Raw genomic sequence first — 288,358 nt, forward strand, 5'->3', positions numbered from 1 at the left:
TCTCCGCTGAGGTTCTCATATTTGTGACGCTTTAGGTTTTCTGCCTGGTTTGCGGCTGCGCCCGCACAGCACGAGGTTCCCTGAACATGGGACGGGGCAAGTGTGTCGACACAAGTAGCGTCCCACAAAAGGACCCGTCCCACATTCCAGGGGACCAGGGTCATTCCATCGGGTCTCTTGCCATCGTCGCGCGCCAAACCGGAGGGCTCCAGTATAGCTAGCATACCGGCAGTGACAAGAGCCCGACGAATGTGGTCATTCAGGCTGTGATGCCGCGAAAAGCGTCCAGCGCTTCGCGAGCAGCACAACCCGTGGTGACCGTAACTGTCTACGTGCGCGCCGCAAACACACTGATGGGGGACGACATGGGGAGTACCAAGACATAGACATATTCCGCTAGGTATATTAACTTTATGGGTAATACCAAGGTTATATTATAGTCTCTTCATAAAAAAAACCAAGTGTCAAGTATGAAGTAGTTGACATTCACTCCTTTTGCCTGTCCCGACCGGGACCAATAAATAAGGAAACAGATGGAGGCGACATACTACAAAAAAGTGTGGCCGGCGCCATATTGCCAAGAACTAAACATGGCGGTCTATAGTGATGGGACACTCGGTTGATATTTGTCGAGGACATCGATAAACTAACATGTTATAAGTGAGCGTCCTGTTATATATTATATTGATATCAAAAATGATTTTTTTATAATATATAAAAAAATATAATTTTTGCCTATTTTGTCTCTATGTATTATAGTACATAGAGACAAAATAGGCAAATATGGTTTTTTTTTTATATAGGAGCCTCCTTAATTTTAATAAAACTATTTAATTTATTTTAAGTTTATTAATTATTATTTAAGTTGCCATTATTGATATCGGGCAAAAATTACCAAAAAATCGGACAAATAATAGTTATACTCGCGCACGAAGTGTTTAGAGTTTATTTTAATTTTACCATCAATTATTATTATTATTAAAGTATGTATACAACTGAGTATTTTGTGAACATTTCAAGTGCCTATTTTTTTCGCGATATATCGAGACCCATAAACCTATGATACGACAGTATATACTATGTCTATGCCGGCCACAGTATTTTGATTTGGTAGATACCATTATGCCGAGTCCACTTATAAAAGTCAATGACCAGGACGAATTAAAAAAAAAGTAGTTGACATTGTCAACTGTCAAATTTGTATGACTAAACTAACCTCAAACCTAATGTTTTAGTAAAATAATACTTTTTAAATAATTACCACTGAATAACATTATAAACCTTACCATAAAATGAGTAAATTAAGAGGAATTGCACTACTCTCCAAGTGTCCCCTAAAATATATAACACCATCTTTTCAAAGGTAGGTAATAGATTAATAGTAATAGTAGTAAAGTCGTTCACTATTTTCGTTTTAATAAATTATCTGATTGCACCTTTTCAGCTTCCCTGTTCCGGTACGAAACAAATATGCTAAAGGAACGAGTTTTGCAGATTTTTTTCAAAATCCTATATATAGGAAAGAGGACCAAGCTAAAATTATTGAAATGAACGAATTGAGTAAAATAGCAGCTATTCCAGTAAAACCTCCTGCTGTGTATCAGACATCTTCAGTTTACCACGACCCATTAGTAGAGTAAGTTTCTGATATTATAAAAGTTTAATAATTCTATTATTAAATATAGTTATTTTTAAATCATCTTGACCTTGTTAATAAGGAGATCAGAAACATCAGACCTTACTAATAAGGAGATCTGCTGCCCTAGCACGGGAATTGTCGATCCTGAGGAAATAGATAAAGACAGGAAATAACTACAGTCTCTTGGAAAATAGGTCCTGTTTTAAAGTATATAAGGTCGTAGATTCATCGACAACAGATATAATTTTTAATGTAAGTGTTTCGAGCAAGTTTTACGACCTATTGTTTTCGTATTATAAACATTTATAAATTATAAACATTTATAAAATGTTACATAATTTCTCTAGCGCTTTAGCAATGTAGATTCATTGAGGGTGGAATTATCAATTTTCCCACACTAAACAATGGGTAATAAAAATAGTTCACAAAATGCACTTAAAAATAAAATTACATTGACAATGAATCTAAGACCTTATTTACTTAAATATAGGATCTTTATTTAAAAACTATAGTTATATTTTGTCTACGAAGACCGGAAGCAAATTTTAATCCCCTTTAATCCCTGTGCTAAGCAAGCTATAGATGCTAGTTGCTGTAACAACTTATTTTATACAATATTGTAACCTTGTTTGTCAAGATAATTTCTAAGCACATTAGACTCAAACCATTAAATATAAAATATAATCATTATGTTAACATACCATCATAGAGTTAAATGATACAATTATTTTTTCAGTAAAGTAATAAATCATGTTATGAAGAAGGGAAACAAAAAATTGGCTCGGGAACTTGTTGAAAAAGCATTTGAAAATATCAAAAGAGTTCAAATAGAGAGGTATCACTTAGCATCTCCTGAAAACAAGTCAAAGATAGAATTATGTCCGAAAGAGATATTGCATAAGGCTGTGGAAAACTGTAAGCCCTTACTTCATCTTTTGCCAATAAAGAGAGGAGGTATTACTTATCAGGTATGTTGAAGTAAAAATAAAAGAAAGTTACACATATTTCATGAACTAAAAAAAATCTGAAATGACAGTTTAAACTTGTAATTATTTGTCTATTTATAATGCCCTTATGATTTTCAGGTACCCTGTCCTATTACTGACCATCGGTCCTTGTTCCTGTCTATCAAATGGCTTTTAGAGGCTGCGAAGGACAGGGAGAGAACAGTGCATTTCCCAGAACAGTTTGCCTGGGAGTTGATTGATGCTGCTAACAACACAGGCAAAGTAATCAAGAGAAAACAAGATCTGCACAGACAGTGCGAGGCAAACAGAGCATATGCGCATTACAGATGGCAATAACTTTATTAGAAAGCAATGTATTTATTTGTTTATAGTTTTAGAAATAAATATACTTACATACAAAGTATATATTATATTTTTTATACTAACCTGCAGCTGTTACCAAAATAATGGTAACATTACTTTTAATAAGAAATTTTGTAGTCTGTGGTTAGATAGTCGCGTATGAGGCAGCGCCCAAATAATTTTCCGGCCCTAAAGCCTCCATTTATGAAAAAATAGGCTGAAAATTGTGTTTTTTGTATGGGAGTCCCCCTTAATTATTTAGTTTATATTAATTTTATTATAAATTATTAAGTTATAAATGCAATTGAGTATTTTGTGAACATTTCGAGTGCCTGCCTGTTGCCATTATTGAGATCGAGCAAAAAAAAAAAAAAAACAATATAATCATGTTTTTTGTATGGGATTAATTTATTTTGATTTTACTTCAATATTTAATTTATTTTATTTTTAGTATTTGTTGTTATAGCGGCAACAAGTATACACAATCTGTGAAAATTTCAGAAGTCTAGCTGTAGTGGTTCTTGAGTACAGCCTGGCGACATACAGACAGACAGACACAGACAGAGGGACAAACGTCGAAGTCTTAGTAATAGGGTCCCGTTTTTACCCTTTGGGTACGAAACCCAAAAAAAGATAATGCGAAAGAATACAAGGTGTAGTTTGGAACCTTGCAAATCCTACGTTCAATCAAACCCATTCAGTTCAATTAATTCAAGTCTACTTTTAGATTTTGGTGCTTCGAACTGACAGTTAAAATGTTACGGTCTGAAGTAATTATCTATAGTTCAGGGCCCCTCAGTCTCACTTACCTGGGTGTAACCTATTTCTCAACGATAATTCTATAGCTACACAGAGGCACCCGGAAATCGTGCCTATCGATTATTATGTGACACCAAAAAATATCATAGGGATCGCAAAACAATAGTAACCATTATCTATATCTATAAAAATGATAACACAGTTACGTTTACTCATATACGCGGCAGCTGGCGAACCGACTACATTGTGTGTTGTGCATTATCGTTAACGTAAAAAAGTTTAAAGGCTATAGTGACTCATGTTTGGACTAAATGTGCTAGAGCTTGAAGAAGTTTCAGTGCCCAAACCAGTGAGTAGATTGATTTTGTTATTTAGCCAGTACCTAATCATGCTTCAGCTAATTAAGAGATAATAAAATTTTACCTGACTACGCCTGAAATATATTTCATAATAAATATGCTGATAAATGACTTGTTGCATTAATTAAGCTTTTTCAATCATTAGTTTCATCTTTAATCTTGAGCCTACACTAGGTGCAATAAGTAATTCCCATTCATTACCGCTATTCATTACAAAAACTAAATAAGTCTAGAGTGAAAATACTATCAGTTTAAATAGTACGTAGTACCTACTACCTATCCTGTAGCATAATATTTTATTTAATTGAACTACGGAAACGAAACACCTAGATATTATTTTTATAATTATTACAAATTATCCTCCAACCGCACTCTATGAAATAAACAGTACCTACTTAGCTATATCTATATAAGAAAATAGGTACAACAAAAGAATAAGAAAATTCTGCAATAAAAGAAATTAGCATTATAATATCAATAGAATTAGTCACACGATCCTCACATGCCTGATATGTGATAACGGAAAATATTATTATTGATTGATAATATCCTTTGATTTACGTCTACAGGTGTTAAAATTAGATAAAGTAGATAACTATCTATAATGAAATAACAACCTTTTTTTTAATTATGCTACAAAGAGGTTTCGTAGCTAGTTACTACGAAAATAATGACATACATATTATACTTTTTTTTAAATATAATAAGGAAGCAAACGAGCAAACGGTTCGCCTGATGGAAAATAACTTCCGTCGCCCATGGCCACTCGCAACATCAGAAGAGTTGCAGGTGCGTGGCCGACCTTTTAAGAGGGAATAGGGTAATAGGGTAGGGGAGGGTAAGGAAGGGAATAGGGTAGGGCAGGGGTTCCCAAACTGTGCACCGCGGCGCCCTGGTGCGCCGTGGAAAGGCAAGAAGGGCGCCCGTGACTCGATCTCCATCATAATATCCAAAACCACAAATACGTAATTATTATAAAATTAAATTATAATATTAATTATGTAAATCAGGTAGATGATTGAACGAAAGGTATTTATTTATGTATCTTTTTTTAATAGCTAGGTAGAGTAGGGCGCCACGTCGTGACAATATATTTTACGTGTAACTGTGCCGCAGGCTGAAAAAGATTAGGAAACCCTGGGGTAGGGGATTGGGCCTCCGGTAAATTCACTCACTCGGCGAAACACAGCGCAAGCGCTGTTTCAGGCCGGTTTTCTGTGAGCCCGTGGTATTGCTTATTTCACAACAATAATAACAAAAATAAATCTCTCGTAAATAATACTGTTATTATAATATCAACCAATCATTTTCGCTAAAAATATTAATTTAGCAATTTTGATAGAGATAGATTTCGTAGCTACTTCTACGAAAATTGCTACGAAATCCTGAAGACTTCAGAATAATATTAATTGTAACCAACTATTTTATGTTTAGCATTCCTATATTAAGCAGGTCAACTGCATTGAGGTCTATGTTAATAGACAATTGTGCTTCCGTCCGTCTGTCTGTGAATTGAGAGCTAACTCTAGTCTGTCTACTCCTACGCGAACTCTAATCACATGTATTTAAACGTGCTACGACGATTCGGACAATATTATCCGGAAATTATAAATCATAAAATGTATAAAAAATGCTTCTTTTAATAACATGGCTAAAAGAAGTTTAAAAAAAATCCGTACTTACCTACATGTATAAAAAAACGCACAAGTTTTATGTGGCAGAAGTTCAGACAATTTTAAAATTAGATCTTGTTTATCGCAAAAACTTTTAAGTTGTACTTAGCAATTAAGTATAATGTTGAATTAAAGATTTGAACAACCTTAATAACTTCTTCGCAAAACATGATTGTTTTCTTCTATTGTCGTGAGGATCTGGTAGACTCTATTTTATGAGCCCTAAATTAGATAAGTAGGTAGGTATATCGCAAAAAGTAGATGATAGAAATTTTGTGAACCTACTAGGGAACTGCAGTTATCAAACTTCAAAGTTTGTGCGGCCTGCCACACTTGTCGCACAAACTTTGGACTTTGGAGCAATTGGAGATTTGAACGTCAATAATGAAGTGGAGTAATGACTTAGATGAGAAAAAGAAGGCCCGCGTGAATTAGATATTTTACAGACAAATTAGTTATTTCACAAAAAATAGCCTATGATCCTTTACGTGGTATACTTCTTATCTGTGCCAAATAATATAAAAATTGCTCCAGTGGTTCGTGAGATAAACCCTTTCTGGTAAGATGGACGCGAAACTGAACGTCTAACAAGTTTGATCTATTAGACGGACTGATCATTTCTTTATTACTTACCTAAGTACGGTACTTTTTAGCCATCAATCTGTCATCAATCTCTCAGTCTCAGATTGACGCCAGATTGATGGCAAACTGACCGTGTAAACTGTGTCTAAATTTAATCTTTTGCCATGTAATTTGTAAATTACCTATTTATCAATGGTTCATTCATGAAGACACTGTCTCTCACTGTCCTTATCATTAGAGTCAATAAAATTACAAAAGTTACCTATTTTCCAATTTGTAAACTTACCGAATCGTATAGTAACTTCGGCCTTGTAGTTGTAGTAAGTTAGTAACTTAGTTACACGATATTATGAAAAGCACCACGTTAATGCGATGGACTTTTAGTGCTCATGATCAATGAATCAATTATCAACTACACTACGCATATTATAGGTACACACTACACAGTCATGAGTAATTAGGTACAAGTTTATATTTATCATTTTTGTCAGCAGTTATCAAATCATTTTACCTCACGAAAGGCTTATTGCATGTATTGAAGATTGTCCTATTGGGAAAATAGGAAAAATGACAACTTATAAATATTTAAAACCTTAAGGTTGGTTTGGGAAACGCGAATCATTAAAAAACACTAGACCCTTTATCAAATTATACAAAATCTACGCATCTATGCAACAAATCAATGCAACGCAATCAATCATGCAATAATTATTATTGTAGTGTAAAGTCCTATTGGTTCAAATAAATGTTTATTTGTTTTATTCATTTATTTAAATCACAAATTAAAAGAAAATTTATTTTTTTAGAAATGAGAGCCAGACATGAAGCGGTGGAGGCGAGTGCGTGGACGAAGTTCAGACTGCTGATGTGGAAGAACTTCCTCCAGCAATGGCGGCACCCGATACAGACGGTGGTGGAGCTGCTGCTGCCGGTGGCCACCATGGCGCTGGTGTTGCTGCTGCGGTCCCAGATAGAGCCGACCGAGCACGGCATGAGGGAGTATCCGCCCATACCGGCATACTCGTTGGAATACTCGTCGAGAGTTTTGTAAGTTTGTAGGAGAAGATGAGGTAGGGTACGGTGCTTATTAACTGCGACAAAAAATACAAGTTGCCCAAATTCGTTTTCCATTGGCCGAACGAAATTGGCCATGTAAAGGGCGTTTGTGCACTACACGGAATTTTACCGTCCGGCGTTCATAGCTTTCACATTTGCCATATTAAAACGTAAGAAATCGGGACCGGATGGTAAAATTCCGTGTAGTGCACAAACACCCAAAGGCCTCCCCTACACATCAAGCGGCGATGATTTCTTTTCGCGTCTATCCCACCGTGTTGGGTGTCGTTGGATAGGTTTTTAAAAAATATTACTTACGAGTATTAAATAATATTTTACAATTTAGGGATCCATTTGTGAAAATATATGAACATTAGAAATGTACCTACATTCATTGACCATACAAAAATTATCAAATACTGGCGGTATTACGAAACCCTATATTACGTGATACGTCCGATACGCACTTGACCGGTTTTTTTAAAACGAGTAAATGGCCCACATTCCGATCACTGCAACTCTGCCGCCACTGCCTGGTAACCAACCACGAAAACCCTTTGATATAATCTCAGGGGTGCCCGAGGGACAAGCTAAATAAAAAGCATATATTTTTTAAAGATTTTATATACTATTTTCTCAGTATCATTATTAATATGTGCAATCATGCCGAATTACGGCTTGTAGGTACACCCAATAGTCTCTGAGCAAAACAGCGGACAGACAGACGGACAGACACACAGACAGATGGACGGATAGACCGAAACTATAAGGGTTCCTTGTTGACTAAGGAGCCCTAAAAAGAACTTTAAATTGCCCTACAGGTGGAAGGTACTCCACTGTATTTTATTGATCCGCGCTCTTGACCTAGCTTGCGGAGGTGGGGCTGATAAGTGATAAGCAATAACATCTGCTTATTGTAAACTAGGTTGATTCAAACATAAATTATGTACCACCTAATATTATAATTAGGTAAGTATAATAAATTAGATTCAAATTTTGTGAACATAACTTAAGTGTTGAAAGCTTATACGCAGAAATCAATCTTAGGTTAATTCTCCATGCAAAATTTAGTGTATCTATATACATATACATACATATACATATGTATAACATATACATATAAATAAAATTGGAGTGTCTGTTTGTAATATTGAAAGAACCGTTTTTTACTAAATGCATATGAATGTATGTATATAGGGTACAGACACCAAAACAACATTTTTTACAATTTTTGTCTGTATGTCTGTCTGTCTGTCTGTTTGTTCCGGCTAATCTCTAAAATGACTAGAGCGATTTTGACGACTTTTTTAGGCACATAGCTGATGTAGTAAGGAATAACTTAGGCTACTTTTTAACCGACTTCCGAAAAGGAGGAGGATATAATTAAAAAGGGGATTTTTTCTCTCTTTTTATTATCTTTGCTATCACATTTTGCTGACGCGGACGAAGTCACGGGCAACAGCTAGTACATTAATATTTTCAATCTTATGACAATCTAACTCTACCTATATAATACACTCTATATTAGTACAACAATATTATGTACGTTGTACAAATTTGCGGTGAAAATACAACAAAATACAAATATTTGCCTATCAGTAGATTTGATTAAACAGGCAATCCTTATCTATATGATTGCATTCCCAATAAAGTTATCAATAAACAAATTCGTTAAAATTATAACAACGCAAATTATTGAAATAATTTCTATGATTGGTCTCTAGAGTCTAGACTCGTAGTTACTAGTATGTAATCGTAACATAACTTTTAATAAAATTGAAGGCGTGAGTGAAAGATCACGATAACCGGCCAAGTGCGAGTTGGACTCGCCCATGAAGGGTTCCGCAGCAGCAATAAGGTTTATTTCTATAAAATTAAAAGGTTTTTGATTTATTTTTATATTGCAGTTGATTTAATGAAAGTTAAATTAAGGTTTACTATTTATGACGTATAAAAAACTACTTGCTAGATCTCGTTCAAACCAATTTTCGTTGGTAGTTTTTATAGTAATGTATATCATATATTTTTTTAGAATTATCATGCCCCTACTTTAGAAGTTAGAGGGGGGGACACACATTTTACCACTTTGGAGGAGTCTCTCTCGCAAACTATTCAGGTTAGAAAAAAATGATATAAGAAACCTCAATATCATTTTTAAAGACCTATCCATAAATACCCCACACGCATAGGTTAGATGAAAAAAAAAACTTTTTTTGTTTCAGTTGTACCTATGGGGACCCCTAAAATTTTTAATATGTTTTCCATTTTTGTATCAAAATCTTAATGCGGTTCACAGACTACATCTACTTACCAAGTTTCAATAGTATAGCTCTTATAGTTTCGGAGAAAAGTGGCTGTGACATACGGACGGACAGACAGACAGACAGACAGACATGACGAATCTATAAGGGTTCCGTTTTTTGCCATTTGGCTACGGAACCCATAAATGTCCGTATATTACAAAATGTTAATAATTGTTTTTTTCTACTAACGTCTTCAATTCATACCAGTATTAAAGTTACATACTTTTTCAGGTTCATCATGAATTACACCAAGATATCAATAGCGTATTCTCCAGAAAGCCCCGTACTCGAGAATGTGATACGCAATGCCGTAGTCAACTTGGCTGTACGAAACCTAATAAACCAGATTGAGCTCCCGCCAGACTTTGAACTGCCACCCGACCTGGAGATACCTCCAGACATCATAGACAACTGGAACACGACTGAAATTATAAACATAGTGAAAGGCCTCGTCCGTGTCACTGCTTATAACAGTAGCGAAGATCTGAAGTCTATTTATTATGACGAGGCTGTAATTCGAGAAGTGCTTGCCGCTGTGGAGTTCGATGATAATTTGTTACGTGAGTATTTGCATGGGCTATTATATTGTATAGCTTTCTTAAACACAATCACCATGGTGCTCCACTCTCCGTGTCTCCGAGCAAGACGAAACCGTTTTGAGACTCAAACAATCGGACGAGAATGCCGCGTCCTGCTCTAACAACGTCATTTCACGTTTGTTAGAGTAGGATGCGGGATTCTCGTTCGATTGCTTGAGTCTCAAAACGGTATCGTGGTACAAGCGGCCGAGCACGATCAACCCACCGCAATATCTATAACAAAGCAAATGGTGGACAATGGAAATAGTTCAGTCTATCGTGCGCGACATACGGGCCTTTTGCTAGGTATGAAGGTTACTGGGTAATTTCTAGTAAGCCACACCACTTATAATCTTGTACACTTGACACTCGACATAAAATAGGAGAATGGCGTACTTAAATAAACTTGACCTAGGCCCTGGTCGAGCATCCACACATTAACCTCGCTAGTCGCAGTAGGATTCCTAATGACGATATTTTGTTTGACTAAAGTACTTAGAACGAGCATTAACGTATAGATACAATATTTCCCGTTTGTCTAACATCCTTCAATCCAACCGAAGCTTTGACTTCAGCCCGGAATCTAAAAGGTTTTTGAAGAATTAGGTTTACCGAAAGTTCATTTCCCAGTTTTTTTAAATTAAAATGTTAAGAAGAAATTAAAATGTAGAGAATATGATATGATTTTTTAGAAACATCCACCTTCAGTCAAAAAACATTCAGTCGGACAAAAATTAAAAGCTGATTCTCAAACCTAAGCAAGAGTATAAACTAAATCTTTATTCTACACTAGATTACGCCCGCAACTCCATTGCGCCAAAATTCATTTATCACGCGGGAACCGTACATTTTTCCGAGATACAAAGTATCCTATATCCTTTCCCGGGACTCAAGGTATCTCCATACCAAATTTCATCAAAATCCGTTCAGCGGTACAGACAGACAGAAGCACTTTATAATACCTATTAGTATGAATTATCCTTTATCCCTTTTCTACCAACTTCTCTTTACAGATTCGGAGGAGCTGCCTGGTGACATGTGGTACAAGCTGCGTTTCCCGGAGCGACCCCGACTCAACACCTTCTACGGCACCGGCGGAAGGTCTTGGAACACCGACCTGGTGTTCCCCATATTCGCGCTACCTGGACCCAGGTTCCCGTACTCCTATGAGGGGGGAAATGACCCAGGTACAGTACCAATTTACTGTTATAAAAAATACTTGTGGCACTCGGAGACTGCCGCGGACGCCGCGGTAAAGCTATTGCATAGCATTTTTTTGTCAACTTATGAAATTATAATTCGTATGCGTCTAGTCGCTCGCAAACAAACACCGAAGTCTGGCAACGCCGCGTCCCTAGCCACACCGAACACGTACCGAAGTCTGGTAACGTCGCGACGTTACCAGATATCGTCGCAACCCTAGACATACCGAGCCGACGTCTACTGAACGACGTTAGACGAATGTAAGGTGTTTTTCGTTACGGAATTTCTTGATTCGGTCGCTTTGCTTAAAGCCTGCGATAAAAGCTATGCAATAGCTTAAAACATCTTCGTTTATGACGTTTCTTAGATAAGTTCTGGACCATCTTTCCTTTCACAATTCACATAAGAAATGACCGACGATAGATGAAAGGTATATGTAGCCTCATTCTGAACTTTAAAGCAACAATATACGCTATTGTTTATGCTATTATTTACTGTTTAGTAGCTCTTCCTAAGTAAGTTACCAATTATTGTCTTCACAATAAGACTTATTGGCCCTTAACCACAATAGCTGATGAAGTGTCAAATGAGGTGTTTTCACGAAAACATTTTCTTGCGGTTACTAAACAATGTGTTCTTCCCCGTAATTTTATCGTTCTGTTATTATCTTTATCTATAGAGTTATATATTAATAAAAATAATAATAATAATTGTTTATTGCATTAAATTTTACAAAGTACAACTTAATTACTAGTGGACTCCACACTAGGTCTGGCCTGTCTCGTGGAGTCTATGAGTGGTCTTACCAATAATAATAATTTTATGTAATTACATAGAATCGTTTTTTTTAATACAAAATAAAACTTTGCAATTATGTGTGTGTGTGTGTGTGTGTGTGTGTGTGTGTGTGTGTGTGTGTGTGTGTGTGTGTGTGTGTGTGTGTATTCATGCGTGAGTGCGTACGTACGTGCGTGTATGTATGGTTATTATGATACTACTCTTATGAAGGATTCGATTTCGTCGTAGGATTTATTTTGTAACCATTTGTATACTTCCTTGGAGGCTGCAAGCTTTTAAGACTTTGTTGTATATAAAGGTAAGCATAAATTCCTGCATGTGTTGGGCAAAAGTGGACTTTACTTTGACACTTTGAACCCTAAAAACTCGACGACTAATATTAGAAAAGTCACCACGTTGAAGATATATACGGTGTTGTTTTAAAACTAGCTTTAGAATATAAAGTTGCCTTACATTGAGTTACACATTGCAAATATGTAAATTTAATGAAAATAAAGATTTTTTGATTTTTGATTTTTGATTTTGATTTTTGATTTTTTGATTGAGTAGAGATAGTTCATTATACAATAGTTTTGTAGGATACAAAAGAGGCCTCCTCAACATTACTTTTAAGACCGATCTCTGAGCTCTTTCCAGATGTATCATAGTAGACTTTCCAGCACCACCCCATATAGTGAGGCAGTAGCAAATTACGGATTCACACAGGGACATATAAACCAGGCGAAGAACGTTCCTGCTTGCCGAGTTCCGCAGAAGCCTCATTAAGAAGATGATTTTTCTTGTGCGTTTAGCTACTAGCTCAATGTGGGGCTTGAAAGTTAGTCGTTCATCTATTAAGACACCGAGATACCTGATGTGATCTACTTTTTCAATTTCCTCACAAGAGCATGTCAATAAACTACATGTGGGCAGGTGGATCTTGAGTTTTAGTGAATGTTTTGCAGCAGTTGCCTGGGTTTTAAAGAAGCATACGTATTTAGTTTTTTTTACGTTCAAGTTTAGATCAAGCCACTTTTTCATTGCATCTATGCCAATTTGGGCCTCCTTAATGACTTTTTGCCAGGATTTATTATGGAATATAAGAACTGTGTCATCTGCGTAGGTGATTAACTCAGCCTTGCCTTTGAGGACACCTTGAATGTCATTTATATAAATAGTGAATAGTGTTGGGCCTAGTACGCTTCCCTGTGGGACTCCAAATTCAATATTTTCGCTATCACTGAGGTAATCGCCAATTTTTTTAGTAATATTAGCGTCGCCACCGTATCAAATGCTTTTGCCAAGTCTAGAAAAGCACCAATACATTTATTTTTACTATCTAGATAAGAGGTCACTATTTTTGTCAATAGAGATACAGCATCTTCCGTGGACTTACCTTGTCTGAAGCCAAATTGTTGATGAGAAATTATATTATTGGACTCAAGATATGATATAAGTCGCTCATTAATAACCTTTTTAAGGATTTTTGAAAAAGTTCCTAGAATGGAAATCGGCCTGTAGTTGGTTGGGTTATGCTTGGGTCCGCTTTTGTGTATCGGGATTACCTTAGCGATTTTCCACTTCGTTTGAAAAGTTCCAGTGCTAAGACTGAGGTTAATCAAATGTGTTAGAGGCAACAAAATTTCAGATTTTATACTTACGTTTTATAGTCTTTGAGGCAAATCCATCAATACCCGGGGAACTGTCACTTTTTATATACTCATTAGTCATTATGAAGAACAAAAGTTTGTTCGTTTGTTGCATCAATTAGGCTCCGAAATTACTAGGCCAATTTTGATAAAATTTGGCACAGATATAGCGTAGGTCGACTCTCTTATCATTTATCTATATGAAAGGGGATGGATATACCTATTATGGGATACTTATTAGCGCAGGAAAGTGTACGGTTTTCTCGGGATACTATAATTCTTGTTCGCCCGCGCGCAGATTGTACCTACTTTCAAAGAAGTTAATTCATAATAAGCAGATGGTGAACCTAGGTATTTTGGTTGTGTTATGTCAAACCCAGCCCGCAAATAATGACTAACGAGCAATTGATATAAGCCTACCAAATGACGTGGGTCAACTGACCATGGATCAATTTCATCGATGGTACATACACACAACATCTTGTGTAATATTTTCTCTCTTCGCAGGTTACGTGAACGAGATGTTCATAGCTCTACAGCATGCCATATCGATGGAGTTAATCTCGCAGCTGACTGGGGAGAACCTTAGACAGTTTTCGGTGAACATCCAAAGATACCCACACCCGCCGTACATAGAGGACAACGCTGTGGAGGCCCTAATAGCTTTATTCCCCATGTTCATGATGCTAAGTTTTACTTACACAGCTGTGAATATCATACGAGCTGTTACGGTCGAGAAAGAACTGCAATTAAAGGTAATCTGTACTAATAATAAAAAGCTGAAGAGTTTGTTTGTTTGTTTACATGCACATCTTAGGAACTGTTGGACCGATTTCCAAAAATTCTTTCACCAATGTATAGCTAAAAATATGTCCCTGAGTGCTATAGGCCGGCGGAGCCGGGGTGGACCCCTAGCTACTAATATTACAACTGCGAAAATGTCTGTCTGTCAACCTGTTTTGATCTTCAGGTTTAGAAATGTCTTTAAGTGTCTAAAAGTGGGCATAGAGATACTAGTCGGTAGAAAGGACCTAGGTTATATTTTATCCTTAATCCGGGCAATGCTGAGCAGTGAGATCGCATGGCAGGCAGTAAATGACTTTGCCCAGGAAGTCATCACCGCAAAAGAGGAGGCCGAGCGCAGGAGAGAACGCGAGGCGCTCGACCCTTTGAAACGGCCGAGGAGAAGACGCACGCGACGGAGTTTCCGCGGCGACTTACATTAGCCGGGTACTAGTACCGCCGCCCATTGCACCGAGTCCTAGAGAGAGAGCCGTGATGCGCAAGGTGTTCCTGCGCGTCGCGGCCCCCCGAGTAGCGGGGTGGTGTCGGGTCTGTAGATGATCGCTGGTAGAGTTGCGGTAGGTTCTATCGTACCCGCAACTCTGCCTAAGCGATGAGTGGAACACCATTGGGTTTTAGTGGGGAGACAGGAGTCCCACATACCCCGGCCGATATCCCCAATTTGCCGGGGATGCGTAAAGCATGTTAAAAAAAAGGTTATATTTTATCCTGGACAAAATATTATATACTACCAGCATGAGAAAAAAGATGTAATACCTACGCAACGAAATTGCGGTTTATAGTTTTCAGCACTCAAGAACGTATAGTGAAAATGTACCGTAATTATTAATTTTAAGTGCTCCTGCACTAGTTAAATGCACTCGGTATTACTATCTTAATAGAATGACCACTTTTCTTATCGTAGCTGTAACGTGGTTAACCACTTTAACGCTCTTATGGGCGCTTTTAATATTTAAGTTGTTTTCAGGAAACTATGAAGATAATGGGTCTCCCGTCATGGTTGCACTGGACTGCGTGGTTCTGTAAACAATTCATCTATCTATTAATTGCGTCACTGCTACTTCTGCTCATATTAAAGGTGAGCAGTAGACATAAGTAGAGTTTGTGAATTACACATTTTCAAATGAACAAAAATTAAACTTTCAATTGAAATAAACATCAGAATTACTATTATTTCATCCGTTTGGTAGCTGCGCCCTTGACTAAGGCAAATAGTACTCAAGATGCATCTCAGTCTCAAGACACGGTTCAGGCTTTGTGATTGGTTGGCTGTCAAAATTTGGACTAATCACAGAGCCTAACCGCGTCTTGAGACCGGATCGCATCTTGAGTACTGACTATTTATACCAGCCTTAGACATGTGGAGGCAACTTGTAACACTCCTTAGTCTTCGTCGGATGCTAAAGCCATAATCATAAATTAGACATCAATTCAGAGTAAATTTTTTTACATTCTTTTTTCTCAACGTCGACACTATAGTGCGTACCACCGGTTCATATTTCGCTTAGTATTTTTTCAATTCCAGATAAATTGGTTCACTACAGAAGACGGGTTTAGCGAGTACTCTGTGTTCACCAACACTCCTTCCACCGTTTTGCTGTTTTACCTGCTGCTGTACATGTCCTGCATGATCTTCTTCTGTTTCATGATCAGTGGGTTCTTCTCGAAAGGTAAGTTTAGAGATATACCAAAGACGATTGTAGGTAACTAAATTCAGCGTCAGATGTCTGGGTACAATAAATTAATTTGGCTACAAACACATATAACTTACTTTATTTTGCAAGTATCTACCCCTGAAGCTATTTGTCAGTATTCCCTATCTTCTTATCAATTTAGCCTTCAACTTGCCTCTAGAACTCTCTAGAAGCACATTTTTAGAACCTGAATTGAATTAAGAAAGTAACACCCACTTGCCTATTCAATTAATTTTAAATATATTCGGCCAGCAATATTCTCTAATCAAATTTTAAATTCAAACAGTTACTACCAGCCAGCACGACAAATCTGTGCGGCATGTTTTAAATATTCAGCCAGTAACGGTTTTTAAAAGCTTTTATTTAACTTGCTCTGTATGTATGTAAGTATGTATGTTACGGTGGAATTTTGGAACTCAATTTTGTTTTAAACCAGGCCATTTAGCCGAAACTTTTTCGTATTCGCTTCGTTATAGAATCGCCGATCAAAATGTATAGAATTGACATAAGACTAGTCGAACGTCAACATCATATTAAGGAACGCTTATGTCAATTCCATACATTTTCATCAGAGATTCTATAACGAAGCGAAAACGAAAAGGTTTTGGCTCACCCCCCTGACCATTCAAATTCGAAATCCAAAACATTTCCAGCCAGTACGGCGGCGCTGTTCGGTGGGATCATCTGGTTCGTATCGTTCATCCCGGCGATGCTGATGTGGATGGAGGTGGACATGTCGATGTTCGTGCAGGTGCTGTGCTGTCTGAGCATCAATACCGCCATGGCGCTGGGATTCTCGCTGCTGTTTTCACAGGAGAGCTCGGGAGGTAGTTATTCCTACAGCCTGCTATTGTATTGCATATTGTATAGCAGGTGTAACAAAACCTACCAAAACTAAGTGATAATAATAATAATAATAATATAAAAAAAACAGTAGTAATTTTGCCAAATCTTGGCACATTTTTGAAATCCAAAAATCTTAACTTTTCTTTGCCTAATGCTTATCGCCTAGTGGAAATAAACACAGTCATGCATAAGTACTCTGTTTTCACTACAAGAGGCCTAGAACTGAATAGATTATAGATAATTTGGTTCAGCAGCACTAAACGAACTATTAAACAGCTATAAAGTCACTTACGACGCGACGTGAAAACGAGGTCGATTGCTGATAGTATTAGGGTTTACTAGTCTGAAGGTTTCTATTTGAAGTACATACATATTTTCAGTGTACAGCTATAGCTGTACACTGAAACCAGTTATAACTGGTTGTCTTCCGAATGCCAAAGAATGACGTCAATATACCTAATATAGCGATGATTCAGTATTACAATAATTTTCTTCTTCAATGTGACTATAACGATCGAGAATGTTAGGTATATTTTTCATCCAAATGAATCATTGATTTCCTGTTCATAACTTTTTACTTGTTTTTAAAATTAGTGGACGATGTGTACATAAGCATAAGCACAATAATTGATGACCTCACATTTCAGTGGGCACTGGGCCCCTAAATCAATTTTATTGTGTAATATTATTGAACAATTTATTTGACAATAAGATTGTGAGGAGTTCAACATCAACCCTAGACGATCAATAATGTTGCACAATACGTCACATATTGTGCAACATTATTGACCGAAACCGAAGAATATTGCACAGTAAAATTGATCGTCTAGGGGCCCGCTTACATCCATACTTATTGCAATATTAGAAAGAAGAAATAAAGAATCTCTTTGCATTCCACAGGCATGCAATGGGGCGATTTCTTCTTCACCAACTCAGTCGACGGAGGTCGTTTATTGTTTGGCCACGTCATCATCATCCTCATAGCGGACAGCATTCTCTACATGCTCATTGCTCTGTACCTGGAGAAGGTGCTACCTGGACCCTACGGCGCGCCCAAGCCGTGGTACTTTCCCTTCCAGAAGAGTTACTGGTTTCCTACGGTCGCTCCTGGTATGTACTTTTTAAATAATTTTTAGTACTTAAAATCGGTTTAAATATGGAACTAAGTTTTATTTTCGTTTTCTTTAGATGACCAGTTAATTTTTTTTTAATTTGAATACGGAACAAAAGTGTTTTTATTTTTATTTTAGATGTGCCAGAAGATACGACGAGGCCGGATAGCGTCATCAAAGAGAATGATCCTACGAATCTCCCGATAGGTGTTAAGATGACTGTAAGTTAGCAATAAAATCTTAAACATCACAACAATTCCCAGTAAGATAAAGGGGCTTAAATTTACTTTTCCCATGCCCTTAACGTCAACAATAATTACTATAAACACTTCCTTGTTAAAGGTTCGAAAATAATGACATTATCAATTATCCTCAAGATGAAGAAAAAAAAAACACGATAAAATAGGTTCCTACACATTCAGGAAATCAATGTATCAATCTGTTTACTCTAAGCAAAACAATGTTCTATTCCAGAATCTAACCAAAATATATGGCGCTAATACAGTCGTAGACAATTTGAATTTAAACATCTACGACAATCAGATCACGGTGCTGCTGGGTCATAACGGCGCTGGCAAGTCCACCACTATCTCCATGTTGACTGGTGAGTTGATACAGGAAAACAGACTCTATGCGCAAGTCACTTATGGTTATAATCATGAAGTTGGTTTATTGTATCTTATTTTGAGATCTTGGTCTGTATTAATTAAAAAAAAACTCGTGTTTCCGAATCATTTGTTTGGTAACTTTAATGAAACATCAGTAATCCTTATTAAAAGTAAAAAGAAATCTCCAACAGCTCTATGATATTGTATACAAACCTAAAACCTTTTAACAATTTTTTTTTATAAGCCTAAGCTGTCTGTTGGGAAATGTTTATGCCCACTGGGCATAAACCTTCCCAACGAGTCCTAGGTCCGTTCATTTTGCCATATTCTTGCTATTAAATACTGAGATTCTATTAATTTGATCTCACAATTCCTCAGGTAACGTGGAGGTAACCCGCGGCACGGTGACGGTCGCCGGTCATGATATCACAACTCACACGAGCGCCGCGCGCGCCAACCTCGGTCTATGCCCCCAACACAACGTGCTCTTCAACGAGCTCACAGTGAGAGAACACCTCGAGTTCTTCGCCAGACTCAAGGGATACAAGGGAAAGCTGCTGAACGAAGAGATCGACAATCTCATTGAGAGTTTGGAGCTCCAGGAAAAGGTAAGTCTAACTTGTAATGAAATGCCAAACGTATTATAGCGATCCATCGTCACCAAAAGCAATTTTTTTTCACCAAAGGTTTTGTTGACAATGGACGATTTTATGAAACCAGACAAGTCGCACAGAAATGTATTTTTATAGTGCTAGAACTTTGCAGGAACCCGGACGGGATACTGTAAAAATCTCTCACTCGCATTGCTTGATACTTGAAACGTTACAGTTCCACGATCACTCACGACATCCTTGCACAGCAATCTACCAGACGTTAGGGACGTGCAACTTATAAAAATACGTGTGGCACTCGGGGACTGCCGCGGTAAAGCTATTGCATAGCATGTTTATCAACTAATGCAATTATTATTCCTATACGTCCAATCACACTTACATAGACACCGCGCTGAAGTCTGGCAACGTCGCACCGACCGGCACAGCCCCCGAGATACACCGAGCCAAAGCCTGCCGAACTGAAACGACGGAATTCCTTGATTCGGTCGCCGCGCTCAAAGCAATAGCTTAAAAATATATTTTTTACAGAAAAACTACCAAGCGAATGGCCTGTCCGGCGGTCAGAAGCGGCGGCTGTGCGTGGGTATCGCGCTGAGCGGCGGCGCGCGCGTCGTGCTGCTGGACGAGCCCACCTCCGGCATGGACCCCTCCTCGCGCCGCGCGCTCTGGGAACTGCTGCAGAAGATCAAGGATGGTGAGTAGACCAGGCGCCAGGTCTGTCTGGCGGTCAGAAGCAGCAGTGCACATGCGAGCAAGAAAGTTCTCGACGTATTGAATTTCCAAACTTGACTTAATTTCATGCAGGTAAATAGTTGAGAGTCCCAAGAGGGATCTCCGACCAAGTGAAATGGTATGCTTGGGCCGAAGCCCACAGCTGTATTAAGTTGACAGCTGTTGCCAAGAAAAATTGGTTGGCGCGATTTAGAATTGTGGCTCTAATTCAACGATTATTGGCGCAGATAATAAATTGACTGACGTAAATGCAGCTTTTGTTGTTATCCTTGATTTGTACTGTCTTCTAGCCTCTAGCTTCCTTATATACTGAGGATACCCATAGATATCCTCAGTATATTTTTGAAAAAAAGCCATTCAAGTTACAAAGAAAGAATACATTCACCAATACCAATACGTTAACCAGCTGTATTAACTTCAGACCTATCTATTTCAACGGGTTCCAGTTTTTTTTTATTCTTGTCCACTTTCACCAGGTCGTTCGATGATCCTTACCACTCACTTCATGGACGAGGCGGACTTCCTCGGCGACCGGGTTGCTATCATGTCCTTGGGCCGGCTGCAGTGTGTGGGCTCCCCCTACTTCCTCAAGAGACACTACGGCATCGGCTACACGCTCGTCATAGTCAAGACTGAGGAATTCGACGAGCTAGCCTGCACGGAGCTGATTAGGAAATATATACCAGCTACGAATGTGTTTGAGGATAAAGGTAAGGGTTTTATATACAGTAGGTATTAAAGTATTGTATTTACGTAAAATGCCTACTAATATAGACTATTTTCTGCGACGCCGAATAAGCAAAATAGCATCCCACTGGAGCCGTACATTTTAGCAGTAAAAAAGGTTTCCCCTTGTTTTAAGCCGCCATTCCACCGCAGCGCACGCTGTGCACGGCCACGCGGCACACGCGGCGCACGGATTTATTAGTTTGACTACGTGGGTCAACGCTGCACACGCTATGCACACGGCCACGACTATGTACAACTGTAGCGCAGCACAGTTTTGAATATTATGTACACGCTTCCGTGTATCCCGTGCACAGCATGCGTAGCGTGGCCAGCGTTGAGCTACGTGTGCACCGTATTCGAGCAAGCTACGTGAGTCAATTCATGTGTAGCGTGTTCGTGGGTTGCAGTGGACACAGTCACATATATTTTCTTACAAAGCGAAGCTTGACGCACATGCGTAGTCTCTCTGTACGCTGCGATGGATTGACGGCTTTATATCTGTGCAATCGAAATGGTCTGTAGTTTTGGAGCTTATTTAAGGAACAATTACAGAAATAATTGTCTACATCTTAATGAGTTAGTTCAGAAAAATATTGTTCGGACACAAACTTTGAAACGTTTTAAAATTTAGGTCGGGAGACTACATACAAGCTACCCAATGAATACTCTCATGTCTTCGAGGCCATGCTGACTGATCTGGAGAGCAACATGCACACCATCCAGTTCAAAAACTACGGGCTGATAGCCACTACACTTGAGGACGTTTTCATGTCGTAAGTAATCAATAACATTCACAGAAAACGATGGAAACCTTTGATTAAGGTTTTCATTTCAGAAGGTTGTTAAAAAAACTAGAGACAAGAGTAGTTTTTCTGACTTCTTGCTTTTAATTGTCTAAACACACTAGGCCGAAGTTACGCGGCGAAAATTCCGCATGTTACGCCCGCAATGTCAAACGCATACAATATACGGACGGAACGCGACGGAATAGTGTGTCATCGGTTATTTAAAATACATTGCGGACGTAATCATGCGGAACTTCCGCCGCGTAACTTCGGCCTAGTGTGTTTAGACACTTAAAGGTTTAAGATTGATAATTGCTAGGTTTGTGGTATAATAATATTATGTTATGAAACGGTGTATAATTTTAAACGGTGTATAATTATAATGTCTTTTCAGACCGTCTGTGTGTGCAAAACATGAGTTTGTTTTCTAATAATAAGTATGAATTTATAGCATTTCAATTTCGCATTTCAAATTGAAAATTATTGATTATAGAGTCGGCTCCGACATAGAAACACCTTCGGAATCTGATGAAACCATGACGATACCGGACAGCGAAATGGACTTCTCAGAGGCGGCGTCTATGGAGGAATGTAAGTTAGTTTAGTTACATTACATACTCATTAAAATCAGAACAACAGATTAGGCGCTACGGCGGCATAAACATATTGTTACGAGTACTTACTACTTACGTAATAAATTCTGTTTTATTACTGAGTATTATTATTTATTCTATTTTTGAGACTTTGCAGAGTGAATTTTTGTGACTTTGAAAAATCTTGAAACGGAATAAATAATAAAAATATTTAGAGGCATAGTTAATAGACTTCCAATCGTTGTTATGTTTTCTCTTGGGTAAGTTGGGTTTTTAACAATCATTAATATGATTAGTTTAACTAAGGATTAATAAAATAGTACAGTAAAATACATTTGTAAAGTTATAAGTTATAACCTTTAGAAGAGGCATTCCATACAATCGTCAGCGCGAAAATTTGTCACCCTCGAAATGAGTGAGCTCACTCATCTGAGAGCAGTGTGCCTTAGGACGCGGTAACAGCCGGACGTGTTTAATGCATTGATTACATAAAATATGCATTGAAAGCGTAAAATGAGTGAAAGAGAAAGTAGTATATGCTATTACTGTATGTGTAAAACAAACTACGGAACCCCTTAAAAGGACAACAATATTTTTTCGATGCACATTTCGCATGCAAAAACATTGCTACAGTTTTGATGGCGTATGCCATATCTAAGTATTGACATCGTTGGTTATAACTAAATAAATAAATAAATCTTTATTTCTCAAACTACAAAAACATATACAATCATAAGGCATCCCCGTTAAGTAAGGAATTATTTTTGTTGGGGATATCTCGCTAAACTCGCTAACTATTTTGAAATTTCACGTCACAGTGAACAAGGTGAGCGAGAGCGAGCGCGGCTGGCGGTTGCTGTGGCTCCGAGCCAGCGCGGTGTGGCTGAAGCTGGGGCTGGTGTGGGTGCGCTCGTGGGGCACGCTGGCGCTGCAGGTGCTCGTGCCCATCCTGCTCATGAACTCCAACCTCGCTATCACGCAGTACATCATCTCCTCCCAGCCCTCTGTTGTGAGCAGGCCGCTGACGCTGGCTGAAGGGTGAGTAGTGACGCCATGAAATCTGCGAGAGGGAAGATCTTCCGACCGAGAGAGATAGCATGCTCGGTCAGGCCGAAGCCCACTGACGTCATTTCAGACGTTGTATCTATCTTGCCGTTCTCCGAAACTTCGATAGCGCGATGCAGGATTGTTAGGCGAATTGTGGGTACCGCCACATACTCAATATATTTTGCCATCACAAATTTTTGGGAGTACTTCAGATGTTGGATACTCTCCACACCTACAATATGAATCTTGTGACTTTCCTAAGATATACTTAATAATAATTAATTAACAAGAGAGTCGTATCAACGCTCGTGCTAGTATAATATTATGTTCATATACAGGGTGTAACAAAAATAAGTGATAATACTTTAGGGTGTGTATGTGTTCCTTGTAGATAGTTCACTGTGAAAGTAGCAGCGCTGAAAGACCAACATTTTTTTTCACTTTTGTATAGGGAAACTCATGACGCTCGGGCCCTTGCCCATACAAAAGTGAAAATTTTTTTTCGTTTTTCAGAGCTGATACTTTCACAGTGAACTCTCTACAAGGAACACGTACACACCCTAAAGTATTATCACTTATTTTTGTTACACACTGTATAAACGCATGGTTTACACACAGAAACCGTGTTGTCAGAACTCCTTATCGAGAAAAGCTTATATGTAATATCAATGATAAGACCCTGCACAAAATAATGTTACAATCCAAGCCCTAAAATTCAATTTATACTAGCGCAGAGTCGAAGCGCATCGAAGCGAATTATTAAAACTGAACATAACAAATTCAACCTTAACTCCAAAGCGTTAACGCATTTTATTACTTCTGAGTATTTAAAAAGGCGCGCGCATCCGAGCGAATTCGCGTGAATGCACCCGACCAACGCTGATTGGCCTGAGGCCTCACAGAAGTAATGTATGCGTTACGCTCTGAAGTTAAGGTTGAATTTTCTGTGTTCAGTATTTGAAAATTCGCTTCGCTTTGACTCTGCGCTATTATAAATTGACCCTAAGTAGTAGAATCAGTTGTGTTTATATAGGATTGTAGTTAAATCAGTTGTATTCATATTATATAGGACTAATAAGTACAAAACACAGGTACGTAACAACAGAGACACTGCTGGGCTTCAACGGGACCGACTCCACCTCGACCGGCGCGCGGGCCAAGTCGGGGTATGAAGCCTTGTACACCGCGGATATAGACTCCATGGTGTTGACAGACGTCGGCAGTCAGATGATGGACCAGTATTACTTGAGTAGGGTGAGTGGATATAATAGTTAGGATTTTAATGGAATTATTTTTTTATTTTTATCCCTAACTTTGATGCAAAATTATTCTTTACTAGCTTTTGCCCGCGGCTTCGCTTGGGTTGAAAAGTATTATTATATACAAACTTTCATCCCCTGTTTTAACCCCTTGGGGTTGGAATTTATAAAAATCTCTACCTGCATGCAAAATTTCAGCTCGATCCGTCCAGTGGTTTTGGCTGTGCGTTGATAGATCACCATGTCAGTCAGTCACCTTTGAGTTTTATATATATAGATGGTTTAAATTATTTTCTTTTAACATTTCAACATTCCATAAACTCAGTCTTGAGTAAAGTAAAATAAAAGAAAGTAATTTAAAAAGTTACACTCGCTGTGGCTACGGCCTACGAGTTACAACATGCGTAGAGCTACGCGCTACGACGTAGCTACGGCGTAGCGCGTAGCCGTAGCTGCTGTGCTACGCGATGCTAGAAACTTTGTTAATAATCCGGGAGTTGACAGTATGTTTAAAATTTTAAAATAATTATTAAATTTTATAGATTTATTGATAAAAACTGTAAAACAATACAAATAACGAAAAAATAATTAAGTATTGATTTATTTTATTTTACATTGAAAAAAAATATGGATTTATTAACTGTAACGGCCGTTCCCAATATTTGATCTATCTCTGGTTTTGCCCTACTAGAGATAGGAATAGCTCACAATTGACATAAAATATATGTCTCTAATGTCTAATGTGAGTTATTCCTATCTCTAGTAGGGCCAAACCAGAGATAGATCAAATATTGGGAACCGCCGTAAGTTACGTGATTGGAAACGGTAATCTGAAGCAGTGACGTCATCGTTCAGTGTCAAACAAAATTGACAGTGCTTAGGTTAAACACTTTAACTCACTTTTGCTCTGTCTACGCTTGTTTTGTTTCATGAAGGATGACGTCACACGTGATCACGTGACCATAATGCCGCGTTTTTGTGACATATTTTGAATTCAGTATTTAAAATAATTTTTTACTCATTCTAGGGCATAATAACGAATAAAATATTAATTTACAGGTATTATTGTAAACAACTGAAGCGCTTAAAACTATTTTTAAAAAATTGTCAACTCCCGGATTATCCTTCCGCGGTAATCGGTGCATTAAGTTTTAAAATTCTCATACAGTGACAGTGTTGTTTTCAAAACGAGAGCTGGTGCCTTACTCCCGAAACTGATATCGATTTTGATTTTCGATTTCAACGATTTTTTGACATTTTTTAGACATATTTTAGATGGCTAAAGTGTCGAAAAAACGTTGAAATCGCAAATCGAAATCGATATCAGTTTCGGGAGTATGCCTGCTTATTACTAGAACAGTACGACCGCGATCTGAATACTTTGTCAATAATAGTCGCTTAATAGAAAAACAAACATTGACTAGATTATTATCGTCATTTTATTTAACTTTCATAATCACTCATATTGTTATATTAAAAATATTTAAACCTTGTTTAAGGATCTTAACAAAGTTTATAGTAGTCCGTCAAGCTTATTACCGACTTAAAAAAGGAGGTTTCGACGCGTATGTATGTAATATTTCCAGAACTGCCTTATTTTCGTAATATGTATTTTAATTCTTTTCATGAAGCGATAAGCTATTGTGTCTCGTTATTCCACGATCGATGGGTTAGTTTTTAATTCTCAATTAAGTACGTAAAATTTTGTAGTCGGTTTGAATCTTTTTAAAATATAGTTAGGTATTCAACATAATACCTATAATAAGTTATTTAAGTACTACGTTTTGACAATTTCAATAAAATTTATAGTTCTACGTTACTTCCAGTCGTCTGACCTCAGCGATGCCACCAACATAATATTATACAAGATGTTAGTGTAAACATCCGTCTTCATACCTATACAAATTGCCGATCCGGGCATCCGTATGGGTATGAAGACGGCATTTTTTTTGAGTTCCCAGCATTGTTCTAATAGAAAAAGTTATTCATTTTGAGTTTTGACGGGCTATTTGATGGTTTCAAGGATAACGATGTTTACACTAACAGACTGTATAAGTTATCTCCTACATTTTAACCGGTACACGTTTCTTCATTATTTTCAGACATCGGATGTAAGCGTGATGTCGACCGTCCGCACTCGTCTGCTGGTCGGCGCGACGTTGTCCGACAGCAGCGCGGTGGCGTGGTTCAGCAACTTCGCCTACCACGACGTCGCCACGTCGCTCGCCACGCTCCACGAAGCCATACTCAAGGGCTTCAACCCAGAATACAACCTGAGGGTCTTCAACCATCCGCTGGACGTAAATTATAGGGAGGATGTAAGTAGTGACACATGAGTGGATGATGAAGATGAAGTTACCAAAAGGTTGTCTGGCAGAAACTGCTGCTAGCATCGCCTCTTTGTACATAGTTTTTTTTATTTGCGTTTTTTTTTAATTTAAGTTTAGTTTTAAGTTGTAGAAATAAAGAATTTTCTATTCTATTCTATCTGTAACAATTTGAAAACTGACGTTTTTTTTTGCATAAATGAAGGCTTAAGGACCGGGCCGGGATATAATATTATGTAAAAAGAAATAAGATTCTGTGCATAGCTATCTAGCATTCTTCATAATCCAGCTAATATATCTATATTAGCTGGATTATGAAGAAAGCTACAAGTTCGCGATCGCTTGCCGCGTTGATTGGAATACACTTTAGTGCTGTTTTATCGTTTAACTTATCAGGACATTTAGCCGAAACTTTTTCGTTTTCGCTTCGTTATAGAATCGCCGATCAAAATGACATAAGACGAGTCGAACGTCAACGTCATATTAACGAACGCTTATGTCAATCCCATACATTTTCATCGGCCATTCTATAACGAAGCGTAAACGAAAAGATTTTGGCTCACCCCAACTCTACTATCGTCACTTATTGCAGAACGACCTGCAAGTTATGGTGACGCTGCTGTCGACGCAGGTGGCGTCCACCATCGGCAACGCGCTGGCCATCGTCAGCGCCGTCTTCATCATGTTCTACATCAAGGTAACGTCAGGGGCCCTTAGGGAATGTCGATTTTCATACATCGTCTATCATTATTTGTTTGTTTTATTACTTTAAACTTGTGGACTGTATTAGATGTAAAATAAAGGATAAAGATAAGGTTAATTACGTTTATAGAAGAATAGTGTTCTTGCGTCCTAGGACTAGGACGGATGTAAAGTGAAGGGAAGTTCTGGTGTTGCTAGCTTTCCTGTGTTGCCAGATGACGCGACCGGAAGACATGGCTTGACGTAGGCTGGATTGCTTGTATTATTTGCCCATTAAAAAAGTAATAACCGCATCGGGTTACTCTAAAGACGCGAAATCGCATGCATTATCTGCCTTTTAAAACAGAATTATTCGTGATGGTTTTACTGTGTAAGTCGTAAGTAATCAGATGTAAGTAATACTTAGTATTGCTTATTTTAGCCCGTAGTTTCGTCTGTTGATCCATCGATATCGTTGACCGATTCATTTTCATTTATATTTCCATCCTTTTCCGTTCTCCAAAAATTTACATTTATAAAAATAGTAGTAGAATGACACATAGCGCTTTAGACTTTACGACATAGACGGAAGAATCACTTTTCCTTGTAACAGACGTTAACTTTCCACCATTTTTCTTCTAAAAACTTAATTTTTTTCTTTGTCCAGGAGCGAGTGACCCGCGCGAAGTTGCTGCAGAAGGCGGCGGGCATCCAGCCGGTTGTGATGTGGGGAGCCGCGGCGCTCTTCGACTGGGCGTGGTTCATGCTGCTCTGCCTGCCCATCCTCCTCTCCTGCCTCGCCTTTCAGGTGATCGGAATGAGCACTGGACCGGAGTTAGGTAAGGAATACTATAGACTATAAAATATAGACCTTATTAAATGAAGATGAGGATGGGGTAGCTAATACAATATGTTGTTGTCTTTGTTTTGCATGTAGGAAAAGCCATTTGATAGTGATCACTGATCACTATATCCTGTATTAATCTTGGTGTATATAAAAAGCAGTGTTAGAGAAGTCGTGGTAGTCATTGTTTGAGACAAGAAGACAATATGATAGTATCTAATGAGATTGCTATAAAATCATGGTAAGTGGTAACCACGCCTTGCATAAGCCAAGCATAAAAAAAAATACTTGTGACACCCGGGGACTGCCGCGATAAAGCTATTGTTTACCTTTTTTTATCAACTTATGCAATTATAATTTGCATACCTCTAGTCGCACGCAAAAACACCGTGCCGAAGTCTGCCGAACTGAAACCACGTTAGACGATGCACGGTTATCATCGCCACACCGCCTTTGCCGGTCGGAGTGAGTGGTGTTAGGTTTATTTTCGTTACGGAATTTCTTGATTCGGTCGTCGCGATAAAAGCTATGCAATAGCAAAAAAAAGTTCGTTGGTCCTATTGGACATGTTGCGACGCAGCTCCTCTGCCATATAGTTGCACTTTGAGCATTGTCACATAACGCGATACGATATACGAAATGCAACATCGGACAGAACAATTGACATTGAAAAACCTCTCTTATGCCGGCGACATAAGAGCGATTCAAGTTTTTATACCTCTCAGGTCGTCTGTTCCTGGCGCTGATGGTGTACGGCGCGGCGATGCTGCCGCTCAACTACCTGGTATCCCTGCTGTTCAAAGGCCCGGCTATAGGCTTCGTCGTTATGTTCTTCGTTAACTCCTTGTTCGGTGAGTATCCATTACCACGAATTAAATCTAGTTATTACAGTATTCCACTATAAGTAATAAAAAAATTAGTCTATGTGTTAATCAAAAGTTATCTAAACAACTAAAGCAAAATTTCGTTAAAATTAATTTTGTAGTTTCTAATTAGATAAGTAACAATACTTACAAAATGTTGCCTTTATAATACTGTGTGATTGGCGACAGGCTTGAATTGTTTTTGTTCACTAGGTGAAGGTAGAGGAGAACCAAGGGGAAACCAATTTATATAATCAATGCTTAATGGGTTATTGTAAACTAGATGACGCCCACAACTCCGTTGCGCTAAAATACGTTTTTACCGTAAAAAAAATCTGGGATCCAAAGTATCCTATGTCCTTTCCCGGGACACAAAGTATCTCTATACCAAATTTTAGCAAAATCGGTTGAGCGGTTTGGGCGTGAAGAGGCAACAGACAGACAGACCAGCGTTGCCAGATTTTTTTTCTGCCACGTCGGGACTTTGGGAGTTTTTGAGTGAATAAAGCGGGATTCTTCCGTCAAAAGCGGGACACAGTAAAAAAAACGTATGAAATCAAACGTTTGCTTTTTATTTGCCTTAAAATTACGTTTATCTGACAGTAAGTAGCAAAAGTAGCCATAAAAAATCCACCACTCTATCTCCCACACTCTTATCCCCGAAAAGCGGGACTGAGCGTGTCCCGCGCGGGACATTGAATTTTGGTTTAAAAATCGGGACGTCCCGCCAAAATCGGGACGTCTGGCAACGCTGAGACAGACACACTTTCGCATATTTATAATATGAGTATGGATTGTATGTGCCAGGTTTGATGGGTGCTCAGATAGTGGAGGTGTTGGCGAGTCTCAACGAGGACACGAGGAACGTGGCCACCATCATGGACTACATACTGCAGTTCTTCCCCCTGTACAGTCTTGTTACCACTACCAGGTATATATTATATTGGATCGTTCTAGTTTCCTACTCATAAAAATATCCACACTTTGTGTACGGACGTCATGTCAAGCTACTTTTATAACGAAGACATGGGCAAAACTTTAAAAATCTTGTACAACGAGGCTATATCGAGGTAAAATGGGTTCTTCATGCTAATATTTAGTAATCTGTGCTAATATCATAAGAATTATTTTCATAGAAAGTCCGACTTATCAAAACTGTTTATACTCGACCTATTGTCCGATAGTGCCATAATAATCTCTTACAAATTTCATATTAACATAATTTAAGCATTACTTTTGCGTTTTAACCAATTCCAAAAGAGCCTATGTGCCCACGCGCTTCGTACGTAGTACATGGGCTCTTTTAGAATCGGATAAATTTAAATTCTAGCTTAGGTTTTATAGTGAAATTCTCTGTCTAGATCGCTAAACACAGTGGGTCTATCAGAGTATATGTGCATGCAGTACTGCGACTACGTGGAGGTGTTGTTGCCAAACGCGGGAGAGTGTACTATGGAGCTGCTATGTGACACCATCTCTGAAGTGTGCTGCTGTAAGTTACAAGTAAAACCCGATAGCAACCATTACGGTCATTTTTGACATTGTAACCTACTTATTAGCATTTTGTATAGCCATACTATTTCTTACTAAACGAGGTATGAGCCATCGAAGAAATTGATTCTTAAAGGCCCGTATTCACTTTAATTAGTAATAAGTGCAATTGATTAGGGCTGGTGATTAGTGATTAGGAGAAAGTAAGTGTGGACACCGAATATTCGGTTTAGTGGTTTAAGCTTGAAGAAGATGAGAGAATTGGTTACTATGGATGGATGTCTAGGTATCAAAATATACCTTAATCTTAATTATTATAATTTATAACTAATATACTAGTGTACCTTGTCTCCAGTGGACTCTAACCCATACTTCAAGTGGGAGGAGCCGGGCAGCCTGCGGTACTTCACATGCATGCTGGCCTCCTGCGCCGCCTTCTGGATGCTGCTGCTCACCTTCGAGTACAACTGGATACAGAGGGTAATTGATCAAATGGATTTAGGCTCAATTTACACCGCCGCGGAATGGAAGCGTCAATTTCATCTCATGCGAGCGAATTGGCACCGGAAAACTCTCGAGAATTCCACGGAAGACGCGCGTCCAGTTTTTAGCTCGTATTTAGTTTGTGTGTTATATCTACTGTTGGCATAATGTTCATTGTGTCATTGCAAAAAGTGACTAGTGAGCCTTATATTTTACATAGGTTTATGAGCGTTCAATTCTCACGTGGAAAAGAAATTGTTTTCATGTTTCATGAAAAAGCAACTGTTTGATGTTTCTAACCAAACTTAGAAACAACATTTTTTTGCAATCAATGCAGGATGGTTACCTCATTGTCTGACAACAAATATATCAGAAGATGCGTCAGATGGGCATGTTGAATGTCCTGCGCCTGATCTCTTACCAGTCGTATATAAATTAACGATACCAACATTACTAATTTAAAGAAAGTGGGAACCTTTTTTGTTTACACACATTTAGTAACTATAAAATGACTGGCTGATTTCAATCAATCAATGAGATATATTTTTAAAACTGTCAATTTTGTAATATCGTTATTTATTCTCTAGCTACTCTCGAAAGAGAAGAAGGCTCCACCTATAGATGCCAGTACTCTGGACGCCGACGTGGCTCAGGAGATGGAGCACGTGCAGCGAGTGAACACCGCGACGTCAGAACACGTGCTACTCGCGCAGGGACTCACCAAGTACTATGGGAAAAATCTTGCAGTGGATCAGATTTCATTCAGTGAGTTGATCGCCCAATACGGCCTCAAGTTGGCCCCAGGCCCGTAATGATCCAAAAGTCAGATAGTTGTTATCAAAATCAAAAATGAAAATATTTATTTCTAAATAGGTTAACAAAGTTAACACTTTTAGAACGTCTACATGAGGCCTACCACCGGTTGTATCAACTTCTCTGATAGTACCATCCAACTCAATAACGACACTTTCATATTGGATATTATTTTCAGGCGTGGGAGAAGCGGAGATCTTCGGTCTGTTGGGTGTGAACGGCGCCGGTAAGACCACGACTTTCAAGATGCTGATGGGCGACGAGACCGTCTCCAGCGGCAACGCCTTCGTCAGCGGATACTCCATACGGAAGGACATCACTAAAGTTCATGAAAACATTGGTAAGGAATTATTAATCCCTTACCATCATCCCAAGACTATTAATTATTAAAAAAAACGATTGCTCTAATACTGGGAGGCGAGAGTAACGTACCGGGTGTGACTCGCAGAACCCAACGAACATAATGATACCTCTCAAGCAAAATACGATATTCAGCATAAAGCAACATGTTTGTGTGTGTGTGTGAAAGGACTTGCTTGGCCGATATAACAACTTGAGCAGTTTCACGCCACACTTATCTGAGGCTGTAGTCAGACTCAATTATATCTCTTTTGGGTACGCGTTTGTCTTAGTGTCCCATTATAGCACAGTTTCCCCTCACATTTCTCATCATCGTCGTCTCCTCGCAGGCTACTGTCCGCAGTTTGACGCGGTGTTCGGCGAGCTGACAGGTCGGGAGACGCTCCACCTGTTCTCGCGGTTCCGCGGCCTGCGCGACGCCAGCTCCGCGGTCAGAGCAGAGACGCTGGCTAACGCGCTGGGATTCGCCAAGCACTTGGATAAGAGGGTAAGTTTTTTTTTATTTGGGAATACATTTCTTTTAAATTTTTGACTTGATGGGCAATAGAAACAGTAGAGCACGCTAATCCTAAATCTAAAGTTACTTGAAGTCGACGCAACATGTTTTTACCCCATCTACCTAAATGACTACGATCAACAGTTCAATTTTGAAAGGCTTGACATTATATTTTTACAGCCTTTACCAGTTACCTCTTAACTTTGGTCTCCGATCCGATTGTAACTTTTGTAAGTCAGTAATTGTTTTGAACAGTAATTAATTTATACGTACGATGTTTAACCTAACCTAACAGGCAGACCGTGACGGTATCTAATATTGCACACATTTATTTACCATATTGTGATGCAGGTGGACCAATACTCGGGCGGCAACCGTCGCAAGCTGTCCACAGCGGTATCTCTGCTGGGCAGCACTCGGCTGGTATTCGTGGACGAGCCAACTACGGGCGTGGACCCGGCGGCGAAGCGGCACGTGTGGCGCGCGGTGCGGGCGGCGCGGCGCGGCGGGCGCAGCGTCGTGCTGACGTCGCACAGCATGGAGGAGTGCGAGGCGCTGTGCTCGCGACTCACCATCATGGTCAACGGACGATTCAGCTGCCTCGGCTCCTCGCAGCATTTGAAGAATAAGTTCTCGCAAGGTATACACTTATTTGATCTTAGCCATCTGTGGCGCCCTTTTACTAAAGGTGGTGCACCAAGTCTTGGCGACGTTGGTGTGCGTCGCACACGCAAAAAGGGGCGGGGCTCTGACGATTCTGTGCTTGATTATTATGTGTACAGTTACCAACGATTTTGAGTTACCCGTCGATCGTAGAAAAACGAGACACAATAGAATTTCTATTGTGTCTCGGTCACCGATGACCGTATGGGGCTTGATGAATTAAGTTTAATCACTATAACAAATTCTTTCGGAAATAGTATTATAGGGTTCTTGTTCTTTCTCAAGTTCAATGTTTACTAGTTACAAATTTTCTAAGTGTTGTTCACTTGTCAATTTTACAGCTATGGGTATAAGCTTTAAAAGTACGCTAATCTTGTGTTGTAGTTATATCGAAATAGTAATAATCCTGAACTCTTTTTACAGGATTTACATTGACGGTTAAACTGAAATTGCTTGAGAATGCACGGAGACACTCGCTGGACCACAGCAGAATAGAAGCCGTAAAGAATTTCGTCGCTGAAAACTTCACTGATCCGAAATTAATGTGAGTCGCATATAAATAATTATAATATTATATAATATATTATATAATATATAATATATTATAAGACCATTTTCTATGAATCTCTCGTCAGTTTCATTATCTGTCCAGCTAGATTATAACAGTAAATGAACAGAGAGTATTCTTGTGTATTGCGCAGACACTTGATCATTCTAAAAATGACATGCAACTGGCAGCTGTTATTATTCAGAGCATTCTGCATAGAGCATAAGTGCTGATTCGATACCTACAGTAGCTAGTGCTCGTTACTGGGTGCTGCAATAAAGACATAAGTACCTCTTAAAGAATAATTGATGCTCTTACATGATACATCTTATTTCAGGGAAGAATACGACGGCCTCCTGACCTTCTACCTACCCGACCGGACTATGGCCTGGTCAAGGATGTTCGGTGTCATGGAGCGGGCCAAGCGCGAGCTGGACATCGAGGACTACAGCATCCTGCAGACCACGCTAGAACAGATCTTCCTGCAGTTCACCAAGTACCAGAAAACTGCTAAGGTGTATACGTAAATGTAAAATGGTCGCTGTTAAGCATTTGTGTCCTAACCCACAGTTTTTTTGTTTAATTTTGAATGCAGTCTGATTCTAAATAATCTAAAGAACATAACTGCATTTATAACTCAATACGTAATTTTTTGTGGGTTGGTACACGAATGCTTAACAGCGGTCCAAATAATGGCATTTATGACGTCACAGTGTAAGCCGGCCCCTAGACGATCAATTGTATAATGTATTGTGCAATATCAACCCTAGACAGTCAATAATATTATGCAATACGTGATATTGCGCATAAAATAAAATTGCTGTTCTAGGGGCCCGCTAAGTGAAGGCTGTGGGGACATACCAAAGTTTTTAGTGATTGTTAAGCATGCGATGGTACAAACAAGATACGAGTTTCAAAACTTTGTACAAAATGACAATATTTGTATAGAATTTAACTTATGTCGTGGGTTGGACCATAAGAAGTAACTCTATCTAACTCAAAATGCGCTTGACCTGGACGTGAGGTTCGAGGTATGAAAATTGGACCCCTTGTCTGAGTATGGCGCTATGTATTATATATTTCTTAGGGTCAATTATTCAGAACGCAACGCGACGCGTAGATGCATTTCTAAATTTGTATGAATTTGACAGATTTGCACTAGAAGTTTCACGCATTTGAAATCTGTCAAATCAATACAAATTTAGAAACGCATCTACGCGTCGTATTGTGGTCTGAATTGACCCTTGGGTTTCTGCCAGTAATTTTGTGCAAGCAAAGGCCTTATTTAAAGCTATAATAATAATTATGTTATTAGTTATATGCCTTATTTGAAGCTATAATAATAATAATGTTATTAGTTATATCATACCAAATAACAAATTGTAGAATGTTAGGTTCAGCCGACATCTAGTCTTGTAAAGTGTTGTGATTTGACCTTTTAATTTCAGTATTTTAACTTTATTCCCTTTCATATTTTCATTTTAAAAAGGTACTTTATTTTTTAAAATGTTTTTTCTTTACTAATGTATTAAAATGTTTATCTACTCCACTTATTGCAGATATAAGTGCAAAGTTAGATATATCAAATAGGGTATACGCAAAGGTCGGAGCAGAGGGCGCTACTAGCACATACAGTAAATTATCCCACCAAAATCCGACATGTTGCACACGTCATATCAGAATATTGACAGAAACGTTGCCAAACGTCAAACAAAACTTATTAGTTTACTGTCTATGCTGGTGCTGCCTCTAGCGTGAAAATATTGCAGTGATATATTTTATATCCTACTAAGGTGACTCACTACCAAAAGGTACACACTTATAAGTTATAATATGCAACGATATCAAAATACTTAGATACGACGTATGCCGTCAAAACTTTAGCATGTTTTTGCATGCAAAATGTGTATCGAGAAAATATTGTCGTCCTTTTTTGTCTTACAGTAGTAGCATATACTACTTTCTCTTTCGCTCATTTTACGCTTTAATCGAATAGAGAAAATATTGTCGTCCTTTTTGTCTTACAGTAATAGCATATAATACTTTCTCTTTCGCTCATTTTACGCTTTTATTATTTGATTTTTCTCTTAAAATGGAAGACAATAATTTAAATATTAATAAAATCTTAGTAATTACGTGTAAAATATTACACCTTTGGCTTTATTTGTATTCCTCGTGTTGTTACTGCACTGTCGGAAGGCACACGACGGCATTCTGGAGCGAAATGTAGCGAAAAACAACGCGGTAATCAATGAATTAAATACGTCCGGCTGTCACCGCGTCCTAAGGCACACTGCTCTCAGATGAGTGAGCTCACTCATTTCGAGGGTGACACATTTTCGCGCTGACGATTGTATGGAATGCCTTTCCTAAAGCGTTGCCAGAATGTTACTTTTGTAACATTTTACGTTACTTTTGACCCTTGCATGTTACATTCATGTGACATGACTAAAGATGTTACTTTTACGTTCCTTTTGGTACTTAATTGAAAAAGAAAGATGTTTGAAACCAAAAATGCGAAAACGGAACGTACTAAGTTTTATTGAGTTTTGTCGTTACAGCTGACAAGGCTTTAAATGAACGTGGCAAAAAAGGAACTAACGCTGCCATCATACAAAAACGCCATTTTTGACAGTTCTCCTTTATCAGTAGCGCCCCCGCCCACGTTTATTTAATTAAAGCCTTGTCGCACCTTAGTTTTAAGTTTTGTTTAATGATCTTGTTTCAGTTCATCTCTATATTATTTATAGTATGTTTTCGTGCATTCTGGATCACCCCTCCCCCCTGGCATTTTATTATATATAAGTAATACGAAATGTTACTTTTCCCCTCAATATGTTACTTTTCGCATGACAATATGTAACTTTCGAACATACAGCTCTGGCAACACTGTTCCCCATTCTATGATAATATGACATGACGTTGTGTACTGTAATAATAATTAGTTATTACCTTGTTAATTATTGTTATAAAGCTAGTAGGTAGGATAAGTCTTACTATAGTATTTGAACAATTTTTTTTAAATTAGAATTAAGTACATAGTTTTGTAAATTTTATATTTTTTAAGGAATTTTTAAACAAACCCATTTTTGTATAGGATAGGAGTTGTATTGAAAGTGTTTTGGTTTTAGGTCAGAATAATTATTATTCTTTTACAGTCTTGATTTTGTAAGTACTACATGTGTTATATATATAACACATGTAGTACATACAAAATCAAGACTGTAAATATTTATTTATAACTAGACCTGCTTTGATGATTGATGACTGGCAGTTGTAGGTAATTGTGTAAATATATTATTTATTTTGTAATTTGAAAGTTATTTTTTATATATGAACTTAAGAGGCTGGTGCCATCGAAATTCTCATACATACGTAATACCAAAGTTACTTTTCAGCTTAGTGTTTAAATATTTTGTAGTAAATTTTTGTGCAGGAACCTAGGTAATTACTATTTTAAGCTGAAAAAGAAATCAAACATGTTAAATATTTTCGTATGAGAAAATGATTTTGGTATTACGTATGTATGAGAATATCGATGGAACTCGGCCTCTTAAATATTTTTATTTAATGACATATCCCTTTAACCGCCGAGCTTAAAATCAATTGTCGTGCCTTTAGCGCCGGCACTATAAATCGCAAAAATTTATACCTACAACAAATAGTGATGTGCAATACTTATCTTTTTCGATGTCGATAATTTATTTCTTAATTTATAATCTATATAAAGTATAAATATATCTAGTATTTGAATCCATAATGTTGTAAGTAGATATACAACGCTGGCAAAAACATTAAATAAAAACAACTTGAATAGTGAAGTGACATAATTTCCGATATTTGTTATTACATTAATTCAAATAATATTAATTTCATAGTTTCCACGGATTAAACAATTGAGTTGCTTAAATATATAGTAACCTACTACAAATATAGATTTTCAATAGAAGATCGATATCCCCTTTGCACGCATACAATTTCATCTAAATGTCGTAGCGGACAGACAGATGGTAAAGCGTTACTTTGTTATTTGTTGTAATTTTATTTCTAATTTAAGTATCCACTACAATCACATTTATCGATACAATCATCATAAGCACAACACTAGTGGAAAATTCTAGAAGGTGGCACTCGCTTATGACTTCAGAAGCTGTCGTCTTTTTCCGACCGTGGCGCAGGGTGTGCTGGCAACATTCGTTTCTAAACATGCAGGCTAGGAATGGGAATCGTCAATTCAATCACTGAAATTTTTATACTATATTTATTATCAATTAAGTAAAACAAACACCTTTATTTGTTCAGTAACCATTGCATTATTTGTTTTATAATAAATTAGTTAATAAAAACAGAAGTGTTTTAATTTATGTGGATTTTTGTATCAGTAAATCATTGCTTATGTCCCGTCCCTACTGTCGGATTTTTCCGACTCGGGCGTTGGACATCAATACACTTTTCTAAGAATATTTTCGGTAATTTATTTAACTTTAGACATTATTTTTAGGTCTTCTTATTAAGAAACTGAAGTGTAATCAATTGTAAATGATTACTTTGTCAACTATTTACCAATTATAAACATTATTTTAATATAATACAGTGCTATCAAACAAAAAAGGCGGATTAACCGAGTAGTGGTACTGGTCGTTAATATCCAACCTTGGCGAAATGGGCACGACAATATTTGTCGGATTATTCCGACCTTGGCGGCTAAAGGGTTAATAAATTTTTAACTAAAAACCTTTTTTTTATTTACTTATAAAACTACTAGACGACGCCCGCAACTCAGTTGTGCCAAAATTCGTTTATCGCGCGGAATCGTACATTTTTCCGGGATAAAACGTATCATATGTCCTTTCCCAGGACTCAAAGTGTCTCCATACCGAATTTCAGCAAAATCGGTGCATCGGTTTGGGCGTGAAGAGGTAACATAGACAGACACTCTTTCGGATTTATAATATTAGTATGGAAATATGGAAGTATAAAAAGTAGTTGATAAGAAGATACATACTTTAATATCACCAACTGAATATTAATAATGAGATATTGAAAATATCATAGTTTTCTACGTTAAAATGGGCAAACGATAAAAAGTATAAGTGAGTGAAAAAAATGAAAAATAATATTTGATGATTAAAAATTTAATTTAAAATACATAAATCATATCACCATCGACACTCGACGTAATATGAGCACAAACACAGTGTAAATATATATTCTTTTTAAATATAACATTTAAAAGCTTTATTTGTAAAAACCGAATATTTTTTTCAAATAAGTTAGATACACTGGACTATTATCTTAGATTTTTTTTTGTATTTGTAACTTAAAATAGATTTGCATCATTATAGGCATTTATAAATAATAATTAATTATCTCTGCACCATTGAAACTAAAAAAATACAATGAATAGAACACAAAATATAATTAAGTACTAATAGTAAGATCCAAAATAAAACTCAGATTTATAAACTCCATCCGTAAAATATAATTTCCCATCTCTTTTACTCTTTGACGGGTAATACCATAAAGTTAATATACCTAGCGGAATAGAGCAACAATCTCGAGCTGTCAAACGAAACCGAAATTGATTTATGCCGATAAGTGCCGACTGGACGTGAAACAGATGAAAAAAATTGGTTCTTCAAGTCATATATCACACGTCTCTTTCTACCACGCAGTGTTACTGATAGTGACATCTCGCTTGCTCAGGCCTTTGTTTCTCTATTCCGCCAAGTTTTATTAATTATTAACTTTATGGGTAATACACACATTTTTGTTATTACACTAACTCGGTTTACAAATCTACTTTTACCGTCAATATGACGTAGCCTGGTTTTAACTAAAAATTTCATCTTTAGAAAATTTATATATTATAACCAAAAATATGATTAGTAAGTATATCATAACTATACTCTGATATTGAATGTACTGTCACTTCTTGGTGGAAATTCATCTTCAATTTAATAATTATACACTTTCCTTGCACTTATTCCACTTTATTAATAATAAAGTGGAATAAGTGCAAGGTAAGTGTATAATTATTAAATTGAATAACTAAGCACAAAAAATGAAAAAAAAATGTGCTGCGCTTGCGTACCGAGCAGTATTTATTATTGGATAGCCACAGCGATACCGCGAGATATTGCCTCTAGGAAAAGATGAAGATAAATATATTATTAATAAAAAGGTTTCATATGCTGCATTTGAAGGTTTAATTTAAATCAAAGAATTTAATAAATAAAAAATGTTTAAACCTCCACTACACTGCTCATATCACAAACTGTATCACAAAAATAATATTGTACAAATAATGGCAAAATGAAATTCGCAACGAAGCAGCATTTCCTCACACCGACACAAAATACTTTGGCATAATATATTACATTGTTTGCCCTAGCAAAATACTGAAAGTGAACAATATCACATAAAACTACTACACCCTAGAATATGGAACATTCAGCAATATAATATTCAATTAAAAAAATATATAAATAAAACTAATAAAATTATAATAATATGCTCGCCAGCGTACATACGAGTACATAATGCTCAATAATTTTCCTACAACGTTAAAAAAAAATAAAACATAATTTACCTACTACTTTTATAAAAACCAAGTACTTTTTTTAATTTAACCGAACATTTATTGCGAAAAATCATTATATTTTCCCAACACAAGTAGGAGTGAGTTATTTTCATACTTCCTTATTACAATCAAATTAACAGTAAGCACCAAACCACACACCAAAAGCAACCGACAGACAAGTATTCGTTACAATAATTTTATTAATTATTTTTTTATTCTTACATTTTAATACTACATAGGTAATAGGTATATCCATTTTATCGCTGTTAAGAAGCGATATTTTGTAAAAAGTAAGAAACATTGAACATTATTTAGCTAGCTCAAGAGCTAATCACAACATTGACACTTTTCTAAACGTTATTTATTATATCTGCAGGACGAGGTTCATGACACAATATTTGTATCATAATATGCAATGATGCAAATATGAAGTATGAACCACAAAATACTACCTCAACAAACGATAGTTAATACACATGTAAATATTTCGAATACAACAAAATATTACTACAAAGGAGTAGTAATAATGCGGGAATCACATCGGTCGATTTTCGTCCACGGCTTCTGCCGCACGACGAAACTTATTCGGCCCTATAATAATCTTTTTACGATTAAGGTGTGACCGGACTACGCTAGATTACGCTGCAGCGACGCGACAATGGGCATTGTCCAAAAAAAAATCACATGTACTTTTTATATTTTTTTTCGTTAAAATAGGGTATTTTAAGAATATATATTAAATAATTTTGAAATTCATTGGCTAGTTTTTTCTCAATAAATTTTTAAAGTTTCTGACGTCATCATCGGCCGCCAATTGACCTCTGCATATGTTTTAAATTTCCTTTCAATCTTATTTATAATGGCTGGTTCGTCAAATGCAAGTTCTCATTATGTGAAAGCTGATACGAGAAGCTTACCAAAAGTTCGAAACGTAATGTTGGTCGAATTTATTGCTAATTTAACGCCATTGAAGGTCAAACAAAGGTTAAACGTATTTGTTCAAAAATATAAGTAACTAATGGGTATTTTTTTCGTTTATATACAGAAAAACGGTCACTGACCTTATTCCTCGAAATGTTTTTGTAATGAGCAAAATTAAAAAAAAATGGACAATCCCCATTCACGTTTCATAGAACTGATATTTTGTTTCGCGTAGCGTCGCTGCTGAGTGCTGCGTAGTGCGGCTGGCTCATACGATTTCATACAAAGAATATTTGGCCGCGACGTGACTTACTGCCGCGTAATGTAGCTTTAGTGCGGTCTCACCTTTATGAAACAGCGAATGCCAATTGCCAATAAATCATACATGTTATGTCGAAATTGGCGTATTAATGCATCATTAGAAGCATTGAGTTTCTTAGACTTTTCCTTATTTACTAAACGCGAATAGATTTTGGTTTAACCCGTGATGCTGGATTTACACGGGTGACTAAAGCTGCACGATTTACGCCGCACGGCGAGAATCGACCGTCTAAATGGCAATTCGACTACGCCGCATGCGGCTGGAGACTAAAATCGACCGTGCAAACGGTCAGTCGCAAGCGATCGCTTGCTGCAATTTATACGTGTAAATGGGGTGGCCATTCGGCTTGGACAGGCGATTCGGCTGGTGACTTGCCGCGCGGCTAAAATCGACCAGTTAGTCACCCGTATAAATCGAGCATGAGACGGAGAAGCGACTCGTCTTATCGTCGAAAACCGACCCATGCAAATCCCCATACGTAGAACATCACATCAATATCTTAACTCCTAATAAATTTCATAATAACCCGTTTTAAATGAGATTTAAGTGAATGGCTACGGACCATGTAACACATAGAAAATTACGTTCCTGTATATATACTTATCAAATAGCTCTACTTGTAAACGATGATTTACATTGTATAGGAGAAGCAGTACATTAATTATTCTCTTAAGATCAAAATAAAATTATACACTGAACTTTTATAACAAAATAAAAGTAACTTTTTCACTTGTGAGATATTACGCCCCCTCATTACTTTGGCAGAACTAGATGAGCAAGTTAAAATAAAAATATTTGAGACGTAAGAGTTTTAAGAGATGAGTACACAACGTAAGTACACTTTGTAAGTACAGTTAAAGAAGTAAACAAACGTTACTTTCATATTGCCCAAGCTTAAGTTCTGCCATATAAGACGCACCATAATAATATCCTTTTAAGTAGGGTAATTACACAATACTATGTAAAAGGGGATCGGCAATGCGACGAGGTCTAAAACTAAATTGACATAAATTATTGGCGTTAGCACACTGAGGTCGAGAACCGGAAAAAAGCGACTGAAAAGCGACAAATCTACAATTATAAAATGCGTCATCCATTTTGGCCCAAGATCGACGGACAAACTATAGACAGCTTCGCGATCTTGGTGTCAATCTTGGATATCTATCATGAATCATGATGCCCCAATGGGGCTAAAACTGACCCCTTGTCTGTGTTGCGCGGTGCGCCAGAGTAAGCAGAACCACAGAATATATATTAGTAGTACCAACAGAATCCCCACTCGTGAAACCCGTTTAAAAAAACCGACTCATGCTGCGATACTATAAAGTTCAAATTCCGACCGCGCAGTGCTAGGTGCCTACAATTATTATATTTGCCTACATGTGCGCTGTCTTTCTATCGCGTAAGAGGTATCCTTTCTGACGAAATCAAGATTGTCACCTTTTAGGAAATAAAATAATCTTCTTTTAATTACTATAGCTACTAATAGCAACCTTTTTTATAGTAATAACCAAATTTTAGTAACCCAACGTATATTTTATAATAGTTTTATATTCGTAGGTAGTGTAGTAGCTGGTCAGGAATTTTTTACAACTTAAACATAGACATAGTAACTTGTGTTTATTTATGTGTAGTATGCGGTTTGTTTGTAACAAATTGGTTTATTTGCTATGTTTGTATATTTTTTTTTATCTTTTTTTTGTATTTTAAAGTCTTAAATTAATTTAATGAAATATTTCTTTGACTTTTTTCAATTGTTCATATTTATCAGATTAATAACGATTCTGTCACAGCGATTAAATCAGTACGTTGATATATGCGACGAAAAAATTTTGCGCGCGCGTCACCGCTCGCTTGTGAGTCCCTTGTGATCTGCCCCTTTAAAGGGGTACTTACAGTTCGATACCTAAACGCGCGAGTGGGACAGGCCTGGCAGAACTAAGGAGTACCTCGACTTCAAACAAACGGGCGAATATACGCGAGTTGGGCTCAACTGTCAGTTTGAACATGTTTCACAATGCTGAGAAACGCATAAAGTATTGCGCGCGCTGGCCGATATGACATACTACCAGGCCTGTCTCACTTCCATACAAACGGCGCGAAATCGCCGAGATATTTACCTACTATTCTGGAAAACAACCTAATTTCAACCTTTTGCACTGCGTTTAGCGTTCATAGTACAATGACTTTCTACCGTCTCGCTTCAATCTGCCAGGGCTGTCAAGCGAGCGGCGGGCGGCGGCGTGGCGGCCGGGCGACGAGCGCGCGAGTCGCTCAGCCACAGAATACAAAAGTGCCAGCCTATTGAGATTAGTCCGGTGACCGGACGCTTGCGTTTATCATACCTAAACTCGGGAGTGAAACTTCTGTACCGTATGGTACTAATTATGTATTCTGTGATACTACGTCAAACGTATAAATTTCGACATCTCTTCTGAGTCGGCCAACTCGTTAGTTCTGTTTTCAGTTTCGGTGCAATCGAAATGTATGAAATAAGAGACCGTTAAACGCTTCCTAGTCAAAAATCAACATCTCGGGCCATAAGCGTGACAGCGCGACACTAAATTCAGCCTTAACATAGGGCATAGCCAGACGCCACTTGACGTAAGACAAAACAAGTTTCAATCATTTTTTCGCAGTTCCCAGTCGTCTGTATGCCAACGTACATTTTGTCGTACAAATTAAGATCGTATAAATCGAGTATAACTAAAATGCACCATTATTACTCGTTAGCGTTACCTTGTAGCCTGGTGAATCTAAGGAACACTTGTTCTAGGGTGGTTTGTGACACGGAGTAGTCTTCTATGGAGTACAGTTTGCGAGCCTCTTCCATTACGCCGAAAAGCTGCCACCAGGGAAGGTTGGTATCGTTTATGTAGTAAGTACTTATACCGAGGTATGTTTCACTGCAAACAAAAATAGGAACAATAAGGTTTCTGAATGTATACTTGTGGAAATTGGATCCTGTTTAAGCGCAATTTATAAGGCAAGGAAAAGCACAACCTGAAAGGCAACCAGGCGAAAAAAATTCATGTGTTGTTTCGTATAGTCGGTGAATATGGCCAATAAAAATTGCCCATTACTATAATGTCATTCGCTACTGTAAGCAACAAAAGTTACTATATACTTTGAGCCAATACTACAAAAATAAGTAGGTATAAACTGTTTCGAAATATGATTATGTCTATGGTATTATAGTAATATGGTAAAAAATAAAATGGTATTAGACTTGAATATCTTATATATAAAATTCTCGTGTCACAATGTTCGTTCCCGTACTCCTCCGAAACGGCTTTACTGATTTTAACCAAATTTTATATGCATATTCAGTGGGTCTGAGAATCGGCTACTGGGTACTTATTATATTGATAAGTGCATTTGTTGAATAAATAATAGTAAATTGTTACAACTCGAGACTGACGGCGACCATTGTTTGTGCGACGGGATAGCGATGGACGTTGCCATGGTGACATACTTATTTAGCCACTTCAATAAAATAATACGGGCGAAATACTTTATATGACAAAGAAACGTTTGCCGGGACAGCTAGTTATTATACAATATTCAAGTCTCATTAAAAATAATAATAATATATTATCTGTAGTTTTTATACTTATACTTACATGAGTTTGACGTCATTAAATCTATCCATGACGTACTGGTTAACGGTGCCATCTTTATCCACGCCGCCTTTGCACTTCACGATTAACGTGTATCCTGAAATCACACATACTGCATTAAGTTCTGCACTATATTGTCACAAATATTTTTCTGAAAAAACGTCATTTTATAGCTTTAATCGACTTCCAAAAAAGGAGGATCTATGCCGGATTCTGTTAATTTTGATATAATATTCGAATCGTATATTTTTTTGTAACAGAAAAAAATCGATATAGAACTTTGATATTCATTACCGCCCCGCCCCTTTTTGCGTGTGCGACGCATACTGACACCAAGACTTTTGTAACGCCATCTATGCACTAGGGGGCAGGGGCGCCGTTGGTAGCCGAGAACATAATAATGACTGTACCTTGTGAGAACTTATTCTTGAGATGCTGCAGCGGGCCGAGGCAGCTGAATCGTCCGTTGACCATGATGGTGAGTCGCGAGCACAGCGCCTCGCACTCCTCCATGCTATGTGACGTCAGCACGACGCTGCGCCCGCCACGCACCGCGCACATCACGCTCGACCACACGCGCCGCTTCGACGCTGGGTCCATACCTACAAGGTTTTGTAAACCCATATTTATAAACCGAGTTCAAACTTCTATTTAATGCTCATCTTAGCTGATATACTCTCAGCGTCTAAACCTCTTGAGCCCCACCGACACCATAACGAGCAACCCGTAAAATACCTCTGTGTACCACCCGCTCGATATTGAGCCACCTGATGCACTCGACCTCACGCTGTTTTATAGCTTATTTTAGTGTGTATAAGATTTAATTTCGTTTGTTCTATGCATTATTTTTAAGAGTATGAAGTTGGCTACAAAAAGAACGTACTAAATCAGTTGCTGATTGGCGCAATTTTGTGAAACTTCAAAAAAAAGTTTAGAAAAATTTAAATGGCGCCATACAACGCGATATTTGAGGCTCAATAGAATTTTGACATCCCGGTATTCGAGAAGTTAAGATGTATCACTTAGCATGCGTCAATCCTTTTAGATTTAAGGCGAGACCGCAATAAGCGACACTACGCTACAGCGGTGTGACGCGGCACATCAATTGCCATAGAACTGACGCCATAGTATTGTGTCGCGTAGTGCACCTCATATGATTTCATTAAAAAACATTTGGTCGTAACGTGCCACATCACTCAGCTGCAACGTCGGTTTGTTTAGTGCGGTTTCATAAATACCAATGACCTCAGCATAAATTATCCTTAGGACCATTACAAATTATAAGAACGAAAGAAGAAACGAATAATCCTAAAATTACCTGTAGTAGGCTCGTCCAAGAACACGAGCGGTGAATCACCCAACAGGGCTAGCGCTGTACTGATTTTCCTTTTCGTACCTCCGCTACATTCATGAACCTGTACAATAATGTACTTTCAATATACAAAACCGTGACAGTAAGCGAAAAAGAAATCACTATTTTCTCTTGGGTCAAATAAAGTAAACACGTCATCATTCTTGTCGTCTCCAAACTTATACCCTTTATACCTTCAGCGCCCAAAAGGGGGCGTTATCACCCACTTGGGGAAAGACTGCTCTAACCAAACGCTATAGCAGTATGCCTACCTTTTTATCATAATGCCTCATGAATCCCAACATCTCGGCGAGCTGTATGCCGCGCGCGGAGCCCACGCTGACGGGGATGCCGCGCATCAGACAGAATATCTTGAGCGTCTCGCGCGCGGTCAGGTTCTCCAGCAAGGCGTCGAATTGCGGGCAGTAGCCTGACGGTTAATGTTTGAAAATGGTTACATCAACAAAGACATTATTTACACATCATACATCTAAAAAACAATATTTATTTGTTACAACTATCAAGAGAAGAACGGATATACAGAGTTATTTACGTGTACGGCACATCCATAAATGCATGTGGAGGTAGTCGTTCGGCGCGCCTGTACTTTTTGTATTTGCCGTGGGGTTTATACCCAGTAATACGTAATAGTTGTGTCACAACTCACCAATAAGCCTATGCACCTGCCGCAGCTGTGTGCTCACACAGTAGCCATGCACGCGCGCGGCGCCCGCAGTGGCGCGCGCGTCGCCCGTCAGCATACGGAACGTGCTCGTCTTGCCCGCACCGTTTATGCCCAATAAACCAAAGCATTCGCCCGCTCGTACCGCTGTATAAAAATATTTAATAGGTTTGCGGGTTTATGGTGTGGAGAAAGTTGTAATGCATAGTTTGACTAGGATTTCGGGCCTAGCAAATGTCGGAACTAATGCCGCCATCTTTTGCATATCATATCCGTAATCAAAATTAAGTAACGCTGTTACTCATCATTTACTTCGTATCAATGTTATTCAAGTGCTAAAATATCATTGAAAGCACTGTAATTGCAAATCCAAATTTTATTAGTACTTACATGATTTAAGATGAAAATTTAATCGTACCAAAAGTGAGTCTATCCACAGCTAGAAAGTCAAGCCATAGTACTTTGACAGGTTGGTGGCAACGAGGCTGTATCGAGGCAGCTCCGTCCGCGGTAACGAACGCACCACGCGCCGGTCCGCCTGCACGTCCGCGTCCTCGTCCTGGCGAGCGTCCGGTATGCGTACGCGCCGTTGAGTAAACTGTTGTTATTGCTTTTTTTTTTCAACTTACCAAAAGTGAGTCTATCCACAGCCAGGAAGTCGCCATAGTACTTTGACAGGTCGGTGGCAACGAGGCTGTATCGAGGCAGCTCCGTCCGCGGTAACGAACGAACCGCGCGCCGCTCCGCCTGCACGTCCGCGTCCTCGTCCTCGCGAGCGTCCGGCATGCGTACGCGCCGTTGAGTAAACTGTTGTGATCGTTTTTGTTATTACTGCTTGGATGTGTAATGTAATTATTTTACTAAAAATCTGGATAGTATACAGATATCATAGGATTTTGTGTTTTGTTAAGTCTGTTTTAACGTTGGTACAGTCACTTTATGGGCATAAAAATCACATGCAATTTTATAATCTAAGGCTTTTTATTACTTAAATTATAGTTTGGATATTTAGTTTTTATTATTTTCAAAGATTATTTTGAATGAATATTGAATACAATAAAAATGTTAGTCTTATATTAATGAAATAACAACTACAAACCTTGTGGAAAACTTCATATTCCTTGAGCAGAAGTATTGTGAATCCAACAAAACCGACAAACGTCATCATGAACAGATATCTGCCAATACCGGGTTCACTCCAGTCCAAAAACGGATCATCGTCAACTGAAATAAAATAAAGTCGTTAAAGCGATAGACGCAATTAATAATAATTTACAATTCTACAATAGTAAATAACAATATTCATCTGTGACTGGGCAGCAGTGCAATCTTCACATTGAATTCGTTATAACACAAGGGACACATACCCCAATTTTATAAGTCTCTGGCAGTGGCACGATACCTATCTCTTTCACTCACACAATTTTACTCTTTACGTAAGGTACTAAGGTCCTAGGTTAGGACGATGCAAAAGGAAAGAGACAAGTAATAGGACAATGTATGAAGTTACTCGTTCTTATTATTAAAAGGTAAAAATTAAGGTATAAGGTGAAGTTCACGAGCTTTGCAGGTGGTGAACTATGATCTATCTAAGATAAGGTAAGCATAAATCATATAAAAAACATAAAGACTCACGTACTACAACACTCGGAGATGTTGAACGTGGTGCATATGGTGCGGCGCGTGCAGTTGTCCGTGTTGAACTGCGTGCACAGCGCGTCGCACGCCAGCACCTTGAACGCTGACGTACTCATATCCCTAGAACAAATTTTTGTAATAAGTTAAAACAAATTGTTCGGAAAAGAAAACGAAACTTAATCTTACTCGTACCCATAAAACTACTAAGATATTTCGTGTGGCATTCGGCTGCTTGTACCTGCTTCAGCAATGCTATAGGCGAAATTGCTGTTAAACGCTGTCGCTATCGGTGAATATCTATCTTGCACTTAAATAGTAACTGGAGGTGGTCTGATGTGCAGATAATTATCTGCTTTTTGTGTACTGATATTATAATTAGGCTTATACTCACTTGAAACTTCTACAAAGGCAGTAAATAGGCAGTGGAGAGAAGACCCAGTCGAATATATTCGCGTAATATGGATTCCCGACCACCGGGAATCTCAAAACTTCCGTTATCAAAAACGGCATACAACCTGAAACAAGATTTATATTATTTAAAACAGCCTTACTTGCGACAGTCTGGATTAAAGGCTGGAGAATATCGTGTTATCTCTGTCTTCCTTCGTGTGTATGAAAGAGAGGGCATGATATTTTAACACTAATCCAGACTCTAATTAATTATTTTGTGTTAATATAACGAACAAATTCATCATATTATCTTTGCTTACCAGTAAATATGTTTATGAAACACATTTTCGAGAAGCCAGTTGCGGAGGCTTCGAAGAAGAATGAGGCCAGATAATGCAGGGGAATCATCGCGAACGAGAACAGTACCAACACCAACATTATTCTACCTGTAATAAAAACGTTATTTCATCATTCACATACTTATGAATGGCCCTATGTGGTATTTAAAATTAAAACGTAAACAGTCAATATAATAACACTACATTTTAGTGCGTAATTGAAAATAGATGTAGATCATATTTTTAATAAATGATTATAAATTCAATCAGTTTTGGTTGAAGCTAAGAAATGTTGGACATTCGACATTCAAATTGCAACGTGAATGTTTTTAATGAGCCCTTCAAAATTTAAATATTCGGGCCAAAGCTAAATGCCAGCCGCGGGGCAGTTTCGAACGGCTCACACTGCAGCGGTACAACGCAACAAACATAGTATCATCGCGTCTGCTCTGCTGCAGTATAGTGTGGTCTCGCCCTTACGACGTATCCACACTCACCGAGCTCGGCAGGCGAGCTGAGCGTGTCCTCGCCGTAGAAGGCGAGCGTAGCGACGATGCCGGCGTACACGAGCAGCAGCCAGAACGCGTCCCACAGCAGCGCCGTCGTCCACAGCACCGCCGGCCGCACGCCCGCCACGCGCTGCAGCAGCTTCGCGCCGCTCGTGCGCTCCTGGTAACACGTGACACTTAAAAATGATAATCTTTTAGAACTAGAAAAAAGGGGGAAATCTTATGAAGCGGTGTTCGTACATGAGTTAATGTCGCCAGCTACTCACACAACTACAATTTACTACATTTAGGGCCTGTTTCACCACTTCCTGATAAGGCTAATGGCTATCCACCAATTAATTTGACAGATCAAGTATGGATAATCTGTCAAAAAAGTTGTGAATAGCCTATTAGGCACTTTATCAGAAAGCGGTGAAACAGGCCCTTACAATATAATCTCAATAAGCTTGCATGAATTTTGTAAGCATAATAATATGATAGGTTTTTTACCGTGTAAACACTAGTAAACACCAATTCGCCGTGTAGTAATTTTTAATGCGCCTGAATCTTTTTTAAACAATTACGGAGGATTTGGCGACGCGTGCCACGTTCTCATAACATATTTAGTACTTCAAAATTTGTGGCATCTGCAGATATATCAAAAACAAAATGATTTTATGACCGTTATTTACCTTAATTGCAAAGAGTACCAAAAACGCCGTTACGAAAGCCATACAGAATCCAATATTGAACGCAAACTGGAAACCCATGCTGCTGCCATTAGCCATCACTTTGACCTACAAATAAAGAAAAAAAAATTTTACTTCGCAAGATATTTTTTCTGATATTCCAGTAAAGAATTAAGAAAGCGAAAAAGTTTCACGAGAGTAGCTAAATCTTTAAGATCCAAAATGAATATAATTTTAGTTCTGTTCATAATACAAGCCAGGTCATATGAACGTCCTAGGCGTTATAGTTGCTGGACCAAAATACCGCTGCGTAATTATAGCTTTGTGACTGTGTGTTCTTGCTAGGTTCTATCGTAAGAACCGCCATCCGTATTGCTGTACCAAGTGCCTACGTCGTGCACTCACCAGGTTCTCTATGGAGTACGGCAGGGGGTGGTTGACCACTCGCAGGCGCGCGCCGGGGCTGAGCGCGGCGAGCAGCGCGCCGTCCGCCATCGCGAGCGCGACGCCGGCGTCGTGGTAGCCGTAGTTGCTGAACCACGCCGTGACGCGACCCGGCGCGAATGTCGCGCCAACCAGCGTCTCGTACCGTACGCGGGGCAGGTCCGCGGCACTCTAAAATGTATGACGTGTACATTGCACCATCAATGACATTGATACATAGGCAGATGGCAGCCTTAAAATATTATGTCGAGTTTTGTCAAGCCAATAATCGACGTTATTAATGGTCACATGTTAACATAACCCAACCACTATAGTACTTTTCTTTGATTCTCTAGAAAAAAGAGGATACTGTAGGTTTTAAAAATGAACCAATTAATATTTAACAAGGTACGTAGGAATAGTTTAAATCTTTGATAGTATCTACTAGATTTCTCTAATGATTAAACTAAAATTATTACCGCTAGTTTTTAGTAGAAGAACAAAGTATCTAAAAAACTTACCAGTTTCAAATAATACTTCCCGAGATCCATGTGTCCAATATCGTTCAACATCATCGTGGGATCACTGACGTTCTTGAAGTAGCTTTTCAACGCCACCATCATTCTTCGTTCTAGACTGTTCTCTGTCAAATTGAATCCTTCTGACACGAGAGTTTCGGTCTTTCTAAACCCACTCTCCAAGCTCAACTCTAGGGGAGGTAGTTGGGATATAAACTTCCATGACCGAGCTATAAGTACAGATATAGATATATTTATGATTGGTGTTATAAACTGTATAAGTGATGTTAGCTTGTTCCTCGTCGTGTTGTAAGCGAGTTTCAGGAACATCGCCTTTATGTGATTCTTCAGTAATTTGAATCCCTTCACTTTCTCTATCGGTTCCTCGCTTACTGAAAATTAAAAAAAAAGTCAAACATGATAGTTTATAAAGGCTAGACCGCACTCGGCATATACATGGCACTAAAGCTTCAGATTATTTTTATGAAATCGCATTCGACATTGAATACACTTCTTGGCAAGTGGCAGCGAAACTTCAAACTACAGCACTTTAGTACTTTTGAAAGGTATTGTTTGTAGCCTACGAATAATAAAAACTAAGGAATCGTAACTCCCATACTATTACCGTTTTAAATTTGGTTCCTTTTGATCTGTCATCAGTCATGTAACGTCAGCCTAGTACCGCTCAAGGTCACCTAAATATTGCAAATGTATTGAAATGTGTACCTAAGGTACACTTTTTTGACTAGTATTGTGGAACATGTTTTTTGACGGAGTTACTTTTCCTTAGTTTTTATTATTCGTAGTTTGTAGCCTTAGATTTTTTATTAAAGAGTTTTAAGTACTTACATACACCATTTTGGCCGTCAATAGGATACATGGCGATGTCGTTTTGTTTTGCCTTGTGGTTAATCTTAGTTTCTGAAATCACATCTTGGTCTTCGGCACCAACTCTAAAACACATTAAAATATAAGAATAACTACAAAAGGTTCTTCATAATTATTAAAAGGTGACTGTTACGATTGAACTATTAACATATTCAAGCCATGCTACATAACATGCTATGGCGTCTTGTAATATATATCATTTTTCTTACGTGCTTGAATTTCTAAATGGGTTCAAATGTACATGAATAAGTCAACAAAGTGGTATGGTTTTCTCAAGCCGAATCTTTTAACGCTAACTGTTGGTTGTCTGGAAGAAACCGCTTGAAGCGGTAAGACCGCCAAAATGCGTAGATCCTTTCTTTTTGTATTATTTGTATTATGTTTTAATGTGTAAATAAAGGAATTATCATCTTATATCTTTAAACGAGCAATTCTTGTATATATAATTGAAATCTCAGAATCGGCTCCAACGATTTTCATGAAATTTTGTATATAGGGAGTTTCGTGGGAGATAAATCAATCTAGCTAGGAATCATTTTTAGAAAATATCATTTTATTCGTGTTTTATCGAATACCGAGCAAAGCTCGGTCAAATAGCTAGTTAATATTATTAACTATGAATTGCAAGAACTTACTTCATGAACACCTCTTCAAGGTTGGTGACAGACAGGCCGTAGCTGGATATTTTAAGCACATCCTTCTGCTCCTCAAAGATTTTGAGCATGTCGGGGAACTTCGTCACGTGCTCGTTCGGCAGAATGTACGTTAGCTCCGATCCTGAGATGCAAAAGAGTTAATTATAAGTGGATATTATACTGTGCATAATTAAAAATATGTTTTGCTACTTAAAATGAACTTGCGCTCTGTAATACGCTTAAGTCTTTGGCCTCACGAAATCATGATTTCGGGGCAAATAGACTGCCTAAATAATATCAGCCGTGTAAGGTCAATAACCTTAATGGACCAACAGAAATGGCTTAAAATAATTTTGTAAATTCCTGTCGTCGAATAGAAAAAAGTGCTCAAAATATTGATATTAGACTTTTAATGACGTCATATTTGTTGTATTACTTCAGAAATACAATTCTTATTTGATTACAGTAAAATGAATGAGTCTTCAAGCAAGGTAGAAATAATCATCTTAACCTTGTAATATGTCAATATGAAAAAGGAGTGTTATTACGTTTGGCGGCAAAACCACTCTAGCGTAACGTCGGATGAGCTAGTACGCATGCAAAACAGGTAATATCACTGTTTTTGCTTACAATATAAGTGACAAATAATTTTATCTAGCACCACGATGACAACAAATAACAATTCTAAAAATTCCATGACTCGGTAATTGTTATTCACGCGCTTAAGAGGATACACCAGGGGCGAGAGAAATTGAAAATAGGTATTTGAAAATGTATTGCTGTCTCACCAATCTCAAGTCTCCCACCGCAGAGCGCGATAGAGACAACACGAGAAAAGTTCTAATAAAAGAACAGAAAAACTTCGATTCGTTGTCCGCTGATTCCTTCTCCAAAACTTAACCGACTTAAGTAATTTTTTCATTAAAAATTAAAGCAAGGTTTGAGGTGTGTTCCTATGTTTTATTTTTTTTGTATATTCTAGCCAGTTTTGTTTTCTGGGTGTTTGAACACAGAGGAAAATCTGGCCATTTTTTTGGGTTTTTGGACGTTCTTATCTTTTTTAATAATTAAATTATGAAAAAAAAGAAAACATAGGGACATGCTTATAGTGGCCATAGATATTCAGGAAAAAAATCATAACTCTACCGGCATTATCCAGGGAGGAAACAGGGGACAGCGTTTGTATGGAAAAACGGCGGTGTGGAATCCTCTTAAAGTGAATTGCAATCGTTATAAATTATAAAATATTTGAAGTGCATACTAAGGTTATTAAGTTGAAGTGCATACTAAGGTTATTAATTAAAACTAGTAATTTATTGTTATAGTATATTCATGTTAAGAAGATAATATTTCACTTTCAACTTTTGTTATTGTCGCACTTGAACTAATCAAGTTTTAGCCTCAATTTCACTAACGTCTGTTAGTAATAACAACTTGTTAAAATGTTATGTCTTCTCTTTCATTCATAAGAAAAACGAAAGAGATAATGTGTTAAAGTTAACGCTCGGTTAACTTTAAGCTACCCCAATTTCACCAACAGACATTGGTGAAATTGGGGTAGCTTAAAGGTTAGGCCGTACTGACCGACACAACGCGACACGTAACGGCCAAAAAATTTAAGCTGTTATATATTTTTATATAGCTGTTTTATTTATATATATCTTTTATCGTGGTTTTGCGCGGGGCGACCGAATCAAGACGAAAACTCCGATCGGCCGGTCGGTGCGGCGTTGCCAGACTTCGGCACGGTGTTTATGTGCGTGTGATTAGACGTATGCGAATAATTATAATTGCATAAGTAGATAAAAATGCTATGCAATAGCTTTTTCGCGGTAGTCCTCGAGTGCCAAACGTATTTTTTATGAAATTGTATATGCGAACCAAAACATCAGTGCACTCTATTTGCACTGGCATTTTGTGTCGCGTATACATAAGTGTCGCGTCGCGCGCTGCAGCGTAGTGTCGCCTAGTGCGGTCTTAAGAATTACTTACCAATATTAGTATTCTCCTTCACCTCCGGGACGTATTTCCGGAAGAACGCCGTGACGTTCTCAACATTACAATCATTCGCCTTCACAATGGTTATCTTGTACCCGATGCCGTAATGTTTCTTGAGGAAGTATGGGCGGCCGACGCACTGGAGTTTGCCGCCCGACATGATCGCTATACGGTCACCGAGGACGTCCGCCTCGTCCATGAAGTGAGTTGTGAGGATGAGGGTTCGCCCTGTGGATGAAGATATGATAAAGTTAATGTTCATTCTGTGGGTCAGCATGATTATTATAGGCAGAGCATTTTTTTTTAAGGAATAAGGGGGCAAACGAGCAAACGGGTCACCTGATGGAAAGCAACTTCCGTCGCCCATGGACACTCGCAGCATCAGAAGAGCTGCAGGTGCGTTGCCGGCCTTTTAAGAGGGAACAGGGAAGTAGGGAAGGGAAGGGAATAGGGGAGGGTAGGGAAGGGAATAGGGTAGGGGATTGGGCCTCCGGTAAACTCACTCACTCGGCGAAACACAGTGCAAGTGCTGTTTCACGCCGGTTTTGTGAGAAAGTGGTATTTCTTCGGTCGAGCCGGCCCATTCGTGCCGAAGCATGACTCTCCCACGTATAAAGGCGTGACTTCACTAAGCGACACTACGCTGTAGCGAAGCGACGCGTCACTTAATATTTCACTCTACTGACGTGCAGTATTGTTGCGTAGTTTCGCTACTGTGTTGTGCGAAGCGACATCACACGTCATGGCCAACATTCTTTGTGTGGAATCGTATGAGGCAAGCTGCAAAAAAACGTCAGTACTATGAAAAGTAAAGTGTCGCGTCGCTCCGCTGCAGCGTAGTATCGCTTAGTGCGGTATCGCCCTATATGAGTGAGTAAGAAAAAACCTTTCTTCTCTCTCTGCAGGTAGTCCCAGAGCGATATCGCTATTGCTTAGTGCGATATCGCTTTAAGTATATGAGTGAGTGAGCGAGAAGAAACCTTTCTTCTCTCTCTGCAGCAGGTCCCAGAGCGATATCGCCAAGTGCGCTATCGCCTTAAGTATATGAGTGAGTGAGGGAAAATAAACCTTTCTTACTCTCTGCAGCAGGTCCCAAAGCGGTATCGCTATCGCTTGGAGCGCTATACTCTGCAGCAGGTCCCAGAGCGATATCGCTATCGCTTAGAGCGCTATAGACGTGTAGTTTTGCGTAGTTCCGCTACTGTGTTGTATGACGTGCGAAGTGACATCTCATGTCACGGCCAAAATAATATATATTAGTGCGGTATTGCTTTAAGTATATGAGTGAGTAAGCGAGAGAGCAACCTTTCTTCTCTCTCTGCAGCAGGTCCCAGAGCGAGCGGCGCGCGGCGGGGTCGAGGCCGGAGGTGGGCTCGTCGAGCAGCACGACGCGCGACGACCCGCACATTGCCGCGCCCACCGACAGCCGCCGCTTCTGACCGCCGGAGAGGTGCGCCGACACCACGTGTCTCTGGGAATACAATGATCAATATAAAGGGTCAAGAGCCTGACTTGAAACTATATGGTGACGCCACAACACCACGATGCAGCGTCGTAGCGCAAAATCAACGCAGTGGCTTGGCTCATACGTCACATTTATATTATCACATCGCTCTGTCCATACTATAGGATGGAACAGTTCTTGACTATTAGTGTTCAATAATTACGTAGCCCAGTTTGGATCGGAGAAGCGGTTTTATATACAACGCATTACCAAATCTTAACTGACGACTCAAAGAACATAAATATTTGATATGCTCACAGACAATAATAATAATAACCACTAGCAACCCAAAATTAAGAAACGCTGTGGAAGAAAAAAACTAAACCACACAATCTTTATTGGAGAGAATGCCTATAATATAACTTCATGTAGTCTCTACCCCTGAAGTGACCATAATATATTGGTGATGGTAAAAAAATTATACAATGCTTAGAATCGTCTATTAATTTATATGAGTATTGTCTAATATGATGTAACCCTTTTTGCACGTGAATCATGATATAAAATTATTCGCACGTTTTTGCCTCGTGAGTCGTGAGCCGTGCGTGATGTCTTGCCGTTGATATTGTATATGTACTGGATTTTTTCACACACAGTTAAAAATGAGATAGCAATAAATGTGTCCTAGACATTGGTCATAATAAATTAAGATAACGTAGCTACTAGCTATACACGGTATTAGGTATAATTATCTATCTATTCTAGCGTAGATTCTTTTTTTTGCGCTGGGGAAACCCATCATGGGTGCCCCGGGTTGGGGATGTGCCTCAGCTGAAGCACCCCGGGGGTATGTGAGACTCTTACTCACTAAAACCGCCTGCGGTTCGCTTTCAGTCGTATAAAGGAGGAATGTCCCGGATCTAACAACACCCTCCACGACCGGTCGGTCTACCTCAGAACCAAAGTTAGGGAACGCTTCGGCAAACTGAAGCGTTCCCCTCGGCGCCGGGACTGGCTAAGCCGGAGAGGTTCCCATCCTCTCCCGGACCCCGTTATAGCGTAGATTCTAGCTTATCAACTAGTTGTTGATATTATCATAATATTTGATCGAAATATTTTAAAAGATAATTAGACACAAACTATGCGGTATGCAGTACGTATACAGATATAAAGAAAAAAACATACAAAAGTTAATCAAATGATTTGGCATTTTACTATTAAACAGAAAAGCGACTACAGACAAATTGAAGTACGGCGAAGGGTGTGATAGGGTGAAACAAAACTAAGTACACATACTTTACGGTGCGTATGTGTCCCTTATACATAGTTCAATGTGAAAGTGGCAGTGCCGAAAGAGCATGAATTTTCTGATACAAAAGTTTAAAAAAAAATTGCTCTATCAGCGCTGCTACTTTCAACAACACAAACATACCCAAAAGTATCATTACTTAGGTTCGTTACACCCTGTAGAGTCTAGTAAAAGTAGTTCTATTACATAACTAATCTTAGTGAACAACACTACAAACTAATCACAGTGCCGGCCAAGAAAGTCCGATGAAAGTGAAAGCCAATGTCTAGATTCTAGAATTTCGTTTTCACTTCGCTACAACTTAACGTAGGTTGATAAGTAAATCTTTATCGTATTTATATTACCTCTATTTATTACAGTAGTTATAGCATGAGAAAATTAACCATTTACATAGCAATTATGGAACTCATCACTTTTAAACCGAGAATTGCATTATCAGTTTAAAAGTGATGGGTTATATTGGGTGGGCCGAACCACCAACAAAAAATTATGTAACTAAAATTCAAACTAGTATTATAATGCCAAAGAATGATTAACATTACCTGTTAATTTTTGTCAGCTTAAGCCCCAATTTCACCAACGTATGTTAGTGTTAACAGCTTGTTAAAATGTCATGTCTTCAGTTAACGCTCGGATTAGTATCACGTTACTTCTTTCGTGTTTCATATGAATGAAAGAGAAGACATGACATTTTAACAAGCTGCTAACACTAACAGACGTTGGTGAAATTGGGCCTTAAACTTCATGGTTGTCAGTCTCTAACTCTCTACATGCTTAAACACTGCGGTTTACGCGATAAGCTAATTTTCATGCAAAATTTGCAAATAACTTTAATAAGCATTAATTTAGCATGTAAACCTAAATCTTATGATTTATTATTTAAAAATTCACTAGCTATTTGACCGAGCTTTGCTCGGTATTCGATGAAAATGACATTTTCTAATAGCCATATTAGGTTAGGGCTTACTAATTAGTATACATACACACATACGGTTTTACCAAATAGAGCAAAAACCACAGTGTGGACCGCAAAACTCACAGCTCGAAGGCTCGAAATTTTAAGTAAGACGGCATTTAAAACTCATTTTTGACAAAAATGTCGCTTAGCCCTATTTCCTTTTAACCGTCGATATGTACTCACATACGGTTTTGCTCAATCGAGTAATAACGTCGAGCAAAACCCGCGGCTCGGGCTTTCGTCCACACATTCAGCATTGCTCGATAGTTTTATTCTAAATCGATATATTTCATTCCATCAATCGGGCTCGATCCGTTCCATCATTCCTTCGAGCGGCTCGATGCGAGCTTTCGAGCTGTCAGGAGCTGTCAGTTTTGCTGTCCACACCGTAATTATTACTCGATTTGGAGTAAAACTATCGAGGAAAACCGTATGTGAGTACTTAGCATATATATCTAATTTCGTTCGATTTAGAGTAAAACTATCGAGCAATGCTGAATGTGTGGACGAAAGCCCAAGCCGTAAGTTTTACTCTATGTGATTGCTTGGTCAAGCAAAACTTAGCTGCATACAGCATAAGGCTATATTGAACTCAAAATTGCTTTTGCGTCCGTTTCTAGTTCCTAGTCGTATAATTGCCGAGTTAAATAATTATTAATTGCCTAGTAGCTTAGGTAACCTATTCATAAAAAACCGAACAATTTTATGAACATTGAAAATAAATGCATGCACTTTATACCATTTGGCGCAATCGAATTAAATTAATATTTGAGAACTGTGAATAAGATTAGACGAAAAATACTTTATTGACGTCAGTAACAACACTAACGAGTAACGACTATACCACAGAAGAAATAATAGTACAAGTAACTATACCTCTATCCATCCTTACTAATATTATATATGCGAAAGTGTGTCTGTCTGTCTCTCCGTCTGTCAGTCCGTCTGTCTGTCTGTCTGTCTGTCTGTTACCTCTTCACGCTCAAACCGCTGAACCGATTTTGCTGAAATTTGGCATGAAGATACTTTGAGACCCGGGAAAGGACTTAAGATACTTTTTAACGAATTTTGGCGCAACGGAGTTGCGGGCAACATCTAGTTATCTATACAATTTGTCGGTTTTTGTGCACTGATAAATCTATACTACTAATAGCTGAAGAGTTTGTTTCTTTGTTTGAACGCGCTTATCTTAGGAACTACTGGTCCAATTTGTAAAATTGATTCAGTGTTAGATAGCTCATTTATCGAGTAACGATATATCCTATAATATATTATCACGCTAAGATTAATAGGAGCGAAGAAACAGAGCAAAATGTGGAAAAACGGAGAAAATTATTCGTAAGGGCTTGTCTCACTAACTACTGGAGCAATTTTTATGTTAATTGGCACAGATAGAAATTAGACAACGTAAAGGATCATAGGATATTTTTGTGGGCTAATTTGTCTGTGAAATTCCTAATTTACGCTGGTGAAGCCGCGCAGAACGTCTAGTTAATAATAATTTCGTTTCAACTGCCTCGCCGCTCGGGCAAAGGTTACGGACATTTTTTGTAGTCTTCTAACAGGTAGTTTTTACTATATTACCTTATTGGCTTAACTATAAATTATATTTTCCTAATAACTATTTAACTATATTCATACTAATATTATAAATTCGAAAGTGGTCTGTCTGTCACATCTTCACGCCTAAGCCGCTGAACCGATTTTGCTGTTTGGTAGGGAGATACTTTCAAGTCCCGGGAATGGACATAGGATACAGAAATGAATTGCAAGCAGAGTTGCATTTTGCGATTTTAGAAAAATGAATCATATTATGATTCATATCATGATTCTTCAAAGCGACCATTTTAGCCCCGCTGAGCTGCAGGTGCCATCTACAAGATAATTTATAGGTACTTTATGCCGCGGCCGCACATGCGTCTATCGTCACGAAGCTTCGTGCTATGAGACGATACCATTGGACGATACACGCAGATCGTCCAATGGTATCGTTTCAAGCACGAAGCACTACGCATGTGCGGCCGCAGCATTACTAATAGTTTAAGTGCGAAAGTGTGTCTGCCTATTTGTTTGTTATAACCCTCTTCATGCCCAAACCGCTGAAACGATTTTGCTAAATTTGGTATGGGGATATCTTGAGCCCCGGGATCTTTCCCGGGACACATGGGATACTTTTAAGTTTTATTCTGAAAAAGGTACGGTTCCTGCGCGATAAACGAGTTTTGGCGCAACAGAGTTGCGGGCGTCATCTAGTAAATTATATTTTTCTAATAACTATTTAACTTACTTATATATTAATAACTAAATTATATAAGTATTATAAATAATCTTATATATAAAAATGGATTTTCAAATGTGTTAGTCGCGCCAAAACTCGAAAACGGCTGAACGGATTGGGCTGATTTTAGTTTTAAAATATTCGTAGAACTCCAGGGAAGGTTTTAAAGTGACACGAAGTTCACCGGGACAGCTAGTAATAACTATATTTTGCTATCAAATTAACAGCATAGTTATAAACTGAATACGATTAGTCTTTGAAAAGGTAAGCACAATTTTTGTGTTAAATAATAATTGCTTATTTCATTGCACTCGCAAATTTTTATGCTAATTTAGCAGGAGCATGTTATGTTTACTTTATATGCTATAACATTTTACATTTGACTATAGTCAAATGTAAAAAGGGGGGCACTCGGGACTGCCGCGGTAAAGCTATTGAATAGTATTTTCTATCAACTTATGCAATTATACTATGTGTTAGTGTCAACACCGTTATCCTTGAAACCATCCGTCATACAAATTGCCGATCCGGCCCGCCAGGCATCCGTATGGGATATGAAGACGGCATTTTTTTGAGTTCCCAGCATTGTTCTCATTGAAAAAGTTGTTCATATTTGACGGGCTCATTTGATGGTTTCAAGGATGACGGTGTTTACACTAACATCTTGTATTTAGATAGGTACGTTTAGTCGCACGCACACAAACACCGTGCGGAAATCTGCCGAAATGAAACGACGTTAGACGATGCATGGTAACGCCGCACTGCTGTGCCGGTCGGAATCGGGTTAGGTGTAGGTTTATTTTCGTTACGGAATTTCTTGATTCGGTCGTCACGCTCAAAGCCCGCGATAAAAGCTATGCCATAGCTTAAAATGTACAAGCTTTACTATTATATTAAACTAGTGCTATATTCCATAAATTCTAAATTAAAAGTTTTGTGAATATTCAGGGACCAATACATTAAACCGAGTGTTAACGTATGAATTCATAATATGACTGTGAATTGATAAATGCAAATCACGCATGGCTTACGCCTACTTCCGTTGACGTTTCTAAAGCTAAGGTTCAAGGGACAGACGTAGATCAAGATAGATACCGCATGTCGCTCCATTTGTATGAAAACGAGCGTGTCACTTTTTTCCTACCTACATTGACGTACCGAATACCGATGATAAGAATCGTGTCCATTATCTTGGCCAACGTTTCTATTTGAATTTCTACAGCTCAATACGGCACTTTTAGGCATTTAGGCATTTTTAAAATTCCGATTGACGTCCGATTCTGATAGCAGACTAAAGAACAGACTTTCGAAAGACGAGCATTGCTCGTCGTTTGAGAACGCGATATGGCACGCGAAGTACATACACATGCGGTATCTATCATGATCTATGTCTGCGGTTCAAGCTCACTACCAAGTACAGTAATAGAAGGTTGTTTTAGTTGTAGGACAAGGGCAAAATCTGAACAATACATCCAGAAAGCTATTTTGGTCCACCAAAAAAGCTCCAGCAAAGCATCAGCATATTGTATTGTACTTTAAGTCGTATAAATAAGTAATATTATGTCACTTTGACAGCTGTTTTATATTCGCAATGTCGTCTACTTAACAATGTCGTCCAACTTAAATTATACATGTGTCCGAACCTAAAACTTACGCTGGCGTTACTTTTCTAGACAGTTACCTTGCATTTACATACAAAATATGAAAATGGCATCGACGGCAACACATTCTTGTAGGTCTATCTACACAGACCTTACTCAGTTATTGAAAGAGTCCTTATAACAACGATACAAGAATCACCCACATACAAGCTCTGATGTATTATAACTTGCAGAGTTAATTTTATGAGCTCTGTAGAAAAAAGTACTGACATAAAATTGTTACATGCAATGCAACAATATTTTTAAATTATATTTTGAACTTACGAGCTACGTATAAATACAAATAAAATGCTTGTAAATGAACCGGAAAAATGCATATAACATTTCCTTGTAAGTATATTATACGAGCTAAAATTAAATCACTACCTATGTAGTGTCAACTGGTATTTGATTTTTTAATGTTATTAACCTAACAACTATTATTATACGAATCTTCGTTTGTGTTTTTAGTTTTTACTTTAATTCGCATAAATAATTAAACAAAAAACTAACAACTACTTGTTACCTTAATAATAGTAACGTCAGGTGTAATAACTAGTTTAAATAAAAAGAGGTTAGAAAAAGTTACAGAGAATAAAGTTCGATCTGCAGTTTTGAACTTGTTGATTTGTTTATACAGAGTAACTCAGAAACTAAGAATAAGTCTTATCGCAGAATATCCTGCAGATTGGACTTTATTCTAACGATAAGTCGAAATATCTGTCGAAAGAAGTTACGACGCAGCTAATAAAGCCAAGAGTTCACGGGGAGCGAAAGATATGTGACGATAGGTCAATAGGCGAATTTCCATGCATATTGCATATATTATCCTGGATTTAACTCTATAAATAAGTACCATCACAGAAGCTGATCCATAGGCAGATGGCGGACCTGTGTTATTTGATCGCGTTATGGTAAACCCAGCCAATAGATCAAGACTAACATTAACTGCCTATGAATTAATTTATTCGATGGTACTATAATATATTAAATCACTAACCTTCTCCTCCAGTTCTAAAAGCTTCATGAAGTGGTCTACTTCATCCTTGACCTTCGAGCTGGGTACGCCCTTCAGCCGGGAGTAGAAAATGATGTGCTCGGCCACAGTCAGGTCGGGGAAGAGGACGTTGTGTTGGGGACAGATGCCCAGGGACTGGCGAGCCAGCTCCGTCTCCGTGACTATGTCGTACCCGTTGATGGTCGCTGAACCGGATGTGGGGGGTATTATACCTGTGAATGATACGTTTATTAGTTTCGTTCTTAGACTGGCCATAGACGGACCGCAAGTAGCAGTCTGAAGGAACCGATTGCTCTAGAGCGGTCGCGTTGAAGTCGTACACGACTGCAACACGACAGCAAGCACCTTTGTTGTTCGACCGCAGAGCGACTGCTCCGACCGCTCAAGAACTGCTCGAGCGGTCCGTGTATTGCGGATATGAATTTAGTGTGGAAACTGCATATTTCCTTGCGGCAACGGCCAACGAGGCAAGTCGAGACCGACTGCAAGAAGACCGCCGCCTATAGCTGGCCTTACAGTCTTTATAATTTCGTATATTTTAAATGAGCAGAAATTATTTTAATGTCCTTCGTCCCTTCCTAAGATTCCAAGTATCATATCCATCGAAATCGTTTTAGCGAGTAAGCGAGAATTATAGTAATGAAGTCTCGGTCTATTTTCTACGGTTTTTATGTACTTAATGTACAAAATAACGATGTCTAAAAGAATTCATAATTCTTCTAGGTAAAGTAGCTATAGTATAATTATATGATGTTCTTAGAAGAATGCAAAATAATTATCATATATTTTATCGCGACGCGACGCTTGCATAGCACAGGCAATCGAGTAATACATTTTGAACGGCCGTGACATAAAAACATATAAAAGCAGATTTTTCAATTAAACAGTTGCTGATTTGAATGTCAATTTTAAATCTAGAAAAATATTTTTTTTTCTAGATTTAAAATGGAATCTTCTTGCCCGCCAATGATATACTTAATTCCTCGAACAGTATTTACCTGTTAACATGGATATGGTCGTGGTTTTTCCTGCTCCGTTGTGACCCAGCAACACTGTTATTTCATTCTCATACATTCGCAGGTTTAGGTTATCTACGGCCTTTTTACGTCCCTTGTACACTTTGGTTAGGTTCTGAAAAAAAAACGAGTATGAACACAGAATTTCTATTTGCAGAAGAACAAAAGTACCTATAGTGCAGAAGTACTGAAAGTTTTGTGACCACCCAAGGTTCAAAGCTAAAGGAGTCGTCTGTGTTGTAATATGGATTTCTTATTCAAACTAATGTACTATTATTCCTTTGCGTAGGTGTAAGTATACCATTAGCTATGTCCACACTGTGCACTTTTTTCTTCAATTTTCGTCATCAACTTTCATATTGGCGCATTCAATAATTGAATGCGTCAAGGACCGCAACGCCAATATTGTCATTTTTGAAGTTTTGGTTACGGTCAGAGGGCATGCGTCGCGGGCATGCCTCACGTTCGCTGTTGACTGCGCTATAACGCATGCCCTTGACGAACAGAAAAAGGCACAGTGTGGACAAAGCTATTCGGTACAGTACAATACGGTACAGTACAGTCTATTAGGTAAGTACGTATTTAATTACTTCTCTATTCCACAATAAGGTTATGTCTATAATCACAATGTCAGCTGCTTTATTTCCTAAGCCTGTTAATAGGATTACGACTTAGCCTTTATTAAGGACATTATATTATCACGTCAATAGAAAAACCTAACCGTTTTAAATAAAAAACCTAACTGGAAATCTAGCTTCAGTCACATGACCAAGACGAATCTAAAGACCAACTAACCTGTCAAACTTAAATCAGACAAACCTTTTAGATAATACATACTTATATCGTGCGGCGTGCCCAAAAATGCATACAAATATGATGTAAAAACCCATAAATGTATGGACCAAAAATGGTTATAAATGAAACGAGCTGCATATGTGTTCGATCTGCTATGTATTGTCTACTTTGCTGTTCATGAATTATTTCAATCGACTCTGGGTTTTTTTGGGCATCCTCTTTTAGTTATTTAAGTCAACACTCCTTAGTGAGTTACCCAAAATATTATGCATAAAGTATGATAATGAAAAATCGGCCAAGTGTAAGTCGGTACGGAGCAAAAATAAGCTAAAATAGTGTTTTTTGTATGGGAGCCCCCCTTGAATTTTTATTTTATTTTAATATTATTATTAAATATTAAAGAACACATATAAATAAAGAATGTGTGAAAAATTCAAGTGCCTATCTTGCCATCTTGCCATTATTGATATAGAGCGAAAAAGGCCGAAAAAGTCACGTTTGTTGTACGGTAGCCCCATTTAAATATTAATTTTGTTTTCAGTATTTGTTGTTATAGCGGCAACAGATATACACAATCTGTGAAAATTTCAGAAGTCTAGCTATAGCGGTTCTTGAGATACAGCCTGGAGAAAGACAGACAGACAGACAACGAAGTCTTAATAATAGGGTCCCGTTTTTACCTTTTGGGCACGGAACCCTAAAAAAGCAATATCTTCAAAACAGTACGTCAATACAGCTCCTTTGACTAAACAACTAAGTTTTTTTTTCCCATCCATTAAACAATATTCTTCGCAGGTTTATATCAAAAGTCAAAACCCTACTCCCGACACGGTCGTGTAAAATAGCTTTAATAATACCCAGTGTCGGTATGTGAATAATGAAAGTGATTATGACTGTTGCATGCGAGATTCCACGTTTAAAGTTCAAGAGGCTAGCAATTTGCTCGTAGCGACGACATTATGCGGTAATGACAACAAAACAAGGTGAAGGAAATCGAAGACACGATTCGCATTGTGGAACGTCGATTTGTGTGGAATAAATCTTGTTTTGATGACGATCATCAGGTTTATAGCCTTAAAAATTCTAAAGGCTCACTTGCATCAGTTTGGGTTATAAGTTAATATACCTATAGCCTAGTAAACGAATGATTCTGCTTGGAAAAGTCGAAAGCAGAAATTTTGACTTTGGTACCTTGTTTAGACTAGTTAGGAGATAAACATACAAAAAGTCCTGACCCCTCCGAGGTGAGCTCGATGGAGGGGGGGGGCAAAGAAGGTCCCGTTTTTTGCTTACTCATCATAAACGGTGCTTCGTACGAAATTCTCTTGTACTACATAATAAAAGCTAATTAAATTCTCTACAACTTTGTTCTTTACACTTTGTATCTATCTCCAATCATTGCCTCGCTATGAGCTTCTAAAATTGGCCGAGTGTGTTTTTTAGGGTTTCGTACCCAAAGGGTAAAAACGGGACCCTATACTGAGACTTGAATGTCTGTCCGTCTTCTTGACCGTCTGTCTGTCCGTCTGTCTGTCTCCGGCTATAACTCAAGAACGATAATAGCTAGAGAGTTGAAATTTTCAGAGATTATGTATTTCTATTGCCGCTATAATAATAAATACTGAAAACAAAAGAAATTAAATATTTTAGGGGGGCTTTCATACAACAAACTTGATATTTTTTTTGCAATTTTTTGCTCGATATCTATCATGGCATAAGGTAGGCTGAAATGTTCACAAAATACTAAGTTATATTTATACTTTAATAATTAAAAAGAAAATTTTAATAAAATAAATAATTAATAATTAATTTTTAAAAAAGGAGGGGCATATCGTCCAAACTAACGTAGCACTTTGAGACATACGCCAAATGAAAGGGCTTGAAAAGTTGAACATTTTATTGTATAACGAAAAGTCTCTAAACCATGGGAGTAAAAATTTAATGAGGGTAGAAGGTATATATTATTGCATCAATTTATAGTGTTGCTGGTAAGGAATGACTTCTGGAAAGTAATCGTATATGGCAAACTTGAGGAAGGTGTTGTATTTTAGTATATTGTTTCATATTTTTAAGAAATGTATGGGAAAACTATAAAACATTAAAAATCTAACTTTTTCTGGGTTTAACCGTACATCGTTACTTTGGAGAATTTGTTTATAATAAGCAATACTAGCAAATGGTGCAATAATACAGGGTGTTTTATTTTTCCTAAGAAGTAAAAAAAAACACCCTTTATTATTGCACCATGCACTAGTTTTGCTAATTATAAACAATTTCTCCAAAGTTATCACTTTGGAAAGCGAAAAAATCAGGCAAAGGTTCGATATTCAAGTTTGTTGTATTAGAGCCCCCCTAAAATATTTAATTTATTTTGTTTTTAGTATTTATTGTTATAGCGGCAACAGAAATACATAATCTCTGAAAATTTCAACTCTCTAGCTATTATCGTTCTTGAGTTACAGCCTGGAGACAGACAGACGGACATACAGAAGGACAGACAGACGGACAGACAGACGGACAAACAGACGGACAGGCAGATGGACAGACAGACGGTCAGGAAGACGGACAGACATCAAAGTCTCAGTAATAGGGTCCCGTTTTTACCCTTTGGGTACGAAACCCTAAAAAACACACTTTTGAAAATCGGCCAATTTTAGAAGCTCAAAGCGAGGCAATGATTGGGAGATAGATACAAAGTGTAAAGAACGAAGTTGTAGAGAATTTAATTAGTTTTAGTGCTATAATAATTATAAAATATAGAAAACTATTGATAAATTCACTGAATGTTGATTTAAATTACAAAATAATAAGGCTTGGCTTGAATATGATCTGAAAACTTTTTACGATACATATTTTGCATGGCTGTGCAATATTTTGCTTGGCTCCTTTTTACATTTCATGTTTTGGTGGGATTTCATTTCTTTTTTTAATGTTTCTTTTCTTTTCAGGTCACGTTAAAACTTTTCTGCACTTAGTTTAGCACCCATTCTCTATCTCTAGGTATATATTCTAGGTCGTAAAATTAATTGATAATAACAGGTAGATACTTCTACAAAGTATAAATTCTATGACGATAGCCCAACAACTTTTGAACTTTCAGGAGGATTCGTGCACCGATGTTACTTTCGATTGAGTATTACGATTTACGACCTATTCCGGATTTTTTAATATACCATAATAATTATACTCCGCAAACAAGCGATACCGCGATAATATAAAGGGAGTGCTACACCATCTATCGAGCGAGTATGGAGTTTTAATCGAATTTAATTATCATAGTTTCATTGTTAACTTTGTTAACACTATTTTTCCTTTTGTACGTAAAATAATGATTATGAAGTCGAAACTCATTTTTAATGTTCTTGCAAATCCACAAACATAAAAATCTTATCTTTTATTTAATGAAGTTATATTATACTTTTCAGCTTTTAGGTTTCCTTGCCTAAAGGATGAAAACGGGAGCCTATTTCTAATGAGTCTAGGCTTCGCTGTCTGTCTGTCGTCCGTCCGTGTGTCACGAGGCTAGATCTCGAGAACCGCAATAGCTAGATATTTTAATTTTTTACAAATAATGTACTTTTGTTGTCGCTATAAAAGCTAATAGTCCAACTAAAATAAAATAAATGATTTATCGGGGGTCTCATACAACAAACACGTTTTTTGCCCTTTTTTGCTCTATATCCATAATGTTAAAAGTAAGGTTTTTGAAAATTTCAGAAAATACTTAATTGTATTTTAACTTTAATAATAAGTAATAAAAAGTACATACACTTGTGATTAAGGGGGGCTCCCATACAAATTTACGGTACGGAACCCTATGTAAGCCAGTCCGACTCGCACTTGGCCAGTTTCATAATTTTTCCTTTCATTGTGGATAACGACCTACCTTGTTGCCAAATTTCAAGGTTTTAAGTCTGCTAGAAGTACCTAAGAATTTTGATGATCTGTCAGTCAGTGAGTGACAAAATGTAGTAACTTTGATCATCCGTAAGTATTAAACTATTTAACCAAATGTTATGTAATTTGGAGGTTAAGCTAGTTTTAATACTTGCTCTTAGTGACCGAAATTCTAAATCCCTAGCTTTGTTAACATCGAAGATAAAGGGAGTGTGAAAAAGCCGCGAACCGCTTCGAGAAAAGTATGCTATACGGCCGTGCTTTTGCTCAAAAGCTTGGCTGGAGCACTGCCGTGCTCTCAGATAGGGTATAGTTATTTAGTCGTGTTTGTGTTGCTGTCCATTTGAATGAAAAAAAAAACACACAATAGTTGGTAGTTAAAGGACGAGGCTCCCAGTGGATGGACTGGTTCTATTTTTAAACATAATAAGTAGGTGAACATAATCTACCTATAAGTTATAACGCGCTTGATGTGTCTTGTTGTAGGCTTTAATTTTGTCTCAATACCACTCAAACGAGTTATACTGTATACTTTACCATCTTATATATATAAAATTCTCGTGTCACAATGTTAGGCCGCGTATTGCTCCGGAACGGCTTTACTGATTTTAACCAAATTTTATATGCATATTCAGTGGGTCTGAGAATCGGCTACTGGGTACTTATTATATTGATAAGTGCATTTGTTGAATAAATAATAGTAAATTATTGCAACTCGAGACTGACGGCGACCATTGTTTGTGCGACGGGATAGCGATGGACGTTGCCATGGTGACATACTTATTTAGTCACTTCAATAAAATAATACGGGCGAAATACTTTATATGGCAAAGAAACGTTTGCCGGGACAGCTAGTATAATATAATATTCGGTATAACAAAACAAAGTGATAATACTTTAGGGTGTAACGCCTCCGTGGTCTAGTGGTATAGAGCGCGGCTCTTGACTCGGAGGTCGTGGGTTCGATTCCCGCGTTGGAAATATGTTATTTCCAAGTTTGGTTAGGACAATGCAGGCTGATCACCTGATTGTCTGACAAGTAAGATGATCCATGCGTCGAATGGGCATGTAAAAAGTCGGTCCTGCGCCTGATCTCTCGCCAGTCGTGTCGGTCGTCCGTCCCACTGGGTTATGAGAGTAAAGGAATAGAGAGTGCTCTTGTGTACTGCGCACACACTTGGTCACTATAAAAATTACTCATGCGTAGCTGGCCTGGTTTCAATGAAACCGGCCACCGTCACCGAAACCGGTGTGGGAGCTATTACTTTAGGGTGTGTATTTCTTGGATAGTATAGTTCACTGGGTAAGCAGCAGCGCTGAAAGTTACTTTTTGTTTATACCAGTGTTTTCCAACCTGTGGTCAGCGGACCCCTGGGGGTCCGCGAGTATACATATGGGGGTCCGCGGTGTCGCTATGGACCATACAGATTCAGATTTTTTTGCTGTTTATTTTATTAAGGGGGTCCCTAAAAAGTAAAAACTGTACATGATTTCCTAGGGGTCCCTGGTAGAAACAGGTTGAAAGGTTGCCTTTGCAAATTCATGGCGCTGGGGCATTTCTCATAGAAACAAAGAAGTCAAAACTAACTCTTTAAGCGCAGCTACTTTCACAATAAGCTCTATACAGTGTGTTAGTGTAAACACCGTTATCCTTGAAACCATCAAATGAGCCCGTCAAAATGAACAACTTTTACTATGAGAACAATGCTGGGAACTCGAAAAAATGCCATCTTTGGATCGGCAATTTGTATGTTCATGAAGGATTTTTTTGAGTTCCCAGCATTGTTCTCAAAGTAAAAGTTGTTCATTTTGACGGGCTCATTCGATGGTTTCAAGGATAACGGTGTTTACACTAACATCTTGTATAAGGTGAACAAACACAGTGTAAAGGAATTACTGCTTTGTTTTGAATTACATTCTAAAGAAATATAACTAGTTGGTTAGCGACTCAGTTGAGCAAAATTCGTATATCGCGCCGGAACTGTACATTTTTCCGGGACGAAAAGTATACTTTGTCCTTTCCCAGGACTCAAAGTATCTCCATACTAAACAGCCATATCAGCGGTTTAGGCGTGAAGAGGTAACAGATAGACAGATTTATAATATTAGTATGGTAGTATGGCTTACACTTACTTCAATATTGATGCCCATTGGTACTCCCTTGGGTTCCTCATCGTGGACGACTTTGAGCAGAGAGTTCTTGTACTCCTGATCGCAGCCATCTTGTTTTGTTATTGCTGTAAAAAATAATAAATTTAACCAATGAAGAAAGACTCTTTGGTCCACTTGCGCAAACCCAGGTGAAGTTAAACCAAGATTAAAGATATTATTATTTTAAATAACAAAATTAACATGGGCGCTGCTGGTAAAGGAGAACTGTCAAAAATGGCGTTTTTGTATGATGACAGCGTTAGTTCCTTTTTTCGCCACGTGCATTTAAAGCCTTGTCGAGCTCTATGGTTATTGGTTAAATATGGCGTCCATTTTTGACTTTGGCAACAGGTACGTACTTGAAATATTCACGAAATCCTTAATTATATATGTTTTTTAATAGTTAATAGTAAAAATATTAAGAAATTGAAAAAAACCCCCGCCAAACAACTTTAAAAAGTAATGAAATAATATTTACTGCCTTTAAGTTCAAATAATTCCTAAATTGTGTAAAGTAATATTTTAGTCCATAATTGTTGTCAAGGTGTGTCGGGGGACCGCCAAGGAAACTACAACCTACAGGCTACAACCGCCAAGTCGCTGCACCTGATTATCTCGATTCAGTTCGCTGTGAACTGATCCTTAAACTATAATGTTATGTGAAATTAAACATCTACATATTTAGCGGTCCCCCGACACGCCTTGACATCAATTATGGACTAAAATATTACTTTACACAAGTTAGGAATTATTTGAACTTAAAGGCAGTAAATATTATTTCATTACTTTTTAAAGTTGTTTGGCGGGGGTTTTTTTAAATTTCTTAATTTAATTTTATTTCATACTTTTTAATCTTGTGTTGGTTGTAGTGCAGAATAATTCCTATCAACAGCATCATATTCTCATTATTACCATCTATCAATGTCCTTTTCGATGAGGCCGTTAATATGAGCCCAAACATGAAACCTCCACTTTGGGTTCATACGAAGCTCGGTTCCTATAGAATCCAGGTGATGCTGCAGCAGCAGCATGTAAATATTTACTGTCTACCTACTTCTTACTGGTTATCGCAATTAAAATGAGCCCAAACACGAACCTCTGCTCTAAGTCGGCGAGGAGTTGGATATCCTATTGATTACCAGGTGATGCTGCAGTACCAGGTCAACTTTCCATTAATATGTGTATACGTATATTGTATATTCACAAATGTCATGAACTATAATGAAATGTAAAACCCATCAAACGACTACAAGTTGCTAACGGCCTTTCATGAACCAGATAAACCCTGATTGTCCAGCACTGAGCGGGCTGATGATGATGAATTATAGCTAAGAACACTCTCGATCATGTCAGCTTTCAAACAAAAAAACCAGATCAAAATCGGTCCACCCGTTTGGATGCTACGATGCCACGGACAGATACACACACAGACAGACAGAGACAGACAGACAGACAGACACGTCAAACTTATAACACCCCTCTTTTTTGTCGGGGGTTAAAAATAAATTAAATAATTAACGGGGGCTCTCATACAAAAACACTATTTTTTCGCTTTATAACGGTACGGAAACCTTCGTGCGCGAGTCCGACCCGCACTTGGCCGGTTATTTTTCAATTCTAATTTATTAATTTTAACGACCATATAATATTTTTCCTCATTTTTTGTTAGACTGGTCATCACGCAACCGCAAATACCATCAGTGTTATTGGCGTTTAATTAATCAAATGACTGACCTTATTATTGTTATCCAAAAAAAAAATACTTTGCGCGTCAACTGCTGTAGTTTTAATCACTTATTCTTACAACCACTAAATAATGGTACAATAATTATAAACAACTAGATGGCGCCCGCAACTCCGTTGTGGCAAAATTAGTTTATAGCGCGTACATTTTTCCGGGATAAAAAGTATCCTATGTCCTTTCCCGGTACTCAAAGTATATCCATGCCCAGCAAAATCGGTTCAGCGGTTTAGGCGTGAAGATGTTACAGACAGACAGACTTTTGCATTTATAATATTAGTATGGATTCTATGAATGAACTATGCTACCTATAACCTAAGGGTGAGTTGCACCAGAGGCGTAGTTATAGTTAAGATTAAGGTTATAGTCAAATATGGCGTCCATTATGGACTTTTACCAGGGATTTGACAGTTCATTTGACATTTTGTTATGGTTAAAGTTATAGTTAAAGTAAGTTGGTGCAACCCACCCTAAAATAGTTTTACACTAGTCTGAACTCTATTCCACACTGAGCTGGGCTATCGTAGGTTCAAGGCCTCAGAGTTTGAATCTCAAATGAGGGCAGTGTGTAGAATGTTATTGTTTGTCTGAATGACGAATAAAATGCGGTCAAAGGTTGTGTTGTGTCCCCATTCTGAGTGAGCCAGTGTTTGTAAATACCAACGACTATTAATTGATGAGCTATCAAAAATTGTAACGGTAGATAATAATCTATATTAATATTATAAATGCGAAAGTATCTGTCTGTCTGTCTGTCTCGCTTTCACGCCAAAACTACTGAATCGATTGTAATGAAATTCTGTACACAGATAGTCTAAAGCCTGAGAAAGGACATAGGCTACTTTTTAACTGGAAAAAGGGGTTGTAAGGGGGTGTTTATGCGTAAATTTGTTCAAATTAAGTTAGTTCCAAAAATTCATAACAGATGGCACTAGTGGTCGCCTACATCGCGCTAGCGCTTACTCAAACGTGTTTCTATAAGAGGTGGTACCATTTCAAGTAAGATGTTTTGATTCTTTCGATTGTTATACACGTTTATAGATAACTCACTACCAGTGACGGATTAAGACTACTTGATGCCCTAAGCAATCCATGCCTGTGTACCCCCCCCCCCCCCATCCATATGTTAACTAGAATCTGTCTATAATTCATGAAGCCCTAAGCGGCCGCATCCGGCCGCGATAATATATAAGCTATTGTGTCTCGTTATTCCACGATCGATGGGTTAAGCTAGGTAAAAACATTACTTATTTTTTTTTAGGTACTTTTTTTGGTGAAGTGAGAGTGGTGAGACGTGATGCCCTAAGGACGGATGTTTTTTGTCCTTCTTCTGGTGCCCCCTTAGACGTGATGCCCTAGGCAATTGCTTAATTTTATTAAGGGTTAATCCGTCACTGCTCACTACTCAGTACTTTATCTATGCAGCGACATAACCGGCTTAAACGGTAAACCTATCAATGATAAAAAGTTTATTGGTAAAGTTGTGTAATGGGGGGCTAAATAAGCTTTAAAATTTGGCATAAATAAAGTTTAATTTAAAATAATGAACTATTATGTGCACAATGCACAGCTGTTTTTGGGTAGGATTAAGGGGTACCAGGATTTTAAAAAGCTTTTAAATTTGTTATTTGACACCAATTTTCTTGACACCGCGCGCTATATAAACTGAAGTCCACGCGGACGATGTCGTGGGTAACAGCTAGGCTGGTTTTATAGTTAAGCGTTTCGGCAGCGCCGTTGGAGCGCCGCGCGTTCGAAGATGTATGGGGGTAGTAGTTGCGTTTCTAAGTCGCGCGCTTGAGCAGCGCCGTTCGCCCGTATGTTCGTTACATCTTAGAACGCGCGCGCTCCAACGGCGCTGCCGAAACGCTTAACTATAAAACCAGCCCTAGTAATATAAATAATTATATCTATGGACGCTTCACACCACGTCAGTCTGACCCCGTGCTAAGTACCTGAAGGACTTGTGTTACGGGTACCAGACAACGGAAATATTATATTTAATACTTTTATACTATACATATATATTTAAGATTTTTATACATATATTTTATGAAAACTTTTTGTTCCGTCGGCGGAATTCAAACCCGCGATCCTTGGCTTGCGCTACCAACGCGCCACCAACTGAGCCACTCTGTGGCTACGTCGTCAACATATAGATATGTATATAAATATATAGTCACGGAAAGTTATATAATTATGTTAATAGTAAGCTTGAAGATGTGCTACAGATAAAGGATATTACAAAGTGAAGACAGACCTACTAAACATTTTGGAAAATAAGAGACTAGATAGGCAAGATGATTAGACTTCTTATATGAATAATTGATTTGGACAATTTTAAGGTGACAAAGCAAATGTAGAAAATGTCGTTGTCATATCCTAAACTGGAACTAAAGATGCTAGTGGAACATAAAGGAGTTGAGGAGGTTCCACCGACAGGGCTTAGCATTTTATTATAATTTTAACAAAAAAAAACCCGACTTCGAACAGTATTTTCATGGGATCACCTGCGTTATACGTGGGAGAGCCATGCTTCGGCACGAATGGGCCGGCTCGACCGGATAAATACCACGTTCTCACAGAAAACCGGCGTGAAACAGTGCTTGCGCTGTGTTTCGCCGAGTGAGTGAGTTTACCGGAGGCCCAATCCCCTACCCTATTCCCTTTCCTACCCTCCCCTATTCCCTTCCCTTCCCTACCCTCCCCTATTACCCTATTCCCTCTTAAAAGGCCGGCAACGCACATGCAGCTCTTCTGATGCTGCGAGTGTCCATGGGCGACGGAAGTTGCTTTCCATCAGGTGACCCGTTTGCTCGTTAGCCCCCTTATTTAATAAAAAAAAAAAAAAAAAAGTATCCTCTTTCCAACAAAAAAGAATCATCAAAATCGGTTCAAAAACGGCGAAGCTATCCGCGAACAAACAAAAAAAGCATATACTTAATATAATATTATTATGGTCGAATTGAAAAACCTCCTCGTTTTTCGAAGTCGGTTAAAAAAGTAATATAAGATTTTTTTTTGATGAATGAGAGTGATAGATCTAAGTCTCAAGACTTAGCTATTAATAAGTCTTTAGATTTATCTCCATCATTCTTATATTACTTCTTTTAAGCTACCTAGCTAAGGATCTAGGAGAGTCAGACGACCTACCATTTATCAACTCATTTTGTAAGTTGTATTTAACTAAAAGTTTTAACAAATCAAACAAAGAACATATTCCAAAAAATCGTTAGAATATAATTGATGAAAATATTAAAGTGTCATCATTTCAAATTGGTTTAGACACGTCACACGAGGCATTCCTTATTCAAAATAATTAGTAGATATGAATTGTTTTAAATATTATGTTACATCATCATTATAATAATACTAGCTGTCCCGGTGAACTTCGTGTCACTTGAAAACCTTCCCTGGACTTCTACGAATATTTTAAAACTAAATAATCATGGCCAAATTTGTATAGGAGCTGGACTCGACTTTTATTTTTGATGTCCCAAAATAAACTATAGTTAGATTTGGTTGTTCTTATGCTCTAAACATAATTCCGTTTGAGAATTATGTCTAAATAGCCACGATTTTTTATAATAATTAATAACGTTTACAATTATTTTGAGGTTAGACTTAAGAACTACCTTTTTCCCGACTGCGGTGTGGCCTACAAGTGTATATTCGGCGATCTAGTTTCTAATTATTTCAATTTTTCCTAGAGAATTACCCAAAAAATAGAACGATTGCGAATGATCGCCGGCTGTCAGAACATAACGAAACTAAAATATATTGATCTTTTTTTTATGGCTATTTATAAACACATTTCTAATGATTTTCGATGCCTTAAAATATTAGGGAATTTTTGCTACTAATGGCATATCAGGACGCCACCGCCCACCTGGTACGATTTGGCCATTGTTCTTAGCCCAATCCGTTCAGCCGTTCTCGAGTTTTGCGCTTAGCACCATTAGACTCATTTTTATATTATAGATAAATTATAATATAATAATATCTATGGACGCTAAAAATTTGTCATAAGGTTCATACATAATCTGTAAAACTCTTCATTAAATTGAAGGTTAATCATAATTAAATGTCTCTCAGTGCGGCAGTAAGAGTTTGACAGATAATGTCAAATTCTTCATCTAATTACAGTTAAGTAATTATTATTCGTCTCCGAGTGCGGTAGTAAGAGATTTGCTGTTATAAACAAATGTTCGTTTAGTACTTGTATCAGAACAGTTATTGTATTAAATTATTTAATTTAAATTATTTTCATGTTTTGATCTATCATTGTAATTAAATTCATCATGAATCATGATAAAATAAACATTAAGTTTAAATATCAACGTATAATATTGTAAAAATCCGTTTAAAAATCGTAATAAATATTTAAAATACTGAATTTAAAGTAAATAATAATATTAAAGTTACATATTAAACTTTATCATAAAATAATACATTTAATTGTAAGTAAGTACTTTAAATTAATTAAAATCAACATTTAACCCGATAGTCAGTTAATTCTTGATAGGTAGTTAATCGGCTACGTCACTTTTAATATATGTATCTACTATACAGCTGTTTGAAGACATAACTGAAGACGTAAGCGGATGAAGTGGGTAACTAACATTTTATGACTTAAGGACAATTACTAATTTTTTCCCTTATAATTTGAACAAACATTGTATACTTACCTACTTCATCATCTGGTTATTATAATATGTACCTGTATATAATTTTCACATTTTTTTTATTTCAAAAGACTTTGCCGGTCCTAAAGCTTCTATTTATGACAAAAAAAGTAAATTTTGAAATTATTATTTAACCACTTCATCCACATACGTCTTCAACTATATAATTGGTGTCTAGAAATTCCTCATGCGGTCGATAATCTTTATTTATTAATGTACCACGTCCTTACGAGACGCTCCGTTCAAGGATAAAGTTTATTTGCTACTGTCTTATACTTAATACTTGCTGTCCTGGCCAACGTTGTTTTGCCATATAAAGTATTTCCTCCATAATATTTTATTGAAGTGACTAAACAAGTATGTTACCATGGCATGGCAATCCTTCGCTATCCCGTCACACAAACAGTAGTCGCCGTCAGTCTCGAGTTGTAATAATTTACTATTATATTATCTAAATATTCAACAATGTCACTTATCAATATAAAAAGTAGATGTTGTCCGATTCTCCACCCTAGCCGATACGCTCGCTAAGATTTACAAAAATCGGTCGAGCCGTTTCAGAGGAGTTCAACCACGCACACCGGAATTTCTGATCTCGGCTGATCATCACGATTCCTCAAAAGGAATCGTGATGATCAGCCAGCAGCGTCCCAACCCAGTAATAAGGCGAACTCATCCTCCGCAAGTGAACGACTCCGAGCATCACGGGAGGACAAAAAAGAGGATGAGAAAGAGAGAGATAAAAATGAAATTAAGAAGTCTCTAAACTCAATGGCCAAATTAAAAGCGTTTGTGGGATCCATCAAAAAAGTACTTCATCGTGAAAGAATGATCGAGGATAAAAACACCCTTTCTCGGATCAAGGCTTCGTCACAAACAAATCGGCAGGCTTTAGCAATGGAGGCTTTTTTGAGGGAACCATCTACACAAACACCGGCAAATAAAAACAAAAGATATAGGGCCGATCTCGGGCAAGTGCTCCCGCCAAAACTCAGACTGGCCCAGAGCCCCAAAGATAATATAATAAATGCCTTCCTCGAGTTCCAGGCAATAATAAGAGCAAACAAGACCATAAAGCTCTTGACCTGCAATAAGATCATGCAGGCCTATCAGCGGAAAAATCAAAAGCTGTTAGAAGTGAGACTCGAGGATGCAAAAGCTGCCATATACGACAATGTCACCTCCACAATAATTGCCGGGGCGATGACAGGGCAGTATATGGCGGCATTAAGTGCCGACTGCGGATTCGTGGTTCTGGACGAGGATGAGACAAAACGCACGGGAACACTCAAATTTATTACAAAATCTGAGGATCCAATAGTGGTAATAGCGGAATGTACCAGAATAATGCTGGAAGACAGGATACTAGAAATGGCAGAAGTCCTATCTGGGGACCCCGAATCTAGCATGGACTGGGACATATTCGCGAAACCTATCAACTACTCGTGGGTCAATGGAGTTCCTGGATGTGGGAAGACAACTTGGATCATTAATAACTTCAATGAGGAAACAGACGTTATAATAACAACTACAATCGAAGCAGCCGAGGATCTAAAGCAAAGGCTATCGCTACGAACTGGCAACAAAGTTAAAGATAAAGTTCGCACCATGGCCTCTTTTCTGGTAAATGGGACAAAAGGAACCTACAAAAGGTTGATAGTTGACGAGGCCCTCATGAACCATTTCGGCTCAATCGTCATGGCGAATCAGTTAACAGGCGCCAACGATGTCATCCTCATTGGAGATATTAACCAACTTCCGTTTATAGAGCGTGAAAACCTCTTTAAACTTAATTACACTCGTCCAAACCTGGTAACCAGCATCACCCAGGAGTTGTCTTGCACACACAGGAGCCCTATGGATGTGGCATACGCCTTAAACATGGTCTATAATAACATCTATTCATCGAAGGAAATTGTGCGGTCCCTAAAGCTAATGAAGTATACAGGAGCGAGAATACCTAAAACCGATCTAAATACCCTGTATCTTGTCCACACACAAGAGGAGAAAGCAGCCCTCACTAATACAGGCTATGGATCGGGAACGGACTCTCGCGTCCTCACAATCCATGAAGCTCAGGGATTAACGAGTCCTTCGGTGATCATCATACAGACCAAGTCCCGAAAGCTGGCAATCCATGACAGCGTTCCTCATGCAGTTGTAGCTATATCCCGGCACACTAACACCTGTGTCTATTACACTGACACTGATGGAGACGCTGTGGCAAGCTTCATAAAAAGAGCCACGGAGGTGTCAACCGAACACATAAAAGATTATAATATAAAAATGGCTATAAAAGACAGGAACGATAAAGTCCTAAGCCACATGGCGGGTAGATTCGACACAGAACGATATCTTTTTAACAACCTAGAAACTCCACCCAGCTTGAGTGACCCCTCTCCACCAAGCCAATGTCACAACATCTAAAGGCAAAGGGTGGAGCAGCATAAAATCTAAGGAAATCGGAAAATGTCGGATCTACTGGCCGCCACACCGACTGGGACCTCACCGTTCAAAACATTAATATTATTATTATGCAATTTATAAAACAATAAATGTATATATTTATTTATTATATGTATAACATATTATACTCTATTCTATTAAATATACATATACACATATATATATAAAAAAAAAATAAAAAAATAAAAAAAAAAATGTCCATGGCGTGATGGACCACAATTAATTAAAATTCATAATATTATTTCAATTATCCTTGGTGCGAAAAATCTAAATAATAAAATAACAAAAAAAGGATATGGACGAACAGTCTATAGACGGCCCCAATTTATAATAAAAAAAAAAAAAACCACGCACACCGTGACACGAGAATTTTATATATTAACATAGACTAAGGAAAATATGTCTGGTCTCTGACATACATATTTTCCTTAGTCTAAGAAGATATTTTATAATATAAAGATTGTATAATAATATTCATTATTTGTTATTCTGAGTGGCTAAGAATTATCGTGCATTTTAATGTATCTGTAATTCCACAATTCATATTTTACCCTTTTGCGAACAGCGAACTGCGAGAATATATAAGTAGCTTATACCGTCAAAAATTCGTTTCATACGTAATTTGGTCGTGTATAGGAAGCCCAGGCAACAGACTTACAACTCTTACAACTCACGACTCGAAGTCACAAGTCACAACATACGACCAACAATAATTTGATATAACTCTCCCAAATCGTGTAGGTCTGATGATACATAAATCAAATTTGTTTCAACATCAAAGTCAAGCATTCAAACTTAATAGATGGGTGAAAGCCCTTCCGAGCTTTGGCCTATTGGGACATTAATTTATCAGCATCCACACCGCCGTTTTTCCATACAAACGCTGTCCCCTGTTTCCTCCCTGGATAATGCTAGTAGAGTTACGATTTTTTTCCTGAATATCTACGGCCGCTATTAGCATGTCCCTATGTTTTCTTTTTTTTCATATTTTTATTAAGTATTAAAAAAGATAAGAACGTCCAAAAACCCAAAGAAAATGGCAATATTTTCCTCTGTGTTCAAACACCCAGAAAACAAAACTGGCTAAAATATACAAAAAAATAAAACATAGGAACACAGCTCAAGCCTTGCTTTAATTTTTAATGAAAAAAGTACTTAAATCGGTTAAGTTTTGGAGGAGGAATCAGCGGACAACGAATCGAAGATTTTCTGTTCTTTTATTAGAACTTTTGTCGTATTGTCTCTATCGCGCTCTGCGGTGGGAGACTTGAGATTGGTGAGACAGCAATACATTTTCAAATACCTATTTTCAATTTCTCTCGCCCCTGGTGTATCCTCTTAAAGTGCGCGTCCACCGGATCGGAATCGGAGCGTACGCGTTTCGCAGCGAACGGATTTGTTGCTTTGTATTGATTTCTGTAGTACTGCGTGTACTATATAAATCAATACAAATGAACGATTCATTTAAACTAGAGATCGCCCAATGGTCGAAATTCGACCTTACCTGCAACGACATTAGGACTACTACCTATATTTTGCAAAAAATATTGACTTCATCATAGTTTTTTTCAATTCTTGTCTCTGGGACTCAGCTGATCTCAGACTGGCCGCTTAAGCATTGTCTAATAGTATCTAAAATTAAATAAAAAAAAACAATAATCCATTTTCAATTTCTCAACTTGTTGTCAACAGACTTCAACCATAAATAAAAGAGTATAATTCGTATGTATAGGCTTGTCACTCAAAAATCTGTCATTTTTCCTAGTAGTAGTGTCGTAGTGTGTGTAACGTTTTATTTGTTAAAAATATATATGATAAAAGCATCATTTTAAAATAATATTAGCTCGATGCACTCCTTCACCATATAAACTATAACTGTGTGAAATTTCATGCACCTACGTTTCCCCATTTTTCGTAAAAAGGGTTACAAAGTTTTTCTCTCACGTATTAATATATAGATTCTGAAGGTTACAACTTTCAAGTCATTAATTGTCTTGTCAAACTGTCATCGCCTATTAACGGCATGCCGCATGACAGTCGGTGTAAAAAAATCAAATTGCCGATACCGAATCCGAATGCAGTAGACCCCATCGGCATTCCGTAAAATATGACGACGCTCCGATTCCGAGCCGGTGGACGCGTAGCTTTAGGGGAACTTTCCTCATCTATGTATTTAGATGAGAGAATACCATGGCACTTTCTTTATGTATGGGTATTTTAACTACTACTTAAACTAACTCTTAACACTTGCCTGCCACTTTCGTCCTATTCGGGAACCAGTAGCTCTTGGTGAGGGGGAAATACCAGGGTAGGGGTACCCCGTACAGCCCAGGCCTGATCTTCTCCACGTACATGGCTATCAGCATGTAGAGGACAGCATCGAACATCAGGAGCAGGGCCACGTGGCCGGGCGTGAAGCGATCGTGGTATGATACAGGCGAGAAGAAATCGCCCCATTGTAGGCCTGAGAAAAAAAGAAAATATTGTAAAGTTGTGGGAGTGGATAATAAGTTTATTCGTTTATCCCGTGGGAGCAATACATTTTTGGGGGTTAAAAATTATCCTATGACTCAAAGTATATCCATGCAAAATTTCAGCAAAATCGGTTCAGCGGTTTGGGCTTGAAGAGGTAACAGACAGACAACATACGGACGTCGGACGGACGGACGGACAGACAGGCAGACAGACAGAGACAGACAGACACACTTTAGTATGTATTCAAATTGGTAGTGGAGCCTATAATTATTGCGTCCTATTGTTAAATTGGGGCACTATGTTTCAAATACTGTGATGACTGATGACAGTAACGGGAAGGAGTGCAAAACAATATTTAAGATATCGATTGTCATCGTTATAAAAGCGTGATTATTACAAACGTAATGCTTATCGGTCAAATAAAATAGTAGCAAGGTTAATCGTGAAGCAGTTCCTACAGTAGATTACCCTCATCGTTTAGGTTTTATAAATAAGTCGTAGTTCAACTTGGTATGTAGAGACTAGAGTAAAGGTGGGACCGCGCTAGGCGCCATAAATAAATTTTCCTTAAACTATTTTTGACTAAAAACGCCTCCACGGTCTAGTGGTTAGAGCGTCGCTCTCGACTCCGGAGGTCGTGGGTTCGAATCCCGCGTTGGAAACATGTTATTTCCAAGTTTGGTTAGGACAATGCAGGCTGATCACCTGATTGTCTGACAAGTAAGATGATCCATGCGTCGAATGGGCATGTAAAAAGTCGGTCCTACGCCTGATCTCTCGCCGGTCGTGTCGGTCTTCCGTCCCACTGGGTTATGAGAGTGAAAGGAATAGAGAGTGCTCTTGTGTACTGCGCACACACTTCGGTACTATAAAACTACTTCTGCGTAACAGGCCTGGTTTCAATGAAACTGGCCACCGTCACCGAAACCGGTGTGGGGAGTATTAATGACTAAAATAAAACTATTCAACCATGACACTTTTTGCGCACAAATTTTGCGGAAAGACGGCAAAGTAATTATAGTTTGTGAGTTTTAAGATGTTATGGGTGACACTTCTCATATTCCTTGCTACGGGTTTTTTTTTACAAGAAAACAAAAAAAATCAAAATGTAATAAATTATATTCCATCTACAAAAACAAATGTTTCCTATAATTGTAAATGAATAAAAATGAAAAGTTGCTAAATGCTAACTTATTAATATAAAATTATAAATTTTAACTGTGAAAATTATTGTTACGAAAATATTTGAAAAATGTCAGATGCATGAAATGGAACTTATGCCAATAGAGATTGACACTGTTGAATCGAAATCAAATCGATAAAAAGGGCGGCCATTTTAAATCGCCGGCGCCACTCTGAAACGTCAGCACGAAATCGATAATTTCGATTGCAATTCCTTTACGAAGTGATTCGATATTTTTAAATTATCGATTTATTTTCTTAGGTAACTTCCCTACTATTGTCAATTATAATGTGTCACCCATATCATCTTAAAACGCACAAACTATAAAAATCGATATTGTAAAACGTGTTAGAGCCACAACAATAGATAGTAACTCAACTCTGACATTAATTCGGTCGGAATAAGTTAGGAGGCTCATAATTGTATTTTAAATGCGTCATCAATATTATATTGCTACTAACAATGATCAATTAAATCATTCTGCGAGGTACACCGGGCAACATAGCTCTGTAGTTTACGGTCTCGCCTATATATCATCCCAATACAGTGGCGGATCAAGATATGCTGGACATGTTGTGCCATGTGTATGATCCAGTTAATTGTAATGCAGCATGCCGGACGATGTTCAAACAATTTTGTTTTAAATTGACCTCAATGATTGTGTGATTCGCTTCGAGAATTCTCCCATCAGAACAAACACATTTTTGATGCGACGAGGTAATATATTGTTATGTATTCTTACATCGATTTTTGACAGAATGTGTACTCGACTCTACGAACAAAATACCAACGATGTTGAAGTGAAAAACGCCGTGAAGCTACGCCAAGACAATTTATAATTTTTAATTCCATCCTCGTCCCTATACCAAGTAAAGAATTCCACGCAAGGTGACGGCAAGCGTAGATAACTGTTGAATGTTGATTCAAATAGACTTCCACGAGATATTAACAAAATCATCATTATTAATTCACTATTATAATAACGGGTCATGGTGAAAGGCGTCACAGTTTAGGTTCACAATTAATATTTGAGATAAAACTGCACTGACGTAGGTCAAGCGTTCGATTACATAATAACGTATCACGTTATCTACTATCGCTCAAAATTAGGTTTGCTTGTAAACATATAGATAAAGAAATAATTAATATCGGCAATACGTGTAGCTATACGGCGATAAGAGTTTAAACAGGGCCGGATAAGCTATGTTTATTTATAGCACTTGTAGCAAGTGCTACGGGTCCCGTACTTTAAGACCCTAAGCGCTATAACGTTTATAGTGTCTGCGGTCTGCGACAGCATCGAAATCATTCTAAATTCCGGTAAATGAATCAACTAAGTAATGCTAAGTACATCAACGATATCAAAATACTTAGATACGACGTATGCCGTCATAACTGTAGCAATGTTTTGCGTGCAAAATGTGTATCGAGAAAATATTGTCGTCCTTTTTTGTCTTACAGTAATAGCATATACTACTTTCTATTTCGCTCATTTTACGCTTTAATCGAATCGAGAAAATATTGTCATCCTTTTTTGTCTTACAGTAATATCATATACTACTTTCTCGCTCATTTTACGCTTCGCTTTGATTTTTCTCTTTAGATCACAATAATTTAAATATTAATAAAATCTTTTTGGCTTTATTTGTATTCCTCGTTTTGTTACTGCACTATCGGAAGGCACATGACGGCATTCTGGAGCGAAATGTAGGAAAAACAACGCGGTAATTAATGAATTAAACACGTCCGGCTGTTACCGCGTCCTAAGGCACACTGCTCTCAGATGAGTGAGCTCACTCATTTCGAGGGTGACACATTTTAGCGCTGACGATTGTATGGAATGCCTTTTCTAACGTTCTAATTCTATGAAGTACATACGGTTTTGCTCGATAGTTTTACTCGAAACCGAGCAAAAACCACCGTGTGGACCGTAAAACTCACAGCTCGAAGGTTCGCATCGAGCCAGTTTGAAGGCTCGAATCGAGCCGGCTTGACAAATTTTTTGACACAGTCTCTTCCTTAGTTTTTATTATTCGAAGCTAATTTCCTTTGAACTGGAGTAAAACTATCAAGCAATGCTGAATGTGTGGACGAAAGCTCGAGCCGTGGCTTTTTCTCTACGTGATGCTCGATCGAACAAAACCGTATGTGAGTACTGAGTACTTATACTAAATGAGAGTTACTGTTAGATAGTAGAGCCAAGTTAAACTTGACAACCGAAAGTAAAACATGAATGGGACGCGCTTTCGAGGTCAAGATCGATGTTTTTGTTGTATTCGTGTATTCCGGTACTCGATCGAAAATATTATACTTTTCGTTGCTCGGGGACTGGGGAGTCCAAGCTTCGCGTGTATCTTCGAGGAATTATACAACTGATGTCCAACGGTTCACTCGAATTTATGTTGATGAATGAATGCCTCAAGTTTTTTTAATGTATTTATTTCCTATTTGCCTTACTCGATGTGAAATAATCGAAATGAAAGAGAAGACAGGAGCTTGTGCTGATTTTTGATTCCTGGTTGACTTCAGGTCTGATCTGACCTAAATTTAAAATGGTTGAAAATTAAAGACGGCTCAGCAGGTTAGCCATCTGCGTACAAACTGGCTAAAGTTGCGTAAAAGATTAGGGCTATGTGTTCGGTGAGCCTTGCAAGTGTTTGCTTGAAGCTTTATAAATATTTTAAAAATGGGCAAAAGTTAAATGGATATTTCAGCTAAAAATTGTACTTATATTTCTTTATCTACTTTGCTGTATTATATCTAATTTATCGATAGGACAATACAATCAGAGCTAAAATGTTGCTTATCTATCCATATTATCTATTTATTAGGTACTCAAATTATTGAGTAGTCATTTCTCATTCACATAGTTTTTTATAATGGAAGAAGATTTTTAAAAGTCATCGAACGATAAGAAATTGACGTCAAGTATTGTTCACAACCAAGAATTACGTAAGACGATACCACTGACCTTAAATTTAATTGGTGAATGACCTAAAATCTTTTTTCAATCCATAATAATATTATAAATACGACATTATGTCTGTCTGTTATATTCTTTTATTGGGAAACTGACGATCTCAAAATTTCTTACGTACTGACCGAGTAGGTTAGTTAGAGCCATTCCACACGGGTTGCGTCGACGCAGCGCTGCCGTTGGGTTGTTGTTTTACATACAAATAACCAAGGTGTTCACACGATGCGCTGCGTCGTCCCAACGCACACATGACGGACAGCAGCCCCCGAGATGAAGCGGGAGTGTTGACGTTAAGACTGCTTCGTAATAACGCCTGCGTCATCGCAGCGCCCGTGTGGCCGGCTATGCGTCAAACGGCAGCGCTGCGTCGACGCAACGCTGACGCAATGCGCCGTGTGGACGGCTCTCAAGTAGTGATACTTCACTACCTATGACTAACCTACTCAGTTGGAATTTAAAATTTCCTATAAAATGGCTATGTTGGAAGATACGATTGAGTCAATTTTGCCGCCCCTCATTTTTGCCGCTCTAGGCAAATGCCCGGCTCGCCCCTCTTAGGTCTCTGACTATTATAACTTACCTACTTGTACGTTCAAAGCATAATCACAGAATACATATTAGTACATACAAGTATAGAAGACCTACTCCAAAAACGCATAATATTAATTACACTAGCTAAAAGCCGAGCTTTGTAAGGGCTCACGTCGTCATACCTTGACTGACTGATGAATGATGATAACACATCTACATATAAATAAAAATTACTAATGTTAAAACATAAATCAATAGGCGCGATAGTTTTTCCGGAAAGTGTACCACAAAATGCTCAGGTTGTGGGATATACTAGGGCTCGCTTCGCTCACCCTGATAACTATTATTATAGTTTTATCGTCAAGAGCTAAGTCAATTCCTTACCTTTAGATGTTCCTTCACTCATGATGAGCATCTGGAGGGCGTAGCCCATGGCGGCGTTAGAGATGAGGCTGATAAGCGCCTTAGTGGTGAGGCTGATGTCCTCGTACAGCATCTGAGTCAGCATGTACGCCGCGTACGTGGAGAACCAGACTAGACCCATAAAGGACGCCGCTGTGTTGGCTGTTGAACAAACGTACTGTTAGGTCGGCCAGACGGACCGCATTTTGCAGTCGACACCGACTGCAAAATGCGGTTGACGCACGACAATCTGCAGTTTCCATACTAAATTCATATCCACAATACACGGACCGCTCAAGCAGTTCTTGAGCGGTCGGAGCAACGAACGGCTCGGACCGCAACTTGCAGTCCGTCTATGGGCAGTCTTATGCTCGGAAAGGTGAAGACAAAAAACTTGGAGAAGGAAAACATTCACAATTTACAACACATAGAAATTTACAACACATAGCTCGACCAAATTTCATAAGTTCATCATCTGTCTATGAAACAGTTTTCTCGATGGTACCCAAGTACACAGTTGGGTTGTAGTTGACTGTGTATAGTACTCTCAGAGATATTGATTCATAATCATAAGGTGGATCTGCATTGTTTGGTCGGGTTATGTCAAGTCAATGTGGTCTGTCGGCTGGGCTTGAGTCGTGACATAACTCGACCAAATTAAGCTGGCCAGTCATCTGCCTAGGAACCTGCGATTTCTTTGATAGTCGCATTATCCTACTATGTCTTAATATAACTTAATTACATTTTTTTATCTATTTTAGTATAAATATCCGTTTTCTTTCTATTTTGTACCGTTAATGAATATAATATTATGTTGATTGTTTTATTTCTAATGTAATTTAAATTAGCATAACATTATTTACATTGCATTACGCGATTACATATTAACAACATGTTTTGCAACACAATGAAAACCTTATCAACGTAGCCACTTTCTGTGACGAACTTTCTCCCAATTCGTATACTTAATTTAAAAAAAATGTTTATTTTTTAATTTATACTAAATAACGTTACCAAAGAACGGTACTACGAATCCTGAAAGTCGATACTTGGTGCGTCAACCTGTGTGCGTGATACACGTACATTAAATAAGTTTAAACAAATTAAGCTTCACCATGAATCCAATTATAGCGAATGTAACGACCTCAAAAAAGCAGGGGTGCATAGTGACAAAAAATGAGTCCATATTGTTTTCAAAAACTCCGATTTTTTTATATGAAGGACTTTGTGAAAAGATTTTTCAGATTTATACAATCCTTGTAATCTATAATCGAGTCAAACTATTGATAAGCACAGCGTGTGTAGATAATGTAATTGTAATTTTAAATTTTAATATTAAGGTTATTAAACTCGACAAAAATCCGATACATAAGCTACACAAAGTAAAAAGTGGCTAATAAAGGGGGAAAATTAAGATACATATAAGCTATAGAGCAGCTGCGGTAGGCAACAGGTGAACCGCGGCACAGAATATATATTAGTAGTACCAAGTACCAATAACCAAACCGCGGTCCGTTTGCGGACCTCGAAAGGTCGAATCTCGGGCCGCGAAATATTGTAGGTAATGTATTTTAATGTATTTTATACCAAGTACCAATTTAATACATAGATAAGGTATACGTATACCTTTATTAATTAAAATAATATTTTTAAGCTACATAGGACAAGTGTGTTTTTTTCTGGAACTCGTTATAATTTTCCCACTTATTTTTTTTTATTACACAATGTCCCCAATATCATTTCGTTACTTTTTAAAGTTGTTTGGCGAGGGTTTTTTAAATTTCTTAATTAAATTTTATCTTATATCTTTAAACGAGCTATTCTTGTATATATATATAAGCTCGGTCATCCAGGTACTGTTTATTCTATTTGAATAAAGTAGATATGGTTAAAATCCGTTCAGGCAAAAGAAATAACAGATGAATTAAAACTATTACAATTTTTATTGTATACATACTTACTAGATGACCCGGATAACTACGTATCACTTTCCTTCTAATATAAACCTTAACCATGAGAATATTTAAGACTAAAATTAGCCAAATCGGTTCAGCCGTTCTCGAGTTTTAGTGAGACTAACAAAATTTAAAATAAATTTTATTTTTTGTAGATAGATTTTCGACATTTAACATTTTCTTTAATAGAAACATGTTCTCGTGCGTCACATGACTACATTATTTTCTTATTATAATTGCTAAGGTGTGATAAAAATTGATATGGATTATGTAAATAAATATTTGAGATTCTACATAAAATTAATATCGTATGCAGGTCACAACAGGCTACTGAACTTATTTATTGATGGTAACCTGGACTATTTAGTGTGAGATAGACGTCTTTATTTGTAATGCAAAATAGTTCAGGAATCAGGAGCTTCTTTTAACGCGGTGGATTGACAGTTAAACTGAAGAGAATTAGTGGTTGAGAACCCTTAAAGCTCTTACTGTACTTACGCCTTTTTGGTACTACTGCAGTAACAAAATCTGCCCCCCCCCCCCCCCCCCCCCCCCCCCCCCCCGTGAACTCTCTACAAGGAACACGTACACAACTTAGTTTTGCAGCTTTATGCTATTAAAAGCAGATTGTATTTTTACCTCTAGTAAAGAATACGCTGACCATGAAACAGAAAGACAGCGAGGCGATCACGAAAAGCACCATGAAGAACAGCAACACCGACCACGGCGTGAACGTCAGCACCGCGTAGCCCTCGCCGGTCTTCGTTGAGTTGAATGGGATCTGTGGCAAAGATGAATTGAATTGTATTTGTGGCAAAATTGTGTTAATAATATTTTTGGGAAAATCAAGTTGAATCATATCTGTTGCGAGGTTGAAACTATGAGAAGCAATTGAGTTGCATGATTTCTTTGGCAAGTTGAGTTGAATCAGTGGCAAAATTGTTGAGTTGAATGGCTTCTATGGCAAAGTTGAGTTTCATTAAAAATCCAATCATTTAATCGAATGATTCTGATTGTTGCTTTAAAAATACATTTTATACTGGCTCTTTATTATTTATTGACATGAACGTGTACCGAGGTAATTAGTCAATTATTTATATTGTAGCCATACTTGCTTACGCAAATATGTTACATTGTAACATCTAAGGTGCATTTTAATAATTTGTTTACCTTAGGGCCTGTTTCATTACTTCCTGATAAGGCTATCCACCAATTAACTTGACAGATCAAGTATGGAGAATCTGTCAAAAAGTTGTCAATAGCCTACTTTTATCAGAAAGTGGTGAAACAGGCCCTAAGTGCTAAGAATAATATGTGTTATCTGTGATCACCAAATACGATAGCTATATTTAACTGAGAAGTAAATAAATCGATTTTAGATTTTCTTTATAGTGTATTATTTGAATTAATGATAATTCCTCCAGCCCATAACAGTGCCAGTACCTACCCATAACACGATTTATACAATATATTACATATTTTTTTAATTTTCCTTAAAATAAATTTTTCCGATGACTTTACCCAATTTTAAACTCTACTAAAGTAACATCAAAACCGATATAATTAAAATTACGAAATAGATCATTAGGCGTGTTTGTAATCTATATATTTATGTTAAGCATACAATATTTTTCTGCCAACTCATTGAAATTATAATACTAACTAGATGTCCCGCGCGGCTTCGCCCGCGTAAATTAGAAATTTTACAGAATCCGTAGGTACATTTTCCCATAAAAAATATTTCCCCCGTTTTTCCCACATTTTCCTGAGTTTCTTCTGTCGTATTAGTCTTAGAGTAATAATATAATATAACCTTCTCGATAAATGATGAGTCTTACTCGATAAATGATCTATCTAACACTGAGATAAGTTTTTAAATCGGACCTGTAGTTTCTGAGATTGACGCGTTCAAGCAAACATACTCTTCAGGTTTATAATATTAGGTAGATATAGATTTTTTTTAATTATCGCTTGACAAACTCGAGTCTCGATCTAAAAGACTATGAAATGGTATAATATGGTAGTGATGATGATGATGATGATGATGAAGAATGTAATTTGCATAGTAGCATATGCTTTCTGTTCTTAAAACAACGCCGAAACTCCCAAACTTGTATCTATAAAGAATCAGGAATTCTCTCAGCACCTTCCGAACCACGGTATACCAGGTATATCTCGGTGCAAAATCTTACTTGTTGGTAGCATATGCTTAGAATACTTCTCACGAAACCGAAGTCACCATATGTTTCCCTATAAGTTTTGAGGAGTTCCCTCGATTACTTATGGATCCTTCATCAGATCACCAATTTTCTGAATATAATACCAAATTGGGATGATACCCTATATACCAAAAGAAAAATTTTGAAAATCGGTTAAAAAACGGCGGAGTAATCGTTGAATATAAGAAAACGAACATAACACCTCCCCCATTTTGAAAGTCGGTTAAAATTGTAGCCTATGTGTTATTTATTTAATATTTTAATCAGCACATGAATTGAATAACAAAATTTTTTTCAAATTAATCGTAGCACCATCTGTCAGGACAAACTAAAATTGAAATAGAATAATATTGAATGCGATGATAGCGCCGTCCGCCGGATCTAATGTAAAACATTCCAAAATCAACAACTCCTTATAAATAAGAAATTAATTGAAAAAACATTTTCCAGTAGACCAAACTGTAAATCTAAACCATTCTCGAATCTCCACGAACACACACAAAAAATTTCATCAAAATTGGTCCAGTCGTTTAGGAGGAGTTCAGTCACATACACACGCACACAAGAAATATATATATTAAGATGTATAATAAAAAATGTGGTACTTAGACAATTTCTGAACATTTTGACATTTTATACATATTATTTTAAATTCATATTTAGTGGCTAATCAAGGTAAGTCTGGACTTCGGACATAGAAAACTCGGACATTTAAAGTTCTAAAAAGCAAGTATTTTATTGGCTCATTCAAGCTTACCCTAACCCAGAAGAGCCTCGTGCGATCCATAATAATATTATAAATGCGAAAGTGTGTCTGTCTGCCCGTCTTCACGCCCAAACGGCTGAAACGATTTGGCTAAAAATACTTAGTTTCCCGGGAAAGGACTTACTAGGATACTTTTGATCCCGGAAAAATGTACGGTTTCCATGCGATAAACGAGTTTTGGCGCAACGGAGTTGCGGGCGTCATCTTTTTAGGGTTCCGTACCCAAAGGGTAAAAACCGGACCCTATTACTAAGACTTCGTTGTCTTTCCGTCTGTCTGTCTCCAGGCTGTATCTCAAGAACTGCTATAGCTAAAGTTCTGAAATTTTCACAGATTGTGTATATCTGTAGCCGCTGTAACAACAAATACTAAAAACAAAATAAATTACATTTTTAAGGGGGGTTCCCATACACCAAACGTGATTATTTTGATATTTTTTGCTCGATATCACTTGAAATATTTACGAAATACTCAGTTGTATTTGTACTTTAATAATTTATAATAAAAATTAAATAAATTAAATAATTAAGGGGGCTCCTATACAAAATTGTTTAGTTTTCAGCCTACTTTTGCTCTATTGCGGTACGGAACCCTGCGTGCGCGAGTCCAACTCGCAGTTGGCCGATTTTTTTATAATTACCTCTCAATCTTACCTTAAATAATATCACAATTAGTATGACGGATATGAGGAGGAAGGAGAACTGTTTGATGAACCAGGCCAGCCAGTGCAGCCATGACGGCAGTCCCATTATTGTCATCGTTTCCTGAAACAAATAACCTCTTTAGTCGTTTATAGTGTTTTATAACACACGAGCTTTTGCCCGCGGCTTCGCTCGCGTTAAGAAGTATTATTTACAAATATACAAACTTTCATCCTCTTTTTTTAACCCCTTGGAGGTAGAATTGATCAAAATCCTTTCTAAGCAGATGCCTACGTCATATCATGCATGCCAAACAGCCCGATCGGTCTGGTCAACAACTTTTGGCGGGCGTCATCTACATAGTTTACAATAAGGCTCTACATTTGTGATCAAGAGGTAACATAATAACTTGGACATAGGAAAGATTTTAACAAAAATTTTTTGTCACGCAGAAACCGACCGCGATTTTTTCTCGTTAAGAACTATACCATGTCTTTTCCTAAGACTTCATACTAAATTTCATCAAAATCGGTTGAATGATTTTAACGTGATGACAGTTATACTATTTATTTGGAAGTATACATAATTATGTACGAGTTTACATCATTTACATTTTTTATCGTTAGTCCGCTAGCATAGATTTCATTAATTTTATTATTACTGCTATTCGCAATAATTAAACTTTATACCATAGGTAGCGCAACCATTTTGTAGTTAGATTTAATAAGTAATGGATCAGTGTAATGGGCATAATTATATACGAATAATTGCTAGCTACTGTAGACACATAATAACTATGACAAAGGGCCTGTTTCACCACTTCCTGATAAGTTCCGGATAAGCTATCCACAACTTATCTGACAGATATAGAGTTTGGAGTATCTGTCAGATAAGCCTATCTGGAACTTATCAGGAAGTGGTGAAACAGGCCCTAAGTATCTCAACAGTTTATATGTGAAAGGTGATGGACTTTTAAAGGCTTGGCACAAGGAGATCCGCTCTCTCCTACTCTTTTCAATTTAGTAACCCGAAGGATATGTAGATTAGTTTTGGATGAAGGAATTGGTGTTTCTCAGTATGCTGATGATTTTGCTATTTTTTTAAAAAACAAAGATCTTAATGAATGTGCAAGAAAAATCCAAAGTGTTCTTGACAAAATTATTGTAGCATTAAATGAAATTGGCTTAAAATTATCTATAAACAAAACAAAATTTTGTGTTTTTAGCAGAGGAAGGAGAAAGAATATACCGGTTTTAAATATTTATAATAATCAATTGTCTTCAGTAGATTGCTATAAATATTTGGGTGTATGGTTAGACAGGAGTCTCCTTTGGGGTAAGCACATTAAAATGACGGAAGAAAAATGTAATAAATATTTAAATATTCTAAAGGTTCTCGTGGGAACGTCATGGGGAGTTCATCCAATACATATGAGAGGTTTATATTTTTCATTAATTAGATCTAGACTTGATTACGGTAGTATTTTATATGGTAGTTCAGCTAAAAGCAATATTTCTAGATTGGATAAAGTTCAAAATCAGGTTTTAAGAATTATAGGTGGGTTTATTAGGAGTTCACCTATTCATTGCATGGAAAGTGAGCTGAGCATTCCACCACTATTTATAAGAAGACAATTTTTAGCATACAAATATATTTTAAAATCATATTCTTGGAAAGATAATGCAACAGTAGATTTAATAAAAGAGCTTAGTCTTAAATGTCAAGGTCCATATTGGTGTAGGAAAAAACTCCCACTTTTAGTTAATGTTTACCGTGAAACATGCAATTTAGAAGTTTACTCTAGTCATCTGCTGGATCAGTTTTGTTTAGATATATGGTTGTCTCAAATAGACATAAGGAGCTTTGTTATTCCCAATTTAAGCAGTGTTAAAAAGGCTAAGGATGAATATGAGCCAAATAATTTAAAATGTATAATTCAAGACGAAATAGCAGATAAATATAGATCATGGCATAAATTATTTACAGATGGCTCTAAAAGTAGTTCTGCACGAGGCGTAGGAATCTATGATCCAGCAAATGATCAAAGTTTTATGTTTAAAGTGATAGGAGAAGTTTCAATTATGTCATTAGAGTTAATTGGTATTTATGAATCTCTAAAATATGTTATTGAAAGTAATTTGAGAAAAATTGTAATTATGTCAGATAGTAAGAGTGCACTACAACATATCGTCCGAAGTGCGATGGGATTACGAGGGATATCGATTGCTTATAACATTCTGGGATGTATTTATGAATGTGATAATAGACAAATTGATTTAAAGTTACAGTGGGTCCCGTCTCATATCGGATTACCAGGTAATGAAGAGGCAGATCAATTGGCAAAAGAAGCATGTTCGTCTGGAAGTGAATTAATTATAAAACCTTTTTATTCTGAATTGTTATCAAAATTTAAAAACAAAACATTATCTTTGTGAAAAGAATATTTTGATGAGAGATGTAAAACAAAAGGAATATGGTATAAAACAATCCAATGTGAGCCTCTTCATATCCCTTGGTTTGCAGATAGTAACATAAGTAGAAAATTGTTAAAAACAGCCTTAAGAATCCGTTCAGGACACATTCTATCAAAGTCATTTGCATTTTTAATGAAGATAGAAGATTCGGCTATCTGTGAAAATTGTAATAAAATAGATGATGTCTGGCATGTTTTGATGGAATGTGTCAAGTATAGAAGTAAAAGAAATTTACTCATCAACCAATTTAATATAAATATTTTAGATGTGGGATGGATTCTGAGTTGTTTGCACATGCCTAGATCTAATGCAGCTTTGGCTGTTTACAATTTATTGCTGGAAGTTGATGAGTGAATTTCATTAAGGCGGATACGATGGGGTTGACATGTCTATTGGCAAAAACCCCCATAAAAATAGATAAAAAAAAAAAAATGTGAAAGGTGAAATAGTATATTATAACAGTCATTATTTATATTTTTTTAATGAAATGTTAGAAAATTGTATTCGAGAACAATATTTATAAAACGGTATCTTATTGAACACATCGAATAGTGTTCTGCATTATAGAAATTCTGATTCTATTCGGTCAGAAATAACCCACAATCAAATAAAATTATGTAAATACACTGTATACATTTAAGCCAAATGGCAAATTTAAATAAAAAATAATCATATGCACAAACATTATATTATAATATATTAGCATTGTACGTAGCAGGGCCCGTTCTAAGGGCGGCGAGCCGGGCATTTGCCCAGAGCGGCAAAAATGAGGGGCGGCGAAATTGACTTATTCAATCCTAGCCATCTTCCAACCTAGCCATCCACCACTTAAGTTTGAGAATTTTACCAGCTAACCTACCTTAAGTTTGCTAGTGGAAATATTTGAGTATTTTACTTAAATATTCATCCCGTTTTCCCCAAACGTGTATATACAATATGTTACCTGTATATGTAAATGACGGCGAAAATGATCTTTGCCTGGAGCGGCTAAATGGCTAGATCGGGTCCTGGTACGTAGGTATTTATACATAGGTACTTCTTCATTTGGAAAGCATGAAATGTGTTTACTAACAAAAGAGCGTTTTTAAGCTTAAATAGACTCAAGGTTCAAACGCCTATTTGTTTAGGTCTAACGTATACGAGTTCGCTCATAATATTATATTCGCTTCTTGCGTCTATGGAACACACAAGGCCTTGGCAAAATTATAAGATACAAAAAATATAGAGCAATAAATCTTCTTCAAAGAAGAGATTCATCTGTGCTTGTACTTTATAATAAATTATTATCTACAGAATAAGTATACATAATTTGTCATCAAAATTGGTCGTGTATTTTTGGAGCCTATTCCTATTTCTTTGTAATATTAGGACGTATAGATGCTCGCGTCGGTAGAGTCGCCGCCAGACACATTCGCATTTATAATTTTTAGTGTCTAAACACACTATGCCGAAGTTCCGCGGCATGATTCCGCCTGCAATGTATTTTAAATTACCGATAACACACTGCGCCGAAATTCCGTCGCGTCATATTGTATGCGTTTGACATTGTTGACGTAATCATGCGGAATTTCCGCCGCGGAACTTCGACATAGTGTTAAAATTATAAATGCGAATGTGTGTTTGTCTGTCTATCTGTTACCTCTTCACGCCCAAACCACTGAACCGATTTTGCTGAAATTTGCTAAGGAGATACATTGAGTGTCAGGAAAGGACATTGGATACTTTCTATCCCGGAAAAATGTACGGTCTCCGCACGACAAATGGATTCCGGCGTAGTTGCGGGCTTCATCTAGTTCTCTATATTTACTATTTAATAACACTCATAGTATTTGTACACGGAGATAAGTGGCGTGTGGTACAACACCGCTGATAAATAACGGGTCAAGGTCGGTGGAAGCGGACGACTTACTAAGGCTACGAGCATACACCGTGAAAAAAAACTGGCAGATCTGTTATATCCGTCACAAACATGGTAAGATAAGACCACGGAGCTAATACAGAGAGGAGGTGTGGTAATCAAATTTCCTTAAGAAACAACGCGTGACAATTTGCGGGGTGAGGGGGTGTCAAGCTCCGCCCACTTTTCCATATTTCACCTATCGTGTACAAGCAAAACTACTAGCTTAGGTCGATGTTGATGTTACTACGTAGTTCAGCTATCTTACACTATTATGTTCTTAAATATTTTGGGACGTACTCAGAACTTTAAAAAATGTATATTAATTATAATAAGGTCAATCATTAAAATTAGGGTTAGAATTTTGACCGAATTTTTAATGTTAAATAAGGAGCCAAACGAGTAAACGGGTCACCTGGTGAAAAGCAACTTTCGTAGCCCATGGACACTCGCAACATCAAAAGAGCTGCAGGTGTGTTGCCGGCCTTTTAATAGGTAATAAGGTAGGGAAGGGAATGGGGTGGGTACTAGGTAATAGGTAAGTACTCTTTTTCCGTGTCATACGCCATAGAAGCAGATGACACGGCTACCGTGTCACCCGCTACTTTCAAAAAGGTTTATTGTTTAGTTGAGCCCAAACCATTGATGTTAACGGAAGGCTACGTTGTTTTGAGTTGACTTCGAGTAGTTTTACTAAGTGTTAACCTAAAAATGGCAGGTAAGCAATTTTTTTATTCAGATGTTGCAAACCTTATGTAGGTTTCAAAGTTAAAAAAATGAGTAAGTATACTAAATATAATCGGGATTTCCGATGTAAATTATTATACGTTCGTAGATAAATTTAAACAAGTTCGTTGTTAAGTTATTTAACCGACTTCCAAAAAGGAGGAGAATTCCAGTAATAAAGCTCATAGGTACAAGACCACTTTTAACCGCAGGGGAAAATTTTATTCTATGGATAAGGAAGTTTGCGGTAACAGCTAGTTAAAATATTTTCGAAAGAAACAACTTAGATTAAAACAAAAATCGTTAGTGGATTAGTAATACTTTGATGTCAACGCATTACGTGGAAAATTAAGATGATTTTGTTCAGAGTAGAACCTTCTAAAGTGTAATTTGAGGAAGATACAATCGTTTTTTAAATGACACGGCTCACGTGTCTTACGCCACACGTTAAAAACATGTATGACACGGCTACCGTGTCATCCGCACTGAATCCGTTAATAAAATAATAATTCTGAATACAGCCCTGGATATTTGTTACGTTTCAAATAGTTATCATAGATGACGACAGATGGCGGTTTATAAGTAGTATAATAATAAAAGCTATATAACTACGGTTTTAGCTGTTAAATGTGTTTAAGACTAAGTGTATAACAGTTACCAGTATTCAAGTATGATTATTCCAATAAACTTATGCAAAATTATACGCATTTACGTCTGTATTATCTTTCAAAGGTTTGGCCATCTAGTGTCAAGTAGTATAATTAACGCTGAAATCTGAAATGTTCTAGAACTTTTGTATTTAAATTACATTTAAAATTATTTACAGATGCAATGTGATGTTATTTATATTATCATAGCGTCTGTCTGAGTAACTTTAACATTGTAAAACACAATACTTCATCCTTTCGTTGTTAAAAACGTAGAAAACACCAATTTATTGGGAGTCTCGTTACGTGTGCACCTGACACACGCTGAAAGTGTACTGACTTAAGCCCCGCCCACAATGATGACATCAGGACCTAGTTGAAAATCACAGTGCACAGTCGCTTAGGCCAGCTCCTCTTCGTATGAGCTCCGTGGATAAGACCCTGAGATTTATGAAAGGGTTTTCGTGGTTGGATACCGCTGTCGATCCAGGGGCCGTACCACGAAACTGTTTTGAGACTCAAACAATCGAACGAAAATGCCGCGTCCTACTGTATCAAACGTGAAATGACGTTGTTAGAGCAGGACGCAGCATTCTCTTTCGATTGTTTGAGTCTCAAAACGGTTTCGTAGTAGGCCTACTGGTGACACAGGAGATACAGCGGTGGAAATGTGTGGTGGGCAAAAGCCCGATAAAAAAAAATATATATTGTAGGACAATACAATATGGAAGTAGTATAAAAAGCTAAACCACGAAAGGGAAAACAGGGAGTGAAAGAGAGAAATTTAGCAATGTTTAAATTTTTTATACCTACATACTTAATGCAAAAAAATTAAACCGTTTTTCTGCGGTTGGAAACGTCCGTGTGCACACATCCTTACTGAACTTCAACATTTTATTACCGTAATGGTAAAATAATGAAGTTTCGTAACCAACGAGCTTACGCGTGTCGACAATCACCAATGAAAACAAAAAGAACAGAACATATAATTATAATGGTACCAAATTATGGAGGTGGCAAGACTTCAATCTACAACTACAACGATTGGTCTATAACTCTATACCAGCCTTTCCCAAAGTGGGCGACAACGCCCGCTTGTGGGCGCTGAAGACCTAAAGGGGGCGGTGTCGGACCCATTAAAAATGGGGGCGTTGGGTATAGATGCTTATGATTTGTAATTTCATTTTATCTGGATGCATTTTAAATTTAATGCATTTATTCCCTCACATTCGTTTTAATTTTTGGCTAGCAAGTATTGGAGGCGACTTCATAGAATTTTGTTAAACAAAAATCCCTGAATTCCAGGATGCCGAAAATTCGGGAATGTAAATTAAGTAGGTAATGGTAAAAATATGGTTTGAAAACGACTTATTTAATATTTTGTATTTATTTTTATAAAATTTGCGGCAGAAGCCTCTTAATTTAAATAAATATAAGAAAGTAGGAAACAATGGAGGAAACAATTCGTTTTCAAAGTGGGCAGTAGACAAAATAAGTTTGGGAATCCCTGTTCTATACCAATCGTATAACGTAGATTGAAAGCAACAACTAATATAGCCTTTTAATTCTTTAAAAGGGCCTGTTTCACTACTTCCAAATAAGTGCCGGATAGGCTACCCACATTTTTATACGTGGGAGAGCCTTGCTTCGGCACGAATGGGCCGGCTCGGCCGGAGAAATACCACGTTCTCACAGAAAACCGGCGTGAAACGGCGCAGGCCCAATCCCCTACTCTATTACCTTCCCTACCCTCCCCTATTCCCTTACTATCCCTACCCTCCCCTATTACCCTATTCCCTCTTAAAAGGCCGGCAACGCACCTGCAGCTCTTCTGATGCTGCGAGTGTCCATGGGCGACGGAAGTTGCTTTCCATCAGGTGACCCGTTTGCTCGTTTGCCCCCTTATTTCATAAAAAAAAATATTGACAGATGGAGTATGGAGTATCTATCAGGTTAAGTTGTGGATAGCCTATCTGTTTTTTTACGGAACTTTGGTAAACACTTACCTACTATAATTTGTACCAATATGTATTTTGTGCTATAATAATAGCTCCCACACCGGTTTCGGTGTGGGAGTAACTTTATAGTGCCCAAGTGTGTGCGCAGTACACAAGAGCACTCTCTATTTCTTTACTCTCATAACCCAGTGGGACAGACCGACATGACTGGCGAGAGATCAGGCGCAGGACCGACTTTTTACATGCCCATTCGACGCATGGATCATCTTACTTGTCAGACAATCAGGTGATCAGCCTGCATTATCCTAACCAAACTTGGAAATAACATATTTCCAACGCGGGAATCGAACCCACGACCTCCGAGTCAAGAGCCGAGCTCTGAACCACTGGACCACGGCGTGGTGCTATAATATAATAATTTCATCGGTTTTTTTATAAAAGATTGTTCTATCAGCAGGTGAGGTCAATGAACTTCTTACAAAACCACATGCCTAAAATTTCATTGATACCAGTATTATTCGGTATTCCCTGCTACAAAATATCGTGTCCTGCCTACCTACTTAAACAGCAAAGCAAAGTCATGTAGTCAATGATGAATAATTACTGTATTTTATAAATATAAAACCGACTTCAAAATTGTACGCACGTAATTGAGAATTAAAACTCCCTATCTCCAAAACTACTGAACCGATTTTGATGAAACTTGCACTATTCCCGTTGAACAATACCCAGTCCAACAAAAAAAGGATTACTGAAATCGGAATGGTAGTTCCAGATATATGCGAACACAAACATAAAAACAAACTTTTGAAAGGCACATTTGTTCAGACGCTGATATAGACTAACATATACGAAAATTGGGCAGTTCTGAAAATATTAAGTACTTACATACACGTCGACACCTACACCTTCTTTTTTGAAGTCGGTTAAAAAATGATTTTACCACAGATTATAAATGAACAATATTCTTACCTTTAACTGCATTTCCTTCTCAGCGGTGACAACACGGACAGTATTGACGAAGGTATACGCGAAGCATATCATGATGATCATAGATATGAAACGTTCCATAGCCACCAGTAAATCATCCACCCTATACGCATTCTGTGGTAGTCTCTGCAGGTATATTTTTGTGCTGATAGGCTTCCCAGACTTCTGTTTGATTATCTCCTGGGAAACCGCGTGCTGGACGGCAAGGAACATTTCCGGGGAGTAACCTGTGATAAGAAATAAGATAGAGATAATATGATCGATTGTATTAGTTAGATAAGTTAAGCGGCGTTGATAGGCGAGGTTGATAAATTAGACCTATTTCCCCACAGACGATCTTAGATACATTTCAAGGCGTAGAAACAAATGTATATCTAAATCCGCCATTCAACGTCGTCAGGCGCATCTGCTGATGTTATCGGAATCTATCACATGCTGACGTAAAGAGGGGATAAGTAGAGGTGTCCGCAAACGTAAAGAAGCAGCATAGCTGCGAACAGTATACTGTTTCCTTTTTTTTTTTATGAAATAAGGGGGCAAACGATCAAACGGCTCACCTGATGGAAAGCAACATCCGTCGCCCATGGACACTCGCAGCATCAGAAGAGCTGCAAGTGCGTTGCCGGCCTTTTAAGAGGGAATAGGGTAATAGGAGAGGGAAGGGAATAGGGGAGGACAGGGAAGGGAATAGGGTAGGGGATTGGGCCTCCGGTAAACTCACTCACTCGGCGAAACACAGCGCAAACACTGTTTCACGGTTTTCTGTGAGAACGTGGTATTTCTCCGGTCGAGCCGGCCCATTCGTGCCGAAGCATGGCTCTCCCACGTATAAAGTTGCTGCAGTCAAAAAACACGAAATTCATAGAATTTTTGTGTCACGTCTCACATTTTTAAACTCCGACGAACACAGAGTGTAATTGTCGCTGCGCGTGCGATACCGCGTATGAGCAGATGGTAAATACCGCGTATCTGCTTTTTGATGATTTTACAGGAGGAAGAATAAACTGAATATCTCAGCTATTTTGACTCCTATTACCGACTGAACTTAACAGCTAGTTCTTTGTACTTTCCTTTAGTGGTTAGTAACGTAAATTTGTTCGCAATTGGCTTAGGTTTTGTGTAAAGTCAAGTCGGCTTAATATTAAAGATACGCGGTTTTGAAATCAAACAGTTTAGTAAAAGGTTGCATTTTTTTATTAGAAAAATCAATTATTTTTTATTTTGTTCCACTGTAGCTTAGCAAAAATATGACGTGTTAATTACCAAAATCATTTAACAATATTATCTATTCTTAATTTTTAATTGATATCCCAATTTTTCCTAGATTTTTGACTTTATCTGACAGAGATCATAATAATCATTCAAAATAAAAATAAAAATATTGATATATTACATAAGTACATACTGAAGCCCTGCTCTTCCATGGACCTGAAGAAAAGCACCCCCACCCGGAGCACTTGTTATCAGAGGGTCGAAGGTCAAAATGAGTCCGACGCTTAAATGTAGGGACCACAGCAGCTATACTCTCCAGAGTATAGCCGCCAGAATCCAGTCTGTCGGAGCTTAGCTCTGTACGGTGGTTCAATATAGGTAGATTCCGTTACTAATTTCGTAGTAATAAGGCGGGCATTAGACGGGCGGCAGCTACTCTTCGCAATGTAGCGGTGAGGGTTACCAGGAGGTGCCGTACGGTCTCCTAGGTGGCAGCTACTGCCCTAGCGGGAGATCCATCGTGACAGCTGGTTACGAAGGTCTTCGCCAAGTTGCTCATCTTCGTTCCAGAGAGGACGTCACGGCCTGCAGTGGGAGTTCCGGAAGGTTAAAGGCAAGGAAAGCAGCCACGAGGCATACGATCGTTGGGCCATAGAGTAACAAAGATAATGAGCTATTCTCTTTTCCGCATCGGGAGTGGGGAGGCATCATTATGCGAACCTCCAAATTTCAATGCAATTGGGGCTCCGGGTGAGGCTGGAAATCTACCCGGCTTAGCTAGTCCCGACGCCGAAGGGAACTCTACAATTTACCGAAGCGTTTCCTTACTTTGGTGGTAGTGTGCTCCCTTTTGGAGAAGACCGTCCGGTCATGGAGGGAGCCCTGTGTTTGACAAATCCAGAACATCCCTCCGTATACGGCTGAAGGCAAATCGCAGGTGGTTTTAGTGGGTAGGGTTAGCACAACTAGTCGCCCATATCCCCGGGGTGCTTTAGCTTAACTGAGCTACTTTCCCAACCTGGTGATCATATTTAGTCGTGGCGATTGGTTGCCGCCTGTATTTTTAAGGTGAAGATATAATGATCACGTCATCTAACCTTCCTTGATTTTCAAAGCAATGGAAATGGTGGTAAATTAATTGAAACATTCTAGCATGAATACAATACATATGAACAATATTAAACAATAATTAAAATATACTTACGTGGTGGTTTATCTCAAAAAAATAGTTATTTCTGGGAGTAATTTACTATTTTCGATACATTTTTCTTGACGGTGTAGTAAATACGCGGAATTGCTTGTAACTTCCGGCCGCCTACTGTTCCGCGGTATTGTTTCGATGGCAAAATGTACGTTTCTAATTGGATAATTTAAATTCTGTGAAGCCTAATATAAGCCAATATGCGTTTCGAATCGGCTGGCACAATATCTCAATTTTGCGCATTTTCCTGTTACGCGGTATTTACCAACTGCTCATACGCGGTATCGCACGCGCAGCGACGTTATCTATACTAATATTATAATATACAAACAAACTCTTCCGCTTTATAATATTAGTATATACTAATATTATAAAGCGGAAGAGTTTGTTTGTTTGAAAGCGCTAATCTCAGGAACTACTGTTCCGATTTGAAAAAATCTTTCGGTGTTAGATAGCCCATTTATTGAGGAAGGCTATAGGCTATATTTTATCACGCTAAGACTAATAGGAGCGAAGAACTAGAGGAAAATGTGGCAAAAAACGGGGGAAATTATTTAAAAGAGCTTATCCGACGAACTACTGGAGCAATTTTTATGTTATTTGGCACAGATAAGAAATAGACCATGTGAAGGATTATAGGCTATTTTTTGTGGACTAATTTGTCTGTGAAATATCTAATTTACGCGGGCGAAGCCGCGCGAAACGTCTAGTTATTATTATTATTATACCTACCGAGTAGAGTAGCGACACAGCGCCCTCGGCCGAGCACCTCGTTCACTCGGCCGAGGGTTGATTGGCCGAAAGCACTGTCTCGCCACTCTACTCGGTAGGTGTGATCTTGGCATAAGATGACACATGCACAGGCACATAATTAGTTCACACATTAGCGTCCATACTGGTGGACTGATTTAGATCTAGCTTTTTATTTGAAAGCTGATGTGATCGAGAGTGTTTTAGCAATTTCATCATCATTGCTCGCAGCTAGAAAATTTAAAGTTTCTAAACTATTTTTTTTCTTTTTTAATCTTATGACTATTGCCAATACACATACCTGGTTTCTTCCCGCCATACATGTCGTTTGGATCCCTGGGTCCTGGCAAAGGGAAGAGCGGGAACAGCAGGTTGGTCCGCCAGCTCGCCCGCAGCGGATGTTCCATCATCGGCGTCCTCATCACGGCGGGGAAACGCAGGGACACCTTTATGTCGTCCGGCCATTCTGTTGCGTCTGCGAATTGAAGCACGTCGTTAGCCCCAATTTCACCAACGTCTGTTGTTGTTAACTTGTTGAAATGTCATGTCTTCTCTTTCATTCATAAGAAAAACGAAACAGGTAACGTAATTTTAATTCAAGTGATAACTTTAACAGTCGTTGGTGAAATTGGGGCTTAAGGTAGGCGTCCATTTCTCGTTATCGGAAGCATCGGACGCACGCAACTGACTACGCCTCATACTAAAACCCGTAGCGGTGCGGTTTAGACTAAACCGCTATATGATCGCAAATATGATCGATCTCAGCCACACGCAGCTTTAGTAGCAATACGCAATAGATATCAGGCGCAATAAAAACGATCTTACGTCATTTTCATATTTAGGTCAAGTGCATAACCATCGTCCATCTCGGTTTAAAAATTCTGATCGAAAACAGCCAGTAATCACTCTGATCACAGATAGTGCACCAGTAGCACCGATTGCAACTTACTCGAATGATATTATAGATAGGAACTTTTAAAACATACTTGTATTGATTTACACTGTAGGTACTATCAGAGAAGTTGATTCCTAGGCAGATGGCGGACCTAAGTAATTTGGTCGCGTCAAGTCAAACCCATCCGACCGATCACAGCCAACATTGAATTGACATACGCCGACCAAATGTCCAACCGTCCTGGGTTATGAGAGTGAAGGAATAGAGAGTGCTCTTGTGTACTGCACACATACTTGAGCACTATAAAATTACTCCTGCGTACCTTTCCTGGTTTCAATGAAACTGGCCACCGTCACCGAAATCGGTGTGGGGAGTATTATATTAATTTCCTTGATGGTACATACAAAACTTTCTTCTCTATTACGATTTACCAAGGATGAAAGTTTGTACACACAACATAATTGTTTCCATTGTTTAATTGTTTCGGAAACATTGCGCCTTTTTTTAACCGACTTCCAAAAAACGAGGAGGTTATATATTCGGCTGTGGTTTTTTTTTTATATGCATAGATATCGTACTAAATCACCAACAAGGATTCAAACTATAGACTACATTTGGAAGCAACATTTTATTGCGGGATTCCCTGTTACTTTTAGCGCGTACGTAGTTATATTAGTTCGAAACATCCAGTTTTGATATGTTAGATGATTACGATAAAGAAGGAAAGCCTTAGATGAGAATATTTTTTTTTGTTTATATCAGAGAATTAGAAGTTATCAAGGAGAGATTTGTAAGAATAAATAGAAAAATTAGGGAGTTTTTAACCGACTTCCAAAAAATGAGGAGGTTATATATTCGGCTGTGGATATTTTTTTTTAATTTGAGAGTCCATATTTTTAGATTTTGGAAAGAGGATATGAATTTTTATCCACTCTACAGTAATGTTTGGTCTACATTCTTTAAAATCACAATTGATTTTAATTGAAGTGAGTTCATGTAATATTTCTGCTTATTACCACAATGTCGTGTCATGATATGAGTTATATGGACTCACAAAGATTGAATAAAAAAGTGCTTATTAAATTACCAATAGATCATAAATTAAATTTACAATACAATAAATTAAAAAAAAATCTATTGTCAATGAATATCAATTTTTTTTATACATTACTTTGCTATTTTCACGTAAACAAAAACAGTGATAGAGCAAAGATAAATGCTAAATACTTATAATTACTAGCATTAATTAAAAATTCCTAACAATGAACACATGAATATTCTTAAATTTTACCTATACTAACAAAACAGTTTTTTCTTGACTTTAAATTTATAAAGATGACTGTATTAATGCTGTTGTCATAGAAGCTATATATTTTTATAGTCATGACTAAGCATAATTTTTTAATGTGTCGCCGGCGCGATGATTATATGGTGCCTTTTTTCTCCCTAATATTATAAAAATATGAATGAATTCAAATATACTCACTTGCCATTTTGTCATCAAATTCAATGCCAACCAAAATACGATTCATGGCATTCGGTTGAGTGAGGGCTTTTTCCATTTCACTTGAATTTTTATATCCCTTTGGTTGAGGAAGCATTCGGGTATCAAAGAGCAAAGCTATAAATCCATTGAGGTTGTCCAGAGCCACTGTTGCCATTGCATCTTCAGTCACCTTCCTAGTGAGTGCATTCTCAGGAGAGAAAGCTAAGGTTCCTTCTCTTTTTGCAGATGTTAAATTTCCACTACAATAATAAACGAAAATATTTTGTGGAATTCACTCAGATGTTAAAAAAATAGGACAGTAAATAAAGGTTTACTTACAACTCTCTTCCACTTATATTGAAGTATGTTGGTGGGAATGCTGGATAGGACACATCCGGATTGGATTGTGGATCGACGAGACATCTTATCAGAATCAAAAACAGCGAAAATACTACCGGCGATGCGATTTCAAAAGCAGTCTGCCATTTGTGTCTTGTTTGTAGTAGAAAGTTCTTCCAAATGAGAAGTTTTAATTTCTCAAATGAAGACATTTTTTCTGGAGCCGCTAAAATATTACATATTATTATAAATATGTTTACGCAGATTTTTTTAACTATACTTAGCTCTTTGCAGATAATATGTAAATTGCCTGAAGTGGATACATACAAATATGCACGACTAAAAAAACTAGCATATCTTTAGTGTATAAACATCAAGAAATTATTTTAAAATATTTTATTCATTTACAACTCAGTTATTTTGGAGCTCTTGCAAATATTCGCAAATTAAAATACAAAAATAACTCACCTAATCATTGCACACACACTCAGAGCAATAAAATATTTTTTGTGTATTATACCATAAAACGGAACAAATATACAGTTTTCGGGGTTTATAAATAAAATACCATAATAGTAGTAAATATTCAGCGCTACGAAATAACAAACGAGCGCATAATACGAATAATAATCTCCCTCCCTCGCAAAATAAATGGTAATAAAAAATTACAGGTTTTTCCACATATGACTTTGACAAACAGTATGCTGATTGTCAAAATGACAGTGATGACTGCTGACAACAGCTGTCTTTTTTTATTATTATGGCACTTCGGCTATTTAACCAGTGGCCAGTATATATTTTAAATTATAAATTATATAATATTATTTTGGCTTCGACTGAAATAAATGATAAAACAGAAGAGAATTGAGTGACCGTCTAATACCCTTCGTCAATACATAAGTCACCATTTTGGTTACCATCAGTCAAATATATAATTCATGATTGACGGATCACGGAATTGACTGTCGGCACTCGGCTGTCGCTTGCATGAGCGTGTAATGGATGCCTTAGTTCGATTTTTCTTCGGCTGTTCGTCGTCATTGTCGTCCGGTAAGCGGATAAATTTATGTTATTCATCCGTTTAGCGGTGCTAAACGGATGAATAACATAAATTATTCTAGGACGACCAGACAGTAGACACTTTATTTTTTTAATTAAAATTTTCATGTTATCTGTACTGTAGTCTATGAAAAAAGATTTCATCTCTATGGATTTTATGTCCCGACCGGGACGAAATAAACAAATTAAAAAAATAAAATCTCTATGGATTTTAATGGCGCTGCAGCTGTCAATAGCATATCAATGTTTTCTAATTGGTTTTTTGTAAATTCGAGAATTAATTATTTTGGTGGAAACTGTGATCACGCTATGGTTTTATGATGTCTACAAATAACTTATCTTCTGTATTAAAATCATGTTCTGAGAGTGAACTTATAAATGAAGTGGTGGATACAAATGTAGCACCAAAACAGAATGAGGGATCTCGATTAAAAAGAACATTTACTTTACCTCGTAATCCATTCGGCTCGAGCAGGCCCAGTTCGAGCAAAACTAAAACCAATGAGGGTGAAAAATCGGGAAGTGCAAGTTCCATCACTGGTACAACGCAAAAAGATGAAGGTGGCTTGGAGAGAAAATTGTTTCGAAGGCCATCGTGGAAACTGTTCCTGAATAAAATCGCTCAGCACATGAGCACTGTAAACGTTTCTAGTGTAAGTATATTACTCTGTTCAAGTGCACATACTTATGAGACAAGTACTGGAATTATATAAGAGTATGTTTACAGGTGAAGACTGGCCCAGTTGTGCTGCACAGCGATCGTGTACCATGCAGCGGGGAACCGCCCTGGCCTCCTGGCACCACTCCCGCCGCAACAGGGATCAAAAACCATGGCAACACTTGTTACATGAATGCAGTTTTACAGTGCCTTTCTCACACAGATGTTATTGCTGAATACTTTGTCCTAGACCATTATAAGGTAAATAATGAGTCAATAAAAAGCCGAATATCCGTTATGTAGCAAGATTTATTAACACAAACACAAAATACTCGCTTTTGAAAACTAAAGGTGTTGTATCGCCATTTTGTTACAATTCCAATCCCAGAACACCGTAGGGATACGTGTGAGCCGACGCGTCTAGGGTTGCCCGCTCACAATTAATGTAATCGTTTTAACAGTTCCATATTACTTGGCAAAACTGGAGGGTGTAATTGACATATTGTGTACAGTTTCTACCAATAATGTATTAATGACTGATCACAATCTACTAATTACTATAGTTATTTTTACATACACTGCGCATTGCTCACTCATGCCCTACCAGAAAGATCTTAAAGTCAAACTCAAGTTGCAGAGTTTGACTCTTCCATTTCCACCATTTCAAATTTGCCTGTTCCTTTAAGAAAATAAATACCTTAATTTAATGTTTTTACTGAGGCGTGTGAATATTTTAGCAGTTGGAGGCGTATGCATATTTGCATATATTTCACAGTAATCTTGCATTCCCCATTCACTTACACTATTTAAAAAGTAAAACAGGCACATAACATGTTTATTACAATTAAATCCAAAGTAATAATAATTATGTCCACCAGAGATTAAAATAGTTTTCATAATGGTGTGTGAATGATGCCGTGTTTTAACATTTTAAATTAAATTGTAACTTCTGTTGATTGAAAGTATCTACTGACTGTCTTGTACTTACAATCAACAGAAGTTACAATTTAATTTAAAATGTTAAAATTTCAATGCTTCAAGTTATGAATGGGAGTTTTAAAAAAGATAATTTTACAAATTAGCCAAGTCATACAGACTTCCTATAGATAAACTGTATGAAGGCCTAATCAATCAATTTCATGGCCATTGTTTTTTTTTTTAATTTGGTGACTTGCAGCTTGTTGCTATTGTATAAAGGCTATTTATACAAAGTTTTTACTCTTTTTGTATCTTACTAAAAATGTTATGGTATGTACACATCCATATTAGTATTTTGAATTGTACTATTTTGTGTATGTACTTCTCAAAGAAGTAATAATATAGTCTCAATTTTTTCATTGTAATTAAATGTATGTAAATAAAAAAATATATATATTGTTTTAGGTGGATTTGCAAAAAAGGAATAAGATTAATTCAAAAAAGTATGGAACACGAGGGGAAGTGACGGAACAATTGGCAACAATTTTAAAGGCTTTATGGTCATGTCGCTACATCTCAGATATGAGTATAGCATTTAAGGTTTGTATTAATGGACCTGGAAATGGATTATATTTAACAAATTTTTGTAAGTTGCTTTTCCAAAAATGTAGATCAATACAAGTTTTTTTTCTGTATGTATATTTTTGATCTGAATGTGGTGATTCTACTATACATTTTTAGATTTATAGATAATCTTTGTTGCTCATGTGCAAATACTCCCAATTTTAGGCAGCAGTTGAAAGACATGGTTCTCAGTATAGAGGTAACAGTCAACATGATGCTCAGGAGTTCTTATTTTGGCTTCTCGATAAAGTACATGAAGACTTAAATACAGCAACCAAGAAGAAATATAAAACTATCAAGGTATGTTGAAATTAAGATATTACATATTATTGTAATATTACATATTATTGTAGATAGTATCTTAAGAGGAGCCCACACCGCCGTTTTTCCATACAAACGTTGTCCCCTGTTTCCTCCCTGGATAATGCCGGTAGAGTTATGATTTTTTTCCTGAATATCTATGGCCAGATTTTCCTCTGTGTTCAAACACCCAGAAAACAATACTCGCTAGAATGAACAAAAAATTAAAACATAGGAACACAGCACAATCCTTACTTTAATTCTTAATGAAAAAAGTACTTAAATCGGTTAAGTTTTGGAGAAGAAATCAGCAGACAACGAATCAATGATTTTCTGTTCTTTTATTAGAACTTTTGTCGTGTTGTCACTATCGCGCTCCGCGGTGGGAGATTTGAAATTGGTGAGACAGCAATACATTTTAAAATACCTATTTTCGATTTCTCTAGTCCTTGGTATATCCTCTTAACTGTGGTTTAGTGTGGTTGAAGCGTTAACTCCTATAGACAAAATCTACAATATTCTACAGTAATAGAGATAAAATTAAACTAAGAAGAAATAACAAACATAAATCTAATCTTTAGTGTGAGTGTAAGTATTGAGAGCCTTTAGATTTGCATATTACATCAATTGTAGAATAAGTTGTATATGAAATCTAGACTTTTCAAGAGCAAATAAAGTATTAAAAATCTTGTTCTATATTTCAGAACACCGTTGGCAAATCGGATGAGGTGGTAGCGGCTGAAACTCTTGCGAATCACGCGCGTCGTAACAGTTCCTTTGTCCAGGCTGTGTTTCAAGCTCAGTACAGGTATTACAACATTGCTTACTCAGAAGCATTACTAATTGTTGAGTAATGACCATTTTTATGCAAATTATGTTACACATGCATTTCAAATTGATAATAAAAATATAATATTAATTTGTTGACCTAAATCTTTGAAACAATGTGTTATTGTTTATGTTTTATCTACATGTCAATTAACATTATGATACCTAGAACTAATAAAATTAATGTGTTTTGCTTCTTGATGTTCAGAGAGCTTTAAACTAATAAAACAATTTTGTTGCTAGAAAAAGTTGACGGCCAGCCCTTAAAGATATATTCTAGTAGTTACTTTAGTAATTCTTTCATTTATTAAACCTGTGCTAATTATAATCATTTAATGTACACAGTACAGGTGTTAGTTATATTATTACTATTGGTTTTTTAACATTCTGATGTATTTTTATTATTGCATTGAATATAAAGTAATAATAATAAATAAAATAATAAAATAATTTGTTTGTAGGTCAGCCCTGACGTGTGCTAAATGTGAGCGTACATCTTGCACCTTTGATCCGTTTCACTGTGTAAGTGTACAGCTTCCAACAAGGCCGGCAACCGCTCAGCCTTCACCTCTACCTGTCAATGTAAGTGAAAAATACCAATATTTATTTTGATGCGAAAGTTAATCTGTCTGCCTGTTACCTTTTCATAATTATGTTAGGTTGAACTAATTTTGATAGAATTCGGTATAACAATACTTTTAATCTCAGGAAATAGTATACAACAGTTTTATCACGGAAAATGTAGGGTCGCTGCGTGAAAATTGAACCCAAAGAAGGCAACATATAGTAGCAATATATTCGTGTTTTGTATTAGGTCAGAATCAGTCCCCTCCTCAGTGAATTCAATTGGTGACTTAATTTTAAGAGTATACAATTATTTACCATCTTATTTGTTTCAGGTTGTGTATGTAAATCAGCAACCGCGGCAGGTTAGGATCGGTGTAGAGTTGAAGCCGAACTCAACCATGGATGATCTCAGAACCGAGCTACACAAAGACACGGGAATCGATCGTGAACACATAATACTCGCAGAAATTAATGAAACAGGTATAATCCATATAATATTAAGATTTTAAAACCTCCTTAAATATCGATTGGGGTATATAGTGACGGCTCAGTGACAGTAAGCGGCAAACAGATTAAAAACACCAACAAATAGCCACTAGCTACAAAAATGCACTATTGTTAAGCCGGGTCCAGATGAGTGTAACGTGTAATGTAAGATTACGTGTAATTTAGCGTCAATAGTGTGGACGGCACACGAACTCAAAGCGAATTGTCCAAACGAGGCTTTGTGCTCGCGCGAAAACCGACAGCCGATGGATAAACTGCCATCACACAAAAACGTCATTTTTGACAGTTCTCCTTTACTAGCAGCGCCCCGTGCACGTTCATTTAAAGCTTTGTAACACTTTATGGTAATAATTTAAATAACTTTTTTTTTCCAGGGTGGTGCATGGCCCGCAGCGGCTGGGAGGCGGCGGGCATAGACGCGGGTGCGCTGTACTGTCTCGAGGCGCCGCCGCTCATCCAGCCCGCTACACCACACGCGCCGTACCTGCTGCTGCTGTGGGTCAACCTGTTGGACGGCGAGCGGTTTGGTATGTTTTTTAATAAGATTTTATGGCCTGATAACAAGAACTTTAAGCCAAGTCGCGGTTCGGTATGTAGCGTAAAAAAGTGGGGTAGTCTATGGGTCGAAGTATAAGCTCAAATTTTTAAGTTAATAAAAGTTTAATGTTGTGCTGTTATGTATTGATAGTACTATAAATTAGCGATTTAATCCGATTTATTAGTTGCGGCAAAATGTATTTATTGTACGACACTGGTAGGGTCTTTCGTGTCAAATGTCGTGTCATAGTGATCCAGACAGACATATGATACCTATATCGTGAGTCGTGACTTGTGGAAGCTATTTCATGACATATCACATATGACAGCAGTTTGACACGACAATTAACTCATAAAAAAAAAATCAATGTACAGGGTCACCGTACGCCATGCAAGTTCCACGCGAGATCTCTTACGAGGATCTCCAGAAGCTGATGCTAAAGGAGATGTGTCAGATCGTGGCAGAGCGCGTGCTGGAGAGCGCGCAGGGCTCCGACATATTCCGCGCGCGCATCGCCGAGGCCCACCGCCCTAGGGATCCCGCATACTTGCAGCCAGAGGTGAGAAAAAGTTTGATGCGAATCGGCATTATCCTTACTTAAATATTAAAAATGCGAAAGTGTGTGTCGATCTATTACTTCTTCATGCTTAAGAGTCCGGGTGCCATCACAATTCTCATAAAAACGTAATACCAAGATCATTTCCCATACGAGAATATTTACCATATTTGAGTTATATACAACGATTCACTGCAAAATATTTACATACCAAAAATTTTAACGATTACAATTTAGTATGTAAATATTGTACTTAAGCTGAATAATAACTCAAATATGGTAAATATTTGAGTTATTATAAGTGTGGGAAATTATCTTGGTGTAACGTTTGTATGAAAACTGCGATGGCACCCGGACTCTTAAACGGCTGAACTGGGACTGGTATGAAGAGAAGGGAAAGGACATAAGATAGTGTTGACTACATCAGCATGACTAAAAAACGCCTTAATCCACGAATTTAATGGTGATACCATTAAATTCGTGGGTTATGGCGTTTTTGATAGCACATTTAACGATGAAGAAAGTTCTGTCTATCAGGCGACTTAAAACTCAGAATTCAAAATTATATTTTCTACGACCTAAAGTTCAATAATGATATTATGTAACTAATAACAACTGTTTTCAGCTCCCACATCCACTGTTCTCTTTGGATGTAGAACAAGCTCTGTGCGCGCATGACAAGTACCCCCACCTGCGGCTGGAACTACTCTGGGACCCTGCCCACAGGGATAGGTACAGTAATCCACATTTCTAGAACTATTAGCACCAGATTTTGTTGTGTATACGCATAAAATGAAAAAGAAAAACTATAACATTTGTAAAAATGTTTAACAGTGAACGAACTTTTTCTTTTTAACCTTTTGTATCAGTTTTTCTAGCAACTTTTTCAGTATTTCACGGCATTTCGCCAACATCAGTTCACCACATCTGCTTATAATCCGTGGATTGATCGCAGAAAAGTGTTTCACTGACAAAATATTGAACTCGTTGTATACAGTCATATTTTTATTAATAAGGAGTACGTGTATAAAAAAAACACAGGATTATCGACTTTATTGCAAAAGAACTGTTTTTAAATGCTTAAAATTTCACTGGATTGTCAACCATATTATAACAATAATTAACATAAGCACTCTCGTTTTTAGTATAATCCGGTAAAGGCCTGATAGACGTATGAACTTAAAGCACGCGGGTTTTAAGTTCGCGAACTTACTCGGCTCGCGTCGGTGACACACGAGAATGGCTCACACTGGATTACCATGCCCCCAGGCTCGCGGCTCGCGGTCCGCGGCTTGCGGCTCTTTGCTGACACACAGGCGATTAAGATCGTCGAGCCAAAAGTCCGCGTACTTACTCGCACGTCTGTCACCCCTTTACATACATATTTTAAATTATTAAAGTTCTATTTCCATGTCCAGTATAATCCGTTCGTCGGGCGAGGCGTACGAGACGCACGTGTCGGCGGTGGGCGCGGCGGCGCCGCTTACGCTGCGGGCCTGCCTCGCCCACTACACGCGCGCCGAACATCTCGCGCAGGAGGACGCCTGGCGGTTAGTACTGTGCAGTTTCGTCTATAAACAGTAGACTAGGCTATAGGAAACCTTGGCACGCGTTCCATTAATGGCACACGACACAATACTGATTTAGGATCTCTAATAATTTCAACTGCTATGAGGGCTTCAATTTTTTATTGACCCGGGGCTAGTCTATAAACCAGAATCACAAGAAAACATATTTTGATGGACTTGACTAAAAAGTCCGGGCTAATGATTTCTTAAAAAAAACCGCTGTATAATGTGTACAGACGATGTAAGTTTGTTTGTGTTTAACACTTGCCTGGCAAGTTGCAAAAGATGTTTGATGGACATTGATCTCTTACAATTTTATCATGTATTCCCTATCCCTTTTGTTAGAAAAATGGAAGACTGCAGGTAATATTCACACAATATAATATGTAAAACTAAACTACAACTAAACTACAACACTAAAAGAGCATAGGCAGTAAAATTTAAAAGTTAATAAAATACATTGACGTTATTTTTTTTTCCTTTTTATCATTGCAGATGTCCCCAATGTCAGAGGTACATGCCAGTCGTGAAAACTCTTGGCTTATGGTCGCTGCCGGATATACTCGTGATACATCTCAAAAGATTTAGACAGTAAGTTTTACTACCTAATAATGTCTTAAAGGTCCATTAGCCTCATGTAATTTATTTACGTTTATCATCAAACAAAAATGTGACGTGGTATACTCTTTTTAGGCAAGCCAAAGGTCGAACGAGCACAAAACTAACGACCATGGTAGAATTTCCGATCAACGATTTCGACATGACACCACATTTAGTACAGCGGTCGCCTCCCAACGTAGAATCACCGAGTCACTCGCGATCACCACGCAGAAGACATTCTAAAACCATCACCAACCCGCAAGAGAACATCTACGATTTATACGCGATATGCTACCATCATGGCGACGATTTGGAAACGGGACACTACACGGCAGCTTGTAAAAACCCCTACGATAACCACTGGTATAAATTCGACGACTCCAGAGTAACTCCCGTCGACGATGAAAATATAAACAGTGAGCTAGTTAATAACTACGCCTACATGCTGTTCTACAGACGGAAAAAACCTCAAGTCACTCATTCGTGTTCTTCGGACGAAAACGGGCATTGGGCACTAAGAATGCCCAAGTACCTCAAGGCGGAGAGTCTGACCGAGATTACTGAGATCAAGGAGGACACTATAGAGGATTGTAAATCGACGGAGAGCGTCGAAATCGAGACGCCGAACTCGGTATCTCCAAAGAAGGAAAGCATTGAAAATAGTCCCGTGAAACAGGTTAAACTCGTCGAAAACGCGTCCATAATCCAATCGCCGACGCTGCAGCGGCCGTTGATAGTGGAAGTCAATGATGTCATAGAGGATTTAAGCGATTACGAGAACGAAACGAGTTTGCCGATCGAGCCGTACATACATAAGGACGTTCATGTTAACCCTAAAATGACGCCGATAGACAGTCGGCGGCCACGTTCGGTAGATTACCCCGCGCGCGGCAGTAAATCTCCCTCAGATAGAAGCTACGAGAGTTCTCCTCTAGTTACCAGCATCAACGGTGTAGAATACCATCCCACGACGGAGGATTTAATGTTGTCAATGTTCCAGGAGTCCAAGTATATAGTCCCCAGACATATGTCCGGCGAATCTCATTCGACGGGTAAGTTTTTTTTATTAAGTTGGAAATAGAGAATAGAGACTCAGCTAGCTAGAGCTATATATTGCATCAGTGGGGTATCCGAAAGGCCACTATAATTATGACTTACGCTCCCCAACTATATATGGTGTGTTCCGAAACTATAACAATATTTTGCCTAATGCAATTTCACGTCAATTGATTGGCTTCTGCCATTAGCGATGAACTTGGACATCACATGACGGTATCGCCATTCTACTGTTATAGAAAATTGAGATTATAGTTATATGTATTTTAATTTAAAATATTGCCATCCCCTTTTATAAATTGACTTGATTAAATGATTATGACTTTGAACTTCAATAATAGTTGTATTAATACAACCAATAATGAAATAATGTTGACATTATTTTCAGGTGAGAAGTCGATATGGAAGACTCGAATATCCACATGAGAGCAGGTGCCGCCGCTGCTCGTACATAAGTACACTCTATTTATTTTCCATTTAATTTTAGATCTGTTCCCTTGTAGTTGATGTATAAAATAGACTTTTGACGTAAACAAGTCTATCTGGTCAGTAGTCAAAGTTATAAAGTTAGAATATTATGTCAAATTAATTATACCGAATTAGCTTGCATAATATTACTTGGACTACTAGTTACTTTTACCGACGTTTACGTTAATAATATACTTTTTCCTCTATAAAAAGTTATCAATGACTAAGCTTATTAATTGTTTGTCAATTACTCATTGTGTTTTATTAGTAAGGAATTTACCTTTAACTATTGACCAGATCTGACAAAATGAATTATGTAGTTCCAGGCTAGTGTAACGCGTCATTCATATTAAAATATTGTAAGCCCTATTTCAAATTGTCATATTATTAAGGTTCTCGGTGCATTGGTAGTTTAACACTTTTCGTAGTATTTTTATCCGTTAATAACCTAATGGCGACTAATTTTATGGCGCAAAATATAAATTTATCAATAGGAAATTTTATGACAGACAGACAAAAAAAGAATATTGTAATAGCGCTCGACATTTTTATGGAAGTGGCAGACGATGTATTAAGGCAAAAATGCGAAAAACCACGATGAATAATTACAAATTACTAGTGCGCTGAGTACCTTACTGCACCAGTCAGAAGTCCGGTCGCCCGATGATGAGAAATTCGTTGCCATCGGCTCACGCGTGTACCGAATTTTGTTCTCACATAACGTATGAGAGAAAAGGTGATACGAATATTTTCGTCCGTGAAAAAGAGACATGCAGCTACAGTTCAATGACCGGTTTTTTCTTATTTGGCGACCATACTCATGTTTATATCAGACTGGCACAGATATATATGTGGCTTATAACATGTTTGTACCTATCTCAAAGTCTTAAGAGCTTCCCACAACTTTTTCAGACTTGACTTGTTCATTTTTATATATATAAAAAAAGAAAAACCACCGTTAAATGTTAACTCGATATAAGTGAAATCATCTTCATACAGTAGTCGATAGTATAAGGTACTATACTCGAAGATTTTGTTATATGCTAGATAGATCTTAGTATGATTGAAAGTGAATTTGAGTCAACAAGACCACACTTGTGCCTTTGAGATAAGGAATGTATATAGGATATTTTCCAACGTTATTGAGAATATAACGATATGTACAGTAAAACCATGTTAGATTTCGACAATCTTTCGACTTTCGAGATTTTACATAGAATTATCAGCAGACTTATATAGACCGCAGTAAACATGTGAAAAGATAGATATCCCAACAGATTTTAAAGACAAAATGGCAGATAAAATGTGTCTAGCAGTCACTTTGTCTATTTTTACGAAATATTGAGGTGGCCGATGACAAACGAAAAACGAAGAAAGAAGAGTGAAGATTGTCGAAAGTCATTGAGTGGTTATACTGTAATCATTTTATATTAGAACGTTGCTTCTAAAGTTTATATTCGAAGGAATTTAATTCATTGTTAGAGGCAAAGGCCATTGTCAGAGAGAACCATATGTGGCACAAGATAGAGACTGTGCCATATATGGCACACAACTATATTTGAATTGTGATTGACTCATGTTTAAAGACTGACGATGCAGCTTATAGTTTGCGTCGACAAAACATTTTGAGAAAGTTGTGAGAGTTTAACGAAAGTATTGATATAATTGACTGCATTCTTGCGAATCGGTTTGAATGCATAACCTAAACCAGGATCATGACTGCTAACTATAATAATTGTGCAGAGTGATCGATTATCGATTATCATGGGTAATTAAAACGAATATCGGCTTCTGTGGGTTCGTAATCGACTAAATAAAAATATAATTGATACAAAAAGTGACAATGGCCCTTGACGAATTAATAGAGAATTTAATGAACTTCATTTACAGATTAATACAAACACGTTGTATTATTTAACTCAAAGTTTATTATGGTGCTTATCAAAATACCACAGCATGAAGGGAAATAAAAAAAAAAATTTCATCGCTATGGTCAGCAAAACTGGTAAGTGTAATCAAATGTTCAATAATATTATACTTAACACATTTCATTTCATGAGCATGTATCGCAAAATACTGCCAACTAAGAGCTAAAACGGTTAAATAATACAACGTGTAATTTTATAATTTACCATTCACTTATTACTCGTTTTATTAATAATATTTACTTCACACTTACGGTAGTGTATATTGCCGTCTCTATCTTTCCAATAAAGACAACAATATAATTATTAGCGTAGCGTTAAGTAAATATTTTTATTTGAAAGCGGAAAAGAATTAACTCGAAGTTGTATTAGGCCTACCTCTAGCCTTGAAGGATATCGCTACGATAGCCGCATATAATGAAAGAGTATAAGACCTATGTCTATGTATAATAATATGTAAGTTGGCTTGTATTTTTTTAATATTACACGACGTCTTTTTGGTTATTATTCTAAGCAATACACGTTTTTAAAAAAGTTGCAGCTAATTTGTAAATTGTCAATGGTTTGTGTAACTGCTACTTAAGCGGTTGGTGTACTTGTAAAAGCCTTATATCCTCACTCTGAGACAGTTAGTGATTATTAACTTTAATTTAATGAAGTGTTTGACAAAATCTTCAATAATGTTACGTAATCATTAAATCTATCTGAGTGTGGCAGTTAAATTGATGTCGATTAATAAACTTAAGGACGTTGTAAAAAAGTACTTCGGTATTGTAGATATGATTTTTTTACCAAACGATATTGAACAGTTTTGTAAATACGAAAACTGCGTGTTATAGTATCATACGATTTTACCATTACGAAAGACAATATATTAAGATTTAATTTTATTTAAAAACATATTTATAAATTATTTAAAAGGATGGCTTTCTGGCTTGTTACACAATATTTAAACCCGTGCATAATAAAAGAGATACGATATATTTATCATGGAAAAATAAGTTTTATTCGAATGATTTTTTCTGTGCTCATTGGGTTTCCTTTACAATATACTCATGCCCTGGTTTTAAAGTTTTCGACAGAAGCTTATCTGCCAATCACCGAACGGAAAGTAAAGTTTACCAATCAGAAGCGCTAGTGAGTAACTTCAGAATCAATCAACACCGATGTTGAATAAGCTACAGTCAAAAATCCTCAAAACTGGGTATTATATCCTAATTCCGTTAATACACCAACAGAAAGCCAACTCGTGTCTACAAACATTGGTGGTGATGTTTTTGTGATGAACTTTTGTACTCAATATTACAATGTTAAGTGGAAATGGCTGGCTCACGTTGTTTATGTTATTGGAGAAAACGGTCATTATTTTGAGGCTTTCTTTTATCTTGTACGGTCGGGAGAAGTTTTTCCTTAGCAATATTTCATATAAAATTTTATGACAACGTGCTAATCACTCTGACAACTCACTCCAAAGAATTTTTCATTTTTTTTTTATATTTGGCATCAATGTTTCATTTGTGTTCAGATGCATTATTTGGAGTGAAATATGCAGAAAGTCCATCAGATGTTAAACCATCTTGTAGATAATTTGCAGAAGCAACTGTACGCTGTACTTATGATACCCACCTGTTTTTTGTGCCTATTTGAAGCGGAACCAGCGCTCCCAACGCGGGGGAAGAGAACTAAATCTGTCGTAAATTGCAAATGGCCGCTTAATCGTTATTGGTTGCCATCACTAGTATTAGTTCCAAGTACTCTCACTACTATCAGCGCCAATATGGCGACTTTCAAACGACATTTTTACGTCGTTTTACGTAGACTAGAGATCGCCCAATGGTCGAAATTCGACCTTAGTTTCAACGACATTAGGACTACTACCTATATTTTGTAAAAAATATTGACTTTATCTTTTTTTTTCAACTCTTGTCTCTGGGACTTAGCTGATCTCAGACTGGCCGTGTAAGCATTGTCTAATGGTATCTTAGATTCGATAAAAAAAAAACAATAATCCATTTTCAATTTGTCAACTTGTTGTCAACCACATTGTCAACAGCATAAACTTCAACAGACTTCAACCATAAATAAAAGAGTATAATTCGAATTTATAGGCTTGTCATTCAAAAATCTGTCATTTCTCATGTGTGTGTCTTATGTTTTATTTGTTAAAAAAAATGTATGATAAAAGCATAATTTCAAAATAATATTAGCTCGATGCACTCCTTCACCATATAAACTATAACTGTGCAAAGTTTCATGCACCTACGTTTCCCCATTTTTCGTAAAAAGGGTTACTAAGTTTTTCATTCGCGTATTAATATTATGATGATGATGATTTAGTTCTCTTCCCCCGCATTGAGGGCGCTGATTCCGCTTCAAATAGGCATAAAAAATAGCTGCCATTTCAAAGGGCATAAGTCCAGTGTTCTTGTATAATGGACTATGGAGGTCAGTGTGTCGCATTCATACACATCACACGTCATATCGGGTATGAAAGAGTGAGAGATTATTCCTAGAATTTGGCTTCTGGTTTAACTTGAAACATTATTATAACAACGATAACACTACTAGACAGGAATGTTAAAATAATATACTTAACAGGAAGGAGTTTAAAAATGTAAACGAATGGGTTTATAACGATTATCTGTTATAGTGTTTGAAAAGCTTCTCTCGACTAAATGTGTTTAGAAATAACGATAAGACTTTGATATCCCATTGATACAAGGCGTACCTACCGATCGATGTAGATTAAACAAATGTACTATCAGAGAAGTTGTTTCATAGGCACTTGGCGGACCTGCGTAATTTTTTCGCGTTATGTCAAACTTAGGTTGGGTTGTACCAGAGGCGTGGTCAAAGTTAAAGTTATGGTTATAGTTAAGGCTAAATTTAACTTTAACTTTAACCTTAACTTTGACCGGAGAAATTGGCAGATGACTGCGCTGCTGGTAAAGGAGAACTGTCAAAAATGGCGTTTTTGTATGATGATAGCGTTAGTTCCTTTTTTCGCCACGTGCATTTAAAGCATGTCGAGCTCTATGGTTATGGTTAAATATGGCGTCTTGATGGCGTCCATTTTTAACTTTAACCAAAGATTTGACATTTTGCATTGTAGTTAAAGTAACAGTTATAGTTAAAGTTAGTTGGTGCAACCCAACCTTAGCCGTCATATCACGACTATTATTGAATTGACATAATGCAAACAAATGACTTAGGTCCGTCAACTGCCCATGAATCAATTTCTTTGATGGTACCTTACAGTAGCTCTACCATGAGTTTAACGGCCGTTCCCAATATTTGATTTATCTCTGGTTCTGCCCTACTAGAGATAGTAATAGCTCACAATTGACATAAAATATATGTCTCTAATGTCTAATGTGAGCTATTCCTATCTCTAGTAGGGCAAAACCAGAGATAGATCAAATATTGGGAACCGCCGTAAAGCTATAGTATTTATCGATACTCTATACCGACTACCCTAAATTTTTAGTATGGAAAATTTGACAGCGCCTCTAGCGGTCACTTGCGGAACTAATATCGCCATACTAAATATTTACGTAGTCGGTATCGAGTATCGATAAATACTATAGCTTTAAACTCATGGTAGAGCTACTGTACCTTGCATGCTTCTTAAAATACATAGCTTTATATTTTCCGATGTTCAGTAAAACCAGTTCAAACGTGTTGTGTGACCCTAAACTCATTTTGTTCTCGTACGATTGTATGAATGGGGTTTCAAACTCTTTACTTAGTTTTTTTTAATATTATTTATTACCTTAGTTTTAGTTTTCGGTGTATAATTTTCTGTATATATTTATTTTTATTTTTGCCTTTACATAGTGCCCTGGTAGTTTTAAAATCATGTAAAGAGGATACTAAATTTGTATTTATATCCTTATAAAACATGCAAATCCTTACTATCAACCATCTTTACTGAATATTTACGAATTCTCGCTAAATGTACTGTGCGGTCGTTTTTTCTCCAAACCTTGTATTAAGTTCGTTGTTTTAATTTAAAATGTTTATTTCAGATAAATCACGTTATGTTAAAATATAAGTGTTATGTGCACCAGTAAGGTTTTTTATTTCCAAAACGCAACCAAAATGGATGCAAAACTTCCGTATAAGTCCAAAATATATTACTAAATTAGTACAGTATCTAATACAGTTTGAGGCCAAATAAATAATTATAGGTACTTATAATAATTATTAATTAGAATATCAGTTTTTAGCGCTAAACGACTTTTAATACACACCCAACGAAGGCTGATGAACGAACCGTGAAGGCAAAGAAAATTAAAACAACTTCAAAATATTTATTTCCTTTAAACACTGATGAAATTAATTCTATGATGCGTAGGACAGTTACCAAGAATCGTGTCTCCGTAGTCCGATTCTAGTATTAGTAAGTAGGGCTTCAGGTTGTCGGAAGCGACCGACGTGGGTACAAGATGAGGCCCAGGGGAGTGGATGCCCTTGTGGTGGGACGTCTCGTAGGGCTCCCGAGTGTCCCACCGTAGGACGTCGGAACATTCTAGATGTCGGTAGTAAATGTGGTGCGCGTCCGAGCCGAGAAGGGTTACTGCCTTCGTGTCTCCGCCGAGCACTGAAAATATATGAAGGTGTGAGCTTTAAACTGCTATGGATTTTGTAAATGCTTAAGGCCCTTAAGCCAATGTCACAGAATATAATATATTAGTAGTACCAACCAATATATATATATTTAGTGATTAGTGTTAGAACAGAATAACAAGCAAAACTAGCTAAAAACGTAACTGTGTACTTAACTGCCAGATTTCACTGTAAGATGTAAGTGCAAATAGCCGAAGTCCATATGTCAAACTTATCAGTTTGACATATGGACTTCGGTAATCGCCAAGAAGGTAATCGCCAATCGGCGTACCTACCCTAGTGTGTAGGCAAGTCTATCACAGTACGTTACGTTACAGACGTTACGTTTATATGTCATGTTTTAGAAGCAAATATCGACTAAATATCATCTGTACAAAATATATCGCAAAAGTTACCAGTAACTGTGGACGGCGACATTTTTCTTCTCAACACAGTGGTGTCCAGCTCAATAATCCCTTCAAACTCCAACCTCACAAGGATCAGCACGGAATGTCTTAGTGTTCGCTTAACTAGGGCAAGCTGGAGACCCGCGGAGGGGGAACAAGCAAGGACTATCCACCCAGAGTCCTCTATTGGGTCGTACACTAGAATTGCCCCACGAGATGCGTCCGATACGTAACTGGAAAATGAATGCTAAGTATAAAGTCCGGCCGCGGAGCTCAAAATTATATTGACATCGCTACTTTTTGTATTTTACTTGTGATCGAAAATGTAGTTGTAGTTGCGTCTCCTTTTCCCGTGGCAACTAAGTAGGCGATAGCAATATATGTGATTAAACCAGACAAGTTATGCTGGGCCAATGTACGAATTTCAGCTACCTCTCTGACCGATCTTTTTCAGATGATAGATGCGTCATGTGGGAACTAAGCGCTACGATCCAAACCACTTGGTGAGTCATAAACTTCATATGATTTAAGGAAATAATTGGCTTGAAATTTAGTTTCTAACCCATACAAACTTACACGAACGGTTTTCCTCCTATGCCATACTCCACTGTTATAGTTTGCAGCTGCGTCGAGGGTTTGGTCAGAGAACTCAAGTCAATGCGGTTGATCACTTTCCTCATGAATATACTAATGACTACGACCTTCGGTGGACACGTGCACTGCGGCTCGTCGTTTGTGTCAACAATTCCGCTGTCAAGAACCCATAATTGACCCTGGAATAAATGGAAAAGCTTCGATAAATAAGGGGAGTACTTTTACCGCTGACATTAAGGCAGGATTATATTATGTAGGTATATCTAGGTGGAACAGACAAGAGTATGATAGAGTGGGCTACATCAAGGACTAGACGATAAACCACTTTACCTTGCTCTAGCCTTAAATGGCTTAAAGTAGGGTAGAGCGGACGAGAGCAAGCGAGGGTGCGGTAGATCAGACTTAAGCAGGGTAGAGTAGAGTCAAGTCAAGTTCTACCTTGCTCTAATCTAGAGCTAGGTACCTTTACACTTACACCTGTACTCTACACTGATCAGATAAAAGTATCACGTATTGGTTCAATTAAGCTTTTCTGCAACTTTTAGCCAAATCAGGTAAGCTGTTTTTGAGTCGTAAATAGTGTAACTTATATAACGACTTTTACATATTTTATACTTACCAGATGGTCGATGTGAAAGTCTACGGCGTTTTGTACAGCACTGCAGTCTGCTATCGAGTGCGCCCTTACATTCGGGAAGGGCTGGAGTTCAACGACCCCATCGACTTGTAATATCTGCCAAACCGTTGCCAAGACTCCGTGCTTCATCCTAAAACATTCAAAATGCAATATGGTAAGTTTCTTTCGTGCCTTATCTAATATTCGAAGCACAACGAATGAAGCATCGTGCATAGCCAAAACCGTAAAGGTACTTCTTCACAAAAATCCATGCTGGCCCACTACAAGCCATCACCATTGTGTAAACGGGGTAATGGTGTATGATGATTGATGGCGGACGATCGCCAGTGGACTGCCAGACAGTAATGACCCATGTGCCATTGCGTTTAACACCAAGTGATCGTGGTCTGCAGTTCACGATGGCCTGCAGTGGTCCATCGTGGGCTATTGTGTACTGGGGCTCTCAATGATGGGTCATAATGTTGAGTAGTCGCATGAAATCAGTCATCATTATTATTATTACTTACTTCAATACTTCAATAGCGGCGCGGTGGCGTTGCATTCAAAATGGTTGAAATGGCCGAAAAAGTATACCTAACGTTTTTATAAATGCATTAATTTCCCTAAGTGCATAATATTAAACAAAATACATCCAGTATACTGTGTGTATTTTGTATAATATACTAATTGCCTATAGTACGGATATTATTGTACTTCATTACGTTGCCATATTAAATTAATATTATATGGGTATCAATACTATTTTGGTCGAATCAAACTACAAATATAATACATTACTTTCTGACCTTTAACGTAATAACATAATCTAGTGTGAAATTATACGGTGCAGATATAATCTGGCGTTTTTACCAAGTGTGATTTAAGCTAGGTCAAGCAAAAGTTGTCGAACTACATAAACACAATTATTATTATAGTCGAAGAACCTTCGTGTCCGTGTTGCCTTTCCCGTGGGCTAGCTAAAGTCCTTCTCGGTATATCTGTTTTCTTTTCTTGATGAATAAGATAATAAAATTAATTGTTTGTTTATTTGTAGAGCTTAGAATTAGGAAATTTTACATTTTTTCTCAGAAGAGTTATCGTGAGAGTTATGTAGTATCGAATTCTTAAACTAGGTAAGGACTTCTTGAATAAAACAAAAAGTAGAGCCTTTTATGTTATACCTCGATGGCAATGAATATTTTTAACTATGTTATGAATGTTAATTAATGGTTTAAAATCCCACCCCACCATAGAATTAACTTCACCGAGCTGGTTAATGGATGAAAAGTATTTTATATTCAATTACGTATGTCAACAAATTTATTGCTACTTAGTGGGTTGCCTAAAAAATTTCAGTCCAGGATAAAAAAGTAAAAAATAAAAAAAACATTTTTTAACTCTTGGGTAGGCAGGTATAAACAGGTAAATCGATAACTAGCTATACTGATCATGCATATTCAACGGGCTTCATACTTTCGATTGGTATGGAATTTGTCTACTAAACCAGTGAAATGTTAAAAAATTGTTTTTTTTTTTATTCTGGACTGAAATATTTTAGGCAACCCACTTGTAATAAATTTATTGACATACGTAATTAAATATAAAATACTTTTAGTCCATTAACAAGCTCGGTGAAGGTCATTCTATGGTGGGATCCTATACCATCCTATCCTATCCTAAAAGTATTGTTTACCAATCTTTTACCAATTAAATAAAGATATTTAACACCACATTTTTGTACGTTTTGCAAAAACCAGTGCAAGCAGGTCGTGACGAAATCACAATTTTGTTCCAAACTGCGGGTTGCGAAATATTTTACTCCGTAAGGCCGTAAGTTTGGGGCACGTAGCAAACATGCCCAGCCAGATTTTTGTGATAACCTTAAGAGGAGTCCACACCGCCCTTTTTTCCATACAAACGTTGTCCCCTGTTTCCTCCCTGGATAATGGTAGTAAAGTTATAATTTTTTTCGTGAATATCTACGGCCATTAATACAATGTTCCTATGTTTTCTTTTTTTTCATAATTTAATTATTAAATAAGATATGAACGTTTAAAAACCCAAAAAAATGGCCAGATTTTCCGCTGTGTTCAAACGTCCAGAAAACAGATTTGGCTAGATTATACAAAAAAAAAGCAAAACATAGGAACACAGCTCAAGCCTTTCTTTTATCTTTAGTGAAAAAAGTACTTAAATCGGTTATCTTTTGGAGAAGGAATCAGGGGACAACGAATCGTTGATTTTCTGGATTTTCTGCAGTTGTCTCTATCGCGTTCTGCGGTATAGGCTTGAGGTAAGGGAGACAGCTATAGATATTACACGCACTTTTTATTCATTTCTCTAGCCCCTGGTGTATCCTCTTAAGTATATTATTCATTACTTTGTAATTATATGTAACATTGAATGTGATACATAAATCCAGCTAGATCTAATAGCAATACTACTTTTTAATAGCAACCTATGATTAAGTAAATGCGATAATTTCTTGCAGATAATAAAATGTGCAAGATATTAACTGGTGCTAGAAATTGCAGATATAAATATTACGCTTATTCGAAATTGCTTACAGAATATTTAATACAGTGGTCATTAACATGTTTTAAAGCCATTAAGACGGTAACTACTCTTAATAATGATTTCTTCAAATGTAATGTTCAGAAAACTTTATCATAACAGCAGATTTAAAAAATAAAGTGAAATTAAAAGTTGTTTAATACCTCTATCGTGGGAGTCGCAGACACAAGTCACAATAGATTTTCAATTGTTATGCGACAGCCGGGTGCCGCTTGGGGATTGATGGGTTATAGTCTAGAGCAGTGGTCCCCAACCTCTTTTTCATGCGGGCCACAAACATGTTTTGGTCTTGGTGTCGCGGGCCGCAACAAATTTTTTTTACTACACTTGACGTTATTTGGGCGTGAATTTCAAAATTGTTTAACATCACGCGGACCATAAAATATAAAGTCCCGACGCGGGCGGGCTGCATGCGGCCTGCGGGCCGCGGGTTGGGGATAGTGGGTCAAGAGCGTACTAAACAAGCCTCCAAACACTCAAAATTACATGCATACCTACACTAAAAATTTTAACCCTCTCGTCGCAGTCAGTCAAAAAGTTAAAAACATACCTGGGAGTTATAACAAATATCTTATCATTGTGTGTCAAAGCCTTGGTCGCTATGATGTTCTCTTTCACGTACTGTCCTCTGGACGTCCACAGATCTGGACTATGTTCACATTCAGAATGCAAGGGTCCTCCATTCCAAACCAGGCTTTTAGGAAATCCCAAACTTGGTCGGCCAAGAACGAAAATTATAACGATTTGGATTAACATTATCGATGAGAGTGTTATGTTAAAATTTAACAATGACTGATTTTCTGCAACTTTTCCAGTTGTGAAGTGTAATCATACTTTGAATTATTTCGCGAATGACAGACTTGCATATTTCTTAACCAGCTGCGTTGAAAAGTATGTAAGTTAAAAACTTATTATTTTCTTATTAAATCTAGCACCTACAAGATTATTTGTTTCGCAAATCGTAGCAGAAGAAAAATAAAAAAAAAAACAAAAAATAAAAACTTGAGAGGTGTCAAGGCCCAAGGGACACCCGGATGGAACGAAGTTATTAAAAAACGCCATCTAGTTGACGCCCAGGAATACTAACAACGATACTTTTGTGGAATTGTAATAAAATGTATTTAAACGTCCGGTTGATGTTGCTGTTTATTCTCAAAAAAAAACATCTAGTTGACGCCCAAGAATCTGCCCCTACTTCACAGGTACTAAAAAAGTGTCGTTACAATTTTTCCGTCTAGCCCCCTTTCGCAACGCGCGATAAGGAACTTCGTTCCAAAAAACAGGGTTTATGTTTTTTAAATAAATACAGAAAATTACAATTTCATAATGAAATTACAGTAAAGTTATATCCTAACTATGGTAACTAAAAAAGTCCTGTTGCTAAGTGTAAAAGACAGAAACTGTACGGTAGCAAGTTAAAAAACCTTGGGAATCGAGTGTACCTATGTTCTTTCCATTTTCGAAAAACCTTTAGCGATTACGTAAGTAACTTTAAAATTGTTTTCATTTTAATCAACACTCAGCAGAATCAGTTTTCGTCTAAATATCTAGTATTTAGTATAATTTATAATAATAATCTCAAGATTCGGCCATGAGGAATTTTGAAACATTGAGGACGTCCAGCATATTATACTAGATGGAATGTGTCCGGAACGAAATAGTAAGGGTGGGTTGCACCAGAGGCGTGGTTATAGTTAAAGTTATGGTTATAGTTAAGGCTAACTTTACTTTAACTGCCTATTGCTAGTCCGACAAGGCTTTAAATGAACGTGGGCGGAGCGCTGCTGGTAAGTTGGTGCAACCCACCCTTAGCCCGGGCGCGCACTAGCGGCCAAGCCGCGGCGGCCAAGCCGCGGCGGCCATCGAAATAGATACCTTCGTATGAAACCGCCATAGACGACGCGCACCTGGCCGCAACGCGACCTGCGGCCACACCATACTTTCGATCGCCGCCGCAACCTGGCCGTTGCGGCCTGGCCGCTAGTGCGCGCCCGGGCTTAGGGTGGGTTGCACCAATTTGCTATAACCATAACTGTAACTTTAACTATAACAATGAAAGATGTCAAATCTTTGGTTAAAGTCAATAATGGACGCCATATTTAACCATAACCATAGAAGCTCGACAAGGCTTTAAAATTTAAATGAACGTGGCGAAAAAAGGAACTAACGCTGTCATCACTAATCAGCTACATAATATTTCCATAAATAGTTTCAATAATAATATGTAAATAAGTATTAGCTACTATCTTAAAAATAAACGTATACAGTATACTAGGCCTTGGTCTAAAAATATAATCACAATCAATAATAATTACTAAACGGAAGTGTGCTAACACGCTTAAGTTTAATAAGACCATCTCTTTACGGTGGGTAAATTGTACACCTAAGTAACAGATCCTATTTTCAAGTTAATTGAAATTATTATATGTCGCTACACTGCGTTCAGAATTATATTACTTATATAAATTCTAAAGAGCAGCCATTCTCAATGAGCACACTTTGAGAATGGCTGCTCTTTAGAATTCTTCTTCTGGCTTCGTAAAGGCCTTGTAGGGGCTCCGCGAGCGGTATAATAAGGGCCTATTTCACCACTTCCTGATAAGTTCTGAATATCCACTAGCTCTCTACCACTTAACTTGACAGATAGAGTATGGAAAATCTATCAAAAAAGTTGTGGATAGCCTATCCGGCACTTTATCAGGAAGTGGTGAAACAGGCCTTAAATGTTTATAGAAATGTCATCAGATACCAGCATGGAGACAATTCATTCAAAGACTGAACATTTTCTTGGGTTCCGTCAAAAATCTCCTTAAAAGGGTTCCGCCGCCATAAAGTTTGAGAAAAATGGAAGATCAAATTTTTAAGTATGTCTATTTTGGAGGATTCATAAAAAGAATGAGCTAAGTTTTGATTGTAAAAACTTAGCTCATTCTTTTTATGAATCCTTTCAGCTAAACTATAATTTTCTATTACATTTTAATCTTTTTGGAACTTAAGGCGGTTCCTTCTCCTTAGTGCCACCGCACGCCAGAGACACGACAGTTTTAAGACAGACTATCGCATAATAAAAAGTACTAGACGCGCACATTTGAAACAAGACGTCTCATAGACAAAGTTGTCTAATGCGTACAAGAACTGCACCGCGACAAGTCTGACTAACGACTGTCGGCTTCCCTTTGAAGTGTATGCGAGCGCGCACATCAACAACAAAACTGTCTAGCAGTGTACCTAGTCTGATCCGAGCGTTCACTTCTGATGAAGTGCGTTGCGTCGTCGTAGACAAAACAGTTTCGTCTTGGTATGCGCCGCGTGGTAGACACAACTGTTTCTCTTTAATCGTAAAGCTAACTCGTCTATGTGAAACAAGATTGTCTAAAAACTGTCGTGTCTCCAATGTGCGGTGGCCCTTACTGATAGACGTTTTAACGGTGAGTTTATAAAAATTATAATGTGATGGAAAATTTTGTTTGGCTCATCAGGGTCTTATCAATAAAACATGTTTTAGAAACACATTGTTTCATATTAATTGTTGCAAAAACTATTCGTTAAAACAAAATTTTCCTAACTGCCTAATAAGCAGCCAATTATTAAGCTAAACGAAACAATTATTTTTTAGTATTATTGTTATTATTTGTATTTAATTACCTACTAATATATATCCGTTACGAAATACTTACGTGAACAGATCTATTAGTGTGTAAAACACACAAAAGTGAATTGGCGGACCTTGTTATATATATCTTTACATTAATTAGCTAGGTGTTAATTGTTACAATAGAACAATTTTTACAACATTCTTATAAAATATTCTTAGGTTGTTGCGAAACAAGATAAAAATGTGTCCGCTTAAGCGTAAGTACTAAAAAGAACTCCAGTATTGTGCAAATCCGCGCAAAAATTGACTGCTAGATCATAATTGGCCATGGTCTAAAAATAACGATTTTAAAAGTTAGGATATAAGCTAAAATATAATTATATTAACCAGATGTAGCCCGCAACTCCGTTGCGTCTAAATTCGTTTATTGCACGGGAACTGTACATTTTTCCGGGTTAAAAAGTATCCTATGTCCTTTCCCGGGAAATATCTCTATACTTTTCAGCAAAATCGGTTCAGCGGTTTGAAAGTGAAGAGGTAACAGACAGACAGAAAGACACACTTTCGCATTTATAATATTAGTAGTTAATAATGAAATATATAGGATTTTTAACAAGCCAATAACACTAACCAGTGAAATAGGTTAAATCTAATAAGAGATGCAAATTTTATTGAAATTTTCATTGTTATGAAAAATTATAATAAAAGGCGAAAGTTTGCTTGAAGATACTTTTTTTATTAAAATTAGCACAGTAGTTAAGGCTCTGTAAATTAAACAAAGTAAAAGTAGCTATAGGTCTACCAGAATCTGATGGCAAATTTTGACGGCAGATTTTAAAAAAATATCCTTGATCATTGGATAAATTTTTATATTTGCATGTTTCACACACAAAATAAGCCGCTAAAGCAAAAAACAAGGATGAAAATGTTTTATTTCTATTACCCAGGTATTGCTAGAGTCAATAATTTATTTTCTCACTTCTTGCCATCAGATTCTGGTAGACCTATACTATTCCAATCGAATGTTTTCAAAGATTTTGTCCGCGGGTAAAAGCTAGTAAGTGTTGAAAACGTAAACGACATTGCACATGCAGAGAAACTGAGTTGAGGTAGGTAAAGGTCCACAGGGTCTTGCTACAGTTTGTCGACGTCCGACTATTAGATTTACATTTCTGATACTCCCATGTATTAATATTGTGCTAAGAATGTTTTGTGGAGTTCAGCTGTTTTGTAGAGAGTGGTTATAATTTGTATATGAACAATCAAGAACATTTCATTAATGTTTTTTTTTATGAAATAAGGGGGCAAACGAGCAAACGGGTCACCTGATGGAAAGCAACTTCCGTCACCCATGGACACTCGCACCATCAGAAGAGCTGCAGGTGCGTTGCCGGCCTTTTATGAGGGAATAGGGCAATAGGGGAGGGTAGGGATGGGAAGGGAAGGGAATAGGGGAGGGTAGAGAAGGAAATAGGGTAGGGATTGGGCCTCCGGTAAACTCACTCACTCGGCGAAACACAGTGCAAGTGCTGTTTCACGCCGGTTTTCTGTGAGAACGTGGTATTTCTCCGGTCGAGCCGGCCCATTTGTGCCGAAACATGGCTCTTCCACGTATTATTACGATACTTACTACAAACACTATCATCAGCAACTATCATCAGAAAAAAAGTATGGCCATAGAATTCAGGCATAGAGTCCGGACTATAATAACGACTTACTGTACTCGTATCTTTATAAAAAGTATCTCACATCCCCTCATTATTCTTAAATTAAAATTTAAATGCCATCGGCACTTTACTCGGCATAAGTTTTAGTTTTGTAATTTTCCTTCTGCTTTACGTAGAGTTCAAATAGGGGTAGACCACTGACTCCACGTAGGTTATCTATTTGCTAAAAATTTAGAGTAGAATAAGATATTATTACTTATTTGAAGGAGTGCTGATAGGAAATTAATTTGCTGTCCTCACATTTGTCAAATCCTGCTGATTGACCTTGAAAATAATTAAACGTCTGACACGAACTCTTTACTCACGCACAAACAATGATATAACATGTCGCTTATCTTGTCTTGTCGATATAGTAAGTCATGGCTGTTAAAGAGTCGGACCACGCCTTCAGGGGGCACTTTTACTTTTTAAGTTCGACTGTAGGGGGGCGAGTGATTTTAGTGCACGTTGTTATTATTGCTCCTGTAGTTACAGTGCGGCCGCGCGATTGACTCGCGTTTCTGTTACGCGCTGATACGCGTGTTTGATTACGCCGCGAACATTTTTTTTGGATTTCGAACAAGGTATTTTGACATGTTGTTTTTTTTACGTGGCGGGTTTTGACTCTATTAAATCTCATGAATTGATTTTTTTATTTTATTTAAAAATATTTTATCAATTATGTGAATTTACATTTTCGCATATTTAAAGACAGTGTATGTAAATAAAGTGATTTGGGTATCGGTAAGTAGGTTAAAATTTAACAACAAAAACATATCGGGTTTTTTAAGCTACAGTTTTCCGGAACCGACCGAAACCGCAGTCTGCAATGCATTATTATTAAGACTTTATTTAATCAAAAATATGCAATACTGATTAAATCGTGTTCAAGACTTGTTATTTAGTTAGTTTTATTGAACTTTTTGCAGTTTTATTCGCTAGTTACGAATGTGACTCATTAATTGCACTTTGTTAGATCGATAACTTAACAATTACATGTAAACCAGTTTCAGTAACTGCACGCTTTCAAATATTAAATCTTGTTTTTTAATATTAAATCTTGTTAAAAAAGTTAGTTTTTTAGTGAGTGAAGTGTGTTTTTCAAGTGAGTGCGTTGAAGAAGTAGTTGCGAACGCATTTTTAAGGAAAGCATTTTTCGCTGTTACTAAGACTTACTACTTACTTACTACTTAACCCATTTGTAGCCAAACCAAAACGGCAAGAAAAAAATTAGAAACTTCTTCATTTTATAATAGCAAGGAATATAAATAATTAATAAAATGATAAAAAAAAATTAAAAATATATATTTTATTTAAATTATAGGGGTGTACCCAAATTGGCACAATGGCCACTTATGGGGTCGGCGTAGGTGGGTTTATGTGAAGCATTCCTACTCAATGCAAATTATTTTTTCGTTTTTTTTATAAGCTCTTGGACTTTTATTATGACGGACAACCTAATATTCACGGTTTGAAAGTACTTTTGACACGAAGTTTTTCGATTTTGATCAAATAATAACTTGTCAATTGCACCTTCTTTATGCTGAACATGTAAAAGACACGTATTGGATAAGCTCATGCCAATCATGTACAATATAATATTTAACGAAACTATATAATTTTATACGTAACGACAACACTTTCAAGTTTATTGTTATGTAAGATTTTTTCACCTAATGTCAATATTTTTTTCATAAACAATTAAAAACAAAGTGTTCCCAAATTGGCACGGTGGTCATGAATGGGTTAAGACAAAAACATGCTAATCGTAATTTGTACTCTCTTCTTATCAAGAGCCATTACACATAACATTTTAAAAACTGGAATATTGTCCTGAAAATGTAGAGCTGTTTCTTATACAAAAGTCAGAATATGTACCATAAACTTAATTTTAGGTACTACGTTATTCGTGCAAGTCTGTTAAATTGTATAGAAAATATTTTAACCCATAATTATTCGCTTAGGCAAAGTTATAATTAAATTTATCGGCAAATAACCAAGCACACACAATGGGGTATTGTGTAATATTTCTTGTATACTATACAATATACGTCTGTGAACAATGAGCCGATTACTAACAGCCAGAGGAAGTTATTTCTATACACGATTACTAGTCATAGCTTATGAATAAACTGTACACAATAATATAAGCTATGACTAGTACTCATCTATAGAAATGACGTTATTATATACGTAGGTACTGTACCTACTAGATGATGCCGGCAACTCCGTTGCGCCAAAATTCGTTTATCGCGCGAGAACTGTACATTTTTCCGGGATAAAAGTATCCTATGTCCTTTCTCGGGACTCCAAAGTATCTCCATGCCAAATTTCAGCAAAATCGGTCCAGCGGTTTGGGCGTGAAGAGGTAACAGACAGACAGACAGACAGAGACACTTTCGCATTTATAATATTAGTATGGATACTAGATGATGCCTGCAACTCCGTTACGCCAAAACTCGTTTATCGCGGCGGAATCGTACATTTTTCCGGGATAAAAAGCATCCTATGTCCTTTCAAGGGACTCAAAAAATTTCCATACCAAAATGTATCAGCAAAATCGTTTCAGCGGCTTAGACGTGAAGAGGTAACAGACAGACAGACAGACACACTTTCGCATTTACAATTTATTATTAGTAAGTACCTAAGTATGGATGTAGGATATAAACATTGTATACTTTCCATGACAAATACCGCTGCCCTTTTGCAGCTAAAATAAGGAACTCTATATTTGAAGAGTTTTAAATTGTCATATTATGTAGAGTTTAAATTTGTTGTACAGCTCAATCAAAAGGAAGATACCAGCGGTTATCTAAAAAGACCCTATGAAATCCTAATTTTTCAGGAAGATATCGGGGTTATTATGATAAACATACAGTGCATAGTTTCAATTAAAATATCCTTTCTATTCAGTTGTTTCGTATGAAAAGCGCTAACGTTCTAATAATAATAATACATACTTTATGTAATCTGAATAATAATTAAAATAAAATGGATTCCCTAGTTTTGTAAATTATTTCGCAATTTCTTTTGTTATGTAGAGCCGAAATTCTTTTGAACTCCACTATAGTTTTTTTCTCTATATCAATTGGACGTTCTCCTTGTTGTTTTCTACAGCTATAGGCGAATTTTTTATTTGACGTAAACAATTGAATGGCGGCAATGACCTGAATTTAATGAACTATGATTTTATTATCATGTGCTTGTACTAATATAATGCCGCGGCCGCACATACGTCTATCGTACGAAGCTTCGTGCTATGTCATATTATGTGATGATGGACGATACACGTAGATCGTCCAATCGCAGGTGCGGCCCGGGTATAATAATATTCTGTGATCATGTAAAAGTCTAGCGAGGTTATGATTTTAAACTTCCCATTGGTTTATGTAATGTTATAAACAAAATAACCGTAAAGTACGAAATTATATAACAAGCGTCGAGTACCTATGACTTCATTTGCATTCTAAATGAATTGACGCTATGTATAAAAAATAAATTTTTAGTTACACTATAAGAAACAGGTAACAACGTGTATGTTAGAATGTCACGCCTATCTAATAAACATAAATAATATGAGTCAAGGAATTATAATACAATATTACTAGCTGTCCAGGCAAACGTTTCTTTGCCATATAAAGTATTTCACCCATATTATTTTATTGAGGTCACTAAATAAGTATGTCACCGTGGCAACGTCCATCGCTATCCCGTCGCATAAACAATGGTCGCCGTCAGTCTCGAATTTACTATTATTTATTCAACAAATGCACTTATCAATATAAAAAGTACCCAGTAGCCGATTCTCAGACCCACTGAATATGCATATAAAATTTGGTTAAAATCAGTAAAGCCGTTTCGGAGGAGTACGCGGCCTAACATTGTGACACGAAAATTTTATATACTTATAAGAAGATTGTTATTTTTTCCTGGGTTAACTTTAATCCATACTGGCATACGTGGACCTAAAATCTGATCGCTAAATGATTATTTTGAGGTAACAAGGTTGATCAAAGCTTAGTTTTCTAATAGCATTGCAATCTTAACTTCATAGATATCTAATACTAAGTAATAAAGTAATAAGTACTCGATAGTAGCAATTACTTTTGTCGGCCTAAATATACTGTTATTAGTTCTCTCACGCTAACAACACTATTAAGCTACTTAAGGCGAGGATAAACCCTAATTTGTTATTCCGTGACTCCCGGTTTACCTAATTCAAATATAATAACAAAAATGTAAAAAATATGAGATATTTAAAATACCATAAGCATAAGCATGATATTGAAAATACCTTAAACCGTAAACATTTTAATAAAACTTAATACTTTGGCTGTAATTAATTTCCAAACTCTATATTAAAATCTTCTGAACCGAACAATTTTGTTTCTTAATATTTATTTCCAAAGATATTTAAAAAAAAAACATATAAAATAGAGAAGACCCGCCCCTAGTAACTACAGTTTTATGCTAAGCTAAAATGAATCTTATTGCGATGCGTATACGCTTGGTCTTTGGTTGTGTGCAAAGTTATCGTTTTGTATTGAGATTAATCCCCGCCTTAATACTTATAAAGTTCACCGAGATTTACATAGAGGTTGCAGCATATTATATGAAATAATACGATGCGTTATCGATGCGATGCGTTGTCGTAAATAGTATGTTTTTTAACGGTTTACGTTTGCCTAAGTACATAATAATGTATTTTTTCTTTAGCTATTATATCGGGTCTTAAATTTGTTGTTTGTAAACGACATTTGTGTAATTAATGCTGTTTATAACAATAATCTATCATGTATAAGTACTTATTACAGTGCCATAAAGTTGAAAAAGATTTTTGTATCTGCCAACTATTGTAATAATTATTGTTAATTACTTTTAGGAACTTAAATAATGTACACTAAATGTAATTCTATAATTTTGCTATGCTAATAAAGATTTTTTTGAAAACAAATACAGCACAAGTTATATCAAAGGTCGGAAACAAACATGCAGCTCTTCTAATGTTGCGTGTGTCCATGGGCTTAGTCTGAGACGGTAGCTTCCCAACAGGTGACTTGCCCCCATATTTTATTTAAAAAAAGTTGTTAACTTAAGACGTTAGTAGGCAGCACTTGCTCTGTGAAAAGAACGTGGACAAAACGGATTTTAAATACAAGTAGGCAGCACCTTCGATGTGCTCCTTACGTAAAATATTCAATTTTGAATCTACCAAAAGTACTATCAGAAAAGATGATTCATAGGTAGATGGCAGACCTATATAATTTGGTCGCTTTATGTCCCAACCCATCCAATTGCCATAGCTAGATCAAATGACGTAGGACCGTCATCTACCTATCAATCAATTTCTTCGACGGTACTATCAGAGAAGTTGATTTAGATGGGCGGGACCCACGTAGTTTGGTCGTTTTACGTCAAACCCAGCCGACACTCGACAGATCACAATTAACATTGAACATGATCCGACCAAATGACGTGGGACCGTCTTCTGCCTATCAATAAATTTCTTCGATGGTACACAGCTTGAAAGCAACTAATGTGTTGTTTACTAATTTTACTAACTACTACGATCTTCACTTTTAAGGCCCTTGAAGTATACATTAAAAATATGTAGCGGTGTGTGAAAAATCTGTAGATAACAATCTCAGCTGGTATAATGAACACGAAACCCCCACACGTGGAAACCTTGGCGAATATAATGCAACGTGAATAATTAAATACTTCACACAACCAATAACATTTTTTAACAAATTATGGTTGCGCAACCCGTTTTATGATCGTGCCATCAAATTCGGCAACCAGTTGCGATTTTAGGATGCACCATCAGCGAAATTGATTCATAGTAAGATGACGCGTCTAAACGGTCGGTTCATGTCTAAAAAATCGCACCCCAAAAGGGGTAACAGACGTGCGAGTAAGTACGCGGACATTATGGCTCGACGATCTTAATCGCCTGTGTGTCAGTAAAGAGCCGAGCCGCGAGCATAGGGACGTGGTAATATAGTGTGAGCGATTCTCGTGTGTCACCGACGTCGAGCCGAGTAAGTTCGCGAACTTAAAACCCGCGTGCTTTAAGTTCGTACGTCTATCAGGCCTTTTACAATGAAAGTGACCTTACTTAAAAATCTCCATTTTCCCTTAAAATGCCCATTTTCCCAAAAATTGTATTTATGCAATTGATTCTTATTCACTTTCATTCTGAGGGTGCGTAATGAACCGTCGATCGTGGAAAAACGAGACACAATAGCTTATCTATTGTTATCGCGGCCGGCCAGGCCGCTTGGGGCTTGATGAATTAAGGTGTTTTGACTAGGATTGTCATAACTCAACCAACATACGTAGGTCTTTCATCTGCTTGTGAAACTTCTCGGTTAGTAATAATCAGATTTTGGATATCATTAAAGGTCAGATCATACAGAATCTGAAAGAGATTAGACGTGATGCAGCGATGCATAATGCGTTCATACATCAAAGGGAGACCTTACTGATATGAATAATTACCGTCCTATTTCATTGATACCGGTATTGTCGAAAATTTTTGAAAAAAGTATACTAAAACGATTATATGATTTTGTCATATACCATGGAATACTGATAAGGGAACAGTTTGGATTTAAAAAGAACAGCAATACCACATTAGCTTGCTTTGATCTCATTAAATATATTACTGAGTCGATCAATGACAGGAATCTTGTAGCAGCCATTTTTCTGGACATGACAAAAGCGTTCGACTTTGTAGATTACAAACTGCTTCTTTACAAGCTTGAATGTTACGGCATACGAGGTAAGGCAAATAGTTGGCTTAAATATTATTTATCCAATCGTCTACAATGTGTAGAAATATCCAGATTAAAAAATGGTTTCAAAAGAGTTATCAGATCAAAATTTTTAATTAATGCGTTTGGCGTTCCTCAGGGAAGTATCCTAGGCCCTTTTCTGTTTTTACTTTATATCAATGACCTTCCCAATGCTATTGATCATAAAACAGTATTATTCGCTGATGACACAACTTTGGCAATTAAATGTAAAAATAATCAATTATTTCAAAACTTAATAAAAAATATACTTGACAAAATATTAAAATGGCTTGAAAACAATAACTTAAAAGTAAATCTAAATAAGACAAAAATTATACAATTCGGACACTCTAAGACACAAAAAATTAACCTTGACATACAATATAATAATACAAACATTGACATGGTAAATAACACAAAATTTTTAGGACTAATAATTGATGATCGCTGCGACTGGAAATTACACGTAGAACATGTTTGTAGTAATTTGGAAAAATTTGTCTACGCAATAAAAAGATTACGAATTTTGGTATCGGTTGAAGCAGCTCTAAATGCCTACCATGCTTATGTATCCTCTGTACTTTCATACGGTCTATTATTGTGGGGCAACTCAGTTGAAGTTGAAAGAGCTTTTAGAGTACAAAAAAAAATGCGTTAGAGCAATATGTGGAGCGTGGTCACTGGATAGCTGTAAAACATTATTTGAAAAATTTCACATTTTACCTTTACCTTGTATGTACTTAAGAGATATTAATGTGTTTGTGAAACAGCATCCAGAATACTTTATACTAAGTGCAAATGCAAATGGAAGAACCACCCCACCAAGAAATAAATTTAAATTATATATGCCCCAGTGTAGGCTTGATATTTTTAAACGAAATGTAAACATTAATGCCATCAAAATATAATAAATTGCCAAATCATTTTAAAAGACCTTAATAACCTAGTATTCAAAAGAGAAATTACAAAGTGGTTTGCAGAAAAAAGTTTTTATAGTATCCAAGAATATATGAATTATAATTGAATTTATTATTTTGCTACTTATTTTTTATGAATTTTACTTATTTTGACTTCTAATGGATATTTTAATGCTAATTTAATAATTACGAACTTCGTTTTGTAATCGATTCTAATTTTGTAATTCTATAAATTAATTTTCAATATTATATTAAATGTTTACTTTGACTTTTGCACGCCACCTGGATGGCAGAATGTTTAGAACAGTATTTTTAATTTGAAGACCTATGTAATGCACTACATTCTTGCAATAAATATATTTCAATTTCAATTTCAATTACAAGTTACAATAATATTAAAATGCTAATCGTTGATAACATAATATTATATTTTCACGTTTTGGAGTGACCACACGACTGATCCTTATAATAAAAACAATATTTAACTGTAGTAAATGGATGCAAAACTATTTCTTTTAACCTAAAAAAATAAAATTTTGTAAGTAAACAATGAAAAAGAACTATAACATGATTCTTATTTTCCATATACCTCATTAAAATATTTCATTGCAAAATCAGAATAAATTGCTATAAATGCCACTGCTTAACTAGTGTGAAATTCGTAACTAATCCCATTTAATAACGATTTACATTAATTAATATTATTAAACCGACTAATTATAACAAATATTATGAAATAAGATCTATAATGAACGAAACATAATATTGTATTCGTTAGTTTGTATTGTATATTTTGTAAATTATACTTGCGACCTTTATTCTTTACGCACTGTTTCATTGTAACTATGCAATGTTATGGGCCAGGTAAATATTATATAAAAATGCGGTAGAATATCTAACAGCCAATTATGTACGTTTTTGGTTCTAGTAATTACATAATTTTATAGTAATTACTAATTAATAATTAAAAACGAACAATAATTACTACCTGAAAACTAACAAAGCCCCTAAAGTTTGTTCTTTTTAGAAATGAGCAGAACTTTTAGTGTCTACTTTCTTAATCATTACAATGTTATAATATTTCCAATGCGAAATAAATTGCTAAATGGAATAAAAAGACAAGGACTTTTTGTAAGTAAAAAGTCAAGGATTTTTGTAAGTAAAAAGATAAGAATTTTTTGTAGGTATGCCAAAAAACAATAGGTGTGTATGATTGTTGAATGCACAAATAATCCTTGATACAAATACATAGCTAAATAATAATTAACTTTTTATAGCTGTCTAGTGTCTAATCCAGGTCTATAAGCATGAGATAAATCATAAATATATTAAGACTTTAATTATAGGTCAGCATGTTTAATGTCCCAATCGAATGGACATGTAAAAAGTTATAATTGGTACAGCAATTTTTGATAAGGTCACCCAGTTACAGTTGTACTGAAGGTAGGTCCTTTAAGGTATTTAAGACAGCTCAAGTCAACTCTGGGTATAAAAAACAAATTGCATTCAAAAGACAAGGAAGTAAGATATCAAATTTCACAGGATTTGACACAAAGGCTCCGTAAATTGGCTATACGTATGAAAACTGACTAATGTTACTACTTGCTAGCAATTTTGTTGATTTAAAATTTCTTTTTAAATCAGGAGCCGTAAATTTTCCCGGATAAAACTATCCTCTATCCTTTCCCTGGACTTAGGGATGCCTTGATAATTTGGCTGTAACGATATCGAGTTTTCTCAGCAATGACTAAAGCTAATAAATTAAAGTTCATTGTCAGTATTCATCATGACTTTGTCTTTGAATTACCAATAGCATAACACGATTGGTCAACTTTATATAACACAGAATAATGAATCAAAAAGAACTCTGTAAAAAAAGGAATTCCTATTTTGCCAACAGAGGGGAGTAATTTAAGCATCCAAAATTTGTACATAGATTGGTTCAAGCATACACTTTAATTTTCCCATAGCTTATATGAAATGTATTTATGGTTTTTAAATTACGCGACAAAAACCATTTTGTCGCTTACAATACTTACAATTTTTTGCTGTTCCATTGCTTGTTTTCTATGAGAGGCCGGGCCGGCCTCTCATACAAAATAAGCAGTCTAAAACATATCCAATACGGTTTTTTACTTTAATGCGGCGTCACCTTAAAATAAGTTGATAGCGATACCTATACAAATTACTTCAGCGGTTAGAGTATAAAGGGTAACAGTCAGACACACTTTCGCATATCGGTATGATGAACACTGTGTCCGGAATAGTGCATGCACAGTCGTAATAAGGCTCATTATGCAACCTTGTGACGTGGAAGCGACAGGAATTCCTACTTACGTCACGCATAATTGTTAAAAACATAGTAATTGTGAGAATAATTCGACTACTTACTTCTGTTCGGAGAAAGTATACTAAGAAATAGAGACATGAGTTGATGAAGTGGGTAAGTAACAATTTGAAAATTAACGGTTTTTTGCATAAATGGAAGCTTTAGGATTTTCACTGTAATGTCCGACTTCCGAGGTTTAGGACCTGGTGATTTGTACCACAGGCTTTTGGCCTAACACAAACACCAGCTCTTTACAGACCTGTGCATGTACTATGCCGATTAAAAATGTTATCTAGCCCTTAGGATTGTTTGTGAGGAAAAATAAAGAATTACTTATTATTATTATTAGGCTCAGGAAAATGTTTTGAAAAAAGGGTACTCTATGTATACATTAGCTAATGATAAAGTAGGTAAGTAACAAGATTTGGTCAAATTAAATGGAAAAATGGGTACCTAATTACTCTTCTACTGTAAAATTTTAGTTACCCACTTCATCCACGTATGTCCAAAATTAATCCGCTATTCTTATAAGATCTTTCTCGTAAGTCGTAACGCATGCTGTTCACGTATTTTAAGAGAAACTAGATGGCTTCTAGTTTTATATAATTTTCTTGTTTTACCGTGAATCAGCTGTTTGTAACGTAGTGAGTAGTGACACTTGAATTATCGCAATCTTGAATATTCGATTTGATCCTGATTGAAATTAATTAAAAAGTTGTTAAATTGAAACAAATTCAATGCTGTTGATTTTGTTCCTTATTTAAGTCACTTATGCAATTCTTGGTCTCAACCTCAATACAGTAACGTAATATATTAAAAGTACAGTGAAAGTAAATACTTGATATTCTTAACTAACTTCGCTGTTTACTTATCTATTATCACAGGGAATATTTCATAACAAATATTAATGTGAAGTTATGATAAGGGATTAGTTGCGCACGAGATAATTGTGCCTAGGTTCCTAAATAAAACTCAGTATACTGGCCAATCATGCTCAAGACTCATACTGTACTACCGGTACGGCACTAGTGAGAGAAGTGTCACTTATCATAGTGACATCCCAACAAAGTCGTATATTATGTCAATGCCGAACATACAAAAATATATTTCAGAATGAATCAACAGAAAAACATCGATTTTAGACGTCATAAACAGTGGTGTGTATACTGGGTTGTATTTTGAACATACCCAAGAAAATGTTAAGGGCTTCTAATGAGATTAATATGATTGTTATAGCAGATTACTTATGCTGTTCGCTCTAATAACTAAGATTAGGTCAAAAATTAACCTGATACACCTTAGATGAAAATAAAGCTTCGTCCACACGTGTTAGATTTAAGTTTTGTATAATATCTGCTAGACTCTAGCCGATATACAATATTATACAAAACTGAAGCTAGAGGATTAAAACATTATTTCTAATTCAGAGTCAAGGTTAATCTTAAGGTAGGATATAGAGAAAAGAGAAAGGTGTAAAAAAGCCCCTTTATTTCGCGCTTCTGAGTTATATTACCTTAAATTTTAGGGTATCATAAGATTGATAAATATTATGTATTGCAACATCAACGTATGTAAATTCGGGCAGCTCTAGTACAGTAACTCGATAAAATCTAACTCTGTATTGTTTTTCTACTTCATGTTTTCTGAAATCAAGCTTTAGTAAGTACTTAACCAATATATTTTTTTAAGATTTTCTTAGGTATTGTAAGTTAAACCACAAAGTCTACACTTTGTGACGATTCAATTTGTAATTGTATGGCAGTGTGAAGCAAGCCTAAGTGCTTATTAATAACATGTGTCATGTGTGGAGCGGGCTGTGACAATTGTATGATCGATGGCATGTTGCCACAGCGGTGTTGACACTCTCTGCAATTTAACGGCGCTACAAACTGCAACTTGCAGCTATGCATTGTCTCCGCATTAGAAAGGAAATTTAATCTGATTTAATTCGCAGAATGCTAATGAGATCTAGTTCCGTTAAGTTTATTAGTCTACTTGTGTTTATTTACTATTTAAGTTGCGATAAGTCTACAAGTGTTTGTTATGTACTTAAAAAGTACTAAAGTCTAAAACCACGTCGACTTATTAAGCAGTACACTTACGTGATAATATGTCGTGGTTGGGTGATTTCTGGCTTCCTCACAAGTCGTAAATATTAAGTTTTTCTTAAAATTTATCATCTTCTATTTTAATTGTGTATTTTTTTACTTCATTCTCTAAATTTTCCCTCTATTTCGTCCGGGTGAGAAATTGCTCTAGAATTTACAAACTTGGATTTGTTTTGATCCTTCAGATGTGTTGTTTTAATATTTGACAAATAAAGAAACACAACCACATTTTTAATTATTTAATTGCAACGAATAATAAAAGCTATTTAATTGCTCGTTTACTTAGCTGTCTAGGAGCTAATCAGTTGTATAATTTAATTAAAATACTCAAAGCCTTGGAGAGGTGGGCTCAATTTTCTAGGAAGTAAATGTCTGCCATATTTAGCTGGACTTATACAATAAGTGTGGCAACCGCTCGGGGAGTCGCAGGTCCAGATATCTTATACCTATTAAAGAACAGAATGTTTATTAAGAAATTTAGAATATTCCACGGTTAACACCGTCATAGACTGACGTGGCTAAGATTTTAATCGCTTATGGTGGACGAGCCGTCTGTTAGGATTTTATACTGCGTTTGCGGCACTTGGATTGATGGAGGGCTACCACTAAAGCCAATCTAGAACGAAAATTTTTTTAAACTTCTTTAAGTTTAAAAAAAATCTCGTTTGTAAAAAGTTGATCCGTTTTTCTTTATTTATGTACACAGTACCACATATGAACAACATTAAGCTACTCTAAATAACAGTGCACTAAATGAATTCAATTCACAAAACTATTAAAAATGATTTTGCGTTTGGCTTTGGTTTAATTAGAAGAAGGGACGTCTTTTTTGTTAAGGAAGGGAAATGCATACTCACCGCATTCGGGGGAGGGCAGCTGCAGGAGTATGTCGGGCTCCCTCCGGTTTGGAGGTTTACCGACTAAAACCCCTCTACTTCTTATGAAATGACATGTTATAGAGTTCTGTGACCGTAACTTTATGATTAAAATAATAGGCCAAGACAAACTGAAGGTAACACAAATGATATCTGTACCATGTCCGTGACCTTCGCAATTTCACCGCACTGTTCCGCGTCACGAAAATGCAATAAAATTATAATTAGGTGTACTTAAGTAGTAATTTATATTAAATAGTAATTCATATTTAACGTTTAAATTTGTTCTAATAATAATAGGCTTTTACTTTGTACTGCAAGTAACAACTAATTTTTTACATTAGGTTACAACTTGCAACTTAAATTATCTGTTTATATAAACTTTAACTTGTTTAAATATAATAAATTTATAATGAAGTAATCCATAATTTATTATACCTGAGTATATAAGCCTGATAGTTGAATTTTGAAATCAGAAATTTTGCAGTATATAATTTGAAATCAACAAAGTTTTATTTTAAATAGCCTGCAAAGTACGATCTTAAAAATCTAGACCAAGTAGGATTAAAATATCCATATAAAGGTTCTGGGCAGTTCACAGGGCACCGGTGACTGCGTGCCCTTGGTTTAACATTCCGTTGTAACTTGTACTACAGTATAACAATTACCGTAAACCGCTAGCTTTCCCTGCAACGAGATAACCATTAAGATTAAACTGATCCTGACCTGTAATTTGGTTGGCACTTTGATAAAGCGATTCGGTTTAAGCATTGTTTAATGGGTATTATGGTGAATGAGGTATAATTTATAATGTTTTATAATGTTTTTTTTAACGGGCAAAAGGCCCACCACACATTCCCAACACTGCAACTCCTGTGTCGCCAGGATCAACAGTGGTAACCAACCACGAAAACCCTTTGATATGATCTCAGGGATGCCCGAGGGACAAGCTAAATCTGTCTTAGGACCCGCAACGAAATTAATCAGAAGAAATGTAGGAGGAGTAGGAGATACCCAATTTCCCTCCCCAAGCAAAGCGGGAGACAGCCAAATTGACAGATGTCCGAACAAAGGGGGAAGCACCACGGTTTTATTATGTTTGACTAAATCAGAGGCCGATTCTTATAATACATAGAATGTCGTTTTGATCGCAGGCTGTCTCACGAGTAGGTTAGATATAGACGTAATCCAAATATAAATTTAAAATATGAGGATCGGGCCCTAAAGAAGCCTAATTCTTGTCCCACTTATTTCATAATACCGTGCGTAATATCGTATAGTATTAAGGCACTATCAAATATATATAATATGTAAAAGTAGATTATACTTCTGTTTTATATTATATTTCTGCAGAATTTTCCACTCAAAATCCCAGGTAACATTAATTAGTATTACATAAAACAATGACGACAGCGTAATCACATTATTTTTTTCGCTGGTGTATTCCTTTAATATTAAAAAGTCACGAGGAGTAACGAGTAAGGTCGCAGAGTAATTGGACGAGACGACTTCTTTTGTTTACGCATTATCTTAACTAGGGGAGGACAGCACTGACAGGTAAATTGCTGCCGTCCATCAAACTACCATTAAAACGGCTGGGCTTAACTAGATACACTTATGGTGTAAGCCCCGAGGCTAGTCACAGTGTCCGAACATCATTTCCTAAATCCTAACTATAATAATATTATTATTATTAATGTAAAAGTGTGTCTGTTGCTGCTTCACACTTTTTGACTGCTGATTTATTGAAAATTGGTATGCAGATACTATTAAGTCGGGGAAAAGACAAAACAAGATTTTTATGTCTGAAAAACCATTCCCGCGTTTAAAAAAAAACCTTATCTACGCGAACATCTTATCTATAGTTTCACATAAATATCCTATATAATTTTCTTGTCACTAGACTCATGGCTTGCACTATAGTCACTTAATATGGGAACCTAATGATTTTGTCGTTAACCTATGTGCCTTCGTTTTATGCAATAATGTAATACTACTTGGGTAAACGCCTAAACAAGGCACGTTGTGATTGTCTTTATGTAATTTTAGCTATTTAGTGATAATTAAGTTTTTTTTTAATGAAATAAAGGGGGCAAACGAGCAAACGGGTCACCTGATGGAAAGCAACTTCCGTCGCCCATGAACACTCGCAGCATCAGAAGAGCTGCAGGTGCGTTGCCGGCCTTGTAAGAGGGAATAGGGTAATAGGGGAGGGCAGGGAAGGGAAAAGGGTAGGGAATTGTGCCTCCGGTAAACTCACTCACTCGGCGAAACACAGTGCAAGCGCTGTTTCACGCCGGTTTTCTGTGAGCCCGTGTCCGGTCGAGCCGGCCCATTAGTGCCGAAGCATGGCTCTCCCACGTCAAAAGACGTTTGAGAAGTTTAAAGTTTATATTCCGAAAATAGTAATTTACTTACTATCTTCGGAATAACTAATAAACTTTAAGCTTAAGCTTTTAATGTAGTCATCCTATTTTAGGTGAAGTAAAATACAAGGACGAATAAAAGTAATTTTGTGGAATCGACCTTAAAATCGTAATAATGTTACTTATTTTTATCCATCAAAAAAAGTAAAGATGTGTGTAGAGTTCTTGATGATTTTCCTCAACACTTCATCCAGGTGAATCCTGTATGAATCATTCGTATAGAATTTGTCTGCATCCGTTTTATCCTTGTAACTATAGAACCAGTTGTTTTGGTTTATTCAGTAGTGTAGGTCAGGCTCTGCCCTTCTACAGCCAACTGGAACAAGATTTACCGCTTCGTGATCTCATGATTTATTTGGAACAATTGATTTATAAAATCCCTTTATAATATTAAATCAATTTTATCATCTATGTTATCAATAACTTAAGTTATGCAAAGTTAATGTTGTTCCATGTTTGATAAACATCAAACAGCAAAAAGTATTCACATAGACGTCAAACGTTGTGAAATTGGTTTGGCATTTCATATGTCAACCACGTTTGACTAAATCGAACAAGGAACGAAGTTGCGTTAGTGTGGGATAAAATACAAGAATCGAGGTACACCGACTACACTCTATTTTTTTTCGTCCTGAATAATTTGACACTTAATTTTTTTTGCAGACGAAACGACAGATGTACTTCTATGTGGTGACGTTATTGGCGTGCGCGGCGGCGGCGCGCGCGTCCGTGGAGGTGGTGTCACAGTGGAGCCTGCTGCAGTTTGACTTCCCACCTGACCCCGTGCTGCTGGACAAGTTCCAGCCAGAGAATACTGTACCTACTGGATTGGAGATAGGTATATAATTATAATATCATATATTCCGCTATCTGGTAAGAATAATGTTCAGCTCCAGCACTAATTTCGATGTTGGAATCTCTTTGCAGTTTGGCTAGATACGTCGAATTTTTTTCACAGTCTCCGTGCAATTTGTAAGTTTGTCTTTTTTAAAAATTAATTAAGGGTAAGATGATTGTGATTGTCCAAGGTAAGCAACGAAAACGTTTACGAATTTAGTTTACGAATTTTTATTCGTAAACTAAATTCGTAAACGTTTTTTTTTTAACCACGACAACATTGTGCTAAGGAAAGCAAGTAAATGGACTTGTTATGTAAGTTGTTAGTTATGTACGTTTTCGCGTATAGCGTATACTTAGTTTGTTTGGAACGAACACGGTAAGCAAGGTTCTATTACAGTAACTATCGCAGTTCAATGCACACCGCATGAATAGAGATATACAGGGTGCAATTAAACCTTCCAGCCAAATTTTGATATAATTTGATCCTTGTTAACAATAAAAATACACGTATTTTTTCTTTTATAACCTCTCAGTACTAAAATGTTGAGAAATAGCTTCTGAAAGGTATCCTAAAAAACTGCACTACAATTAATGGACACGACGCGTCGCCCGCGCGTGTCGTGCCCCCGCGCGCGCGCCTCTCCCCCGCGTCACCCCCGATCATTCCCCCGCGCCGCGAGTGACCGTTCTGCAACGATTTTAAATGGGATAAAATATGTCATTAAAAAAAATTAACACCCAATTTTTTTTAGTTAAAAGAACATTCCTAATGATACCTAAGCCCTGGAAAAATTTTAGCAGGAAGGTTTAATTGCACCCTGTATAACTAAAGGCCATAATCGGAGAGATTACTTAACTTTATTTAATGAAGATTTTGACATAAACTCTATGAGTGTTCTGTTAAACTCTTTATTAAATTAACTGAGGGCGATGTCATTTACAATCTTTCGAGTTGGTACTCTTATGCGGTATACAGAGGAGTACTGCATAAGGAGTACGTTAGATCTTGTTGGGCGCGAGGAAAACTTCTACACGGCTTTACGTCCTATAAGACTCACCAAAGCAAAGCTGGAGCTACGACTTTTTAAATAAATTGAACTAGGAAACGAGCTGACAGGTCCGTGGCTATTGATTTCTTCAAAGTACCCTATTCCTGACAAAGCATGTGGCCCTTACATAATATTATTTTGTCTATGTTATTTCACGTCTCATAAAAATGATTGTTTTCTAGGATGGGATAAGATCTACGTGGGCATTCCGCGTCTGCGTGCCGGTGTACCCGCTACCTTGGCCTGGGTGCCACGCTCACTGCCGCCCGGCGTCAGCCCCGTGCTGCAGGTAAAATCTACCTTATTTGCATAGACATAAGGTTGAAAGACTAATGGCCTGGGTAATGCATTCCCTGTCGCCCAGCGTCAGCCCCGTGCTGCAGGTATAATTAACCTTATTCACATAAACACAAGGGTTATAGGCCATATTGTTACCCGGGCACTGCGGTCCCAGTCGCCTTATGTACTATCAGAGAAGTTGATTCCTATGCAAATCGGGGACCTAAGTAGTTTGGTTGCGTTACGTCAAACCCAGCTGACAGATCACAATTAACATTGAATTGACATATTCGACCAAATAACGTTGGTCTGTCAATTGCATAGGAATCAACTTCCTCGATGGTACATAGACATAGATGTTAAAGATCCGCCATATTAGCCTGGGTCCCGCTGCCTCCTGGTGATAGACCCGTGCTCGGTGCTGCGGGTATAATCAACCTTATCTACATAGACAATAGGCATAGTAGTTAAATAACGTTTATTGTATTTGAGCCCCCCTTAAATATAAATTTTATTTTAATTTTAGTATTTGTTGTTATAGCGGCAGCAGAAACACACAATCAATAAAAAATTCAGAAGTCCAGCTATAGTGGTTATTGAGTTACAGCCTAGAGACAGACAGACAGACAGACGGACAGACATCGAAGTCTCAGTAATAGGGTCCCGTTTTTACCCTGTGGATACGGAATCCTAATATACGACTTGCTTCTTTAATTTCCGATCGCACGTGGACATGCTTTTCCGGCTTATGATGATAGTGCTATAATATGTGTAATTGGAAAGATGACGTAAAAGGCGAATGAGTTATGTTTGGATAAATAGTCTTCTAAATTGATGTAAATCAGCGGTAAGGTCTAGAATTATTATCTATATAGTATACAAAACAAGTTATACAGTAATTATAAACAATGCTAAGTATATAGTTTATCTACAAAACATCTCACGAAACATCTCGCAAAAATGTTAACTGGTTTGTTAGAAAAGTTTTTAAATAGTTTTTAACCCTTATTATAATACTATAGCTTAACAACACCTTATAATCTGTACGCGATTTCAAAATAGCTACAATAAAATAATTTTTGCACATTCTCTTTAGCGTTCATTGAGAAATAGAAGGGTGCACAATTATTATACACCCACAGTACGAGTCGAGCTAAAAATATATAATCAATAGCTATAAACATTACAATGCTATTATTATTTTATAGCTTTGTTTTATAAAATAAAATATAATGAGTGACCTACGTTATAAAATTAAACAAGCCTAGTAAAAGACATCAACGCGCTCGCTACTCGGTCGCATACAAATCTTAGAAAATAGTTTATAGTAAAATAGGCTACTTGACCTAATTTTTTAATCATTCATTTTCACAAAAAAAAACTAATATTTTAATATTTTACACATTAGAAACCCATAAAAATGTTGATTGAAAAATATGCCCTATAAATGGCGCCGAAAACACTGCCCGCCATAGTGTGACGTCATACGTTTTGTATTTTAGACACTCTTTATTGAAAATTTTTTTATGTGCTAAATGTACGAGTCTAAAAGTGCCCAAAAATTATAAAAGAATTAAATAAGAAATTAGAAATTATTTCTAATGTTGAAAACTTTTGGAGAAAAGTTTTGGCCATTTCATTTCCCGTCTACAATAAATGGAGATAATATATAAAACTGATGTTTTATTTGAATTATTCAAGAAAATATATTTTACAAATCTTTCTAGGCTTATTCTTATTATTTATGTACAAATAAACTTACATATAACGAGCGCGATAAATAAAATATATTAAATGACGAGTATGATGACGTTACATCCAAATCGGAAGTACCGCAAAAGCGTTTTCGTCAGTACAAATCCTATTTTCATAAAATCATATTTTCAAATCGACGTTATTTATCAATCATAAGCTTTTATTTGATGATAAGGGTGAAATACGATTTCCTAGGCCAAGTTCTACTAGAAATATTTGTTCAATGAAATTGAATATAGGTCAAGTAGCCTATACTAGTCTAAAAATATGTTTATATTCTAATATAACCTTAAATGTATTTTTATAAATATGACGAAATAAAAAAATATTAAACATTAGGCAATAAAAACGTAAACTGTTTGCAATTTTCGTAACAATAAATGTCGTTTGAGAAATTCGATCGCAAATTCATTACACGAAAACCGTAACACTATCCTGTAGACCAGCTATCCCCAACCCGCGGACCGCGGGCGGCATGTAGCCCGCCGAGACTTAATCTGTGGCCCGCGTGATGTTAAACCGTTTTGAAATTCACGCCCACCGGCAAAATTATGTAAAGTCGTCGTTTTTCATTTCAGTCGTGAATTTTTTCCACTTCTTAATCGTTAATTTTGAAGGACGTTATTTTTTAACCTTAAAAAATGTTTGTTGTGGCCCGCGACACCAAGATCAAAACATGTTTGTGGCCCGTGTGAAAAAAAGGCTGGGGACCACTGCTGTAGTTCCTTTAACACGGGATAGCTTTTCGAACACGGAACTGAACATTACTACTTTTAAAAATTTCAATTTCATTTTCAATCATCCGTGTTCAGCGGCCTAAGCGTGAAGTCAGATAGCAGACAAACATTTGCACTTATAATATTATAATGGATAACAAAGTATTCAGACAATGTGTATGAAAATACAAACTAAATAAATTAACCATTACATCGTATTCAATATAAATCAAGTAGTCTGAGCTGCATTCTAAATTGAAAACCTTACAATGTAAAGCACAATGGAATTTACAAACTAGAAATCTTAGGTACTGTGGTGCAATAGCGTGTACATAAATATACTTCTTTAATCTTATATCTTTAAACGGCTCCAACGATTTTCATGAAATTTAGTATATAGGGGGTTTCGGGGGCGATAAATCGATCTAGATAGGAATCATTTTTAAGAAAATGTCATTTTATTCATGTTTTATGGAATACCGTGCAAAGCTCGGTCAAATAGCTAGTGTTATATAAATCGGGCAATAGCTATTATATCAATAAAAACATAAAAATCAAAATCAAAATCAAAATTGTTTTATTTCTGAATAAATTTAAAATAAATGTTTTCAGAAAGTCCTACATGATGCCTACCACCGGTCCGGGAACTAACCCGGCGAGAAGAACCGGCGTAAGAAACTCGCATGGGGCCCACTTTTTTACCAAAAAAAGTGAGAAAAAAATTAATCTTTTAAAATAAAGTTTACAATTTTGTAACTAAATATTATATACAATATCCACATACATAATAATTGTAAGTCCTATAATAATGTAGCCTTGCAAGAAGCCATCCTACTCCCAAGGTGTGCATAATATCATGCAATAAAATTTATTACAAGTTATTGAATATTACTGGATATGTCCAGAAAAGCAGAATATAATAGAAATAATAAAAATATTATAATGCATAAACATTGCAATATTTTTATTATTTCTATTGTTCTTAACTTTGCCCTGAAAAGCCTTAAATTCTAAAATACTGAATCCAAAGTGCAGTACTGATAGATTAAACAGATACGTGGGATGTCTTACTGGTATAGTCAGATCCATCTTACTAATTAGATGCAATAAAAAAGATATTACAAGCCTACTAAAATGAATTACAAGCGTAACAACATTTTGCTACCAATTATAACGATTGAGCGGCCTTTGTGCGTTAGTAGGGTTGCTAATCGTGAGATATTCTTGGATATAATATTATAACATCATAAATAAGAATATCTTTAATAATATTAAAATTACTTCAATAGTTGGGTACATTACAGTATTCCAATGATCTTATTAAATCCATCTTGTTAACAGCGAATCCTAGAAGAGTCCCGCATTTAGTTCAACGAACTAAATGCGGTTGTAAGTCCTTTGGTATTGCAGATAACAAAACCTGTAAGCTCAGTCATTCTTACTTATTAATGTAAGTATGTCCCTCTATCTGTTACAATTTCACGTTTAAACAGCTGAATCTATTTAGATGGGTATGGAAACAGATCTGGGTCTCAGGAATGGAATATTGTTTTATTAGATAACGTCGGCAACTCCGTTGCGTCGTTTATCGCGCGGGAACTGTAAATTTTCCGGGAAAAAGTTTCCTATGTCCTTTACCGGAACTCAAAATATAACCATACAAAATTTTAGCAAGCTCGGACTTTGGACGTGAAGAGATAACAGAAAGACACACTTTCGCATTTATAATATTTGTATGAATGTGGCAACGTTTGTAGGTAAAATCAAGTTACTCAATAAGTTTTTGGTAGTTGGCAGCCCTGTCCTTTGGCGCCGAGTCTCGGTGCACGACGCACGACTGTAGAAAGCGTGAAGGGTAACGTAAGGCCTTGGCAGATATGGCGTTTGCCATTTGATATGCCAAAGTGGCATAATATTAATTGTAACGATCAAAGTTATTGCCATTAATGAACTAATTTGCTAGTCACTGGCATGCGGCATTTATTTTAATTTGGCGGCCTAATACTAATTGTTTTTTTAACTGACAAATTGGAATGGTTAAACGAAAAGTTCATTATTCTTTTGTGATTCCTTGTGCCAGAATGTGGCGAGTTACATTGAGATATCATACTAATTAGTTCATTACTAATATTATTAATGCTAAAACGTCTTTCACTCTTTGCCTTTCAAATTTATTTAGACAAAATTTGGTAAAGAGCTATGTACTTAGAGTCGTGTAGATTTTAAAGTGGCAAAACGTACGGTACGTGGTTACTAAGGGATATACGATTCTCTTACGGTATTACGATTAACAAATTTTCGGACTCTAGAGTCTAGTATAATAAAGTATATTTTTCTAACAATGAAATTGTTAGAATGTCGTATTATTTTTGTTTTATTAAGTTGACTGTGATGTCGTATTCACTTTAAGTTCGATAGTAATTTATTGTAAATTCCATTGTTTTGCGTATCGTGTACAGAATAAACGGCAGTTTTTACCTTTGTGTTTATTGCCAAATGCTTAAATGCAGATAAAATCAGACAGGTTGTGACTGTCAGTCCGAGTCCTTGCGAACATTGACTTCTCTTGCAATTGAATTTTAATGCAAGAAAATATCTAGATAAGAGCAATAAGACCCATTTTATTATCTATAGGTAGAGATAAGGAGTAGAAGTGGCTTATTATATTAGTTGTGGCAAAATGTTTCATACACTTTCAACCTTATTTTCGTCGTTAACGTGGCAAGTCAGTCTACAAGAATAAGTTCAAGAAGAAGAGTATACTACAATCTAAAAGATCCTAAGTTTAGGTCCCTTTGATTCTTGTGGTAAAACGACTCTATTGCAGTTTGAGAGATCATATGATTCGTTCTAAGTCTAACTCTTGCAGCACCTGTTAACAAGAGTTAGATTTTACATGACTTATGACTTATTTCAATACATATCTATACTTCCATAGTCCATACAAATATTATAAATGCGAAAATGTGTCTATCTATCTGTCTGTTACCTCTTCATGCCCAAACCACTTAACCGATTTTGCTGTTTAGTATGGGTATACTTTGAGTCCCTGGAATTTTTAATCCCGGCAAAATGTACGGTTCCCTTCGCGATAAACAATAATTGGCGCAACGGAGTTGCGGGCGTCATCAAATTTTTTATATATTTATTTTTTTCTAGGCGTACCCGAACTGGTCATGGCAAATGCGCGGGTGAGATAGCATGACATTAAAAAAATTGTTCTTTTTTTAGGCGTACCCAGACTGGTCGTACCACACGGCGGGCCGCGGCGAGATCAACTGCACGGGGCTGGTGTCGGTGTACCGCGTGCGCGCCGACCGCTGCAACCGCCTGTGGGTCCTCGACGCCGGCGTCACCACCAGCCTCGACGACTTCCGACGAGTCTGCCCCCCCAAGATACTCATATTCGACATGGCTACGGATCGCCTGGTGAGTGATGATAGGCATTAAGAGCTATCGCAAACACGTCGACTTGTCGTCGCGTCAGACGCGGCGTTGTCGTTTGCATCTAGCGTCTTTTCGTCGCGTCTAGTCGCCGAGCTGTCGCTGACGCGTGTCTCCTAGTGTGCGCCTACACTAAGGCAATGAGGCATTAAGATATTGTGCTTCTGCTTCTGCATGTTCTGGGCAGAATGAGCTATAGCATATTCAGACTTTGTAAGTTACGCTGGTGCGTATTGCGTATAACATGATTTAGGAGGATGGCTTGGGACGCGTAATTTTACTTACTTTTGGGTACGTGGCACTGTCACAAAATGGACGACGTAGGCAACGTCCTTATGTACTGAAAATCTTGGGCCCAGTTGCATAAACGGGCAATCAATTTAATCTACTTATTTGCCAAAACATGTAATGAACGATTTGAATGTGTAACACTTCGATTAACCAACTTTTTAAGGCAAAATATGTTTTAATTGCTAGCAATAAATTGTAGTCGTGGCAACTTTTTTCAAAAGCAAATCATTTTTAATTGCTGACAATAAAACGTATGGAATTAGTTCATACATGGTCTATAGCGCTAGGTGTGACACGTTGAGTGATGGACGAGATTTCGCCACATCCTGACATACCCTCCGAAACTGGGACACATTCTGCCGATAAATGTGGAAAAAATAATTGTTCGTGAAAGATAAGAATGGAGTTGCGACAGAGCCGCAGTGGGGTGTAACGCCATTGTGAGAACTATTGATTGTGTTGTATGGGTAACTTGACGTAAATATGGACATTGGAATCAGATTATTGAATGATAGTTTTGTATGGATACGATAGGTATAATGTTTAATTTATCCATGCCATAATAATTATGTAAATGTAAAAGTGCGCCGGTTTGTGATTTTAATAAAATTTGGTCTGAATTGATAGAGTCCACGAAAAGATATAATATAGGATATTCTTTATCGTGGCCAACTAAGTGATAAATTAATTTCGGCGCTAGCTAAATTGTGGGTCTAATTGTAAAAATTGTAAAAAAAAAATGTCAAATTGTATTCCTGCATTATTAGATTATTTTTTGGTCTATACTACACAACATTAAAATTCAAAACTTTGCCACGAAACAATTCAAAACAGATAGACAATAGAGCAATTTGTTTGCAAGGTCCTCGATGGTTGAACTCCAATTACCTATATTATAGATTTCAATCATAATAGAAATCGTTACGGTGGTTATTACGGAAGAAAAAAATTACTATTCATATACCTACATTGGGAAGTGCAAAAAATATCTAGAAAGTAGACCAGTGTGCCAGTCTAAGCCTATTATGATGTAATGAACAATAAAAAATAAAAATAAAATATGTCCCTCATCACACCGTATTATTACGGTGCATTTTAAAAACTTTAGTAAACGGAAGATAGAAAAACGATTCGGTATCTTATAAAATATTGTAACGATTGATGAAGATAATATAAAAGAGAAATAGAATGAAAAATAGGAAGAGAAATGGCCAAAAACGAGTCTACTTTTGAATATATAGTATATTTTAGAAAAAACAGACAATATGAGGAGGTAGGCAAACGGTAGATATACATTGTCCACAAGGTCTTATTTAAGGTAGCTTTAGCCCTATAAGAATGGGGCTAAAGCTACCTTAAATAAAACCAGAAGAAAAAACATAGTGACAAGAAAAGGAATAGGCTACATGGATTGTAAAATAAGCCGAACGTCACAAGAAAAAAGAACGAAATAGTGGTTGTTATATCCAGAATGAGACTAGAAAAGAAAAGAAAAAGCCGCCAGAAGTAGTGGTATATGACGTATGATGACGTTTCAAGGTCATAAGGTATTATGCACCGAGAGGAACTTGACTCTCACATTCCACTTCCCAAGGCCATTACACTTCCGTGACTGACATTCGTCAAACCATTGGCCACGCGCTCGATGTTACGCCATTTTTTGCCAAGCCAAAATGGCAACAGTAGAGCAAAATGAGAGGTTTGTGGAAAATAATGAATGAATGAGTATTTGCCTACATCATACTTTACAAAAGGAATAAAATTGTAGAATCGCAACTGGTTAGAATGATACAAGAAGAATTTGATGCGATTATCGAAATTGGTATCTAATTTTACCACATTACAATTGTACAATGTAAATTGTGCAAGTAGCTTTTTACCCGCGGCTCCAGAAAAAACCTAGCTACTACAATATTTCATGGAAACACTACACGTTTTCGGGTTAAAAATTTGCTATATTCAATTTCATTAAATCTTACTATATTCAATAAAATCCGCTCCGTAGTTTTTGATTGAAGGAGGATCAAACATACACATTCACAAACTCTTGACGTAGTATAATTTTATTATGATTTTACTTTGTACTGATAGTTTACACAAAACTTAACTTTTACAGGCAATATTAGGTGACAATAGTTAATAGATTAAGCAATCGAAATCATTAAAGTTATAAACTATCGATCACAATACATTATACAATTACTGAGTCGATTTCAATAAGTATAGTATTGAAGAATGAAGTGTGGCAAAATTAAATGGCAATAGGAGTGTTGGGAACGTTACATTGCGTTGACGGGCGGGGCAGGTTATTGTGGGCACAAATCGACCCAGGGGCGTTCATTATACGCCTATAGGTCTGTAATATAGACCTTGTACTTTATATGAATAACGACAATGTTTTAATAGTTTTTGTAAGTGAATAAAATATGCGTCATTGAAATAAAAAATTAATTTCCTACCAAAGTAGGAATATTATAGTTAGGGGGATGCGTACAAAAGAGAAACGCGTCTCTGAAAATTGAACATTTAGGTCTGTAAGTTGATATCAGTTAATAATTTATTACCGTCCTAATTACATCCTACTAATATTATAAAGGCGAAAGTTTGGATACAGTATGTATGTTTGTAGTATGTATGTATGTATGTATGAATGTCCGTTCAGTAGTTTTTGCGTGAAAGAGTAACACTCTTTCAGCAAAAACTACTTGAACGGATTTTAATGAAACTTTACAATAATGTAGAATGTACCTTATAAGTACATCAGAATAACATACAGGCTACAATTTTAACCGACTTTCAAAATGGGGGAGGTATTATGTTCGTTTTTATATGTTCAACGATTACTCCGCCGTTTGTGAACCGATTTTCAATTTTTTTTTGGTGTATAGGATATCATCCCAATTTGGTACTATAATCATAAAAGTGGTAACCTGATGAAGGAATCCATAAAAATCGAGGGAACTCCTCAAAATTTATATGGAGACATGTGGTGACTTCGATTTCGTGAGCAGTATTCTAAGCATATGATACCAACAAGTAAGATTTTGCACCAAGGTATACCATGGTTCGGAAGGTGGTGAGAGAACTCCTGACTCTTTATAGATACAAGTTTGAGAGTGTCGACGTTGCTTTAAGAACGGAAAGCATATGCTACGTACTATGCAAATAACATTAATCATCATCATCGTCACTACCATAATAAACCAATATAGAACTATATCACTTAAACTGTGGGTAACACCGCGGGGCGCAGCTAGTCAAATTTATACTCAATGTCTTTAATTTTATGTTGAGTTAATACGATATCGGTCGGTGTAAAAGGCACCGCTATTATGGTGCAGTTAGATCGAGCTCTATTCTTGTATGATAGTTTGAAACAAAGTACAGAGTGGTTAGACTAAACACTTTGCAAAGATCAACACTAGCACACAAATAACAAGCATTTAAGTAATTTGATCCAATATTAAGTTGCCAATATACTCGTAAGTTATTTACTTAATGGACGCAATCCTTAAATTAATAATTAAATTGCTTATTATATACTTAATATTATAATTGGGAAGAGTTTGTTTGTTTGATTGTTTGTTTGAACGCGCTAATCTCAGGAACTACTGGTCCGATTTGAAAAATTATTTCAGTGTCAGATAGCCCATTTATCGAAAAAGGCTACAGGCTATATTTTATCATGCTAATACTAATAGGAGCGAAGAAATAGAGGAAAGTGTGAAAAAAACGGGGGAAATTATTTGAAAGGGCTGATTTGAACGTACTGGAGCAATTTTTATGTTATTTGGCACACATGAAGAATAGACCACATGAAAGGACATAGGTTTCTTTTTTTGCTGAAAAATGTACGGTTTCCGTGACATTCCTAAATTACGCGGGCGAAGCCGCGCGGAACGTCTAGTAAGTTATAACTTACAGGTATAATTAGTCTATACTTACATTATAAAATATGAGAAAGTGTGTCTGTCTGTTACTTTTTAAGGCAACTTCTGCGTGTTACAGATACAACTCTATCTGTTATTTTGTAGGTTTGCTACTTTTTTATTTTTTACTTAATTTTTTCTTAATCCAAGCATTCCAAATATTTTGCCATTGTGTAATACTTCAACGGAAGGTCAGTACTTACCCGTTATAGCATATTTAAGTTTAAAAGTGAAAGGAAACGAAATAACCTGAAAATCGAGACGAAGTTTCCTTGTAGGTCCGAGTAACGAAACGGATCCTTATTAAATTACTTATTACTTAAACTTAGGACTGTACTAACACTAGACATGGATAGGGTTCGAAGATGTTGCAAAATGAGTACTTATATTACCATGTTCATTTAATTATTTTACCGATTATATTACCGGAGGCCCAATCCCCTACCCTATTCCCTTCCCTACCCTCCCCTATTCCCTTCCCTTCCTATCCCTACCCTCCCCTATTACCCTATTCCCTCTTAAAAGGACGGCAACGCACCTGCAGCTCTTCTGATGGTGCGAGTGTCCATGGGCGACGGAAGTTGCTTTCCATCAGGTGACCCGTTTGCTCGTTTGCCCCCTTATTTCATTAAAAAAAAATTATACTCATAATTTCCCAAGAGGTAAAAACGGTATGTCACCCATAGAGCCTGTCCAGATGAGGCGTTTTACGCACTAGTCCATACGCGCGTTTCAATTTCTATTGCATCCAGATGCCGCGTTTTACGCGCGTTACTACGCTGGGAGGGATTCAGCCAGTTACAAACATGGACTCGGAAACAGTAGTTGTGTTGTGGGCTTGTGGCTTGCATACCGTCGATGGAAACATCGTAAAAGAAGAGAAGGTCGAAGATTTAACGTGCACCCAATTCTACGTGACAGAATGACGCATAGTATGTTTATAACATTAAATCCAAAGCTTAGAGAACATAATGATAAGTTTTTGCAATGGCAGTTGGCACCCAAGTATGTCGACTCGTGCGTGAGTCGTGCGTCGCTCGCGCATTTGAACGGGCGAGTCGAACTCGAGACTCGAGAGTCCCGCTTATTACACGTGGTTTACGCGCGAGTAAAGGTACAATTCCGTGCATCGCGACCTATGACTGTCGTCGGCCGCACGCGACAATAGTAAAAATGTATGGCACCGTTTCTAACTTTGACAGACGCGCGCGGCTTACGACTGTCGCGATGCACGGAATTGTACCTTAAGGAAACGCGCGTAGGCATTTGGACGGGATATAATATTATGTAGCTTTAGTATCTCGGGTACGCGCGAGTGTTAAGGCTGTGTTCACACGTGCGTGTTTTCTGCGCGCGCGGATTCAGCGCGCGTCGCGTGTTTTCCCAAACGTTAAAGCAGTTTGAGGTTCTATGCTAATTACATAAAGCTTATTTTCAAATATTTCCACAAAAACCGCGTACGCGCAGCGAACGTGCAGCAACCGCGCAGCGTCCGCGCAGCGTACGCTCAGCCACCGCACAGCCTACGCGCAGCGACCAGGGCCTGTAGACAAGTGGCAAAGCGCTAACGCTAACGCTACCGCTAGCGCTACAAAATGTATGCGATTTGACATAAGTCATCGCTTCGCTAGCGAATACTAATGTCAAATCCATACATTTTGTAACGCTAGCGTCAGCGTTAGCGTTAGCGTTTTGCCACTTGTCTACGGGGGCTGAGCAGTCTACGATCACCGCCCGCGCGGCTAGTGTGTCTGTCATTACTCATTCCCTTTGAGACCGCGCGACGGATGCCCGTTGCCTTTGTGCCATGTCGTCAGAGTTATTAATTTCGTTAATAGAAGAAAGGGATGTTTTGTGGGACAAGACTCTCGAAATATACAAAGCCAAACGTAAAACTTTGCAAGCGTGGCATGAAATATGTACTATATTATTAGAAGGTTTTGAGACAATGCCAGATGCAGAAAAAAAAGAAACAAGGTAAATTTATTTTGATTTGATGTTCAATCATGCTTGTGTAAGTGTATACGTATACATATTTTTACACACAGATGTAAAACTATTTCGGTTTCGTTTGACAGCTCGATATTGTTGCTCTATTCCGCTAGGTATATTAACTTTATGGTTCTCTGACAAAATAGGTTACATTTGAAACTTTTAGAGCTGGTACCGACTTCAAAATTATGAAGATTGAGTATAGAAATAGTTGAATTTATGGATACCCTAGCAACCGAGTGGACGCTGCGTGGTGGCTGCGCGGTCACTGCGCGGTAGCCGCGCGGTGAAAAGACGGTTGCTGCGTGTACGCGGATTGTGCGCGTAGTCATATGAACACGCCCTAACGCCGTTCTAACGTGTAAAACGCTGGTTTAATTGAATATTCCTCATAGCAAACGATATTAGCGTCAAAAAGATTATAATATTATTAATATAATGAATGAGTTATTATGATATTGAACTAAGTGAACTAATGAACTAGATTACATGTAATCGGTAGTGAACATACGGTTCGGTCACCATCATAACGTCTAACAACTAGGGTTGCCAGATGTCCGGCATTTAAGCGTACAGTCTGGTATTTTCGAGGCCTGTCCGGTAAAAAATAAACGGTCATACCGGACAGAACAATGTCCGGTATTTTGAGGAACGTCGGTGTTACTGGTAATTTTTTTTAAAAGCTTCTACCTTTATTTCGATATGTAAGTTATAGTAACTATTATGGCAACCACAATTTTATAACCGCAATAATAATGTAGAAAATTTTTGCGACCTACCATACAAACAACCCCCTCCCCCCATTTGGGGTTGTCCGGTATTTTTTCGTGACTCACCTGGCAACCCTACTAACAGCGTGTCTCCGGCAAAGACTTCTATATTTAATTTGGTCTCCGGTAGCTAACCGTTCATTACCACAGTATAATAATATTCAGTAGTCCTTTATACTACACCATCTGAATCGGGTGCACACACATAAACGTGATTATAACATTTAGATAGCACAATGATGCAGGCACGAGCGAAAAGCTTGTCAGAGTGTTGCACGAATTTTATTTCAAGCATGCGACTGAGTTATGATACTGTATTTATATTTTGTATTTTGGTCGTTACTGTCAGAGGTGAGATCTCTCACGATATGTTACAATACGTTTAAGCTGTTAACCCTCTAGTGTCGCTAGCATTAAGGTGCTCTCTAGAGCACCTTAATGCTAGCGACACTACTAACGTTCAATCTTATACAAACGGAGTAAGATAAGTTTGAAGGGATTATATCGCCTTGTTAATGCTTAATTACACATTTAAATAGTAATCAGTATTTATTAATACTCATAGTGAAGGTTAGGTTAATCGTGCAGTTGACAATTCACTTATGATAATATCAAGTTCGGTATGCGGTGGGTTGTAAAACCTAATAATAGCTCTATTAAAAGGCTTAACTACAATATAAAGCCAACTAATTATGGAGTATGGATTTTCTATTTAAGCCCTTTGGTTTAACTGTATAGTTTATTGCTAACTAGTTATTGGTAATAAACAAGAGTATTACGACCTAATACGAGATAATATGGATGGTTCTACAAGAAACAATTAAAAAACTAATATCCTCCAGCAAACATGTAATAAAACTGTAAGAAAGATCCCATATGGAGACCTAAATTAGACGCTAATATCTCTGCTAAAATAACTCTTATTCTCAGGTGCGAAGCGTGTATTTCCCCCGCGAGCTGCTGCGTCCCGCGTCTCTGCTCACCAACATCGTGCTGGACGACACCCGCTCCGCCCGTCACTCCGCTACGTGCGACAACATCTTCGCTTACATCAGTGATACTGTAGCTCCTGGTAAGTGAAAAGTTTAAAAAAGTGGTTGAAAAACCTCTTTGGTCTATCGGTCCGATATCGTATCGTCCAATGTTAAAGCACTAAAATCTGTTCTTATTTATCTTAATCAAGGTAGACTTACTTATATTATGATATAAAAAACAAACTAAACATTTTTGTATGTAATAATTTCTTTCCCATCCAAGTCTGCATCTCCAGCTTAAAAACTTCAACCATTTGTATAAGTATAAAACAATAGACACAGCGAGAACAGTTTTTATTAATTCGATACAGTGCTTACGTAAGGTGTCACAGCCACTTCTCACACGGAAACTGTGTCAAACATTTGATTGCGTGTTGTTTGTGGAACACAATTAGCACTTGTGTGTGCATTTTCGGGGTGTTACTGTCGATTAATTTGTTTTCACATTGTCCAATTAATCAGGTGTGAAATCTCTGGTCATTTGGAAATCATTAGTCAGAGCTTTAAGATTAGTATCTTACTTTGACTTGCAATTTAATTGCGGTGTGAACAACTATTTCAAGTACTATGTTTCTGATTATATCGAAATGTTCGTAAAGTTTTATTTAGAAGAGTTATGACTTAAGGCTTTGATGGATTTAAATCATGATTGGCAACAATATTGTAAATATGTTTTTAGGGTTCCGTAGTCAACGAGGAACCCTTATAGTTTCGGTCTGTCTGTCTGTTTGTCTGTCTGTCTGTCCGTCTGTCAGTCTGTCCGCGGTTTTGCTCAAAGACTATAGGCTGTAAACCTACAAAGCTGTAATTTGGCATGAGTGCACATATTAATGCTGCCGACAAAATTGTACATGAAATTAAAAAACATTTTTTTTATGGTATCTCCCCTACAAATCAAGCGGAGATGAAATTTTGTTTTCGCGTCCACGCCATCTTGTGGGATAGGTTTTTTAAAAATATTGAGTATTCCTAGATCATTTTCCGATTTAGGGATCCGTTTGTGAAATATTAAGTTTTAAAGTGGAAAAAATCGTTAAGAGTCCAGTGTCCCCCCTTCTACCAGCTAAACGGTTGCTTCTGGAAATCTGAAAAAATTCGCGGGAGTAGGAAATATGCTGAATTTAAAAGGAAATATCAGTGCTAAGAAGACTTCATAAGTTATTGAGTAATAGTCGATCAACTAAAAAAAAAGACGGGTTACACTCCGGGAGTGCCGGCAGAAGTGAAAAATTGATTATTAACGTTGTGCATTATTTTTTTTAACACATTTTTTTATGAAAATCGATTTTTAAAAAATGTTTTTTTTTTAATTAATCGAAACCCTTACAATTTTTTTTAACCATTTTTTTGAAAATCGATTTTTAAAAAATCGATTTTTTTAATTAATCAAAACCCTTACAATCGATAAAAAATTTAACCCATTTTTTTAAGAAAATCGATTTTTAAAAAATCGATTTTTTTAATTAATCGAAAATCGATCGATTAAAAAATATCGACAATCGAAAAAAAACAATCGATTGTTCGATTAATCGATTTCGATGTTACAACACTACTCTCCAACCGTCTTACGGTTTTTCGATCAGCACGAGAATCTGACGCAAGTTTCACAGTTTTTACCCATCCCACAAAAGTGCTCAACGCCGCTAAAGAAGTTTTCACTTCAAAAATGTATTCGGCGAAGTATAAAGGAACTTCTCGTTCAAATTCCTTTGAAAGTAACTGAGATGATGTTGTTAGTAGTGTAAAACACGTTAGAAATGTACATTTATTGACCATACAAAAATTAAAAAAAACTAGTGGTACTACGGAATCCCTGCGCGTAAGTTGCGCGTGGGGATTCACACGCATTTGGCCGGTTTTAGCACGTACAACTGACGCCCATCGTAGCAATCAAAGGCTAAAATTATGCATCTAATAAAATATGTAATTCTAATAAAACCAAATTGGAAAGGCCACATGATGAGTTGCTGTAGTCAGCTAGGCTTGACATAGCTCGACCAAATTATCTAGGTTTTTTATTGAGGTAACATCAGAGAAATTACCTGTAAGGAAATTTCTCTGATGTTACCTCAATAATTATAGGCATAATCTTTAATTAAAACAACGTGGGTTTGTAGATTTTTAATGTAACTTTTATACACAGCTAAAACGCACATACGCGATTAATCTACTTATATTTCGCAAGCAGAATAATAATTACTTATTTACTTCGTGCGCATCCAGGTTCAGCGATTTGACGTCTACAATAATTATACCCTCTTAACAAGAATGAAACATTCGCTTTCGCTTTCACTATGGAGAATAATGAAAACATGTGTTATATTATGTTGTTTTAACAAGAGTTGTGGATAATATTATAGTGCAAGAACCATTGGCTAAGGTTTTCAAACCTACCCCAATTTTTTTGGTGGTCACATGGGTTGAGGAAGGATGTTTTGGGTGAGATAAACCTCCCCGTACCACTTCCACCCCCGGAAAACCCCCCGTTTAGGAGAAATTCGCATTTGAAATTTTCGTAATCTTGAGATAAGGTCTTATGTTTTCTGGTCTTTACGTGTTACTTACTTACTAACGGCCGTTCCCAATATTCAATCTATCTCTGGTTTGACATACAACCGATCGCAGCTAACATTAAATTGACATAAAATATATGTCTCTAATGTCTAATGTGAGCTATTCCTATCTCTAGTAGGGCAAAACCAAAGATAGATCAAATATTGGGAACGGCCGTTAGTGTTTTTAAGGCATCGTAAGGCTGTGGTGAGTGGAGGACGATAATTTATCATTCCAAAAGCATTATATTATAAAAACATAATTATTATTATTCTTAGGTAATTAATAGCAATGTTGGCCCAATGCGACTTGATTGGGTTAGGTTAGACGCTATAAGGCCATCGTGGTTATTTTTTTGTGAACCACCCAGAAATACGATCCCCGCCTAGCGGGGCACCGTCGACTTATAATAATTATTAAACAAAAAAATTGGGGTAGGTTTGTAAACCTTTACCGAACCATTATAATTGATAGTAGCGAACTACTACGGTGAATTATTTAAAGCGTCTTGATAATATTATGGTGACTGCTTTAACGATATAGTTAACTATACATTCAATAAAATTACATATCTAGATGAAATTTATGAAGCTATTAATTCTGTAATGTTTTGCATAAGAAACGAGATAAATCAAAAACATAAAACTGACGTTTTAATAATATTAGTTTTGCACGGAAATAAGCTTTTGACAACATGACACTAATAATTTTACTTTTACTACTACGATAAATTACCTACTTTAGTTAATCCTGTTTTGTTTTTAATATTAAGACGTTTATTTTAATCTATACTTAATATTATAAAGCGGAAGAGTTTGTTAGTTTGTTTGTTTGTTTGAACGCGCTAATCTCAGGAACTACTAGTTCGATTTGAAAAACTCTTTCAGTGTTAGATAGCCCATTTATCGAGGAAGGCTATAGGCTATATTTTATTACGCTAATACTAATAGAAGCGAAGAAATAGAGGAAAGTGTTGAAAAAACGGGGGGAAATTATTTGAAAGGGCTTATTTGAACGCGCTAATCTCAGGAACTACTGGTCCGATTTGAAAAATTTTTTCAGTATTAGATAGCCTATTTATCAAGGAAGGCAATAGGCTATATTTTATTGCGCTAAAACTAATAGGAGCGAAGAAATAGAGGAAAATGTGGAAAAATTGGAGAAATTATTTGAAATGGCTTATTTGAACGCGCTAATCTCAGGAACTACTGGTCCGATCTGAAAAATTCTTTCAGTGTTAGATAGCCCATTTATCGAAAAAGACTATAGACTATATTTTATTATGCTAAGACTAATGGAAGCGAAGAAATAGAGGAAAATGTGGAAAAAATGGGGGAAATTATTTGAAAGGGCTTATTTGAACGCGCTAATCTCAAGAACTACTGGTCCGATTTGAAAATTTTCAGTGTTAGATAGCCCATTTATCGAGGCAGGCAATAGGCTATATTTTATCACGCTAAGACTAACAGGAGCGAATAAATAGAGGAAAATGTGGAAAAAACGGGGGAAATTATTTGAAAGGGCTTATCTCACGACCTACGGTAGCAATTTATCTGTTAATTGGCACAGATAAGAAGTAGACCACGTGAAGGATCATAGGCTATTTTATGTGGACTAATTTGTCTGTGAAATATCTAATTTACGCGGGGAAGCTGCGCGGAACGTTATACGAGTATTTCGCGTGGTCACGACATCACGCGTAAACGGCTGGACCCATTTTGCTGAAATTCGGTATAAAGATACCGGAAAAATATACGGTTACTGCACAATATACTTTTATGATTTGCGCGTAAACTATTCAATCTATTTTGATGGAATTTGGTATGGAGATATTTTGAGTCTCGGGAAAGGGCAAGGAATACTAATTTTGTCCCGGAAAATGTACGGTTTCCGCACAATAAACTTTTATGATTATTGCCTAAACTATTCAATCTATCTTGATGAAATTTGGTATGGCAATACTTTCAGTCTCGGGAAAGGACAAGGGATACTTTTTATCCCGGAAAATATACGGTTCCCGCACAATAAACTTTTATGATTCTCGCCTAAACTATTTAATCTATTTTGATGAAATTTGGCATGGAGATTTCCAGATATGTACTAATTTGAATCTGGGACAAGGAATGCTTTTTGTCCCGGAAAAATGTGCGGTTCCCACACAATATGCTTTTCTGATTTCCGCGTAAACGACTCAATCGATGTACGGGAACAATTATAAACTAAAGTCAACGCGGACGAAGTCGCGGGCAACAGCTAGTTTGAAAATACATTTAAAACACTTTTTTATACAATACATAATATAATATTATGTTGTTACTATGAATCTTCTTTGCGTTTCCTTTCTATTCTCTATCGCTCTTTCTCTTTCAGGCATCATAGTGTACGACGGTCAGCGCGACAACGCATGGCGGGTCACCCACGCGTCCATGTACCCCGACCCCGACCTGGGCGAGTACGACATCTTGGGAGAAAAGTTCACCCTTATGGACGGCGTGGTCGGTTTAGCTCATTCGCCTGCTCAGGGTCTTCTGTACTATCAGCCTTTGGCTACTGACAGGTAGGGTTTGAATTTGTATTTTACTTTGGGTAGCTGAGCCACCGTTGTAAGTATTTTGCAATACCAAAATGATGTACTATTGATGGAGTGTTGGTAAATCTCAGTTTCTGATGACTTCAGAGTTCTGACTTCTGACAGTACTATAACAGTTATAGTACTGTCAGAAGTCAGAACTTACTACTTAATACAATTTACAGTTACTGTAAATTGTATTGGATAGAACTTAGAAGGTCCACTTGCTTTGGTTCACATTGCAAAGTGACTACACATGAAGATACACAGTACACTAGACAGCCTTGCCGCCAGTGGTGTTACTGCTGCGTATGTGGCAGCCTATGCCTGTTCTAAAAAATGACTCATTAAAAATACATAGGTATTCGCCACTCGCAACTATACCCCTTAGGACTTTACAATGTGAATTGACCTTAAGGCTTAAGGCGAAATTTTTGACAACTCCTCGTAGCATGCATCATTTCATAAGTGTTTTTTTTATCCACTACTATATCAAACCTTACAATTTCCAGAATCTTCAGCGTGTCAACCGCAGTGCTGGCTTCCGGTCCGCCGGCGGAGGGTGCTGACCTGCCCGTCAACCTGGTCGGCCGCAAGTCCTCGCAGGGTCTCGGTATTGCTGTGGATCCTCGCGACGACACCATCATCTTCAGCCCCATGACCGAGACCGCGGTCGCCGCGTGGAACCCCATCAGCAACTCGCACAGGTAAATCTTAATGTGTTCATGTTTATGGGCTAGAAAAAGACGTACGTACGTAGGAACGCGTACCTAAATAAAACTGTTCGCACTTCTCCCAGCACATGGGACATGAAGAAACGAGAATGATACTTTCTACTTAACTACCATCGCTTTTCCATTCGTTTGTCTTTAATATCTGAAGATACTTTTCTAACAAATACGTTCGAAAAGTCTCTTGAATACGTTAGACAGAGACAAATCACAAAACATTGTAAAAGTATAACATTCATTGTAAGTCAGTGTAAAAAATGGTATAACATAAGAATATAATAACTATTTATTATTTATAGAATTATTATTAATATACTAGCTATCGATTTGAGTAAATGAATACCAAATAGTCAATCATCTTGAAGTATCTATGCCAAAGGCTAGACCTTATTTTACATAATATTATTATCTAAACGATTACTTAAATACTGCTAATTCAAGGTATTTTTAAGTTACATAGAATTAATAATTTTTCCGTCGGTCGGATGATTTATCGCATATAAATAGTGCATGTCGGATGTGATTAACACAAATGTGTTCATACCCGCTGCTTGCGTAAATAATAATCAGTGTGAGTGATTATTATTTGTAACTAATACTTCTCACCCGATCCAGTGCAAAAACGCACTAGTTTAAAATTATGATCACGCAACACCGTACCAAAACGGAATTCCGGTTTTTATAATAAATTACTTAGTTTAAACGGTAATAAAATAAAGGTTATGGCTGATTATCTTTTTTTTTAATTATAATTATTATGTTTGGATACTCTACACGTGGGAGAGCCATGCTTTGGCACGAATGAACCTTCTTGACCGGAGAAATACCACGTTCTCACAGAAAACCGGCGTGAAACAACGCTTGCGCTGTGTTTCGCCGAGTGAGTGAGTTTACCGGAGGCCCAATCCTCTACCCTATTCCTTTCCCTACCTTCCCCTATTCCCTTCCCTTCCTTACCCTCCCCTATTAAAAGGTCGGCAACGCACCTGCAGCTCTTCTGATGCTGCGAGTGTCCATGGGCGACGGAAGTTGCTTTCCATCAGGTGACCCGTTTGCTCGTTTGCCTCTTTATTTCATAAAAAAAAACTTCCAAGAATCACTAGCAAGGGCGTACCCAGGATTTCAGCTAGGCGGGCATACCTTTTTCTAGAAGATGGTCTGTCTGACTCTGGTGTATTGATACAATAAACATGAAAATTGACTTTTACTAATCTGACTGAAAATATATTTTGTTTCCAATACTTAATTTTGCGCAGAGTAGGTAACACGTTTTTAATTCTTGCCTACTTGCCAGGAAAATTGACGTTGATTTTATCTCCTACCCCTTATTTTATCCCCTACCTGGGTGAAGTAATATTACAAAAGCAGCGAATCGAATCCAGATTAAAGTTATAACGATTGGGTATTTATTTAATAATAAAGACCTAATCGCCATAACTTTGATCTCGATTCGATTCAATAAATGGTCAACAGATTGAAGATACTCAGATATTTTCTCTTGCCAAAGAAAGTTCGCCATTCTTTAGACTTGTGCTTGACTTATGCTTTTCTTCGTTTTTCCATACAACTATTAAGAAATTTACCGATTTTATTGCAGAGTTCTGGCCCAAGATCCGGAGAAATTGCAGTTCTGCGCGGAGGTGCGGTGGGCGGAGCGCGACAACGGCGCCGTGTGGGTCCTCTCCACCCGTTTCCACAAGTTCTTCAAGCGCACTGTGTCTAAACATGAGGTGGGTAAAGAAATTAAATGCCAGTTGTAAGAAATGCTGCAAAGCATGCGAAATTTTTAATGATACCAACTTTAGGCGAGTAAAGAGTTTCAAGGTCAACATGCGTAGAGTTACGAGTTCAGTAAGCGTACTGTGTCTATTTAGACACAGTACGCTTACTGAACTCCACCCACCTCATATTTATGAGGTGGGTAAAGATCTCAAATGCCAGTTGTAAGAAATGCTACAAAGTGTGTAAAAATTCAAATAGTGCTCCTTCGGGCGCCTAAAGAGTTTCAAGGTCATGCATTGAGCTACGAGTTGAGTGTAGCGTTATTTTGAGTTCGGTGCTGATTTACATTTATACAGTAGCGTGTGCCAACAATCAGGATTGCTGGGCTTTAGTGCTGGACTAGCTCTGTATAAATTTAATCTTGGCTATAGCACATGTTTAGACTCATTCCAGCATCCAATACAGTTGCATCAATATGAACAATGATGTTTACATTATAACACCGGTATTTTATGCTAACAATAGAATTGATATCCAAGTATCAATATCGAATTAGCAAAACAAATAACGATAGCAAACACGTTAGCCGGGTGTGTTCAATGTTTATGCCTCATTCATCATACCGTGTCGTCATGATAGCAGCCGGCATGCAACAGACGTCTGGGCGTTGTCTGATTTAAATATTTAATTGGATTACATCTAATACATATTCATCGATACCTCTAATACTCTAATTGTAATAGGCCTGTATAGACAGAGATTACTCACTCAAATCAAACATCATTATTTCTATCGAAGCAGAAAATATCTCACTCTTGCTTTTGAAACTTTACAATGACCATGTTACATGTACCATCGAAGAAATTGATTCATAGCCCAGCCCCATAGGTAGTTGACAGACCTTTTTTTATGAAATAAAGGGGGCAAACGAGCAAACGGGTCACCTGATGGAAAGCAACTTCCGTCGCCCATGGACACTCGCAGCATCAGAAGAGCTGCAGGTGCGTTGCCGGCCTTTTAAGAGGGATTAGGGTAATAAGGGAGGGTAGGGAAGGGAATACGGGAGGGCAGGGAAGGAAATATGGGAGGGTAGGGAAGGGAAAATGGTAGGAGATTGGGACTCCGGTAAACTCACTCACACGGCGAAACACAGCGCAAGTGCTGTTTCACGCCGGTTTTCTGTGAGCCCGTGGTATATCTCCGGTCGAGCCAGCCCATTCGTGCCGAAGCATGGCTCTCCCACGTCACGAGGAAAACCTTTGTCGGATAATGTCAATTTAATGTAAACTGTAATTCATGATCTGTCAGCTGGGTTTGACGAAACGCGACCAAATTAGTGGGTTCGCCATCTGTCTATGAATCAATTTCTCTGATAGTACATGGAACGTAGCTGCGCTTATATCTCACAAGGAATTACATTAAATTACCGTTTAAAAATTCCCTCTATAGCGGTATTTAGATGACACCGTTTTGGTTTCCGTCCAAAATCAAACACCGAAGACAACCAACGGTATTTCTTTTGCACGTGTGTTTTCCTTCTTAACCAAGTATTTAACAATACCTATCGCGCTTTTGTTACGCCACAAAGTAGTGACTAGGTATGTCGGAAGCGCGATGGTCCATGCTTCCTCTACGCACCACTGATTGTGCCGGTGCTCTAGTATGAAAACCAATCCATTAGAAAGTATATCGACCGTGATTACATGATTTACGTATTATATTTTGAATTTCTTTACACTATATTAACAAAGAATAAATAAGTAGGTACCATCGAAGAAATTGATTCCTAGGCAGTTGACGGACCTATGTCAGTTGATCGGCTTATGACTTATGTCAATTCAATGTTGTTTCCAGTCGGATTTGACCTAATGCGACCAAATTACCTAGGTCCGCCATCTGCCAAGGAATCAATTTATCTGATAGTACATAGTTTATTTAGGCGTAGTTTAGTTAATATTTTATTATAGATAGAATACGATGCCAGTTTCTTAGTAGGGCCGTGCCTCCCCAAAAAGCGATACCGAGGATGACCACAGGGTTTAAGTGCAATATAAACGGTTACACTATCGCACTTGAGGAGTGTTACACTAGTGGCCCCTCCCTAACGTTGCCAGTGATTTTATAAAAGACTTGATGACGCACGCAACTCCGTTGTGCAAAAATTAGTTTATAGTGCAGGAACCGAACATTTTTCCAGGATAAAAAGTATCCTATGTCCTTTCCCGGGACTCCAAGCATCTCCATGCCAAATTTCAGCCAAATCGGTTCACCAGTTTTGGTGTGAAAGAGACACATTTTCGCATGTATAACTACTGAGTAGTCCGACTTTTGACAGCTGTCAACCCTAGAACGTCCGAGGGTTAGTATGGACATGGATTTGCCTACCTAAAAAAAATTACCAAAAAAACTTTTTTTTTCAGATCAACGTCCGTATAATCCGTATTGTGGAAGACAGCTACGGGAATGGCTTCCCCCTCGCCCCGCGCGCGCCGCTCGCCCCCCGCGTCCCGCTTTCTCCGCTCCCCGCCCACGTCCTGCGCCGCTCTACAAACTATACGTCCTACTACTAAGTCCCAGTCATTATACTATAAGAGAAGTTTATTTCTAGGCAGTTGGCGGACCTAAGAAATTTGGTAGCGTTAAGTCAAACCCAGCCGTTGGTTACTTAACTACATAACGTTGGTTTGTCAACTGCCTAGGAATCAATTTCCTCGATGGTACATTTTCGTCTTGTAGATAATTCTCTAAAACCGACTTCCAAAAAGGAGGAGGTTTTACGTCTGTATATTTTAGTTATTGTGAATCTTCAAAACTGCCGTGTCAAAATATATTCTTGTTCAAATATCATACTCATTTAATTCTTAGGTCGATGTAGTGTCCAACCGGAGGTTAATTTTTGTCCGAAGTCGAGTAATCACTTATCACACAGTCAACCGTCAGCACTTAGGTGAAAATTTGAAATGTCAAAAAAATATATTCAAATCCTTAATCCTTTATCCCAAAATTTTAATTTATAATAATTATTCAAGACGTGAGTGCAAGAACACGATAAGTAACATTTTGGAACATACGGACATTTACTACATTTTTTTCTTATAATTTGAATAAACCTTGTAGCTTATCTACTTCGTCACCTGGCTACACATATAATACACAGTTTTTTTTTTAATTTTAAATCACTTTTCCAGCCCTAAGGGCCAGGACACAACACTGTGTTGCGGCGTCGCAGCGCAAAAACAATATCGCACAGAAATGCGATGCGTTCTCACAACGCAAAAATGTCATCGGAAATCTCGCTGTCGCATCGCAAATTTCCACGATGCGTTCTGCGACGTCATAGATTTTTACGCACTGTTATGGCCTGGCCCTAAGGCCTCTATTTATGCAAAAAAAACCGGCAATTTTTTTACTGTTAGTTATCGTGTTCATCCACTCACGTCTTCAATTATTAAGATGATTGGAAAACTTTCATATTGTCCTATTAGTTATATTGACATTCAAACATCGGATAACAGCAGCTGGGACGCATTCTAGAAACTAAACCCTCCACTAATCTTCGGCTTTAGTTATGAGTATGACTCCATGACGCCTGCCTCCTTATCGAACCGTAAATTTTTCCGGGATAAAAAGTCTCCTATGTCCTTTCCCGGGACACAAAGTATCTCCATCCAAATTGCAGTAAAATCGGTTCAGCAATTGGGGCGTGAAGAGGTAACAGACAGACAGACAGACAGACAGACACACTTTCGCATTTATAATATTATTATAATATGGATTTCGGACTGGAACGGAATGCTTGGCCGAACATTATAATTTTCGCCAGATCCGAATCTTCGGTTGGACACTGCCAAACTGTAAACAAGTAGCATAGATATCATCAACTGAAAATGCTCGCATAGATCATGGCTAGCAATGCCAAAATCTTAAATACAAGAAGCCAACACATACAAGTTAGTCCTTGATTATGTGAAGAAAAGTTTATGTAAATATTCCCCGCGTTCCAGATGACGTTAGAAACGCTCACGCTCAAGACCGTAGTTTTTCCCGTTCCACTAGCATGTGAGCGTCAGTGATACAAACCCAAGTGGAATGGATTATGGATCGTTTTGAGCGTTTTGAGAAAAGTTTAAAAAAAGAACTATATTTTTTTTTATACATAGGTACATTGAACCGAACTTGGATATTACGTCTACGATCCTTTTCTTCAAGTCGTAAATAAAAGTAATTTTATTGTTTATAGTTACATTTATTTTACAAATAAAATGCTATTATATTTGTTTCGTTTTTAGTATTACATTTTTTTACTTGAGTAATCATATTTTAATATAGTTAAACTTTTATTATATTTGATTTTTTACATTGAATCATATTTTAATAACAAAACCACATACTTTGAATATTGAATATTGTCACAATATACTTATAAACGTTAGGTAACAATACCGCATAATGCTTAGTCAAGTACGAGTAAGTCAACAGGTATAGGAGAGATGAAAATTAGTATTAATTATTATATTTTATAAGAAATCATTTGACCTTTCATTTAAAACAATTTATTTTCCAATCAAAATATTTCATTACATGTTATTTAATTTATTTAAGTAATTAAAATATTATTTGTAATGCAATAATATAAAGTTTTAATGTCTCTACTCTGTCCTGAAAACTTTCCGAACATGGCTTTCGCGATATAGTTACGTTAAAATTAAAAAAAAACTAGAACGCCCACTTTGACCCATCTTCGTCAAGGGTCGTTTTGAGCTAAAATGATGACGTCATGAGTGACGTCATAGCCGCGATCAAAACGACCCCGGTCGCCAAAGGGAACGGCAGAAGGGGACGTTTTGAGCGTTTTGGTCAAAATTAACGTCATCTGGAACGCAGCCATTATGTACCTAAGTTTAATTTTATAAGCACTTTTTATAATGTAATTGTAACTTTTTCTAAGCCTTATATTTTTTGTAGACTAGTTTTTGAAGTGGTTTGAATAAGCACATAACCTCTTAATGTCATGGAAGTTTTTACGACGCGCTTTTTTTAGTACTTAACCATTAATAACTATTTTTTTCTAAAGTTTTTAAGATATAACATCTTTGACCTTTGTCATAAAATATCCTGCACTCATAAAATATGTCCACTTCTACCGATAGGTACTGGTAAATTACAACATTAGTGATTGTATATTTCAATTAGATTTAATGAATATCATGTATAAGAATGTTAATTGGTAAACTGTACAATAAGAGGGCATTATAATGAAGAAATATGCATAGGTATTATAAACAAAACATATCTATAAGTAAAATGCGATATAACAGTAAATTTTATAGAGACTAACGGCCTACCGAACCTAAGCACCAATTTTAATCAAGATTTTGAAAGATATGTTAAAACAATGAAAATTCATTTTCATTGTTTTAATATACCTATAATGAAAATTAATATTTTGTCTTAATGTGACAGCGTTAAAATTCGTGCTTAGATTTATATAAAAAAATAAGCAGCTATGTACGATAAGAGGGCCTTACTACCTTACTTAATTATTAAAAGAAATACCGTAATGAATGATTAGTATACATATACAGCATGTATTAAGGCTCAGACCTGTGACACTAAATAATTACTTACATAGTTTTAAGCTTTCAGTCTTAACCTCTTGATATAAATACTTATTGGTATTTTATTTATTTTCAAACTGAGTGTTAGCAGAAAACACCGTCTAACGTAAAGACTCTAGTCTAATAAAATAATAATTTAATTTTCTATGATTTATAGAAATTACTTTTCTAATTCAGGTTTAACTGAGGTTACACAAAGGCCCTGAGTCAAAACTCAAAGCTTTTGACATTTTTTAAATATTTTTACGTTTCTTTTTACGATACTGTATGTACTTACTTAGTTCATTTTAGCTTTATAGAAATAATCGGCTAAGTGCGAATCGGACTCGCGCACGAAGGGTTCCGTGCGCTAATTTTGCTCTATAATCTTATATCTTTAAACGAGCAATTCTTGTATATATATATATATATATATATATATATATATATATATATATATATATATATATATATATATATATATATATATATATATAATTGGAATCTCGGAATCGGCTCCAACGATTTTCATGAAATTTAGTATATAGGGGGTTTCGGGGGCGATAAATCGATCTAGCTAGGAATCATTTCTAGAAAATGTCATTTTCATCGGATACCGAGCAAAGCTCGGTCAAACAGCTAGTGGTAATTATAGAGCAAAATTAGGCCAAAAATTGTGTTTCTTGTATGGCAGCCCCCTTAATTTTTTATTTTATTTTAATATTATTATAAAATATTAAATTACACATATAACTAAGGATTTTGTGATTTGTACCTACCTGTTGCCATTATTGATATAGAGCAAAAGAAAAAATCACGTTTGTTGTATGGGAGATTAAATATTTATTTTATTTTGTTTTTAGTGAGTATTTGTTGTTATAGCGGCAACAGATATATACAATCTGTGAATATTTCAACTCTCTAGCTATTACCGTTCTTGAGTTACAGCCTAGTGACAGACAGACGGACAGACGGACAGAAAACGAAGTCTTAGTAATAGGGTCCCATTTTTACACTTAGGGTACGGAACCCTAAAAAAATCTCTTATATTCCAATATAAAGTTACCACGAGCTGTATTTATTTTTTGTAATTTATATTTATTTTTGTGTAAGTTCTCAAAGATGGATTTGTGTATAACATTGTAAAATTTTAGTTTTTACATTTTTATAATTAAAAGTAATAATAAAATGTTTGTTTATTAATATCCGATTCTTCAGATTTCACAGGTATCAACGGGCAGTAACTTATTGGCGATTGATCGTTTCGATCTATCGCAAACAAACAAACAAACAATTATTAGAACAGCAAAAAAAACGCTGTTTTCACAAGTTCTTAAAACCTATTATCACAGATAATATTCAATGCAACTATTAGTGCACACTACACGGTTGTTCTCTTCAGTTTATTAGAAAACGTGATGCCTATCACACAACTTATAATCTTACGGGCAAGGTGTATTTCCCATACTGTGCCTATGTTCGCAGACTATGCGTTCACTCAAACAAGTATGAAGTCACTTCATAAATCGATATCACGACCTCTACGTCTGAGGATTTCCCCAATCACTGATTATTTAATCGCAGTGAAGATATCTGTGTCAAGGGTTAGAAAAAACTTTCCTCTTAAATTACACAGTGAAATATACCGCGATAAAATTATGGAGATGCTAAAAATAGTATTTTATAAAGATTTTATTAAACACTGTGAGATTTAGTGAAAGACTCTACATAATATAAGTACTTTTTTTAAAGGCTTTAATTTTTTTAATTCCCCTATAAAAAAAGGATTAAAAAAATATACAGTATTTTCTAATATTATGGTGTGGCTGTGGCTACATTATGATCTTAATTATAACACGCTCAAATTAACTAGACGCACGGTTTGATGACGTCATTATGGAGCTCGCATGTTAAATATTTCGATGCATCAAGTTAATTTGACCGTGTTGTATAAATATGTACCTACTGAATTGACAGATTTCAATTGCGTGAGATGTGAGACGTGTTGCAAATCTGTCAAATCCATACAAGTTTAGAAATGCATCTACGCGTCGTGTTGCGGTCTGAATTACAAGTTACAAGGTACAGTACAGTAAAGCTAAGAAATAAAAGTTCATTGTCAGTATTCATCATGTCTTTGTCTTTGAATTACCCATAGTATAACCAGTGCCGTAAATAGCCTTTTTTGCGCCCTGTGCTAGCTTATATTACTGCACCCCTGTGTTCACCCTGGGGCGCAGCGGGAAGTACTTATCGGGAGCAATTCGAAAAAATAAGGGTCTGCCTGGTCTGGCCATTCTTGCGCCCCCCCCCCCCCCCCCCCAGAGTCTACGCCCTGTGCCTGAGCACCGGCGGCACCGCCCTATTTACGGCACTGAGTATAACACGATTGATCAACTTTTATAACACAGAATAATCAATCAAAGAGGCCTTTGTAAAAAAAGGGATTCTAATTTTGCCAACAGCTAATTTCAAAATTTGTACATAGATTGGTTATGGGCAAATAGCTATGGGCAAATAAAAGTGTATGCTTGATACACTTTTATTTGCCCATAGCTTATATGAAATATATTTATGGTTTTTAAATTACGCGACAAAAACCATTTTGCCGCTTACGCCCTTTCCATTTCTTGCTGGTCCATTGCTTGTTTTCTATGAGAGGCCGGGCCGGCCTGTCATAGAAAACATGCAATCTAAATTATATCCAACAAGGTTTTTTACTTTAACCCGTGAGAAGGCGCGCCTCATATTATTACACAGACAGGCGCGCGCGAGCAAATAGCTCACGCTACTTTAAATGCTTATTAATCTAGTATTGCAGTAGTTATTGGCTTATAATTGATGTAAATTAATAAAACAAGGTTTAATCAACAAGAAATTAAGACATTTAATTGAACCTTTAAAACATAAATCAACTTCTTAGGCAAATTACAAAACAACTTAATAATACTTTCTTATTTTTATCAGTCTGCATAAAAATCACATTAAAAAATCTTACATAAAATATACTTAAAAAATTTACTGTTCCATAAGATGTCCACGGTTGCGACTATCAAAACACATTGTACACAATATATATGTAACATGTTCCGTGCAGAGTAATTGCTTGCACAAAGTACATGCTTTTTTCGAGCGTCTATTCTTACGCCTGGGACATAATATAGAACAAAATCTGCTTGGCGTAGGTTGTGCAATGGGTTTAGGAGTTGGAACAAAACGTTTCATAAGGAACTTGAGATCGGATGATATGTTTGTCATGCAAATCCAGCGTGAAATATGTGGTTTTACAAGCTGGAGCGCTGATCGTTCGTTTTATTTCTGTATTGAAGCTAAAATAAAAAAAAATGTTATGTACATATCACTACAGAACATTTACTTATTATTTAAACATTATAATACATATCAATAACACAGTACGTAAGAAAATACAATAATAATGTATCTTATTCGAAAAATAAATACTTACACGGATGGGCGCGCGATGAGCAAATTGCCGCGCGATGGTACGTGGTCACCAAAAACGCCTCGCTGAGCGGTCGCAACGGAACTGACCAACATGAGACTTGCGTCAAGGGGGGGAGGATGAATAGTTAGGAAGGTACCTAGACACTTAGAACGTTATGGCGATGGTATCACTAAAAATTTTAGAATTCAATTTTTGCGTGAGCAAATTGCTCATAGCGCGCCTTCTCATCTTCTATGTAAAAATAAAATAAATTGTTTATAGGTTTTTTGCTTTTAATTTTACGTTAGGCGCTTTATCGGTTTATTGTGTTCTTCACTTGGGTAGCCAATTAATAAAAGTACAAATATGTGACATTACTTTAATTACATCTACTATTTACTACACAATTTTATACAAACTTAAAAGTAAAACTACTATGTACAAGCTCAGCAGACCGATTACTAACACAGATATAGCCCGAACGACTAACAAAGACGTCCGTTAGGAATCCCTACTATTGAAATTTGTACATGTCAAGAAATATAAACGCAAAATATTGAATTATGAGTTAACGGTTGTTCCTATCCAAATATTTGCTGAGAGGAGTATCGACACTAGACAAAGTACGATGCTCCTAACATAGATCACAAATCACAATCCATTAAATGTATGGTATTATATTCACGCAGAGTCGTCAGAAACGAAATAGCTGTTAATCGTTAGCTACAGCTGTAGCGAAGACGGACAGACGGACCCACATAGAAGGTTTCCGTACCGAAAGCAACAGTACTATTATCATTTATCACACATAATATTATTTAATGCTACTATTAGTACACACTACACGGTTTTTCTCTTCAGATTATTAGAAAACGTGATGCCTATCACACAACTTATAATTTTACGGGCAAGGTGTATTTCCCATACTGTGCCTATGTTCGCAGACTATGCGTTCACTCAAACAAGTATGAAGTCACTTCATAAATCGATATCACGACCTCTACGTCTGAGGAGGATTAGCTACAGTAGCGAAGACGGACGGACGGACCCAGATAGAAGGTTTCCGTACCGAATGCAACAGTACCGAAGGTAGTAACGTTATTTTATTTAAGTAGATAAAGTATTAAATAATAATAAGATGAGTAAATTAAATACTCATATTAACGTTTTTAGGGTCCCGTACCCAAAGGGTTAAAACGGGAGAAGTATTTTTAAAAAACCTATGCAACGACACACACGACGCGAAAAAATATTATATTCATCCCCGCTTGATGTGTAGGGAAGGTACTATAAAAATATATTTTTAAGATTTCATGTACCATTTTTTCGGCATCATTAATATGTGCATTCATGCCAAATTACAGCTTTCTAGGTCCTAAAGTGTCTGAGCAAAACCGCGGACAGACAGACTACGGTACCCTAATTAATATTTAAGGGGGGCTCCCATACAACAAACGTGATTTTTTTGCCTGTTTTTGCTCGATATCAATAATGGCAACAGAACAGATAGACACTCGATATTTTCACAAAGGTCTTAATTATACTCGTAATATGTTAACTTAAAGAATTAATAATAATATTAAAATAAAATAACAATTTGGGCTCCCATACCATAAACACAATTTGGCCTACTTTTGCTCTTTAACGGTACGGAGCCCTTCGTGCGCGAGTCCGATTCACACTTGGCCGATTTTTTATATTTAGAGTAGACGTAAATATGACGAAGCTATTTTAAAATTTCAAGAAATCGTTGATACCTTTACACTTTACGTCGTTATGATTTTACGTTCTAGCAGAGTTCTATAAGTATGGTCACGTTGCTGTCATAATACCTTATTGTCTTACTAGAAACAATCATCAATTCACAGTGAATTACGAAAATTTTAATTAATATTAATATGTGTAAAGTAATATAAGCATGAATACTAAATTATTTGCCATGACAGGTAACTAGGTAATGTAAAGCGGCCGCGTCGTATTAGGTAAGAAAAGAAAAAAAAAATCGGCCAAGTGCGAGTCGGACTCGCGCACGAAGGGTTCCGTACCGTTATAGAGCAAAAATATGTTTTTTGTATGGGAGCCCTCCTTAAATTTTTATTTTATAAAAATATTATTATTAATTATTAAAGTACACATAATTATATTTAAGGCCTAGTTTGTGAAAATTTCAACTGTGCCTACCTGTTGCCATTATTGATATCGAGCAAAAAACGCCAAAAAAATCACGTTTGTTGTATGGGAGCCCCCTTAAATATTAATATTATTTTGTTTTTAGTATTTGTTGTTATAGTGACAAAATATTATATACACAATCTGTGAAAATTTCAGAAGTCCTATACCCTATAGCGGTTCTTGAGATATTGCCTGGCTACAGACAGACAGACAGACGGACAGACGGATAGACAACGAACTCTTAGTAATAGGGTCCCGTTTTTACCCTTTGGGTACGGAACCTCAAAAAGGACGGTAGGAAATCATGAGAAAAATGAAAATATTATTATTAATGACTTTTAATTTTTATTTCACTTATTATATTTTTATTACACGTGTAAACTTGAAAAAAAAAATATAACTTTTGTCAACAAGATTTTTTGATATTTTCAATATTGTCTTTATTATGTAATATTTCTTTCTAAAATACAAGTTAAGTATACTGGTGGTAGGCCTCATGTAGGCGTTTTAAAATTGTTGATTTTTAACTGGTTTAGAAATAAAATATTTTTCATTAATTTCATTTTCAGTATGCTTGCTACTTGCTATGCTTGTTACGTAGTTTATATCCTCTTTGGCTATGCTATGCTACTTTCTGTAACAATAAGTTTTTATTTTTTTATTTTTAAAGTTGTTTTGTATTCTTCTGTGGGCTACTCAGCAAAGATCCTCTTATATTTTTAACGAGCTTTTGCCCGCGGCTTCGCTCGTGTTAAGAAGTATTATTATATACAAACTTTCATCTCCTATTTGAACCTCTTGGGGTTGGAATTTATCAAAATCCTTTCTTAGCGGATGCCTACGTCATAACATCTACCTGCATGCCAAATTTCAGCCTGATCCGTCCAGTGGTTTGGGCTGTGCGTTGATAGATCACTATGTCAATCAGTCAGTCACCTTTGAGTTTTATATATATAGATTAGGTATAAGACATTGTTATTTTTGTTTAATAATAGTGGAATCAATTTGATAACGAGAACTAAAATGTAATCCTTAGCGTCTTCGAAAACAAGGTTAATCGCGCGAGCTAAATTTGTTTAAACGTTCACGATTCTCATTAACTTAAATTGTATTATCTTCGTCCTTGGTATATGTTAAATACTAACTATGTCATATTGAATTTTCTGTGCAAAATGTCTTGAACTATTGCGTACACCTCCGGTTATTGTTTTTTAAGTTCCCGACAGTCGACAGCCGCGCCGCGAGTTTGCCCGACGTTGATTTGAATTTCTATTTTTAAATATTCGAAAATATTCTATTTCTAATCCGGTAAAAATGAACACCTTTAGTACGTCTACATGAGGCATATTATTTTGTGATTGTGAAATGAAAAGTGATCAAATGAAACTTATGAAAGCAGTGAATTAAACTGATATAAAATTACTTCCGCTCCATGTTGCATATCGACAGTATCTCTAACAGACACAATCGACATGGAAATACTTAGTAACAGTTTTTTTAAGTTATAGGAAAATATAAGTAGGTAGTAAAAATTGAGAAAATTATTTCTAATCTATAATAATAATGAGTAATATGTTCCAAAAACAATACATTAGTAGGTAAAGAAGATTTAAGTTTTGTAAATCTTACTCGTATTTACGTGCGCACTACGTGTGTAATTCCATACTAATATTTTAAATGCGAAAGCGTATCTGTCTGTCTGTTACCTCTTTACGTCCAAACCGCTGAACTGATTTTGCTGTTTGGCATGGAGATACTTTGAGACCCGGAAAAGGACATAGGATACTTTTTATCCCGGAAACTGTACGGTTCTCGCGCGATAAACGAATATTTACGCAGGCGAAGCCGCGTGGCACGTCTAGTCTTCAATAGTTTTAATGTTGTCTAATGGACTTAACTGACTAAGAAAGATTCAGAACAAGTAGAGAAGTAAAATGATTTTACTTTCATACGAACACCAATAATGTTATGTATATTTTTATTATGAACCGGATTACCTTGTTGCAAAGGTCAAAATTTTATATCCGATAGATTTGTATGTTTACTTGATAAAGGTAAAAATGATACTAAACTAGATGACACCCGCAACTCCGTTGCGCCAAAATTCGTTTATGGCGTGGAATCCGTACATTTTTCCGGGATAAAAAGTATCATATTATGTCCTTTCCCGGGACTCAAAGTATCTCCATACCAAATTTCAGCAAAATCGGTTCAGTGGTTTGGGCCTGAAGAGGTAACATATAGACAGATCTACTTTCGTGTTGTCAATACTAATATACTGGTATCAATATACTGGATTACTTTTTGTTTAGTTTTTTTTTTGGGTCCAAAACTGTAGTGTCTGTTTGAAGAACAGCAAATTGACATTCGACCTAAATTCACGAAAATATACGTAAACGATTACAACAATAAGGTGAAAATATTAAAAAAAAAGATAACAAGTACGTAAAAACATTTTTATTTACTTACTCGTATATATTACTAAATAGAAAAGTACATTTTCCCGCGATAAAACCTAAATTGGTCAACTTCAAGTTTGTGGATAATTTTATCAAAATTGTTAAGTTAAAATAGTAATACTTATCTAATATTATAAAAATACCGAACGAACGAACTTGAGTAGTATGGCTAAATTTAAGTTTTTTTAAAACGATATAAATATAAAAAATACAGTGTGTAACAAAAATAAGTGATAATACTTTAGGGTGTGTACGTGTTCCTTGTAGAGAGTTCACTGTGAAAGTAGCAGCGCTGAAAGACGAAAAATTTTTTTCACTTTTGTATGGGCAAGGGCCCGAGCGTCACGAGTTTCCCCATACAAAAGTGAAAAAAAAATTTGGTCTTTCAGCGCTGCTACTTTCACAGTGAACTCTCTACAAGGAACACGTACACACCCTAAAGTATTATCACTTATTTTTGTTACACCCTGTATAAATCATAATAATTATTTTATGTTAAATGATTAAAAGAATCGCGAATTATGAGATGCATTTAAAAGGTCATATCGTTATATAAATTTTAAAAAATCGGCCAAGAGCGAGTAACAATCGTGCACAAAGGATTCCGTACCGTTATAGAGCAAAAATAGGACCTCCTTAAACATTTTATTTTATTGATAATTATTATAAAAGTATACACATACAACTGAAGATTTAGTGAAAATCTTCTTGTGCCTTTCTGTTGCCATTATTGTTATCGAGCAAAAAAGGTAAAAAAAACACATTTGTTGTATGGGAATAAATATTTAGTTTATTTTATTTTTAGTATTTGTTATAGCGGCAACAGAAATACACAGTCTGTTAAAAAATCAGCAATCTAGCTATAGCGGTACTTGAGATACAGGCTGGAAACAGATAGACAGACGGACAGATATCGAAGTCTTAGTAATAGGGTCCCGTCTTTATCAAAAATGAAATTAATCAAAAAATGAAATAAAAAATCTCCCGTTCCGCAGAACACACAAAATGATAAGTGAAAAAACCGGCTTGTTGATGTAATATGATTTCTGATCTTGCAAGTTTTTTTTAACGTATATTACCAAATTTAATCTAATGGAAAAGGGGCTTTTTAAGATAATATAGTAGAATTTTGCTAGAACTAGAAAGAAAGTTTCATGCGAGAAATTATTAAAATTTGAAGCCAAACATTCTGTAACACAACTTTAGTTAAAAAAGTGTTACTGTTATTTAAAAAAACGCATAAGAAAACGCTCGTAATTTGCACAACGAGTCTGGAGTTGAACGGTTTTTCCCATCTCAATTCTTAACGACCATGGCGCCAAATAAAAGTTTTTACTTAAAAAAAAATAAGTATTCGAATTAAGAAAGTTGCTGATAACTATGCAAGTGATTACTGATTAGTGATTACCATATTATTTATTATTATTGTCTGCGATACAGTAGCTTACTGATAACATATTTTGTTATATAAATACTGCGATGAGAAAAGCGAGACGAGTCCGACCACAGTACGCCGGCGTCCTTCAACCGAGACGCATCTATATTTTTTAATTTAAATAAAAAGTTGTTAAAGTTCATACGAAATAAAGGTACGTGATTTTTTGTTGTATTTTGTGACTAAAAGTGCTAAAAATAAAGAGATAGGAATAAAAATTATTATAGTTGGTTTACGCGTTTTGATAACATTTTGGTAAGTTAGTAAGCTTGTCCGAAAATAATGTTAAGTTATTGTTATCCAATAGTAACGAATATGAATAATATTTAATGACTGTTAAATATTTAAATAAGTACCATATTATGATACTGTTGACCACAGGCCAATATGAGTTTGACATTGACATGTTTAGATTATAAACATTACACATGTACTTATCAACATATGCATAATATAAGTAAACAAAAAATTACTGCTTTATTTAATTTAAATATTATGTGTGTGAAACATAATTACGCTTCTTTTAATAATTGTAATTGTTATTAACGCGGCACATGTTCATTTTTGTCCTAATAAGAACCACTCTATTTGATAGGGTTCAAAGCATAAAGTTAATATACCTAGCGGAATAGAGAAACAAAAGCCTGAGCAAGAGAGATGTCACTATCACTAATACTGCGTGGTAAAAAGAGACGTGTGATTCACAGACACTCTTTTTTGACGTCAATTTGATCTCATAGAAATCATGTTCAATCATGCTTGTGTGAGTGTATACGTACACATATTTTTACACACATATAAAACCAATTTCGGTTTCGTTTGACAGCTCTAGATTGTTGCTCTATTCCGCTAGGTATATTAACTTTATGGTTCAAAGTAATTTCACATCAAAGATCTCACTCGCTTCAGTACTATACCGTACCGTACCGTAAGATGTAACAGACAGACAAACGAACACTTTAGAATAATGTATAGGTAGATGTGACATAGGTACCTAAAACTGACTGACGTACTGCTACAAAAGTAGTATGTATTTTTAATGCCGCTATAACAACAAATAGTAAAAACAAAACAAACATTTTTTTTTGTTGAGCGCTTTTCTGCGAAACCTCTTGCATACGAATCCGACTCGCACTTTACCTTTTACTTTTCAATATGCATAAATAAAGCGATATAAAAAAGTAAAGCTAGTTACTATAAGTTCCACTTTCAAAAATAATTGTGCTACAGGGAGGTTACAGGTCAAACGTAGAACTAAAGAATTAAACGCGGGCGAAGCTCCGTGACAAGTGAAAACTGATTACTGAAAAATGAAAGTCGCTATTTTCATAATAACTTGTAGATTATTTTTCCGTAATTACCATTGAGTTTCAGTATTGTAATATAACAACAAATTATATAATTAAAATATTCATCTCTAGAAAGAAAATCTTTTAATGAATTAATTCACAAATATTCAGAAAAGATACTTGTGAAACGTAAAACAAAAGTTTTTAACGGTTTTTAAGGTTTTTTCTAAACAAATTTCCTATAAAAGGGCTAATAAGAATATTATATAAATTATTACAAAATAACAGATACCTACACACTAAGGTTGGGTTGTACCAACTAACTTTAGCCATAACTGTAACTTTAACTATAACTACAGTGCAAAATGTCAAATCTTTGGTTAAAGTTAAATATGGAATCCATATCAAGGACGCCATATTTAATATGTGTTTATATGCTCATACGTATATCTGAAAATTTACTATGTTTCACAGTGTTATATTTTTCCTGTCGATTTTTACGGATAATTCAATTTTTTATACCCTTAATCCCGGTACCTGTAGCTTCAATAAAAAAAATAAACGCAACAGACATCTGTGAATTTCTCCGGTTAAAGTTAAGGTTAAAGTTAAAGCTAAAGGACGCCATATTTAACTATAACCATAACTTTTACTTTAATTCATGAAGACCTAAGCGGCCGCATCCGGCCGCGATAACAATAGAAAAGCTATTGTGTCTCGTTATTCCACGATCGATGGACTTTAACCACGCCTCTGGTGCAACCCAACCTAAGAATACCAATGTTATAATATTTCTTTTCTCTGTATGTATGTAATCGTATCGTCTAAGCTACTGATCCGATTAAAATAATGAGATGTCAGAAAATTTTAAAGGTCATTTTTTTTGTCATCAACGTTAAATTATACTGTTTTTCGAATTATTAAAAAAAAAGTAGTCCAACCTTGAACTTTGTCGTGTAAAATTCTACCTGTCTATGTCATAAAACATTGCTATTTATTAACACTTGATATTGCAATTAAAGTAAATATTTTACGAGCTTTACTCCTTTTAACACAGAATTTTGCAAGTAAAGTAAGTTTAAAATATTTTCCTGGACTTTCTAAGAATATTCTTTTTCCGGTCGAATAAAAAAAAATCTCATGTCAGTTTCCGGGATTCAAAATGCGTTTACAACTTATTTCTATTCAAATTTGCTGTAAATGGGTGAGAAATAGACAAAATATACTTTTTTGTATTAGAGTTAGTATACTACTAAAACATCGTTACTATTACATTTACAGTACAAGTACAGTCAAAGAATTTAAGGCTTTAACGGCCACATTCAGAGACATTTAATGAATATAAAACTTCAATTTAATGAAGAGTTTGACAGATAATGTGTGGGGCTTTTGTCAAAATCTCCATTTAATTGCAATTCATACGTGGGGGAGCCATGTTTCGGCACAAATCCGCCGGCTCGACCGGAGAAATACCACGTTCTCACAGAAAACTGGCGTGAAACAGCGCTTGCGTTGTGTTTCCCTATTCCCTTCCCTACCCTCCCCTATTACCCTATTCCCTCTTAAAAGGTCAGCAACGCATCTGCAGCTCTTCTGATGCTGCGAGTGTCCATGAGCGACGGAAGTTGCTTTCCATCAGGTGACCCATTTACTCGTTTGCCTCCTTATTTCATAAAAAAAAAATCAAGTATTCAATATACGTCTCTAAGTGCGGCAGTAAGAGAAACATTTTTACAAAGGTCGAACATGTCACTTACCGAAACTGAAGTTCAGTTACCTTACTTTAAAATCACAAAAGCCTGAACCTAGTTTATCGATGCATCATTGGTGACGTCAACGGAAATGGGAAATTCCAGACTGCAAATACTTGTACTAAATTACTGGCATACTTTAGAACATAGAAATCAGGCCTAATAATTGAGTAATTATGAACGTGATGTTATTATTATTATTATTGATGGGTATTTGATAGGTAATATCATAATTAAAGCTCTAATGTAGAAAATCTTAAAAAACCATCATTATGACTAATTTATATTATTACATTCATTACGAGTATAACCTATATATAGCTTTTTCAATTTTCTAAAAGCTGAAAGTTTTACTGAATGTGACCCCTATTCTTATAGTATTCTTTATACGTTTGTTTACGTCAGAAGATAGTTTAAATAGTCAATAACTGTGGTCAATAACTAATTTTGACCTCGCAAAATACCTGACCATTCTATCAGTCTATCAGTCGATTTATTAATTTTAAATTTTTTATATACGCAGATTCTATGATGAGAAAACATAAAACCGCATCATAAGAAGTTATTTATTATTTTAGCTTTACGTTTTCGGGTTCCTTAGCCAAATGGTAAAAACTGAACTTATATTATACTAAGAATATTATATACTTTCCGTTCGTCTGTCTGTCTCGAACTGTGCTTGCTAAATATTATGTTTGCCTATTATGCATTTCTTGGGAAGGAATATTATCATCAAAATTCAAATTAAGTATAAAATAAACAATCTCGAGTAAGAAATAAATAAAATAAATAAAAGTTTATTTGACCCAATAGGACATTACACTATCTACAATAATTCAACATCAACAATAATCAGAATTTATACAAATATTAAAATATAACAATACAAAGTATATCCTACACAGGTGGATTTTTTTATCATCAAATAAGGTCGTTGATTTTTACTAACTGAATAAAAAATCTGAAACTTGAAAATTTTTGAGTAAATAATCTCAAAGTTCCTCAGGCCATATTAATTAATGCTTTCCGTTTTATAGGAACCTTGTTGTAGGAATCCGACTCGTACTTGGTCAATTTTTTACCACTCATTTACAAATCACCATATAACTACATCATACCTACGTCACACCAAGCTAATATCCAACCCATCAAATCTAAGCGATTAGGAAGAATGACTTTACCTTATATGAATGTCACTTGTTTAAGTTGAGTGCGTCTCAAATTGTCACCCAAATAACATCCCACTTCGGAAGTTGGTTAAGATTATTATAATTCCATTCTCCTTGTATTTTCCGGCATATAAATTATAATATTATGATGTCGACTTAACTATTTGGGTAATCATCGTAAAAAAGCAAAAATAATAATATGATTTATGCCGACAAGAGTTAGTTGAACCTGTTGTTGAATTTACCCAAAATTGTGTGATTAATGGCTATCAATACTAATATTATAAATGCGAAGGTGTCTTTGTCTGTCTGTCTGTTATCTCTTTACGCCTAAATCTGATTTTGCTGAAATTTGGTACGGAGATTCTTGAAGTCCCGGGAAAAGACATAGGATACTTTTATCCCGAAAAATTTACGATTCCCACGCGATAAACAATAATAAAGAGTTGCGGACGTCATCTATTTTATTTTATTTATTTATCTCAGAGGCACATCAACAACATAAACACAATCAGTACAATCAGTTACAATATTCAGACTAGGGCTATGCGCTTATGTCAATTACAGATATGCACAACATTATTAACACAATTCAATGTAAACAGTCAGTACAATAATATTCTATAATAATAAAAATCAATTAATTAATTCATAAAATAAAATGTTTTTGTTTAAGTAATAAGCATATAAAATTTAAGTATGTACTTAATTAATAAAATAAAATAAAATTTAACTACTCGAATGCCATATTATAAAATAATTCATTATTATAATTAAAAATATCTAAAATGTCCCTATATACCAGCTACAAAATTAACTAAAAAATTAAAATATACAAAATGATAAAAAAAAAATCTAGTATCATATACCTAAAAGTAATTAGGAAAATACATAATGATATGCAATTTTAGACACGATCTGTAATTGCGCGGTCGTTATATCGCGAAATCACTGCAAAAAGAATCTACATCATAAACATCGGGTTTTACTTAAATGTTATTGAAATAAAAACATTTACATGTAAAACTGTTACGCGGAGAGTCCTACCTATTAAATGAGGGATGATTTTTTTTATATAACAAATAACAATTAAGTTTTTGCATAAATGGTATGCCGAAAATATACGTATTTGATATTTCACACATTATTTGCTATCCGCTCAGAATGAGTCTGGTTCTTGGCTCCATCATAATTCAGTCACGAACATTTTTAATCTAAAAAGTAAGGAAACTAATTTTTCCCCATCAATGCTGAGATTAGATTCATAAATTATAGTAATGCAATGTAATGAATGGTTGATTGCGATAGGGAATTGGTTATGGTGGCTGGTCTGATGGAAGCCGCGGCCCGTGACTAAAACCAACAACTTTTCTCGTTTTTTACCATCGGTTTTTATGGGACTTCGAAGATACTTTCTCGGTATTTATTTTTGGTAATAATTTCCTCGTAGGCTAAGTAACGTTTTTTGCTACGTTTCTAGTGATGCATAATATAATTAAATTAAGAAATTTAAAAAAACCCCCGCCAAAACAACTTTAAAAAGTAATGAAATAATATTTACTGCCTTTAAGTTCAAATAATTCCTAACTTGTGTAAAGTAATATTTTAGTCCATAATTGTTGTCACGGTGTGTCGGGGGACCGCCAAGTAAACTACAACGGTACAACCTACAACCGCCAAGTCGCTGATTACCTACCTATCTCGATTCAGATCGCTGTGAATTGATCCTTAAACTTGTTAAGTGAAATTAAACATCTACATTAGCGGTCCCCCGACACACCTTGACAACAATTATGGACTAAAATATTACTTTACACAAGTTAGGAATTATTTGAACTTAAAGGCAGTAAATATTATTTCATTACTTTTTAAAGTTGTTTTGGCGGGGGTTTTTTTAAATTTCTTAATTTAATTTTATTTCATACTTTTTAAACTTGTGTTGGTTATAGTGCAGAATAATTCCTATCAACAGAACTATATTCTCATGATTACATTACATTGATCTATCAATGTCCTTTTCGATGAGGCCGTTAAAATGAGCCCAAACATGAAACCTCCACTTTGGGTTCATACGAAGCTCAGTTCCTATAGAATCCAGGTGATGCTGCAGCAGCAGCATGTAAATATTTACTGTTTATACTTTATCTACTTTTTACTGGTTGTCACAATTAAAATGAGCCCAAACACGAAACCTCTGCTCTTAGTTGGCGAGGAGTTGGATATCCTATTGATTACCAGGTGATGCTGCAGCACCAGATCAACTTTCCATTATTATGTGTATACGTATTTTTTATATTCACAAATATCACGAACTAGAATGAAATATAAAACCCATCAAACGACTACAAGTTGCTAACGGCCTTTCATGAACCAGATAAACCCTGATTGTCCAGGACTGAGCAGGCTGATGATGATGAATTATAGCTAAGAACACTCTCGATCATGTCAGCTTTCAAACAAAAAAAACTAGATCAAAATCGGTCCACCCGTTTGGATGCTACGATGCCACGGACAGATACACACACAGACAAACAGACAGACAGACAGACAGACAGACAGACAGACAGACAGTCAGACAGACAGAGACGTCAAACTCTTTTTTATCGGGGGTTAAAAAAAGCTGTTAAGGTGATCCCGCGTTAAAGTAAAACACCGTGTTGGATATGTTTTAGATTGCTTGTTTTCAATTGCTGTTCCAGTTCTTGTTTTTGAAAACAAGAAATGGAATAGCAAGAAATGGAAAGGACGTAAGCGACAAAATGGTTTTCGTACCATAAATATATTTCATATAAGCTATAATACCAAATTTTGGAAGCTTAAATCACTCTCCTCTGTTGGCAAAATTAGAATCCCTTTTTTTACAGAGGTCTTTTTGATTGATTATTCTGTGTTATAAAAGTTGACCAATCGTGTTATGCTATAGGTAATTCAAAGATAAAGACATGATGAATACTGACAATGAATTTTAATTTCTTAGCTTTAGTCATTGCTGAGAAAAATCGATATCGCTACAGCCAAATTATCGAGGCGTCGCTTTAAAGTTCTAATCACACTAACATTAAGCGAATCAGAAGTTGTGAATTTGTATGTTTGTTACTTCTTCACGCAAATACTACTAAACAGAGATCGACATGGTAGTAGTTAGGACACTGCATTTATGCAAATATTACTTTTTCTCTCGAAAACGTATAGTGTTCTATAATAACTATTTCTTGCACGTTGTCCATAATATAGTATGCGCTAGTTTTTAAATTATTAAAATCTTAAAAGTACAAATTACATTATTCACAGAGTGATAAAAATCTTGTCATTAATATTGAGATTTTTTCAACAGTTTCATGCCATGTATACAACATCACCTTGTAAATAAGGAGGATAGTATCGATGAAAATCTTCGCTTTAATAATAATTTACAGCTGATTATAATCACATAATTATGTTGCAACAAAAGATTAGTAATCTAGTGATTTCTAAGAAAACTATAAAATAACAACCCTTAAGTAGCGTTTTTACACAATATATATTTACATGTATTGACAATAGTGAACTCATATAACAGGGAATAAACCGAACAAGTATTAGAAAATCCTATGGTTAGCACCGTAATACTTATTAGATAAAGATAGCCGTTAAGATATTACTTATTAGATAGTAGGTATCAACAGCAAAGTTAGAAATCAAAAATGTATGGGACTTGACATAATACATCGTAAAGTAAAGCTTGCGACAAACCGGAAGAGGAGGCTTTGACTCACTTTGAGGTGCTATTGTAGTATCGTTCCGCATCCCCGGAAGAGTCCCACATAATAATAATAAAATGTTTTATTCAAACATAAATACATAACATGACATGACGTCCCATGACTAGTAGGAATCCGTAAAGGCATTCCATAGAAAAAAATATATTATACATTATACAACTAGCTGCTGACGCCCACACACTTTTCCGGGATAAAAACAATCCTAATGTCGTTTCCAGGATTTGAAGTATCTGCATTACAAATTTCATATTTCACAAAAATCCGTTCAGCGGTTTAAGCGTGAAGAGGTGACGGTCAGAAAGACATACTTTCGCATTTATAATTTTTTATAATAGTAAGCACTGGTGCGCACGTGTTTAATCTTACAGAGTTCTGTAATATTCTCATAAGAGTATTAATGAGGAAGATACAAAGTATGACCTAATGTATATTTTAATATTATGACGACAAGCGTGTTTATCTTTATATATAAAAATGGATTTTCAAATGTGTTAGTCGCGCTAAAACTCGAAAACGGCTGAACGGATTGGGCTGATTTTAGTCTTAAAATATTCGTAGAAATCCTGGACTGGACTTTGAAGTGACACGAAGTTCACCGGGACAGCTAGTAAATAATAAATATGATGATTATGCAACAATATTATTATATCGTATTAACATAATTATAAATAATCGGGGCTCACCTTTGTATTTAGTAGGTAATGTTAATAATTTGACTGATAGAGTTCGAATGTTACACTTATACTTATTATAAAATTATATTAAACATAGACCATGCAATATTGCATGGCTCTAAAACAAATACCCTAATTTAAGAAAACAGAGGATTTTTTATCAATAAATAAATAAATAAAAATAAATAGATATAAATAAATAATTATTCGATCTAATATAGGTCGTTTCAAATATCAATGTAAAAATGCTATTCTTATAAAATGTTAATATCGTTGATAATTAATTATAATGATACCATTTTTTCTTCTCGTTATAATAATGATATTATGTATTTATAAATATGCACTATAACTTCAAGAACGAATAGGCAATATTATGTACCAGTGGAAGTATCAGGATTCAGGGGTTACCACCTGTTCTGAGGTTACCACAGATTTTAATTTAGGACAATAAAGATTAGTAGCTTATGAAAGTGAACTGGCTGGAAATGACAAAAAAAATTAGAATGCGATTGTCAAGCTGACACCTTATTGCGTACATTTCGCGCCAAGTTGTTTACAAGTTCAATGTCACGACTGTTTCAACCACCATCACACGACCATGAATGATATTATCTTCTAACAAAAACCGCATATTTTGCCTCAATCACGAACTCGCAACAATGATACAATTATTATACAAAAAGCGTTGTTTTCCACCATTAATTAGTGGCTGAGAATCGCCTGTCGAGTGTCTCCTACTCGTCGCCGACTTATAAGACCTATAGGACGCCTTTCTTTCAGTTTATTTTTAAATGCGTCCGATAACTAACGTTTCTAATTAGTGATTAGTCACTCGTCAATTTAAGTCAGCTTTAACTTGTAGCACGTTTAGTTGAAATTAAAAGCTGTTGATTACATAATTACTTATCTAAAAAATTTAAAATCTTTCCTTCAAATTACCCTAAAGCAACATTTTTTCTTTTAAGTGTAGGATTGAAAAAAAAACGTTAATTTGCCTTTCTGAAACTGTGTAAATAAAAAATTTTAACCATGAGACCTGGACCTGGACAGTATCAAATCTGCAACGCTCTCTTGAGGCAATATGGTACGTATGTTATATAAGATATTATTATTAATTGTAAAATATATCTAAACTGCGAATAATCAAATCATCAATTTCGAAAATCAATTAATACTTAATTTTTAAGACCTTTTTGTAAGCTAAAATATTATATTGTGAATTCCAGAACTGAAAAATTAATAAATAACCTCATTAGGTTATTTGATAAATATATATAAACTATCTTGATTATGATAATATAGTCGCATATTGGAAACAAAAACATGCATCTTCATTCTTCATCTTAAGGGAGTCCTTTGTATTAAATTCTGTCAATGTTCTCTGAAGAAGGACTAATCCTTGTTTGATTATCCTTGACATTATTGTTTATCTTGGACCTTCCAAGACGTATATATATTATATTGATGTTAAATCAACTAAAATTTAATAATATTAAGGGGTTCCGAGACGAACAAGCAGCTTGGCGGCAAGCACGTATACTTCAAGTAAAAGCAAAAAATATAAAGTCACATCAAGCCCGGAGCAAGCACATAAATGCTGGACGTTCAATATATTATTATGCTTGAAGCAAGCAAAAATCCAAGTGCTTGCCGCGAACCTGCTTGTTCGTCTCGGAACCCCCTCTGAACAATGACAACACAAAAATTAATACATTGCGAGTCAAATTAGCTAGAATAACGTAATAATTATGATTTTCCGTTCATATAAGATCAATAAACTCTGTCACCCTTTTGTTTGCAATTGATGCGTAAATAAAAATGCGCGTCTAAAAACTTGATATGGGAACGTTCACCGTATTATGTAAATCATGATTATTTATTTAATGGATTAAAAATTCATAATTTTTGTCATGCAGTGCAGAAACACAGTTTTAAAGTACAACAGTTTTATATTTTACTTTCAGGCTTTCGAAAATTAGGGCACATAAATGGCGTGACAAAACTAAGGGATAATACTTTAGTATGTGAATGTGTCCCTTCTACACTACTATTATAAAGAGGAAAGATTTGATTGTTTGTTTGTTTGTCTTGAATAGGCTCCGAAACTACTGGACCGATTTGAAAGATTCTTTTACCATTGGAATCCTACATTAATTTTGCTGAACATAGGCAAAATTTTATTTTGGAAAAAAATAGGGTTCCGTAAGATATTGGGGATTTTCGGACGCAAGGTGTAAAAAATCAACCAGAAATGTTACTTTTTTCGCGTACGTTGCCTAAACTATAAAAGATAGAACCATAAAATGTTCTAAGTAATTGTTGATCTTTTAAATATCTACAAAAAAGTCCGCGACACACTATACCTATCTATGTTGAGTGAGGCACAATAACCATTTTTTTATTAAAAAATCTTGAAATGTTTTTGGACTACATTTAAATGCCTTTATTTTACTCATGGCATTAATTCTTATCAAAATAAATTATTTAAAAATCAATGTCCACCCGTGCGAAGCCGGGGCGGGCCGCTAGTATAAAATATAGAGCGAACTCTATATAGGTGTCCCATACACACCCTAATGTATTATCACTTGGTTTAGTTACTTAGCCTGTGCTGTAATTGGGGGTTTTAAGTTGAAGTTTTAAGTTTTAAGAAATCGACAACATCTGTTGTCAATTTTACTAATTACCACCTTGTAACAAAACCTTATTCGGCCCCGTGCGAGTTTCTTACGCCGGTTCTTCTCGCCGGGTTAGTTCCTGAACCGGTAGCAGACACCAGTAACAACGACGTTCTGAAAGTATTTGATTCAAATCTATTCAGTAATATAATAATTTTTATTTTATCCTCTCCACAGATCCGAAGATCTTGGACTTTTACAAAGCGGAGATGGCGTATGGAGTAGAACGGTTCTTCCTGCTGACTTACTGTCTGGCTTGCTGCTGGTCCGGTGCCCGGGGCAAGGACAGCCTGCGGATACTACGGGGCTGGGCCGAGCTGGACTTCGAGTTCCCAAGCGATGCTGACAGGGACATCGCCATGAGCCGAAGGTTCTACGTTCCCGGTGCCTCCGTGCCGATTGATGTTGATATGAATTATAGACCTCGTAAGTTTTTTGTACTAATGTACTATCAGAGTAATTAATTCATACGCAGATGGGGGACCTACGTATACGCGTTACGTCAAACCCAGCCACAATTAACATTGAATTGACATGATCCGACCAAATGACGTTGGTCTTTCAACTGTCTAGGAATCAAATTCCTCGATTGTACTATCAGAATAATTGATTCATACGCAGAAGGAAGGCCTTGGGAATTTGGTCGGGTCCCATCAAACCCAGCTACAAATTACGACTAACATTAACCCATCCAAATAAATTAGATCCGTCATCTACCTATGATTTATTATTTGTTATTTATTTATATTTCTTTCATGGTTCATAATTTATTATATTTTGGGTTTTCTCTCTATTTTGGTCCATCTCAATTAGAGATGGCAAAATGTCCTTAAATATTTTAGGGAGTGTATGGGTCCCCTGTATAGAGTTTAGCGCGCGTTCAGACGTGCGCGTTTTCTGCGCGTTTTTTGCTCGCGCGATTGACGTAATGGCGAGTAATAGCGACATGTGAAATTGCTATGAATGATGAATCCGCGCGAGCAGAAAACGCGCAGAAAACGCGCACGTCTGAACGCGCGCTTACTGTGAAAGTCGCAGGGCAGAAAAACCATTTTTTTTCACTTTTGTATAGGGAAACTCATGACGCTGGGACGCTTTCCTATACAAAAGTGAAACAAAATTGGTCTTTTAGCGCTGCTACTTTCACAGTGAAGTCTCTACAGGGAAACACATACACACCCTAAAGTATTTTTTGTTACATCTTGTATACAAATAAACGCCACAAGCGCCCGGTCATTTGTCATCCATCCATGTAGACAAATAACCGTCGCCAGAACCAACGTCATACCCAATGCCCGTTTCCCTTCAATAATTTCTACCAATATTGAAACTCCTACAATAATTATTTCTCTTCAAATCAATATCCTGATATCATTATAATTTATACTTCTTAAGTAGAGCTTATTAATTACATATCTACTAGGGTGACCTTACACCAAAACGCGGCGTAGCGAGGCGCGACTTGATGATGCAACTCAGAAAAATATATAAAACTAGATGACGCCCGCAACTCCGTTGCGCCAAAATTTGTTCATCGCGCGGGAACCGTACATTTTTCCGTAATATAAAAAGTATTATATTATGTCCTTTTCCGGGACTCAAAGTATCTACATACCAAATTTCAGCAAAATCGGTTCTGCGGTTTGGGCGTGAAGAGGTAACAGACAAACAGACAGACAGATACACTTTCGTATTTATAACATTAGCATGGAATGAAACATCAAATAGCGTGATGAATCTTGAAATTTCAATTTTGTATCGCTAATATCCAAGTAGGGACAAATTACAACAGTTTTAAAAATATAAACAAGCTGGTTTTCGATTTCTAATAATTTGAATATTTTACGAAAAAAAAAAACTGGTCGTTTTCGACACGTAGTAATAGCCAAAAATAGAAGATCAAAAGCAAATGTGAAATTTTATTGATATTAAATAATGCCCGTTGGAGACGAACTTCTTTGGGTGTGTTTGGAAGCTAGCCGGTTTTATTAACTATTTTTATTTTCATAAGGATGTGGTTTATAATAAAAACAAGATAATCAGTTATTTTATTACCGACGTCCTAACCACAAGTAAATTACGAAAATCCGATAGTTTTTTACTGTTTAATGTGAGTATTAGTTTTATTTACGACTTTTTATATAAAAAAACTAGGTATATTCAACCGTCTAGTCGCCGGTTGCCGCCAAATCGAAATAACAACAAATAAAATTCCTTTTTTTACTGACTTCCGAAAAGGGAGGAGGATCTATGTTTGGCTGTGGATTTTTTTTTCACAAAACAAGTGAGTGAGTCCGTGGAACAGAAATTCGAACCCTGCTCGGGCTTTCCCACAGTTTTAGGATTTCATAATTATAAATGCTTAATGCACCATCGAAGAAATTGATTCCTAGGCAGTTAACAGACCAACGTCATTTGGTCGGATCGGTTAATTGTGATCTGTTGGCTGTATTTCACGTAACGTGATCAAACTACGTAGGTCCTCCATCTGCCTAGGAATCGACTTCTCTGATAGTATATTATGGGAACTGTATTTAATGGGAATACCAAAAATTGAGGAATATTAAAGTCCGCAAATTCTTCTAATAGAAAAACAATACTCTATAATTAAAAAAGTATATCCAAATTCATCTATAAAGACATTTAGCTCGGTGTTGCTATTATTAAACACATATTATTAAATATACTTGTAAACGTAACTAACATTATGTTTTCGAGCCTTGAGTAGTGCAGACGTGTTCACAGTCTTGTTCCGACATCTTCATACAAAATTAAACCGTATACCGCTTAACATAAGTCACAATTTGACAATTTTCTCCCCGACGTGCATCGATCAAAGAGTAACATCGAGACAGAAGCGCACAATGTTTCGATCACCGGTCAACGAGGATAAATATGCTTCTAATCCCGAAATACGAAAATCTTTGGAAGAATGGAATGTGACTTTACGTTCAAAACGGAAGCACGACGCTGAATTGACGGAATCAATTGAAGGCATCACATCCAAAGTTATGGCTACTATGGAGGTCTGGAAAGCGGAGTTTAAAAAAACTTTGTTAAATATAACAACTGACTTCAACGCCACAATAACGGCAGATATAGAAAAACTCGGCGAGTCTCTCAATACTTCTCTCGCTGAAATTAAGTCGGACATAAGCAATATGCATCAGGAATATCGAGAAGTAAAAAAACAAGTCCAGTCTCTGGAGCTAAAACAAAAGGACACTATTAATCAAGTAGCAGCTATTGAAAAGTCTATATAGTTTCACAGTGATCAGTGCGATACCCTAAATAAAAAGATGGATTCAATAAATATTGGAAAAAAGACTATTGAGACACTAGAATCCAAAATAAATATACTATCAAATGAAAATAATCGCTTAAAGTTGGAATTGAATGCTAATAATCAAAGAGAAAGACTTTTGAATTTGGAAATTGTCGGAGTTCCAGAACAAAAAGGCGAAAATTTAATTGACATCTTTTATAACTTAACTAAACATTCTGGCGTTAATATCTCACAGGATGATGTTCTTGAGATTAACCGTATAACGCCGATACAGAAACAACAAGGACGTCTAAGAAATATCATTGTCAAACTTAAATCTCGTCTTTTAAAAGATAATATTATATCTGGCATACGTAAAAACCGCCTCTCCGCTAACGTCCTGGGATTCAAAGGCAACGAATCTCCAATATTCGTGAACGAACATCTTACACCACTGAACAAGTTACTTCTGAAACAGTGCAGAGAGGCTGCGAAACAAAAAAACTATCAGTACGTGTGGACAAAACATGGCAGAATTTTCGCGAGGAAAAACGAAACCACTCAAGCACTTCAAATCATACAAGAAGCAGATGTACTGAAGATTGTTTAGTCGGCGTTCATCACATTAAAATCATCAATTATTTCTGTAAAGTATTACTGCATATCTCTAAAAAAGTTTTCTTTTCACAACTCGCATGCTCAAAGTTCTTAAAATATCTACACTGTAAAATCCAATTATTTTCACAATTCGCATTTAAAGTTCCTAAAATATCTACAGTGTAAAAATCAATTCTTGGTTAATATTGTAAAAGTAACTCTCGGTACAATTAGAATATTATGCATTTGTTCCTCTAGTACGATCACTTACTCATTGGTATATTTAAAAGCAAGCATTAATATTTTTTCTCAATCTACCCACACAATGGGTCATGCGCTAAACAAGGGTGCATCACTTTATAATACCCATGATATAAATAATATGTCGAAGGCTTGCACTTTATTCTCGTTCATAATTACCTATAATAAACTCATGATGTCGTCAAGAATTAATTATAACAAACAATTTCACACAACAGTCCTGGTCAACTTATTACATAGCATATTAAATGATAGTAAAAAATCAACAATTGTGAATCTTATAATTCCTCCAGACACACAATTGATGATACTGAGCTTGCAATCTACCATAAACCGAAAATTATCCAAACGGCCCATACCTAGTCTTATACGTGTAAAGCACGCACTACTGTTGATCGTATGTAGTGTAATTGTAGTCATTAGTGGACCGGTTTGTTCGATGTGGTACTACTACTCAGCTGTTGTCGCCGCTCGGCGCGTACGCCGTACGATTATTGCACTTACTAGCCGCCGGATCACAGTTAAAACGTTAACATTTTTAAATGTTCGTAATAATGTAGGTTCTTACAATTACTGCATTTATTTTAATCCACATCTCAGGTACATAAGTAAGTTATTTGTGATATTATACTGCACACCTAAACTTATAGTACTCTACGTGTTTAAATGTTCACTTTCGATATATTTTTATTGGCTCGTCTTCACAATTATAATACATTATTACCTCGGTACCAATAACAAACTGTTTGGATTATTATACTATAATATTATTAATATATTCTTCGTTTTTAATGACCGTGAAGCGATTTGCGACTACTTATATTCTTCGATAAGACGATACAGACTGGTATATAACCTCGAACGTTTTAATCTTCGTTTCTTAAACATTTTAAAAATACTTATAGGTAATAAAATAATAGATATCAAATCTAATTTTAAATAATATGGAAACTAACGAATTAAACGTCTACTACCAAAACGTTCGGGGCTTAAGAACAAAATGCGAAGATCTGAGACTTAGCATTTTGAATAATGACTACGACGTAATAATATTAACTGAGACGTGGTTACACGACGGCGTATTCGACGGCGAGGTGTGCGACGACAGGTACGACGTGTTCCGCGCCGACCGCGACCCTGCCGCCAGCGGCAAGCGCCTGGGCGGCGGCGTCGCCGTGCTGGTGCGCCGCGAGCTGGCGGCCGTGCCGCGCGCCCGTGACTGTTCCAATATTGAGACGCTGTGGGTCACTATACCATCGAGTACGTGTTCCTCGACTACGGATCTGCACTTCTGTGCAGTTTATATTCCACCTAATCCGAGACGCTTGCCTAGCGATTTAGAAGCAATCGGTAAAGCGGTTATCGATATGGTGGAAGTCTGCCCGAATGATAATTTTATTATAATTGGGGATTTTAATCTGTCTTGTTTTCATTGGGACGAGTACGGTAGCTCCCTGATTAGGAAAGGATCGGTGGAGATCCAAACTGCAGGTACAAAATTATTAGATCTTCTTTCTTTTAGTGGCCTCCGCCAATATAATATTTTAAAAAATCATTGTAATAACACTCTAGATCTAGCTTTTTCAAATCTCCCATTGAACTTAACCCGTGTCTCCGTACCCCTTCTCAGCGAGGATCGTGCTCACCCCTCTTTTTCATTTACCGTACTGGATTTAAACGTCACACCCTTACGCGAGGCCGCTACCCAGAAGTTTAATTTTAGAAAGGCGCCTTATACCTCGATTAATGAACACTTCAAAGAGTTCGATTGGTCTGCCCTGTCTACGGACACTCTAGATAAAGCAGTAGACTTTATGTACGATGTTATTAATCGCTGTGTCGAGTTACATGTACCCGTCAGTCGAATCTCGGGCAAACGTTCATACCCAAAATGGTACTCGCCTGCACTTATAAATATTATTAAAGAAAAATCTAAGGCGCACGGCCGCTGGAAGAAATATGGGAACAAATTAGATTATGACGAATTTGCTTTATTGAGGTCGAGAGACCATCGAATTAAAAAAATATGTCTTCGTGACTATACATCAAATTGTGAACGTAATAATTATAAAAAACCATCCGAAGTTATTTTGGACATATATTAAAACGTTGCGAAGAGGCTCAGCTTATCCCAAAAAACTAAGCTTAAATGGAACTGAATACACAGACGGCCAAAAAATATGTGACGCTTTCAGTTCTTTTTTTCAAAGCGTATTCGGTACGCCTTCTGGGCCTCAAACTTTTCATCAATTGTCACCTTCAGGCGCTGACATTGTTTCTAATTTTCAAACTACAGAATCTGCAGTAATAAAAATTTTAAAATCCCTTGATACTAACAAGGGCGCAGGCAGCGATGGTCTACCGGCAATATTTTGGTCCCGTTGTTTTGATTCGCTCTCTCTTCCACTAACAATATTGTATAATCGCTCTCTAAAAGAAGGAATCTTTCCACGTAAGTGGAAAGCTGCTCAAATAGTACCGATACATAAAAAAGGTTCGCGTATGGACATAAAAAATTACAGAGGAATATCTATATTGAATGTACCGGCAAAAGTTTTGGAAAAAATTGTCTACAATTATATATACCCCATCTTACATCAATCAATACCCAATCAACAGCATGGCTTCTTAAAAGGTCGCTCCACTACTACCAACCTGGCTTGTTTCTCTAGCTATATCTTAGAAAATATGGAAGGTGGTGGCCAAATTGATGTAATCTACACGGATTTTGAGAAAGCCTTCGATCGTGTAGACCATGATATTCTTTTTCATAAGCTACAGGCTCTCGGCATTCACGGAGACTTGTTACGATGGATGAAATCATACTTGTCTAACCGGTCACAGGCTGTGGTCTTGGGAGGCTATCGCTCGGATTTCTACTGGCGTCCCCCAAGGCTCTCATTTGGGTCCGCTCCTTTACAATGCATACTTATTTGATATTGGATTATATATAAAAAACTCAAATTATCTAATGTACGCAGACGATAAAAAGGTTTTTCTTAAAATAAGAACACCTATGGACTGTATCTTGCTTCAAAACGATTTAGACAATTTACTCTCGTATTATGCATTGAACAACATCACAGTCAACTCTAGTAAATGTGAGTGCATCACCTTTACTCGAAAACTAAACCCTATTACTAATCACTACAAGCTTGATGGAATCGTCATTAAAAGAAAACGTAGTAGGTATCAGGGATTTGGGTGTCTTTTTAGATAGTAAATTCATGTTCTCGACCACATTGAGAATATCATCTCGAAAGCTCACAAAAACCTTGGATTTGTTCTGCGTAGCTGTAAATCTTTTTCAAACCCTACAGCTCTTATGTCAGTCTACTCAGCTTATGTCAGGAGTATTCTAGAATATAGTTGTCCTATTTGGTCTCCACACTACATTATCTATAAAAGCCGACTAGAGAGAATACAAAAGAAGTTTATTAATCACCTGAACTATAAAAGCCGGAAATTCTTTAAAACTTATGAAGATTCCTGTGATTCACACAATCTGCTAACTTTAGAGCAGAGGCGTATTGTCCTGGATATGGGCTTTCTTTACGATATTTTAAATAATAGAATAGATTGTCCACACCTTGTATCTCAAATTTCATTTCGAACCCCAAAATACCGAACCCGTAAGACCCCACTACTGCATGTTCCGTTGCATCAAACAAATTACGCACAAAATTCTGTCCTAACACGTATCACTCATGTATTTAATAAGCATTTCAGTAATATTGACTTATTTTCTCACTCTAAGGCTAAATTTAGAATCCAAGTAATAAATTCGGTAAAAAGCCTGAAATTATGACTAAAGAAATAATATTATTGCTTGCACAAGTCTTCTTAATTAAAATTAATTCAAATTAGTTAATATAATTTAAATCAAATACTTACATAAAACACAACTAAAAACACCTCGATATTATTAAAACCTGCATGGTAACATTATAGTCTTATTAAAAATAAAAAAGGTTTGAATATTATGTGATATATTAAGTCTATGAACTTAACAGTACCTGTTGTGCTATAGGCCTCTTGGATATCGTTGCTAAGCTACGGCAACGCCGCGGGTCGGTTGACGGCGGAAACTCGTGACCGCTTTTCTCATATGATTCTCATACAAGTCACTTTTGCTGATCGCACTCTGACGGACACGTGTTGCCTGAATCTGCCATTCGCCGGGCCACTAGAGATATCCAAGAGCCCTATACTGGTTAAATTTCTCGACCAGCCTCTTCTTTCTAGAGTTTTAACTTTCAATATGAATATTAATGTGCCTTTATTATTTTAAGGTTTTAGTTTGTACTACATAATAGTTATATATGGGAAACCTGTTATTGGCTTTATTGTTTGTTAAACGCTCTATGTAATTTTTTTTAAGTATGTAAGCTGTTGGTTTTCATAATAAATAATAAATAAATAAATAAACATTAATTAAAAGCTATGTCGCTAAATCGTACAGGATTTTTTGCACCAACCAGTTAAGCCTTCCAAGAAAGTGTTTGTGTAATTTTTCATAGATTCGCGCCATGACAACTATAGGGACCAATTAATTAGCTTATCCAATGGTAAACCTAAGGGTCACGTCGCACCAAACCGAAACGTTTCGCTGCGGTAATTCTTTAAAGTTTCTCTTTCATTTAATATATCGATTTAGATTTACTCTACAAAAAGGTGCATATTTTGGCATTTAAACTATTCCAGTGAATGTTGATTTTCTTGCTTAATAAATAAAGTTTAATTTAGAATAGCTTGTTTAAAATTACACTAGCTATTTGACCGAGCTTTGCTCGGTATTCGATAAAACACGAATAAAATGACATTTTCTAAAAATGATTCCTAGCTAGATCGATTTATCGCCTCCGAAACCCCCTATATACTAAATTTCATGAAAATCGTTGGAGCCGATTCCGAGATTCCAAGATATATATACAAGAATTGCTCGTTTAAAGATATAAGATAGCCTCGTTTCGTTTCGTTTCTGTGGGAACTAATATTCTATAATAAATACGTATTTAATAGTCACAATTATTTCAGTAATAGCTATTATATAAGCAGAAACGTGTAAATTATAACCATATGAGTAAAACGTTGAATTGATATACAATTTAAATGTGGAATGTTAAGGCGAATCTGAAAATGGTCGTATATCGCATTGCTTAGGAATTACAAAAGCTTATGGGAAAATAATATAAGTATGCAGCATAGCCAGCCTAAATATCTTAGCAAGGGCCGAATTGTCAACATGTTTCAGTCAGATTATAGTCAGTGTTATAGACCCACGAGTTTGACCCAATTACTGAAGAATGATACTTGTTGTACTTAAGTCATGTCATACTTAAATTTTTGACCCAATTGCTTGTATAGTATTTGGCTATAGATATCTGGACTTGAGAAAATTAGTTTAGTACTTATCTAACTTCTTACTCAACCTTAAGTAAGTGTTCTCTTTTGTTAATGTGAGGACAATGAATAGGAGAAGGAAAAAGAACACAGCACAGATTTGAGATTACTAAAGAGTTTGGTACTACGTGAGTAGCTTTCGGCCCTCAATACTAAATGAAACGTTAAAGGCGCCTTATATTTTTGAGTATATTTTACGGCCTTTCTTTGACAAAGATTCACCGAAGAATGCTATAACCTTTTTCACTCTTCAGCACCTCAGAAGTCTCGTATGTTCGTGACGATCCCGCGCTTCGACGAGGGGCGGCCGGTGACGTTGGGCGTGGCGGAGGACGACGGCAAGATCTCCCCCTACCCCGACTACTCCTGGCACGACAACCAGGGCTCCAACTGCGACGGCATGACATCCGTCTTCAGAGTCGCTGTGAGTTTAACGTAAATGAGAAATGTGTTAAATGATATAAGAGTACTTACACAAATTCTGCTATTTGAATCCAACTTTAATTGGGCTATGCAGTAAATATGAATAGTAAAACTATTCTAATTGTATGTTATAGTTTGGTGTAAAATTTGTAAATTTTAATTAAATTACTATTTGGTACAGGGAAAAGGTGGTAATGTGGCCCCTGCACATAATATATTGCCCCCCTTCAATATTTTAATGTTTTAACAAAGCTACCCAGTATAATTTTTGGTGCAACGGGATGCTCGCGGCATGCTACTAATTATTTAGCACCGTACAAATCCAACAGAGGCTGTCAAGTTCGATTGTTATTTGATCGAGTTCAAACTTGCGACCGGCGAAACTTATTGTGTGTGATTTTATTACGATAGTTGTAAAGAAACAACAAATAAGTATTTGGCTTTTGTGTTCAAACATCGGAATTCGGACACATCAAACTGCTCTCCTACGGAATTTAAAAGGTAAATATAAAATTAAACATTTAATAAATATTTTGGTACGTTTGTTTAAATATTAGCAATAATTGTAATCAAGAAAAGGATGGTACGGCCGTGCCACTTTTTTGCTCGACATGGCGGGGGCACTGCCGTGCCCCCAGATTTTGGCCCCTCACATTGGTCGTAATGTGGCCCCGGGATGCATTACATGTAAGAGTGTTACATGTCGTAGAAGACGTAACCACGATGGAGAAGGTGCTGATAGGAATGCCATTTGACGCCAGAGAGACACTACAATATACAGCAGTAGCTCTGAAACTGACATAGACGCCATGAACACTAATTATGACGACTCATATACAAATATATTATGGTTCCTGAAAACGCGGACGTGCCGTGTATGTTCTGCGACACAGTTTATTCCAATGACAGAGCTAGAGAGCCATGGGTACAGCAAAGACTTATAGAATTCTTTGGGGTACAGTATCAAATTTTTGACATAAGGGCTATGTAGCCTGTGGAGGCTCCGAAGGTGACTATTACATTTGTGATTTTTGCCGTTAAACTAAGTTTCACTTGTGCAATACATTTAATGTGACCCCCCAGGCGGTCACATTCCCATCGCTTGATCTCAAATCACCAAATGTGATTGATTAAGAATAATTAAACCTTTCGATTATCCTGCACGAGTTTTATTTGTTCCCTAATAAGACATGTTTAAGCAAATTAATAAGAAGTGCCATAATGTATTTTTAGGTGTCTGACTCCTATATTTTTTAAATAATGCTTGATAAACAAAGTGGGGGCCACATTACCACTTTCTCCTATAGTCTATACTAATAATTCGTTTAGGCGCCATTTTCAGACAAGCAACAAGCACATCAAACTATCTTCTTTTGAAACGAAAGTCTAAAAATATTATCCTTCCCTCCGCACCTTTTTCAACGTAGTTGGGTAAAAAACTCCATTTAATGACAGAAAACTATACAGTTAATTTGATAAACATATTAATATTTTAGTATTTGGTTAAAGTCAAATCTACGTTATCATATTCGATCCTGGTGTTATTCTAACGGCTTCATATTGTTCACAGATAGACAAATGCAATCGTCTCTGGGTGATGGACGCGGGCAAGATCGGGGACACGGCGCGGTGTCCACCGCAGCTGCTGGCTTTCGACTTGGACACCGACCGCCTCGTGTTCCGACACAAAATCGATAAAGCCCAGACACCTACGTCTCTGTTTATTACTCCCGTAAGTGTATATATTATAGACAGTAATACTGCTATTTAGTTTTTATAACACTTAAAACACTTATAAGATTGATGAAATGAAAATACGTAGGGTTCGACTTTTAAATCTCTTTCATGAGGCAAGAAGAAAACGTAACTAAACGCACGGGGCATGATATCGGTAGATCAGAGATCAAGCTTGGTCGTCGTCATGACACGTAATTGATAGCTGTTGTTTGTATGTTATTGATAGATATTGCACACATGCGCTAAATACTAAAGTGCATGTGTATAAAAAATCCAGTTGATTCTTATCAACTGGATTTTTCCGCGACTGTGGTAGGCCGTAGGACCTATTCGGTGGACGCCCCCTTCGTCCTACATTCGCTCGCAAACCGCTAGCATGAAACGGCCTAAAGCTGCGTTTCCACCAGAGATGTATTGCTAGGAATGTGTTTTTGAGAGCTAATCGAAGCTTCATTCACTTGAGCCTGCCATGACATCGCTCAGCGCGGCGATGCTATTGGATCTTAAAAACACATTCCTCGCAACACATCTTTGGTGGAAACGCAGCCTAAGGGAGCGATATCTTATGTATTCCATAATCCATAATATGATATTCCCAGGTGGTTGATGTGCGGGAATCTTGCGGTGACACATACGTGTACGTGGCCGACGTGACGGGCTACGGACTGCTGGTGGTGGACGTGATGCGGAACCGCTCCTGGCGCGTCACCCACCGCCTCTTCTACCCCTTCCCGTCGTACGGAACGTTCACTATTGATGGTAAGTTGAGTCGAAAGCGGGACCAAGCACGAATTCTTAGTGACAGAAAATTACACGGTTTTGAGTCAAAACTTATGACTAAACATTCTCATACTAAAATGTTTTATATGGAGTTCCGTGGCCATTAAGCATCACAGTTTCGAATCTATTTGCATACATATTCGCGATAGGCTAACATTTAGTCCTAACGAAAACTACCAGCAAGTCCTTTTCTGTAACTCTAACAAGAAAGTATACCTTTATCAAACATCTAGAAATAGCTATAATGATGTGAGGAGATCAAAAAAGCTTTCCGTTAGATAAAAGACAATGAGTTTCTAAAATACTAGAGTAGCAATGTCTTACAAAAGATTCTCAGAAATGCGTAACCACTTTTTTGTTCAAAAGACAATGTCAAGTCATATATTCGTTATGTCATTATGTATGTGAGATATGCCTGCAGGCATCTTCAAAGTGGCAACGCGTTGCTACCGTAAACTTCCAATCTAGTTACGTTAGTAACATAGAATATCATTGATAAAAGAGTCATGTTTGTATAGAGATATGTATACATACAGAGGCATGCAGCATCTTCAAATTAGTCACTAATTTTGAAGAGCCCGCTTATTGTAAATGTTATAAAGCAGATGTTATAACTAAACCATAACGAATCGTAAGTTATACAACTAGATGTGTTTAATAAGGAAATCCACCTCAATGCCGAGTGGACGATTCAAACTAACGACTTAATTATACTTAAACTATTTTAATCATTGTTCTATTTCTAGACAGCTTAGTAAATGATCAGTGATCTTCATTAATGACTCATCATTTTAGGACAATAATTACAGTTTCCCTTCGAATTAATTATAATTAGTCAATAATAGGATAGTCTATAATTATTATACCATTGACTTACATAGCTATTTTATTTTAGAACTTGGTTCTACGTTTTGCCATGTTAGATAGTTGTGTCTGCCTATAGCATGCACAATGCACATAGGTTATTGTAGAGAAATATGTCTACGTTCTAATCTCAACGAAAATATTTTGGCTCACAGGGGGGTGAGCCAAAATCTTTTCGTTTTCGCTTCGTTATAGAATCGCCGATGAAAATGTATGGAATTGACATAAGCGTTCGTTAATATTATGACGTTGACGTTCGACTCGTCTTATGTCAATTCCATACAATTTTGATAATATAACGAAGCAAAAACAAAAAAGTTTCGGCTAAATGGCCAGGCCCTTTAGCCAAGATTTTGAATCGCTTCTTTATAGAATATGCGATTAAAATGTATGGAATTAACATAAGCGCTCGTTAATTATGAAGTTGACGTTCGACTCAATCAATCAATCTCCAGGCGAGAGTTTCGACCTGATGGACGGCGTGATCGGCATGGCGCTATCTCCCTACAAGAAGGGCTACGAGCGCTACCTGTACTTCCACTCGCTCGCGTCCACCACCGAGAACGTGGTGCGGACCAGCGTCATCCGCAACGCCTCCTTCATAATGGACTCTAATGCTGATCCTAATTCCATTAACGTGAGTATTTTGAGCATGACTGTTAGACTAGGTAACTACTGTTAGTCAATCAGTCTGATTGAGACAGACGAAAGAATGATCGTGTAACCGTGTGATTGACGGACTGATAATTTTTTTATTATCTACTTTCCGGCCATCATTCTGTCATCAGTTTAAGGTTGATGGACTGAACTGATGCCAGACTGACCGTTTAAACATAGTTTAATAAGTCAGTCATTCATGCTATTGGTTTATCAGAGTTAAGGATAGTTATTATTGCACTTGTGTTATTCGCACACTTGATCTATAAAACCACTCGGCAACCTAGACCGAAACTGGTGTGGGAAGGAGTATTGTCAATAAAAAAATCACCATAATTGGTTTAACGGTAGCAAATTTTAAAATCAAACTGAAAGTTTATATAACGTTATTTCTACCTTAGATATGCACAAAACTTTTTATTCCGTGGAAATTACATTGTTTGCATCACATACTGGCATTCCAATAAATCATAGTGTATCTAACACCTTGAGTCCTAGACCTAGATAAATACATTACTCATTCACAGGTTTTCCCCGGCCGTCGGCCCATCCAATCCGCGGCGGAAGCGATGGACAGCAACGGCATCCTCTATTTCGGCATGATGGATCCACCGAGCATCTGGTGCTGGAACTCCCGCACCGAGTACACCCCTGATAACTTCCACCAGATCGCCGTAAACCAGGAGACTCTTCAGTTCGCGAGCGGCGTCAAAATCGTCACCAACTTGAAGAATCAGGAGGAGCTCTGGATTCTGACGTCGAGCTTCCAGCGAGTGATGACTGGTTCCATGAGCTCCGATAGAGTCAACTACAGGATACACGCTGAAAAGGTCTCCAATCTGGTGGATAAGTGCTTGAACCACCCAAAGCACCAGGGCCCGGACTACCATGCGGATCGAATATCCCCCATCATCACGAATCCTTTGGTGTTCAAGTATGGCGCTGCGTCGTATCTCTAGAGATACAGGCGTTGGCCGACCATTTACTGAACAACATCATGTGGTACGACTGGTCATATAGGAATAACGACCGCACTTAGAGAGATTTAATGTTTACTTAACTTTAATTTAATGAATGTTTGTCAGCAAATACGAATTTATGACAAAATCTTCATTAAATTAAATAATAATTGTTGAGTGTCAGTAAGTTCGGCCGTAAGTATTAATTATAAAACCTGTACAATAATGAGATTTAGTACAACTAGTATTAAGTTAGCTTAGACCATATCTATTTGTATTTTTATATCTTTAAAGTTTCTTACTTACATAATTATTAATAATGTTTTTCGTAACTTTAAATTTAATTAAATATTTATGAATAACAAATAGTTGTATTTCTTCAAATCGTTTTCAATAGGTATCTAAAGCAGCCACAGACCACATAATATTATTAACTAAGTATATGGAAAATAATAAAAACAATTATCTGTTCCAAATAACATAAAAATTGCTCCAGTAGTTCGTGAGATCCATTTAAATAATTTTCAGCTTTATAATATTATCTAGTATATATGTATTTTTGACAAACTCGAGTCTCAATCTAAAAGACTATGAAAAATATGAATACATCCATTCATACATACAAACTTCCATCTTTATAAAATTAAAGTAGGATAATAAATCTGTTAAGTGATAACTGATAACAATATCCACAATTCCTGCATGTTTAAAAAAAACTACATAATATCTCTACTAGACGAAAAAACTTTTGTCTCAACAATTTACAAATACAGTTTATTCCAAGACGTCATACTGGAAGGCCTGATCAGTTTCCATGAGCGCCCGCATGTAGATCACTAGACTTTGCAGCGCCATCGCTGACGACAGAGAGTTGCAAGTACCACCTTCGGATGACGCTACTTTCTTCACGCGGTATTGCTCCTAAAAATAATACTTTTCAAAATCAAAATCAAAATATTTATTTCTAAATAGGTTAACAAAGCTAACACTTTTAGAACGTCGCGTCTACATGAGGCCTACCATCGGTTCGAGAACTAACCCAGGGAGGAGAACCGGCGTAAGAAACTCACCTGGGGCCATCTTTTACTAAAAAGATGGAAAATTACATTACTAATTTACAAAAGCATGTAAAATGTGTTATATTTATATAGAAGCAGCTTACAGTCAGTCAGCTTATTTTTCCCAGGGTGTGCTATCATTGAGAAAATTTTACTGCTTTATGTTGGAAAAAGAAGCATCGATGGAAGATTGTTATGACAGAGTAATTTAAGTGATTAGTATGGATGACTTTATACTTAAGCTGCCTTCACAGCAAACTTATTAACAAAGTGTTCCAGTTACAGTGATACTAAAAAAGTGAATATGAATGGAAGAATACAGTTTGCAAATGTTCGATAATATGGAACAGGCAAGCAATGAAATAGGAAAGCTGATTTTCTGTCGGAACGTGGTTCACATCCGTCTAGTGATATAGTCTGCTGGATATAAGTAAAGACATACTTATGTAAATGCATGCAGACACGAGGTACCCGATAACATGGATTCAGGTTTATGGTTTAGTTGTCAAACCTACCTCTCTGTCTTTCGGTGGTGCAGCAGCAGTGGGACCAACAAAGCCAGTCAACTTGAGAAATGGCTGACGATCATCGGAGTAGCAGCCCTTGGGCTCCTGCCAGGATATTATCTTGTTCATCCACCTCGGCTTTATGAACTCGCCGTATCCTTGAGATGCGCATAATGCGACTGAAATAAATAAATAAGGTCAAAATATACTTTCTCAATTTGTATAAAAAAACCACGAAACTTCTTCTCATAGCACGGGTTTCTAAAAAGAATAGCTGAAAAAAGATAAATAAAATAAAGATAATATTAAGATAGACTACAAGTCAGTTTTCAAGAGTTATGATAACTTTGTAAAATGACAGAATTGAGTGTAACCCTGAATATTTTGAATGGCAAAGCACAAAATATTTACCGTAAATACTAAATTGAATAGCAATCACGCACAAAGCTGTAACAAAAGCTATACATACTCTGTTGCATGAACAGCGTCCTCGTGCCAGGAGGATGGTCCCATCTCTCCAACGATTTGGTTTCCTTGTATATTTGTATACATAGCTTGTATATCTTCGCGGATATGTCCACGTTTTCCATACAACCGAAGAGGCGCGCTAGGACCATTGCGCGGACTCTGCTGGTCTGTTGGTAGGCGAGACCGGAACCGTCAAATATCTGCGCCTTACATTCCGCCGTCAGCTCACAGGCTTCGTCACCCTGCATACTCTGAGTCTCCATGGCGGATATGAGCAACTGCATCATACAGACATCTGCATAGATAGGTTTCTTATCAGTATTTAATAATAGTTGCATAAATGATTGGCTGTAAGGTGACAAACACGAACTGACTTTAGTATGGCTGGATTATAGTAGTTCTACCTGTTAAATGGACGACGTTGAAACCACTAACAAAATTATTTTAAAATATAGATAGATGGTGGTTTATGTATGAGCTTCATAGTTTCAATGTGAGGTTTATATGGTGAAATCTCTATTAATAATAATAATAAATTAATTATTAAATACATTTAAAACTTCACCTGCAACTTTCCTGGTCGGCATTTTAGTCCTCGCTTCCTGGACGTACTGTTCGAAGTCAAAACGGTAAGGTTTCTGCGTGCCCATCGTGCCGAGAGTTAGCGGCTCCATTATCGTCGACAGTATCTCCAAGTTTTCAAATATTACTTTCGCAACTGATAACAAGGAAAGGGATAAAAATGTATAGAAAGGATCCAGAAAGCAGCAGTAGCAATCTAATAGGTTTCTAACGTATCCTGACTATAACGCTGTCTACAATTATTTACTAGTCTTAGGTTTCAACTTCAACCTTTTATTTCTACGCAGGGGAAAATCATTATATTGTGTCTCCCAGCACGGGTACCATGCACAGTGGACATATTGTAGTAACCTTAGGTAAGGTTAATGTACTGTATGTACGGTACCAGGGTTTGGTTAGTGATAACTTGCCTATAATAATAAAAAGTACCATCGAAGAAATTAATTCATAGGCAGTTGACAGACCTACGTCATTTGGCCCTATGTCCATTCAATGTAATTCGTATTTAAAAAACGTGAGTGGACGAATCGAACAAGTAACATTTCGCAACATACGGACAATACCTTATTATTTTCATAAAACTCGTAACTTATCTACTTCATAACCTAGATAATATATCTGGCTACACATATAGTCCACACGACGGGACGTTTTTTCATGTTACTTACCTTATTCTTTCACTCACGTCTTTTTTTATTATATCGGCTGCATTTGACGTAACAAAACCAAACTACGTAGGCCGCCACCTGCCTATGAATCAACTTCTCTGATAGTACCTTACCATATTCGTAGTCCTTACTGCGATAAACCATTTTGCTGAGGTCGGTGCTGTTTCTAATTCTATCCATACGTCTGGTGATGTTCTGTAAGTTTTCCTTGAGCTTCTCCGGCACCGATTTATCCAGTTCATTTATTGTGTATTCCAAAGTTCCTGTTAATTAATAAAACTGATCATTTACTATAATTTTGAAAGAAAAGATGTATACGTGGGAGAGTAATGCTTCGGCACGAATGGGCCGGCTCGACCGGAGAAATACTACGTCCTCACAGAAAACCGGCGTGAAACAGCGCTTGCGCTGTGTTTCGCCGAGTGAGTGAGTTTACCGGAGGCCCAATCCCCTACCCTATTCCCTTCCCTACCTTCCCCTATTCCTTTCCCTTCCCTAAATTCCCCTATTAGCCTATTCCCTCTTAAAAGGCGGCAACGCACCTGCAGCTCTTCTGATGCTGCGAGTGTCCATGGGCGACGGAAGTTGCTTTCCATCAGGTGACCCGTTTGCTCGTTTGCCCCCTTTTTCATAAAAAAAAAATACCCGATAAACATGAACTTAATATTTGTCTTAAGAAAAGGAATCTCATTGGCCTACAAAATATTTTTTTTTGTTACGTATAAAAATTCATAATACGTAGAGGTAACAAAATTGCGGTCATAGGTAGAGCAATTGCTCAAAAACTCTTGCAAGTGACGATTAAGGTCAAAGAGATACGTTTGTTAGAGCTGATGGCTGGATAAGCGGGGAGAGGTAATTTGATTATCTAAGCTCATCTAAACTCAGTGAGCATTATACGCTCCATGAATTTTGTATGTTTGTAAGATTCGTTTACACAACACGTACAGATCAAATGGAAAAATACTTGATGTTTGTACTTGTGGTTGAAATAACAATTTCAGTAATTTAATTCGGTCTCTCTGCGTTAGCTTATGATGGACCAAGCAAACATGTAACATGTCTAGGGGCATAATTGTCTGTGGTTGCCTATAGTCAACTTCGTTTATACTTACTATGCTTCGCGATCATGATGATATTCATCCATCAGACCTCAACGTGAAGAGAGCCTATCAGACCAAGTTACAACATCAAATGTAATTTCTAGTGTCAGAACGAATGGTATATGATATAGTTATTAATTGCTCTATCAGCTGTTGTGTAATATTTTACAGCAACAATAAGTACAATAGTTCGAGTCGTGAGCAAATCATTTGTTTGTAATGGATGGGCGTTGCTTTCTGCTATTATCTTAAAGCACAAAATATCTTTAAACTTTATCGATGCCCGAGCTAGGAGCACCTGCTCATTACAACTGACTTCTGATAAACAACTAAATAGGAAGTGCACTGTGCAGCCCAACATCAAACTTGTATTAGGTGCTAGGAAACCACAGACTTTCATTACTATAAGCTAATCATTGAGTAGTAAATTGTTATTACCTATAATCTCCATGGATATAAAAACAAAATTATATAACAGTACCCAACGACACTGTAAGAACCGTCGTAAGAACAATATTTTCAGTTCAAATTTCTCTACTTAGGACTGCTGGAAGAAATTACTTTTAGAAATTAGCAGTACTTGTGTCGTTTATCTTCTAATATTATGTAACTTTTAATTGTTTTTGTTTGCAATAAAGTGTAAAATAAAAAAATTAAAATAGCAACGGTTTCTAAAACATACCTCTAGCTAATCCCAAAGATATGTACCATTCAGGATCTTTTGAAGGCTTCTTTTCGTAGTATTCCAATAGTTTGTCAAGAGTAAGCGATATCCTATACACTTTTGGGACGTTGTAAATGAAATCCTGAGTATCAAAGTATGGATAGATTGCAGAAGTTCCAATCACCAGGCATAATAATACCACATATTTGTACATTTTAAACGTAACTAAGTAAAAAAGGTGCTAGAAAGTGTATTATCGTAGTTTTATGTATCGGCTATTCGGCTGCATTTGATTGGGCTGGTCTGAGCAATTAGCCTCAAAACGGGGCTATAAAATGATTTTGTATAATAATGCCTACGAAATTATATCAATATCTAGGGAAAATATTTACGGTTTACTTCTGATTTAAGTAGCTTCAACCTCGGTATTGATTTCAAACTGCATTCGTTAATTAATGAGGTAGTAAATGTCACCAATGTTAAATGTTTGCTATCCAATGCACTTCGTCTTGACTACAATTTATTGAAGAAGCAAACCAATATAAAGTAAAACAAATTAGCGGTTTAATAATTTACTATTACAATATAATAGTAACTTAAATAAAGCTTAATTCTGGTTACATTTAATAAGAAATACTTAGACATTTTAGTTAATAATAAATAATAATAATAGTAAATACTTGGGTGTCGTTTTATAAGGCTATTGGTTATTATACTAATTAGTATTATACTGTATTATATATTTTTGTACTTCTAAAACCCCATCCAAAGTAACAATTAAATTATTAACACATTTGTTGCTGAGGTTTTCTTTAACTTTTTGAGTTAATATTGTATTTTCATATTCTAACAATAGTTTTTCATGGTTTAGAGCTTTATACGACAGTTTGGCGTTTGATATTCTTTGCCATAATCTCGTCAAGCCACAATTGTTTGTAAAAATATTCTTTGTCAAAGTGTACTTAATTGGTTCTTCTAGTTCCTGTGTTAAATCTTCAGTCGGTAGTTCATTAGCAAAAGGTATCACTTTCTCCCTCAGTGTTTCATATTTCCGGGATAGTGCTGCTAGTTTTAATATCGCTTCACCTTTTTTGCGGGTGGATTTCAGCCAATCTATTGCAGCATTAGATTCACTGACTAGAAACTTAATCTGCTTATCATCTGACTTACGAACTTCACTTAAAATTACTTTTAGTCGTTTACACGCATCCCTATAATTGTTGATACGATCATGTAGCTCTGTCCGTTGTATAGATTCTATAGCTTGTAAGTCTGACCGGAGTTGTTTTATCATGCCATCGCTCTGTTGCAATTGTACTGCTTGAGCTGCTATAATGCCTGCCAGAACTTTATCTTTTTCTCTTAATTTCCGCACTTCTTTATTAATATCGGTAGTATTATTAACATACGACCTAAAAATACTTCTATATTCATTCCGCATGTCGAGGAACGCTTTCAAAAAATACTGATGCACGATCCCGCGTTTATTAGCATTTCTCTTACGTTTATCTTGTTCCGTCATTGAATGTATGCCTCTCTGAGTGCATTTTTGAGATTCAGCTTTATAGTTGGCATCATAAATCAGTATTTGGAGGTGTGCATCTGCTAATTTTTGGCTCATAGATATATTTTCATTAAAATGTTCTTCACGTCTAAATCGCTTGTTTAATATGTTTTTGTTCTCTTCAGCGACAGCTTCTAGAGCTTGAAAATAATAGTGTATCATGTTACCCATAGCAGAACAATGGAATTCAACTGCGTATTGCAACTGATCTTCAGCTATAGTTATCAACTTTGTCATGAACTGTACAAGTACAGTTCATGACAAAGTTGATGTTAAATAACCATCAAGATGGTCCTTTTTATTTAGCATTCTTTCAAATGATTGCCACATCGACTCGACCTCACGTCTCAAAACAGGCTCCTTTATTTTGGAAACTTTTTCCTTAAAGAATTCCGCCAGTTCATCTTTTATTCTAGCGTGTATTTCTATTTCACGATTGACCTCCTGAATTTTTGTTCGTATTAGTACTTTTTCTCTATTGCCGCCCTTAGCATTGCTAAGATTCATTGCCTGTTGCCTTATTTGTTTTAACGATAGCCCCATTTTAACAGAAACAAATAATATTTTAAATGTTAATAATCTCTATTTCGTGCAAAGTTAAATATATGATTTTATTGATCTTGACATAATAATGTCAGAAATAACTTCGTCTATCAGTAAAAGAGGTGGAACCAAGGATGGAACATTTTAATTCTGCTTTGGAAGTAAAGTTTGTGAAAATAGGTTTCACAAACTATGTTAACACAAAGACTTCTATTTAAACTCAGGTGTTAACAGTACAACAAACCTGTAAACAAATGATTATTATTATATTTATTGAAAGATAATAATTATAAAATACAATACAATAAAATAGTTATAAACAAATTACTTAATATATCTATAATTGTATTCTATTCAGTACTATTATAATATTCGTACAGTCCGCCCATCCTCAGAAGGGCATTGATTTTAGATATTCAGTCCCCACTTGCCAAAAATTCGTCTTGCCGCATCATTATTTTTATACGATGAAGCAATTATGTTTTAATGTTATAAAAGAAGATCAAAAAGGGATAAAATAAAGCCTTCCCATATATACGCTTTAGTTGTCGACATTAGAAAGGCTTTAGCGGAGTTTTCTGTGAAGAGCTCTTAACCGCTGCGTCCGGTGTACAGCAAATAACAGACAAACTTTAGAATTGTTATTGAGTTCACGTGCGCGTTTTTTTGCAAATTTAAAAATGGAATACGCTATTTATTTGATGTGTTGTTTTTTTTTAATGCGATGATGTACTAACTTTTTTTGTGTGTGAGAAATGGCTGTGTCCCATCACTGGTTTGTGCAGTGGTCGTCGCCTCCTATACTTCTAGCTGATATAAGCAGAGAGTACCAACACATTGACTCTAAATGGAACATCAACACATTTAACAATGGACACGAAAGTTTGCGAGATACGCGATATGAAACACAATATTTGAGTGAAAAATTCAGACAGACACATATTAATAAGGATTATAGAAGTAAACTTGAAAATGAAGGTAAGTTTATGTGAAATTACATATTTTTTACTTATTTAATATTTTTTTTTAATAAGAACGTACCTATACGAAGAAATTTACTTAACAAAATGCGTTAGTTAACTTCAACATTAAACATTACATAACAACTTCCAATAAAACTTTAACATTTTGAATTAAATAATATCGACCAACAGCATACTCGTATAAAATAACAATTTAAAAATAGAAGAAGCCTATTTAAATAAGCCGAATCTTGAACCATATCTAACTACTTTAAGGCCCTTGGCTTCGATTTTACTTTTTCCACCCGAACGATTGTTTGAAGTCATCAACACTTTCACGCATCTGCAGATGCTTAATTTTAAATCTGGTCTACACATTAAATAATTTACAAAAATAGATGTTGGCGTTATAACGAACCCCTTTTTCGAGACATTCAACTAAAAAGCGCCAAGTAGGCAGATCAGGCGTACTCAGGCAGATCTCTGAAAAACTCGGAAATAATAATTGGAAAAATCATAATCGTAGTCCATGTGAGTCAAGATGGAAAAAAATACAACGGTATAGATATCTAAGGCAATTTCAATATATTAGAGAGAACGAATAAAATGAATGCTACACAAAAAACTAGTATTTTTACGTAAAACAAAAAAAACAGAGACGAATACTATACTAGACGAATAATATACGTGGGAGAGCCATGCTTCGGCACGAATGGGCCGGCTCGACCGGAGAAATACCACGTTCTCACAGAAAACCGGCGTGAAATAGAGCTAGCGCTGTGTTTCGCCGAGTGAGTGAGTTTACCGGAGGCCCAATCCCCTACCCTATTCCCTTCCCTACCCTCCCCTATTCCCTTCCCATCCCTACCCTCCCCTATTACCCTATTCCCTCTTAAAAGGCCGGCAACGCACCTGCAGCTCTTCTGATGCTGCGAGTGTCCATGGGCGACGGAAGTTGCTTTCCATCAGGTGACCCGTTTGCTCGCTTGCCCCCTTATTTCATAAAAAAAAAGATTTTCAATTACTATCAAACCTGCCCAATTTAAGAACGTCCACAAGTTAATTTCTATTCTACAAGCGAAAAGAATTGCAAAAACTTTCCGTATTACGTACGGCAATAAAGTTTCTTGCAATATATAATCCAGTAGAGAAATATTATATGGCCAATTAATTATTGTAACCATTTAGTAGATAGTTTCCGCATATACTAGAGTTGTATAGTGTAGAGCAGGGTTTCCCAAAGTTTGGTCCGCGGTTCCGAGGGGTTTCGCAGACAGTCACCGGTTGAGATTTTCGTCGTTATAATTTCTAACTCATTATTTTTTTTATTTTTACAAATCATATAAAATATAATATGAAAGTGTGTTTGTCTGTTACCTTCACGCTTAAAACCGTTTCTCAGTCCAGTTTTTATCGCAACGGAGTTGCAGACTTCATCCTGCAGTATCCAATTATATAAATGTTTATGTCAATGAATACATAAAAAATCGGCCAGGTGCGAGTTAGACTCGCGCATGAAGGGTTCCGTACCACAATAGCGCAAAAATACGCTGAAAATTGTGTTTTTTGTATGGGAGCCCCCCTAAATTATTTCATTTATTTAAGTAAATATTATTATGAATTATTAAAGTACAAATAAAACTGAGTATTGTGTGAAAATGTCAAGTGCCTATGTATTATCGTTACTGATATCGAGCAAAAAATAGCAAAAAAATCACGTTTGTTGTATGGAAGCCACCCTTAAATATTTAATTTATTTTGTTTTTAGTATTTGTTGTTATAGCGGCAACAGATATACACAATCTGTCAAAATTTCAGAAGTCTAGCTATAGCGCTTCTTGAGTTACAGCCTTGAGACACACAGACGGACAGACGGACAGACATCGAAGTCTTAGTAATAGGGTCCCGTTTTTACGGGACGGGTACGGAACCCTAAAAACGCTTTAGTTATATTTTAAAAACCTATTTCGATGCTAAAATCCATTTTTGTCTCATTAATTGCGTAAATATCTAAGTTAAGTACTTATCTAAGAAAATTAAAATAAATAAATATGTTGTTTCTCGATCTCAAAAGTTTGGGAACTCGTGCAGTATAGGTGTATAGACTTGACTTTCACCGGCGCGGCGGTCAAGCACGTGCTGGTGTATACCGAGAATACAAATTTCCCATATTGATCGACGTCTTATGTGTATGGGATTTTAAGAAGGTTCCAAAACGTAGATCAAGTAAAACATTCAATTATAGGTACATAGTCTTATTAGGATGCGTTTCTACCGGCGCTGGGCTAAACTGTGTTGCGAGATATTTTATGTTTTTGAGACAGGATGATAGACCATGAAGCTAATACAAAGACTAATCGCTAAAACAGCAGCAATTCTGGAAAAACAGCCTTAGTTATGTAGAGCAAGGGCTCTAGCCTCTACATAACTAAGGTTGTTTGCCGAACCATAAACATGAAACATCCCATGTTAAAATCTTGTTTTACCTCTAATTCTCTACTACCTCCATTCTCAAACACCTTATAATGCGGGGTGGGCCATGCAAAACTTTAAGGCTTCTTACAGATAAACGGCACAAGACTTGCCGACGGCGCAGCGGTCGACGCGTAGCGTCGACAAGTGCCGTTCGTCTGTAAGAAGCCTGATTGTTCGGTCACACTGGTGACACACGTGTACCATAGCTACAAATAACCTACAATAGCAATCAATAGAGGCATATATTATTATCGCAACCCCCCAATAACGATGCCGTTTGATCGCCAATCTAACCAATATCACAGTATAGCAATATTAGTCCCTACAGTAACGAAACGCCTTTGCTGTCGCACGATGCCGCCACCGATGACAGGTACCGAGCAGATATGCCAGGGTTGCCACGAAACGGGAAATAAAATAAAAATAAAATATTGTGCTTGTAATGCAAATGTTATCATTTAATCTGTTTAATCAGCGTGTTCTATTTACATATTATGTCGTACTGCCAGATATTTACGTGAAACTTTATTTTTAGATGATTTTAGTTCTCTATTTAAAAAAAAAAATTAACCCACCAAGCCACCGGTGAGCGAGACACAATAGAATAACTATAGATTTCCAAGGATCCACGAATGAAGACGCATTCGAAATTTCGAATATATAATAAAATATCCAATAATTAATCACAAGAGAAGCACTTCAAAACTCTTATTACGTGCGCGGTAAGGGCGGTCCAAAGGACAAAATGTTACACTTGGTGTGTGTACATAGCTAGGTCGGTACTAATTAGTATGTAACAGGGTATTTGACAGATTTTTAATTTATTCTATATTGTTTCTCTCCTTGTTACACTTCTTACAACGTAAACAATAAAATTAAATTAAGAAATTTAAAAAAAAACCCCCGCCAAAAACTTTAAAAAGTAATGAAATAATATTTATTGACTTTGAGTTTAAATAATTCCTAAGAGTAAAGTAATATTTTAGTCCATAATTGTTATCATGATGTGTCGGAGGACCGCCAAGTAAACTACGACAACAGCGACTTGCATTTTGTGTCGCCATAATGGCATAATAGTCGCTAATTCTTTCGATTCGGGTCGCTGTGAACTGACCCTTAAACTGTAATGTTATGTGAAATCAAACATCTACATTAGCGGTCCCCCGACACACCTTGACAACAATTATGGAATAAAATATTACTTTACTCTTAGGAATTATTTAAACTTAAAGTCAATAAATGTTTTTTCATTACTTTTTAAAGTTGTTTTGGCGGGGGTTTTTTTAAATTTCTTGATTTAATTTAATTTTATGCTTTTTAAACTTGTGCAGAATAATTCATATCAACAGGAACAAGGACATATTTTATAGATGGTAGGTCATCTATAAAATATGTCCTCTTGGATGAGACCGTCAATATGAGCCCAAACATGAAACCTCCACATTGGGTTCATACCATTCATACGGAGCTCGGCTCCTATAGAATCCAGGTGATGCTGCAGCAGCAGCATGCAAATATTTTCAACGTCTTTATCAACGTTTATCAAAGTCTAACTTGTTATCGCAATTAAAATGAGCCCAAACACGAAACCTCTGCTCTAAGTTGGTGAGGAGTTGGGTATCCTATTGATTACCAGGTGACGCTGCAGCACCAGGTCAACTCTCCAATAATGTGTATATATTCATAAGTGTCACGAACCAGAATGCAAAATACCCATCAAACGACTGCATGTTGCTAATCGGCCTATCACGAACCAGATAAACCGTGATATTACAGCAATGAGCAGGCTGATGATGATGAACTATAGCTAAGAATACTCTCGATCATGTCAGCTTTCAAACAAAAAAAATCGGTCCACCCGTTTGGATGCTACGATGCCACAAACAGACAAACCGACAGACAGACACGTTAAACTTATAACACCCCTCTTTTTGGTCGGGGGTTAATAAAACAGAGATGCAAATAAATGCCGCCAAGGCCAACACAATAATATTAGTGTAAACTGTGAGCCGATATTTATGAAAATTTAAATCCTTTTTGTTTTTTGAATCAGATTTACATCCGTACACTGAACATTTATTATAATATCCTATTGTTTATAAGATAAGTTATCGTTTTACAACACAAAATTCGTAGACAACGCGCCAACGTCACCCCTGTGGGCGCAGGTACACAAACTCCGCGAGTTTGTGTACGCGGGCCCGCGCCGCCCGCTTCCCCGCGGGTACCCCTCCGTTGCTCTGCGCGAGTACATTCGTTTCACTACTGTAGGGATATGTCATATTGCTATACTGTGCCAATATTATGTTTTCCGTGCAAGTGCAAATCAAAAATTCAGACCCTGCGTCTTCCCCTTCGATTTTGCCCAGTAATCTTAAAGTTCTGCGCAGCCTATAGGCTTATTATATTATTTCTATTATAATAGCTTCACAGCTACAATTTACAAAGGCCGTTAGCCGCTACGATGGTTTTCGAATCTCGTTAGCTGTTTTTGTCGTTGATTTCCGTCGTTGACATCATTAGAAATTCACCTTCACTTATTTGTTACAGTCTTAATCATAATTTTATATTTCATTTGAAGGCTCCATTAATCTAAATAAATTATTATGAAAGCTTACATAAAGTTAAAATTAATCACAAAATCTTTAGTATAGGACACAACAAATAGTGATTAACAATTAGGTACTTTAGAATGAACTAAGCAGCTATCATACTAGCTTTTATCCAATTATAGTGAAAAAATATTTTTAGCAATGATAACACAATATTGAAAACATTGAGAGCCATTTCGATACCAAATTCTTCAGCAAATGTAGTGTTACCTACTTCGCACTTCTACAAGTCAGAAGCATTAAGGTTAGGTTGCACCAACTAACTTTAACTATAACAGCTGTAACTTTAACTTTAACTACAATGCAAAATGTCAAATGGACGCCATCAAGACGCCATATTTAACCATAACCATAGAGCTCGACAAGGTTTTAAATGCACGTGGCGAAAAAAGGAACTATCGCTGTCATTATACAAAAACGCCATTTTTGACAGTTCTCCTTTACCCACGCCCACGTTCATTTATAACATTGTTGGACCAGCTGTCATCTTTCAATTTCTCCGGTCAAAGTTAAGGTTAAAGTTAAAGTTAAATTTAGCCTTAACTATAACCATAACTTTAACTTTAACTACGCCTCTGGTGCAACTCAACCTAAATATATTATAACACAGCATTCGACACACGCTTCCAATTTAACCAACACGTTATATTAGTGTTAATGGCTTGTTAAAATACCTAGCCTAGTCTCTTTCATTTAATTCGAAGAACATGAGAAGTAACATGATGTTAAATCTACCAATAACTTCAGCAGTCGTTAATAAAATTGCCACTTAACATTATTGCCTTTTGCCGAGCCTCATCAATCATACTTCTAAGCTAGTTACTATAGTAGTTATCTACTATCTTGTAGTTCCATTTATTAATATTGCAAATGCGAAAGTACGTCTGCCTGTCTGTCTTTTAGCTCTTCGCGCTAAAACCCCTGGATATATTTTAAAGAAATTTGGTATAGAGATAGGGAGAGTTTTTAGGATGAATTTTATCTGGATTACTTTTAGGTTCTCGCGCGAATACAAAGTTTCGGCCCAAAGAAGATTTTTGGTTAGTAACATCTGTACTAATATTATTAATGCTGATATACGTCTGTCTGACTGTTCGTCTGTTACCTCTCCATGCCCAAATCGCAGAAGCGATTTTGTTGAAATTTATATTGGAGATACTTTGGGTCCCGGAAAATGATAGAGGATACTTTTTATTAATGAAATATGTACGGTTCACGCGCGATAAACGAATTTTGGCGCAACGAAGTTGAGGGCGTCACCTAGTCCATTATAAGTCGTTTATTTTAAGAAATAATATCAAATATAGGTACCTACTAGACCCTTACTCTATAGTCTATAGCAGGGGTCGCCAATTAGTTTCGACCGGGGTCCATATTAAGAAATGAAATGACCTTTGAGGTCCACGCATAAAAAAAAAAAAACAACGGTAATTATGGAATTTACAAACATTATCAATGAGAATAAAGTCAATTTTGTAGCTAATTATCTTTATGAAGTTTGGAGTGTAATATTGGTGCAAGCTATTGACATTAATCCTGGAAAAGTTCATCAGTAATTAGTCAAGGCCGAAATTCATTTTTAACGAAGTTCATCTTTCTCTACTACTATTAAATACTATTGGAAACAATCGAACACAAGTTTGCCATTATAAATATATTATATCATTTTTATAAAGCATATTGTATTAAGTATATTTCTTTCCCGTGGTGCTTCCCCCTCTTGTTCGGACATAATATAATTATCATTACAATTTGGCTTTCTCCCGCTTTGCTTGGGGAGGGAAATTGGATATCTCCTACTCCTCCTACCTTTCTTCTGATTAATTTCGTTGCGGGTCCCAAGACAGATTTAGCTTGTCCCTCGGGAATCACTGAGTTCATATCAAAGGGTTTTCGTGGTTGGTTGCCACTGTTGATCCTGGCGACACAGGAGTTGCAGTGGTGGGAATGTGTGGTGGGCCTTTTGCCCGTAAAAAAAAAGTTCAACTTCGAAAATGCTTGGTCCACACACAATGGGTTGGCGGCGGCGGTCCGGATGCGGACCGCGGTTCGCCATTTGGTGACATAATATACCTGCTCACACGTCATCAATATTGCCTTTCGATCATTACGTCACTTCATCTATGACTGCACTGTTGTGGAAAGTGGTCACTAGTCATGCTCTGCAAATGCTCAGCAACAATTAAAATTTTTATTCTGCATTGCTTCTGCATTTCCATAATCAATTTTCCCTCTGCGAAAATTAAACTCACAATTAAAAACTCATTAAAAAATAAAAATTAAACTAAATATGTAGTTTAAATTGCATAAGCATTCATTAAATAATATTATGATCACAAATGTTTAAGTGTATAATGAAAACAAATTAGTTATGAATTAAAAAATATTCCGTTTATTTCTATGCACGTAATATGTGATTATTTCCGTATTTATATTTTGATGTAATGAAATGGTATGTGGGTAAGGTTTCGAGTAATAGACACACTTAAATTTTATGTAAAATCTTTAGCAGTAAAAGTGTAATAATAGTATTTTAATAAGACAAAACCGACTTCAAAATTGTACGTAATTGATAATTCCCTATCTAAAAAATTACCTATCTCAAAAACTACTGAACCAATTTTGATGAAACTTGCAGCATTCCCTAAGTTGAACAATACCTAGTACAACAAAAGGAAAATAACTTAAATCGGACTTATAGTTCTGGAGAACACAAACATAAAAATATACATACACTTTTGAAATTTGGCACATTTGTTCAGAAGCTGATATAGACTAAGGTCTACTTGAGGAATCGAGACAGTAGCGGTCATTGACTCCCTGTAAAAAAACTTGTCATTTTCGTAGTCATTTTCAATTCAAACCGCGATTGACCGACCACTAGTGTCAGATGTTCCTAGTCTGGGTGATATCGTATACTCGTTTTGCATACTCGATTTGAACTGAATAATATGAAGCATAATATTATTAAAAAGTTGGAGATTATCATTCTAAAAGTAACTAAGAGGTTTTCCGATGAATCTGTAATAATCTGTGTCTTTATAAGAGGCCAATTTTATTCTTAAATATTCTAAATACAGTGCGAGCATTTTTCATGTAGCGCCTAGAAACTAAAAAGGTCAATGACCGCTATAACCGCCATGTTTCGCCGAGTACAGTTGTGTTATAGCATATACGAAAAATGGGCAGTTCCGAAAATATTACATGCATAATCATTAATCAATAATACATGTCGAATTGATAACATTCTTTTTTTCAAGTCGGTTGATTAATAAAATATTTATTATAGTGGTAGTAGTGGTATAGTGGTACAGAATGATGATTAGGCAAAGGATATATGAAGCAATGTAATATATTGACATGATTAACAGCCATAGTTATCTTATGAATTGTTCTAATATATATATCAATATCTAATTAAAGCCCTTATAGTTTTGTTACATTAATCTAAGTCTTTACTTCTGTAGGTGTAAGACAGCTTGTTAAAATATATAATAGCAAAATATGAGCAGGCAGCTAAAGTCTAGGTGCTAAAACACATGAAAATTAAAGCGCCTTGATAAATGTGACAGCAATCGCGTTTTGAACAAAATCAGGCGCTATTTAAACAAAAACAAAAACTTATGATATGTACTATCAGAGAAGTTGATTCCTATGCAAATCGGGGACCTAAGTAGTTTAGTTGCGTTACGTCAAACCCAGCTGACAAGTGACAGATCACAATTAACATTGAATTGACATATTCGACCAAATAACGTTGGTCTGTCAATTGCATAGGAATCAACTTCCTCGATGGTACTATACTTACAATACACATACTGAGATATTTTTATTGATTACTTAATAATTTTAATGAAGAGTTTCACAGCAAATGTATGAATCATAAGTTACAATCTATTTCATTAAATACACAGAGTAATCGAAATATCTCTATGTGCGGCCGTAATAGTATTTTTATCTTTTTTTTGGATGAATACTATCTTTTTTTCTCCAACATTACGATATTTTGTATGATATACCTACTATAGCAGAACGTGTACTGCTACTATATGAATATTACAATACCTGTTACATCGACTTACGTGATATTTTATTGGAGCGTATAATTTTCAGAGCGAGCTCGCCTGACCGGAGTGACTCTATGGATGACCATGTTAGGGTTAACCAACACCTGGCCAACGCTGGACACGCCGCCCTTCGCGACCCTGTACAGATGGAAGCAGATCGACTTCCACTTCCTCTCGGAAAACCACCGAAGGAATGCCATACAATCAGAGTAATTGTTTTTGTTTTTTAATAAGGGGGCAAACGGGTTACCTGATGGAAAGCAACTACCGTCATCCATGGATACTCGCAACATCAGAAGAGCTGCAGGTGCGTTGCCGGCCTTCTAAGACGGAATATGCTCTCTTCTTGAAGGTTTGCAGGTCATACTGGTTCAGAAATACTGCTGGTGACAGTTTGTTCTAGAGTTTTGCTCAATATTCATGAAATTTTTAAAAAGAGAGGCTTTTCCATGGCCTTCTGTATGCACAATTGTATTATAAGAGAATTTGTTTCTTTTACAGAGATAGGCCTACGTAATTTGGCCGTGTGATGGTCAAGTCAAACCCCATTAAAGTGACGTCATAACTATTAATCATGTTTTCTGTTGTAAATAGGGATTGTGTTAAATATCAAAATCGGTACAGTAGGTATAGTTTCAGACACAGCTATTTACAAAAAAGTCCTTCTAAAATATGTAGTGTAATTTCTTGAATAAATAATCATAGTTCTATTTTTTTTATGACAACTAGTTAAAAAGTACTTATCGTTTCAGAGCTTACATACCCGAGAACGTTCTGCCATTGGGTTTGGAGGTGTGGGGATCTAGAATATGGGTGACATTCCCAAGTTGGCGAAAGGGAGTCCCAGCTACTCTGGGCACGGTGTCACGATTGGAAGGCACCGAATCGCCCCTCGTCCAACCATATCCAGACTGGAAGTATCATAGAGCTTCCGGTAAGTACGAGCTTGTTTGTCTTAATCTAATTGGTCATCATAAATAAATCACTGTCAACCGAAGGCTAAGTTTGTATTTTTTGCTACATCCAGTGACTTCCGTATAACATACAACATTTGTAACAATTTACAATTATTATTGTATATTATGACGACAGACCCTAAATAAGCAAAACAGTTAACTGTTTTAGTGATTTTGAAATGACCCTGGAATAGGCATGATGACTATTGACGGTAATTGAAAGACACTTAAAAAATAGAAACATCGTTGAAAGAATGACTCTGATAGCTTAAAAATTCCCCAAGATATGACAATTCAAATATCTCATAAAAAAAACTTGCCCGAAACGCTCCATACAAAGTGCTACGAAAGTATGACGTCAGTCTTTCGTAGTTTGTACGCATCGGGAGACAACTTTGTTCGACAGGTATATTAAATATTGCGTTTATGAAAGTGGTTTCATAACAAAAGTTGCTTTTAATTGCATAAGTTATCGAATTGTATACAAATATTGAAAAATTTAATTGAAAAAAAAATCGACTTGAATATCCAACTTTGAAGGCGCATAACAAAAAAAAATACAAATGCTATCAAGCTGAAATTTTGGGAACACTTATTTTTTACCGTGATTTCTTTATTTTATTAACAAAATTTGCTAATCTTTGACCTTGTCATCATCCCTATTGTCCTCATAAGAACTCACTATAAACCACATAAACAAAAATCAGATCAGTTATTATCATTAATTAATGGTCTTGAAAAAATGTTTATTAGTTTTTCTTTCTATATTTATGCCATTGGTTATAATATAAATTCCAGGTAAAAGCGGCAACTGCACTGGGCTGACATCCGTCTTCCGAATAAATGTCGATCAATGTGGAAGACTCTGGGTTCTCGATTCTGGTCAGATCGACTCACAAAACGAACCGAAGCAGCTATGCCCACCTAGCATCGTTGTGTTCGATTTAGTCACCGACATGATCATAGCAAGATACATCATTCCCAAGAAGTATGTTCTACAGGACTCCCTATTCTCAAACATCGTCGTAGACTCAAGAGAAAGCGATTGCTCTGATCTTCACCTCTACATAACGGATACATGGCGATTCGGTCTCCTAGTATTTCGTGAAAGCGATGCCAGCTTCTGGAGATTCACACATCACTACTTCTATCCCGATCCATTTTCCTCCAACTACACCTTACATGGTCTAAATTTTCAATGGACGGATGGAATTTTTGGGCTCGCTCTGACTCCCACGTACTTCACCAACGAGAGACTTCTGTTCTTCCATTCCATGTCAGGTGACAGGGAGTTCTTCGTTAAAACATCTGTTTTACAAAACCCTTTGAGTGTGAATAGTAGTGCTGAAGAGTTTAAAAGTTTCGGCGAGACCAGAGGACCATTGGGGCAATCGTCTGCGTCAGCTATCGACAGGCGCGGTGTAATGTTTTACGGCATGGTAATAAGAGATACAGTTGGTTGCTGGGACACACGAAAACCTTACCTTAAAAGAAATTTGGGTGTCGTAGCTAAGAACGTGGAGACTTTAGTTTTTCCTAATGACATTAAAGTCGACCAAGAAACGAAACAAAATGTTTGGGTGATATCGAATAAGCTGCCAATATTTCAAGACGGTTCTTTGGATCCTGAAGACTACAACTATCGAATATTATATGCAGACACAACACAGGCAGTACGGGGTACTGTGTGTGACCCAACTGTTCCATCATCTCCACCTACTCAATGGAGTCATTCAAGATGGCGTCACTGATGTTACTGAATTACCACTATATGCGAACTTATGGAATTGAATTTCAAAAGTAATACTAAGCTAAGCTAGGCACTAAAATTTTCCAAGCTGCAAATTCAGAACAGCTCAACAATTTGATCCATACTCCAAGGTGGTGGTCCCACAAAGTGACCTTGAACAGACCATAATATGTACAAATTAGAAGGTTAAAGTAACTAGTCGCATTTTAGGAATGTTTTAAAATACGCTGTTTTTAATTAAAAGTTTTTCAACAATATACAGTGTGTAACAAAAATAAGTGATAATACTTTAGGGTGTGTACGTGTTCCTTGTAGAGAGTTTACTGTGAAAGTAGCAGCGCTGAAAGACGAAATTTTTTTTTCACTTTTGTATGGGCAAGGGCCCGAGCGTCACGAGTTTCCCCATACAAAAGTAAAAAAAAATTTTGGTCTTTCAGCGCTGCTACTTTCACAGTGAACTCTCTACAAGGAACACGTACACACCCTAAAGTATTATCACTTATTTTTGTTACACCTGTATATAGTGTTTCAACGTATAAGTTAAAGTGTTTCAACAATATATATAGATATACTGTATAAAAAACTGCTTTTCATTTGTATAGATTTACCAGAATAACAAACTATTAATGTAGATCGATGCGTAACTTGACAAATTACTAACCAACTGAGTAAATAGTAAAAATGAGTAATGTACGAAATGTAACCGCTAACCATATTCCATTACAGCTGGGTGGAACTAAGTATACGTAACATAGTATTTTATCATCAGTTTCATCAAAATGCACTTCTTAGCACGCAATGCTGGAATAAGCGGACGTCTCTAAAGCCTCGTTTGCTCTTACAAATATCTGAAAAAAACTTGGTTGAACAAGAAAATTGTCTGCTCAAGTTCCTTGTGAAAATAGAATTAATAAAACATAATATTTTTTTTCTTTCAAATATTTTAAATTAAGTATAAAATATATCAGTGAAGTGAAACAGCGTAAGTGGAGTGTGGCAGTGCAAAAAAATATACTATAAGGTCGTAACTCGTACGTCAGTGATAAGTTATGAAGGCGTGGTCAATAATTAACTATTCATTTATTTGCGTAATTAATTTTTAGTTTAAGTGAATGTAACTAGTAGTGCAAACGTCCCCTTTAGCTGTTGAACAGGTAAGTTTATAAATACTTTAGTATTAATGAGCAAAAGGATAGGAATAACTAATACTATAATTTTATAAGTACTTATCCTTTTAAGAAAACATAGTCTCAAACTTTTTTAAACATCCCTACTTTTATACTTATAATATTATAAGGAAAGGCGGGGCTATTCCGTCCGAAAAATAACACTAAAAAAAGAACACGTCTGTATTTTTTCTTAAATAATAGCTACGGAAAATTTGACAATTAAATCAAAGCAAGCCGTTATTTCTTATTCTATTCATCATATTAGGAATGTGCTAAACGATTGCAGTAGCTAAGAAAATAGCAAAATTTTAAAAGGAGTCGACTTTGGACAAGATAGCCCCGCGCGGGGTTATTTCGTCACGAGTTTATTAAAACGACATCTGTGGAGCAATTCCCGTTTTACTCAAAGCTAGACAATACTGATGATGCTGCCTATTTGAATTTGTATTTAGTTACGCAGACATACGGTTCATTTTCGAGAAAAATCATCCTAAACTTTTGGAGGGGCTATTCCGCCTCGCGCCCATACTAGATAGTGACGGACTCACTATATCGATACAAAAATCAATATTCTTTTTTTTTAGATATCGATAACTTTTTGTCTGGAATCAATTTGAATAAGAAAAGTTAAGGTAGAAAAATGTTTTTACGAAAGAAACAATGCATTCTAAACTTCCAAATATAATTCAATTTGATTCAAAAATTTTTTGACCGGTCTTATAAAAAGCACATTTAAGTAAGTAATAAACTTTATTAAGTAAGGAACAAAATGATAAAATTGTATCATACCCGTTATTAAATAAGAGCTGTAATTAATAAATAACAGTAGTGTAATTTTCAACATACTCAAAACACCCTTAAAATTTCTACAAGACAAAACAAGATGACTCTTAATTAATAAAATTACTACAATACAAAACAAGGTAAGTATAAAAATACAAAGAATCTTATTAATAACTATTGAGATCAATTTCTATCCCCACTACCTTTTACAATTCGAAAATTTCAATTTTACAGGGAAATATAAAATCTTCTCCCCTCACTTGCGGAGATGGAAGATATTCTTGAATGTCCTTGTATTCTATGATAGATATATCATTTTTGACCTCGTTAAAAACGTTATTTTGCTTATTCTTCGACTTGAATCCAAGCACAACAATTTTATCTTCATAGACTTCTTCTACACGACAAACATATTTATATGTTTTTTTTCCTTTTTTGGTATAAAATTTGGCTAAGAGAAATTGTCCCGTTTTTACATTGGAACCTTCATGACTAGCTCCAGTAAAGTCAGCATCAACATTAGCTGTAGATGGTTCATTAACATTTTCCTCATCAGATAGCTGATCAAGAATGTTTTTATAAAAACTCTCTGCATCATCATCAGACTCATCAACACACTCAAATGAACATGTGCTGTTGCTGTCGGTATCTGAATGCTTTTTTTTATCAACTTTAGACCTTATTTTGGTAACCGATTTTTTTTGTTTTTTCTTTTGCTTATTTTTTTCTGTTTTTTTATCACCTTTAGATCTTATCCTCTTTGAGCTATTGTGTTGTTTTTCATTTTCTTCTTTTTTCATACGTTCTATCACATCTTTATATGTTAAAACTTCTGCATTGCTATTTGTGATTCGCTTTTTTCGAGGCACGGGGGAATCACTCTTAGATATAGTTTGCAATAAAAGTTCTTCAAATGAAATATATTCATGACTTTTTTTCTGAGATGGAATAGTTTTAGCGTCTAAAATTTGTAATGTAGATGGGAGGTTAGTGTTTTTGAATCGTTTTGGTATTTCTAAAATTATTGGATTTTTTGTTAGTTCTGCCTTATTGTTCTTCGTTAGTTCTTCTGTTTTGCTTTTTTCATCGGTACATTTTATTCTTTGAATTTTATTTTCTGGTTGCACATTATTAGGATCTTCTGTTTTTGGTATAGTTTTTTTTTCTGGGTATGTTTTTTTTTCTCTTCGGCTTTCACTTTTGTTCAGTTCTTGCTCGTATATTGGTTCTCCCCTATTAATCTCTTGATTTTCTTTGTCTTCAGTTTTATTTTTTTGTATTTCGGTTGTTGTTGACATTTTAATATTTTTGCCGTTTCTTTTACTTGGATATGTTTTAATTTTTCTCCGGTTCTGTTTTAGTTCTTGTAGTTTGTTTATTGGTTCTTCTGTATTAATTTCTTTATTTTCAAATTCTTCAGTATTTTCTTTTTGTTTTTCGGTCGCCGTTGCTATAATGCATGAAACTTTAATAGGTTTTTCTTTATTTCTCTTACCTGCGTCTGGTTTTTCTGGAGTGTTGTGGTCAAGGGCATGTTGTTCGTGTTTTTCTATTTGATTTGGGCCTTCATTAATTATTTTTATTGTCAAACTCATTAAACTTGGTACTGGCTCTGATAGCCCAGTGTTGCCGAGCGACTGCAATAGATGTTCATCATGTTCCTGGTTTTGTGATCTCGAACTCGGTCCTGGTTTTGTCAGTTCAGCGTCGCAAGGCAATAGCACAGAGCCTTTTTCTGAATCGTCATTAATTATTATTTTGCGTTCCAAAGATATTGAACTTGGTCCTGGTAGTGTAAGCTCAGCTTCGCAAGGCGCAGGGCTCAAAACGTCGCGGTTCTCCCATTTTTTATATTTTACTGGATCGAATAATTCTTTAGGAATAGCGTCGCGGTCAAATGGATAAACTCCACTTTTTCTGAACCCATTAGCCAAAATGACGGGGTTCATCTCACTCCATATATTAGTGAGAATTCGTGCAAATTCATTTTTAGGTAACCGTGACCCAATATGACGCCTCTGCCATGTTATTAATTCAGCTTCCCATCTATCCTTTAAGGGTTTCATGGTGCTTAAATCCAGCGGCTGCAATACGTGAGAGGTATGTGGTGGAAGTTTAATTATTGTTATATCTTGAGAAGCCGCGTATTCTATCACACCCAAACTTACATGTGTTTTGTGTCCATCAAATATTAAGAGGACTGGTCTCTCTGTACCTATCGCGGGGACAAAAACATCTCTTATATACTTTTCAAATATAGGAGTCTCCATCCAGCCCTTTTCGCTTGCCGCGTAAGCGGTTTTAACTTGTTCATCTGAGTAAATCCATTGATTCCAGAGATACTTTCCCTGGAATATAATCAATGGAGGAATTTTGTCTCCACAAGCATTTGTAGATAAAAGAACGGTTGTGTTATTGCGTCCAGGTCCGCTGGTTGTTCTAGTGGCCTTAAAACCTTTTTTTCCTATAATCTTACCCTTAGTTGGGTCATTGCAAATGGATGTTTCGTCCAAATTGTAGATTTGTTTGGGTTTTTCCTTTAACTCTAATTCTTGTAGTACCCTCTCCAATAAATCTAAAAAACCATAAATAATGAAAGGGTCGCAAGCGTTTTTTCTTGCAATTTCTACATTTTGTGGTTTTTTTATAGAAAGTTCATTCCTCTTCTGAAAGGAGTGAAACCAATCTTTTCCTGGAATTTGGTTCTTAAAAGGTGTGACCAAGCCATTTTGGCGCACATATTCTGATATCAATACAGATGCTTCCTTTCTTGTTATTGGGAAGCCGTGTTTTTCCATTATGTGCAAGCAATGCGCCATTTTTTTTTCAAAGTCTGGAGTAAAAACTGTTGGGTGTCCAGCTCTTTTCATCACACAATGGTTTAATCTAAAAGAAATTGTAGTTCTCGGTATTCCGAATAATTGTGCCGCTTGGCTAAGCGTCATATTATTTTTTTTAACAGCGTCAACTGCTTCTTCTATTTGCCGTTCTGAATAACTTTTTTCTTTAATCCTCTTATAATGTCGGACCATCTGAAACAACAATTATAAACTATTAGTATATAACAAGCAATTATAAAAGAATGAGCATTTAAAGAAAATGATAAATTAATGATAAAATATAAAATATTAATGCGCTCTTAGCAGCCTAAATTGTAGATATTGTATGTGTTATTTCCTGTCATTATCTACCGGTGTACCATTTATTTCGGATTCGTACAGTAGTGTTTGCGTAACAGAGTAACAAACACACATTCATACATCCACATTCTATACAAACTTTTGTTACCTACTCGAGCAGCATTAAAAATAAAGTAGACAGTTTCAATAAATTAAAATCTCCGTACTAGACTTTACTTTAAATTAGTTATGATGTTTAGGCGTAAAAAACAGGTTCACACGTTTTTGATTAATTAATATGTGTACTCATAACAAAACACAAATATTTTATGTCAGTTGCTCAACCTATACTTATAACCTATACTTATGTCGATATGAAAGCCAATCATAGCACATCACTAACTTTTTGCAAATTCATACAAAATCGACGGGGCTACTTTATCGTAAAAATTGACAAAATAGCCCCGCCAAAATATTTTTTGAAGTTATGACATCGGACTCAATAAAACTGTTTATTTAAAGCGTAGGATAAAATAAATAGTCTAGAAATAATCTCCAACATTCAAAGTTATTACTTACCTTGGGCAAATTTCACAACAATCACTTTTAACACGTAAAACGGAATAAAATTTGCGGAGCGTCGTCTAGTTTGTGTCCAGTAAAAATGGCGACTGTAGAAGAATAGCTGTCATTCCAAAACCATGCATCCTACAGCGACATCTGTTAGCTTATCGCGTAGTTACTTAAATTTTATACCTGCTGAGAGATGTCGTGACTAGAAAACTATTAAACCATAGGCTACAAAGTCTTCAGACAAGATTGCCCCGCTGACAACATAGCCCCGCTCTTCCTTAAATACGAAAGTGTCTGTGTAAGTCTGTCTGTTACTTCTTCACGCCCAAACCGCTGAACCGATTTTGCTGAAATTTGGCATGGAGATACTTTGAGTCCCGGAAAAGGACAAAGGATACTTATGATCTAGAAAAATGTACGGTTCCCGCGTGATAAACGGTTTTTGGCTCCACGGAGTTGCGGGCGTCATCTAGTCATTAATATCGTTAATTATAAACATGTACATTCTTTTATTAATCACTAGCTGTTGCCCGCGACTTCGTCCGCGTGGACTTCAGTTTATAGCGCGCGATGTCAACAAAATTGGTGTCAAAAGCTTTTATAAAAAAAACTCTGGTACCCCTTAAATCAAAACAGCTGTGCAGTGTGCACATAATATTTCAATTTTTTTAATTAAACTTTATATTTTATGCCAAATTTTTAAGCTTATTTAGCCCCCCAATTACACAAATTTACCCATAAACTATTTATCATTGATAGGTTTAAGGTTACGTCACTGCATAGATTAAAAGTACTGATTTATTAAATAACGTAAAAAAGAAATAACAATCGAAGAAAACAAAATAAAAGATAATACCACCTCTTATAGAAAGACTTTTGGGCAAGCGTTAGCGCGATGTAAGAGACGCACGGCGCCATCTATTATGAATTTTGGAACTAACTTAATTTGAACAAATTTACGCATTTTCACCCCCTTACAACGCTTTTTTCCAGTAAAAAAGTAGCCTATGTCCTTTCTCAGGCTTTAGACTATCTGTATACAAAATTTCATTACAATCGGTTCGGTAGTTTTGGCGTGAAAGCGAGACAGACAGACAGACAGACAGACAGAGATACTTTCGCATTTATAATATTAGTATAGACTAGTATAGATTATACGACGATAGAATACCAGCTATAAGCTTATATTATAAGTCTTTAGTATCAGGATGTCCTAAATTTCATAACACGGCCAGTGCGGTCGCTCAGATTTGTTGTCCCCAAGTAAATTACCGCAGGCGAACTGGTTCCGAGGCTAATCAAGTATTCACTTAATATTTAAGCAATATGAGAACCTTAAGTATCTTTTAGTCCGTCCGCAGTTTCGAAGTAGAGCGCTTAAAAGCCGCTCGCGAAGTGTATATTTAAAAATTTTTGTTTTTCAGAATATAGCAATGCTCGCTATTTATTTAGTTGTGGCTATTTTACTGACGAGCAACACTAAATGCTATTGCACCAACAAAAATGCCATAGGCACTCTGTATCGATGGAAGCAAATAGATTTTGCGTACTCCAGTGAGCAAGAACGCCAAACTGCAATACAAAATGGGTATGTATTTATGTAATTTATGAGAGTTTAATATTTTTTCATTTCATTTTCATTCTTAATTTTGCCTTTATTGACAACTTTTGTGATTTTTTCTTTGTATTGTGATTATATTTTTAACTTTGTGGTTTTTCTTAATCGCATTTCATTTTTATTACCTGAAGAAAATATCCAAATAACGACTAATTATTATCGTTAGAATTGCATGATGCAGTTTAATGAAGATTGTGTGGTATGACTAGGATAATTATTGTATGGGTATGGTAGCATCATTGATTATAGTGCATTAAAAACATTCTGTCACAAGACTCACAACTCATACCATTGAGGAGTGATTGTTGTTTACTTAAATATGCAAAATAAGGAATTAAATATTTTATAATCTTGGGAAGTAGGTGTTTTAGATTTATTAATATTGATAATATTTAGAATGGCCAATCAAGGAAAATAAAGTTTGTAAATAAACAAGATTTTGTTTTTCTCTTGTAGTTTTACTCAGGGGAAGACTGGTTCTTGGTCACTGGCCTTGTGGATTACACAGATTTTTGTAAATTTTTAGTGAAAGCTTCTGAATTTTATATAATTTAGGGTAGATTTGAGGTAATTTACACTAAACTAAAAATGACATACTAACAGCTTCATTACAAATAATGACTATTACAGTGACTTCATCCAACCCAATGTCGTGCCCTTGGGGATTGAACGTTGGAAGAACCGCGTATTCGTAAGCACACCTCGCTGGAAGAAGGGCATACCCGCCACCCTGTCGGTACTACCCGTGCCGGCCGAACACGACTCCCCCCAACTAGTTCCATACCCTAACTGGGGATGGCAATCAGCAGGTATCATAATTTAAAAAAATCTTAAATGTTCCACCAATGAGTTTTTTATTTAAATTAAAAAGTGGCAACATCGTAGTGTTATCCCTTTTTTCTTAGACTTTTTTTTTTTTTTTTAACATAATAATAATGTACTTTATTCAGCTCGATAACATAAAAACCTTAATCTAGACAATTACAACATGCAAATTATTTTATTTTCAATGGTTTTTTTATATTATAATGTTAAGATTGCAACCGGCAGCTTAGCTAGGTTACAGTATAACCTGTGTTAAAGCCACCGGACCCTTTCCCAACTACTGATCGCATATCGCTGATTTTACATTTCAGACAATTAAAATTAGATTACAAATCAAATCAATGTTTAAAATTAATCAAGCTTGATACAATAAACAATACAAAATAAAGTATAAGAATTCCAATCAATTATATATCATAAATATTAATTATCAAATTATTACATTAAAATATACAATTAAATATTGGTGGTACAAATTTAATATTATATTATACCCAATATAATTGGTGTGTATTTATGTGCACATTGTGTTCGTGTGTACTTTGTGCGTGAGGTTGAGGAGTGTTATTAGAGTCAGAGTGTGAGTGAGCCTACAACGTTATAGTCAACAAATCTTCAGTATCTTCGTAAGTCAAACCTAGGAGCCAGTCATTGAGCGTATCTTTACAGTTTTTAGTGTTCAATTCATATATTGGTAAATATTTATTTATTTTGTTATATAAATAAGGAGCTAAAAAGTAGTTATATCTCATCGATTTTACAAAGTTATAGTTATTAATTTGACAGATTTTATCACTGCGGCGTTTGTTTATTTTTTTAAAAGCAGTTGCGGCATGCTGTGCTAGGATTGTGCTCATTATAAAATGTTGTCTTACTGTTAGCACCCTGCAACATTGGTATAATTCCGTCGTGGGAAAGGTATAATTTCTAAATGTGCCAACCTTCAGTATTGCTCTTTGCGCGCGTTCGAGCTTTAGAAGTTGAGATTTAGGTACTCCACCCCAAGAGGAGATGCAATAGGTTAGGGTGGATTGACAAAGAGCATGATAAACCCTCTTAAGGATATGTGGATTGGCTACGTGTCGGAGCGTTTTAAATATATAAATAAGTTTGCGAACTCTAGCTTGAAGGAGGTCTATGTGTGTTGAAAATGAGAGATTGCAATCGAGTATGATACCTAAATATTTAACACTCTGAACACGTGATAGCCGTGGACAATCACAGGGTTGGGAAAAAGTGCGACATGCATGTGCGATTAAAGTCATTGCAGGTGGGGGTTGAGAAGATGCCCGTAAGGAAAAAGTCATGTAGTGTGTTTTGTCAGCATTAAGAGTAAGAGAGTTTGCAGCCAGCCAAGTGGAGACTAAGTCAAATGCACTTTGTGCAGTTACAAAAGCTTCACCCCAGGAATCGCCCACAAACGTAAGTGCCGTATCGTCGGCAAACGCCGTTATTTTGGTATTATTGTAGGTCAATTGGCATAACTCATTTAGGTACACAAGAAACAGCGTGGGACCAAGTACACTTCCCTGGGGGACGCCGTAGGTAATTGGGAGCTCTTTGCTTTGGTGGTTATTGATTTTAACACATTGAGTTCGTCCTGTCAAATAGTCTCTCAAAATATTAAGAGAAAGCCCCCTAACACCCACCCTTTCGAGTTTTTTGAGAAGTAGGGGCAAAGAGACCGTGTCAAAGGCTTTTGCGAGGTCCAAAAAGATAGTTAAAACCTTTTTTTTGTTATCTAAGTGTTTGATAATGTGGTTGGTAAGGTTCAAAACAGCTTCAGACGTGGATTTTTTTCTTCGGAAACCGTATTGATTGGGGGATAAAAGGTTTTTTGCCTCTAGGAAATTAGTCAGCCAAAGACTGATTTGAAAGGGATGACACTACGATGTTGCCACTTTTTAATTTCTTCACTTTCTTGACAGTCGATATGTAATCGCAGGTATACGTATGCGATTACATATCGACCTACATTATTGTTGCCCAAAAGTTACATAACTTCTATTTTTGATTTCAGGCAACTGTTCCGGTTTCACGTCGATATTCCGCATGAGTATCGACGACTGCGGCGTGATGTGGGCGTTAGACTCGGGCCAGGTGGAAGGCTTCGAGTCGCCACGCCAGATCTGCCCACCGACGATATTCGCAATCGATTTGGCAACAGACACGGTCCTGGCGAAGTTACCTCTGCCGGACCGATTTGTGCTCCAAGACTCCCTCATCACGAACATCGTAACAGACTCGAGAGACCCTCAGTGCAAAGATCTACACATTTACATCGCAGACGTTCGAAGATACGGACTCATCGTGTTGAGGGTTTCCGACGCCTCCTTCTGGAGATTTAACCACTACACGTTCTATCCTGAGCCCCTGTTGTCCAATTACACTCTCCACGGCGTGAACTTCCAGTGGCCGGACGGAATCTTCGGCATGTCAGTGGATAAGAAGAACAATCTCCTTTACTACCACTCCATGTCTAGTGCGAACGAGTTCGTAGTCAGCACTTCGGTCATAAGAGATCCGTCTCGCGTGGACAACTCTATCGATGAATTCAAGCTTTTAGGAGAAAATCGTGGCGCAATAGGACAGGTCTCAGCCGCGGCTATCGACGCCAATGGCGTCATGTTTTTCAACCTAGTATCACAAGACAGTATTGCGTGTTGGAATACATTAACCGACTATAGAAGGCAGAATTTAGGAGTCGTCGCGAGAAATAACTTCACACTGGTATTCCCCAACGACCTTCGTGTAGATCACGAGTCTCCTCAAGTTATTTGGATCATATCCAACAGACTGCCCATGTACCAGTTCAATTTGCTGAATCCAAATGAATACAATTTTAGAATTATTTATTTACATCCAACGTTGGCAATTCAGAATACGGTGTGTGACCCACAATATTATTACTGAATGAATAATTTAGACATAGCTTAGATTTTTAAGTACTACAATTAAAGAAATGTAGTAAACCCACTAAATGCCAAATAAAAAAACTTCTTTTTCAATTCTTGCAATAACAACAATCAAAATAACATTTTTTTTGTAAATATTCATATTAAGATGATTATATTATGTAGAAACTTACTAGAAGAAAATGTTAAAAATTTAGGAAACATCTTAAATGCAGCGTCGCGTCGTGCTTCAATTATTATATTATGTTATCACAATTTTAACAATAATGAAACAAAATAAAAATACATGTACTTTATGTAATTTTGTACAAATTATTTATTCCATTTTTATCCAAAGCTGTAAGAATATAATATTTTCCATAATATTGTTTGTGTTTGATATTACACAAGAAAATGCCTAATATAATAAGTGGTATTTATTGTTCATCAGCTTTGGTATTAGATTTTGATTCTATACTTCCAACATCGTCGTCGTCTTTTAATTGACCATTTGAAATAGTTTCATCATTTTCAGATGATGATGGAGAATTTTCGGGTGCAGTTAATTTATTATTGTTTTTACATTCTGATGTAGAACTAGCATCATTCCCAATATTAACATTAATTTTATTTGAAAAATCACTGTTCATTCTGACAACGGATATTCTTGAGCGCCGGCCATTCTGTTTATCTAACGCATTTGTGCTTTCTTGAAGAAGTTTCCTTTGGGATGTATCTTTTAGGAATATTCCAGGATAGTCATGGATATAAGAAAACTTCCCTGCGGAAAGACTTGTAACAGACGGTGGAGATTCCACATCATTAGAGTATATTGCACTCTGATCAACATTTAGATCAGAAACATCTCTTTCCGAGTTATCGTTAATTTGTATTTGATGTAAACTATCATTATTTAGGCCCATTTTTAGGTAAATTCTTATTTTAAGTATCATAGTAACGAATTGATCGAGGACACGATCTGAATCTCTAGGTGTAACAACTTCGATATTGATACAGTCATCGTTTGGGTTTGTATCCACAATGTTATTGGAAGTCATGGGTAAGTTTTGGAATACATGCATTTCGTCATTGAACTCACTACTTCTGGCGCCGGAAGACCATGCTTCTTTGTAAAAAGAAGTTCCTCTCAAAGCTTGAGTCTTTTCCTGGCACCTGACCACAATCAAGCTGTTTTATGGCATATTTAAGAAGCTATTATACGGGGCAAAATAATCGACTAATTCGAATTGCTGCATCAAGCAAACCTAGTAAGTAGGTCCTCATAATAAATTAATATTTTGCAATAAAGATATAATGGCATTTGAAACTAGTCTATCATAATTAGCTAGACACCGGGCACCTAGACAACTTGCAATCGATAATTTCGACATCGCATTGCAAACGATATGTCATTCAACAAAAGGCTCATAATATTTTTATTTCTACCATCGCTGTCAAAATTATCCAATGCAACCTTTTTCTGTTTTCTTTTAAAAACTATTTCGTAGGGCTTACAAATCAGATAAGATGCTCTGCCTCAGCTCTTCTTTGCTCAACAAAGACTTGGTTCGTCGTCTTCGTATAGCAAGTTCTAGGCCCCGTTTATAACCTTCATCATCAGGTTTTGAAGCTGGCAATACCATTGCTATTGGCTTGTATGTTTCTGCTTGCAGTATCTGATATAACCTGTTAATTACATAAATATTAATGATTCAATACATAATCTGGCCATCTACCGTGACGTCTTTAGATACTACATAGACGTATCACGGTAAGGAACATGGTTTAAATTTGGGTAGGATGGGGATCTTCTTATATGTATATAAAATTCTCGTGTCACTGGCTGGCTTTACTGATTTTAACCTTTTATATGTATACTAGATGTCCCGCGCGGCTTCGCCCGCGTATATTAGGAATTTCACAGAAACCGTACATTTTCAAATAAAAATAGCTATAAGTACTCCTTCACGTGGTCTACTCTATATAAGTGCCAAATATTGCTCCAGTAGTTCGTGAGATAAACCCTTTCTAATATTTTCCCCGTTTTTACTACATTTTCCTGAGTTTTTTCGGTCGTATTAGTCTTAGCGTGATAATATAATATAATATAGCCTATAGCTTTACTCGATAAATGCGATATCTAACACTGAAATAAGTTTTTAAATCGGACCTGTAGTTCCTGAGATTAGCGCATTCAAGCAAACATACTCTTCAGGTTTATAATATTAAGTATAGATTTTTTTAAATTATCGCTTGACAAATTCGAGCCTCGATCTTAAAGTCTATGAAAAGGCTCATAATCATGGGACGATGCATGGTATAATTATGGTAGTGATGATGATGATGAATGTAATTTGCATAGTAGCATATGCTTTCCGTTCTTAAAACAACGCCGAAACTCCCAAACTTGTATCTATGAAGAATCAGGAGATCTCTCAGCACCTTCCGAACCACGGTATACCAGGTGTACTTCAGTGCAAAATCTTACTTGTTTGTAGCATATGCTTAGAATACTTCTCACGAAACCGAAGTCACCACATGTTTCCCCATAAAATTTGAGGAGTTCCCTCGATTACTTATGGATCCTTCATCAGATCACCACTTTTGTGAATATAATACCAAATTGGGATGATACCCTACATACCAAACGAAAAATTTTGAAAATCGGTTAACAAACGGCGGAGTAATCGTTGAACATAAGAAAACGAACATAACACCTCCCCCATTTTGAAAGTCGGTTAAAATTGTAGCCTATGTGTTATTCTGATGTATAAGCTATATTATTGTAAAGTTTCATTAAGATCTGTTCATTAGTTTTTGCGTGAAAGAGTAACAAACATCCATACATCCACACATCCATACATCCATACATCTATACATCCAAACAAACTTTTGCCTTTATAATATTAGTAGGATAATTTGACAGCAGCAGGTTGTAACCAGGAGGGAGTTTAGTCCGTAGGTTACTGGGTAACAGCACAGTAAAGTTGGACATATCCTTATGGGCCGGCCAATAAGGAATCCATGAGGATTCTCCCGCCCTCCCCGTGGACATACAAATTTTGATACTATTTTTACCTAATTCCTTCTTTAGGGGTGGAATTTTGAAAACTTAATTTTTAGCTGATGCCTAAATAAATAATATTTTAATCAGCACATGAATTGAATAACAAAATTTTTTTCAAATTAATCGTAGCACCATCTGTCAGGACAAACTAAAATTGAAATAGAATAATATTGAATGCGATGATAGCGCCGTCCGCCGGATCTAATGTAAAACATTCCAAAATCAACAACTCCTTATAAATAAGAAATTAATTGAAAAAACATTTTCCAGTAGACCAAACTGTAAATCTAAACCATTCTCGAATCTCCACGAACACACACAAAAAATTTCATCAAAATTGGTCCAGTCGTTTAGGAGGAGTTCAGTCACATACACACGCACACAAGAAATATATATATTAAGATTCAGTGGGTCCTTATTATATTGATATGTGCATTTGTTGAATAAATAATAGTAAATTATTACAACTCGAGACTGACGGCGATTGTTTGTGCGACGGGATAGCGATAGACGTTGCCATGGTGACATACTTATTTAGTCACTTCAATAAAATAATAGGGGCGAAATACTTTATATGGCAAAGAAACGTTTGCCGGGACAGCTAGTATATCTATATTATCAGGAATGATGTATGAAGGCGTCATAACTCATACGCAAGCAGCAGATGAAAAATAATAATATACTAATATCACCTAGCGCCTTCTTGTATAAAATAGCAACACACCAATGCACCAACTTCCACATATAAACCGACAGTGCAATCTTCGTTATCTTTGACAAGACGAACTTGACGCAGGGCGGTTTTCCCGAGCCGAGTAGAACACAAGTCGCCAGCCCGATGGACAAATTGACCAGCTCACATAGCAACCTTATCAGTGACAGCAACAGCCAAGGCAGGACTAACGCCGGCTTCTCTTCCTGAAAATAAATTTTGTGATAGATGTAATTTGTCTTGCTGAATGTTTGCTTATCGTATTGTAAGTTATTTTTATTTTTACATGCAAATCTACCTCCTAAGATACAAGATCTTAGGCCCATTGTGGGCCTGTACAAGCCCATACTAAACCTAGCCTTGTCACTTTTTAACTGTGTTAACGTTTAATGAAATAATTTTTCGCGAAGCTAGCAATGTTTTCATGCGTGAGTAAAATAGTCTGTATAGCTTTGGGCCTTTTAAAAAATATTCTACTCGTATGTTCGATGACCTTTCCTATCCAACGACAGAATAGATTAAGAAGCTTACAATGTGATTAATTAGTTAATAATCGGAAACATTGTTACCTTAACTATAATGAAGTTTCATTATAGTTTAGGTAACAATGTTTCCGAAAGAACTTTAAGGGTGGGTTGCACCAACTTACTTTAACTATAACTTGTAACTGTAACTAAGTATAACTTTAACTTTAACTACAATGCAAAATGTCAAATCTTTGGATAAAGTTAAAAATGGACGCCACAAGGAAAAGGACAAGGCTTTAAATGCACGAGGCGAAAAAGGGACTAACGCTGTCATCATACAAAAACGCAATTTTTGACAGTTCTCCTTTACCAGCAGCGCCCCCGCCCACGTTCTTATAAATCCTTGTCGGACCAGCAACGTCTTCTGTCAAATTCTGTGGTTAAAGTTAACTTAGCCTTAACTATAACCATAACTTTGATCATAACTTTAACTTTAACCACGTCTCTGGTGCAACCCAACCTAAAACAAACGAACCAGGAATATCGGATACAGTAGAACAATATACGCGGCTAGATAGACGTAGATGGAGACGCATTGCACCACCATCACGCCGGAGACCATCGCGCGCAGCACCCGCTGTAGACGCACGTCCAGCTCCGAGGGCAGACGCATCTGCCATATCTAGACATAATGTTATATCTATGGTTAGTGATGGACACCATAGAATAGCTAAGAGTAGGGATTAGCGATCAGAAAGATTGAATTAGACAGTATAATTATTATTTTATAATACACTAGAGGACGCCCGCAACTCCGCTGCGCTAAAATTTATTAATCGCGCCGGAACCGTTAATTTTTTCGGGATAAAAACTATCCTATGTCCTTTGCCGGGACTTAAGCGGTTTAAGCGTGAAGAGGTAACAGACAGACAGACAGACAGATAGACAGACAGACACACTTTCGCATTTATAATAATATTATAGTATAGTAATATATAGTATATAGTATAGTATGGGATTATGGATATCAAAAATTCAGCCAGGATAATCCTGGCTGAATTTTACCTGGATCGACTAACTAGTTACTAGCCCCTTTAAATTGCCTGCACCATGTAATAGCAGGAGGCAAACAATTTAAATGCTACATAATTGCAGCAGGCACCAAAATCGACTTTGTTTATTTATATTATGTAGTGATTTACTCTAATTATTAAATTAATTTTAGTTCACATAATAATATTATAATGTTTAATAATTTCCTTAGATTCGTTACAGTTTGAAATAAGGGAAGTATGTTGTCATGTTTTTGTTTAAAATTGTACTAAGTATGTATTTTCGTTTATAAGAGCCGCTATCCCCAACCCGCGGTTCGCCCGCCGGGACTTTATTTGTGGCCCGCGTGATATTAAACCATTTTGAAATTCACTCCCACTGGCAAAATACGTTATTTTGCCAGTGGGCAAATACGTTATTTTGCAAGCCTACGTGATAGTCGTTAAACTTCCACTTTTAAATCCTTAATTTTAAAGAATGTTATTTTTTAACCCTAAAAATTTTTTGTTGCGGCCCGCGACACTTAAGACCAAAACATGTTTATGGCCCCCACGAAAAAAAGGTTGAGGACCACTGGTCTAGAGTCTAAACTCTAGATTTGAGAATCTTTTTTTGCATGGGGAAATGCTTTACGCTACCCGGCGGATTGGGGACAACGGCCGGGGTATGTGGGACTCCCCGGATGGGATGTTCCCACTAAATTACCATGGCGATCCACTCCCAAATTTAAATTGAAAATATTGTTTAGAACCTATGCAGAGTTTGTAATACCTGTTTTAGATTCGACTTGACTTTGAACGCTACACTCGCGTCTAAAATCGTCCGCAAGATTCCAAGGACCGCCCAAAAACACACCTCACTCTGTACGTTGAAGCCCGCGTATATTAGTAAGTTCACCATATTCGTATAATTTATCTTTTATTTTATTTACATGTTTTTATTTTTTATCTTTAAACAGAAGTCAGAAGCCGACTACATTCTGACATTAATAGTTATGTTGTCATTTTTCGACATTTTTGTTTCTTTTATATTTTATTTTTTCACGTTATGAGCAACGTGATTATTCCATAGCACATAATATTGATACTGCCTATTTAATTTGCGTATGGTTTGTGCCCAATTTAGAGATCTTTGTTTGTGGCAGTGGGTCAAAGATCTCTATTGGTTCTATACGAACCTAATTTGAAACAGCTCGAGGATTTCTGGCCCATATGACATTTCAATGATTATTATTATCATGCCCAAATAGTGCCCAAAACAATGATACGGCGCATTACTTTATTGGCATCGGATGATTTTATCCACCACATTGGATATTTCCCATCAATCATCATAGACTAGGCTTACGTGATGAGGACTACGTACCCCTATAACGTGCCCCGATTGACTCAAAGTACGTCTGTTTTCATAATATAAGCTTTTCATCTGCTAGTTTTTATTATTCGTAGCTTTTCATTATATAATCTGCCGTTGACAAGTGCCGTTAATCTTTTAAGAAGATTTACTCGTATTCTTCATAAGCATCTATGTTTGTTTGTTACCTCATCAAGTTAAGATTTTATTGTATGGACATACTTTGAGTCATCATATTTTCATCCCAATAAAATAGATAATTTCTTCTTGTGTGTTATTCTCTAAATAAGTTATAAGCTAAACTAATATAGGAGCAAGAGCTGGAGCAAAGGAACTTGCCCCTAAACATAATGTAGAATATCGCTAACCAGAAGGAGTTAATTTATATTATACCCAAACAATATAATGATCCTCAACTACTATGCAACTCTTTTTCGACTCATTAACATAGCCGCGAACGCACTGAAGTTTACTGAGATAATCATTAAACTTCAGTGCGTTCGCGGCTTTATAGTAATTTGTATGTAGAGCGGTACTCGGTAGAGCACGCGGCGTCACAACAGATGATCTCCGGCGCTCGGGCAAAGCGCGCGTTTGTTTCTTTATAGTGGTGGCGTCATTGTAAAACTGTTCTAAAGTTTGTGCAAAAGTGTGTACGAAGTTTTTTTTCTTTGGACGTAAAGGTAAGAATTTTTTTCTTTTTTTTTAACCCTTCTCGTGATACGTAAACAAAATTTGGCTAATCGTAAATCGTAACCTTGGTTTATATCTGAATGCATAATATAGGTTGCGTCCTTACTCCTTACCTTGGGAAGTGTGACTCGCTGGTTATTTTCGCTTTTCATATAGCGTCACCCCTTTTATCACTTGTGAAAATAATATCTACTCTACAATATTAAAAACTGGTTATGTTACTGAATACATGTTCTATCATACTCTACCTATCTACATGAATATTTTTTTTTCTTGTATACTAATTACTAACAGATACGTATGAAATAGCACGAATTTTTCAATGTCATGGATTTGAATTTTATATTATTTGAATACTGCTAAAACTTCTTTTGGCTAATGATTATATTTAAAAAAATAATAATCTTGTTACACTTAAATTTTAATAAAGGCACCGATCTCCCTTACCTACGACTAACTTTCTCAGAGGTTTCACAGCTTACTCCTAAGGGCCCCTAATGTTAATAGTAATTATTAGGGGTGTTTTGTTATTTATTTGGTGATTTCATCTAATTAACATAATATTAAACACTAATTGTCAAGTTCTGCTTTTCCTGTAGCATTACATAGCATAGCAATAAAAGTATAAATAAAATGAAATGTTAATAATGTAAATATATCATAGTGACGAAGACGACAACAAAACTAATAATTTAGTACAACCTGATTAACTTGTTATCGACATAATTTTATTTTACATGCTGTAGCTTCCAAATACCAGTTACCTCTTCACGCTTAAGTCGCTGAACCGATTTTTATGAAATTTGGTTTGGAGATACTTTAAGACATAGGACAATTTAAGACAATTTAGGGTGCGATACACGTATTTTTTAATATTTTTTTATGAAATAAGGGGGCAAACGAGCAAACGGGTCACCTGATGGAAAGCAACTTCCGTCGCCCATGGACACTCGCAGCATCAGAAGAGCTGCAGGTGCGTTGCCGGCCTTTTAAGAGGGAATAGGGTAATAGGGGAGGGTAGGGATGATGGGTTTCCCCTGCGCAAAAAAAAGGGGAATAGGGTAAGGGATTGGGCCTCCGGTAAACTCACTCACTCGGCGAAACATGGTATTTCTCCGGTCGAGCCGGCCCATTCATGCCGAAGCATGACTCTCCCACGTATAAATATATTTCAACGTCAAAAAAGTTACGGGCAACGTCTACTTCTGAATGAAATCCTATCAGAGAAATTAGTTCATAGGAAGATGTTGAAGCTACGTAAGTGATCGTTCTGTTTACAAAGTTATGTTGTATTTTAATTTATAAAAAAACTAACTATTAAACCGGTAGCAGTGATACCATGTGTTTAAACAGAAATATTTACTCTGTGGGCAGTGGGAACGTCGGTGTGGGAGAAACAGCCCACGCTGATAGTCCATTATATATTATCATTCAATTGAACAAAATTCAAGATTTTATCAAAACATCTGACGCTAAAAGATGTTGTTGCTTCACTTTAATATCTTACTTACATCGAATAATTTAAACGATAATGATTTTCTTTTGTCGCTTTTGTTTTGTCTCTACATCTTATCTTATTATATCTTTAAACGAACAATTCTTGTATATATAATTATTAAGTATATATATATATATATTATGGAATTATATATATTACGGAAAATTCCGAAATTCCAATTATGGAATCTCGGAATCGGCTCCAACGATTTTCATGAAATTTTGTATATAATGTATAGGGGGTTTCGGGGGCGATAAATCGATCTAGCTAGGAATCATTTTTAGAAAAATATGTCATTTTATTCGTATTTTATCGAATACCGAGCAAAGCTCGGTCAAATAGCTAGTAATATATTATCATTAAACTCTTTCAAATGTTTATCTAAATCTTAAAATAAACATATTTAATAGTACTTTATAGTACTCACTATTATATCAAGTAATTTCAGTGTAAAATTATTGCTTACTGTAAATTTTAATATATTTTATTAGGAGAAGCCCTAACCATCGCAATTCCATTGCAGAATAACATTAACTTAATCGTAGATTTCCAGTACCCTGCACGGTCTGCCAATAAAAAAAATACATCTCCGTTATTATTCTTAGCGTTAAGATCTTAAAAGAACTGTTAGTTCCGTTAATCTCATACGAAAAAGCTATGTGGTGTCAACGCAGCCTTATGTGGACGTGTGGGATTCTAGGCGTGTGAACACGTCTTCCTAGTGTCCAAATATGGCCGCGGTACCTGCCAGTGCCGATGGATAAACAATCCGTGCTTTCCAATCCCATACGTGATTGCATGCTAGAGGTTTCACTAGTGGTAGCAGTGCACGTGGATGAAATTGAATACCACGGGCTCACAGAAAACCGGCGTGAAACAGCGCTTGCGCTGTATTTCGCCGAGTGAGTGAGTTTACCGGAGGCCCAATCCCCTACCCCTTTCCCTTCCTTACCCTCCCATATTTTCTTCCCTACCCTCCCCTATTCCCTTCCCTACCCTCCCCTGTTACCCTATTCCCTCTTAAAAGGCCGGCAACGCACCTGCAGCTCTTCTGATGCTGCGAGTGTCCATGGGTGACGGAATTTGCTTTCCATCAGGTGACACGTTTGCTCCTTTGCCCCCTTTATTTAAAAAAAAAAAACTACAATATACAGGGTGTAACAAAAATAAGTGATAATACTTTAGGGTGTGTACGTGTTCCTCGTAGAGAGTTTACTGTGAAAGTAGCAGCGCTGAAAGACCAAATATTTTTTTCACTTTTGTATGGGGAAACTCGTGACGCTCGGGCCCTTGCCCATACAAAAGTGAAAAAAATTTTTCGTCTGTCAGAGCTGCTACTTTCACAGTGAACTCTCTACAAGGAACACGTACACACCCTAAAGTATTATCACTTATTTTTGTTACACCCTGTATATTATTACTTGTTTTCTGCTACTTTGTTAGTGCATAAATTCGTTAATCGCGTGGAAATCGATAATTTTCATCTTTCTGTAATATATATGCTTTCTCCATAACCAGTAGAATCAGTTTAGGTAACAAACAAACAGAACCAGTCAGACATATTACAATTATTATCTATTTGCTACTTATTAGCTCTAGGGTTAATTAACTAATATAAACACTTGTTTAAAAAACCAGAAAACGTTGACTTAAATATATAAATATTATTAAAGGTAGTGTTTTCCTCCTATTTGCTTAGTTATTAAATAAAAGTTGTGTATATGAACGAATGTTAAAATTTTGCGCTACGTTAAAGAAATATCAAGGTTACTAAATCGTACAAACTTTTAAAACTAGACAGCTAATTTATTACCTGTATAATAAAACGACGCTTACAACATACCTAAATAGCGTAATGTCGACTAAATTTAGCTGAACGTGCGAAAAAAAACAAGTTTTATGAAATAAACTCTACCTTTAAGTTGAGACTAATATTGTTGGCTATGCAAAATATTATGTATGTTTCTTTTTAATGTTTAGCTAGTAATCAGTAATTAGTCCTTAAATAAATAAATAAAATATAAACTAGATGACGCCTGGAACTCCGCTGCGCCAAAACGTGTTTATCGCGCGGGAACCGTACATTTTTCCGGGATAAAAAGTATCCTATTTACTTTCCCGGGGCTCAAAGTATCTTCATGCCAAACAGCAACATCGGTTCAGTGGTTTGGGCGTGAAGAGGTAACAGATAGACAGACACACAACATTAAGTTTGGAAGTATGGATATGGATATGGAAATAATATGGATAGTAGGATAGGATATATGTACACAGAAAAAGCATTTTGTATAACAAGTTGCTGACTCTACACAAATAACTTAAAAGTAGACTGTGAACTAATAAAACTCTACGCTGATAAGAAAATCAAACAGCACTAAAATAAAAATTATCACCAATTACGAAAGTGACCTAAAAAGAGAACGGTTAGCGCGCGTTTACTCTTTCATTAGATAACGCTGTTTTTAAATAATGGTTTATTTGATACTGGTTATTAACCTCTACTAAGACTACTGCTGGTTAAGTAACCTCTACCAATAAGTATTTATTAATCTTATTACTACTGGCTAGCTTTTTAGTTAGTAGTTACTAGTAGGTAAAAACTGTAAAAGAAAATACTTACTGCCGCTCTCAGAGACGAATTTACATAACTCTAATTAAATGATGATTTTGACACTTGACAGACAACATATTATGGGGATTATCGCCAAATTATTATATTTTTTCTCAATAACTCGATAAATATCCCTGATAAATATACGTTTTAAAAATCCGCTAGGTCGATTGAGGAATGATAGAATTTCATACAATGTATTAAAATATTAACTTAGTTCAATGCACGGTCATGGCAACAAATGAAAAATTTGTGGAAATTAGATGCATCTTTGTGATTTTTTCTATCGAGAAAATTTTAAGGTATCGCGTTTTTGCTCAGATCGAATTCTCGGAATTTTAGTAGTATCTAATTTTAGAAAATGAAACAATTCGGGGCTTATTTTCAAATATAAAAATGAATTATACAATCGACAGGGTTAGGGTTAGTTAAATCGAAATTAGGGTTAGTCGCCCCTTAATTACTGTAGTGAAGTACCGTACATTTAATAATAATTACAGTAAGCTTCTCCTCTGAGTGCAGCAGCAAGTGTGAACTAATTCGCTGAACTAATTTAATAAAACGACTGCTTTTGAATCAGCTGTGTTGAACGTTTTGAGCGACTTAAATATTTAATTAAAAAGCTAGACGTGTGATTGAACGCCGTTGTTCAGTCAAATGACTAGCTGTTTGATTGAACGGCTATTTTAACCAGTCGACTGCGACATATAAGTAAATAAGGGTCAGTCTGTTCATACGGAACGATTGAGACGAAACGAAGCGCAACTTGACGATGCATAAAACATGCGAATAATTATTATCGTAGAGACATTTTTGTCTAAATTAATGAAACCATTTAATTTAATTTTTCCTGCCTTATCCATTTCGTTTATAAGCTTCGCGTACAAAAGTTAAAGAAGATATTAATTTTATTTATTGCTTACTACAACTTAATAAAACCATTAGCGTTGAACGAATTAGTTACTCTTGATTTCAAACAATGACATCATCGAAGAGTTCAATGAAATGAGATTGAGTCACTAGAACTTTATTCCAAGAATCATCATAAACCTTCGGTTATTTTTGTTTAAGGTTTACTCAATACTTGAGTATTACTCAGCTTTGTGGTAGTGTGGTATTAAAACATAATGTCGCACTTACATGACGTCACATCAAAACACTGAATAATAATGAAGACGTGAGTGGATAAAGACCGTAACTTACAATTTGAAAACTGTGTTTCTTTTTACCGACTTCCAAAAAGGAGGAGGTAATACGTTCGGCTGTATGTATCTTTTTTTTTTTATTTGTATGCTCAACGATAACTCAGCCGTTTGGGATCTGATTTTCAAAATTATTTTTGTGTTGTATAGGGTTTAACTCGAATTTGGTACCATGTTCACAAAAGTGGTGATCTGATGATGGAATCCTGGAGGAATCAAGGGGACTCCTTGAAACTTGTATGGAAACATATACTTAGTGATTTTTTTTTTCTGAAGCATTCGAGGTAAATGCTACCAAAAAGTAAGATTTCGCACCAGGTTATACCCTGGATCCGAAGGTACCCAACAGAACTTTTGAATCCTTATAGATACAGGTTCGGGGATTTCGGCGTTGTTTAAACAACTGAAAGCATAAGCCAACACATCAATTTAATTGATCATCATTATCACAATCATAATTATGCCATGGGTCATCACATTATGACCCAATTATTGATGCTTTTCGTGATATTTTGCATCGAAGCAGATGTTTTTGATGATTATTTCGCTGTTTGTGGACCGATTTTAAAAACGTTCACGTACAGAAATAGTTGAGATTTAGATGAATTCTGAAAAAGGCACTATTATAGAGTAAGAGTTATTTAATACTTTTTAGTTCATATTATTATTGTTTTTACCTTGGAAGTCGGTTTTAATTTTTTGTTAAAAATAATAATTGCATAAATGGAGGATTTAGAACCGGGAAAATTATTTGACGTAAAAATATGGATTTATACATAGAATCCATATTTTTACGTCAAATAATTTTCCCGGTTAGATATATTAGGTAGTACAAGATTAGTTCAAATTATAAGTACAAAATAAATAATTGTTCTTATGTTGTAAAACATTTGTTACCGGCTTCATCCACTGTTGTTTTTACTATATTGCGCTGAGGTCACATAATATTATATTGTAGACAGTGCCTTTAGAAGTTTAGACTTTTAAATTTTTTATATCACTCACATATTGCGCTGATATTACTTAGATACTATGTAATTATGCATTTTTAAATTAAGGCGACGCCTTAATAATTTGGCTGTAGCGATATCGATTCTTCTCAGCAATGACTAAAGCTAAGAAATTAAAGATCATTGTCAGTATTCATCATGTCTTTGTCTGAACTACCCATAGCATAACACGATTGGTCAGCTTTTATAACACAGAATAATCAATCAAAAAGACCTCTGTTAAAAAAGGGATTCCTATTTTGCCAACAGAGGAGAGTGATTAAAGCTTCCAAAATTTGTACATAAATTGGTTCAAGCATACACTTTAATTTGCCCATAGCATAAATGAAATGTATTTATGTTTTTAAATTACGCAACAAAAGCCATTTTGTCGCTTACGCCCTTTCCATTTTTTGCTGTTCCATTGCTTGTTTTGCCAAAAATATACCTACCAATAATAATTGTAGGTACCTACTCATAATATAGAAATATTATATTAAGGGCCTGTTTCACCGCTTCCTGATAAGGCTATCCACCACTTAATTTGACAGATGGAGTATGGAAAATCTGTCAAATAACCCTATCGGGCACCTTATCAGGAAGCGGTGAAACAGGCCATAAGAGTATAATTATTATTAACTAATTGGTATATTTTTGGCAAGTTACAAACAATAACGCAATACCGCGTTCTATGTAAAAAATATCATAAAAGTCAATTTAACCATGTTATTAATATAAATGTAGTTCAATTAAACAATAATCGAGATAATCTGTACCGGCTAGCCGTAGGGGACTGTGGCTGGCCTCGCCCGATTGTCAATGACCAATGTCAAGCGCGCAAGGTCCATGACCATACATGGGTTTTGCGACTGACGAATGACGAATAATTACGTATTCGTGGCTTTCATAAGTTTAAATCCATACTGTTAATTTATATAAATGCGAAAGTGTTGTCTGTTACCTCGTCACGCCCAAACCGCTGGACCGATTTTACTGGAAATTGTTATGGAGATACTTTGTGTCTCGGGAAAGGACATAGCATATTTTTACCGTGATTATGAGCGCAGTAAACTAATTTTGACGTAAAAGAGGTGCGGGCGTCGTCTAGTCATTCATTAATCAGCGAAATAAGTAGTCATAAAATTAAAAATGAAGGTTTTTTTTTATGAAATAAGGGGGCAAACGAGCAAACGGGTCACCTGATGGAAAGCAACTTCCGTCGCCCATGGACACTCGCAGCATCAGAAGAGCTGCAGGTGCGTTGGCGGCCTTTTAGAGGGAATAGGGTAATAGGGGAGGGTAGGGATGGGAAGGGAAGGGAATAGGGGAGGGTAGGAAAGGGAATAGGGTAGGGATTGGGCCTCCGGTAAACTCACTCACTCGGCGAAACACAGCGCAAGCGCTGTTTCACGCCGGTTTTCTGTGAGAACGTGGTATTTCTCCGGTCGAGCCGGCCCATTCGTGCCGAAGCATGGCTCTCCCACATATAAATTATTATGTATGTACGTTTATTGTTTTGTTAATTACTTTTATCGTTAAATTCGATCATGAGTCGTTAGTCGTACGTATGAGTTATGACACATTACACACCGTTTAGGCCCGTATTAATAAACCACTCTCAAACTCCTACTTAAAATTAAGAACGTGTAGCACTTAAGTCAATATTTGACCACACTTTACTATTACTTAAGATGTAGCTTTTCAACTCTCAAGTAACAGTTTGACAGCACAGTTGAGTATCGAGTTTCATTTTATTATAAGTATACTGTATACGCTAGAGTCTAGCTAGAATCTAGACATTTGCGGATAGTGTAGGTTACTCAAAACAGCGTCCTAAGATTCCCAAGTATGATCTTGAATTCTTGAGCAATTTCATAGTGGTAAAAGCGACCTAATAATTCGGGCATTATAGACATAAAAAGTTTTATAATTGTATTCTGATAATAATTTATGAATATTTATAAAAGACTAAGGGCCTGTTTCACCACTTTCTGATAAAGTGCCTAATAGGCTATTCACAACTTTTTTGACAGATTCTCCATACTTGATCTGTCAAGTTAATTGGAGGATAGCCTTATCAGGAAGTGGTGAAACAGGCCTTAATACTTAGTAGTGGTCTAGTGGATAATGTGTATGTAGTAATTAAGTAAATATGAATTAATTTACTTAAATAGTGAAACTATAGTATTGGAAGGTAGGTAAGTGAGGTCTAAACAGTGTAGGTATGGGAAACGATGATACACATTTGCTTAACCCAAAAAAAAATCAAACATTAGGTCGTAAACTGTTTATCAACAAACTATAAACCATTGTTCCTATTACAAATAAGTATATGTTCTGAGACCATAGATAACTACAATTTTATTAGAAAGATAACAATAGGCAGTAAACATATTTTTACCTTTCTTCTAAGAAAAGATAAAACATAAAATATCTAACGCATATAAAGTTTTTCTTCATAAAACATTAAAAATAATTTAGAATAATGTAGATAAAACACCTCTGATAGTCTAGAAGTTTCTTTTCTGCTGCAGTTTCTTGCGATCCTTTTTACTGGCACATAACAAAAAAAAAAACACTTTAAAAAATTCGATATTTTTAAATTTCGAACTAAAAAAATAAACACTGGCTGTTATTTTATCCCGACGATGCAAAGCCGCGAAGGTCGACGCGAGATGAATCGAGACTCTGACGTAATCTACCTTGTACGTAGAGCAAGGATGTCCATACGAACCGGTTTACATGCCGACGCAGGAAGTACACGTATGACATCAACAGAATAAGGAGACGTTTAATTAAAGCAAGGAAATGATAGAAAATAATTCTATAAGGTAAAGACCTAAGCTTCCGACGTCTGAGAATGTAATTCAGAGAAGCAATAGCGATAATTTTATAATATTATAATGAATCACTCTGTAAAGCCTTTGAAATTCGAATAATAATATTATATTAACAATACCTAATAGGTATAATGATAATTAATAATTGAAAGCGTCAAAAATAATAAACGAATTAAATACCAGAGTCGGCAACCCTAGGTTAAATAACGAGCGTCTTGATCCTAATTTTTAAATATAAAGAAGCCTTGTTTTATGTGGACGAATAATAAAATAAAATCAAAAGCTGTTTCAGAAACCTTGTCATAATTACTTATTCGGAGCGTGCGAAGTGGGTGGAGGGGATAAAGAAAGCGATTGCCGCGCTTGCCGTGGCAAAAATATGCAACCAAAGGGGCTCAGTTAGTAGTCAAACAAACTTGTCAATCTTGTTTTGAAATTTTTAGAAATTGGTCTTTATGGTTTTTGTATCGTAGACTGCAAAAATAACAGCAAAAATAGGTAGTCAGTATACAAATTTAATGTTTTTCCTAAATCCACTAGGAAATTACATCAGATAACTGCTGTAAAAATGAAAAAGTATGTGATTCGATATAACCTAAAATTGCATTATCAGTCAAGTCAATTTTATTTAAGTTGCATTTTATAAAGATATTTAGTACCTAACTATCGTTTTAGTGTTGATGAATGATGGACCACCATGTTCTCAAAAACCCGACGACAAAACTTGCAGTGATAGTTTCATAGAATACCTATTTTATTTAAATCTACTTTGGATTTAAATAAAATAGGTATATAAAATAAATCAGTGTTTTAGTAAATTTATAGACTCCGATTATCTTCCAGAGTATTAATATTGTAAAAAATAAATAAAAACAAGCTTTTTAAAAAAATTACATTTATTTTTTTCAAGTATAAAGTATTGCTTGTATTTTTGATACTGATTAAAGCAGCAATATGTTTGCACTTGCCGCTCTGGTTATAAACGCAGCTGCATTTTACTCCAGCAACAACCGATCATTATTATCTATCTGTAAGAATGAATAAAAATGTTTAGACTACCTTTATCTAAATGCTTAGTTACGTTTTTGGTTGGTTGGTTTGAACTTGTTTTATACGGTGCTAAAGTCACCGATGTTCAACGAATTATATTGGCTCGTATTAAATAACATTGCCATTAGTTCTTAGCTCTTTTACATCCCTTACATGTCCTGCTTACACCAATTTATTTCCTTTTAGCATAGATTGGGCCTTGAAATTTATTGAGTGTTTTATACTTAAAAACCAGTTTTTTATGCTTATATTCATTTTCCACAAGTAGTTTTAAACTAAATCTAATCCAAATACCATTAATTATTGTTCTAAATATATTTTATTTGCTATAATATTTACAAAATAAACAAACTCTTGTTGTTTATTTTTTGACACATGCCCCTAAAACTTTGTTTGAAATATGTCACTACTGACGTGCACGTTCCGAATATAGAAATTGAGAAATGAATTTTCGAGGTTTTCAATGTAACTGTAACTTTTATATTGACAAATCTGAAAATCCTGATAATATTATGATGATTATTATTATTTATTAGCACCTAGAAAATAATTAGCAACTTATCGTATTTTTTTTAAATAATTTACAATAATTTTGAGAAAAGTGAGTCTCTACAGTTTACACTCCCTCTTGGACTCAGGACATGCAAATTCAAACACGATATTCTTAACTTTAAATAGAACTCGTCTCGAGACAGAGATGGAGAAGATTTCGACTACATTTTCAACTGCTTTCCCTAGAAAATATAATAAGTAATAAGTTTTACCTCTACTATCAGTTTAACTCTACAATTTAGGTATTATGTAAACTTTTCTTGAGTTTTTTTACTACTTTTCTTTGGTAATAGGGTTCAAATACTAAGCTCGTATCTCCTACTGTACACAGTATAATGTGTTATAGTACCAACTACTGTGAGTACCAACACAGTAGCCGGTACTCAGCAGATAATGGACAATTAAAATGTACCAATTAATCTGTATTCATTGACTGAACCAGATTGGCCCATTTTCGTCTGGCATTTCCTTGTAAGTGATCAGTTCTATTTACATACACATTTTGTTGTGTTTGTTATGCATAGGTACATAAACGTAACTGTGCGAACTCACAGAATATTAATTAGTTTAACAAGCGAAGTGTGGATTTCGCTTACTTAATTAGAACTGTTATAAACTGTAATTTAAATTATTAAAAATCACAATTTAAAATCAACATTAGTTACTACTAAGATTTATGTAACCTATAATACAAATAATTTAAATATTCGTTCTATAAAAGCTTCGATCATTTCTATACATTCTGCAAAAAAACAATATTATTTAGACTAAGTGAAAAACTTATCACATAATAGGTAACTAAACTATCTACGTATCGTAATTTGTACCTACTTGGTATGACATTTTATGATCTAGTTCTAGGCAGCTATTTTATCCGTGCATTTCTCAATATTGACTCTTGCATTATGTATCATATTACCCAGGTACCACTTGTACTACGAAATATATACCGCATGTGGCCTTAATTTTGCATGTACGAGAGCCGTATGCAACGTACAGTCGACGTCATCTGCTTTTTACTAGCTATGCACCTTATTCCTAATACAGTAAGGTCAGTAAGGTTCAAAGGCAACGTCATGGAGAATGCCTCCGACTGTACTTTATAGAGTTCAATGAAGTCTTTAAGACAATGCACTGGGTCTGGAACGAATGATGCTGATTATAAGAGGTCGTGTAGGTCGCAAAATACCTCAGAACTATCTAGAAACTTAAACAATAGTCGGTGTGATTAGTAATAACTTGTAATTGCGACTAACTACATCATTCAGTTTATGTCATAGTGTTATCTTACCTATAATAAAGTTACAGTCAGGTTAAATTGTATTGATGATATAAACTACTATTTCAAGAACATATTATTATAGTCTTCTTTCATTGCGACAAAATGTACAGTTCCCACAAAATAGTTAGTGTTTTAGATAATAGTTACTCGTACTAGTTATTCAGTAAACAGCAAAGTACATTTTGCATTGCTCTAAAACGCGAAGATATCAAACCTCTTCTAAAGAGTTCCAGATGTTAGTTTTCACTTACAGACACACATTATGGCGACTAATATGAAACGTCTGCAAATACTGAATATTAGTTCAGCAGTTAGAGTAATAAATACATATTTATTCTTAGCTGTTATAATTCGTATTGCAACGTCGCATTCCTAAAAACATTTAAATATTGTGTGTGTTTCTTGTAATGAAATAATATTATTATGTCATTTTAATATTACTTGACGTCCCGCGCGGCTTCGCCCGCGTAAATTAGGAATTTTACAGAAACCGTACATTTTCCCATAAAAAATATTTCCCCCGTTTTTCCCACATTTTCCTGAGTTTCTTCGGTCGTATTAGTCTTAGCGTGATAATATAATATAGCCTATAGTCTTACTCGATAAATGATCTATCTAACACTGAGATAAGTTTTTAAATCGGACCTGTAGTTCCTGAGATTGACGCGTTCAAGCAAACATACTCTTCAGTTTTATAATATTAGGTAGGTATAGATTTTTTTTAATTATCGCTTGACAAACTCGAGTCTCGATCTAAAAGACTATGAAATGGTATAATATGGTAGTGATGATGATGATGATGATGATGAATGAAATTTGCATAGTAGCATAATATGCTTTCTGTTCTTAAAACAACGCCAAAACTCCCAAACTTGTATCTATAAAGAATCAGGAGTTCTCTCAGCACCTTCCGAACCACGGTATACCAGGTATACCTCGGTGCAAAATCTTACTTGTTGGTAGCATATGCTTAGAATACTTCTCACGAAACCGAAGTCACCACATGTTTCCCTATAAGTTTTGAGGAGCTCCCTCGATTACTTATGGATCCTTCATCAGATCACCACTTTTGTGAATATAATACTAAATTGGGATGATACCCTATATACGAAAAGAAAATTTTTTAAAATCGGTTTACAAACGGCGGAGTAATCGTTGAATATAAGAAAACGAACATAACACCTCCCCCATTTTGAAAGTCGGTTAAAATTGTAGCTTATGTGTTATTCTGGTGTATAAGCTATATTATTGTAAAGTTTCATTAAAATCCGTTCAGTAGTTCAGGACACACGAAAAAGAAAAAAAAACATCCATACATCCACACATCCATACATCCAAACAAACTTTCGCCTTTATAATATTAGTAGGATAGTAGGAAGTAGGATAGTAGGATATAGATTTTTTTGGTTTCGAATGTGTTTCGAATTCTTCAGCTTCAGCGAATCGAAAGCTTGGACAGCTTTTTTCTTTTAAAACAAAGAGTGTTTCTTTCGTACAGTGCTTCGTCAATCGTAGGTACTAGGTACTATTTATTCAACTTACTGAACTATTTCATTGTTTTCATTATACCTCAGTAGTAACTAGTAACAAGTGCGTGTCGGGCCAAGCGCAATATAGGGTTCCGTAGTACCTACCGCTAGTTTTTGATATTTTAATGGTCAATGAATGTACATTTATAACGTGATTTACACTACTAACAACAGTCTCATTTACGTTTAAAGGAATTTGAACGAATAGTTACTAGTTATACCTACTTCGCCAAATACATTTTTTTAGTTGATCGACTATAACTCTATAACTTATGAAGTCTTCTTAGCCGTGATAGTTTTCCTTTTAAATTGAGCATATTTCCTACTCCGGTGAATTTTTTCACATTTCCAGAAGCAAACGTTAATAGCTGGTAGAAAGAAACTTCATATTTCACAAATAGATCGGAAATTCGAATCGGAAAATGATCTTTGAATACTCGTAATATTTTTTTAAAACCTATCCAAAGACACCCCACACGCTGGGGTGGACGCGACAAAAAATCATCCCCGATTGATGTGTAGGGGAGAGGTACCTTAATTTTTTAAAGATATTATATACTTACCAATTTGTCGGCATCATTAATATGTGCATTCATGCCAAATTACAGCTTTGTAGGTCCTTATTACAGTCAGACGGACGGACAGACCAAAAGTAGACTTTCTCATTCATAAATAATTATTAAGATATATTATTATATTATAATATGAAGCTGTACCTACTATTACTACATAAACAGTGTTATGTAAGTACTTGTGTTCAAATGATGAATGAATGTTTCAGAGCAAACTTACTTGAAAGTGTTTATAATTAAGTATGTAATTTTAGTCCCAGACTTATTTTAAGAACCAAAGATAAAAGAAAACAAAAACGAGTCAGATGCAATAATAGAGGGACGCTATTCTGAGAGCGATATATCAAATATTGCCAAGTGCTCTTGCCATTGACTACGAGGTATTTTGGTGACAAAGGTCGTTGAAACTTGCGTACGAACGTGTAAAGCTAAGACCACACTTAATCGACACGACACGGTGCGACCAGCGACACTTCACTTTCATAGAACTAATATTTTTAAAACATCAGAATTTACGTTTGTAAAACGTCAGTTCTATGGAAGAGAAGTGCCGCGCCGTGTCGTGTCTCTGTAGTGCGGTTTCACCTTAAGGCATATAAAGGCCTTAGTTTATGATTGCCTATGATTCACGTCGATTGTCCAGGCTATAAACAGCTTCGCAATGATGGTTATCTATCATTGCTCTTTAGACTTTTACTACTTTACTGCAAGTCTGCCGAACACTCGCTCTTAGACTATTTAGAGAAGAATACGTTACGAGACGATGCATGAATTATGATGCATGCTAGCGATACAAATTGAGATGTCAAGCGGCCGACGTCATGCTATTTAACTTTTTTATTTTTGTTGCTTTACGTTCACAAGGAAACCAAATGAAACGTGGCAAAGCTAAATCGACTCGTTTCATTTGGTTTCCTTGTGAACTATAGCTGCTGTAGAATGGCAAAATCAAAACAATGATCACGTTTATTACTTAATTTTATATCTACAAGTACTTAAAAACTTTGACTAAACAATATAAAATTCTAATACATTTTTCCATACGATGAAACGGGAAAAATATTTACGTTACATTAGCAGGTGGGTAGCCGTTGAAATTGAGCTAAAAGGGTAAGGTGTGGCAAAACGCGGTAGACAGTAGAGACATTTACCAGCACACCGCGATGTAGGTCAGGTCAATGTCGCAACTATCCCGCTATATACATTATACATAGATAACATGAAGCTAGCAGCTCTATGCTATATTATATTACTACTAACTATATTATATTTTGTAATTTGTATAATATTACCCGTAAGAATTTCGGCGCAATGGAGAAGTTAATTTCTTCACTATACTTCAATAACAACCGGAGGCTTTGTGGTTAGGTTAGCAGGTTACTTTCGCATTTATAATTTCCTACTTTGTTACCTTAGGGCTTAGAGTCTTCTCTAAAGTTCGGCTAATATGTGCGCAATGTTTTATAAACATCAAAATATACAATCGAAAACTAACTGCGATAATCCTAGCAACATCTAATACGAATTTATCTATCCCACACATCAAACAAGTACATGTTATATTGAAACATAAATATAACATTACGGACGTAAATATACATAAATATAACATAATGGATGGCGTTCTCATGGCAGTGAATGAACTGATTGGCGCGTATCGATCATACATCAGCATTGTGTAACAATATTGTTCCATTTTTAAATTGTGTAACGGGCTCGCCTAATGATCGGAAACACATTAAAATTTCGCAAGATCCATTCAAAATAATGTCAGCTACGCTTTTAGATGCTGATTCAGATTTAGAGAATCCAACATTTGTTTGAAATAATTTATAAATTGCTATGTGTAATAGTGTACATTTAAATCGGTTGATATTATTAGGTACAGTAGTTTTTCTGGAATTATATTTAGAGCGCTTTTAATTTGTGGGGGTTATCATCATCATAATATTAATACGCGAACGAAAAACTTTGTAACCCTTTTTACGAAAAATGGGAAAATGCATTAAATTTTGCACAGTTATAGTTTATATGGTGAAGGAGTGCATCCAACTAATATTATTTTGAAATTATCCTTTTATCATACATTTTTATAACAAATAAAAATGTATGATAAAAACACACACTACAACACACACACATGAGAAATGACAGATTTTTGAGTGACAAGCTTATACATACAAATTATACTCTTTTATTTATGGTTAAAGTCTGTTGACAACAAGTTGACAAATTGAAAATGGATTATAGTTTTTTTTATTGAATCTAAGATACTATTAGACAATGCTTACACGGCCAGTCTGAGATCAGCTAAGTCCCAGAGACAAGAGTTGAAAAAAATTATAAAGTCAATATTTTTTACAAAATATAGCCGTAGTAGTCCTAATGTCGTTGAAACTAAGGTCGAATTTCGACCATTGGGCGATCTCTAGTTATACTAATTAGTAATTACATATTACATTTTGTAAGTATCTACTACCTTATGATTAAACTTAAAAATACTCTACAAATAGGCTTATTTATATTCGCAAGTGTATACTAGGCCTTAATAAATAACAAACAAATAGAAGAAAGGTAGCATTTAAATAATATGGAACTGCTATTTTTGTCTATGATAGTTTCTTTCTTAATTTGCGCACGTGCCCTGTCGTAAGGAACTTATTATGAAGCGGCATATATTTTTAAAACAAAAATAGCCGAATATTACGACACAGGCATCATTCACGACTTTAGGCGCGGCTCGACGGAGCCACTGGTTGACATTATTTGGCTATGTTTAGTTTATAAACTACATACTAAATATTGGCTTTTTTGTTGCGTTCATCACGCGGGAACCGTACACTTTTCTTTTGCCATGAACCGGCTCAACGCAGCCACCGGTTGATGTTATTTATTGGCACTTTGGCCCTTGAAGATAAAATAAACGTCAACTTTACCGGAGGCCCAATCCCCTACCCTATTCCCTTCCTACCCTCCCCTATTCCCTTCCCTTTCCTTCCTTACCCTCCCCTATTACCCTGTTCCCTCTTAAAAGGCCGGCAACGCACTTGCAGCTCTTCTGATTCTGCGAGTGTCCATGGGCGACGGAAGTTGCTTTGCATCAGGTGACCCGTTTGCTCGTTTGCCCCTTTATTTCATAAAAAAACGATGTTTTCTGGTACGCCCATGATTTCAAAAATAATAATTTCATATAGATAAAAGAATCATTTATACTCATTTAATTTTATTTACTTATGTCAAAAAATTCAACAACAAACTGAACTAATGACGACACGACGGTGACAAACCGGAAGCAAACTATAAAGTATTTTATGCGGTTCTAATCTTTTCCGGGCATTTTAATATTTTACAGTACATTAACAATTCCTTAACAAATTTTATTACCAACTCATGAGAATATGTTTAATTTTATGCACTTTATAAACTTAACGATTAGTGGAGTTAAGTGGGAACTGGGAACATACTTGCCTCGAAACATAACCCATAGTGGGTTCATGTTCATAACCCACTATGGGTATGTTTTACATAAGTTCAACATAATTTATCTAATATCTACTTGTATAAAAAAAGATAGATATGGAATCTAAGACAGATCAATATTTAAAATATGTAGTGTAACTGTAAGAAATGCGGCTACTGCCAGGACTACTCCAAGTTCCAACATTCAATGAACATTCAAATTCAAATTCTCTTTGGAAAACAGGTGCTAATAAGTGTCTGATAAATATTTTAAATAATTTAATTATGATAAGCTCTTCGATCACAATGATGAGCTGCATCATTATAGGTACTACACTTACAAGTATTGTAGTTACTTTTACTATAGACACAATTTCTCATCATCAATCAGCGATCACTTAGCTAGTATTTAATATTTCTATTTTTTGATTCCAGAAACTATGAAAAGGAACTGAACCACACAAGTATCAAGATGGGTCGTCTCCGGACATGCTGCTGCTGCGCGTCCACGCGGACCGGGTCCATCATCACCGGTTCCCTGGGCATCATCCTCTCCATCATCACCATCATCCTCATCTGGCTGATGGAGAAGCACAACATCTCATACAGGACGTTCATCTTCGACGCGGACTTTGATAAGAAGATGTCGGATTTAGATAGTAAGTGTTTTTTTATTTGTTTTAACAAAAAAAAACTCTAGATTGTTATGTCGATTTACCAGCATCTTCTCTTTTCAGTTCCAAGAATAATCCTGACCGTGAACTTATGTTTTACAATATTGATATGCAGCCTCCTGATCGTAGCTGTACTAAAGGTATGTACATCATATTTAAATATTATCCCAAAACTTAAAAAGTACTTATAATATTAAGAAGCCTTAAATTTTTTTACACATCTATTGTTTTGTTCTAGCTAGAGAACTACTCTAATCTCTGGTCAGAGTTAGCTAGACAATATTATTAAAAGTTGCTGCAATTAACTTTTCAGTGGTCTGGTTAAATTACGACCAATTTGTTAACTTAATAATTTTTCTCATAACTTTTTTCTTTTTATGACGGGGTCCAGACTTCTTTCTCGGTAAGAATATATCTTTTGTTGGCTGATAGAGTATGCACTATGCACATATTATAGAAATATACCATGCACTGCCTTAGTTGTTAGATGATCAATCATCTATAATTTGCATCAATGAATGATGTCATAATATAATTTGCATCAATGAATGATTGTTGACTTTAGACTTAAGACCTTGTTTTATTGTCTTGTCAATTGAACTGAATAGATTTATAGATCTAGAATTGATATGGCTAAGCTAAATCTCAAGCAATACTTACCCCAAAACATTAGAAAGTCGCCGTAACAATTTTGTTTCAGAAACTCAAAATAAAGTTTCTGAAACAGGATTGACAAAGCGTAAACAGAGTAAACAGAACTAAGTACTAAGTACTAACTCTGTCTACTCTGTGTGTTACCTGGAAATGTGCAACTGAAACTTTACTGGAAGTTGCACCTGCGACGGATTTAGCTTACACCGCGTTGCACATTATTGACGACCTAACACCCACTTCCGGCACGTGTCTATTTCGGCGCGTTTTTTCAGCACCCAAGTGCACCGCCTGTCACCGACCCCATTATAGTATCGTGTAAATCGCACCTGTTAACTATTTACTTACTTAATTATAGTTTATTTTTAGACATTTATGTTTTTACCATTACAAATATGTTATATGTACCATCAGAGAAATTTTGTCATGGGTGGACGGTCCTATTTATTTCGGTAGGTTATGTAAAGTCAACGTTAGTTGTAATATTATGTAGCTTGGTTTGACATAACTCGACTAAATTACGTAGACTGCTTTCTGCAATGATATTCTATGTTACTAACGTAACTAGATTGGAAGTTTACGGTAGCAACGCGTTGCCACTTCGAAGATGCCCAACAGGCATATCTCACATACATAATGACATAACGAATATATGACTTGACATTGTCTTTTGAACAAAAAAGTGGTTACGCATTTCTGAGAATCTTTTGTAAGACATTGCTACTCTAGTATTTTAGAAACTCATTGGCTTTCTGCCTATGAATCAATTATCTGATAATACAAACAATGTCATTATAAGTACCCACCCGAACTGTATTCAGTCTTCGGATTTTTTTATTTTCTACCGGACTAGCCGTAAAATCAACATTTTAGTTAAAATGAGAATACCAGCATGAAACCCTTTTAACATATTTGATAAATGATATTATCTAATATCATAGAGGAATAAATGTCTGGTCTCTGCTAATATTTAAAAAAACAGTAGCCCTACATCTCGAACAAAAAGCTACACAAGTACACCATAATATAGTTTCATTCGGTTTTCGTTTTCTACCTTTAGAGCTTGGCTCACCAAAGTACCTTGTCATTTCCAGAAACGGTCCTGGCTGATGCTGCCGTTCGTGGTCCTGGGTGTGGTGCTCGCGATCGGCCTGCTCATCAGCATCCTGCACACCTCCATAACATACTATCTGGACGACATACCTGATCACAACCTCTACGCCACCGTCATACTCATCGGAGGGCTTATTTACTTGTGTGAGTATTACAGACATATTGTACTTATTTCAAACAATGTATGTGGATGTAAAATTGGTAAAACTTTAGCACAAAAGTAGCTTTAGCAGGTAGCGTCACCGAAGGAGTATGGGATTTTAAAGAGAGGGATACAAACCTGTAACTTCTACAGGGTGTTATAAACTTAATGGCGTGTACCTTGTATAGAGTTAACTTTGAAAGTAAGAGGGCTTAAAGAGACTCTTTTTAAACTTTTACTTACTTTACTTACTTTTTTTCATACAACTCACAAAAAATTGTTTTGTCAGCGCTGCTAATTTCACAGTGAACTTTATATAAGGGACACAAGCACACCTAAAGTAATTATCACTTAATTTTATTACACACTCTAGGTATTTTTTGTTACCATTAGATGACCGGGTAATGGTTACCTTGGATATTTCATAAAAAATATTGTTGTTTTAAGTAAGTATATTGATTTGTTGGATAAAAGTTGGTGAAAAAATTAAACATCGAAATTCAATCTAACTAAACATTATATTCTCTTTTCAACGCTCCGCCTCCACGAGACAGTACTTACTATATTATAATACTAATGGCTGTCCCGGCAAACGTTTCTTTGCCATAATATAAAGTATTTCGCCCGTATTCTTTTATTGAAGTGACTAAATAAGTATGTCACCATGGCAACGTCCATCGCTATCCCGTCGCACACACATTGGTCGCCGTCAGTCTCGAGTTGTAATAATTTACTATTATTTATTCATCAAATGCACTTATGAAAATAAAAAGTACCCAGTAGCCGATTCTCAGACCCACTGAATATGCATATAATTTGGTTAAAATCAGTAAAGCCGTTTCGGAGGAGTACGCTATCTAACATTGTGACACGAGAATTTTATATAATAGAAGATTTTATACATCGTTAACATTTCACATAACATTTAGTAACAAGGAAACACAAGTCGTTTTCACGCTATTGTTGACCATAGCCTACTAATGGAGCATAGCTTATTAATAAGCATGAAATTGCTTCGAAGTCCAAAACTCTACAGGCGGTGGTTCTCTAAAATTAACTATGACGGATGTAATTATTGTGGTTCTTACGAAATATTGTCCCAAATTCTGAGTAATATGTCCCATAGGTTTTTCTTAAAGTCTTGCAGTAATTAATATGTATATTTTATAAAACAAATAACAATGATCCGAAGTATGTAGAGAATAAGATAGAGCTAATGTACAATCAGAGAAGTTGATTTTTAAGCAGATGAGGGACCTACGTAGTTTGGTCGCGTTACGTCAAACCCAGACGACAGATCACAATTAACATTAAATTGACGTGATCCGACCAAATGACGTTGGTCTGTCAACTGTCTAGGAATAAATTTCCTCGATAGTACATTGATATTTCATATTTAATTAAAATCACAGAAACACTGCAACTGTACAATGTTTAACAAAACTAAGTGATAATACTTTGGGTCTGTATGTGTCCCTTCTATAGAGTTCACCGTGTAAGTAGCAGCGCTGAAAGACCTTTTTTTTTCACTATTGTATGGGAAAACTCGTGACGTTCGGGCGCTTGCCCATACAAAAGTGAAAAAAAATTTGGTCTTTCAGCGCTGCTACTCTCACAGTGAACTCTGTATAAGGAACACGTACGTCGTACACACCCTAAAGTATTATCACTTAGTTTCGACTTTCTTTACATTCTGTATACTGGATATTGTATATTTTTATTAAACTATTTTTAATTTTATTAGTCGGTCCTCTAAAATAGTTTTGTGTGTATAGGTCCAATAAACTATATTTTTTAACATATTTTGAGCAAAAATGATCTATCAACTTAATATGTCAAGGGCCTGTTTCACCACAACCTGATAAACTGCCGGATAGGTTATCCACAACTTATTTGACAGGTTCTCCATACTCTATCTGTCAAGTTAAATGGTGGATAGCCTATCCGGCACTTATTATTAAGAGGTGAAACAGGTCTTAAACTTTGTAACATTTTTCAGGCATCTAACTCTACATTTTTTAAACTTTTTTGCAGGCATCTACCTGTACTTATGGGCGGTGGTGTTCAGCCATTACCTAGACATCCGTGACGAAGAGGAGAGGGGGAGATACCGCAAGGCGCCTTACAAGCGATAAACCTTTATTGTGAACTTACTGGACTTTACAGTGCCTTACATGATGCCTTAACAAGAAATGTTCCAATTTTGAAATTAATTTTTTTTATTTTTATTTAGCAAGCATTTTTGTCAAATAATTAATCTGCAATGACGTATCTAAAGTACAATAAATATCACAATACAAGGACACTAATGCTAAAAGCAGAGAGGATTTTTACCTTAATATTTATGAATCTCAGTGATAATGGAAATTGCTTAACTTAGCAGTAAAAAAAAGAATCTATTTTAAATGATGTGCGCTATGGTCAATGCACAATGTTGTAAAAGTAAAAAAGTAGAATCTACATGAAATGCACACTGTTTAAAATACTTACTACTTGAATGCTTAGTTGTATTTAAATTTCAACTTTGTCGGTCTTACCACAAAAGATTTAAGCACCTGTTGAACAGTTGATTAGAAAAAAATTCAGTACAAAATGGTCTCAAAACAACTGTTCAATAGATGTTTAAATATTTTTTGGTAAGACCGTAGTGTATCTGTCGATGTTTTAAAATTTGAGCCATTTTAAACGTGGCTCAAACTTTGCAATGTTAAAATAGACATTTTTTCAAAGATCTTGATTTTTACGTAACGATTATGTAACTTAATAATATAATTTAATTATATTACTTGTATGTATGTACGATGTAAGTGTTTTAATTCATGCTGGATATTGAAATACTTATCATGTTGTTATATTTTGAGTGTTGACATTCTTCAATACAGGCAGCGTTTATATGTACCATAATAATATGATATTAATCTTAATTAATATAAAATAAAACGTTATAGATAGACTGTAAAACATCGACTGGGACATAAAATAACGATTAATTTGCAAAGAAAACTGAAAAAGTAACAAAGTAGACTCGTAAAGCATGAAAGTTTCATGAAAATAAGTGTTGATGATGGATATGAATGTTGTAATCATGTGATTAACTTATTTTTAATTTTAAAAATATTTTAATACTTAAGTATAGATTTTTAATAAAATTTAATAATAAATATTTAAATTAGTTATCATTTTGAGAATGTTCCCTAAACTATCTTATGTGAAGCAGCAGATATATAATATACAGGCAACAACAGCTATTTTAAATATTTAAGTAAGTATTCTGATTTGGTTTTAAGCAAACTGGTAAAGAAATTCTACCTCTACAGGTAGAAAAAAAGGCGAAATACAGAAAGTAGAGTCATTCTATATATTGAACGCTTAAAGGTGGCATCAACATAAAGAATTCCAGAATAGAAAATATATAACTAGCCTAAATCCGAGCTCGCGTCGTTCTGCGTGGTATAATAACCTATTTAAGAGCATACACCAGAGGCTACAGAAAGATTTTTTTATATTTTTATTTATCTACTTAATAGTAACATAATAATATATTTTATTAGTAACAAAGAGGGGGCGAGGTGCGAGTGTGAACAGACGCTCGTGGCTCGCCTCGTCCCTCGTCTCGTCCCTCGCGGCGCTCGCGTCCGGAGCGGTTTTTGGGGCACGTGTGGGTGGGTGGGTGTTTACATTCGCCCTCCCGCTTTATTCTGGCTCCTACATCGTGCCGCGCAGGTTGTGTTTAGTTTTAAATACGCAAAAACAAAAATGCATCGTATTATGATAATAATAATATCTATGAACGCTTCACACCACGTCAGTCTGGCCCCGTGCTAAGTACCTGAAGGACTTGTGTTACGGGTACCAGACAACGGAAATATATTTAATACTTTTATACTATACACATATTTAAGATTTTTATTATAGGATACACATATTTAATACACAACCATGACCCAGGAACTTTGAAAACTTTTTGTTCCGTCGGCGGGATTCGAACTCGCGACCCCCGGCTTGAGCTACCGACAGGCGGCAGCCCACCCACTGAGCCACAGAGGTCGTCAAATAATGGATTGGTCGCAAGACGAAACATTTAAGTTCATAGAACTATTTCAAAAAGAACGAATAATTTGGGACCCTAAACATAAATGCCACAAGAACAGCCAAAAAGTTAGCTTCCTTTTATTTAAATTAGTGACGTAGCAGTATAAGCCCAGTACGCACAAACTTGTTGCTGCTAAAACTTTGACGTCCTCCATTGTTGCTAGCTCAAAGACGACTGAACTCGGCACGCGAGTGTAAACAGGCAACTTATTAACCATCGATCAACACGAGCCTCGCACGAGGGACGAGGCGAGCCACGAGGCGAGGGACGAAGCGCGAGTGTAAAGGCCGTATCAAAGAAATTGATTCATCGCATTATGCCAATTCAATATTAATCGTGATTTTTCGGCTGAGTTTCACTAACGCGTCCAAATTACGTAAGTTCGTCATGTGCCAATTAAATCAACTTCTCTGATAGTACTGTATAAATATCTATATTTTTTTTAAATATTATTTAGCTCTGTTATCGTATACACGTTGTTTATAACTTTTATGTTTTGATAAAATTATCTCTTCGTATACCTTGACCTCGGCCGGTGTTTTGTTACGGAATAAAAACTATAAATTATATATAATTCAGTCAGTTTTATCCGTATGTATTATTTTGCTTTATGGTCAGTTTGCTGTTGGTTGTGATACTGAAGGTATAGTACCTAGATTATCATTAATTTTATTATTAATGGTAAATTGGAAAATAGAAAAAGAATTTTTTTTTTTAACTCCTTCTGTCCTGCGATCTGTCCTTAGACATTGAGCTGGATTTTAGTAATTATGTTCTTAGCGTGTATGGAACATATCCAATGATATGACCATTTTGTTAGTAGAGCTCTGTTAAAGCATGTCTTGAGGGGCTCGTCTTTTGAGCCTTTTGAAGGTTCTATTTGGTTCTTCGCTCATTAGATTCTTGGCCAGGTGGTTGGGATGGTTTTCTATTCTCTTAGAGTATTTTTGTAGGCAGTTTTTTATTTCCTCCTTTACAGATTCTAGTTTCAGATCCCTGTGGAGTTGCGTGTTTGAGACGTACCAGGGGGCACCAGTTATCATTCGCAGGGTCTTTGACAGGAACCTCTGCAGGATGTTTAGGTTTGATGGAGAGGCTGTTCCCCACAGCTGGATCCCGTAGGTCCAGATAGGCTTTAATATACTTTTGTAGAGGAGAAGTTTATTTTCAAGATTTAGTTGTGACTTTTTGCCTATTAACCATTGCAGTTTCAGGAGTTGGAGATCGAGTGCCTTTCTTTTTGTTTGTATGTGCTTTTTCCACGTCAGTCTTCGGTCCAAAAATACGCCAAGATATCGTACGTCATCTGATTGTGGGATTTTGATTCCATTCAGCTCGACTTCAGGACATGTTTCGTGTCGTAAGCTGAATGTAACATGGACAGATTTTGTTTCATTAGCCTTTATTTTCCAGTCTTTTAACCATCGAGATATTTAGTTCATCTAGACTTTTTTGAAGTTTGTTGGAAGCTCCGGCAGCTGTTTCGTCGGTTGCTAATATTGCGGTGTCGTCAGCGTATGTTCCCGTCAGGACGTGTTCTGTGTGTGGTAAGTCTGATGTATACAGCAGGTAAAGTGTTGGACCCATCACACTCCCTTGAGGTACCCCTGCCTCTATTTTGTACAAATTAGAAATGCCATCGCCTTGTCTTACATAGAAGTGTTTCTCTGTCTGATTTTAAATAGCAGTCCATCGTGCCAGACTCTATCAAAGGCCTGAGAGATGTCTAAGAATGCGGCAGAACACCACCTCTTTTCTTCAAATGTGTTGTTGATTTTTTCTACTATTCTGTGTACCTGTTCAATCGTGCCGTGACCAGGTCTAAACCCAAATTGGTGTTCAGGGATCAGTTTAGCTTCTGCGATTTTTGGAGCCAGGCGATTTAGAAATAAAATTTCCAGTACTTTAGAGGGAGTTGGAAGGAGACTGATAGGTCGGTAAGATGTGACTTTAGTTGCATCTTTTCCTGGTTTTGGAATGAGGATTATTTCAGCTACCTTCCATTGCGGTGGAATAAAATTTCTCCAGAGGCAGGCGTTGAACAATTGGGTAAGATATTTGTAGCCTGTATTTGGCAGTTCTTTGAGGATTTTCGCCGTAATTAAGTCATAGCCTGGGGATTTATGAACATCTAGTTTTCTAATAGTTCTGATTACTTCCTTTATTGTGATTTTATTGATTGGTAGATCATTTTGGTGAGTTTGCGTAAGTGCGTTTGTAACATCATTCGTCTTTGTAGATCCGCAGTCAACGTTAGGAGTGAATACCTTTGACAAGTGTTCTGCAAATGCTTCGGCTTTATCCTTGTCGCTTTTAGCCCAGGTACCATCCGGTTTTCTAATGGCTGCTTGGTGAGAGACAGGCCTTTTAAGATTTTTTGCTGCTTTCCACAAAGAGTAATCAGTGGCTGGTGTGGCATCTAGATTTTTCAGAAAGTTTTCTGTTTCGAGCTGCTTCTGTTTTTCTAGTACGTTTTTTAGTTTTTTCACGATTTTGTTGAAATTCGCCTTGTGTTCTGGATATTTTGTAATCTGCCAGAGTTTTCTAGCACTACGCTTTTCTTTTAATAGGTCTAGCATGTCTTTTGTGTAGTGGCTTGTGTTTTGCGTCTTCATGCTTGGGAGTGGAGTAGCCGACCAGGCAGCTTTTTTAATGACGTCGTTAAAATGTTCAACTGCCTCGATCACGTCATCGTCTGATCTAAGCGGTATATTGAGGTTCAGAGAATTTGTGACTTGTTGACGAAAATGTAGCCAGTTTGTCTTGTTATAATATGTCTAGAAAAAGAAATAACTTAAATAAGATTTTACGAATAGGTATACAGGGAGTAACAAAACAAAGTGATAGTACTAAAGTATTAACTATTAACTTAAAAGGTGTGTAATGTGTATTGTTATTTGTTATGTGTGTAAGCTTGTGACTTTTGTTTTTAAACTTTTGTATTTGCAAATTCATGACGCTCGGGCGCTTGCCCGTACGCAAAAAAAATATACTTTCACCACAGATTGTTTCAGAGGGGTTAGTGCGAGTTTTATTCGATCATACGCATCGAGCACGTTAACGCGAATTTATATAGAATCAAAGTAGCGCCATCTACTGGCTAACGTGGATACTGCTTTGATCCCATATAAATTCACGTTATCGTGCTCGATGCGTATGATCGAATAAAACTCTCACTAACCCCTCTGATATCTATGGCTTTCACAGTGCACTCTTTACAGGGCCGGGGACACATACACATTACACAGTACACACCCTAAAGTATTATCACTTTGTTTTGTTACACCCTGTATATTTGTGTGCTTATCCCATGCTTATCCCTATATTATGGTAGGTTTGAGAATGGGCCAACATTCTTTTTCATACTCAAAGTTACGCCTACCTAATAATTACATAAATATAAAACAAAACAACGTTTGCCAGGCCAGCTAGTTTTATATTTTCATAAAAATACTTACAAGTAGCTGTACGTATACAAACAGGTATCTAAAATAAATTACATAATTTTACCCAATGATAGGCTGGCCGCATACATACGATTTCCGTATTTGATTTCCTATTTGGAATTCCGTGAGACTAGCGTAAACGTTCTTTTTTTTAACGGGCCGAGTGCGTGTCGTGCCACGCGCAATATAGGGTTCCGTAGTAGCGCTAGTTTTTGATAATTTTGTATGGTCAAAGAATGCACATTTAAAACGTGTTTTACACAAAGTCCTATACCTATATTATATCAATGGTTTAACACTACTAACAACATCATCTCAGTTACGTCACGAATACATTTTTTTAGTTGATTGACTATAATTACTCAATAACTTATGAAGTCTTCTTAGTCGTGATAGTTTTCCTTTTAAATTCAGCAAATTTCCTACTCCCATGAATTTTTTCACATTTCCAGAAGCAACCGTTTAGCGTTCAAAGGTAGAAGGGGGGGACACTGTACTCTAACGATTTTTTCCAATTTAAAACTTCATATTTATAATTTCACAAATGGATCCCTAGATCGTAAAATGATCTTTGAATAGGTACTCGTAATATTTTTTAAAAACCTATCCAACTACACCCCACACGGTGGGGTGGACGCGAAATCACCCCCACATTGAAGTACTAGGGGAGGCTGGGGAGGTACCGTAATTTCTTTTTCAAAGATTTATTACTTATACCATTTTGTCTACATCATTAAGATGTGCATTCATGCCGAATTACAGCTTTGTAGATCTTATAGTCTCGGACAAACAGACGGACGGACAGACAGACAGACGGACAGACAGACGGCCCGACACACCGAAACTATAAGGGTTCCTTGTCAGCCCGTGAAGAAAAGCACGCGTGCACTTGAAACGTACGTGCGGAATTTGTCTTCGGAAAAAAAGCGAACGTGTGGGTCAGATAATGTATTTTCACAGTAAATAGTAATAATTATAATAGGTACACTTTTCATGCACTTATTCCCCTTTTATTTATTTTATTACAATTATGTTTTACACGACCGGTTTCGATAAGATCATTATTAGGTGTCATGTTCATCGAAACCGGTCGTGTGAAACATAATTGTAATAAAATAAAATAAAAGTGGAATAAGTGCATAAAAAGTGTATTTTTATTAATGTGAAACATGAATTTCCACCAAGAACTTACAGTACTTTCAATATCATAATCTATTTTCTACTGATTCCATGCATTCGGATTTCCAAATACGGAAAACGAATACAGAAAACGTGTGTATGCGTCCGGCCTTATTCACATAGCTTCGGGTTCAGCTTATCAGCTATTGTTTGTAGTTAGCGAATTGTTACACTCTGACTCTACCGCCTAATCTGATAAAAATCGTACGTGTTATTTAAATAAAACAATTATTACATTTCAGTTTTATAACCAACATAATGGAAATCTCTTTCAAGAATAAAAGAGTGCTGGTCACCGGGGCTGGGCAGGGTAAGTGCTGTTAAATTAAGTTTAAGTAGGTAAGATTCATAGAGATATTAAACGAACAAGATTCTTCAATAACTTTTTTACGTGTTTATTTTAATGTAGAATATAAATTATAATATATTTTATTTTATACTAGGTGACGCCCGCAACTCAGTTGCGCCAAAATTTATCGCGCGGGAACCGTACATTTTTTCGGGATAAAAGTATCCTATGTCCTTTCCCGGGACTCAAGGTATCTCCATGCCAAATTTCAGCAAAATCGGTTCATCGGTTCGGCGTGAAGAGGTAATAGACAGACAGACACATTTTCGCATTTATAATATTAAAGTATGGACTTAAATTTTGTTACTGGTTTCAAATAGCACTATTTCCCTTGGTCATATCATCGTTGAAGGACGAGATTAGAATTTAAAGTTAGAACGATTATGATAAAACTTAGCACAGATATAAAGTAGACGAAGGTCATCTGGGATGTTTGCTATTACTAGAAACGCTTCCCGTAATTTTTTTTTAGTTTAAAGTTGCGAGGGACACCCCGTGATCAAATCAATTATTTTGCAGGTATCGGTAGAGCCATAGCTATTGAGCTATGGCGGGCTGGAGCGAAGGTCGTAGCATTATCCCGGACCCGGTCCCACCTGGAGACCCTACAGAAGGAGTACCCGTCCATAGACATCGTTGATATCGACGTTGGAGACTGGAACAAGATGAAGAAACTCATAGAGTCTCTGGGCGCTTTCGATGCCTTAGTCAACAACGCCGCTTTGGGCCACAGCAAAGCGTTCCTTGATATAACTGAGGAGGAGTTTGATACGTAAGATTTTTTAATAATGAATTGTTTTGGAGACGGTCGTTTTTCTATTTAAATAATGAATTAAATATCCTAAATAAATGATCGCTGGGTGGATTATGGACGCGAATTTGAGCATTGAGCAGCCGTTGGACACCTATGAAATAAAAGAGCTTCAAAATTATTATAGAGCACTAGATGTCCCGCAACTTCTTAGGGGTGTTCTCAAAAAGTTCACTAGGTATATATTATGGTATCGTTATGAAATGATTTTGATATTTTCCAGGATAACAAACATCAATCTCAAATCTGTTATCAATATTAGCCAAGAGGTCGTTAGAAACATGATTAAGAACAAGATACAAGGGTCTATTGTCAACATTTCCTCCCAGGCATCCAAAGTGAGCATTCATTTCCTACTACCCTATTATTAAACTAGCGAATGTGATAGAGTAATGCCATGTGACTGAGGTTTTGACAGAAGTTTAAATTTTCAATAGCAGTGTTGAATGATTGTAGGTAAGTATGCTTAATGTTAAGTTGTTAACCAAACAATAGGTGCAGTTAAACTTCTGTCAAAAACTCAGTAATAGGCATAGATAGGTGCATAGGGCACGAAGAACCTAAGCCATCTTGATAAACAGTAATTTAAGAAGTAACTTAGCAGGTACCAAAAAAAACAAAAAATCAAAGACTACACAATGTTGGTAACCAAGTGGAATAAGATAATAATATTGTGTTATTCGTTTCAGGCAGCTGTAAAGGACCATACGATTTATGGAGCTACAAAAGCTGGTTTGGACGCGGTAACTAGGAACATGGCTTTGGAGCTTGGGAAGTACGGGATAAGAACAAACTCTGTCAACCCAACAGTTATTATGACGGCAATGGGCAGGGAGGGATGGTCGGATCCCGTCAAAGCCAATACTATGATGTCAAAAATACCTTTGGGCAGGTGATGATTATTTTTGAAATTATCAAATACCTATGAACGTACAAGCTTTAATCATAAAACACTATAAGTGCCTATTTTAAAGAGCACTGAGGCGTTAAGACCTTTACAGCTACTTACATTGCTTCAAGCGCTCGAATCTCAATATTAGAAGAATAATTGAGCTTTACAAAAAAGATTTTTCTGGCGATGTCTTCCATCAGCTACTACTTATTTTAAATTGCCTCATTTTGTTACAGGTTTGGTGAAGTCAACGAAGTAGTAGATACAGTTTTGTTCCTGCTTAGTGACAAAGCCAGTATGATAAATGGAGTGGAGCTACCCATCGATGGAGGATTTCTAGCTACATAGAAACTGCAGCTAATTATGAGAACAAACAACTTATTTTGTATTCATTAAAACAAATATCTACTCATAACATGGTTTTTTTAACGAGTATTTTTTTTCATTACTATCAAGCTAATTTTTCATGAGTAGCTTCATTTTATAAGACGAACACAGAGCTAATAGGTATAGTTCCGTGAAGACGAACAACAATTATTATTCCTTTGTGAAAAATCTCGAAAGTGGTAACTCTGACAGATATTCCATGATTTAATATTTCGATTTGATGGTCCTAAAATATGGATTGTTCTATAATATTATTTTGTAGGACAATGTTACTCTTAAATAATATTATTATACTTAACTATTATTAATATACTGATTAATCACGTTTGTTGTATGGGAGCCCCTCTTAAATATTAATTTTATTTAATTTTTAGTATTTGTTAAATTTATAATAATAATAAAGTCGTTTATAGCGGCAACAGAAATACACAATCTATGAAAATTTCAGAAGTCTAGCTAGAGCGGTTCTTGAGATACAGCCTGGAGACAGACAGATAAACAGACATCGAAGTCTCAGTAATAGGGTCCCGTTTTTACCCTTTGGGTACGAAACCTTAAAATAGGATCAAAATGTTTTATTCCAATTAGGTACCCCGATATAGTACTAGAGTCAATTTCTTTTCTCACTTTTTGCCATCAGATCCTGATAGATCTATTGAGGTACTATAGACTGGAGAGAACCTTATATCGGTGTATAAGCGTCAAAAGCGTGTAATGTTATGTCCTACTTACTAGGACATAACAAAGGAGTCTTTCTGCATATTTCATGTAATAAAAGTGTTATTAAAGGTTTTTAGTGAACATTTAACGTGCTAGATATTGTTGAGTTTTGTGGTTCCGCTAAATAATAAACCATAAGAATGGTCAAAGAATGCCTCAAACACGTGAATTTAACATTAAATACGTAAGTTTTGAACGACGTTTTTTAAGCTTTTCAATCGGTATTTTTGTAAGATAAAAAGATGATTTATAAGTTTATTCATCCCTTAATCGTGCTATATAAGGCATTAGTGCTAAAAATGTCATATCAATTAAGAATTTAGCTATAAAAATTGTATAGCTTTTTACGTGTGTTTACTGATTCTCATCACTTGAACTATAGTTAATCGATATCATGAACTAATTGAATTTCTTTCCTGTATCATAATGTGCTTCGAAATAATCGACAAATAGAAATGTTCAAGAAAATAAACGCACACTACTTGTATGAAAATAAGCACAAAATGGCCACGCGATGACGGGCTAAGACTACATCTATAATATAGACTTCATCTATGGGCGGCAGTATGTCCTATAGTAACTTTTTTTACATTAATATTAAAATAACTTTAATGTCATTAAACTATTTATAAATACCAGATCTCGACTCTCGAGTGATTTCCGAATTTTGAAACACTGAGGGCCAAAAAAGTTATTCATAAGAACATGTCCAAAGTTACGTACACGATCTATGGTAAATGTAAAATGACTAGTGATTGGACAGTACCAGTCATTAGAAAAAGCACAAAAACTTAATAATATTTAAGGTTGCTATAAAAAATGCCTGTTTTCTAGTCATTTCAGCCTAAAAGGGCCCATGCATGCATGGCTTATGCAGGTTAGTGAATGGTGTCGCAGCCTGCACGGCCGACTGGCATACGACACCGGACACCATTCACTATAATCCTGCATAAGCCGGTGGATGGCAAGGCGGCCTGCCGTGAATAGGCCCCTTTAGGCATTTTTTTATTTGTGAAAAGAATAATGACAGCTGTCATTTGTCAAATTTCATGTGTCAAACATTCCTAACGTCAGTTGTCACTCGAGTTTTTGTTAAAAACCCTTTTTGTAAAAATAAGAAAACTGCACTTTATCTTTAGTGAAATTAACACTTGTATAGGTTTAAACTAAACTATCAAAAAATATTTTAAATATATAAGGGTCTGTAAAAGTAAAAAATGGAAATCTCATTTAAAGGCAAGCGAATTCTGGTTACCGGTGCAGGACAAGGTTTGTTAATTTTATTGCTCGTATAGCATTACTTATAATGAGATAAAGCTAATTTATGCATGAATAATGTTTCTTTAACCTCTATTCATGTAAATGTTCCAATTTCAAGGCATCGGAAGAGGCATAGCGATAGAGTTATGGCGAGCCGGGGCAAATATTGTCGCACTATCGAGAACCAGAGCTCATTTAGAGACTTTGCAGAGCGAATACCCTTCGATAGACATCGTCGTCGCAGACATCGGCAACTGGGATGAGACGCGCGCGGTTATTGAATCACTGGGACACTTTGATGCCTTAGTAAACAATGCTGCTATTGCCATATGCGAGCCCTTCCTGACATGTTCGCCAGATGCATTTGATAAGTAAGATTATATTAAGCATTACCCTTAAATATGAAAAATATATAGAGAAAGCATGTTCAGAAAATTAGCCCATAAGCCATAAATGCTGGAGCTGGCGATCAAAACCGGACAAGTCCACCAGAGTGTGAAAGTATATTTTTTTTCGAATCGTCTTCTCTTGACCCATCTGCGTCAATCCCTGTTAATATTTTCAATCAAAATCACAAACAAAGTTACAAAGGTTTTAAGAAGTCAATTTTCAAACAATACTGGATAAGTTCAGTAGTAGTAGTAGTCAATACTAGTTTTTTAACCACTGTGTAATTTTTTTTCTCATAGACTAATCCAGTTCTTTTCGCCAGCTCCTCTAATGTATGTTAATTCTTGACTCCATAAATTTTTTAATTCTTTTTTACAGAACATTTGATGTTAATGTTAAAGCCATATTAAATATAAGCCAAGTAGTTGCCAGAAAAATGATAGAGAAAGGAGTTCACGGTGCCATAGTGAATGTCTCCTCACAGGCATCAAAAGTAAGTTAATATATTATAATGGTTATTTTAAAAAATAACTCTTCTTAGATTCTTTGTAAGTCTTAGTAAAAATGTGCAAATTCATGCTTATATTTTTAAAACATTACGCAAATAAATGAAAATACCTTCAATTCACATACAATTGCTTCATCTTGTTATAGTTATTGATATTGTATTCCTATATTTTTTTCTTTATCTCTTTAATAAT

At 36.3% G+C, this 288,358-nt stretch overlaps 15 protein-coding genes and 1 long non-coding RNA gene across 20 annotated transcripts in view; 10 read left to right on the top strand and 6 right to left on the bottom strand.

Annotated features, from left to right (window-relative positions):
- The first annotated feature begins 1,213 nt into the window (after positions 1–1,213).
- On the top strand, positions 1,214–3,010 carry LOC121732308 (28S ribosomal protein S7, mitochondrial). Its single transcript, XM_042122150.1, has 4 exons — positions 1,214–1,363; positions 1,445–1,636; positions 2,376–2,607; positions 2,725–3,010. Exons 1-4 carry the CDS (start codon positions 1,293–1,295, stop codon positions 2,941–2,943), a joined length of 714 nt encoding a protein of 237 aa, XP_041978084.1. The 5' UTR covers positions 1,214–1,292; the 3' UTR covers positions 2,944–3,010.
- A 935-nt stretch (positions 3,011–3,945) lies between these two features.
- On the top strand, positions 3,946–51,476 carry LOC121732299 (phospholipid-transporting ATPase ABCA1-like). Its single transcript, XM_042122138.1, has 32 exons — positions 3,946–4,057; positions 7,129–7,369; positions 9,913–10,241; positions 11,273–11,446; positions 14,396–14,643; positions 15,660–15,770; positions 16,218–16,362; positions 17,040–17,213; positions 18,133–18,342; positions 18,483–18,565; positions 18,819–18,948; positions 19,331–19,560; positions 20,095–20,260; positions 20,775–21,008; positions 21,659–21,800; positions 22,306–22,403; positions 23,224–23,443; positions 24,544–24,706; positions 26,814–27,029; positions 27,631–27,735; positions 28,387–28,558; positions 29,289–29,414; positions 30,234–30,357; positions 30,788–30,918; positions 31,273–31,397; positions 31,988–32,165; positions 32,392–32,553; positions 32,903–33,060; positions 33,421–33,709; positions 34,156–34,276; positions 34,617–34,856; positions 51,466–51,476. The coding sequence occupies exons 2-31, from the start codon at positions 7,131–7,133 to the stop codon at positions 34,804–34,806; spliced, it is 5,193 nt and encodes a 1,730-aa protein (XP_041978072.1). The 5' UTR covers positions 3,946–4,057; positions 7,129–7,130; the 3' UTR covers positions 34,807–34,856; positions 51,466–51,476.
- Positions 44,554–109,521, bottom strand: LOC121732300 (phospholipid-transporting ATPase ABCA3-like). The gene is made up of 31 exons (XM_042122139.1): positions 109,354–109,521; positions 108,886–109,111; positions 108,547–108,806; positions 106,467–106,640; positions 102,985–103,229; positions 94,323–94,433; positions 91,324–91,465; positions 88,712–88,891; positions 83,413–83,625; positions 72,252–72,355; positions 65,409–65,541; positions 64,393–64,622; positions 57,069–57,234; positions 55,758–55,991; positions 53,766–53,907; positions 53,092–53,195; positions 52,246–52,634; positions 51,707–51,916; positions 51,305–51,409; positions 50,622–50,793; positions 50,107–50,232; positions 49,788–49,911; positions 49,398–49,516; positions 48,858–48,982; positions 48,388–48,565; positions 47,744–47,905; positions 47,349–47,506; positions 47,044–47,140; positions 46,136–46,327; positions 45,729–45,822; positions 44,554–45,011 (listed from the first exon to the last, which is right to left on the bottom strand). Exons 2-31 carry the CDS (start codon positions 109,095–109,097, stop codon positions 44,828–44,830), a joined length of 5,085 nt encoding a protein of 1,694 aa, XP_041978073.1. The 5' UTR covers positions 109,098–109,111; positions 109,354–109,521; the 3' UTR covers positions 44,554–44,827.
- On the top strand, positions 55,160–71,016 carry LOC121732310. The gene is made up of 3 exons (XR_006036349.1): positions 55,160–55,253; positions 64,709–64,712; positions 71,006–71,016. It is a non-coding gene; the product is annotated as an uncharacterized LOC121732310 (long non-coding RNA).
- A 639-nt stretch (positions 109,522–110,160) lies between the features above and the next one.
- Positions 110,161–119,268, top strand: LOC121732301 (ubiquitin carboxyl-terminal hydrolase 31). The gene is made up of 14 exons (XM_042122140.1): positions 110,161–110,597; positions 110,672–110,863; positions 111,986–112,120; positions 112,310–112,444; positions 113,149–113,252; positions 113,734–113,854; positions 114,172–114,319; positions 114,721–114,873; positions 115,259–115,443; positions 116,066–116,172; positions 116,859–116,990; positions 117,504–117,599; positions 117,702–118,660; positions 119,053–119,268. Exons 1-14 carry the CDS (start codon positions 110,262–110,264, stop codon positions 119,088–119,090), a joined length of 2,841 nt encoding a protein of 946 aa, XP_041978074.1. The 5' UTR covers positions 110,161–110,261; the 3' UTR covers positions 119,091–119,268.
- Positions 119,269–125,379: 6,111 nt separating this feature from the next.
- On the bottom strand, positions 125,380–130,612 carry LOC121732706. Its single transcript, XM_042122659.1, has 5 exons — positions 130,407–130,612; positions 127,286–127,433; positions 126,649–126,845; positions 126,082–126,305; positions 125,380–125,660 (listed from the first exon to the last, which is right to left on the bottom strand). The coding sequence occupies exons 1-5, from the start codon at positions 130,610–130,612 to the stop codon at positions 125,380–125,382; spliced, it is 1,056 nt and encodes a 351-aa protein (XP_041978593.1).
- A 4,970-nt stretch (positions 130,613–135,582) lies between these two features.
- On the top strand, positions 135,583–176,932 carry LOC121732305 (protein yellow). Its single transcript, XM_042122147.1, has 9 exons — positions 135,583–135,741; positions 151,273–151,447; positions 152,681–152,787; positions 158,480–158,677; positions 166,605–166,746; positions 171,632–171,818; positions 172,343–172,537; positions 174,159–174,291; positions 176,704–176,932. The coding sequence occupies exons 2-9, from the start codon at positions 151,285–151,287 to the stop codon at positions 176,851–176,853; spliced, it is 1,275 nt and encodes a 424-aa protein (XP_041978081.1). The 5' UTR covers positions 135,583–135,741; positions 151,273–151,284; the 3' UTR covers positions 176,854–176,932.
- An 8,358-nt stretch (positions 176,933–185,290) lies between these two features.
- LOC121732304 (protein yellow-like) lies at positions 185,291–215,960 on the top strand. Of its 4 annotated transcripts, none has more exons than XM_042122144.1 (7): positions 185,291–185,307; positions 200,894–201,142; positions 210,497–210,666; positions 212,236–212,397; positions 213,002–213,161; positions 214,502–214,683; positions 215,231–215,960. In XM_042122144.1, the coding sequence occupies exons 2-7, from the start codon at positions 200,926–200,928 to the stop codon at positions 215,660–215,662; spliced, it is 1,323 nt and encodes a 440-aa protein (XP_041978078.1). In that variant the 5' UTR covers positions 185,291–185,307; positions 200,894–200,925; the 3' UTR covers positions 215,663–215,960. The 4 variants fall into 4 exon arrangements, with proteins under 4 accessions (XP_041978078.1, XP_041978080.1, XP_041978077.1 ...); XM_042122146.1 differs by lacking the exon at positions 185,291–185,307 and adding an exon at positions 189,462–189,545; XM_042122143.1 differs by lacking the exon at positions 185,291–185,307 and adding an exon at positions 189,627–189,646.
- Positions 215,961–216,392: 432 nt separating this feature from the next.
- Positions 216,393–221,016, bottom strand: LOC121732306. Its single transcript, XM_042122148.1, has 6 exons — positions 220,730–221,016; positions 219,058–219,207; positions 218,260–218,412; positions 217,696–217,989; positions 217,236–217,405; positions 216,393–216,583 (listed from the first exon to the last, which is right to left on the bottom strand). Exons 1-6 carry the CDS (start codon positions 220,923–220,925, stop codon positions 216,437–216,439), a joined length of 1,110 nt encoding a protein of 369 aa, XP_041978082.1. The 5' UTR covers positions 220,926–221,016; the 3' UTR covers positions 216,393–216,436.
- Positions 221,017–221,426: 410 nt separating this feature from the next.
- Positions 221,427–222,818, bottom strand: LOC121732707 (dynein regulatory complex subunit 2-like). Its single transcript, XM_042122661.1, has 2 exons — positions 222,620–222,818; positions 221,427–222,415 (listed from the first exon to the last, which is right to left on the bottom strand). The coding sequence occupies exons 1-2, from the start codon at positions 222,816–222,818 to the stop codon at positions 221,427–221,429; spliced, it is 1,188 nt and encodes a 395-aa protein (XP_041978595.1).
- Positions 222,819–223,539: 721 nt separating this feature from the next.
- Positions 223,540–246,667, top strand: LOC121732309. Its single transcript, XM_042122151.1, has 7 exons — positions 223,540–223,796; positions 232,981–233,143; positions 233,687–233,868; positions 234,689–235,618; positions 242,716–242,872; positions 243,533–243,711; positions 245,748–246,667. The coding sequence occupies exons 1-7, from the start codon at positions 223,574–223,576 to the stop codon at positions 246,638–246,640; spliced, it is 2,727 nt and encodes a 908-aa protein (XP_041978085.1). The 5' UTR covers positions 223,540–223,573; the 3' UTR covers positions 246,641–246,667.
- Positions 237,776–241,369, bottom strand: LOC121732303. Its single transcript, XM_042122141.1, has 2 exons — positions 241,291–241,369; positions 237,776–240,624 (listed from the first exon to the last, which is right to left on the bottom strand). Exon 2 carries the CDS (start codon positions 240,622–240,624, stop codon positions 237,799–237,801), a length of 2,826 nt encoding a protein of 941 aa, XP_041978075.1. The 5' UTR covers positions 241,291–241,369; the 3' UTR covers positions 237,776–237,798.
- Positions 246,668–247,045: 378 nt separating the features above from the next.
- On the bottom strand, positions 247,046–252,829 carry LOC121732806. The gene is made up of 5 exons (XM_042122789.1): positions 252,692–252,829; positions 251,403–251,549; positions 250,413–250,606; positions 248,137–248,307; positions 247,046–247,794 (listed from the first exon to the last, which is right to left on the bottom strand). The coding sequence occupies exons 1-5, from the start codon at positions 252,818–252,820 to the stop codon at positions 247,059–247,061; spliced, it is 1,377 nt and encodes a 458-aa protein (XP_041978723.1). The 5' UTR covers positions 252,821–252,829; the 3' UTR covers positions 247,046–247,058.
- A 993-nt stretch (positions 252,830–253,822) lies between these two features.
- LOC121732809 (lysosomal-associated transmembrane protein 4A-like) lies at positions 253,823–276,701 on the top strand. 2 transcript variants are annotated; one of them, XM_042122792.1, is made up of 6 exons: positions 253,823–253,956; positions 271,986–272,209; positions 272,288–272,364; positions 272,616–272,627; positions 273,970–274,132; positions 276,165–276,701. In XM_042122792.1, exons 2-6 carry the CDS (start codon positions 272,023–272,025, stop codon positions 276,263–276,265), a joined length of 540 nt encoding a protein of 179 aa, XP_041978726.1. In that variant the 5' UTR covers positions 253,823–253,956; positions 271,986–272,022; the 3' UTR covers positions 276,266–276,701. The 2 variants fall into 2 exon arrangements, with proteins under 2 accessions (XP_041978726.1, XP_041978727.1); XM_042122793.1 differs by lacking the exon at positions 272,616–272,627.
- Positions 276,702–283,000: 6,299 nt separating this feature from the next.
- LOC121732717 (uncharacterized short-chain type dehydrogenase/reductase y4vI-like) overlaps positions 283,001–288,358 on the top strand; it is an 11,481-nt gene continuing 6,123 nt past the window's right edge. The window contains exons 1-7 of the mRNA XM_042122670.1: positions 283,001–283,158; positions 283,717–283,969; positions 284,232–284,346; positions 284,698–284,900; positions 285,137–285,243; positions 287,386–287,638; positions 288,036–288,150. Coding sequence (XP_041978604.1) covers positions 283,107–283,158; positions 283,717–283,969; positions 284,232–284,346; positions 284,698–284,900; positions 285,137–285,243; positions 287,386–287,638; positions 288,036–288,150 — 1,098 coding nt within the window. The 5' untranslated portion in view covers positions 283,001–283,106. The remainder of the gene's footprint in view (positions 283,159–283,716; positions 283,970–284,231; positions 284,347–284,697; positions 284,901–285,136; positions 285,244–287,385; positions 287,639–288,035; positions 288,151–288,358) is intronic.
- LOC121732808 (D-erythrulose reductase-like) overlaps positions 287,092–288,358 on the top strand; it is a 2,929-nt gene continuing 1,662 nt past the window's right edge. The window contains exons 1-3 of the mRNA XM_042122791.1: positions 287,092–287,276; positions 287,386–287,638; positions 288,036–288,150. Of these exons, the coding sequence (XP_041978725.1) occupies positions 287,225–287,276; positions 287,386–287,638; positions 288,036–288,150 (420 nt within the window). The 5' untranslated portion in view covers positions 287,092–287,224. The remainder of the gene's footprint in view (positions 287,277–287,385; positions 287,639–288,035; positions 288,151–288,358) is intronic.

The sequence above is a fragment of the Aricia agestis genome, chromosome 12 (assembly GCF_905147365.1).
Source record: "Aricia agestis chromosome 12, ilAriAges1.1, whole genome shotgun sequence".
NCBI classification, from domain to species: Eukaryota; Metazoa; Arthropoda; class Insecta; order Lepidoptera; family Lycaenidae; genus Aricia; species Aricia agestis.

Excerpts from the sequence above, each read along its gene's own strand:
- LOC121732308 (XM_042122150.1), top strand. The coding sequence starts at position 1,293 with ATGAGTAAATTAAGAGGAATTGCACTACTCTCCAAGTGTCCCCTAAAA. Across the intron at positions 1,364-1,444 it reads ATAACACCATCTTTTCAAAG|CTTCCCTGTTCCGGTACGAA; the intron begins GTAGGTAATAGA and ends GCACCTTTTCAG. Across the intron at positions 1,637-2,375 it reads TACCACGACCCATTAGTAGA|TAAAGTAATAAATCATGTTA; the intron begins GTAAGTTTCTGA and ends TTATTTTTTCAG.
- LOC121732299 (XM_042122138.1), top strand. The coding sequence starts at position 7,131 with ATGAGAGCCAGACATGAAGCGGTGGAGGCGAGTGCGTGGACGAAGTTC. Across the intron at positions 11,447-14,395 it reads TGAGGGGGGAAATGACCCAG|GTTACGTGAACGAGATGTTC; the intron begins GTACAGTACCAA and ends CTCTCTTCGCAG. Across the intron at positions 20,261-20,774 it reads GCTGCAGAAGATCAAGGATG|GTCGTTCGATGATCCTTACC; the intron begins GTGAGTAGACCA and ends CACTTTCACCAG.
- LOC121732300 (XM_042122139.1), bottom strand. The coding sequence starts at position 109,097 with ATGTCTTCATTTGAGAAATTAAAACTTCTCATTTGGAAGAACTTTCTA. Across the intron at positions 65,542-72,251 it reads CAATGGGCATCAATATTGAA|AACCTAACCAAAGTGTACAA; the intron begins GTAAGTGTAAGC and ends TTTTTTTTTCAG. Across the intron at positions 57,235-64,392 it reads TTTTAGAACTGGAGGAGAAG|AGACACGTGGTGTCGGCGCA; the intron begins GTTAGTGATTTA and ends TTGTATTCCCAG.
- LOC121732301 (XM_042122140.1), top strand. The coding sequence starts at position 110,262 with ATGATGTCTACAAATAACTTATCTTCTGTATTAAAATCATGTTCTGAG. Across the intron at positions 113,855-114,171 it reads CTTCACCTCTACCTGTCAAT|GTTGTGTATGTAAATCAGCA; the intron begins GTAAGTGAAAAA and ends TATTTGTTTCAG. Across the intron at positions 116,173-116,858 it reads GACCCTGCCCACAGGGATAG|TATAATCCGTTCGTCGGGCG; the intron begins GTACAGTAATCC and ends TTCCATGTCCAG.
- LOC121732706 (XM_042122659.1), bottom strand. The coding sequence starts at position 130,612 with ATGTTAATCCAAATCGTTATAATTTTCGTTCTTGGCCGACCAAGTTTG. Across the intron at positions 127,434-130,406 it reads ATATTTGTTATAACTCCCAG|GATGAAGCACGGAGTCTTGG; the intron begins GTATGTTTTTAA and ends TGAATGTTTTAG. Across the intron at positions 126,846-127,285 it reads ACTTTCACATCGACCATCTG|GGTCAATTATGGGTTCTTGA; the intron begins GTAAGTATAAAA and ends CATTTATTCCAG.
- LOC121732305 (XM_042122147.1), top strand. The coding sequence starts at position 151,285 with ATGTACTTCTATGTGGTGACGTTATTGGCGTGCGCGGCGGCGGCGCGC. Across the intron at positions 152,788-158,479 it reads GCGTCAGCCCCGTGCTGCAG|GCGTACCCAGACTGGTCGTA; the intron begins GTAAAATCTACC and ends TTCTTTTTTTAG. Across the intron at positions 172,538-174,158 it reads CCCATCAGCAACTCGCACAG|AGTTCTGGCCCAAGATCCGG; the intron begins GTAAATCTTAAT and ends ATTTTATTGCAG.
- LOC121732304 (XM_042122142.1), top strand. The coding sequence starts at position 199,068 with ATGAGACCTGGACCTGGACAGTATCAAATCTGCAACGCTCTCTTGAGG. Across the intron at positions 201,143-210,496 it reads TGATATGAATTATAGACCTC|CACCTCAGAAGTCTCGTATG; the intron begins GTAAGTTTTTTG and ends TTCACTCTTCAG. Across the intron at positions 214,684-215,230 it reads CTGATCCTAATTCCATTAAC|GTTTTCCCCGGCCGTCGGCC; the intron begins GTGAGTATTTTG and ends ACTCATTCACAG.
- LOC121732306 (XM_042122148.1), bottom strand. The coding sequence starts at position 220,925 with ATGTACAAATATGTGGTATTATTATGCCTGGTGATTGGAACTTCTGCA. Across the intron at positions 217,990-218,259 it reads GCCGACCAGGAAAGTTGCAG|ATGTCTGTATGATGCAGTTG; the intron begins GTGAAGTTTTAA and ends CTATCTATGCAG. Across the intron at positions 216,584-217,235 it reads CACCACCGAAAGACAGAGAG|GAGCAATACCGCGTGAAGAA; the intron begins GTAGGTTTGACA and ends TATTATTTTTAG.
- LOC121732707 (XM_042122661.1), bottom strand. The coding sequence starts at position 222,818 with ATGGGGCTATCGTTAAAACAAATAAGGCAACAGGCAATGAATCTTAGC. Across the intron at positions 222,416-222,619 it reads AAAGGAGCCTGTTTTGAGAC|CTCTAGAAGCTGTCGCTGAA; the intron begins GTGAGGTCGAGT and ends ATTATTTTCAAG.
- LOC121732309 (XM_042122151.1), top strand. The coding sequence starts at position 223,574 with ATGGCTGTGTCCCATCACTGGTTTGTGCAGTGGTCGTCGCCTCCTATA. Across the intron at positions 233,144-233,686 it reads AGGAATGCCATACAATCAGA|AGCTTACATACCCGAGAACG; the intron begins GTAATTGTTTTT and ends TTATCGTTTCAG. Across the intron at positions 243,712-245,747 it reads CTGGGGATGGCAATCAGCAG|GCAACTGTTCCGGTTTCACG; the intron begins GTATCATAATTT and ends TTTTGATTTCAG.
- LOC121732303 (XM_042122141.1), bottom strand. The coding sequence starts at position 240,624 with ATGGTCCGACATTATAAGAGGATTAAAGAAAAAAGTTATTCAGAACGG.
- LOC121732806 (XM_042122789.1), bottom strand. The coding sequence starts at position 252,820 with ATGGTGAACTTACTAATATACGCGGGCTTCAACGTACAGAGTGAGGTG. Across the intron at positions 248,308-250,412 it reads ATGTGGAAGTTGGTGCATTG|GTTATATCAGATACTGCAAG; the intron begins GTGTGTTGCTAT and ends TGTAATTAACAG. Across the intron at positions 247,795-248,136 it reads CAGAGCATCTTATCTGATTT|GTGCCAGGAAAAGACTCAAG; the intron begins GTAAGCCCTACG and ends GATTGTGGTCAG.
- LOC121732809 (XM_042122792.1), top strand. The coding sequence starts at position 272,023 with ATGGGTCGTCTCCGGACATGCTGCTGCTGCGCGTCCACGCGGACCGGG. Across the intron at positions 272,210-272,287 it reads GAAGATGTCGGATTTAGATA|TTCCAAGAATAATCCTGACC; the intron begins GTAAGTGTTTTT and ends TTCTCTTTTCAG. Across the intron at positions 274,133-276,164 it reads CGGAGGGCTTATTTACTTGT|GCATCTACCTGTACTTATGG; the intron begins GTGAGTATTACA and ends ACTTTTTTGCAG.